At 42.1% G+C, this 272861-nt stretch overlaps 3 protein-coding genes and 2 long non-coding RNA genes across 5 annotated transcripts; 1 reads left to right on the forward strand and 4 right to left on the reverse strand.

The window, feature by feature from the left end:
• The first annotated feature begins 101431 nt into the window (after positions 1-101431).
• On the forward strand, positions 101432-223242 carry prdm16 (PR domain containing 16). The gene is made up of 18 exons (XM_073471030.1): positions 101432-101484; positions 101578-101803; positions 137644-137694; positions 199968-200108; positions 205498-205600; positions 209564-209765; positions 209880-210027; positions 210319-210472; positions 211112-212595; positions 212674-212759; positions 212915-213002; positions 214863-215035; positions 215165-215242; positions 215920-216089; positions 218125-218296; positions 221790-222041; positions 222430-222610; positions 223108-223242. Exons 1-18 carry the CDS (start codon positions 101456-101458, stop codon positions 223240-223242), a joined length of 3873 nt encoding a protein of 1290 aa, XP_073327131.1. The 5' UTR covers positions 101432-101455.
• A 4027-nt stretch (positions 223243-227269) lies between these two features.
• Positions 227270-233201, reverse strand: LOC140999419 (uncharacterized). The gene is made up of 6 exons (XM_073469788.1): positions 232952-233201; positions 232234-232338; positions 231849-231932; positions 228229-228312; positions 227417-227696; positions 227270-227276 (listed from the first exon to the last, which is right to left on the reverse strand). Exons 1-6 carry the CDS (start codon positions 233199-233201, stop codon positions 227270-227272), a joined length of 810 nt encoding a protein of 269 aa, XP_073325889.1.
• Positions 233202-234652: 1451 nt separating this feature from the next.
• On the reverse strand, positions 234653-235742 carry LOC141000332 (uncharacterized). The gene is made up of 3 exons (XR_012179528.1): positions 235646-235742; positions 235313-235444; positions 234653-235202 (listed from the first exon to the last, which is right to left on the reverse strand). It is a non-coding gene; the product is annotated as an uncharacterized lncRNA (long non-coding RNA).
• Positions 235743-238045: 2303 nt separating this feature from the next.
• LOC141000331 (uncharacterized) lies at positions 238046-240238 on the reverse strand. Its single transcript, XR_012179527.1, has 3 exons — positions 239905-240238; positions 238355-238426; positions 238046-238129 (listed from the first exon to the last, which is right to left on the reverse strand). It is a non-coding gene; the product is annotated as an uncharacterized lncRNA (long non-coding RNA).
• An 18573-nt stretch (positions 240239-258811) lies between these two features.
• On the reverse strand, positions 258812-262675 carry LOC140999167 (complement C1q-like protein 2; the record flags this gene model as incomplete). The annotated part of the gene is made up of 5 exons (XM_073469443.1): positions 258812-259449; positions 259551-259682; positions 259884-259967; positions 262291-262374; positions 262600-262675. Coding segments are annotated over 5 exons (660 nt in total), but the record flags the coding sequence as incomplete, so codon positions are not given.
• Positions 262676-272861: the final 10186 nt, after the last annotated feature.

The following is a 272861-nucleotide window of genomic DNA, read 5'->3' on the forward strand; positions in this document are numbered from 1 at the left end:
AATCTCAAACCCTTCAAAACCTGGGAAGTGAGGTGAATGAGAAAGAATGTGTATATTTTGGAGGGACTTCCCATGTGCCTCTCATCGGCATGTGGTAGTGATTAGACAGGGAAGTGAAGGTGAGCTTCAGGTGGACTCTGTCTATTATTCTCTTTTTCTATTTCTCTCATGCAATTGTTAACCCCCCCAACACACGCACACACACACACACACACACACACACACACACACACACACACACATACACACACACACACACACACACACACACACACACACACACACACATACAAAACCTTCTCACATCCCATTGTGGCCCATTATGTAGAATTAGCCCTGTATTTTCAAGTTGTGTCGGGGTGAACATGCTGGAGCGCCTCACCTGTGGCATGAGATCAAATTGGGCTAATTGATGAGCATCCAAAAGGGGGATGTGGTTCAGGGCCAAACATATTTTCATCAGATGCCCTGGCACTGGATCTCACTCTCTGTGTTTTCTCTTTGTTTCCTTTCCCTATTTGAATCATTAACACCCCGGCCCAAACTGTGTTCAACATGAACTTTGTAGAAGTATCCAGAAGGTCATGACCTTGCAAACTTTTCATGGTGTGTCTCACCCTTGTATTGTTATTTTACGGTTGCTTCCCTCTCATACTCTGTATCTGCCCCTCTTTGTCCTTCTCTTTGGTTGTACATTTAGTTGCTGAGTGACTGATCAAGTTCAATGGAGCGTCCAAAGAACGTGTCATGGGCTTGAACAGAAGCCAATATCAGCGGCGCTTCAAAGCTACAAGCTACCTATACCCTCTGAGGTGACAGTAGCCTCAAGGGAGCTGTGTTACGAGCTCCAGTAGTTATATCATCCAGCATGTGGTTTATCAGTTCAACCTCTACCTCAGATCTTTCACTGATCGAGAAGATAAGAATGCAGCAAGATCTGGGCGGGAGCTAGTGTCTTGCACACATGGTTGATTTCTGTTTTGCAGTTCCTGCCCATTATTCTCTGTTTGCTGTTTAAATACTAAGACATGGTAATTCAGTTGCACATCTTTGTCTTTGATAGTGTTCCAGATGGCTGGTTGAAAAGCAGTTCCCGCACAAGAAAGTCATGATTCTGAGGAACAGTTTGAGGGCAGTATTACTCACCCAGATTATTCAGTCATCTTTTTCGATTAAAGATACACAGCAGCTCATCTGGGGAGAAAAAATCCCCCACAGAATTCTGCCAGGGAGAACTCCAGGCCCAGTCTAAACCAACGGCGACAGATGACATATCTCCCCCCAAGTTAGGTTCGTGTTAATGGGAGACCCTCGCAGGTGGAGGTCTCCTCTTACACAAACACCAGCCGGTGATTGCCTCCACTTAGGACCAGTAAAAGTAATAAATGATGACCGATCAGGTCACACTGTAAATTCTGTTCAGTCAGTCTGATGGATGGCCAGGTCTAGGTGTGGTCTGAGCCAGGTCTGGTAGGTTTAACGAGTGCTTGGTTTCCTCCCATGAGCTTGTGTCTGTCTGAAAATCATTCCAACGGGAAGTCACAGTGGAACATTTTTTTTTCCTTAGAGAAGAATCACATATTTTATGATACATCGTACATTTTCCCTGACTCAATGTTCCTCATCCGGTGCTCCCTACTGTAATGTAAATAAGTTTTGCTGAGCTGTGGTCTGTCTGGTTTTTCCCAGATAGGATGGCTTAGCTAAGTCAACACGAGTTATGGTGAAGCTTCAGTTTATGCCTAGTTACATGCTAAAATTTACACATCAGCCATTTCTCAATTAAATTGTGGCTTTGAACCCAGTTCAGCCACTATGAACCTGTGTTAAAACGACTTTAACAACTATTTTGAGTATGGACTAATGATCACCTCAGTACCAACCAAATCTCTGCCTTCAAAAGCTAGCTTTCAAGTGCACATGTAAATAAAAAAGTACACAGTCCAACAGTACTCGTAAGTCACAAGTTATAAAAATGATTCAAACTTGGACAAAAAAAAGTTCTTAAATGTGTTTCCTAAAAAATAAAAATATATCAACTTGTGCTGAAAAATATCCAGTTTGCTGTCTTTTAGCATGCATTTATTGAGGATTTTAATGCTCGTCACGCTATGGCAAGACATTTGAAAAAGCACCGCCTACTGAGGGCACAGAGATTAATTTGGTGCCAGTCCACTTATCACATATTGAGTCAGGTGAATCCGTTGAGAAAATCACTCCAGTGCAGTACTTTCTTACTATTCCGTTAAAGAAAACACAGCACAGTGCATTTGGGATCCATGCTTTTATTCTTTGCATCAAAAACATCATTAAAAAAATCATGCAAACCACTGAGGGCAATGGAGCAAGCCTAGCGTGTTTTGATGGTACACTATTTTTTGAGGATTTGTAATTTTTATTGTTTTTTTTTTTTCTTTAGCACTTTAAGAATTATGATTATTGATCACCAAGTGTCTTTACAACAAATACATGCTAAGTACTTGTACTTGATCAGGGGCAGTTAGCAAAATAGTAGAAAGTAGTTATCATAGTAGTTACTTAAAACTACTGATCCACTGTACACACACACGCACACACACACACACACACACACACACACACACACACACACACACACACACACACACACACATGCACACTGTAGGCTTGAGTGCCATTGTGATTGTTGTGTACTTGTTGCGGAGCTATAAACTCAAGCAAACCCCCATGAATTGCAAACTAAAACTTGTTTAAAGATGATCTAAAAGTAAATGCATCCAACACTCTGTAAAGCATGTTGTATCTACAAAACACTGTGCATTACACAACATCCAGGACATTCAAAGTCAGAATAAAAGAAATGACATTACTCAACGTCCATCTGTTATTTGTTGTGAGCATCTCTATATCTGTGTGGCCGCGGTATCCAGAACATATTAGTAAATATCTGCTCTCTTGTTTGACTTGGCTGCTACACATCCTGTGGGGATTGTGCTGAATCCCCTTCCCTGTGGCTGTGTGGTAATCTTGGTTTTACATTCAAAATCTCTAACACATTGCAGAGTTCTCTGTGCTTTCATAGAGGTCCGTGCAGGATGGACTTAACACTTGAGAGAGCAAGAGCTTAGTTTAAAATGATACAGCTCAGGCGTGAATATTGCTTTGTGATGTGTGAAATGGGTCAGTGCCAAAAAATACTCTTCTACAAGTGTGATGGCTTTAATTAATACTCTAAACTAGCTTTCTAAATAACTTATGTGTGAAGTAAAGTACATTGTCGTAGACTTTCCACAACTTTTTATGCAAGTGTGGGAATTAAAATGGGCATTCGGGGCTGTTATTGAACTGCAGTTTGACTCAACACAAAGTCAATCATTTTTGTGGCCACAATTAAAAAAATCCCCCGTTCTGCTGTAAAACCCCGGCAATATTATGTTCGTTTCTACAGGGTTGTGATATAAATCCATGCTGTCTGCCGCGATTCACTACGCCACATTAAATTCTTTTAGATCAATTAAACTTCCCAGCTCACTTTACAAGCCACCAGTCTTAATGTTGGCTCCCCCTCACCCTTTGAGCAGGGGAATACTCTTACAGGGTAGGCGGCACAGGGTGCTCTGCAGAATTTAGTGAGCCATTGCCAAATGAACAGTGGGGGTTTAAGGGAATGCATGAATTAGTCATATTCAGCATTTTATGCATAGGAAGTGGGGAAGTTGCATGGGGTTGACCCTCATAAGGTTTTTTCTTTTTCCTCAAGTCTCTATGCAGAGTCACACACAATGGAGGGGCTGCTGACTTTATATTATATTAATGTAAGTTAAAAACGTGTGCAAATTTCAAAGAATGACCAAATTCTCTAATGGGTGACCTAATCAAAGCACTTGCACAGTCATGGTTGCTTAACGCAAGTATGGAGGCACATTATGTATGGGTCTCCCTGGGTTGCTGTTTACGACTGAGACTTGTCTGGATTCCTCTCTTTGTATTTTTAGTGGAGGGATGATCTGAGAGGGAACAGGTGGACTCGGACTCTGTCACCAGTAAGCGCACAGATTTGCAGCTCCCTTGCCTGTGAATGTTTAAAATGCTGTTAGACTGAAATAAAGTGTTGTAACTCCGGGATGTGATAGCACATAAACTTTACAGTCTATTTCATATTCCAGTCTCATATCCTGTTCCTGAATCGTGCTCCGTGTGTGTTTGTTTGTGTGTGTATTCACATTGCACTTCTACTGTGCTATTTGTGTGTACTGTAAAGGTCATTCTCACTCTCTTAGTTTTCACCCATAGTTATTATTCACATTCACAGACCATTAAACCTTTAACAAGCTGTAAGCCTAGACTGAATATCAATTATTCTTTAATATGCAGTACCAAAGAAAAATAATGACGGCGGGCTATTGTTAATAAGGTGAACAGGACCAGGTGTGCACCCTGAACACGTCAACATATAGTGCACTTTTTGGGAGCCATTTTTAAGAATTAATTGCTGTAATTTCGTCCACCAGCCCCACCCCCAGTCGCCCCCCTACAGAGACGTAAAGAGTTGAGGTGCGTGCTGAAGTCGAGCTAAGTAAATTCACTTTATGACACTGCTGTGACATGTGCATCTGTGATTTCACACGCTTAATGTAAAATTTACAGTTGCAGTATTGAATGTCACGCAGGCTGCGGGGGAGAGCTGGGGGTAACCGGAGCCCCCAGAGAACAAAGCGGGCGTTTGGGCCCGGTCCCCCCTTGCGCATGCCTCCCCGGCTGCCACCCCCTCCCCGTCGCTCTTTACAGCTGTGGAGGTGTGATCCGAGCACGACGGTTGGCCTTATAACCGTTAAGCAAGCACCACGGCGCTTCTAATAGCCAGAGGCCCTAATGACCAAAACACCTGGAAATATGGGAGTGCAGGGAAAATGTGCTTTTCTCAGGGAGCTGGTAGACGTTTGGGTGAGTGAATGGATATACAACAGTGGCCGGTCCGGTTCCTATCTCACACATGGACACTGGACTTGTATGGTCACTGAGTAACCCTGTCAGCTTTGGAATGGAGTGGTCATGTAAAGAAGAGAGGCCCACGCTCACTTAAAGTTCAAACATGGATTAGGCACGCTCGTCCCTTGGTGTCGTGTTCAATGGCGAACCTCCCCCTCAGGGAATTGATCCCACCACACTGCCCTCCAGTATTGATTTAGTTCTATATAGATTAACAACCTCAATCGTGCGATTAAGCTGTAAGTCTTGCATTGTATGAGTTTAAAAAGGCTTTTAACAGGTATTGTTTTCCAAGTCACTCAGGTTATTTGAGATCTATTGCCATTAGAGAGATTAATGTGATTACTTACTGTATGAACAGTGAAATTCACACTTGAGCAATACACAGGGCTTGACACTGGGTCCATTTTCACATGTCTGAGTCAACTTAGAATCTGTCTGTGTTTTACATTATTGTGGTCACTGGTTGATATTACACTTCGACTCACCAGTGTATCCTTCAGAATCATTAGAGTTGTTCATAAATATGAACAGGATGAAAATATTGAGTCTACTTAATATTCAGTTGTTACAGTATCCTGCAAAGTTGAATGCCAATAAAAAAACTACACTTCCCATTATTGGTGATTATAGCGTCTACACAGAAGACTTGAGCAATTAATAATTATTCTGGAATTAAAGGAGCATTTTCACACACACTGAATGTATCTGTCCATATTAATACCAATTAAATCTCAATGAAAAAATGATTTGAGTTTATTTTTCAGTCAAACTAGAATCTTTGCAGTTTGCAGTGTTATTCCTGTTGAATTTGTGATGTTTGTTGATAATTTGCAACACAGTTATTACAGCAATGTAATGTCATATGTTCAAGTGAGTAAAGTAAATTAATCATTATTGTCATTATTGTTCATAGTATTACCATTACTACTATTACTACTCCTATAGAGTATTATTTTCTATGGCTGCACATTGTTTTCATGATTAATTGTTTAATCTATAAACTTAATGAAACTGAGAAATGTTCATCATAATTGCCCAGAGCCCAAACGGACGCCTTCAAATTGCTTGTTTTGGTCAATCAACAGTCCAGGCCCAAAGAGACTTCATTGACTGTCATAAAAGACAAATAAAAGCAACAACTCCTTACATTTGAGAGGCCAGGACCAGCAAATGTTTGACATTCTTGAAAAATAAGTTAAATGATTAATCGATTGGCAATTCATTTTCTTTTAACTTTTGACTAACTGATAAATCGATTATTGGTTTCAGCTCAAATGTTTCAACTGGCACCATGGCTCCATTCATGTGTCTAGTTCTTAGCTGATAGAATGTGCAGGTACTTAGAGCTTAGAGCCCCCAGTAAATAATGGTATGGTTGGTAGTTGGTGTTACTGCAGGTCAGAGATTGTAAATGTAGACATTATGTTAAAAGGTTTGCTGAGGTTGTAATTGGTGGTAATCGGACTGGGACTTTTGGACAGTTGAGGAAGAGGTTTGATTTTGTTTGACCGACATCCTACCATTACAGTAAGGCACCCAATATTGCCCTTCTTTTGTCCCCAGCTATAATAATATGAATTAATATACTGCTTTGGATTTGCTGCTTGACGCTGTCCATTCTATTCTGACAGTTTTACATCATCATCTTGACTAATGACGGACTGTCTGACTTTTAGAGGTCTACTTTTAGCTACCTGGCGTCCTTCAGTACACCTGGTCCTAATAGGCACACGCACAGACACACGCACACACGCACACACACACACACACACACACACACACACATATACACACACACACTCACACTCTCTCTCTCTCTCTCTCTCTCTCTCACTCACACACACACACACACACACACACACACACACACACACACACACACACACACACACATCTCTCTTTTCCCATCTTCCACCTAAGGAAACAGGCTGCTGTTATTCCACCAGCGAGCTGTAAACCTGCAATAAAACTGTGGCATGGCCCCTATGTGCAGTATGGGTAATGCTCCATATAGTTTAATGGTACACTGGACTAGGCCATATATTTCTCTTCTTATGTGAGATTCAAAAAGCTAAGGTAGGGGGATGAGGTTTGTGGTCCAGCTAGTGAGTTTGATGTAATGTTTGTATGTTAATGAGTACCATCTCCAGTAATGGAGGATAAAGACATTTTCTGTCTCTTGTCACATAGATTTACATGCTTACATCATGTCATTGTGCTGCAACTAACAATTATTTTCATTATAATTAACCCGTCAATTAATTTCACTATCAGTTGGTTAATCTTTTAGTCTGTAAAATGTCAAAAAAATATGACAAAGGCTGATCACAATTTCCCAGAGCCCAGTGTGATGCCTTCACATTGCTTCTTTTGCCAAACCAACATTTCATTTACCATCATAAATGACAAGGAAAGGCAGCAAGTCCTTTCATTTAAAAAGCCGTTACCAACGGCACAGTAGTACGGTAACAGTACCGTGCCACAGAACAATTTATAACCTCAGTGTGGGGTACATGATGATACATTACTTGTACTCTTGTCAGTTCAGCTTACATCCTTTTATAATTCAGAGCACACATGACTAATTCTGTAACACTGCACCACATGCACGCTCAGATGCTAACCATCTCTTACAAATTTCATAACAACAAGAGAGGATAGGTCTTTCACCACCCCAACCGCGAAACACTCCTTCGAATTAGATCCAAATGTGGTAATAGATAACATGTATTTGGGAGTGCGGATGTGACTCCAGACTACAGCCACATGATACTGACGATCAGCGCAAAGTTGTGGTTGAAACAGATGTCTAAACACACAACAGCGTTGACAGACTGAGACCCAATGTTTACTGAGTTGTTGCCTGAGGGAGGGATGCTGTGAAGGAAAGATGATTGGATGCACAAATACAGCAACACCCTCTACAGAGAGACTCTCAGAGGAAATCAGTTTTACATAGGCAAGGCATAGACACTGGACACTAATCAACCTCAGTCTAATCGCAGATCAATCAAGTCATGTACCTTTTAATTGTACTCATACGAATCTTAATAGAATTAAATTAGATAGTTATTACTGAATCCCAAAGACACTGTTTCTTCTCAGAGTAATACAAAAACCCTCTCTTCCCTTCCTGTTTAAAGTTTTAACAGAAGAGGCAGGAAGTTGTATTTTTCTGATCCAGCTACTGACTTTTTGTCGTGATAGTTAGAGGTCAGCCAGGTTTGAAGCCTGATCATTTCACCTTTCTGGCCTTGGATACCCCGAGGTTGCATGTGTAAAACTGCTGTAATGGAAATGATCCAAAGTAACACACATAGTCGTCACATCTTTCTGAAGAACTGTGTGTTTTGAAAGATCAAGGCCTGTTTTTCTCTATTCGTGTCAGCCTGGCTTTTTCACTCTGGCTTGAGAAATGATCTCAAGCCCTGTCTGTTCATCTGCAAGGTTTGGCATGCACATACAGACACATCCAAATTCATACTCCAGCTTTCCATTCCTGTATTTGTGCATGCACACAGACACAGGTTTTGTTCTATAGTCAATATTGAGGTATGCAAGGTGTGTTTGTTTGGCTGTTCTTCATTGGATCTTTCCCCATCTTTCCCCATCACTCTTCTGTGTGTATCACACAAACACATACGGAAAACCCTTGGCTTTTAAGGCAACAGTAGACAGCCACATGTGAATGGCAGCTCTGTTTGGCAACATAGTTAGAATTTACATCATCCAGTTAATGTTTTTTCAAAAACCAATAGCTGATGTGGACAGGATCGGTAAATCTCTTGAAGTTTATCCTGCAGAACAACAGCATAACTTCTTTTTATCCAGATTGCTAATTATCATTAGCATTCACCAGGGCTACACTACGTCAAGCATCACATTCTGTGGAGGGTTTTGGGAAAAAATCGATGTGGACATTTAAAACCCAGTTCTTGACTTTATGATCGCCGCGGTTTTGTGAGAATGGGCTGAATGTTTGGTTGAACCAGTTGGATGTTTTGGTGAGCATGGCTGAACAAAGATAATGCAAGTAAATTCTTCTGTTTATTTTAATTACAAACAGATTCTGTTTCAAAGGTAGCAAGACAGTGAGAACAAATACATCATGTGTAGAAATCAATCATTTGATGCATCAGTGTTTTGATAATCATTTTCTAATCACATCATTAAGTGAACTGAATCCTGAAGTTCCAAGAAATCGACTCCTAATCCTGTGTGACTTACATTTATGTTTATTTAAGTATATAGCACTTTTCTTCCCTTCATGTTTAAATACAACTGAATTATACTACTCAAAATCTTTTAGACAAAAGGCTTTGAATGAGGCATTGTGTTCCATATAAACAATGGCAGTGGCAGTCTAAAGCAAACATGATATACTCCCTTTTTCAGTTTAATATGACAAACATATGAAGTAAACATAATCTTGAATTGTTTGATTTTTCTTTGTTAAATGAAAAATACAGTAAACAAAAATAGTTTGGTTTTGGTAATCTTTAGGAGTACATATTATGTTTTGGAGCATTAATCCTGTAATCATCAGTGGAATATGTACTGAGAGTAACCTTCACAACCCTGGTCACCTCCATTTGCGCTCCAAGAGGATTTCCCCTTATTTTTGTTTCACTATGTCTGACTCCAGATCATGTTTAATGTAACGAGAAGAAGGATAATCAAAACAGCAGTCTTTGAGCCCTAAATCTGGTGTCGAGGCTGTGGCTAGACAGGAAATTGATGTGGAGAGAAATGGCTCAGTGGCGAACCTTTACCATAAACTCAGCCATGTATGGTAGAGATAGGTGCAGTCAGCAAAAATTGGCCTCCACACAGGCAGTTTTAGGTTTTGCCAGACTGTGCTCTCCTCAGCTGTGGCCTGTTCGCACCTCGTTGTCTCCATCCACCTCCACTGGCTGATAATCACAAAGCAGGTCTCTCCTTTTTTACACTCCTTTCCTTTTTCTCCCGCTACAGCTTTGGCCAGGAAGGAGCTTTCACAACTCAGCTTGTGTGGCCACCCAAAATGTGCGGCTGAGTCCAAAGTTTTGCAGGAACTCTGTACAGCTAGTCCTTGGGTTTCCACAGGCTTGAGGAAATGAGAAGGAGAAGAGCAAGAGAGAGAGAGCGTGTGTAATACACAGAGAAACACAGACGAGAGAGAGAGCGAGGGCTGTGTGGAAGCACACCAGCGGAGAAAGAAACCTGATTTATTATCACCAAAAAATCAAGTGCAGATGTCAGCTCACAGATTCTCCCTCTGCCGCCAATTATAGACACTCACGCAAAGATCTACTCAGTGCCAGAGTTTTTTTTCTTCTTCTACACACACACACACACTGAGCATCACTAAACATACCTGCGCATGCATGTACACACATAGGCATGCACATCTGCCTGCACAACATCTTAGATTTGATAAATTCGTAATTTGCAATCAAAACTGAAATTGAAGGCCTTTCACCCAGCTGGATTATTTCCCACTGATCTCTCATAGTGAACGACAGATAGTCCATAAAATGCATTATCAGCGTGATGTCAGAAATAATATTCCCCCGGAAAGATTTCTTCCCTCAAGCTTTTTTCCTGCTGTATGTTGTTCCACTACGTCCGTCATTATGTGCTATTTCAAGTCGTTAGTGTAATCACCAAACCATCCTCTGGATTTAGAATAATCCGTCTATAGATTTTTGGATTTCGTTGTTTAGAGGAAGGAAGATGTGAACTTGCTAATGGCTCACATAAATCATGATTGAAATGTGGTTATATCCAGCATTGTGCCGTATGTGCACATAATCATAGAGTCTGAGAAAATAGTCTTGTATTCATGTTCTAATTGTTTAGATCCTGGGACCTTTTTGAGCAGACATCGACCCCGAATAAAGGCATTGTGGACTTCAGGATGATACAGAGAAACGGACAGCAACGGTGCTTCGTTTGGGCCAGAACCCTCCACATTAAGACCAGGTACTATCTTGTTCTGTCACCATTAACATGTGATAATACTTAAAGTAACCACGAGGAACTTTTAAGTGTTTATAAAACAGTCTTATGATTCCTCTGATGATTATAAATGACCTGTAACATCAAAACGAGATCATCAGTGAAAAAGACTGCTATTTTTATATAGTTATTATTAATGCCTGTGCCCGGGTCCGATCACATATTTCACATATAAAATCAAATATAAATACATTACCTCATCGCGATCCATCCTGCGGACTCTGTCACTTGCTTCCAAAACAACAACAGCAGGTGCTGGTGTCGTTCCGCTTTGTCAAAAGGGGGCGCTAGAATCAACAAAAACTGAAAGTTCCACATAGTCACTTTAATGGTATCTTTTACTCATTCCTTTACCCTGCTAACTTTTCATCTAAATTGTGTAGGAGGGCATTATTCTGACTCACCTGATGTAGACTGTGGGTATTGGGCACCTATTTCTCTTTCCTTCTGCTGTCATCGTCTTACCTTACAGACGGGATCTGTAAACTCCTCACATTAGGTTGGGACAATCTTCAGTACCGACCCAGCTCCCAAACCGGGTTTCAAACTGTGGTTTCATACAGCTTCATGACTCTCTGGCAGCAAGGTTACGGATTTTGGTTTAATTCATCATGCAAGCATGTAAAAGAAAAAAATACAGCTTCCACTGGTGTCCTCTGTATATACAGTGGGCATGAAACTCCCTGACCCCAAGCTGGGGTCAATTCAGAATCTGGAAGCCAAGTCTGAGTAGTCATACTTGTGGTCTAAACCAGGGTGGAAAACAAAAGACAAAATGTATACAGCATGGCCTGTATGTTTGTGTTGTTTGTGCAGCATAGCAGACAGCACTGCATTCACAAACTCTGACATCAGACACTAAACCCAAAGACAAATTGTAAGCAAAGGTTGACATTGTAAAAGGATAATATGATTGTGGGAACTGCTTGCATCAAAGAAGCTGATGCCAAGAAGTTCTCACATGTTTGAGCTTCTAAAATACAGAACAGAGTACACCACAATGTTACATTTTTTAATTTTTAAAAATGCACAAATGTGGATGGGTTACTTGGACATTGTTGTGAAATATATTAGACTGAAAAAGTGGAAACAATGACTTCACTGTTCTGTAGCCAAAATATTTAGCGGCACTGAGAGGAGGAAGTTCAACACAAAGCAGACAGACAATGAGTCGCTCCAAGCAAGCCCCATGTTAGTACTATACTTGCTACTGATCGTGTTATGGACAGAACTATAATCACCACCACCAACTGATACTGGTCATTGTGAACATACAAAAGTCTTATCCAGAAATAGGACAATGTCTCATACATCATCTTAATGTGGACAGGGTTTTTTGTACATTTTACAGTTTGCACAGATGGTTTTGGGGAAATGTTAAACTACTCTTGTGTTTAATGGATCATTATATTTGTGATCATGTGTGAGACCAAAATATAGCAGTGAATAAAGAAAAAACACATTACTGCATTAGACAGTATTTAGACCTGCAAAATGAAAAATAATTTGAATTAAAGAAATATATATATATTAAAAAAAAGCCAAAAGCTAGGTTAGCAGGGCTATTTCATCCGTATGAAAATTATATATAACAAGCTGGAAATGACTTATAACAACAAATGCACAGCGTTGACACCGTGGAACTAATAAGCCATGTCACATGTTGTGGTGCAGGTGACATGAGAAATATGCAGCCATGGATGAACACTGCTTTTACTGAGCTAGGAATGTTCAAAGAACATCTCAACAGTGTGAAAAGTACTTGAAAATAATAATTGAAATAAGGTATGTAAGGCTCTCCCATGTTTTTTTAACAAGCAGCTTAGGTTTTCACAGATAGGGATGATTCACTATGAGGAGCAGTGGTTTTAGCTCATGAGCACCAAATTAATTAAACACAAACCATTAACTAATACTGTAACAAAGCTTCAATCTGTGGTTTGTGTGTGTCCCTGAATTTTTATTGTTGTGAATGTTTGAGGCAGGGAGAGAAACAGAAACAGAAGCCTTACTGAGACAATTAAGAGATGACAGCATGCTGATATGTCTACTGCTAGTGCTATAATTGTAAAAATGTGTTGCACTGTTGTTGTCTAACTCGTTTAACAGTAAAACAATTTAGAAGATCTGCACATGACAGTTGCTTTGGTAAAACACTAAAAAACTGACTGAGTTCTACAAAGTACCAACAATGGAACCACATTCTGCACAAGATCATTTACTGTTGTGCTGTTATACTTTTAGATCCTGGAAGAAATACTGCATGTGAATATCATTTATTCCCACACACAAAGCTTGAATTTTTATTGTTAAAACCCCAAACTTTCTTCTGTGTGACATGGACAAGACAAGTTTGGCATTGTGTTTGGTGATGATGTTTCCAGAGGATTTTTAGTTTCTGTAGCTTAATGCAAAACAACAAGCTGCCCTCCCATATCAGTAAAATGTCAATAGCCACTGAGTCGAGTTTTACACTCCATAATCTGTTGTGTGCAAGTTGAGGAAACAATAGATTATTTTCTAAAAAAGGGTTGAAATCCCGATTTAAGTCATGACAACAGTCATGGTAGCGATGTAAAGACTTGATCTCTCACTTAGTTTCACTGTTTTTGTGGTTAAAATCAAAATTTCAAAAGTCTTTGTGTGTTTTATTAGATCCAGACTTCTCTGTTCACACAGCCTTTCATTTAAGGGCAATGTCCCAAACAGCATATTTTCCCCTTAGAATAATTCTCAACTCAGGCAGACACTGTGTGTATTCACTCATATTATCATGCATCCTATGACTTGTTATTAGGATTACATTAAAATGCATTATTTTCTAAGTACACAAAATGCAGTTTTACACATAAACACATTTATAGTCCTCAAAGCTAAAATAGACACATTTCTGATTTTAGTTTTTCTTCTTTCATTCTTTCATTGGATTCTTACCTCGAACATATTGAGAACAAACCCATACTTCCAGCGTTGAGAGAGATAAATGATCTTACCTATAATACATTACAGATTTAGATGTTCCCTAGAATCTTTGGCTGTCAGCTCACAGGACTCAGGACTGTTTGTCTTGCTTCAGCTGAAGGCAGATGTAGTCTTCCTCACCAGCTTGTTGTTCATCTCTTGGATAGTCTAATTTCTTTTATACCGAAGTCCATACCTAAAACCCATTAATTTCATATTGTCTAATAGCTTCCTGATGTCCCACTGCACCAGCTTTTTTTTCCCTCCTCCAATTTCCTCTTGCTTCAGTTCCCAACGCAGATTTCCTGTCTGCTCTTCTTGGATCATGTGGTCCTGAATTGATTCCCTCTACAATTAGTGCAATACAGAAACACACGTTAGTGGTAAGTGCAATACAGATGAACATTTTGAAACAGTTCCTGGTTCACTCTGTTCTGCTCTGTAAAACACATGACCTGTAATACAATTAACAATATATGACGACATTGCACTTTGGTGGCTCCTAAATGCAGCAAGAGGTAACTGAAACAAAAAAAATGTGTAAGGTAAGATAAGTGCATCCAATAGTTTCAATGTTTACAAGAGTCTGGAGTGAAAACTGTGTTTTTGTTCTAGCATATAAGTATTAAATACTGATCATCATATTTGGCTAAATTTTTTCAAAACGCTGTTAGTTCTTGCCTTACTAAACTCTAGTAAAGGAAGAAGGCTCACAGCTGGATTCCTGTAGCATACACACACGTGTATATGAATAGCAATGTTTTATGTTAGTAGCTTCATCTGAAGGTTTAAAAAATTACAAACCTAATATTATAAGCTGCTATGCCACCATGATGCATCGATGTTGTAATTTTGGATATTAACATGATTAATGAGCCGTTCATTACTGCTACAGGTGACTGACCCTGTGATGAATGTGATGTGAAAGTGCTATGATAAATGTGGCGCAGTGATGACACAGTGTTAGCAGAGCCAACCTAATCAGAGGTTAATATGTTGGTTTACACTAACTTAACGATCTGTGGGCTAAATAACAATAAAGCGCAGCCTAATTACTATGTTTATGAGAGCACTCTGGTTGTGATAGACGACCATGCGGTGCTCAGTGCCGCTAGCTAGCATGGTTAGCCTAATGTAAACACCTCAGTGTCCAGCGCTCTCAGTGACAGACCGAGTTGTAAAAACATTTACGGGATTAAGAGGATGGTGGGGGGTCAAGTATCATTGTGTTTGTGTGTGTGTGTGTGTGTGTGTGTATGTGTGTGTGTGTGTGTGTGTGTGTGTGTGTGTGTGTGTGTGTGTGTGTGTGTGTGTCTGCTTGATAGGGGTCAGCTGATTTACTACCTAGGCAGTTTTTCTGCTGAGTGGAGTGCTTTGGAAACGGTCTTCAGTCTTTTTTTGTCAGTTTCTTTCCCTGTTGGTGGAAATACATGCCAGCACTGTTTCTCTGTCCCTCCTCCAGGCTAATACTGTACACTGTACACACACGCACAAGCACACACACTCACAGACACACACACTACACCACTCTCAGCCCTCAGTAAAATCCTGATTTTCCTGTGGGATCCATGTCATTTTCAAAGAGGAGTCAAAGGACCACAAATAAAGTAAAGAGATGATTTTGATTGATTCTGTTTGTTAACCGTCACTATTCTCATAGTATCTGACGTCACGTCTGTTGCCCTGTCTCTTCCATCAGCACACACTCTCCTTGAGACACTCCAGTCCAGTTGAAGAATTGACTCTCCACAGCTTTTAAAGATAACGCCAGTTTTTCAACCTGACCTCAGAGCATTGCCATGTTTGAAAAGAATGTTTCCATATTTTGATAACATGAGACCTGAGAAAGACCACTTGTTTGTGTTAGAATACTGTATCTGTATATGGAAACTTTATTCTAGGCAGGCCTTTTATGACCAAAAATATATGAGCCACAGTAAAAATCCATAATAGGGATATAAAGGAACATAAAAACACCTGAACTGGTTCATAATATTTTTATTTGCTGGATTGATTTTATCTTTTGTTTTAGTCTTTTGTATATCCATGTAGTCATACAGCAATGCTCTTTTGCAAGTAATTTAAATGTGTATTATTAATTTGGCTCATGATTATCAGACTGGAGGTCTTTCCTATTTTTATATGCCACTTCTCCACACTGTATTACCTGTATATGAGGACCCATGGTTTACCACTTGAGTGTTTAACATTTAAGGAACTTAATCCGTTAAATTCCCTGAAAATTGAATCTGAAATCAATTTCTCTGTATCTTTTAAGACAAACAATTCTGCACATATTTTTTCCCAAATACTGTTAAATCGTTCAGCAGTAAAATGACTTGAAATATGCTTAAACATATCATATTATCCGAAATCAATTTTGGTTGTGTCCAAAGCTTTGCAGAGGAGCTAAGTCTCAGAAAACAGATGGCAACTAATGGCTATATAAATGCAATGTTATTCCTTTATCTCAACAGGGAAATTACTAGCTAAAATTGTACATGGAGTGTTCCCTCAGATAAGCCTCTGTTTAACATTGTCTGCCAACCACATTTATCCACAATGCAGAAAAATACAACACCATCATACTTCCTCTTTAATGGCTGATTAATTGTGTTCAGATAAATATAAATTGTAATTTTATGTGTTTATTTAGCCTATTATTAGGCATGGATGCTCCCATTCTGCTCCCAGTTAACCAGTGTTTAGTCACAAATGAGTGAACATGAATGTTCTGCATAGTATTTCAGCTCAGACCCCCCTAATTAGTTTAACATTAGCAGCCACAATCAAACATATGCTGTTCTCGAGCAGGGGAAGTCGTAAACCTCAGTATTTACTTTGTGCGCCCCTGTTTGCACCATTAAAACAGCTAATAGGTAATAATGCCTTCCCCCCAATTGATAACAAGTGCATTTAGTGCATTAAGACGGTGTGTGAGTAGAGATTTGTATGAATGCAAACTTTGAGAAAGTCAACTAATGTTACTATTACGGTTAATTTAAGACAAACTCTGTTCTTTATGGACAGACGGGGCCTGCATAGTTCTGTTCAACGGGCTGCGCCACAACTATAAAAGAAAGGCCCAAGGAGGCCTGATAAGGAACAAGTTGATAACTTCAGCTCACCTCTGCATGATTTGATGTTCTCACCACTCTCAGCCTATCTGTCAATTCTGAGACACAAGCCTACCTCCTAGCCTCGTCCAATCTTACACCCCGACACCTACTGAAATCTCATCCAGCATCACCAACTAATAGCTCAAGAGCGACTTACCCCCTCAGCTGTTTTATGACTGGCATTTTTTATGAGACCACAGCGGGCCTTCCAGCCCTGAGAGGTCAGACGGCTCGACAGCAGTGGTCAGAATGAATGGCTCATTTCCTAGCCGTGGCATGATGGAGAGGATACAGTTCCTCTAGCCTTTCCTCAGGGCTGTCAGTGACGAGACGCACACACAGACGGAGCAAATCTTAAAGAGTGTGTCAAACCACTGTCTGCTAGCCCTGCTTCATGTACCTAACACCACATGGGTCATTATGAGCCATTTCAGTGCAACATATCTCCTCAGAAGACACAGATCTGCTCCAGCGTAAGTGGAAAAGGTAGCTAGTATTTAGCCACCCCCAGAAGATGTGGTTGATTTCATTTTATATGGAGTGAAACAATGAGTCAGGACGGGCTACTGCTGAGCTCTCAATGTGAAAGGCAGCCATCCCATCTGGAGGCGACTGAGTGGGATTTGTATCAGCCAGCGCTGGATATCCTCGCTGTCGTCTTTTATACATTTGTAGGGAGACAGAGGCGAAGGAGGAGGAGGAGGAGTAGTGAAGGGAGGGGAAAACCAAAAGGAATTCTGGCTTTTGCCTCGTGCATTTTATGAGAAACTCGGAGCAAACGTCATTGGACAGCCCACTTGCAGATCAGGCCCCCACAGCTATAGGATATCTCTGGTTTCCATCACGAGGAATGAGACGCGCATAAATGTGCACGAGCATGTATAAAAGGACAATTATACACACGTGCCAACAAATCCTTGCGCACACAGACTTGCCTACGTACAAGTGAAATTTCACCCGCACACACAAACATGCGAATCGCTCTCATATCAAACACACAATCCTCTCTCTCTGTTTCTCCCTCACACACACATAGACTGCAGCGAGGGTCTGGGAGCAATCAAATAGCTGCACTACAGAGCCCGTCTGAATCCTGTTTTCCTGCGAGTCTGCACCCATGTACCAGCGGTTCCTCCCCAGCACTCCAATAAAACCTCACTAATGATCCCCCCTTGCCCCCTCTTCGCCCACACCCTAGCTCTGGCACCCGGCCTGTAGATGCACAAACCGAGGGGCACTTTACGAGTCAGGCGGCCGTCCGTACCCGTGATGTCATCCGCAGCTCTCACTTAATCCCGCCAATCCCCTGAGAGCTGCCAGCCAGACACACCAGAAGAATACAGCTGCTATTTCTACGTCCTTTCTTTTCACTCTCCATCTCTTCTTTTCTGTTTGTTTGTTTGTTTATTTGCAGGCTGTAAAGAGCGCTGCCTGTGCGCCACACACACACGCACTCTCTCTCTGAGGCGGTGGGTGGATATTTTTATAAAGGGCTTTTCCCAAAATATACTGCTTGTCCAATTACTGACACATTAACTGCTTCTCATCTGACGCACCAAGCAGCGAGCGGACACTGACTCACTGTTTTCAGAATGACTCTATTCAAGCGGCATAGACGGATTATAGGTTTCTTTCTGCCCTCTACATGGCTACCGCCATCCAAATAGGAAGTACTCTGACACGCACTCACACTCTGTAAATCTACCACCTCATGTTTGCTCTTGGAAAAATAAAAAAGGAATATATGATCTACTATAGGTGTTCATCAGTGTTTTTTGTTTTTTTCAGTCAGCCACAGTATTTGTATTTAAAGAAATGTACAGAAATCGAATAAAGTTCCATCTGTGCGGCAAAATAATGAGCCTCAGACTGTTCTTAAGCAAAACATACCCTCTGTAATGTCATCCTGTCTTCAACTTCAAAGGAGCACACAACCTGTGCACAACTTTTCCCAGCATTCAGCATAATGTTTTCAGGCTCTCTACAAATCTAAAGTAATGATGAAATCGGCGTACTGATAGTTAAACACTATGATTGAAGAATTAAAAAGATTTTTATTATTTTTATTTATTTATTTTTTTAAATGATAAAAGCTACAGGGTTGTTGCTTTAGTTTAACTCCGTTAATATTTGTTCCAGATTCAGCACCACGGGTCACAGTGTGATGTATGGCCCCTGTCACCTAATCAGCCCCGGGAAATGAGCACACATGCACAGGCTCGCATTTAGACACACAAAATGGTTGTAATGTTTAAATAACTGTGAACAAACTTTTTTTGTTGGTTTATTGAAGTCTGTGGTCAGTAAATATTATCAACGTTTCTTTATTGTCATACGTGTCTTTAAAAAAAACAAATAAGACTGATTTGCTAGAAGAGTTTTGTGGTTAATAAAGTTTCATATTCATTGATTTACTGTCTTTAAGAATGGCTTAACTTTGCCTACCCCTCCCATTATGTTTCCAAATATAGACAACCCTACTCACACTCACTCACACACAGACTCACACGAACATGCTGTACAAAACCCAACATAGGTAGCTAATTATGGAGGAAATGACCCTTTACTCATTTGAAATATATCCAGACAAGCTCTTACAACACCTACTCAATTAGCTGCCATTTGTCCCCTTGAAATGAATGACTCGCTCTCTCCTCAGTCACCCAAAACACGAACACTTCAGGCTTTGATCTGCTGCTGAGTTGGATCAGATCTTCCACAAGTGAAGTGCTGAAACACTTAACAGTCAGATGTCAGCGCAGTGGGGAAAGAGTGTGCGTATTATTTAAATGGATTAGTTGTACAAACTGTACCTTTTTTAAAAAATATGATTAAGCACATCAGCTGTTTAAAGATGTAGTGAGAATAGTTGCATTGTAGATTTTGAATGGACTTTATTTACTGAAATATAGGTGAGCGGAAATGCTTTGCTTTATTACAGAGGCCCTATACCAGTCTGTTAAAAGTATTATCAGTGCAAAGCAATGCAGTTTCATTAGCAAGAAGATTCCTTTTAAACAGACAATTCCATCAACATTTACTTTAGCAGACAGCAAAAAAAAGTTTATTGGCAGTTTAGTGAAAGTAGATAAAAGTAAAATACTAGTCAGCTAGTAACTCCTGGTTTCCTTTGTCTATGTGTGGGGCAGGGGCAAAAAACAATGATAAAAAGGACACCAGCTACATGTGGTGGGGCACCAGTGTGCAAATAGGCCCATCTATGGTGGGATAGCTCCAAACCCTTTTCTAGTATAAACGGCACCTTTATAGCACGACATCACATTTTTTCCACTGGAAGGGCACCATGAGCTTAAGTCACCTAAGAGGGAACATCACATTTTATCTGCCATAGGGGCATCCAAGGGGGCAGTTTTTCTGTGTTTAATCAAACACAGGGTGGGGGTGAAGTAAATCCCTGTAGGCAAATAAATGATGAATTCTGAATCTAATACACAATCTCATCAATCTGCATACAAATAACAGGACTTTACACATTCCATTTGTGTGCGGTGCATGTGCCAACATCCAAATTTGCAGGCAGGTGATACGCCAATCCTCCTAATAACTTCTTGGAGATCCATTTTGGTGTCATGGCACAGTTAAGTTAGGTTGAGGCAAGAAAACTACTTGGTTTGGTTAAAGAAAAGACTTTATTGACTTCCGGCCACAAATTAAAACACCTCTACATTGACTTGGTTTCATACAGGACACAAACACCAGTCTCCTGGGTGAAAGTTGAGTATTTGTTCGACCCCGACTTGCAGTCTACTTGACCTCTTTTTAAGTGTGTATTTTAGACATATCTGTTTTTCACAGGTCTTTATTGGAGGGATGTGTGTATCACCTGTGCGCAAGACTGGACTTTGACATATGTTCACCACAGAATTTAAAAGTCTAAAGTTGAGTTATTTGTATGCAGATTGAAGCGAATGGGCTGATCTAATCTAAAGGTCGATGATGCACGGATAAATGTTTTATAGTGAGCATGTCACATGTCAGTTAGATGTTTATCTACTCGCTGAGTGAGATTTTCCATTAGGTTTATAAGTCATACTTTATAAGGTCAGTGTGTATAACTCCTGCTACCTGTCACTGCATGACGTTTACACGGTTGCAAGAAATATGGTATGTCGAAAAGGATGGTTCACTGAAGCGGTCTCCATGGCTCTTTCCTTTGTGAAATCTGTTAACAGTCTCTGGTCTGAGAGGGCATTCGGGTCAGAGAGGACAGGTGACCGGCCATCACCTCCCTTCCTCCTACATCTGAAAAGAAAACAAGTCATAAACCAAGAGAGAAAAAAAAACTTTCTCAGCTAAAGAATCCACTGGGTGAATGGAGAGGAGGGAGGGGTAGATGGAGCAAGAGAGAGTCCATTAAAAAGAATGACGACCATGAAAAAAAGAGAGGAAAAAATCCCCACGGCAGCGCACAATGCCATAGCCGGGGTTAAGTGCTAGGATTTCAGTCGATGGGGGATTTGGGGGTCCCTGCGTTTTTAAGCCTCTGTCCCCAAACCTCGCCTTCATCCCACCTCCCTCCCCAAGACACTCTCTCTTTCTTTCGCTCGCTCACTCTCTCACACACACACATTTATGTCTCTCCCAGATCTACCATCTCCACCCCTCCTCCCCCAAGTCCCAGTCATCTGCCATAATCAGAACGATGATATACGGGCCCCATTAAAAGAGAGGGGCTGCTGACATGCAGGACAATAGCCCCTCACAGCGTGTCCAGGAAGCCTGCCCATCCAGGTGCACTCTCCCTTACAGCCAGAGGCCTGCCGCTCTCCCTCCTTCTCTCCCTCTCTCTCTGTCTCTCTTACTCTCCCCCTCTTTTTCTCCCCCTCTCCCCAATCCTCCAAACGCAGTGTGAGCCCATTGAGAGGGAAGGTAGAAACAGGAGAGGAGCAAATGGGGAGTGGAGGAGTTGTGTGGGGGTTGAGGAGGGATTTGCAGGGCCGAGAGAGAGGGTAGCGGTGGGGACGAGGGGTGAGGAGAGCGAGGGGAGAGCTCAGGTGTGTTGAAAAGACAGGACATTTGAGCAGTCAGCAATGTGGAGGGGGAGAGAATCAGTGAGCTTGAAACAATGGTGATAATAAAAGTCTCCCCTTTCACCCCGTGTGCCTCTCTGCTTTTCTGTCTTTTTGCTTACCATCTCTACCTGCCTGACCTACCGCAGCGCATCACGGCGTACAGAGGAAGGCTGGAGCAAGAGGGGATGAGGGGGAGGAGGAGGGAGGAACGGCTGATGGGACAGGATTGGTGGCAACGGAGGGAGGAGTACGTCAGTGTGTGCCCATCAGCACATCTTCGCTGACAGCCGTTGGCCTGTCAGTCAGCAGGTAATTTAAACCAGAGGGGGGTCTGCACCCACCCACCCACCGACCCACCCACACACACACACACACACACACACACACTGATTCTAAAACAGTGAATGCCCAACAATTCAATTAAAATAATGATCAACAAGCTAAGAAGTACTGAAGTACTATTAAAATCTGTTATTAGTAAGAGTAAGTATTTAACATAGCTGCCCAATAAGCCTTTATTTGGTGATGTGCTGCCCAACCCAGTCGCCAGAATAAATGTTGGCACAGTGCACATCTTTGAGAACCACGGATGTGTTGAAACATTGCATTTCTTTATGCTCAATATAATGTTTCATGTTATATAGCATATTATAAATGCTTTGCTTATGAGGAAATTATCATGATCTGACGTACCTTGTTCTCTCTCCACTAAGGCTGGGAAATGTCCTGATATCTCACTGAAATTATCCAGTGGTTTCAAGCTTACAAATGTTGAAACACTGTCTTGAACAATGGTCTCCGGCTCGGCAGCCGTCAGCTGTCCAACCACTTCCTGCCCCACAACCATCTCCTCTACCTGCCGATGTGAAAGTAAGCTTATATACATGTAATGTAAACGTGATCTGACATGTATTGTAGAGATATCAATGTGGTACATATGACACGCACACATTTGCAGAAAGAATGGCAGCATTTTATTCTGCCAACCTTTTTTTAAAACAGGATTTAAAGTGTGTCCTTTCTATACATACGCACAATATAGTCTATAGTTTATATGTTTTATACTTTTAAATTAACTGTTAAATGTAACTTCAATTGCTAATCAGGTAGTGAAGTTATGTATCCACTTTTAGATGGTCACCCATGTGTACTGTAAATCCTACCAGTCTTTAGTGAACCATGGAGTCATATGGTCGCTTCCTTTCCCCTCAGTGGCTAGTGGCCGGACACTGTCACCAATACTGAGGGCCACCGGCAGACCTGCAAGAGCCTCCCAAGGTTCACTGCACAAATCCCCTTCTGCGCCAACCAGTCCGTTAATACACACCAACTATCTGCCCCGCTGCTCTCTGTGTGGTCCTCATCTGTGCTTTAACAAAGAGAAAGAGGAAGCGGTAAGGAGAGCTGACATCTCTGTTTGAGATGCTCTGCCTTTTTATGTCATCTATTTAGGCTCAGAGATAATTTAGATAAGAAACTAACTTCTTTCCTAGCTGGTTCTTTCTTCTTCTGTGAATGGAGAGACTGAAAACATGAGGATGAAACACTCATCTGTGTGTCACTTTATCCTGGCTGCTACTGTTAAAGCTTTGTGGATAGGACCGTCTTACTCGTTAGGGGTTTTTATTGTCCCATTTTGGTATCATTGGCATGAGCTGATGTAGTATCCCTCCATCCTCTGACTCACAAACTCCTGCAGATCTGGGGTCAGCATTGTCTACTCTTGGATACATCTCAGTGTCTAGAGCCATTTTCCAGGCCATCCCTTCTGCGTCCAATTTAAAGTTTGTCTCTCTTGACTTCAGCCAAGCTGCACTCCCTCACCGTTTCCTTGCATCCAAGTCCTGAGAGGGAAATGAAAGCTGGTTGGGGAGATGCAGGCAACAAGGTGGTAGGAATTTTAATGACCGGCTTTCTGCTGCCTTTTCCTCTCCCGTCCTTTTGGCCCCCAAATAATGATCCGGCAGGCTTTGCCGTTTGGCACCCACAGGCTTACCTACTGAAAACGGCAGTGGACAAAATAAAGGGCAAGTCCACCATACCCCTGTGCCCACTCTCAGATGGAAGACGAAGTACATTTTAATTAAAGTCAAGGCAAAACAGCTTGAATGCATAGATGGAGTTGTTTTCTTTTACTTTTTATATGTGCAATGGTATTGTTTCCTCGCTCACTTTTGTCCAAACTAGATAGTTTTAATGTACACACATAAAATTAAGGTGACAGGTCGTCAAACCTCTCGTGGCAGACATTACCCGGGTGCAGTGAACAGATAGCATTCGTCACAACCAATCAGAAGAGCTGGTTGAGTTTGTTATTGGAGCTCTGATTTTGGACCAGGGGTGCTCACACACTCAGCGGTAGGTAAGGCTGACAAAGTCCTGGCTTGAGTGTGTGTGTGTGTGTGTGTGTGTGTGTGTGTCTCTCAGTGGAAGTGTGTGGCACACTCTGTTCCTATCAGACCTCTCTCTCCTTCTCTTGAAGCAGAACAGATCCTCTGGATAAGCTCACCCAGTGGCAGAGAGGCCCCCCCAACAAGACACACACGTACACACACACACACACACACACACACACACACACACACACACACACACACACACACACACACACACACGCACATTTATTCCTATACTGCATGCCTCCTCACCTTCCTTCTCACCATCTCCCTGCCTTGATCTAATGCTCAGTACATAATGGAACAAAGACAAGTGTGATTTTCCTCTTTTCCTCTGATTGGGCCTTTTTCAGTTTGTATACTGGAGATGGAGATCCTGAGTTTCCCTGTGCAGGCAGGCAGCCAGGCAGGGCTGAGCTGCTGGGAGCAGACAGCAGCCGATTGAGAATGTGAGGAAACAGATCAGTCTGCCTGGCTACAAGCCCCATCGTAGTTTGGTATGTGAGTGACGATTGGTGGATTGTGTGCGTGGGACATGGTCATGTACAGGCTAGGGTTGCAGTAGTATATTGGTTTTCAGGTATACTGTGGTATGATAATTGATGGTTACTGTGTACGTTTGCTTATTCTCGGTGTTGACTTCTACTGTATTAGTGTTATTTAAAAAATATATTTCAGGTATATAACAAGTGTTTGTTCAACAACACACCCTTCTGTTTTCATTTCTTTAACAATCATTGTAACTTATAATGAGGATAATAAAGGTGTTATATTGTGTACCACGAAACTGTGACATGGAAATCTCATGCCGTTGCAACCCTAGTAGACATGCACATGTATTTGCAACATACAGTAAATGCATTTTCTTTTCAGTCAGCTTTGAATTCTCTGCATTTGGTTCGTGTTTTTTTTTTCTACTTGAGCTTCATAAGAAATCATGTCAGCATAATAAGACTCTAAGTCATCTATATTCCACAGAAATTGAATGATAAACCTCAGTTAATCCTTCTTATCCAAAACGGACTTCTGCAAACAAACCCTTTCCTTCCTCTTCCATCCCACGAACACCGGCAAAGTCTGGCTCCCAGTGGCAATCGACATAACAAATTCATTTTTTATGAATGTTTTTTTTCTGTCCGGCAACAACTGACACAGTAGAAATAAAAACAGTGACTTTACAGCTTACTTGTAATGGACGTCCATGGTATATTGTAGGTAGTCAGTTTGACAAAGAATTTGAGGCACTCTGATAATATTACAAATTCTTTATTAGCTCATGGGTAAGCCTATGCACTTTGACTCCAGAGGGTCCTCATCAAGGCATTAAAAAACACAATGAAAAACAGGTTTAATTTGCAATAAATGTTATCACAGAGAGCAGCAATACAAGTACAAAGAATTATTACCTATCGTATTAATTCTACCAATTTCTTTTGCAATATCGTCCATATATCACAGAGAGCAGCAGTGCAAGAACAAGAAATATGCAAGGAAATATGCGGCTTACCTAACACATGACAGGTAAGTTCTACCACTTTATACCACCCACAATAACAACAAAATACCAGCAAGAGTACCAATGCAAGAACAACAAATATGTAAGAAAAATGTACTTATATCAACTATCACAGGACATGTGACTTCTACCACTTTATACCTCCTGCCAAACAAGCAGTATACCACTGACAACAGCAGTACGAATGCAATATTGTACAAAAATATAGATCACATATCTGTTAGCTCTCAAATGCAGTGACTGAAAAGTCAAGAAAGTGAATAGTAACTGACACACTCGTTTGTTTTCCAAGATGCAGTGTGATGAAACAATCCATTGTAATTGGACTTTGGGTTTGTTTGTAAAAATAATCACTGCACACAACATTAAAAGAGCAGCCAGATTTTCAACAATCAGGAGTAGTTGTTGGAGGCAAACAGAAACCAGGAATCCATTTATTTTTAAAAACCACAAAGACGTCAGCTGGTGTTAATCGTGGTCACTTCATTTCCTCCTTGCTGGCACAAAATAGCTGACTGTAGCTGAACTGTTGGATGACATCACACATGTGGATGAAGCTAACAACCAGTCATTGTAAATCAGTCTGAAATCACAACACAGTCATGTGGTGACTGACGGTGTGAACACAGCGGAGCACATGATAGAATGATAAAAGTCAGTTTTACATTGTAATAACCTTTTAGTTAAGTGGAAACTCAGGCGATAGAGTCCAGATGGTAATAGCGACCATTAAATTTCAAAGTAAAGCCATTTTATTGTGGAGGAGATCTGGAAATGTAGTTTGGAGATTTGTTTACTTACATGTAGGTAATTCATTGTAGTTACATACACATACAGACACACAAACACACACACACACACACACACCATCCCGCAGTGCTGGAAAAGTTGAGAGGGCCTACAGGTGTCTGTAAGCTCAGTCTTCCACAGACTGAAGTCCCAGCAGCTGACAGGCTATAAGTGTCCCACAGTAGCCTTGCTCCAACTGACATCTTCAAAGGTTACACTGCATGGGTCACAACAAAACATTATTTTCAGCATATGTGTGACGTGACGATATGGGGTGGAGGGAGTCAAAATCCCCAAAATAGAGTGGCAAGTTGTCCAGTTTTACCACATGGCAAATGTCACAGTGTGACATATATGGGCTTATGAAAATGGCAAGCGAGGACAGGGCGGATCGCGAATCCAATCGTCTGTCACACTTTATTAGCGCAAAGACCAGAAAGACCGAATCTTTCCCATCTCACTGTGTGACACATTTGGTCCACAGATGAGCTCCGTTGTAAAACAAGCCATTGGATGTTAACAGAAACCACACTGCCGAATAAAATCCTTCCTATGATGAGCAATAAGCATTAGTGCGCGGCCTAACATTTGCACGCCGGCATCCCACTGAGCAACTGTCACGGTGTGCTCCTCCTCCTGACCTCATCTGAACAAACATCACTTAAAATTCACCTCAGAGCTACACACACTGCACTTTGACGTGCAGGTTTATTGTTTTTTTTCCAGAAATGAGAGGAGAAGGCTCAAGTGGTAACAATTTGAAGTCAATAAACTCTTCTCCTCTAAAATGCCCTGGCTTCAAAAGAGTAGTGTGGGTGTTCTGCACGGCGGTAATGGAATTGTTAAGCATGCTCAGGGATTTGGCAGCCGGCTCCCTTCGGAAAAGAGCAGGAGTGGAGGATGACAACCTGTTAAAATCCAGTGTTTGTTTCTCTCATGATTAGCTGGAACAAGGAACACACATGAACATATGAAGCAGGGTTCGTATGATATAGGTGCTTTTATGTGCATACAGTCAATACAAAGTGAGTATTGTCTCACATTCAGGGATTGTATAAATACATACTGTACACAAATGAGAAAGTTCACCTTTCATACGCTGTTTAATTTCAGCATACATCCATATCCAGAAACCTCAATGATGCAGTATTCTTTGTTCTGACTGGCTGAAATATGCACTCTCCTAAAGGAGGTCAGTTGTCAATAAGTGGAGAGAGAGTCTATTGTGCAACATGTGTTTGTGCGTCTGACACAGGAGGGCAGTCTTTCAAAGCTTCCCTCCATCTGTGCGAGACCAGCTTACTGTACAGCTGCACCAGACTGTCAGGTCTGGGTCTTTCTGCAGTTGTAAAGGTTCTGTAATGATGATGTCAAGTGTTAGGTTTGCTTATAGGATCATGGTTTCATTCCTTCATCTTCAACAAGACACAGTCCCAGAAGGATTTTGTGGGCTTTTTTATTTTTGATTGTTGTGGCCTGAAATGCCTGATTTCATGGCAGCTTTTTGAAAAAAATGTGATACATGTTGCAGTGTTGTAAGGTTAGATTTCTATTTTGTATAACCACACACGCTGTTTTCATTACACCTCCAACCTTATATTTTGAATGAATGATGCTTGCAAACCATGTTTAAACATTTTATTTGAGTCTTTTTAGTCTTAAAATAGAGTGCGCTTAAATTACTTTGTGATTTATACTACACTAATGTTACCACTCATAATGAGTATTTGATCTAAGGTACTTTGATTCTTTCAGAACTTGCAATCGATCTTGATGCAACAGATCTCTGAGTTTGTTTTGCGGTAGAAGTGGGGTGTTGCAAATTGACGATAATCATGATATTAAGAAATTAAGTATCGATGTGTGATAATGTCATATGAATAATCCAGTGAAGATTCTGGCTTAGTGCATCTTTTGTTAATGAGTTTATATGGTTGCCTTTTCACTAATAATTGTGCAGTAGATAATAATTGTTCCTTTTGTAAACTTTTTAACTGTTATGGTTGCAGACTCTCTTTCCACCTCCCTCATCTTTTGAGGGTAATCTATTTGCCAAAGTAGAGACAAAACACACAGTAAACGGTTAAAAATAGATTTGATTTTTAGCATATTTTTTTCAAATTCCTGTAAAGACAACAATCGAGGAGCAAAAAATCTGATATTGTGCTAGTTCCAATGTTAACCTGCTTTCGTGCAGAACATCAGGGAATTGCCTTGCGTGGTTTTTGGCAGTGATTTTTGTCAGTAAATAGGAGAAGTTTATGTTATAGTTTACACACATATGCATCTTCATAAACATAAGTGAAGTGATGTCCACGTCTTGCACGCTGAACTGCTGTGATTGTCGAAACTCACACAAAACTACAATAATTGGTCAAATTTGCAGAAAAGTTGCAGTGATTGGATTAAAAAACATTGCGATGTGGCACAGTATTCACAGTGATTGGCTGAACTTGCATTGATTGTTGTTGCAACTTCCTGAATGGACTGAAGAGAGCAAGTGACTCTCTTCTTGTGACTTCTTTTTGCTCTCTATCTCTCTTGCCATACATTCCCAACTGTAGCTCAAGTTCAACAAAGTCACTTCCATCTTCAGCCTCCTCCTTTTCACCACCACTACATCACATGTCCCTCTGTCATCCTTTTTGGCTGAGAACTCTTACAACTCCTGCATAAGCCCTCATAAGTGAAATGTGTCCAGAGTCAATATTTATCCAGGCTGTGCATGAAGCTATCTGCCATTTCAGCACTTGCTGTGCCCCTTCAACAAACAACATGCGGCTCTGATGCACGTAGAAATTCCTCTTCTTCCCCCTCTTTCTGCAGTGAGCACAGTAATTGTGCAGTTCATTTCTGTTGATGTGTGTTTTTAACAAAATTATTCATTAGCTCCTCTCTGTTTGTCCCCATGTAGCCACCACAGGGTTATGTGCTGGGTTGGAGGAGACTTCGGGGAGTGAGGTGGTCCTACAGGGGATGTGGTGGCAAACCCCGGGAAGTGCTGTTGTTTTTGATGTGTTGCCGAAGTCCCACCCAGCCCCCCACCTCCACCTCCACTCACCATCACCATCAACCCCCCCCCCACCCCAGCCCCAGAGCTCCTATTAATCATCCTGTCAGTCCAGCAACACACACACATGCTTTGTCGCCGCAGACGCACCACCAACACTGCACATATACACTGTGCAACAAAACAAACAAATAAATAACGTCGCCGGTCACTGCCAGGCTACAGGAGGCTAAGGAGAGAATGAGAAAATAATCTCTATGGAAATGGAACCGGTGCAGGAGAGCTGCCGAGTTTGTTTGCTACTTGCAGTGTTTGTGCTTCAGTCGTTGAAACCTTTATTGGTCTTTGTTGGGTTGTAGAGTGTTTGGTGTTTTATGGTTTGTTTCCTATGTGATGTCAGGCTTATAGTGTAAGTGTGCAGCTTGGCCTAAGTTATTTTTTCCCTCGCGCTGGGAAGTAGCCCGCTCCTGTGGGGAAAAGAGGCTAACTTGAAAATGTTTGCCTCCGAGTACAATACACCGCAGCTCTGAGTAGCACAGCACCGGATTGGTGTGAGTGTGTGTGGATGTGAGTTTTAGTCATTTTTGTGATTTGCTGGAATCCCTTACAGTGCCCCTTGGACTGAGGAGCTGGGCACCTTGGCAGTGGAAACATATTAGTGAAAAGCAGCCTGAGAATGTCAACAAGACTTGTGGATTTGGGTGAGAGATGATAACTCCGCTGAATATATTTGAGAGACACACACTTGTGAATATTTATTCATAAGTGTGTCATTACAAGACGCACTGCACATTTCAGCGTTCTCCTTCAAGACTGGGCGGAGAAAATGCTCCACCGCTGAGCCTTCCCCATCCCTCCTGCTAAGCACTTTCACCACCATGAGTATGTGTGTGTTGTGTTGTGGGGCCCCACTATAGCTGGCTGCAGTGACGTCACTCCCCACATACAGTATTATAATACATCAGGGCTGGTTCAGTGGTTGTATGGAGACCGTGGGATCTGGAGCTGTTTGGAAATGGAACTAGACATCCTTCATATTCCTGCAACGGGTTTTTCATTTAAAGATGTGAATCCTTTTTAGCCTTTTGGCTTAAAGTTTCACACATTTTGTGCTTGTCGGGTTTTTGTATGTATTTATTTTTTTACCTGTGACTTTCAATTAGTTATACAGATTTTAAATGAAAATGCACTGAAGTGACTTTAAATCAGTGATTAATATTTATATTTTACAGCTATTGCATAAGCATGTATATCACTATTGATATAGTAGCACAGCAACCTCCATTCATCCGTTACACCTCGTAACTACACATTTCCCTAAGCCTCATTGTGTTATCAAAGCCAAGTAGGAGTGAGAAAGGGTCACTGAAGCTGCTATATGATGAGAACAAAATCCTAGATCAGACCTTTACTGGAGGTGAGAACACACATCTCAGGTTGGGAACCTTCAAGGGGGTTTGTTTCAAAGATGAGAACCAGAAATCCCAGAAGCTGGTGTGCTTCAAAGGGCTGCTGAGGGGGTGGCAGTCGGCTCTCTGGAGTCCTAACCCGCTGCCATGCCAGGCTGGTGTGAAACGGACACTTGTGGGCTCGGCCTGTTCTGTCTGTCCACAGTTGTTAATGATAACATGCATGGGCCTCAGCACTTCATGCTGCCCTCATGAGCCTTTTGTCGCCTGCCAACTTGTGTGTATGTACTTGGTGCGAATACGTGTGCGCTGGACTCATTCTGTATTACAGCGATCACAAAATTTAGCAGGGGAAATCGCTGTCGACAGCAACCTTTATTTCTGTGATTATCATAGATTTATCCAATAGCTTATCACATTGCCCTTTCTTATTCATTCCTCAATTCATGTGTTTGACCTGCGATTTAAAGGTGCGCTATGTAGTTGTGGGAAAGAAGATTTAAGTCAGAAGAGAAATATCTTCATTGACTGATTTTTTTTTATGCCTCAACAAATTAAATAAAGAAACCCTTTTTGTTTTCATGACTGAATAAATTGAATAAACAAACTGACCTTAAAGGACAACACAATTTCATACTGTTTTACTTTGTTTGTATTTGGCGGACCCTGCCACCTTTCTAGCTTCAAACAGTGTCGACCTTATTTTCCTCTGAGAACAGCTTGTTTATTCAGCTATGGAAATATGTTTATTAGTTTGTATTATGACCTCATTAATATTGTAAATATTATAATTCTGAGTTAGAATTTTTTCTCCAAAACTACATAGTGCCCCTTTAACACAAGAACAGTGAAACCTCATGATGCCGTGTTTTACATTAAATTTGACCACAGTTTCTTGGTGAGAAAAATGTATTATCATTCAAAAATGAAACAGAGACTCAGCTATATTTTCCTAAAATACATATGGTTTTCTTAATTTCTTGATTTTATTCAATTCAAAATAAATTATGGTCATTATTAGGAATCTTGGCCAAACCTGAAAAATTATCATGTTCACAATATGCCTGAAATGACTTTTGAGTTTGAGGATATTTTGTCTAATTGTAGAATTGATTTGATCTGATTTCACTTTCGACAATCGATTTTTATAATATGCAAATAAATAGCCTCACCGATTGCTACATTTTTTGCCATTATTTTACCATTTGTCACAAGCACGTTAGTGTCACTCAGGGGACACATTAGAAAAAAAAACAGTCACAGGCCCAAAGGCCTTTTGGCCTAAGGCACAAAATGTTTGGTCCCTCCAGCTGAATACTCCATGTAAATATATTTCCTCCAGTACTATGGAGCCTATGTTGTTGCTTTCTCCGTATATGTCACTGAACTTGCACAAACTGTGCGCTCTTTGGCTGAGCTGTAAAATATGACAGGCCATTTTCCCCCCGCCGCTCCAAACTCAAAGATTAACATTGTGATTCCCAGTGTCCCCGCAGACAGCTTGATTGATTACATCATATTAAGGTCGTTTCTACATCGGGGTAATTTTCAGTCGGGCCTCCCGGCGATATTTTAATGTGCATTTGTTTGGCGGGGTTGTCGGCTCCTCGCTCCTCTGATCGGCGGGGAAATGGATGGCGACATTAACGAGCGATTAATTAAAAACAACATTGATGATGATGATGATGATGATGATGATGATGATGGGGATGATGGGAAGCGGTCGGGATGCTCAGTCGGAACACCTGAGGTCAGATGTAGTCAGACTCCCTTTAAACTGATCAGCTGTGCTTTCATTTTTTTTTTTTTTTTGCTTGGACCGAATGTTGTTTGTCGAATAATAATTTGTGTTCCCTGAATCCAACCACATGATGACGATGTTTGAAAATATATATTCGTTGGCATTTGACATAAGAAAATACAGTCACGGGATACCCTGTAATTTTCACTGCTGCTATTAAGTATGATTGCTCTTTTTTTTTTTTAATGCCGAATTAGCCAACAGTTGTCACTGAAAATAAATCAGGCAGAAACATGAAATACTTTTATTTCCAGGCTGAAAAAGGAAAAAACGAAATTATTGGTTTGCTGGTTTTGGCCGGATCGATAATCAGTCGGCGGTGTTTTAAGTGAACTGACAGCTGAATGTGTGTTTCAGGCAGCACTGAACACACAATTAAACAATCAAATAGGAGAATTGTATATGTTACAGTGAGTTCCAGGTGCTAAATGATGAAGATTAATGTGAAGATTTACCAGAACTGCGGATAAATATGTCGCCAAAATATTTGAATCACAAGATTTAGGTTTACCTTCCGTCTGTATTTTGTAAAACATGGTGCAAACTGTACATTTTATTTGAAATGTTTCAAAGCCAACGACAAATCTACACACACACACACACACACACACACACACACACACACACACACACACACACACACACACACACTAACACACATATGAAACATGTTGTATTTTGGCTTTATTAGCTCTCCAGATGTGCAGCCAGTCCGAGGCTCCGCTCCGGTGCAGCAGGCCTCCTGCAGTGTGTCTGTATCTGTGCAGTCTGCCCTCTAACCTCATCATACTCCTGCTATCAGGAGCTGTGGCGCAGCGCCCGTTTGTCTCTGACAGCATGTTAACAACACTGCAAAAGGCCCCAAAGAAACGCCTTGGATTAGCGGTCAGATTTCCCATTTCCCAGAGACGCACAAGGTCCTGAACCCAATTAATGGCTAATAATTACCAAGGCAACTTCACTATGACCGCTTCTGGGGACTTCATTAGAGGGGAGGAGGGAGCGGCCCGCTGTGGAGTGCCACTCCAAACTAATTCACCCCTCCCTCCTCCCTCCCTTCTCTCTTTTCTAATTGATTAGCTGCTGTGATCTTTGGGAATTTTTGTTTATCGATCGCTAGGGGGGGGGAAAAAAAGGTGGAGATTGTTGTGTTCATCACTGACAGGGTCATCGTACCCTCCTCGCGCAGACGCTCGCACCATCATGCCTACCTGAGCGCGTGCCTCCACGCCAGTCCTAGCAGCGCCCTGCCTGCCCGCAGCCAGTTACCATGTTTACTCTCCCATTACATCTTCTGCGGCAGAATTACAGTTAGCAAATTTACAACGCTCACAAAAGAGCCCCGGCTTTTTTGATGCCGCCTCATCCAGCAGGCCGGAGCGCGAGGTGCTCCGTTTCACGTATCTAATGTGCGCTGATGTTATCTGCGCGTAGCGTCTAATCCACAGACCCGGAGCCTTTTCCACCGTGGATAAAGCTTGGGTTTCAGCGGCCTCTGTGTGGGTGGGTGGGTGGGTGGGGGGTGCGTACAGTCACCGCAGTCTGACCACACCAGTCCACAGTGTTATAAACTTCTGTAGCCCCCCCACTATACACGCGCGCGCACTCACACCTAGCGCGCGCCTAATGATTGACGATAATGTTGAAACCAGCGAGCATGAGTATGTTTGTGTAAAACTGTGAGATTAATCTTAATCAAACCATTATCATAACATTTTTAAAAATATTATTCTGTATAATAATCTATAAACTACTGTGGATTATTGAATTTTTATTATTATTATTACTATAACCCTTGGTTGTAAATACAACAATTTGAAGTCTGTATTGTATGTGGGGGGGAAAAGAAAGAAAAGCACCGAACACGTTTTGGAGAAACGCCATGGGCCTACTGTCAGTTCAGGTGATGTGAAGACGTCATCGCTTCCTCCAGGTGAGATTAAGGAAACTGAACCGACTTGACGCAAATTGTGTCCTTTACATTGTCCAACCCGCCAGACAATCAGCCTACGCGTACAGAAAGAGGCTTCAGTGCGTGCGTAAAGGGCCTTATTTGATATAGGAGCCGTGGAGACAGTATCCTCACAAACACTGCTGTGAACAGAAGTGTATTCATACAGATTACCTGCTGCAGAGGAGCACTGGGGTGAAGAATAAGGGGGGAGATAATGAAATAATCGCAAAAACTGAACCAAAGGCTACATTCTGTGCGTTCCATTGAACTTGATCGCGCTGTTTTTGTCTTGTTTTTGTTTGTTGTCACTGATTATGAATGTGGCTTTCTTCACTCTAATTAGACAGATTAATAAAACAGAGAGGGGGTGGTGGTACTGTGTGGATGGTTGCAGCAGCAGCGCACCTCTCTTCCGGGGCCGGAGCCAGCGGTGCAGCCTTCCTGCGCTCCCTCCAGCCGCCGCAGGACAAAAGAGAGAAAAAAAAAGACAGAGGCACATTTCTGGAAAACGCGCTATAAAACGCAAGTTTTTTTCCCTCCTGCGCAGCCGTCCTGCGTTTCCACAAACTCGTTAAAAGGTTTTTCAAATGACGCAGAAAAGTATTTTCGTCGCTTCTCTCTGCACGCGTAATCCCAGTTAATTGCTCCTCTTTAAAAGGTGTCGCACCATGTGAAATCATTTGTCCAACCTGATGTGCGAGAAATACTCAGAGGCCTGGCCTCAGCTGTCTCGGGTGGCTGATGGGAATAATTTTCCACAAACAGCGGAAAGTTCTGCTGAATGTCTACAGTTTTCCTCTGGCTGAAGCCGGATGGAGGACGCGGTGGGCTGTCGATAGAACCAATCGATTAAGACAATGGATTATTGATAGCTTGTCGCCACGCTCCCACGCTCCCTTCAGACACTGAGGAATAAACAAAACCTTTGCACACCACCGTCATTCACATAATTTATTATTTGTTTATCGACCTGTTTCTCTCTTTTCTCCACTCTTACCTCGGTGCTGCCTGTCAGGCCGCGGAGCTGGCACTTCACACTCCCTATAGGTATGAAAGCACACTTCACACGCTTCCTTGAGTCCTGCAACGCCAATAAAATTAACACCCCCCCTCCACCTCACTATGCCAAGACAAACTCCCTAATATAGCCTACAGATAATGTATGTTAATTACTGCTGATTATTATTGATTAATGATTCATTTTGCCTCAACTCATGGGAAAACATCCCACGGCAATTTGTGTCCAATACAGGCTGGAGACGTGTTTGATGAACTCGAGCCTTTTTTATTCAAATCAATTGTTTTTCATGCGCATCGTAATGAGCAACAAGCTGCGGTTCAGCCACGGAAAACCAAAGAAATGTCAGACAGACCGCGACTTGTATTTACACTGGTTTTATGCCAGTGTAATGTTCAGCAAAAAAAAATGGAGGAAAAAAAAAATATGGTCAGAAATAAAAAATAATAACAGTAACAATAATCATCATGATATTAATAATAACTCTTTATGCGTGGATTTGAGAGTATCCCATAAAAAGTGCGGTGTGATTAGTGTGCAGAGAATTGATCCCCGCCGCTCTCCCAGCAGACTGCAGTCGCTCCATCACCACCGCTCTTTAATAGGCTCCAGCATAGAGCCGCCTTTATGCAGCCAAACTAGACGGAAACCATTCCCATATGACATGTAGGCTAAAGGCCCAGGCACCACATGAGTGCGACAAGCAGCCCACACCACCATCAGTCAAACTGGACTTTATTACTTTGATGAATAATAAAGTAGAGATCGATTTAAATATCAGCAGCCTCTATTAAGCCTCCTCCTTTGTTTCTTTCTTTTGTTTGTTTGTTTTGTAGAAGTTTCGCTCAACTACGACTAAAAAATGCAGCGTTAATTTATCAGTACAAAATTGTTTAGGATAATTAATTATTATTATTATTATTATTATTATTATAAATAATAATAATAGTAATTATAATAATTATTATTTAATTACCTTTTCATTGTGAGTCTGAATTGATTTGAAATATATTTCAAATTTGGAATCATACAAAATAGCTGCAATAAAATGAATAAGTTGTCTAAAAAATGTTCCTTTAGCATCATATAAATACAGTAAATATCCTACATTGCATCTTCATTATTAACACACAAATCAATAAGATAAATAACTAATTAAACATAAAATAACGCTAACGGAAATTTGTGTTTGAAGAAATACATTTTTCCTAAATAAAAATCTAAAAAAAAAAAAAAAATACCTTGTAGTTCTTCAGGCTGCATCACGCTGCTGGATGCACGGACAAACAACGTAAAGCCGAGCTCCTCCTGCCTGCAGCAAGTAAACAGACAGACAGACAAACAAACACACAAACAAACAGGTGCAGGGCAAAAGTCATACTTACAAACAGAAAGTCTGCGGTCTGTCCACCTCCGTCCAGGTGATCTGTACGCGGCACAGTGGCTCTAACAGCGAACACAAACACTTCCCCAAGAAATGACTGCTGCAAAATACAAATTTGAACACACGCACACACACACACACACACACACACACACACACACACACACACACACTGGAGGAAAGAAAGAAAACAACAAAAAAAAAGGGCTGGATTTCTCCCCGCTGCTGCTGCTGCTGCTGCTGCTGCTGCTGGTGGTGGTGGTGGAGGCTCCGCATGCGTCAAACAGCTGCTGGCCGCTGCTTGTCCTGAGGGCAACAAGGTTCACACACACACACACACACTCACTCACACACACACACACACACACACACACACACACACACACACACACACACACACACACACACACACACAGCCAAATCATAGCCTGTAAAGTGCACCTATTTACGCCCGCATGTGCATTAATGAAGTTAAAAATAACCCCCTGCAGTTGGAGCACTTTTTTGGCACGAGAGCAGCTGCGTCAACAGCGTAAATACAAAGTTTCTGTGAGTCTGTGGATTCAGACAGAAAAATCATTTTGTTCACATTTTACCGTTAAAATTTGAAATATTATGAGAAACATTTCAAAATAAAATAATCTAGTAATAATAACGATATGAATAATATGAATAATATGAATAATAATAATAATTCAGGTGCGTTCCAGTTATTATAATAAGACCTTGACCTCACCGTACCTCGCTGTGTCCACCGCCGGTCGGAGAAAACCAAGTCGTCGCTGTTAAAGGGGTAAAAATCCAAGAAGGTGCTGGCAGGAGCTGAATGGGGTGGGTGGGGGGCGGGGAGGGGGGCGCGAGGGTATGGGGATGGTAAGGGGGGGAGGGAGGGAAGGTGAGATGGTGAGGGGAGAGCAGGAGGAGGAGGAGGAGGAGGAGGAGGAGGAAGAGGAGGAGGGGAAGAGATAAGTGATCTAAAGGGGAGACGATAGGACAAAAAAAAAAAGAAAAAAAAAAAAAAAGTGATGATGATGAATACATTGGAAAGTTTTTTGGCCCCGGCGAGGGTGTCAGATTGAATGGCCTGTGCGCATGTGCGAAGGTGTCCAAACTGACAATGCTGGTGAGATGAAGATAGTGTTGTTGCTGCTTCTGGGCTCACGGAGGACGACGAGAGGAATCTACAAGCCGACAAGATGAGATCCAAGGCGAGGGCGAGAAAACTGGCCAAAAGTAGGTGTTCTCTTTTCTGCTTCTTATTGCTTTCAGCCGCCGGGCTCCAAACTCCTGCGTCTCTACATGTCCAATGTGTCCTTGTCATTTGTCATATCCTTAAGAGAGGAGGGGGCGACTCTTTGTCCAGAGTTAACTTTTCTGCTGAAAATGTGTCCCGCTCCGGCTGCGCTGTCTCGTTTCCCTGCATGCTGCGGTCTTGGCTTCGGTGCTTCCCGGCGTCACAAAGTTTCATGTGTGATGAGAAACGCCGCTGGTGCTTTACTTGATTACGCTCCTTGGCTGTAATGGCAGAGATAAACATTGGCGTCCGCAAAATCTCATCTTGTAATTTGCTCTTTTCGAGCTTCCGAGGTTGAGAGGAGGCGCAGATTCGTTTCCCGAAAGTTACCGAGAAAAGTTGTCGAAATGGATAGTAACTTTTTTTTTTTTATAGAGCCGTAGCAAGTCTTGTGAAATAAACATTCCCGGCTTTTGAAATAGTGGGCGCTGTGGCACTGCTGCTGCTGCTGCAGAGCTGCACACCGACCCGAGCCGAGTCGAGCTGAGCGCCACTCTTTTCACTCGCCTGCAAAACGGAGACGCCAACATGTGAATTTCGACAGTAATATTTTTATGCAGATTTTTTTTTTTCAAGTCGATCCTGCTTCTCGAGCCCCGCAGAATATATCGCTCTCCCGCAACTTTTGTTTTGTCCCAGGGCCCTCGGACTGCTGCAGACTGGTTCCTCCTCCAGGGAATGCCAATCAATAATGCGTCTTGTGCAAGAAGGCGCCCATGCTGCTACTACTACTACTTAGTGGACTGCTGCTCGCGTCACACGGAAAATTCATGTATTGAGTTTTGTGAACATGAGAAGTTTTGTTGTTGGAATTGCACCGTGTTTATTGTTTGACATGTGTTTGTTGTTGGTGGGTTGATTTTACAAATCGCGTTTATTTTTTGCAGCGTCTTTTTTTTTTCTTTTTTAATTCCTGCATGAATGTATGCTGCTTGGTTTTCTTCGGCCAATTATGTGGGTCAATGTGCTTCTTTTATCCACAAAGACGACTTGTCGACATGTCAACGCTTTGTGTAGGCCTGTTGGCATTTCTTATGTCTTTATATGTTTGTTAGATTTGATCCATGGTGAGTTTCGATTTGTGGTTTTGTGAAGACGCACAGCTTTAAACGCAGAACACGTATTGCATTGCATTTATTTTTTTTCTCGGACATGTTATTTAAAATCTAATAATTTAAAAATATATCTGTTATTGTTTTTATCATGGGCATGCTTGACTGCATGTTTACAGGCCTTTAAAACGTTGTAGCTTTGCCAAAGCCACTGGCCTTAATTCAACATGAACCTGGATCTTAAAATTAGACCTAACTCAGGCTTTTTTTAAATTATTTTTTAAAAATTTACTATTTATATTTCAGACCTGAAGTGGAATAAATATTTGAATTTGAATGTGTGTATTTTAAATGAGCCTCTGAAAATACATTAAAGAAGAATGCCAACTGTTAATCTTGTGGGATTATTACTAAATGTTCAGTAATGGTTTTGGCACACGTGCATTCAGATAAATAAGAATGAGAATAATAATAATTGTCAACACTGTTTTTTTGGAGTCATGTTCTTGTTATTACATGTTCTCCACGATTGCTGCACAGAGGGTCAAGTCCCCGTAGAAAGTTTAAAACAATAGACAGAAAAGAAAATTGAGAGAGAAGAGGAGAAAAAAAAGGAAGGGAACGAAAAGCATAACGCTAATTGGGCTGCTTTGTGGAAAATACTTAAACATGTGGAGGATCCCGCGTCTGGCCCAGTAATTGCACTTGGTCCTGAGCTCTAAACAGCCTTGATAGTCTGTTGATCCGGGTGCTAATGAACACAAATACCTGGCTTTGTGGCACTCTCACACCGGACCACTGGAAGGAAGCCCTGTGTGCAGTCCACAGGCCTCAGATGTGTTGTGTCGCAGCGGTGTGAGAGAAAAACAGAGCAGACAGCAGGCATGACGACAAAAAACATATCTTGTTCTTTTAAACATTCAAAACATGCGGGCCCACAACTTTTGAATGCGACGCGTGGGAGTATATTCCACCCTCCTTTTTCTTTTTCTTTTTTTTTTTTGATTAAAACACTCTCCTGTAGCTGCACACAGAAGGCCCACAGCGATATTCAGCAGCTGCTTTATCGTTTATTTTTCGCCCTCGTCTGTATTTTCTTCTCTCGACACAGATCTCAGACACGTTAAAGTGTCGCAGCTCCGCAGTCCCACATGTACAATATGAATATGTGCGTTTTAATGGGAGCTCGCATTAATTAGTATGCGGTCGCTCCGGCTTGTTTACATAATGCTTTAGGGTCAGGATAGAGTGAGTGTGTTTGGATTATGCTGTGATATCGCCCTCACAGGTGGGCTTTTTATTTCTATTTTGCAGAAATATTACTTTGAGTTGAATTTATTTTTTAAATTTAATTTAATTATACCTAGACTATCACTCTCTACGATATACAGTATATTGATTATCCTACATTTAAAATGTTATACATTTTATTATATTTTGGTGGCTGAACGCCTCATCTAATTTATTGAAGATCTCGGTTTTTGATACGAGACTTGACCTCTTGGTGCCTGCTATACTCACAAATCAATACAGGGCAAGCAGCAGAAAATGCACCACAGAAGTGACAATGAATTCAGTTTAGTGTAACCATGGTCCATATGTTTGTGTGTGTGTGTACCTGTGCGCTGCAGAGGGATGTTTGTGTGTGACAGGTTAAACACTCTGCGGCTGTTTTATTGTGGCCTTTTCTTCTTCTTCTTCTTCTTCTTCTTCTTCTTCTTCTTCTTCTCCTTCTTCTTCTTCTTTCATACGCAGCTTTAAAAAATGGGTTTGGATCAATTAGGACTTACAGTGGTGTGAGTGTAGATTTTTTTCCCCCGGTATTTTTCAGTGTGGAGGTGAGACTAGACTCTCTCTCTCTCTCTCTCTCTCTCTCTCTCTCTCTCTCTCTCTCTCTGTCACACACACACACTCACACACACACACACACGCACGCACACGAAACATACGCTGCTCTCTCGCGCCGCTGCACGCGCACAAACCTATAGGAATATAATTAAAATAGAAAAGAGTCAGGAGAAACAGGAAGGTGTTGTATCTGCTTCTGAGCGCAACGCGCACACGTTATTGATTTTCTCACCCTATTTTAGTTACTCGGGCCGTCTGCAGTACCAAGTCAATAAACTGAAAGGTAGCACACACGTTTTTTTTTATTTATTTATTTTTGGGATTTTTTACCACCTGATTTTTTTTCTCTTTTGTTTTTGCTGATTTTGCACAAAATGACCCCCCACACCTCCTAACCCACCACACTGATCAAATGCACACAAGTTTCCCTCTCATATACACCTCTCTCTCTCTCTCTCTCTCTCTCTTTCCCTCTCTCTCTCTTTCTGGCCTATATATACTAATTGCCAGATATCCTATTGATCTTTGTGTTAAATGCCCTCTTATTAGATGGACTCCCAGTCACGAACTTGGCCTGGCTCAACAGCTTCTGATGTTTTGACAGAAGTAATAAAACCCAACCCATAACACTTTAAAACCAACAATGGTAGCTATGTTGAACTTCTGGCTAAACGTTCAGGGTCCCGCGTGCAGTTCTCCCATGTATTACTGCTATGCAGCTGTAATGTTTGTCAGATAGCACTGCAGCGTGTTCGCAGATTAGAGCCTGGACATAAAAATGATAGGATCATCAAATGAAAAGGAAATGTAATGTTTGGTAGTTACTGCAAATCATTGACTTATGTTTTTGTACTTTTATGAAGCTGTAAATCTTTCAATTTAAGTTGCTTTTATTTTGAAGTCAGTGCTTCACTGAGCCAGTGAAGACAAAGAAAATTCATAGAAATCCTCTAGATGACTCTTACTTTGATAGTTTTAGAAGACTTCCTCGTGGTGCAGGCGATTTGGACTAGGTCAGGTTAATAAATGAAGCATAATAATTAGCCTGCAGTGCATTTACACACAAAGTTATTATTTTTATTTTATTTTATTTTGGGCTGGATTTCATGCAACATGAAAATACCTGTGAGATCTTTATTTTATATAGCTGCGGACCTTTCACAGACAGAACACAGTGGGAAACCCGAGACTCTTGTGGTTCCACTGAGCCCATTTGCATTCATGTGTGATGATGTGAATGATCTTAGCAGCGCTCTGAATCAGGCACTTTTGCAGTTTCTTTTGTCTGAAGTGACTGCAGTGACCGCTATGAGAATCACAGTCTCGTGAATCTTTGCAGCCAGAAAAACTGAAGCCATTCAGGTGATGTCAGACTGTGTGTGTCGGTTCTGTACAGTAGTCTTTTTTTCTTCTTAGGGAAATACTGTTCACCGTCCAATCAGGAAGAAGACGTGTTTCGCAGTGATTTTGGGAAATCAGGTTTTTGATACAGAAACGCTTCATTTACTCTCTTCTTCATGCTATTCGGCGGGGTTTTTTTCTCTGAGCGTTTGGACTGATTTTAGGACCATTTGTGTCAATTTTTGAGGGATTGAAAAATTGTGTAGCCTAACTAATTGCATCAGTCCACATTTGGCACGGCCACATGCTGCATAAGTACTTGATTATGGAAGTTTTCTGGATGTGAGTTCCTCGTCCTGTGCAAACACGATACAGTTTCAGTGTGTGTTGTGAGTCTCCCTGTCTTCTTTCCATATTTATTTCCATGGCTGGTCACCCACCTCTGTCTGTTCAGTGAAATACCTTTGTGCTGTACATGAAAAACACCTTCTCAATACCCGCAAGGCATCCATAAATCTGCTCATTTGGAACATGTTAATTTGTCGTAGGGGAAGTGACTTGGTTAATAAGGTTTATCGTCACGGATACAGTTCCTTCAATGTCAAGCCACTGTCTGTTTCAGCAACATATGGTCCACATTTGATTCACATTATATGTTACAAATAAAGATGCATTGCCTTTTGTAACCATATCTTCGTAGTTGCTGTGAGAGCCGACTCTTGAAGAATGTTCTTTCCAGTAAAGTATTCATATTACCCTCAAATGTGCAGGACAGTGTAGTCTGAAGTCTCAGTTCTGCTTACTGCTCCTAAATCTTTGAAACAGTCAGCCAATAAAGAAAACCGTCCGTGATCTCTCCCACCTGTGCAGGGAAAAATCTGAAGAGAGAATTACAATGCAGAGAACTGGTTGCTCTATGAATTACCTGCACTGTGAAGCTTAAAGAGGGAAGGTTAACTCATGTGAGCATAGTTCAGATAGAATAATACAATAAAATGTTTAAAAAAAAGTCTGTTTTATGACTGTTCCACTGCCAGCTTTTTAATGTTTTCTTTCACTATCAGTGACTCCCTCTTTTCCTCCCTGGACACAGGGTTTTATCTCCAGGGAAATGCTTTTATTGTTATTCAGTCAGTTACTGCTGTAAATGTGCTGCTGCTGTTTTGGCAAAGTGTCCCTTGGAAAAGAGATGTCTCTACTCTGGTCGAGTACTGGTGCCTGAAAATGTGAAAAAAGGTATATATACCTCATATAATTATGAGGTTGTTATTAATCATTTAGTTGTTTTAGGTATCTTCAATGTTATACTCTTTCTGATATGATATTATATTTGCCTGTCATGTCCATATTTTGGACCCATGAGGCCTCAACAAGACTCATAACTCTTTTTGTCGCATTTTCTCGTTCTGATTTCAGCATTTCAAATAAGATGTAATTATACAAATGGTAATCTTGGATGGTTACAAATGTAAGATTTTTGTGTCCATTGGTTAATCCACATTCAGTGTTGTGTATGTGTTTGATTTAATAGATGGCTTATAGTCTCTTATTCAAGATAGTTACAGTGTCTCACTCAGTGTCAAATTGATAGAAATGACAACAGTTTTTTGCTTTCAGAGTAAGAAGAAAATAAGTTTGCACTTTGGCTGAACGTTGAAGTCACAGTGACTCTTTAATGTCAACACTGAAACATCTGACTGGCTTTCCTCAGCTCTGTGACACATGTGCATGCACACATAGAAACCACACATACACAGCAATGCACATGGATCCTGGACACACACATACCCACACACACCTTAGTGGTGACAGATTTTTGGGCAATGTTAGGATTTAACCCCAATCAATCACAAACTAGAAAGGTTGAGTGTAAATGTCATCCAAACAGCAGGAGCTGGCACTGTTGGCTGGCTAAATATGTGTGTGTGTGTGTGTGTGTGTGTGTGTGTGTGTGTGTGTGTGTGTGTGTGTGTGTGTGTGTGTGTGTGTGTGCGTGTGTGTGTGGACCAGTGTTTGTGCACCATTTTGTACAGTTGTTGGAGGTCCTGTCACTGTTCAGAGCTCTGACCTTGGCTGACTCTGGCACAGCGATGGGTGGGCATGTCTTCCACCTGGACACACGTAGGCACTCACACACACATGCACAGGGACACACACACACACATACATGTTTCAGCCCCATGCTTCCTGCCTGGTCTCATGCTGGCTAAGTCAAATTTTGAGTTGACATACAAATACCATTGCATTAAGCTCTTGCACATGGCTCTAAATCCCATTCATTCCATTGATACATTGACCTCAAATTATCCATTTGGCAAATATGCCTCTTTGCACCATGACCTCATCCGCCATGTTTGTAAAAAAAAACAGCAATCTCCAGATCATTTAGCAATGGAGACCACGGCATGCCCGAGAGAGTTTAAGATATATCCCTGATGTTTTCTTTCTTAGCTGCCCCCCCCTTCCCTGTTTTTCGTCTCTCCTCATAGCCCCTCGTTTTCAGCCTGCACATGGGGGCAGGGTCTTGTTAAAAATAACCGAGCAGCATTCGAACAGCGGTTTGTGTTGGCGAAAAGGGGGTAAAAAAAGAAATGAAAAGCCATTACAGCGCTGTTAAATGCGTTTTGTCTTGACCTATGGCTGCTTATCGAGTTACATCCCTACACTGCCATGTCTCGAAGATTCCATCCAGCTTCTCAGGGGCTAAGAATACTCCACGACTGCTGGAGTCATCCTGTAGGAAATACCTCATCCTTACTTATTGAGTGCGCTGATTAACGCTAAATGATTATCTCTCTGTGTGTCTGGTGTGATTGTGCACCGCCCGCTGTTCAACAGTGTGTGTTGTTTGCAAAACAAGGGGGCAAATGTGTCGAGTCCCTAATTAGCGTGTTTTTGCAGCCCTCATGATTCCCTCTTGCATTGTGATATCCCAGGGATTGCTCAGCATTGTGACTAGTCTTATCTGGGCCTAATCCCGATTTGTTTGGTATTAGCCCGCGCGCTTTCTCCCTCGTTCTCGCTCTTTCCTTTTATTTCTTCATTTGTCCTTACCCTGCTCTTTTCCTTTTATCCATCCCTGAACTTCCCGTCTCCTTTATGTTGTCGTCTCTTTCATTCACGCCACGTCCTCTGTTCTCTTTGCAAGAACACTGTGTGGCTCAGGGTGACGACAAAATTTCAGTCTAAATTAACAGAAGTTGGGCAATAATTGGATATTATTATTTCTCAGGATTTAACCACATGCTGGGATAAATGTTATTACCGCATGAGCTCGGGAACCGTTTTTTAAAATGATTGCTTATTGTTTTTATTTACGTTTTACACGCGTTCCGACTTTTTTGGAATAGGGATTAGGTCTCATGTAATGCACTACAGTGGGAGACAGAACATTGCTCTGAACTTCATTTTGATTATACTGTATGTAAGTTTGCAGTGTTCTTATGATAAGCAAGCGTGACTTTGCTCTAAGTGACTGAGGAAACGCTTCTGACAGTGTGAGAATTATGTTGAAATTCTCAGTGAACGGCACTGAACAAAACTACTCCTTTTCATCAAAAGTTTTATTCTTCATCTGTTGTACTTTCACAAATTGTAGCCCATCTCTAGACACACACACACACACACATACACACACACAAACACACACACACACACACACCCTCCGGTCGCGGTCCCAGTCCCAGTCCGGCGCTGCTGATGATGGCTCATCCTGTCCAGATATGATAAGCAGACAAACTGCTCTGTCCCCAGGGCTGTTTGTCTGTCTGTGTCGAAAACAGACAGTGGTGTGTAGCAGCACCAGTGTGGCTCTTAAACTCCCTCGCCTGCTTCCCCTTTCATCAGACCGCCAGTTCAAAGTCTTGGCTCCATCTTCACTTCTATCTCTCCCACTCCTCCTTCCCTCCACCCCACCGTCTTTCTCACTGCGTTTCGTCATTACCACAAAGATGGGCATGCAGTGTCTCATTAAAGTGGATTAGAGGCATCTCCGCGTCTCACAGGGCCAGAGCGGGACATTTCTCTTCTCTAGTGGACCCCCCCTACCCACCCACCCTTTTCTCTCAGAGATCAGGTTCTTTGATTTGGCCAGATAAAGACCTCTTTCATGTCGGTGGGGACGGTTAGCGATTACACTGTCAGACCCATCGTTTTAGTGAGTTTGACAAATTTGCCGTGCTGGGTGGGGCGGCTGGTGGGGATTGTAATTGGGGGTGGTGGGGAGGTGGGTGGTGGTGTACAAGGAGATTCACCGTAATTGAGCTGTCATTATCCAGTGACCCTGCCAGGCGCTAGTGCATAGGGCTCACCAGTTCTCTATTTGTTTAATACTTGGCTAACTTTCTTTGTGCGTATGATGGATAGAAAGAGGAGGGGGGGAGAGGGGGGAGAGAGTGGAAGTGGGGTACCGCTCCCCAGATGAATGCCTCTGCTTATTTGACCACCTCTCTTGAGCGCCGCTGTCCATGAAAATGGGCTCCACTACACAACCGCTGCAAGTTTCTTTTCTCACCCAGCTCCTCCCTGGTGCAACACAATTAGGCCCTTATCACCTGCTGCCATTTATTTTCATACAAAATGAAAACTGGTGGCATGTTGATTACTGAACTCCCCAGAGACAAAGGGCCACTATTGGTGTGGTTTAATTTCATTAAGTAGAGTGTGGTGCACAGGATAAATATATTAAGAGCTGCCTCCATTTACCTCAGCCACTCTGTATGCTAAGCAAATCCTTCGGTGTCACAGTTGTGGAGTTGGAACAAATCTCCTGAAATGGCTCAGTTCAAATGAGGCACATTTCCATGAAGTTAATACTTTTGTTCTCGGATGTTTCTTGTTTTCTGACCTGTTATTTCCTGCTTGCTCTGATAATCTGCTGGAAAACAAATACATGTTCTCAAAAGTTGAGAGATACTTTTAAAGGTGCCTTGTGAAAGATATGTACAGCCATTCTAATTTGGTCGTTGCTAACTATGGGCTGTCTATTTGAAATGTGTGCCATGAAGATGCTGTGTGGCGTGAGTGAAGGGGGGGGATAGTGAGACTATATTAGCCCAGATATTTCGATGAATGAAGTAAGAGCCCTCCTCGTTAACCTGGAGTCAGATTGGATGTGAGGCGATGAGTAGGGCAGAATGTGTGTGCGTGTAACCATTCATGAGTGTGTGTGCACACTTGTTTGTGTGTGTGTGTGTGTAGGTGTTGGAGGGGTCTTGGTTAAAACATTTCAAGATGGCCCATTAGCCGGCGCAGACCCGTCCCCTCCCGACACTAGGATTCCTCTGTGCTGACCCCCTCTCCTCCACCCCTCCACCGCTCAGCCCCTCTGTCCCAGAGGCCCCCAGCCTCATCCTGCCAAGTATACGGTTCCAAAGTAACGATGAAGCTGCCTGCGTGTGAAAATATTGAATTGCAAAAACATCCCTGGGTGAGAGGGTGTGTGAATGGAGCTTTCAGCACCGGGCCCGACCCGAGCCCTGCGCTACTGACTGACGGACAACAAATGGCATTTTGTGTCCAGAGTGGGGGGGGACAGAGAGGGGGGAGAGAAAAGAAGGGGAGAGACATAGAGATGGGGAGGGAGGGGTCTTGAGGTTTTTCAGGCCTCTTCAGTCTGGGGGCCTATATGCAGGTCTGAAATGCCTTATCACATGACCTGTCTGACCTTTGGCCCCCACTCAGCGAAGACTGTCAGGCTGCTCTCCAACAGGGATCACAAAGCCTCACAGCCTCAAAGGCCACCATTCAGCCCCCTGTACAGCCGTACTCCAAAGGTAATAGGTAAAAGTAATGTCAATGACCTCCACTTTCCTTCCCTCTACGGGAGGGCAAAACTCTTAAGATTCCCTGATAATGTCAAAGGTAGAGGGTGGCCATTTTGGCTCCTTATCCACTGCCTCTACTTAGCTCCCCAGGAGGTGAAGTGTAAAGCAAACCTCTTTTGTGGCAAAAACTATTCTTTGGAATACAGAGACACGTCATATTTTCATGCCTGATGGGAACTGAGATGGAAAATGATAGAAATGTGAAAAAACAACATAGTATTGTTTTTAGTTGCGGTGCACTGGGAATATAGTTGTGCAACTTTATGTGTTATCTATGTCTGTCTGTGTGTGTGTGTGAGTGTGTGTGTGTGTGTGTGTGTGTGTGTGTGTGTGTGTGGGACACTAGTGAATTTCTGATGTCTCAGAGGACTGACTGGGTCACAGTATGACCGTAACCTCCTGTCTCGCTTTGCAACCCACACACTGGCATCTCTCTCTCTGTCTCTCTCCTGACCAGTCCTAGGATTCTTTCTTCTCTTCTCTTTTTCTCTTCTTCCCCTCCTTCTCTGGAACACTGGAGTTTCTCTCTCTCTCCGGCCTCCTTTGAAAAGATGCGGCGTCTTTGTCCGGCCTGATAAAGGATGCCATAGTTCCCCTTTTCCCCTTCTTTGTGGCCCGGGGCTGGCGGCTCCTGTAGAAGTGCAAATGGTATCCTCTCGGAGGGGCTATCCCCGCGGGCCCTGGAGGGCCCTCTCTCTCCTCCAGGCTTGGCTAATTACCACCCTGCTCCCCCTCCCTCGCAGCCCCCACCAGCTCCCTGGTCCCTGGAACCATGGACGGCACATTCCCACAACCAGCACCTGGCCTTCTTTTCTCCTGGCCTGCTTTGATGGCTGACACCCCAGCCTACCCCTCCCTCCGTCCTCATCCTCTTCTTCTCTCCGCCCCACTACCTCATCTCTCTTTCTCTCCCTCCCTTTAACTTCTCCCTCTCTCACTTCTCTCTCTCACTGACTCTCATTACTAGAGGTTTTAAATTGCTTTCTGACCCTGACAAACTGCTCTTGTTGAAAAGGGAGATGTCGAAGAGGGAGGGCAGCGGATGTGAGCAAGAAATGGAAGAGGCGAGGGAGGCAGTATAAAGTTGTTATGTATGCATGTAACTATAGCCCACTATACATTTTGTCAGATTCTAGAGGTTTGCCTAAGGAGCATTCAACCCTTCACTAACCCCAATTTCCCCCCTGAGGAGACTTGATATTTTATTTTGACTTTTAAGTACTTGTTCATATGTTGTTAAACAGGAAGGAAAATGTGGTTTTCTCTTATCTGAAAGTATTAAAAATGCCTTCACTTATAGGGTTGGTACATCTTGGTGAGTTATAGATGGGCAGCAGATCAAAACTGCTGGCTCGTTTGGCTCATGGCTTATTTACAGTATTTCTTTTTTCTTTTTGTTGATTCAGTGAGCACCGTCCCTGCCAAATATACTAATAAAATTGAAAAATTTAAATTCTATAAAATCACACCTTTGCAGGATGGATGCCTTCATCGTGGTGCAGAGCTTGTGATAGGCTTTGCTCAAAAGAAGAGGTTTGAAATTGATATTGCATGTGGAGGTTTTAGGTTTATAAAATGTCACCAGTTGTTGATGCAGATTAACTTGATTTTATTGCGGCAGTAATGCACACACGCATGTGTGTGCGCGCGCACGCACTCACGCACACACGCACAAACACAACTATCTAATTTAGTTGCATATTTGCGTTCTACTAGCCGCAGGCCTAATCAATAGCCTGCCCCAGTGGATTTGACCAATTCATAGCTCGCCTTTGTGCAGCCTAGCGATCCCAGCGAGGGCATTTGGACAGCTTTCTGAGGAAAACAAATAGCTCTATTACAAGCTCGCGTCTCTGTGATGCTCAGTGTCCCAAAGGCAAAGTGCTCGGCCCTTTATTAATTGTATGTTCCCCACACAGGAAAAAGGATAGGTTTTCAGCATGACACAGGTTCACCTGGCAGAGTCCAGAAGGTGAGTGTTGTGCAAAATTAGACAAAATCTTTCTAAAAAAGCAGCAAGTTATACATTTTCCCAACAAAACAACATGCAGTGCCTTATGTGCAAAGCCATTAATATTTTGTTTTAGGCTAATTACATATCTGGCTTAAGGTAAATAATAGAAGGAGTACCTACATAAGATGTAGATCTTAAGCAGTTTTTGTTAAACTTATTTAACTGTCAGTGGACCATGATGTTTCTTTCAATAGGCAAATCTTTTTTTCAACCAATACATACATAATGTGTGCAAAGAATTACATTGTTTGATTATCATTTAGATATTTGAGATGGAATAAACTGGCTGAATAAACTATATACAATAAAAAAAAAATCGTCATTATGATGTAGTGTGATTATCATTCAAACTTCCTTGAGTCATTTGCAGTACTGTTTCTATTTTTTAATCTTTTCAGTAAAAATACAAACACACACAGCACAGTAGTGGTTGCATGTCCTGTATCGACTGGCAGCGACTAGCAACACAACGCAGGCAGAAGCAATGGGTGGCACTGGCAGCTGCACACACCCAGACCAGTTACACTAGTGTTGTAGCGTTTGGCTCATAAGCCAGGATTTTGAATTAGGCAAGCTTAAGAACTGTTTTGACTGGCTGTTAATGTTTAAACTCAGTCTGGATGTAAAAAACATGGCTGAAACACAGTTTATGATAATCGCTGCATCAAACCACTAGCTATTGTGGCTTTTATTGTGAGTTTTATAAAGCAGAAATGGTTTTAAATGACACACATCTTGTCTTAAACATTGCCTGCCATCCAGTCTGGACATCCTCTCTGTTGCTGCCATTTCCCAGCCACAGCTGCCCTTCCCTGTACAGTTCACACATCATCACCTATAGGACTCAGATGATGTCATGAGCAGGGCTGCTTCTTCCTTGTCGGTCTCAAGTATAACGACTGTCAACTGGATGTATGCTGGATTAAAATGAGGTTCCGCACTCAGATACTTTTACACTGTTAGATATAAATTTGTGATATTTAATGAGTTTAATATATATTAATGTTCCATTAAAATTAGTTATTACTATTGTAGAAGAGTCTTCAGGCACATGACATGTCCTGTGTCTGATTTGTGCTGTCCTATTGTTTGTAGTGTTAGTGGAAAAATTGAGATCTGGAACGTGTCATTGATGATTTACCAGTTTTAGAATTTCTCTCGTTTGGTTTAAGGAGAGGCTTCCCGAGTCTCATGTCTTCCTCACTCTCCACCTCTCTCCTCATCAAGTCTCGCCACATCCTCTCTTTCGAGTACAGAAAAGGAAAGAGGAAGATCCGGTTTCTGAATTGTGTTTTATGAGTGGTTGAAACGGCCACTTCTGTGGTTTTTGTCTGTCCGCGCTGACCGTTCGGCTCAAAGTTCCTGAGGTTTTTGAGACGTGTCAATTAAGCTGCTTTAATTGGGAAGATGTTATTCCAAACAGATGCTTACTCTCCAGGAAACTGCGTGTTGAAGACATGCAGCTTGGTGTTACTGTTATGTTTTAGCGCCATGTTGGCTTTGCAAATCTGCTTCTCTTCAGTTTGGATTACCGCATGCATACATGCACACACACACATGCATGCAATGACAGAGGCATCTTTTTTTTCAACAGCTCTGAAGAGCAGTAAGTGTTTAAGAATGGCATGGAGAAGCAATGACAAAGCAAACAAAAGAGGCAGGTGGGTGAGGCGGCTGCTGGCCTGTCGCCGGCCTTGGCTCCATTTTAAAACTTTTTTTTTAAATTTTTTTTTTTACCATACTTCAATGTCGTTTTTATTTTGCATGACATGAAAAAAGAGCATCTCTAAGACTGCTGTGTGAAGTCGAACTTACAGGGCACGTTTTTTTAAATCATTCATAACAAGAGATGGTGTGTTTTCATTTTTCTTTAGATTTTCCTGTTGATATTTTACATGTTTCTAGAGAATAAGAATTGATCTCTGACCATTAGGCCAATAGGGACTTCTATCAAGTCAAAACTGCAAATTTTAATGTCGGTATTCAGATCGTATAAGGAACTGATTCATCGCGTCTCTCGGTGGCTCTCCGTGCTGCCTCTCCTATTTTAATTAAAACTAGGTGTGAGGTTTTGCCCTTCCTCTCTTTTGACACCTCGCTGTTTATCTGTCGCACACGGGCTCAGGGCAGGACCCGTGGAAAAGAAGGGCAGATTTTTGTTTTTAAGAGAACTGCAGGGAACTTTGATGCCAAGTTCCTCCGCAGCAAAAGGCACGGCCCCGACCCAGCACATCTGAGAGTACTTTGGTGAAATAACAGCAAATGTTTGTCTTGTATTGTATGGCACGCTGCTGGAGGAGCGCTAAAGCCCCTTCTTCCAGCGCCTAAAGCACCTCTTAATAAAATAGTCAAGAATAACTCCTTCACCTTAATCTTCCCCCTCAGATTACTGCACTCAGGGCGGGAAATTAGCAGCAGACCCGTGCGCTTCCCTCTTTCTTTGACACTGTTACATCTTTATTTTTAAGCGCCTTCTTCCCCGTCCGTGCCTCCCCTGGTTCTTAAATTTTTGGTTTCCTGTCTTTTCCTCCTCATCCCTCATCTCTCTGTGTGGGAGGCCAGATGAACTCTCTGTGGCAGGGGGGGAATGGCATTTTATTGGGTCAGTATTAGAAGCAACATGTGGCTAATGGGTGGCTGCATTTTCCATGGTCTGGTCCTCATCAGAGGAGAGAAGGGGCCTAAACAACTAAACATGGCCGTTGACAATTGATACGAGCCCTTTTAAGTGGATCTGCTTGGTTGAGGAGGGGGTGGGAGGGGTGGGGCGTGTGAGAGCCCGTGTGTGACCGAATGCACGCGCATATGTGTGCACATTTGCCTTTGCATGTTAATTAGGATGCTAACAGACGCACACATACGTGCACACCAGCAGCCCGGTGTCCTTCGGGGAGTATATATACAAGAATGTGTGTGTGTGTCCCTTGTGTCCAGGAGTGTAACCCACACCTTGAGTACGGTAGCAGCGGTAGCTTTGAGCGCTGTCCGTCCCGCCGTCTGATCCTCGTAACCAGAACTCTCCTTTACTGCTTCCTGTCCGCTTGGCCCGCCTTCCCCCTTGCCCGCCTGCCATCTGGGTCTGCCAGGAGACACACACACACTTGTACACACACACACAACATAGTTAGGATAGGGGTCCTCATGCTCCAACCTGTGTCTTTCACTTAAGACTGTACCTTTGAAACCAATATCACACAGACGAGAAGCGATAAATGGTCGCAGCCAAATGGTCTCAGCTTCTGGCTCCCCTTTCTCTTGTTCTGACACGAGGAATAAAAACCTGTTTTTTTCTGTCAAAGCGCTCTCTCTAACAAGTATATTTTTATAGTTTCAAAGTAATCATGATTATATGGATTTTAAAACTAATGAAAACTAGGTAAGGTAGTTCGGGATGAAAGACCTCAGCTTTCCCTTTGATTCTGTTTATATGGACTTTATAAGCTTGGTAGTACAGGTATCTAAAGTACCTACCTGTGTTGATAGCGTTTCTGAGCAGGGGCCACCGTGGGTTTACAGTATCAGGGGTTCTGGTTGACACTTTGATCACTTCCGCAGCTCTTCATACCTTCATTGTGTTAAAGATCAGATCACACACACACACTCACACACACGCACACACACACACACACACACACACACACACACACACACACACACACACACACACACACACACACACACACACACACACCACAGGTGGAAGGGGCAGTGTCAGGTGTAGCGGGGGACAATGCAGGGATGCGTAGCAGCGAGCCAACACGGTGTCCGTGACAGTGACAGCGGCAGTGTGCTCCTCAAAGCTGCTCCTCTCCTCTTTCATCAGCTACAGTCACAGCGTGTGTGGGGGACACGGCTGGCCAAAAAAACCCACAATGCCTGAGTAAAAGTGGCAGTTTCGACGCCAATGATGTATTTGAGATTAAAATTTAGATGATAGTTCTACTGTCATTTTCCAAGTACTTTCATTTGTCATTTTGAGTTAAACTTAACACATTGACTGTAACTGTGTAGGAGCCTCTTTGTGATTTCTTGTTAATCAGTTATTTGCAGAAGCACCTGTTGGTATTCAGGTTGCGAAGTTTACTTGAAATGAAGAGTTTTGCTATTGCAGTCCTGACATAAGTAGCATTTTTTTTTCATTAAGGTTCAAAAACTGAGATAATAAAATAAATGAATTAGACTGACAGCTGTAATGAATTAAGAATATATATATTGAAAAAATAGGGTCAGTGTTTGTGTTTCTTTGAATGCTGTAGGTAATGTATACGATGGAGGTCAGGATTGGTTAAATGGCTGCCGTACAGAGCAGAACCTGTGTGGAAAACTGATGTAGGTGGCTGCGGAGACGGAGGGAACACCTGATGAAAGTGGATAAACACAATTGTTTTCACAGGTTGCTCATGAGGCGATGAGGGAATAAGCAGAGTGGGAATGAAAAAAAAGACACCTTATTTATTCACAGGGCCGCAGGTGCCTGCTCACAGCTTATTGGTTTTTTGGATGACTCTTTTACTCTAAAGAGGGCAATTTATGTCCCTCTCTCGTCTCTCTCCAGAGGCGAGGGCTGAAGTGGCTCGCTTATTTTAGCAGGGTCTCGTGGTCTTGACTTGTGGTGACATATTAATTGAGCGGTTCCTCTAAAGAAAAGAAAGGCCAGTGTCACGACTGGCCCGATGCTGTTTGTAGAGCTTTGGAAATTGGTTTTGTTTGGCTAGAAAGCTCTCAGGTGTTTATTTACACATCAGAATGTTTCAAATGGCAGCTGGCTCTCTTTCCATATGTGTGTTTGTGTGTCTCCGTGTGCACGTCTGGATGCATATATGTCGTGTTTGCTCACATATGTACATGCCAGCTGCGTAGAGCGTGTTTGCATGTGAGAGATAAAGACGGCAAGGAACAGGTGAGTGAGACAGTTTCCTCGGCTCGCCGGCCTCTTGAGTTTCCACATGGCTAGTTGTCCTCACTGTCCTCTTCATCCATTATTGACCACATTCGTTCACACCAGCCTCTAGAACTCATTACAACTCCTGTGTGGCTTTCTGAGGAGAAGAGCGCATTTGTTTTCCCAACTTCTCTCCAAGGAGTGATATAGTCGGACCACTGGTGTGTGTGTGTGTGTGTGTGTGTGTGTGTGTGTGTGTGTGTGTGTGTGTGTGTGTGTTGGCTCAAGGGTATGAACGCATCGTTGTGGCCGAGGTGACCACTGCAGAGTATGAACTGTCATCGGGATAATTTACAGATTTCAAAGTTGTTTCCTCGGCAGTGCTGTAGAGTTGAACACTGGGTCCTATATTTTCACACACACACACACACACACACACGCGCGCGTGCACACACAGACGGTACATTTGTAGTTAATTTCCTGAAACTCCGGTGCAGGAGCTCAGCAGCTCAGCGCAGCCAGCGAGTGAGGAGAAGTTATTGTACAGCCACCTATCTGAACACAGTTACCAAGACAACAATTGTTTTAGCTGGCATTTCTGTGAAGAGGAACATTAGAATAACAACATGAGGTCTCGACAAATGAGCTAGGTTGGAAAGCTGGGAAAATGACACATTTGTTCTGTATTTGTTCTGGACAGAACACCTTGTTTTGAGGAAAAGACCAATCAGAGTTTGCTTTCCACCTTTATTTTCCATCTTCTGTGATTGGAAATCTTTTAGAGGCATCATGGGAGACGTAAGAAGAAGTAAATTGCGGGGTATTTTACAGCACTGAGTTGATGAGTTGACCTAATAGCTGTAGGGAGTAGACAATGTTAGTCTACAATTTGGACACATTGTGTGTACACGACGGGCATGCACATATATGCACGTACATGCACAGTCATGCCCTGCCCCACGTACTTTCTTAACTTCAGCAGGCAGCTAAATGATTCAGATATATTAGCTGTCTTTTAACGAAGTGAGACTGATCTCTCTCTCTTTCTCTGTCTCTGTGTCTCTCTGCTCAACTGAAGTATCAATAATAAGATTTATCTGTCCTCCCCCGCAGCCTTGATTCAATTATCTCCATCGCTCTCCCTCTTTCTCTTCCTCCGGCTCCCTCCCCATTTGCCCCTCCACTGTGGATCCGTTTCCAATTGAAGGCAGGTCATGCTTTGTGTTTCTATTTGTCATGACAGGGTTCCTTAACGAGTGGAGGCTCCCTTCCACTGCGGCTTAATCAGATCTGGAAAGGAGAGAGGAGGAGGAAGGGATGAGGGACGGAGAGGTGGGGGTAACCAGGTAGAAGTGGGGTCACGAGTAGTTTACCTCCACCTCCTCATTGTCTGCATTTCCCCTTTTTAGGAAAATTAGATTTGTGTGGTCCCTCCTCTTCCCCCTCTTCCAAACGTGTGTTTCGTGTCCAATTCGAAGCCTTTGAAGTTTGAAGGCTCCCTTTGCCCCTCCACACACCCTCCTCAGCAAAAACCCCAATACCCCCTACTTTATCTTGCCTTACCTTCTTCCAGACATACCTCATTACCTGAGGCTGTATTGGAAGAAAGAGTGGCGGCTAATCGAATTGACTCTGCAGGTTTTCTGCCATCAGAGGAAGTGTGGGCCATTGAGGGGTCATCGGTTCAATGCTAGGCTTCAGAAAAATGTCATGAAGTGGACAAAATATCTCTGAAATTATAGCAAAGCTTTCAATTTGAAGTGGTGTTCAGGCAAGATAAACTTGTAAAGAACGATACACCGTTCACCTTGTGCCACGAGGTATGTTTCAAACCATCTGTTTTAAGGCACAGAAATGGACAAAAAAAGACAAAAATGTTGCAAAACAGATTTTACACTTTGCTGAGGTGGAGTAAAGTTGCCATGTCAAGAAACAGAAGATGTAATGAAGGCTAGTAAAAAAAAAAGTAGTATATGTCGTGGTATATGTACACTTTCTACTGTAGATGAAGCACTATACTGCCACTAACCGTTGCATGCCTCCACTCCACCAGAAAGCCAAAATAATGCAAAAATGCATTATAAACTTGGGCTTTTTAGGATTAACGTAACCACGGGATCCTCGGTTCAACTCCAGGCAGCGGCCCTTGCTGCATGCCACTGCTCTTTTTCTAACAGTTGTTTAAAATGCAACAGGCCATCAGAGGACATTAGACATTCATTAAATATAAAACAAACAAATTTGCCATCTTAGGTGAGAAACAGCAATTGAATGCTTAAATGTATCAGACTTACTGGAGCATAGTTGTTTATCTCAGCTCACATCCTCTTTTGTATTAAGCTTGTTGATAAAAGACAGATTTGTAATCTATTTACGTTAAAGGTCCAATTTGTAAAATAGTTGAGTTTGGAGTCTCACTACCAGCTCATCAAACACTGACCCTTTGGGTTGGTAGGTCAGGTTAGCCACCTTTAAAGGACCTTTAAAGGTGCAATATGTAAGAATTAGCCACCTGTCAAATTCATATTCAAAATAAATAGGGGAAGCATATCACCAACTGCCAATGGCTGCTAACTGTAGCTGCTGTTAGCTAGTTAACTCAGTTAGTCATGCAGGTAGTAGTTCGGACTAGGAGCTCGGGGACCAGAGGAATATTGTTTACACCGCTAGCACAGGAGCTCTGGACTGGGACAAGATGGGGCTTGCTGGATAGCCTGCTAACAAAATACATAGACTTCATAATGTCAAAACTGCTATTTATTTACATTTTAGTTAAAAAAAAAAAAAAAAAATGTTTTCAGCTAAAAAACTGCTTCTTCTTTGAGCTAACTCTGAGGCATCCCAACAAAACAACCAAAGGGAGAGCGAGTGAGGTAGAGAGTAAATTCATCGAGACAGAGTCGAGTCTGTTTACAATTGGCAGGTCTGGAGTGTGAACATCTTGAGGTGAGCCTCTGGCTAATTTCACAGAAGCTGTGAATGAAGTCTTTCTTACGGCCTGCTCTATGCAAATGGCTGCGTGCGTACACACACATGCAGTAAAGTTCACATATGCACAAAGCGCCTCCTCCCTCACTTGTTAGTGCACATGAGGGACGAGGCAGGGCGACGCAGCTGTTAAAGCAGCCAAAGGCATGAGCTGGTACAGTACAGCAGCTTTGCATTGGCCCAGTGTGGTTTGATAGGAGGGGGTGGCTTTGTTTACAGGGTTGCTAGCCATTTACAGTGCTGCTGTAATTCCAGGGGGAATACAGGGTTTGTGATAGATACCAAGCATCTGTCCTCTTGCTCACCAACCGGATGTGAATCACACAGTTTTTAAAGTAGTCGGAAGGAAGTTTGATACACATTTCTGTTGGGTAGATTACATACTGAGAAACAATCTGTGTGAGATGACAAATGAGTTACCATGTGCATCTCTCTCAGATGCTGTTTCACATACATTTTATCCATTTAGCTGACACTTTTATTCAGGATGACCTACAGTGAGCCGCTGACAAAGAATAAGCAGGCACAGACACAGCAGGACCCATGGATGTCTATTGGCTTTGCTTCTTGTAGGAGTCAAAGGTGACTTTTAAGTTAATATGGGACCCCTCAACAACCACAAGGCCACCCTGATGCCACACTGTAACACAGTGATGCCTACTGTATGGCATTTCCATATCCAAATAATAAGGCTTCTGTTAGAGATGAACATGATCATCATCGGTGTCCTGGATGGGGTCTTTGTTTGGCTGCCTCATCTAGAATGGCTGTGTCACAGACACAACTATTGGCATATTTATGATGTGAGTTGTGATGGCTGTAAATTCATGAATTGTTCCCTTTCACAGCTCAGTCGTAAAAGTCGGCTGTATTGGAGAGCTCCAAAAAGCAACTTTCACAGGCCAGAGCCTAATCATTTTTACAGCGTATTGTTGAACTGCCGATTCACATCTCACAAATCACCAAATTCCCCCATGTGGTTGTGATAGTGTGTGTGTGTGTGTGTGTGTGTGTGTGTGTGTGTGTGTGTGTGTGTGTGTGTGTGCGGCAGATCTTTTGACCTTTCCACAGTCCGTACGAACTTGCCTGTCCTTCTCAGGCTCCACCTTCGAGGCTGCAAACACACAGGGCTAAGGCACAAAACTGTGACGAAGGCCCTGAAGTGGTGTATGTATGTGTAGGAGGGAGCGACAGAAGGCATCGACATGTTTTATATGTGTGTGTGTTGGCGAAGGGCGAGCAGAACGACATGTCATCTTGGGTGAGCGTCCTCTGGCTTTGGCTTCGTGTTGACCTCTCACCCAAATTAAACTTCCACAGTTCGCTCCCTCTCCTCTCTTCTCCTCTCCTCCCTCAGCCTCTCTCCGCTGCCCACTGCCAGGCACTTTTGTTTTCACATGGCCGACTTCTCAGGGAACACGCTCATATTTGTGGCTTTCGGGGTTGGCAGCAGAGTGTGCTGCGCCTGTCAAGTTTTTTCACTCCGACTTACCCCAGCACCCAAATTGAACTGTTCAGTCATTTCCTGTCATCCCCCCTCAACCACGTCCCTATCCTATATTTGCCAATAATGTCAAATTTCATCGTTGAGTCCGCCAGAGCAAGACATCAGGTCCTGTAGTGCGTCTTTTCCTGTCCAAAGTAGTCGCCCCCACTGAATAAGGGAGTAACAGCCAACTGTAGTTGACATTAGGTATTTAGCTCAGTTAGCTGTGCAGGTAGAGGTCCTGTCAGCTGACTCTGCCCGAGCTGGGAGCTTGGAGAACCGGTAGTGGGTTGGCGTTCTTTAAACTGCTAGTACAGGAGCTGCTAGCAGGGAGAAGCTGAGCGAGCTTGAGGTACATAGCGAACTCACCATTCGCACACTTCTCCCAATACTTAGATGAATATGACCTAACGTCAAAACTATAATTTCTTAATTTTCCGTTAATTTTTCTGTTAATTTTTTGAAAATTCTTACATATTACACCTTTAAAGCAGGTCATCTCAACAACATTGTCGGAATATCAACATTGAGGTATTTGGTTAAAAAAATATTGTGACATTTGATTTTGTCGCCCAGTCCTAGCATTTATGAAGGATATGGTGTATCACAATACAGCCTAAAAATATTGCAATATAATTTCAGACCACATTGCCTAGCCCTCCACTGAATGTATAAAGAATTTACAAAGTGGCCCTGCTCACCAAAAACCTCTTGAATCCAGATATGAAATTGATTGACGGCTCCCAGAGGCTTTGGCAATTTTGGCTCCCGACGAATACATTTGTTTAAATGACCTACAAAGCAAAAGCAAAACAATTTGGTCTGTTTGAGTACCCGCAAAAACCGTTAGCATGAGCGCATGGTTCGAGGAATCCTCCACAAATAGGCCAGGCTCATCCAAAGCATGTCCCTGGACGTGTGTGAGAGAGAAAGAGACATGCAGAAAGAAAGCGAGAGAGCAAGATGGTTATCTGAAGTGAGGTCAGAAATGAAACATGTCATAGCAAATTAGAGACATGTTGTTTGAATTACTCCGGCCTGCTTCTTAAAGAACAGTCTGCCCGTGGAGGAGAAGAGAGTGGGCAGAGAGAGCGTGTATTGAGTAAGAAGAGCGAGGGACAGACAGAGGGAGAATTCGGGGAAAAGGAAAGACACGAGAGGTAATTTACAGTGGGAGCAGAGGAGATAGAGACATAGGAAGATATGAAAAGAAAGAATAACAGAGCAAGTTAGGGAGAGAGAAAACAGAGGGAGGGAGAGGTTGACAGAAAAAAATGATGTTTTCTCTGGAACAAATAATGTGACTCGGGCTGAGTCATGGGCCTGCCGAGGAATGATGATGATGATGATGATGAGAAGAAACCTTGGACTCATTCCTGCTTCGAGCTAAGTTTGGGGCATCATTTACCAAACTACTGGAGAGGGGCCCCTGCATGTGTGTGTATGTGCAATAATAACCACATTCTCTAAGCATCTTCGGCCACCGGGGCCTGTTTTTATAGCTGGGAACAGGGATGGGCCAACACTCGTTAGGAAGACTATTTCGGAAGATGGTAGGGGAAAAAAAACGGAGGGCTTGAGGGGAGCGGGATGACCAGAAGGGGGTGTGCAGAGGGCCAGAGAGCCCGCAGAGGCTCGCAATCCGATTGCGATGTGTTGAGCGAGAGATGAGCCAAAGAGCTGACTTTCTCTGGGAAAATGGCCTCCAGAGACTGAGATCCACGAAGGCTTCCCGGACAGGATTTCACAACTCTGAGAGAGCGAGAAACATTGAGAAAGCAGTGACAGAAATGGAAAGGCTGGATTTGGCGTCTGAAAATCATCAGATAGAATATATCAAAGAAGATTTTCTCTTCTCTTCTCTTCTCTTCTCTTCTCTTCTCTTCTCTTCTCTTCTCTTCTCTTCTCTTCTCTCTGTTTTAAAATATGTGTTTAGCAAAGATAGAGACATCACACAAGCACAAATTATATGTATGTGGGTGTGTGTGTGTGTGTGTGTGTGTGTGTGTGTGGGTGTGTGTGTGCGTGTGTGTGTGCGCGTGTGTGGGCAAGAGAGAGTCGGAGAAAGATATCTTGGATTCAGCATATTGTGTAGCCACAAAGACAGGTATTACACATACACACACACACGCATACACACACATTCACACAGAAAGAGAAAGAGTGCAAAATAAGCAGGGATAAGCTGAGCTGGTAATCTTCCCTCCAACAAAGGAATGCATTTACGAGACACGTGTGTTTGTCTGTTTGTGTGTGCCTGTGTGTGTGTGTGTGTGTGAATGTGTGGGGCTGCGACTGTGTATCCGTGTGCCCACAGCAGAAGTATCTCATTTTTTGTTAATGTTGTGTAGCAGTCTGCCGCAGTGCAAGTCATGCCACCATAAACACAAGGAGGGGACAGGCGTCTTTGAATAGCAGCAGTGTGTGTTGGAAGACATCAGGCGGTGAATCCATCACGTTACCACTGACAGGCACAGCGATGGGAAATAAATATTTACTTTAAGCTTCCCCAAATCACATCCAGAGGTTTCTGTCGGCGCTTTCTGTCTCTTCTTCCCATGTCCTTGGTTTCTGTCCCTTATTCTGTTCCCAGAATAACTGCTTTATTTCGAGGATTCAGTCCCACTCTTTTCTTTCTCTTTGCGTTGTTTCACTGACTCTCGTTCTCGCCATCATGGTCCCCCACCAAACACACGGCAGGGGCCCATGTAGACGTGGGACTCAGGTCATGTTTCCACTCAAACACAAACACCAACTCACACAAAAGGGGGTACAAACATATACACAAACATGACTACCACACACACACACACACACACACACACACACACACACACACACACACACACACACTCACACTCACAGACAAACACATGCCGGGTCAGCCTGAGATATCCATCTGGGGTTTGTCATGTCAGACATGGCCCATGTCTCTCTCTTCTGTAATTATGGCAGTATTTATTTTTTCAGATGGTCCCGCTGGGTTAGGAGCGTCCCGCGGTGTGGTTTGGGACGTGGAAACACACTCCGCTCAAGACATCCAGCTTAGCAGAAAAAAGGGCACACAGTACATTGACTAGAAATTGGTAACCCATAATTCAGAGATTTAATGTAATGTGGAGGAAGTGTGTGTGCGTGTGTGTGTGCGCGAGCCTGTGAATGCAAGTATAGGATAGAGGGAATGAGGCTGTAACTTTTCACAGCGGAGCAATCGCTCGACAGATTGAGTCTCGCCAATGCCAGGAGAGAGAGATTTGATATTATAACGTCTCTTGCATTACATAACACTCACAAGCCGCACATAAAGCCTGACTGATTTTGTAGCAACTTCTGCATGTGTAATGTATTTATAATTTTAGACCCTTGTGACTTGAAATGGCAAATTCAAAGTCTGTCAATGTCCAGTTAACTTAACTTTATTTTCATTCTTCCTCTGGTCTTGGGTTCACGGTTTATCTAAATGTGACCAACTGAGTCATAAGCAGAAAATATTATGTCTTTTGGCAAACTACAGGTCTTATAGTTTTGACTGCTCTTTTCCGTTTGTCTCTTCTCATGTGACATAACTAGCGTTTCCACAAAGATACACGGATGTGATGACACTACAAGACAAGTCCACTTGTGGTTGGACTGGTTTTAAAAAGTCTGCCCTCTTATAATCATCCACTGCATTGCAAGAGTGCGGTAGGAGATGCAGTAAGTCAAAAATATACACCTGCAAGTAGCAATGCAATGTTTACAATTTAAATTATGAGTAATAGTTTTAGTAAGTTCATCTTGGGTTCAGGCAATTAGATTAAACAGAACTTTCAAACCTCTCTGATTGTTCATGTTGCACTCTTCAACCTGGTGTCTCTAAAAGGAGGCTTGTAGGTAAAATTGTTACTGGAGAACAACCTTAAAGTTGGATCAACTCCTCTCTTAAACAGTTTCAGCATAAGTTATAATCATGAAAGTCGGATTTATTAAAACGCTACTGTATTAGACTACATTAGTTCACTGGTGCAGGTTACCTTACCCGAACCCTACCCCACCCCAAATCCTGAAAAACCCTTTTCTAACCCTTCCTCTTTTCCTCTGGGCTGCACGCCTCATAGTAATGACTGTGCATGTGTGTTTGTGTGAGTGTCTACCCAGCTGAGTGGAATCACCCTCTGTCCTGGGCACACTCAATGAACTTGGCACTCACTCCACCTTTTTCACCACTCCCGGCCTCCTTTCACTTTCTCTTCCTCTGTCTGTCTCCTCATTTCTCTTCATTGCCTTACAAATCCTCTACCCTCTCACTGTCTTTTTTATCATCTTCCTCCAAGCGGCCTTGTTCCTCTCTCGACAAAAACATAGATGAAAACCCCCCGACAAGATAGAGATAATGGCTTATGTCCAATCGGCCCGTGGTGCTAATCAGCGACCATCGTGGGAAAAGCACAGGGGAATGGAGGTGGCGGCGGTGGTGGAGTTGGTGGTAGGAGGAAAACCAGGCCCATTGTGCCGAGGAGATTAAAGTCCCCGAAAAGGCAGCATTGTCCACGGACGGGGATAAATCTTCCTCCTCCCGTCACTCAGGGCCTGAATTCAATTCTCCTCAACCCCTCCTAAAAGAGAGGCTTATCTCCTGCTCAATAGCTTGTTGCGCTACAAGCCAGGCAGGAATGCACCAAGTTGTATCCCTGACACCCGCTCACTGAGTTAAAAAGGAATTAGAGGGGGAAAAAGAGAGAGTGAGAGAAAGTGAGCGCCTGAATTGCGACCTCTATTTTGCCAGAGGATGTGCGCTGGGAGGCAGATTGAGGTGCCGATAGAGGCTGGCAGAAGGAGAGGGGACGGGAGAGTGGGATTGATTGACTGCTGCCGGGGGATTGAGGCCAGCGGAGAAGAATAGCAGCCCGCTCAGTCTGCTTTCTCCGGGGCTGCGAGCAGCATGGTAAACTGCTGCCCCATTGGAGGATGGACAGAGGAGCCCCAGCGGAAGAAACCACTTGGGAGCTCCTGGCATGCGGTCTGGATGCCACCTAACAAACTCACCCCCTCCTTCCCTTTCTTCCCTTTACTTTGCCCCCTATTGCTGCAGCAGCATCTCTCTAACTCCAGTCCAGGGGGCATCACCAGTTGCTAAGACCCAGTGCTTCACAACACTCGGATGCCCCACACCCCCTCCTAACCGATTCAATTCAGACCCCCCTGGTCCCACGAAAAGGGATAGACAGAGACAGAGAAAGGATGGTTGGCAAATAAAGAAGAACTTGTGCAGACTTAGGCCCATAGTCCTGCTCTGTTTGGCCCAAGGAGAAAAACAAGCCTTGCCTCTCCATTTTTCACCCCTTTCTCCCGTTTCTCTTTCACCCTACCCCCATTGGAGCTATCTCCGGGAAGAGACACAAGGAAAGAGAAAGCGAGAGAAATGGATGGTGAGAGAGGGACAGATATCGATATAACATTCACTGAATGCCCCTTTCGCATTAGCACTCCTCTCCATAGAAAACTGAAAACAAGATTTCCCCTTCTTTTGGACTCCCTCGCTACTCCTTACCCTCCTCCTGTTGCCCCTTGTATGAAAAAACAGGATTTTTCCGCTTTGCCACCAATTTCCTCGTTTGTTGTTTATGCCCACTCTGTCCTCGCTTTCACAATGCACCCCTCCTTCCCTTCACCCCCCCATTTACTGTGACTTGGCTCCACTTAATGACGGGGCTTACACCTGCTTACAGGATTAAATTAATTAGCACGAAACAGGGATCGGTGGAGGGAGGGTGGGAGGGCGTAGAAGAGGAAGAGGCGGGGGGTGCCAGAGGAAAGACAACAACAGGGGGTCAGGAGAAAAGTACAGCAGGAAGAAGGCACAATAAAGAACGGGCCGCTTGGTGACTGGTGCTGGGCCTCATGTTCTGCCGGATGCTGGGGTTGGTAGTGGGTGTAGGAGGGGGTGACCACTTGTTTTCAGTCGAGGAAACGGGGTTGGCCAAAAGGACGGGGAGACTTGCGCAGTTGGTTGGTATGTTGTGGGGACAAATGGTCTCCTGGACAATGTTTGGGTGTGCAGGGTCAGAGGTGACAGCCGCCATTGTGGGGAAACGTCTGCACAACGGCGACTTTGATGCTTTTTCCTGGTTTGTAGCTCCGGAACAACCCTCAGGTTGGGATCTTCACAGGGGGTCAAGAATAATTTAAAGTGTGATAAAGGGTAGAACATGATAAAAATGTAATACTGCTGCAAAAAACGATTATCTATTTTCTGTCTTTATTCTTTGCTTTTATTCTTGTGAAATAGTACATAGTTTTACCTCTTCAGGCCTAAAAAAATATTCACATTAATAAACTCTGAGAAGCTGAAAAATTACTAGGCGATGAACAGATGAACTGCTCATAACTCTTGGACATGCAGCCTTTGAGAAGATGTCAAAAGTAGACATTCATGGCTCACATGCACAAGCAACACAATGCAAAATGCAAAACAGAAATTTTGAATTATTCAAAAGAAATGAAAAAGACTGACTTACTTTAGAAATAAATGATTCTGGCATTACATATCCATCAAGATTCACCATAATTAGCTTTGTAAATCCTGAACTTGTACCTCACTTCTGACTAAATAATCAACCTCCCACTAAATGACATCCACCCTGCAGTCTGTTATGTCATTACACATTTTCACTTTTGATCGATACAGTCTTATGATGTGTTCTTTATTTAGAAAAGGGGGTTTCCTGAAAACGTGCAGGCCTCGGGTTTACCCGGCCTCTTCTCCTTGGGTTGGGCTGTCATCTGTCTCATTTCTCATGACCTCAGTCTTCTCCCCGTCCCTCTATCTCTGTCCTACTCCAGCAGCTCGATGTGTGGTTTGAGGGCTGGATCCATCACGATAAGCGCTTACAGATGGGCTGCTAGCCCTGCCATCCTAGCAGACCTTCCTTTCAGAGGTTTGTTGGATATTGCTCTTCCTCTGTATGTCTGTACACAGGTGTACACAGAGAAACCAAGGTGTTTCTTTTCCATGCACTAAAGTTGTCACATGATTGATGTTTTGTATCTGTTTTGTATCTGTGTTGGTGTCTGTCACCAATAACCATATCATATAACCCTAACTCTGTATGGACAAGAGCTTTCTGCCAGTATCTTAAAAATGGAAGGCGTTTGGGTAACCCTGGCAAGCACTCTCACACAGATACAGTACACACACACACACGTGGTTGTCATGCATTAAAGAGCAACGGGCGCATTACTGGAAGGTTGTGTGTATTATAATCATGCCTGCCAATAGCCACATTTCTGGTCAGTGTACGTGAGCAAAACACTGAACCTTGACCTGTTTTCTCGCTGTCGTCCAGTCTGGATAAGAGACTGTCTGACACACACTCACACACACACACACACACTGGGTACCTAGCTTGTGACAGATGCGGTGTGGTCCAGCCCATTGCGTGGCAGTGGTCACTTCAATCCCTTCCATATGACAGTGATTAGGCAGGACGCACACAATGCTCGTAGATCCCTGCTCTGCCATCTAGCACACAAAGAACAAGACACACACGTCACACATGCACACGCACACATACCCTGGCTTAGCACATTAGCACATTCCGTACCTGTATTAGCAAACATTTAAGCTAATTGCCTTCCGTTATTAGTGTGTAGTACAGTACACTTTCTTTGTGTTGTGGCTGTTTACCAGCAGAGTAGGTGGATTGCAGCACAGTTAGACTGACTGTGGGGTGTGTGAGCACCAGTTAGACAACTAACTACTCTAGCAAAAGTTGATTTATACTTTCTTTCTTTTTTTCTAGATAAATATTCTAACATGATAACACACTAAAATGAACATCTTTTTTACTCTGTTTGAATTGTGATGTGTTGGGGTCAGGGGCTTTGCTTGCATACAGGAGTGTTTGGGAGTCTGTTGGTGTGTGAGAGTCTACAGCTGTGACAGCCTGTGGCCTTGCCTCATGGTGATAACACATTGACAAGATACTGGCAGACGGTGTTGCTGGATTGTCACATTAGCTTATTCCATCAACAGGTGAAGATCAGGGGCAGTAAATAGCTGCAGGGGAGCAAGGTGAAATATATTCTCTGGCTCAGCTATTCTGAAGAGTAAACAACCAAATAATTTGTAGTGACCGTAACAAGAGATCTAGCATGTGAAGTGAGGTTTATTTGTAGAGCCCTTAATGAGAGTAACAACTACACAGACAGGGAACCACATTAAGATGACAATCAGCAGCTGCAGTTGCAGCTACTGTTTGTCTCATTGTCTTTAAAAGCTCTCGTAAATCCTGTCTTTCTAATGCCTTCTTTCTGTCTTCTCTCTTTTAACTCCCCCCCCACACACACACACTCGTCAGTAGGATCTCAGACTTAGATTTAGAGTTTCGATGGTTTATCGGCTGCCCATTTCCTATCCCCTGCCGAATGCAATCAGCAGACACCGCTGGTAATAAGTTTCACTCGTATACTTTTTCCTCCTCTGTCTTCTCTCTTTGCCTCCCTCTTTCATTCTTTTTTCACATCCCATTCCTCTCCATTCCTCTGATTGTATCCTACCTACAAAGGTGGCTGAATGAATGGCGGTTCGCCCTGGTGTGATACACCGCATGCTCAAAATTAACTTTCATTCAGCAAACAGATTGTAAAAGGAGAGAAAAAGGGGGGTCAGGAGAGGGGGTAGAGAAAGAGGCCCCTGGTTCTCCGAGCTTTTCTGGAAGGCTTGATGACAGATGAAGAATAAAGCAGAGGAAATGTAAGAAAAGAGAGAAGGTTTAATGACACAAGACTGCATTTTTTCCTGTTTTCTGCAACTTCTTTTAGTCCAATTTGTAAGAATTCCCATCAAATACTGACACTTTGGGATGGCAGCTGACCCGACCTGCCATCCCAAAGTGTCAGTATTTGACGAGTTGGGAATGAGACTCAAAAATCGACTTTCTTACAAATTGGACCTTTAATTCTTAATTTTTTTATTTTTACGCGGAGGATGCACAGTGATCAACATCTGTCTGTCACTCAGGCATCTGTTTGACTGTTGTCTCTCTTACATAATCCGACTGTTGTCGATAGAACAACAAAAGTAATAGTGGCCGCCTCCAGAACTGCCATTTGCCCTGGCCACAAGATAAATCACACACTCAAATTTAGCATCAACGCAGGGGGCAAGAAAGACAAAAGCAACCAAGAGCCCTATGGCATCAAAGCGATTACTGGCTGCCCAGGTAACCTCCCCCAATCCTGCCCCACCCTCGTCCTCTCTCCTCTTATCAGGCTAATTGAAGACAAGCTCTTTGAGACGGACGCACAATAGGGCCAACGGTAGAGTGGCATTTGAGACTCGACGGGTGGACCGGAGAAAGGGAGATGCCGGGGTATTCTATAAGCGCCCCCACCCACCTCCTCGTCTAAATCCCTTTCTCTGTCCTCCTTTTATCCCACGGCGTCTCATTCAGCGCCCTACTTGACATAGCTCGACCTCTGAACCCAGAGTTTATGAAGTGAAGCAGCAGCTATTTATTTGGTGTGGAACTAATGTGTGGCCGTACCATTGTGCGGAGATTTGGAGCAATGTTAGCATTGTGTTTGAGTTGCTGTGTGCTTGGATAAGCTGGTGGTCAGTAGACTCGGGCACTAATACCATTTCAAGACTGCTGACAACTGGGGCTGAATGAATTGTCATCTGTCAGAAAACCAATAAAGTTATGGCAAATGGACAAATGCAAGATCTATCCTTTCTATTTGGGATATTGTTCCTGTTTTTACCTGCTAAGGAACACGACTTAGCGACCTATTTTTAGACGGATGTAAGTGTATCGTAGGCAAGGAAAACACACAAATAGGTACCTGCCTTTTTGAGAAGTTGAAAGTGCTGCATCATTCTGTCACTCTGAGAGAAACGCAATCCTCCACCCACTGAGTAAACAGCGATAATCCTCATCAAAAGATCGCTCTTCATCATTCATAGTTCAAAGGTGAGATTGTCATATCCTCCTCTGCGACTATTTATCAAATCTCCCTGTGCTGTTTCACACCCACGAAGTCAACTTTTTATGTAGTTTGATAGATTTTTACATTTATACATGCATTTTCCGCTACCCACTCTTCCTTTAATGTATAATGGTGTAGCTTGGTGATTTTAAGTGTTTTGACACCGAGTTGTCCTGCATATCCTCAACAGTCTTTGCATATCATTGCGATGTAAGCTGAAGCTGCAGCAAATATCTTGAAACCTGTAACAGTTGCCTGAAACAGGACAGGGATATCTTATTTAACTTATGATATATTTTTTCGACATAAAAAGCTTGGGTGTTTATCAACAAGATGGGTTCCTTGAAAAGTCAAAGTCACAGATGCCGTGGCCATAACAAGCCGTGGCCTGTCTACGTGCTACCTGCTTGTGTTTATATGTAGGTGTGTGTAAAGGGAACAGGTTCGGTTTTGAAGTGGTTGCGTTGTAGCAGTCTCTTTGGAGGACACGCAGCTCCAAGCAAACACAGAGCTCCGCTTAAACAAACAGGGGAGGACAGGAGAGCAAGACTAATGATGGGATCCACGCAGCTTACATACACATGTATGGACACACACGCGGACGCAGATGCACGTATACACTCACAAACTCACCAGAGCAAAGACGAGAGGAATTTGTCCCCGGAAGAGGAGTGGTGGAGATAAACCGTCGATCTGTAGAGGAGGATTAAAAGAAGGAGAAGTCACTGTCTTAACGTCATTTCCCGCCTGTCTTTGTTCACATACTGTACCAAGCAGAGGGAATACTGTATCTTGCTCAAAAGTCAAATTATGAATTTTTGTGTCGGAAATTTTACATTTATTTTGGCATTATCAGCACTGTGTTTCTGATGCTATGCGCGCAGCATAACCTGCATTTGTGTTTGAGCGCGCGTGTGTCTGCACGTGCACGAGTCCACGCCTGCTTCAGCTCCCTGACGGTATTGTGCAGCAGAGTCCTTGACAGAAGTGAATTAATCAGACCCCTCTGGCCCATTTGTCTCTATTTGGAGGGCTAATTGGAAAAGAAGCAGGTGTTAATAGAGAGAGAAGAGAGCCACAGTAAGAGTGTGTGTATGAGCGTGTGTTTCTGCTGTGTGTGCGTGTGTGTGTGTGTGCATGCGTGTAATAGAAGTCTCAGAGCTAAGTTAACCAGACTTAATTAGGCTTGTTCAGGCTCCAGCCAACCTTATGTCTTTCTCTGAGGTGATGCAGGGAGCGAGAGATGGAAGGATGTGGGGGAGGAACTGAAGACTGCAGTCAGGCCTCTTGCATGTTGGCTGGCTGCACTCTTGAAACACACGCACACACACAGACCGACAATTCAAACTAAAGCATGAGCATGTCCACGCAGATGCTGCAGTAAACCTACACAACCACACAAAAGTTGAATTTGTGATGCCGCCTGCTGTTTAGAGTGGGCACGGCGTGACAGATGGGGTTGCATGTATAGATGATGGGAAAACGGCGCTCTCCTCTCCACAGATATTTACCTCCACTGCTGGTGTCTAGGATTGTTTGTTTGAGATGCTCAATTGCGAGTGTGTGGCAGGCCTGTGTCCTGTCCTGCGGGTAGCTGGCGATAAAGTTTGAACCTGTTTGGAAGCTCAATCAAAGGCCCCACTAGCTCGTTAGCTCCCTGCATATTTAGCTGTCTAAGTGATGTCAGCAAGTTTTAATGGACGGCAGCTTTTCTCAATTACGCAGGAGGGAGGGAAGCAAACTGTATCCAGTGCTATATGTGTATGTGTGTGTGTGTTAGTGTGTGTGAGAGCGTGTGTGTGTTTGATGTGGTGTTTACTCAGTTGAAAGCTGTCTCCTGTGTGGTCTCGCCACAAAGTTATCCCCCTCCAGATCACACACACGCTCACCTGAGGCAGTGGATGTATGTTTGTTGTGCATGTGTGTGCGTGCGTGTGTGCGTATGTGTGTGTGAGTAGGTGTACGCATCTTCATGAATTTTTGGGCCACACTGCTCTTTCCACCGACGTCCAGTACACACATGTGCACACAGACACATAGAGCCAAACACACTCACACAGAGTCGGGACATAAACATACAACAAAATCTCCCATAATATTTAGATATTTCTCCAATGCACACAACTCTAGACATGTGCACGTCCATGTATATACACACGAAGACACATTGTTCTCGCTTCGTTCCGTCTGGCTTCATATCTGTTTTTGTTTCAGTCTCACACACACTGAAGAGTTCGAGCAGACAGCAGCTTTAGTGCTTCGTCAGTCAGATGAAGCCCTAAAGCTGCTGTAACAGATCTTCAATCCGTCCGCCAATAAGGTTGTCTATGAAACCTCAATACCAGTTGTGGTACTGAGTATCAAAAAGTGGCGAGTATCAAAAGCTGGCATTAAGTACTTGTGTTTCGACAGCTGCTTGTGTTGAAGCAACTTTTCACATTTTAGAGGTTTGGCTTTTCTGTTCAATAAAATAATGTTTTTTGTTTATATTCTTCAAAGTAAGGGATCAACTAGGGTTTTTTTGGTGCCGTAATTTGGGTGTCATATCACCATCAACATTTTTAAAGGGGCAATATGTAGGTTTGAATTTAAATTAGAAATTCAAAATCAGAATTTAACAATTTAAAAAAATAATGAGGTAATAATGCAAACTCAAATGTGTTTCTCTAACTGAATAAACAAGCTGTTCTCAGAGGAAAATAAAGTCCCCAGAACACTATTTGAAGCCAGAAAGGTGGCAGGGTCCGCCAAATATAAACAAAGTAAAACAGTATGAAATTGTGCTGTCCTTCAAGGTCAGTTTGTTTATTCAGTTTATTCAGAAAATGATGACAGTTTGTCATGAAGATCTTTCCCTTCTGATTTAAATTTCTTCCCCAAGACTTAATAGTGCACCGTTAAACTAAACTAAGTCCTATCCATCCATTGATTCATCTATCTATATTTATTCTCAACTATCCTTGGCAGTTTTCTCTGAGGAGACAATAAAGCCAGACTAAATCATTCATTTATTCAACACAAATCTCTTTTTATTTCTCCCTGCTTCCTCTTGACTCTCTCCCTCTCTGTTCGTCTCCTCATTCCTCCCTCCTCCATCTGCCAAAGTTGCTTTCAGCCACTTTTCATCAACACAAGCAAACAAAATCTATTGAACACAGGCAGCGCTTCATTGACTGGAGAAAGCGACTAGTGTTATGTTTATTTATGTATGTTATTACATATTTATTTATTTGAGGAAAGTTTTGTCTAACATGTTCAAAGCTCATATGTGTGTGTTTATGTGTGTGTGTATGTGTGTGTCTTAAAGAGTGTGTTAATGTGGCAAAATATGCATCTATGTGAACATGCTGCCCTCCTGAACCTGGGATGCCCCCTGACACACACACACACATACACACACACACACACACACACACACAAACACACACATGCGCACACACCAGTCAGAGGTGGGATGGCTGCAGGCGAGGAGGCAGGTCGGCAGCGATTAGAGGGGCTGTGTGTGTAATGGTTGCCATGTGCGGACCCATCTCATCCACCATTACACACACGCACACGGCGCCCACCTCCCGAATCCCTCCAAGATACCGTACACTTTTAAAAACATTAGCCACTAATGCTTTAATGCCCTCGCGTCAACGTGGGGTTTGACTGGAGCTAAAATGGCAGACACAGAGGAATGCTGGCTTGTGTTTGCTCAGTGTATGAGGAAGGGCTCTGGCTTACTTTTGATTCAAACATGATGGAGCTATAGTCCAGCTGCATACTCCTCCAAACATGTCATGCATGCATTAAACACAACAATACTGTGACTTTATCTTCGTATAATTACTGCATTTGTTGTGACACTTTCGACACATTTACATCGCACATACTGAAGCACCTTGTTCTTTGATCTGGATCATTAATCACAGGCTTCCATGCAAAATGCCGACCGGTGTGGGTATTTACATGAGAATGGTGGGGCCATGCCGCCTTGCCAGTAATGACTAACGAACGCTGGGCATGACTAGTGGCCTGCCTCTAGAGCTTGCCAGGTGTGTGTTCCAGGCCAGGCTGCATGAAAAGCAGCGTCTGACCTTGGGACGGGGTGGGTGAAACCCGAGTTGCCTCCACCACGTCTAAATGTCGGGCACCTGAAAAAGTCTCAAGCTCCTCCCTCCTGTTTGTTCCTCTCCTCTCTACCTGTCGTTCCACCCTCCGCGATGTCAAATAAAAAAAAAGTGGGAAATTACCAGGAACCTCCTCCTGCATCTCCTCCCTCTTTTCCTCCCACCTCCACCGCGCACACATACAGAACCTTTGGCCATCGGACACTGAACAGCTTCCTTGTCTGTGAGCTTGGTGAACCAGAGAGGGCGCAAAAAAACAAAAGTGTTATTGCGAGGGATTCATTGTGTCAACATCTTAGCTGGTGAGCTCCATAAGGGAAAAGGGGGCACAGTCTAGACTATTTACTGACAAAGGGAGCGGCATACAAGGGCGTTATTTAATGCGCAGTTCACCTTTATGTGCACCCGGGTAACTAATCAGTAAAAGCAACATTTTTGTCACGGAAGGGTGCTGAGATTCTCCCCTCACAGTGACGTCGCTGTGCAGAAGTCTCACATCTACATGACAGGTATGAAAAAACACATTGTCCCACCCGTGAGTTTAGGAGGGCAGGAAATTGATGTAGAAAACAAGGTCTTAATGGTTGGCCCTGGTGAATATTGGCATTGAGGGAGTTAAAGACCTTTCAGGTATTACAGACTTCCGCTGGTACATTTGCTAAACATTGTTGGTCTGTTTGGCAGAACGTGGCATTCCTTGAAGCATGAATGCGTTTCTTGAGCTTGTTCCTGGAAGGCAGGGCAGTAAGATAGACATCTGTGTATAAAGAGAGGGAGAGAGAGACCCCACCCGACCTACAACACACACACACACACACACACACACCAGAATGAGTAAGGTGTGGGCAAGGACCACCAGAAAAAAATGTCATTATCAGCACCACGTGTACTTAGCACTTACTGCAGTGAACCTGTGAGAAGTAATTGTTTCTTGGATCTTGATTAGTAATTTAGGGGAAATGGGTGATAATGAGACTGCCGGTAACTTGGCACTTGAATGCAATTAGCAAAATCAGATGGAGGTTAGTATAGACATTAGAAGGTGCTTGGTCAGTTTGTCAATAGAATAGACTGACTTCTCCTATACCTCCTGTAGCTGAATGCACTGATGTGCTTACATTTGAAACCAATTAGCCAGCACACCTAGAGTTAAAAAGACCACAACCAGGTAGGAAATGTGTATGTTAACACTAGCTTACATGCTAATGGACTTAAGCTATTTTGATTGAACTTGAACAGAGAAGAGAAGGAATGTGTGCATTTGTTGTGTTAGAGCTAGATAGACAGAGAAAGGGACAGAGAATTCATATATTATACAATATATATTCAACCTTCACTATAAGATTGCAGTAATCCCTAGTTAAAGGTGCAATGTATAAGAATTGGCCAACTGTCAAATTCATGCTCGAAAGAAATAGTGTTTGTTTACCAGAGTTACCACTAACTGCTGCTAACTGTAGCTGCCCCTAGCTATTTAGCTCAGTTAGCTGTGCAGCTAGCAGTTTCGACTGGGAGCTCAGGGACCAGACCAGGCGAGTGTTAGTGTTTACACCTCTAGCACAGGAGCTTTGAACCAGGACAGCTAGCTGGTTAGCATGCTATCTTGTAACCACAATCTATAAAATGGCAAAGACAATTCACAATCAAATTTTTGATCTTCGTTCTCAATTTTGAAACGACCTAGCCAGACTTAAAATAGCTTATGATTTTTTTTTCAATTTGGATCATGAAAACACAACATTACATTGGAGATAGTTCTATTTTGGCACAAGCTTCTCATCCTTCCTGCTAATAGCTTGAACTTACATTGCAAATCATTTACAATATGTCACGCAAATAATCGCCACGTGAAGTTATTTGTCCTATCAGCATAGCCATCTACTTGGCTATATCAGTCAGTTCGTTTGTTCACATAGTGCAGAAATGCTGCTCAATGTTTAGAAACGGAAGGAAGAGGACATTGAATAGTGTGATCTGTTCGATTCACCTTAAAATTATACTCCAACTATACTTCAAGATTGATCACGATCCAAAAACATCAAATTTTCCACTCTGAGTTATGTACATTTCATATTTGTTCAGTTTAGTTGGCTGTTGTTCATCAAGTGAATTAACACCTCACCTCTCCAGTGATCTTTCTTCAGTTTGCTTTAATCTATCACTTTGAACTCTCCGCGTTTAAACATTGACCATGCAGGGATCAGCTTGATCAATACAGAGGGAGTTCTCTCTTTCTCTTTCTTTCTTTGCCTCTGTTTCTTTCCGTCTCTCTCCTTCACACTTGACTTGTCCCCCGGGTATAGCAGATTAATAATGCTCGTTCTTTCACCGTTCAGTGGAATGCAGAAGGAGAATTGTATAGTGGTCCTTAATGAACTGGGTGGCCAGTGTTGGCCTCAACACCAATTAACACAGCTTTTAATTACAGCTCTAATCGGAGCAGCTGATGGTGAGAGCCCCTGCGACCCTGAATACAAGTGCCCTGCTGAGACACGCAGATGCACACGAGCTTGTACACACGCCGACTGCTGAAACACAAGAAAAGGCTTTATGGGAGAGGATATGTTTTTGTTTCAAGAATTGCTCTGTCCATACCCAGCTTCTCTCCTTATTTATCTCCAACTCTCCTTCTTTTATCGTTGACCCTAGACCTGTCAGCTAAAGAGGGTTGAAAACATATCTGGCCTCAAAATAGCCCAAACACTTTTTATTTAGAATCTCTAAGGCAGCGAGTCAAGGGTACATGCTGCCCCCATCCAAAAACATGAAGCAACAGGAAGAGAATGTCTACTAGAGTAGTCTGCCAACTTCCCAAGCTGAGGGAAAAATTGGAATTTTTATTATGAAGAGAGGACGCTGACTGTTTGACTTAAGCTCAGAAAAAAAGTTAACGTCTGTTGCAGGGTAGAGACAGAGGAGACAGGTAGAAGTAATGAAGAGGTTACATACTATGATGATTTCCTGAAGGTAAAGCGAGATGTTGTCTTAGAGCTTAGTTTGCTTGATTTCTGTTTCAGTGTTTCAGCAGCTGTCAAAAGAGGGGAATGACTGCCAGCTACAGTGCTTGATTCTAGTAATAGGGATGGAAGTTAAGCTCTTGAGAGTGTAAGTGCTGTTCTGGAATCAGTCTGACGTCTTTTGGATCTCAGCAGGGCCTGGAAAGGACTCTAGATCAGCAACCCTCACGCTTCTCGGGAATATTACGGAAGAATATGTCATTTTTGGCACAGATGGGAAAACAAGTAGTAATCGCAGCCTTCTCCCACATGCATTTGATTTAATACAATTATGGATGTACTTGAGCACAATACATGTTTAAGTGGGGGAAGTATTAAAAGTTAAAACACAATGCTCCATGGCAGGAAATGTCAAACTTTTATCAAACTTCCCGTTGAGCTACAGAAGTATCAAAGCACAGAGTCTGTGTATCCCTTTACAGATGTCTATATCACTGATGGAAAACAACATAAACAGCCCTCTTTCACCATCTCATATGTTGCAATGCATGATGTTAAAAGGGTCAGGATAACCATTCCATTTTTGAGTTTAATTTAATTTAATGTATATTATATTATTGGATTATAATTATTAATGCATTTATGTGTGACTAACACATCATTATTTACAGTATGTGTTGATTATTTTTATTATTTATAACTATCTGTAAATAACTAAAGCTGTCAAATAAATGTAGGGGAGTGAACAGTGCAATATTTACCTCTGACATGTAGTGGAGTTGAGGTAGAAAGTATGTGTGACATGGAATTACCCAAGTAAATTATACCTGAAAATTGTGCAGTACTTAAGTAAATATACTTAGTTACTTTCCGCCACTGGTCTGCATGCATGTGATGGTGTGTGTATGTTGTTTTGTGAAATGATGCCTTATAAGGTCTCAGTTCGAAAGCTGCAGTAGAACTTAGAGTCAGGAGAAAGAGAAACAGAGTCGAGTTGTCTCATTTTCATCTGGCTGAGATCTCTACGTATCTCTGCCATTTTCCCCCCGTCATTCCTTTATTCTCTTTCTTTACTATTTCCAACTCCATTTCTTTCTTTTGCCTGTCTTTTTTGCATATTCACTGGGAATTGTTAGCAAAGCTCACCTACTGTTTCTAATCAGCTGCCTTTGTAGAGCGCACTGCCCCAATACCAGAACATGTCTCACACTGGCAACATGCACACACACACATGCACGCTTACACACACACAGAAAAAAAAAACACTCTTGGAACATTTATAAGAATACCTTTTCCCTATCCCTGCCTTTTCTATCTCACTTTGTCTCAACACTGGCACAGATATACGTAGATACACAAACATGAAATCTTGTGCACATACAGACAGCCAGATAGCACAGCAGACAGAATGGCATTAAGAATGACAAATAGAGGAAGATAGATTGTGAGGTAGACAGACAAAGCGAAGCAGAGGCCAGAAAATGACCCTCCTTAAAGCCTGTTGGAAATCACAGCCGTCAGCACACTTGGAGCTGGCATGGCAAGCTGTCGGAAAACAGCCCGTCCGTCTCTCACTTCTCTAAAGCGGCCCTTCTTCTTCTCTTTCTCTCTTTTCCTTTTTGTGTCTCTTTGTCACTGTCCAACTTGGTCTTACTTCCTGTAACCCTGGTAGCCTTTATTCCTTTCACTGAGAGAATTAGTTTGTAGTTGCACTGCAGCTCCCAGCACATTGTCAGGCTTTAGTGTCTATGGTCCTTTTCATGCTGTAAGCAGGGAGGGAGACTAAACTGGATTCGGTGCAACTGTCTACCTCTACCTTTAGTTGAGAATAGTTGAGTTTTGTATCCGTATGTCAGTTTAAGTGAATATTGGTGTGTATATGCGCCATTATATCTTGTGTGCATGATTTGGTACATTTGTGAGAGATAGATAGGAATCAAATCAAGCCACACCAGTTTGTCTCAAAGGCTTTACAATATGTAGAACATGAAACCATTATGCATAAAGAAGAAAAAATCCACAAAGAACACTAAACGGTAAAAAAAAGAATAGGAAAAACAGAACAAGTATCCCTCCTCCAGACAGACAAACATGCTACTGATTCTGTAACGACTAGACCAGGACTGGGGCCCTCAGCTCAAAGATGGCCCACCTTCAGGTTCGATTTGGCCCCGACAGATGTTTTTAGTGGACACCAATCACAAAGTTTAAAGATACATGTATAATTTATAGTGCTGGCTTATTTTTTGTGAGGTAAAAATGCTCTTTATATATGTAGGATCTCTAATCATTAATCAATTTGCTAAATCTGAGCATGGCAAGCCGAGTGACACACTGCTCAGGAAATTAAAGGAGCTTGTGATCCCAGAACTATTTTGCATCTTCACAGTACAATACAATACAATTCCGTAAGTGTTTGCTTTTGGCCTGTGGCAATAGACAAGTATTTTGCTTTAACGTAAATGTTGAATGCATGTGTAATGGCTATAGAATAATGCCACCATGCCACCATGGCATTTAGATTGGTTCCCTGTAAATCTTGCTTTTACCATGTAATTCTTTCTGCCATCAGGCCTGAAATCTTTGGGAAAATGAAGGCTGACTCCTGTCAGGCTGGCTTCCTGGAACCATTTCTTTCTGCTTTCACATCTTCATTATAGAGTAAATGTATGAATGAACTCACTTTATGTCCTGTGTTGTTGGTAGTTGCTTCTTTGAGGTGAATGGCGCTGTATTTGTGACACTGGCGGCAACAAAAATTGCACAAAGAAACGTTATGGGGGGAAAATTTGTCACTTTATGTTCCAGTTTTGGCTCTCCAGGGCAAGAAGTTGGGAACTAGACAAACATAGCAGTGGTAGAATTATCAAGTAAATAGAAAATAGGTATAATATTAAGTAGGTTAAAAAGGTTAGATAGCCTTCTCATAAAAATATATTAGAGGGCTATAAGAAAACATATGTTGGGAGCTGTTTTTGTCCTGGAACCAGTTCATATTTGTTGAGTCTCTACTAATTGAGTTGGTTGATTTCAAAGCGATCCTGATCTTTTCATCACCTGCTGTGTTTCATTATATCAGCTTGTAAGTCTACGGGGCCCTGATGCTGACACACACACACACACACACACACACACACACACACACACACACACACACACACACACCTCTAACCTAATTAAAATGGCCTGGTTAAGCACCATGCGTCAGGGCCTAGCAGGGGTAGGTGTTAGGCATGTGGAGAAGGTGGGGGTATTGCGGGGTTGGGGGGGTGCACAAATCTCAACTTAAATGCAAAGAGATTAGACAACTTTTGCAAGATATTAGCTGTTCAAAAATGAGAAAAATGTCCCTAAGCCTCTTGTACAAGCGCTGGACCTGGTCAGACAAGGCCTGCTTTTGTTTCACAGGCAGAGGCAGAGAGCACGGTGTGATTAGTGTGTGTGTGTGTGTGTGTGTGTGTGTGTGTGGTGGGGAGTCATCAGGCCTGTGGTGTGCAGGATGAGGGGACAAGACTGATCCCGGCCAGTTTTTGTATGTGTGTGGTGGCTGCATAACAATCAGGTCAGGTACCAGCAGTCAGATCTCCTACCTTTCACCTAGGAAAGAGAAAGAAATAATAGATGATAGAAGGACCGCAGCGAAAACAAAATAATTAATTTGTTAAGCTGTTTACATCATGTGACACCTCTGTTAACAGTCATCAGTTGTAAAAGTGACACATGTTTATTTCACACACATGCACAGTTGATATCTATTGATCGCAAAAAACCTGAACCATGTTAGAGCCAACTTTGACTGAGAACATAACTGCTCAGACATAGTAAGAGTATGTGTGTTTATTCAAGTCTGGCGATCATGTGCTGGTCTGAGTTGTAAGGTCTTTAGGACAGATGTCACGTCAGATTTAAACTGAAGAACAGATGTTGAACAAACACACTGGAGAAAATGCCACTTCGAAAATAAGTAAAAAAGAACAATTAATACAAGGTTTTTCTTGCCTGTAATAGGTAGAAAAAGTAAAGTGCTGATGCAACAAGTGAAAATTGTCTAAAAAACAAGTTGCATTTATCTTCCTCGATTGCTATATTCTAGCTGATGTGGTCTTATATTAAGGGTAATGAGATATTCTTGACTCGACAAATACACTTGGTAAGGCTGTTTGTAACCCTGCAGCACTTTGTCTCCAAATTTCATGCTGCACCCAATAGCTTGTGAGTTCAGAGCAAAAGGGGCAAACCGAGCGGCCACCCACGAGGCCAACTCTGACTATCTCCACTGGAGGTGAAAGGTATGCAGCGGAGGTTCAGCATTGAAACATGAAAACATCACCCTCCCATCTAAAACACTGAGATACCAACATGCTATTTGTCTTATAGACTCAATATTAACTGTTTATCAACTTTGCATTTTCCACTCTGTCAATGTACTGCGTGTGCATAGAGGCATGTGTGTATCTGTACTGGATGTATTTCGGACACACAGAGTGTGTTTGTCCTCAGCAGGTGTGTTGTTTTTGTCGAGCTCCACAGACAAAGGGAGAGATAGGGAGGGAAAGAAGAGGGGTATTTAATGAAGCCCTCTCTGCGTGATAAGGAGAGCCACCAGAGTCCCTGGTGTGTGACATGGCCTGGCCCCTGTCATCACAGAGCTCCTGTTGTGGCTGAGAAATATCCACCTCCACTCCTCCCTCAAACCCCCCACCTCCTTCCCCTCATTGCACAGCCCAGAGAGAGAGAGAGAGGTGGGGAGACAGTCAGACAGACAGAAAGAGAGAGTCCAGACAGAGGCCATGTGAGCGTGTGTCATATGGAACAGATTTAGTGCTAATGACCCCCCTGCTCTGTGCCCACCCTCTGCCACCCGTTCCTCCAACCCCCACCCCACATCACTCCGTCCTGGCCAGTATCATCCCTACATAAGGAATGCTGGCCTGTTCCAGCTCCAGTGTCCCATGGCTTTACCCATCCAAGCACCCATTCACCCCTCTGGTCATATCCTGCCAGAGCTTACACCTGACACAAGAGACTCAGACTCGAGTCAGACTTAAGTCATGAAAATGAGCGCCTGGGATTTGAATTACGGTGCAGAGGGATTTGATTTGAGTTTAAAAGCAAGTCTCATATTGGGACCAGGTTAAATTACTTTCATGTATTGAGCAAAGTTTATGACTTGTCTTGAATGAGTTGAATCTTGCCCTGAGGCCTTGAGAGTTGACTTATAACTGACTCGAACTTAAGTCTCGACTTGGACTTGTCTTAAATGAGTTGAGACTTGATCTGGTCTTTAGTGACTCAAGTCTTACCCTTGACATTCTTGAGTGACTTGACACTCGACTTGTACTCGCCTGAAACAACCCTGTGTTGTGCCATCACCAGAGGAAACAAAGGTCACCATGTGCAGGTGGGTGCTGACGCGTTTGAGGGAGCAGATACTTTGTCAGGGTAAGATGGATGACGAAAATGAAAAATGTGTTTCAGTGACAGAGAACAGAAGGATTAGAAGGAAGTGGGAATATCCAGTAGACAGTGTTGAAAAGGCTTCTAAAATGTGTCGACAGAAGATGGATTTCACCTGGAAGTGCTGCTCTCACTGTAGCTCGCAGCAGCTGTCACACGGCCCAAATAAACCCACTTCACTGAAACTCTCAAAAGTCACATTTGCACCGCTTTAGCATTAAATACTTTTCAACACGAATCACAGTGTGAGCTTTCTCAGCACCTTCTGAATGTGTGGCGCTCCCTGAAGTGTCCACCACTTCAGGACGTGACCTCGGCATCGACCTTCACCCAACCCATCGGCCCCCTGCACTTCCCCCTATCTCTGTCACACTGACACTGGCATTCTTTCACGTTAGCGCATCGCAGCGCCGCAGATAGGCCTGCCAGACACCCCCTGTGCTCTCCTAGTATCTCTGTCTCACACACACACACACACTCACACACACACGTGGTTAATTGGTAACTAGAGTTTATGGGTAGCCGGGAACTTATAGTTCGACTTCGCCGCAGCGAGAAGACGCATGAGATAATATGTCGGCTTTTGGTGAGTTATGACCACACGTGTGAGTGTTTGAGATGTCTGAAGCAGGGCGCTGTGTGAGATTAGAGTCTTTTCGTGTGCCATTTGAATTCGAGGTGTCGCGGTGTGGTGGCGGTGTCTCACGGAGGTGTTTGTTGAGAGGGGCGACCATTTTACGTTTAAATGTGGACAACTTTGGACAGCACTAGGTATTTGTTTCAGCGTGAGTCCGTGTGTGAAGTTCCTTTAATTCACACACAGCTCACAAGTGGTTCCCAAATGCCAACATATATCAAACATTAACCTTTTTTTTCCTCCACTGAACCTAATCCGCATCTATTGCTCGATAATTTAACAAGGTTTTTTTTTAGGGAAGTTATTTTCCCCGTTTGACTCTTCAATCAATATCAATAAAGTGGTCTAGTTATCTATTTTACCCCCTTTCAACAACTCGGATCAATACCCATCTGTCATGGTTTCACCCAATGAATGTTATCACTTGTGCCGGAGATTAGCTTGCTGTAGCATCTTATCCTGACATATTCTGTTATCCTGAGTTATGTAGGTTAGAAGGAGAGGTCTATCTCTGTGCTTTCCAGGCTTTACTTGACCAATTGTCTCATGCTGAGGAAATAATGTTTAGAGTTGCAAGGCAGGTTTGTTGCATGTCTAGCACAATTTTCTTCATTTAAGAAATTAAGAAATTTAAGAAAATATTTGAACAATTATTATTTTTCTACGTAGATTTTCTCTCTACTGGACTTTATATAGCTTATAAATAGATATATAAAGGTATTTTGTGCTTACTTTAGTAGTTTTAGGATATTTTAGGATTTTTGATTAAGTTACAAATGTTTTCAGCTTGTATGGACACTTCCAACAAAACCCAAATACTGAATTATTTTACATCTGTCTGAAAGCATTTGAGCGTTACATGATGTATGTGTCTACACCATTGATACATTCTCTCTTTTTCAATTTCTGTGTTGCACTATTAGTTTCTATCCTGTGGGAATGTTTTTCTGCACTGTCTGTTCAGCTTGTTTTGTCATAGGCTGTTTTCCTCCAATTTCCTTCTTTCCACAGCCCTCTAAAACCCCACTGAATTAACAACCAGAAAAAACGTCTATCCCTTTGTTAACATTACAAACCTCTGTCACATTGGTGTGGAGGGTCATCCATATCCCAGACTGTCACAGCACCCAGCCAGGTCCATCCTTCATCCCGTTCTCATCCTTCAAGTCCTGACCACTCTCCTCCATCTGTCTGTCAGGCCGGGACTTGACCTCTCACCTCTGGAGGCCCGCCCATCTTGTTACCCCTAACCCTCAGTTGATTGTGTCACTGACCAGCAATGGTTAATGTGTCTTTTTTTTTCACTGTCCGAAAAAAGGTCATTTTGGGAGCAGGGTTCACTGAAAATGATTGGAAGACATAAAGAAAATCACTAAAGTTAGTTCAGTGAAAACTAAATAAAGGTTCTTGTAATATTTTTAAAACTACATAAAGGTTAAGATAAATTGTCTGCACATGGTTGGATAGGGGATTGGGGTAGTATGCTACCACAGAGTTCACAGGTCATTTTCTCAGATGATTTTAAACATGACTATTGAACATAGATTAAAACTAATGAGATGAAATTGATATCCCACTTTGCCGCTTTTGAAAACAACAGCAGGACCTTTGACACAATCAGGTCCTAAAAGGCGCCTGATACAATTTTATCTTGTGTTGTGAATTTCACACAAGTTACCATGGCATCTTCTGGAGTTGGTCCAGACTGTGAAAAATCTGTTACCAGTCATGAGCTTTGCTGAAGTAAATTACAATAGTGTAAAACCAGAGGTCTACCAACTACAGTTTAGAGACACACCTCTGGAAAGGTAACGTGCAGAAACGTTAATCACACATTTTGGCTTCGCAGGTAGAATAACAAAAGCTTTGCACAGCAAGGACAACCACATACTGTATGTATTAATGAGGTGGATCAGATTATTGCTCGCAGAATGTTTTGGAATGTTTTTGTGATTTTATTTCATTCGTGATTTAGAACAACATGTACGCTGATACTGATATATGTGCGATAGGCCAATATCATCTGATAATATCGGCTCAGCCCAAACTGGGTTTCAGCACATAGAGTCTCCACATGACATGAGGTCATTAAACATCATCTACATCTTTTGTCCCCACAGTGTTATACCCAAGTCGGCGCCACAGCCTCCAGTCAGTCACACTCAAGCACATTTCAGTTACGAGTCAAAAATCCTAAGATGAAAAAGATCATCATTATCACTGGGGAACACTATTCTCTTGCTTGGAATGACACCATTACAGAGGAGTATAAAAGTAAAATAGTGTAGATTTAAATGTATTTCATCCACCATCCTTCTCCGTCTCTCCCTGTCTCCCCCTCCCTCTCCCCCTCTCCCTGTCCTTGCACCTTGATTCCTACTTAATGCCCAGACTGATGAGCCCAATTTGGACTGGTTCTGCAGCCAGCCCGGTTTGATTAATGGCTCTAGGTGAGGTAGCATCAGCGCTGCCTTGTCCTTGTTTCATCACACACACACACTCACACTCACACACAAACAGGTACAAACACTGATGCACACACATAGCCACTCGCTGCCACCAGACCAGCCTTGTAATTGATGACAGAGGACTGAACATTTGCAAACCAAATGTGGAAATGGGAGACAGAGCAAACTCTGCTTCTAACACCTCTCCACCTCCCCTCTTTCCTTCTGTCTGTCCCTCCACCTCCTCTCACTGTCTGTACGCCCGCTCTTTCATTAGGCATTTGTCACATTGATATGAAGGGCCGGGGCAGCATTGTGACATGCTCAGAAGGCAGTATAAATATTTGATTAGCCCTAATGGAAATCGTCACAGCGCGCTAATTGCGCCACACATTATCTGAGGTGCTGTATCAGTGGCGGACATCCCCTTTGATCCTTCCTCCGTCTCCCCCTCTCCTCTTCCTTTGGCCCATCTCAGCCTCTTTTGTTTATGCAGTTTATTTTGGGTCATATGTCATTATCTGCCCCTCCACCCCTCTGCCTTCCTGCTTTTACTCCCCTCTCTCGTTGTTGTCATCGTTCTCTCAATGACGTCTCTGTCTCCTCTCCCCTCACTGGACATGTGTGTCTTCTATGTTGTGTGTTGTCCTCCGGTGCCCTGTTTGCTGTTGTTTCCCATTATGACCTGGGCTGAAGCAAAATAGCTGCAAGGGCCACATACGCACACAAATAGACGCACACAGGGGACCACAGGACAATGCGTAGTAGAGAAACCACATGCGCACTTGTTGTGCATGTATTGCATGTGTTACAGACATAACATGATGCCATAAAATCAATAGTAAGACATAATTGAAACCAAATGAATACATCTCTGGTGCTTGTGTTTGACTGGACATCAAATCGAAGGACATGGTGATTTGATGTGTGCTGATATCTTGGCCATTAAGTCAGCAAACATCTGGGTTAAATAAGTTGGTTATAAAAGAAAATCCTCCTTGATCTCTTTCCCAACTGTCAGGAAAAAGTCTATCATAAACGGCCACACAGTTGCAGCTCAGCCTCAACAACTTGAGAGTCTTTTTTTGCAAAATTAAGTTGACATTTATTATTTTTAATCACGTCTTTGAAGAGATTTGTATCAAGTTCGTTTTTATTGCTCCCGTCACCACTCAGCTTGGTGAATGTGCATCTACGTTCCGACGCTTCTCAGTGATGCTTTGATCATTACCTCTCAGTTTTTCACGACAAACGTCTCTCCTTTGAGCAATCGTGACCCTTTTAATGTGCGCACAATGAGTTTTTTTAATTCCCAGCATGTCCTTCCTTAACCTCCATCCTGTTTGTGTTTACTTGTTGTTATTTACGGCGCGTCTCCTGCAAAGATCTGTGACATTGTTTGGTGTCGCTCCTCTTTTCTCTCTTTCTCTCCCTCTCTCACCCTCCCTCGGACGTTTCCATTTAGCCAAAGACAAAACAAGTTAATTAGATCGGAAGTGCGGGCCTATCAATGGGGAATCAGTATTCAAATCAAGGCCTTGTCTGGACACAAACAGCAGGAAGCCAAACAAGACCCCGGTGCCGCTGAATGGGAGGACGGGAGAGGGAGAGAGAGAGAGAGAGAGAGAGAGAGAGAGAGAGAGAGAGAGAGAGACAGAAAGAGAGAGCCTGTAGTTTGGGGGTGCCAACACACAATCACACACACACTGTTTAGGTGCTAGATCAATTATTGTTCTGTGTTTCCTTTCATATCAGTGTTGATTTGAAGGTGTGCATTAGTAACTTTTGGCCGTTAATAGACTCCAGACATTCAGTATTTTCTTGCATGGATATCAGTTTACGTTTCTTTAGTGTGATAACACTGAATAACACTGAATGACATTATTCTTAATTTGCTCTCTTATTATGCTGTTACAGCACAGCATTGTAAAAGAGAGCTCTCCACCCTCGACATGTTCACTGAGATTTAAATAAAGGTTAAGTAAAACTCAGGGGCCCATAAACTGGGGCACTTCCACTTCACAATTAGGCAGTACAGTGTGTGCACACTGCTATTTCCTTGACAAAAAGGTACAGGGACACTGAATTGCATGCAGCTCACATTAAAGGTCAAACATGTAGTTTTTAAACACTGAAAACAGAAACTTGGATCATAATTTTTTTAAGATTTTGGTCTGCTTTCCATGACCCAACATGACTATTGTCGAGAAGTGTAGTAAAGTAGGCTTTACTAGACTGAATATTACACCATAAAACACTGTTTCCAGCTTGTCTATCACCTTTACTTCGTCACTAATATGAACTTGAAGGTGAATACATGCAAGGCAAAATGCCAGAGAAGAGGGGAGCTTTCAAGTAACAACATCCTGTTTGTAACAGGAAGCAAAGGGGTTTGTTCAGGGAAACATGATCTTAAAATGATCAAGGTAGCAATGTAACTGGAATGTGATAGACAACAGTCGTTTACAACAACGACAACAAGTTTACAGCAGAAAACAAAGAAACTCCACCAGTATGATGGATAAAGGTACTGTTTTTCACTTTTAGAAACATTTTGTGCATCATCTCTGTGTATGTACATGCAGATACAAGGAAAAATCCACAAGTTTAATTGGTGAATTTGTTGTGTTTTTGATTTGTTATGTGTATCTACACGTAACCTATCCCTCCCTCATGCAGTATGCATCAGTCCTCATCCACTTCAGTATCAGGGTTTGTCTAATGTGTTGCTGCTGGTCTGACTGATAGAAAAAAAGTTTGTCTTCATATTACTACTCGCTATTTAGACAGAGTACATTTGCAGATATTGAAGTCAAAGAAAATGAAACAGAGAGGACAAGAGGGGAGAGGAGGAGAGGGGAAGGGGAGGTTGAGTTGGAGGGAAAGGTCCCATTATCTCATGTGGAGGGCCACCTGAGCTAAAGACAGCCATTTGTTCCCAAATCGACCTGTCGACCCCCGCCTAATTACCAGCCAATTATTTCCAAATGGACCACATTCACCCCACACCCTGCACACTTAAAGAGGAGACGGACGAAATTGCCCCTCTCTCTCTCTCTCTCTCTCTCTCTCTCCCTCTGTCTGCCCAACTCATTTGTTCTTCTCAATAAAGTGTCTCTCTTTCTTCTCATCTCTCCTTCTCTTGTTTCAGCATTTTTTTACTCACTGAGAAATTATTTTGCACTTATTGTTGCAGGCAGTCAGTCCAGCCAACCTCCCACTCAACCACACACACACACACACACACACACACACACACACATACAAACACACACACACACACACACACACACACACACACACACACACACACACACACACACACACACACACACACACACACACACAGCGACACACGCTTCATATTTTTCCCATTTCCCTCTGTGGTTTTTTGGTTGTTAATTAAATGGCCTAATTATGAAAAGATTTGACAGTGAGCCCGTATGTGTATGTGCATGTGTGTGTGTCTACATGTATTTCTTTGATTATTTCCATTTTCAAACACACACACACACACACACACACACACACACACACACACACACACACACACACACACACAGAAATATTACGATGCAGCTCATTTAGCTGCTTCAAGTCTCTCTCTCTCCCTCTCTCTCTCTCTGGCACCGGTCAGTCTCAGCAGGCCGATGTGTATCGATGGGTCCGGCATGCAGGAGCCACCCGAAGGAGAAGAAGGCTGTGCCCCTGTTCCCAGAATTCTTTGTGGTTGGCCTCCATTGTTCGCCACCACTTGTATACAGTATTGTCAGACTGATTGTGAGCCTCCGCTCTCTCGCACTCCGCGGACGGCTAGAGAGCAGGCAGAGTCGAGGAGGGAGACGGAGGGAGAGGGGATGAGGAGGAGGAGGAAGGGAGCAGAAAGCATTGTGTCCCTTTGCTCGCCATTCTCCTGCCTTCCCATCTGTTTCCCTCTCTTCCTTCCTGTTTCTGTGGGATAGTGAAGAGATTAGTAATAGCACCGCCGTGGCTCCTAATAGGGGAAGTCATGGTCGGGAAATACGATGGATCGGTTTGAGATATCATCTGGCTGAGTGGCGCAATAGTTTTGAACTCTGACACCTAGCTGTGAGCTGGCTGACTTTGATCACTTTGGTGCAGAGTGTGTGTGTGTGTGTGTGTGTGTGTGTGTGTGTGCGTACGTGCAAGATGGAATATACCTTATCGTTGTAATTCTCCACCTTCTGCTGTTTCACTCATCTTGCTAATGTTTAGATCAGCTATTTTCTTTTACACTTCACACAAAAATGTCAGAGGTGGCAGTTGCTATTAATAGGACCTGTACTTGGCTGCTTTTGCATTTACATGAGGTGAACATAATCACACCTGCAATTACAATGCTATTAAATCAGTAACTCTGGAAAAACATCCTTAGGTACACCTATAATATTAATGTATTTGCTGAGACTGAGTAGGAGAGACTCTATGTAGTTTGTGTTGCTGATTGAAGGATAATGAAAATAATTATTCATTGCAAGAGCAATTATTTTCATTACCAATTACTTAGCCAATTAATTTTTCCTAATTAAATAATTCTATGAAATATTTGAAAAAATGAGAAAATGCCTAGCCTCACATTTGGGATGCTGTGACCAGATGATGTTTCTGCATTGTTACTTCATAAGTAACTTAAAGCATCTAAGGAACTTTATTTTTCTTGTTTATTTTGGCGGCCCCTGTGGATAAAAACAGTATGAGCACTGCCAGAAAGAGGCAACATATTTCAATGCTATATTTCTTCTTTTAAACACAGCTGTTCGCATTTGCATCCATATGCTAGGCATACATAGAGATGTAGTGATGTATCTATTTGTAGCTCTGTAAGATTAATAATGTAATAACGTAATATGGCGATGGTCAGGTTAGGTTAGCCTACATGTAGCCTGCACCTAACAGATTATGTTGCTCTGTAATAGTATTTTTGCTAAAGCTCAAGTTATAAACTTTTCCCAGTTCACTCTGTGTTATTAACTGACACCAAACCTTTCAGTTGAAATGTCCTAGAAAAGATCAGAAACATGGCCACAGTTTGTCTTGTTTGTTTTTTTCCGACTAACTGCACAACAAAGTCTTAAAAAATGATATTCAGTTTATTATTCAAATGATATAACTGAGTAAAGGATCCTAACACCTGGGATGCTATAACCAAACAATATTTTGCATTTTTGCTTGACAGTGAAAATTATCAGGTCATTTATGTTATGATTATAATGTTGTTTTTAATCTTGGTGTAGAGCAGAATCCACTTCCCTCTGAGACAATCTTAACAAGCCCTGAACATTAAAATCTTCACAAAGCCATTATTTACTGAAGGCCTATTGTATCAAGTTGCCTTATGTTTAAAGGTGTTTGTGTTAATGTGTCCACCCCCTGTATAGCCTATTCTTCTCTTATAATATATATCCTATTGAGCACCAGCTTAATATCCCCACAGGGATCATTTAAGCTTCATCTGATCTTATCTAATATACATATTCTGGAAAGTTCAGTGTTACACGGCTTAATTTGTCAGCCTCAGATGTGTGTGTGTGTTCTGCTCGTTGTGGGCTGAGACAGGGCTGCGTACCGGCCTCCTGGCTGAGTTTGAAGCTAAGTGGATTAGCATATCTCCCATGTCAGCTCCATTCACCGTGACAGCCTGATGACATGGGACTGTGTGACGGCCGCGACCCACCTGACGTCCACAGCTCAGGCCTCCCGGCAGGTGGTCTGACTCTGGGAGGGAGAGAGAGAGGGTGAGAGACGGAGCGAGAGGTGGGGGGAGTCAGAGATGGTCTTGTGGGAGGCAAAGTCATGCTCTCAGCAGTTTTAGGTAGACAGCAAACATACTGTACCCTTTTGTCTCCGTGCTGAGTTGTGAACAAAGTATTTATATGTCTATTTTGCTTCTGTAAATGAAGCATTAGCACTACACCTTAGTGTTAACTTTCTGTAGTTTGCTGTTGTTCCTCCTCTTTACACAGTATTGGGTATGTTAGGCCTATGAAACCCTTGTCATACAGATTTTGTACTTTCATTATTAAATGCTGTGTGTATGCCAGAAAATAAGATCTTACAGATACTGTTTTGCATATCCTGACAGAATCAGTTTGAAAAGGGCAATCATGTAAATCAAAAAACCACAAACATGGCAGTTTATAATAACAACATTATTGTATGCATTCACAACATATTACATTTAAAGGAACAGGTCATACAAAAATGAACAATTAAGTCATTATCTACCTGCCCCTATTCCAATGGAAAGTTGGGTGACATATCGTAGTCCACAAAACTTTTCTGGAGCTTGATAGGAAAACAATGTTTTCCAGAACAACTGAAGTAGATGGGGACTTGTTTTAAAACGGCCAAAAAACAAACAAAAAACATAAAATGGCTCCACACAGATACACGTTATCCAAGTCTCTGGAATTCTGAGACATTATTTACACCCTCAACGTGCGGTCGAGCATGTTGAACAGGTTGCCTGCTAACACTTTTAGCTTAGCAACTAAAGTGAAGATTTCTGCTTTAAAAAGGCTGTAAATAATGTATTTTCAAATCAATTTTGGATCTTGTGGCTTCCAGAGACTTGGATTGCACTGGACAAGCTGTATGGAGCAATTTTATGTTTTGTTTATTTGTTTTTTTTTTACTTGTTTGTTTATGATTTTGAAACAAGTCCCCATCTACTTCAGTTGTTTAGGAGAATGCTGGAACCCTGTTTAGCCGTGAAGCTCCAGAAATGTAATGTAATGTAAATACGAAACTTCACCTGATTTTCCACTAGTATGGGGGTGAGGTGAAAATGACTGATTTTTGGGGTGAACCTACCGTTTAGATTCCTGTTTACATTAGCTGTAGACGTCTTTGTTGGATTTTCTTCATTTGATTGCATGAAATTCATTTAACTTGAACTAAAAATAAAAGTCTGCTGAGTGATGTGATCAACAGTAGTTAGTTGTATTATTTTAAACGTGGAACTTCTAATTGCAGAAGCTTCAAGCTCAACAACACCACTGCTGGCCGACTGGTTTCATTATTTTTGTTCGCTGATAGCCTCTCACCTTGAGCACAGTTTGCTTTCTGTAACTATATTTAACTGTCTGTAACTGTTCCATGACAGAAATACAAAATCAATTCCTGCACACTCAGACGTATTCCCTGTCTTTTCTTGCTTATACCGGCCTCCCCTCTCCACTACCGCTCTTCAGCTCACCTCATCCTTTCCTTCACTGCCTTTCCATCCTTCCTCACTTCTCCTCTCCTACCACACAGACTCTCTAGGCTACCCATGACCCTTCTGGATACCCGTCTCTCTCCCTCTCCCCCACCACCCCATTCCTCCTCCTCCTCTGCCTCCACCTCCTCTTCCACAGTCTCGTGCCGGCCTAGCCAGGCAATGCTAACACTTTTGTCAGGGTGATTAATAGCACGCTGGATTGTCGTTAATTCACTGGCTAATGACTGGAGGGAGCGGGCGAGAAGAAGAGAGGAGCAGAGCGGAGCGAGGCTGGAGAGTAATAGACTGATGTATGGGTGTAGGCTGCTTCCAGTGGCAGAGGTGAATATCACCCCCCCTCCAACCTCCCCCAATCAGTACACACCACCACCACCACCACCTATACACACTAGAACAACTTCAGACATACAGCTACTGTATAGTAATCAGAATTAGCCTGGATGTTGCACATACTCCACACATGTCAGTGAAATAGTTAATCAGGTCCTCCAGGATCTCACAGCATTTTTTTTTTATTATTGCCAAATCACTCAATTTGTGATTTCAAAATAAAATTGCGGTTAAAAAAATTCAACCAATTTCTGTTATTTTCCGTTAAAAGTTGTGTTTTTAGAAGCCTTTAGACTCAGGAATTTGTTGGACATTTCTGCATTAGCTATACAGATTCAAATTTGAGAGGTTGTTATTTGTGCTTTTTGTGGACAATTTAGGTGATTGGTAAAATTTGAATTTGAAACTATTGGATATGTTTGTGGTATTTGTTGATCATGAATAGTCAGAAGGACTGGTTAGATTTTTGATAAATTAAAAAAAGACAAAAATAATGTATTAAAATCTTGTTTCTGCCTTCACCAAGAATTCTCTCTGCTTCACATTGCCTCATATTAGATATTTAATCTTTTTTTTAATTTTATTTTATTAAATCAAACAAAAAGTGTGACCACTGCTTCACACTTAAGACCAAAGACTAACACTGAAACAAAAGATGTTGCAAAAAAAGATGTCTCCTTTAAACATATGCACACATGACATGCACCCAAGTAGACACACGGGCTAACCCTCTCTGCTCCCTGGTTAATAAGAATGGATGGGTTTGTTCTGCATGCTGTCTGCCTTGGTGCTCCCCGAGCTGGCTGTCTGGCCTCCCGAGTGGCTTGCTAAATGAAGCTGCACCAGAAGAGGGTGTAGGGACACACACACGAACAGACACGCACATGCGCACACACACACACACACACACACACACACACACACACACACACACACACACACAGATGAAGAGAGAAAGAGAGAAAGAGACAGTGAGAAGTAGTGCAATAGTTTGTTCTTGCACAGTGGAAGGTGTTCTCTGTTCACTCTGACTTCTGTCCGGTTATCTGGGACAACTGCATCAGTTCACCTTACAGAACATACTTTAACATTATGTTTTAACTAAAGTTTGTGAAGGACATTTCATTAGAATTTCTGTTCCTGTAATTATACACGTATACGTCTGACTTCACTTTGTTGAAAAATTAAATAACGTCCGGAAGATTTTTTTGGTTTCACCTTGCTTCTTTGAATTTTAACACTCGCTGTTCCTCCCCCGGAAAGATGTTTTCATGCTACCATAGTGACAAAGGACAAAAACTATCAAATTGATTTATGAATTGTTTTACATGGTAGAGAAGATTTGACTACAGTGGTGGACATTCAAACTTAGCTGCACCACCTTGTTTGTAAATGTTTCCAGGGCTGATGATGTCACTGGTCTGGTGCCACTGTCCCACAAATGTTTTCCATGTCAGAGAGCCTTGCAGGAAGAGAAATATATACATATATATGTATCACATTTAGTAGTTACAGTATCTTATCTGGAAAAGTGTTTCTCTCAGTAGGTGCAGCGGCATCTAAATTAGGAATGTCTTGGTTTAAATAAACTCTAAATTATCTTGTTTTGGTATTGTTTGTTCTGCCTGGACAGGTATGTCACAGTAAAGCTGAATCTGACCCTCATTTAATAGTTTATTGACTGCAAAGATGTCACATGTAGATGAGATACTTTTTGATGTGATTCTTCTGTATTACAGCCTCATTTAACCTGCCAATCCTTTCTTTTCTTCCTGTTTTATCTTGCACCTTTCTCTCTCCATCCTCTCATTTTCTGCCCCTCTCCCCTCTCCATCCCTCTCTCCCTCCCCCCCGGGTGATGTTTGCAACTCAATTTGGCAAATGTAACTCGATATTGATTATTATTAATATTTATCATGTTTGTGAACATGTTTTCCTCTAGTGCTATTAATCTGCCCTGTTAATAAATGTCTGCAGCAGCCTGGGCCCCGGGGCCCCTTGGGACCACAGGGCCACCACACACACACACACACACACACACACACACACACACACACACACACACACACACACACACAAACACACACCTGCTCTCAGCTGCAGGAGGTTGCCTGCTGTCTTCTATTTTGCCTGGAGGCTTGATCTCAGCGCACACACACATACACACACACCTACTATTGGAAGACAGAATGCCTCGAGGCTGCTCAGCACAAATAACACATCGATACATCAGCCGTGTTGTATCGGCCCCGCACACAAACACAAAAGTGCACACTCAAGTACAAAAACACACACAAGCTCCATTCTGCAGTGACCAAATTCAGTCCAGTTGTCTGTCGTTTTTATGTGGAAATGTTGGTACTGCTTACAAGTGATTATAGTTTGGTTTTTTTTGACTGTTCACTTACTACAAGAGAAAGAAAGTAAGGGAGAAACATACTGAAGCACATGTACGTGGGGACAACACAGGACAGGGACAGCTCCCCCTAGCAGGTTTTATAAACAGATAAACAACCCAGTCAAAAATAGTAAGGGAAGAGCAGCCGTTTATATGCACACACACTAAATACCGCTCTGAATGTTGACAAGGTATCTCTGGTGCAGTGTGTGTGGATTTCAACCTTTGTACAAGTTCATGCACTGTGCATGTGCATAGATAATAAATGAAAACAGTATTTCAGTTTTGTTTTCATTTTGGAAGTGCAGTTAGCACTTACAGTAATAAAAAACACGTCATTGTACCACACATTGTGTCAACTAGTATAAATTATGACTCACAATAGCGTAAACTTTAATGGAGCGGTTAGTTAAAACATGTTGTAGTTATCTGCAGAGCAGTAGTACATATGCAAACATGTGGGTTAAATAATACAAATTTAAACAGCATTTACTATATCATGATATAATTTTACACTTTTCTTTCTTTCTTTCTTTCTTTTCTGCGAACCTTCTTTCTTACACTCCTGAAGAAGCTGTGATGAAGTGTTGCTTGGAAATATTCCCTGGTGCTTTTACAAGGGGAAACAGTGTGGCGTTCTCGTTTGGAGAGGTTTGCTGGTGTTGCAACTGACCGTGCCTCCATTGCTCACTCACTACTTCCAAACACACACCTTCTCCCCTGAACGCCCTCCTTTGGCTGCCTCGTCACATGCTAACATTTATACGTCATTCTGAATATATAGTGCCACCGTGGAAAAATACACCATTGTACAGTTTCTCACCTCTCACTCTCACTGACCCCACCTTTGATTTGCACTTATTTGATTTTTACAGCTGCCTCTTTCTCCTCCACCCTGTTTTAAAGCAGACGCTGTTTAGGCTCTTTTGTGTGGAGACAGAATCATCAAAGAGGTGCTTACTACACAGGAACAGGTACCAATATCACTGCGTGGCCCAATAAGGCAGCTAAGTGGGGCCATATTGACACAATATTGCGGCACAAACAGCAGATTAAGCTCGGGTTTGAATGCCGCACCTCACGCACTTACACACACGTGAACGGAGCTCCCACATCAGAATGTTTGGTCATTTATTGCTCAACCAGCTACCCATTTTTCATATCTGTCATAGTCCACACACTCTCCCTCCGCCTTCAATTTTTTTTTTTCTTTCACCAGGCGATCTTTTCTCCCCATATTTGGAGCCGGTGCAGAATTTTGCATAGTTTAGCCTTCTCCCTGGATACTGTCTTTTCATCAGTGGCTGGCTTTCCTTTTGAATTGAACCAGATCAATTTACTGCCAGACAAAGATACAGTCTCTGTGTGCGTTGGAGAGGGAAGGCAGTGAGGGAAATAGGACGTGTGTGCTTTATGATGGCCATCGTTGGCACACACATCTTATTTCCAGCTCTTTTTTATTGTTATCATAGCCATGGCCATGGCTCCACTGTGCTGCTTGCTCTCTAGCAAAAGCATGCACCTGGCTCTGAATACTCAAGCTATTGTTGGCATCTGTTCTGGCCTGTGGTCTGCGGTGCTTTACAGTATGTGCATCCCTGTACACAATCAAAACTGCATCTTTATGTACAATTTCAAAGATTTCAGATTTTTCTTAATGAATGCACGACTGCTTACTCTGCATGAAACAAGTGGGTCTGTATTTAATGCAGTATTTAACGGTCCCCCTCCCAGAAGTCCTGCACGCAGTCAGCGCTGTTTCTCTCTACCCAGACTACATCAGTAATACTGCTCTGTATGCCACAAGGCACATGTGTTTATGTGCGTCCAGGCAGACGGCAGAAAATGACTCCAGATCTCTATCTTTCTGCGTTTAAGTCTAGAGTGCTCTGATTAAACACAACCACAGAACAATTTGCCCGTTGTAAGACCCTCCGATTAAACCTCTGATTTTCAGCACCGTGTCAAGTTATTTTGCCATGGCAACGCTGATTACAATGTTATCAGCTATTCATATTTTTCAGTATTTTTAGTTTTTTGATCTTGACTCATGAAAGAAAGCATAGTCAGATTTTCTTAAATGGCTCGTGCTCATGTAACGTGCTTGTCTTTTGAAATAGTTGACATTGTTAAATGTGTATTTTAGAGGTCGGTGTCTATAAATGTCATATCTCTTTCATATCTTGTAATTTCACTGTGACATGCAGTGATTATGAGATATCATCTTCACCTACGACACCATCTGATCTCCTGCACATGTGTTTAGAGTGCGGTAACAGCTCCTGCAGTTGCAAACAGATGTGTGTTTGTGTGATAGCATGCATCTGTGTTCATACGTGCCCTAAAATCTTTGTTATTGCAAGCCGTGCTACAAAGCAAAGGGCTCCGTTTATGGCACGCATTTACAATTCATCAAATAAATGGGATGCCTTCATGTGGCCTGGGCCCGGCTCTCAGGCAGAGCGGCGTAGTTTTCCACTGGAATAACAGCCGCTGAACAAGCAGCCCATTGTAGCCACAGCCAGCACCGGGACCCCCAAGGTGCGAATTAATGATTGACCCCTGATGTAATCAGGATAAATAGCTCCCCGTAAAAGAGAAAGAGATGGTGAGAGGAACAGAGAGAGAAAGAACAACACAAGGAGCCAGGGAGAGGAAGGCACTATCTGGCCCGGGTGTTTTTTAAGAAGCCCTTGGGGAGACGAACCTAACATCTCTTTCTGGGTCTTCTGAGACCCAGAGCTAACATACAGCTGTTTAAAAGCAGCTCAGTCGTCAGTTTTTAGACTCTTTGCCTCCTCCTCTTCGTCGTCTTCCTGGCCCCTTTCATTATTTTCTTGCTTACTTTTCTCATCTGTGACTTTTCTCAACGCTGGTCAAACATGGTCAACTTGTCTTACAGAGGACAGGAGAGAGAGAGAGAAAGAGCTTGTCTCACGTGGCGAGTAATCTTAAAACTTTCCCAGTTTTCTCTCCAAGCAACGTTTTTATGAATTAACAAAGTTACAACTGAGAGTTGAACTTGTTTAATGTCACACTGCAACTGCCATTTCTGCCTCACTTTACTGCTTCATGTGTCACAAAAGATGTTTTGTTCATTAAAATTAAGAGGGTTTTTTCCCCCTCTTTCTCCTTGTTACTTAATTATTTGATGTAGCGATCTGTGCATTTTTTTTCACACAGAGGCTCTTAAAGCCAAATGCTATTTAATAGATTTTCCGTGGCTGTCTCTCTGCTTGTCAAAATTGCTCTCAATGGGTCAAGTGCCAGTGAGAGTGGGGGAGTGAAGAGGGAGAGTGAGTGAAAAAAAAAAAGTGTTTAACAGCCTGAAAACACTTTTGATTGTGCAGAGGGAGCAGCAGATAGGGCTGACTTATAAAACTTTAATTGATCTGTGAAAAGTGGAAGCTACTGCTGGCTCACATGTTCCAATGCTTAATTGCACGCCTGGTCTGAGCCCCTATGAAACAGCGATCATTAAAAAATGGGTTCTGTTCCAGTCAAAATCACTGGATGACGCAGAATCAGTCATAAAAGGCTGGATTTTACTGCTGCAGCTTTATATGATAAGTTTCCCGGATCTGCGTGGACAAGGCAGCAGGTTTGCCAGGCGCTGAAAAGCCCTCGTCGCATGCTTTTGTAGTTTCACATTTCACGTTTAAAACTTACATGTCAGTTAATTTAACAGCCTTCACAGTCTGTCACTGGGCAGAAACCCAAATATTTATCAAAGAACAAAAAAATGATGCACTGTAGGATGAATGTGCTCTTGTACAATTTCAGTTATGATTCTTTCTACTTTGGTTTCTTGATTAGCTCGTTCAATCTTTCTACAATTTACAAGCTTCAGATTACCTTCTCACCTTATTAAGCATATACAGAGAAATTGTACAGAAATTAGTACACTCCTTAAACAGAAAGAAAACATATGCATTGCTGTTTTAGTTTAACTTATTAATGATGCATACTTCTCACGTCAAGTTTTATTCAAATTCAACCCACAAATTTTGGTTGTGACCTAATAAACTTTCATGTACTAACAAGCATATTTTAAAAAGATGTCATGTCGCAGCTCCAGCTAAAACCTGGGAAGCGGTGGCAGGCTTGGCAGCAGGCGAGATGGAGGCTAACTGAGGGAGAGAGCTTGATTGAAACCACTCCTGCTGTAATTTTGGGCCTAGTTAGCCTGCTGATTGCCAGTCCCTGTGTTTAGATAGTAAAACTGCAGTGGTGCTTTGACTAAAGACACCAGGATCTGTCCAGAGAGGAAGAAAGAGGCACACATAGATATGCTGAGGCACACACACACACACACACACACACACACACACACACACACACACACACACACACACAAATATGTACAGACTCAGGCTGGATATTGAACTGCTATAGTTATAGTACTGGCACCAAATACTGAAAACTGTCAAGTTCAGCATCAAGTGTCTTGTCAGATTAGTGATCTTCCTTATTTTTTGATCACCTTGTTCCAGATTTGAATCCTATCCTGCTATTTTATTAAGTTCTTGTATGGCTGCTTGTGTTTGACCTCTTTGTAAAAATGTATTTGTAGAAAATCTTGTCTGTATCAGTCAAAATAAGTTACTCAAAAAAGTACTGAGGTAGCGGCTCACCAAGATGCATTTGCACATTTGCACCTTCACCGTCCACAACAAAACCTCAATGACACACTTAGAGAAATGGGAGAAGCCAAATGTTGCGTCCACGCTTGTAGTGCTCATCATCACTTTCACACATGTTGCAGTGGTGGGATCCTGGAGCGCAGGCACAATCATACTGTCAATCTCTGGACGTGACAATAATGATAAGTGACAAGGCTAACCAGGTCAGCGATAGACACGGCGATTATTTGTAAGATGAGTCCTGGCAGTAAACAGTGACTGCAAAGCAACTGAGAACTTTTCCCATCAAGAACTTGGCGTATCTAAAGCTTCTTCTCTTCGTCTGTCTGGCTTTCTCACATACAGCATATTGCAAATCTGTCAGCTCAGCATCTTGTGACTGGTGGATGGATATTCTTCTCTGAGGACCCCCAACTTGTGTGGTTTTCTGACAGTTTAGAGGTTTGGAGATTGAAGTGGGATGTTTTTTTTTTTTGTAAATCAGGGTCAAGAAGTCATTGGATGCGTAATATCTACTGAAGATGGAGATATGATTTAGGCCATGCTCCGACCGCCAATAGATGTGGGCAAAAAAATGCAGCCTGTTCATTCATTTAAACAGAGCCAGTCCGTTGACGCAGCAGGGCTCTGGCAAAACCACACCATTGTCAGCAAAGTTTAACCTGGTTCAACTTTTGCTGCGGGACAACATCTTTGCCAAGGTACTGCGTCAATAGTATTTCTATTGTTTACCTCACAATCACCACAACGAAAGTTAAAAAAGCTATCAGTGTTTTGGCATCTGATAAGCCTTTAAACTTGAACTCAAGCCTGACTTCCTGGATCACTGTCCTCAGACTATGTCATTGTCTTATCAGTATCTTGAACAACCAACCCTAAATGCAACCTTGTGTGCTGTTTTAGCCCTGCTTACAATGTTTCCATCCCTGTATAAGTTCTGAAAGTATGAACCTGACAGGGTAAAACAGAGCTCTTTCTCTTTTCCTAATGCCCTGATGTTGCAAGCATGACCTTCATGATGTAATCTCCTAATAAACTGTTTTGTCTCACAGATGACAGTGAGCCAGTGGACAGCATGTACGACACAGAGGCCGACCTCCCCGGTTTAGCGGTCGGCGGCGGAGGTGGTGCCGACAGCCCAGAAGATGACGCAGAAGATGGCATCATCAACATGTCTCCCCTGCCCTCACCAACCCCTTCCCATCCAAACAACAACCACCACCACCTGCTGCACCCCCACATCTACGCTACCCACCACCACCACCTTCACAACAACAGCAACAGCAGCAGCAATGACCAGGACTTCACCACACCCAAGGAGGGCTCGCCCTACGAGGCACCTGTCTACATTCCAGATGACATTCCCATTCCCAGCGACCTGGAGCTGCGGGAGTCCTCGGTGCCCGGTGCCGGCCTGGGTGTTTGGGCCAAGACCCGCATAAGCGCTGGTGAGAGGTTCGGTCTGCACAGCACGCTGCATCATGGAGCCACGGGCAAAGACAGCTCCTTTGGATGGGAGGTAGGAACCACTCCACTTTGTTTCGGTCTTTTTCTTTTTACTAAAACCATCTATCACTCTTGACCACTTAGATATTTTGTGGCAGATACGTCAGTAAGATATGAAATGAAAGAGTGATAGACACAATAAGACACTAAAGAAGGTAAGGGAATGAATGAGCGGCTCCTCATTTATGCATTCACATATCTAGCCATCACTCTTAATTCCATTCTATTTGCATCCCCTGTATGATTGGACCTGATTGTTGATCCTGCATGCACACAGATATACCCACACATACAAAACACACCAGAATTCCAGCAGCGCAGCAATGTCAGATGGAAAAATCTGGCTGATTAGTGGAGGTATCAGCTTTTCTGGGCGTCGGTCCGAGCGAGCACACTCATTTGGTCACGCCACCCGATATGGAAATGGAAGAAGCATGGCTCAATGCGGTGGCGGCATATTGAACTATTAATTTTCATTTCAACATGACATTAGAGGATATTGAAGTTGCTTCAGTAAGCTCATTAGAAAAAAAGAAACTCCCAATCTCTGTCTCTCCCTCTGTCTCCCTTTCTCTCCTTCTCATATGCCTAATCAGAGATGAAATATACTGGCCTGCTTTTCATTTCACTGACTCCTTGACTCTTCAATGTTAGAGGGGCCGGTCATTCACATAGTCTTATATTACATTTGTATGTAATAAGGAATAGAGACTTTGACATCTAGAAGTTAATCACTGGAACACCATGTTGAAAAGGGCATGGTGTGCTGGAATCAGACGCCACCAGCTCATGTACACAGTTAGAAGTTTATAAAATTTTACATATGGACCAAGAGGCTATGCAGTGATTCTGAGAGAATTTTTCACAACTTTTTATTGTAGTTTCTGCAACCCAGTCGCCAGAATAAATGCTGGAAATTTACATTTCTGACACGACATTTCTTTCTGATGCAACTTGATGCATTTTTATGTTCAATTTTACATTTTATGTTGTGACAGAGTTGTGGTTAGGTTTAAGCACGAAAAGCACTTTGCTAGGGTTAGGAAAAGATCTTTTTTTGGCTTACTGGTATTGTCGCCACAAACACAGCTGGAAAGTGGCCCACTGTCTCGTCAAAAATACCCAGTGGTTTCACGCTTACAAATGGTGAAACATCATCTCAAAACCGCAGTCTCTGGCTTGGCAGTCGTCAGCTGTCTCGCCACCACCATCCCCTCCACTTTCCAACATTAAAGGCAGCTCATATGCATGTAATGTGAACTTGATATGAAACTTATGGTAAAACGTTGCAGAAACGTAAAATACCAAGATTTTTTTCTGGTGACTGGGTTGAGTTTCTGGTAAATTTGCAGTTACAAAGATGGTTAAAAACTGCATTTAAAAAAAATATTTTGTGTTAAATGTTAGCGCGTTAGGCGACGTAAATTGATGAGATAAAATGTTAAAGTTAACTTGTAGAGTAGGGAGCAGCGTATATTTTGGGATATAGTCAGATAAGCAAGCGCACAAACTTTATGGTAATGAAAACTTTCTTATTATCGAAACATCCCAGTTGCCTGTCACTGAAGTAGTAGCTTTGTAGTGGAGCAAAACTGAGATAATGGGAAAAGATAATGGAGAGTATTAGTTAATAATAAAAGATGTTCACAATAGATATTAGCAGGTATATTCTCAAAACATGTGGCTCATTTTTATTGTGATTATTATATCTCTGAAAAATGTGGCTTATACTGTGTTCATGAGTCCTTCACTGACCAGAGGGAATTAAAAGAAATCGCTAAGCGTCCTTTAATAGGTTCCGTCTGATGAACTGGTGGTTTCCACCACAGCCTTCATTTCTTTTTTCACCCTATTTTCTTCTTAACAGTTGTAGGAGCAGGCGATTAGAGCACGCAGGCACACGCTATGTGGCAGTGTGCCAGGCTGAACATTTTCCTTTTTAAAAGTTCATATTATGGCTAGCCATTTGGGGTGCAAAGGGCACCTCTCCAAAAGCTACACTCTCCCCGTAGCTCTCATGTTTTCTCTCAGTTTTCCTCCTCCTTCCTTTTTTCTCCCCAGACACCCGACTAATGCATATTCATCAGCTACACTTTAGCTCTCTGGCTTGTAGGAAAAAAGGCCACCTTCAGCCTTAAAGAGATACATTCACACATGTGCTCAAAGAAATGTCCCGGCATAGCTACACACACACCTCCCGGAAAAGGGAGGGACTCGGCATATTGTTGCACTTTTAAGATGACTAGTATTTTCCAGAAGGTTAAGTTTAATTACCAATGACTTTGGCACATTTTTGGTCTTTGGCTACATTTTTGATTTTTGATTTGAAAGCAATGCTTTTTTTTTGTTTTGTTTTTTTCAAATTAATAGCAAGCATGCTAGCCTAAGGTCAATTTTGTTTCCCCTGAAAGTAAAATCTTTGGTATTTTGCCTCCCAACCTGTCAAAAGCAAACGATTGATCTGTCTTTTCTTCCTCCTTCTCCTGAGTGGTCGTTCGAGGACTCACTCCAACTTGGGCTGTATTATTTTTTTAAGATATCCTGTCTGGTTTGGGGCTGGAAGCCTTCGGGGGCTCTCCTCTCCCAGACTCTTATCACAGATAGTCATAACAGTCAGCCTGTTGATAGTCATCAACAGACTCCCATAGGAGTCTCATACACCCCCTTTTTCCCCCTTTTCACCGTCCACCCCTCTACTCATCTACTGCCTCTGGTCTTAGACAAATAGACAGGCGAGGGAGCGACAGCAGTATGGCTGAGTGAAGAAAGATGTTAAAAGAAAAGAGGGAGAAATGAGGATTAATGGGGATGATAGAGTAAGACAAGAAGATGCAGAGAACCTATTTTTCGAAGCATCAGAAACAATGGAGGAGTCTAATTCTTTTCATTTCTGTAAATGTGCGTGTGTTTCTCTAGTCTGCTGCCAAAACAGTGGGATGTGTTATGAGAGATAATAAGTGAAGTCATCCGAGATCTCTGTGGTGTAAATGTGATCATATCTAACCAAGGCCTCATGTATGGTAGTTCAAGCCTTCTTGGTATGAAGACAAAATTGGATCAAGTGCTGAATTTAGTCATCACAGTGATTAGTTTAACTGTGCTTCCACTTTATAATACATTGCAGTATGCAGTCTTGCTATATGCTTGCAATTTGCAAAATGCTTCTAAGACTTAAACAGCCTTGTTTTCTTCTTGATGACCATTTTAAGTTGATTGAGTTATCTTAAAATCAAAGGTTGTAGACTATACTGTATATGTAGCCCTGTAATCCTTCGAAACATGAAATCAACAAAATGGCAGTTACAAGATTTTAACTCATCAACAATGATATATGCCATCTGCAGTAGTACACTCAAATCCAAAACAGTTTAACTACATTGACTGCATTCTTGTGGATTTTTTTACGAAGACTGGCAATAACTCATTATGTTGGCTTTGCGAGCACCGCGGTCTACCAACGAAGCCAAACAGCTCTAACAATCACATGGCGGACGCTGTAGTGCTTTCTGGAGTGGAAGTGTAGATTGGCGAAGAGAAACAGAGGGAGTAATAGAAAGAGAGTGAAAGAGTAGGAGTGAGAGAAAGAATTAAGAGGAAAGCAGAGAGGAAGCCTACTATTGTCTGTCCTGGGGCACCGGGGACTGGAAGAGGTGTTAACTCAGACTCATTTCAGCGAGACGGACAGCTCAATCTAAGAGCTGCTCCGCTGCAGGCCATGGCCATTCTCTTCTGTCTCAGACTCCCTCTCTGGGCCAGCACCGAGTCATCCATTTAAAAACCATTATGCTCCCCCTTTAGCACAACATGATAGAACGCCAGGGCCCCAGGTCTACCGTACGTGTGTGTCTCTGTGGTTTTGTGTGTGTGTAGGGCTGCCAACCCCCTCAGGATAGGACCAAGCAGAGTGAGGCAAGGCCCTCAGAGAGTCCACTGTGGGGATCTACTGTCAGAGTGACTGCCGCTATTATCTGGCTGGTAGATTGACCTGACTTGCCTATTGATAGAGTCATGTCACCATACAATGGCTGGAGGTATTGTGCTCTTCACTGACTGGCATTGAATGGACTCACTGATCTAACTCCCTTGGGTGTTCAGATGGCAGGAGAGAGTGCAACACATTTGTGGAGGAAGCAGTGCATGTTAAGAGGAAGAAACTGCAAATTTACAGCCCGGATCTATGAGTGACATTAAATCCTTTAGACAGTAACGACTTTGATCTGATCTGGTCTGTATTCAGAGAATTTCTGAGGCAAACAAAAACTATATGGCCAAGCCTTCTCGAAGCAATATCAATGGTGTTTACTCTCACTTCTTACCCTGTGACCACTGGGCGTGTCCTTGCACCTCTGAATCATTGCTTTTGAAACTCCTCTGGCACCTATTAGCTTTGTATTTTCTCACTATCTTGTGTTTCTCCAGCTTGAGTGTTTGCTATCTCACAAGGTTCTCGCTTGAAAGTCAACGCACATCAGGTGTTGCAGCACAATCTCTTCAACTGTGAGAAGATGGGAAAATCATTTGCTTGTCAGTTTTGGACTGTTTACTGGCTGAGGAACTTATAATTACTCATCTTGGTGCTTTGCCATTTTCAATGTATAGCATGTAAATGGTACACTGCACGATCCCTTCAGGGTATCACATATTTTGTGGCATAATGCGGGGGATATAAGAAGGACACATTGTGCATTTTGATTTTAGGGATGTGCAGTGATGTAGACCCTTTGGACAAGGTCAACACAAATGCTTTCACACACAAAAACATGTATCACAGACCCCATGTCAGCCCTGCAGCCATATTTGTCCCTTTGCACCAGTGGACCTTGGGATGACTTTGTTGCCGGGCAAACTTCTTTTTCTCTGTCCCTCATTCTTTCTCTGTTTACTTTTTGTGGGGTGATTTTCCATATCAGTATCATTCATCCAGTGATGTGTGGAAAGAGGTGAAAAAGTATGCTAGCTCTTCTGTTTACCCCGTTATTGACTTAGTGATAGGCTAAGACATCTGGCGGGCACTCTCATGTCGCCAAGGTCCTACGTGACAGATATCATCCAGCCATGGCATCATGCATCTCCCTCATCCCCCGTCAGGCACTTTATCTCCAGCTTGACCGCCCCCTTTTCACATTGACGCAGTGCTCGTTTTGTTCTCCACCTAATCGTTGGGGTAAGCTAACGTCCTTGAATCCAAACTTTAGGGAGAAGAAGTCCTGGCGCACCCTGACACTTATCTGTCCTGACCCACCTCTCGCCTCCTAAAGTGTTTGCTCTCCTTTTGTGTTGTGCCTGAGGAGGGCGGATGGCCAAGTTCTTATGCTGCAAGATATCCCTATAGGGCATTCAAGGTGCAGCTTGGAACTTGTCTGATCTGTTTGCCCTCCACAGAAAGGTGTTCCTTATCTTGATGTTTGGGGCCTTAAGGTGACTGGTACCGAACTGATAGGGCAGAAACTCCCTGGGACTGCCAGGAGACAGTAGTCACACCAAGTGAATGGATAGTATGAGACAGAGAGAGAAAGAGAGGGAGTGCGATAACGAGTCGTTAGAGTCGTTTCCTGCTTGATTTGACAAATGTGCTTTCTGGTGTTCTCACAGTGACAGTCGTGTTCTGCCGCCTCAGATATGAGCCTTAGTTAAGGTTGGTTCATCAGTCAGACCTAACATTACCTCTAGTTAGCTTGAACCCCTACTGTGTAGGCTATAGCATGAGTGATCTCTTCAAGTAAATGGAGTCATTATCATGTCTTTTAGTAATCAAATCAGGACCATGCTCTGATAAGCTTGGCCTTGAGCTGAGAGTACTTCTCCATACAGCCTCAACAGGGGAAACAGCAGGCCTTCTAAGCTTTACCCCCTTAGATCTAGTTTCATTGAAAACTAGAGGTAAATTGTATATAAAGGGTCAGTTCACCTAAACTGCACACCAAAAAACATTTTCCATTTTACCCTTACTATCTAGTTATGTAGACCTCATCTATCTTTATATCTATCTATCTTCTATCTTTATCCTCTAATAAAGTATTTCTGTTCTGCCACTGCTAAACTACAGAGATAGATTCCTTTATTGGTGCAAAAACCATTGAAAGTTTGGAGAAAAGCAACATTTTTCAAAACCTGAAACTATCTGCATGGTTATCAACTGAGATTAAAACAAACACATGCTTTTGTGATTCGGGTGAACAGTCCCTTTAAACTTTTGCACCAAATATTCACTATTTAGACTTTATGTTTCACCAGCAAGATCACAAGACAGAATTGAATGCTGCTTTAAGGGACAAACAGTGAGATACAAACATATCCTTATTCAGTGATGCGATGAAAAAACCTTTTAACGAAGGAGTCTTTTGAAATTCTAAATATATATGTATTTACAACTAACAGCATATTTTGTCACGATCTGTTATATGAAGTTATGTGTAAACGTAAGGAGTTACTTTGGCACATGTGCATGTAATCCCACATCGTAATGAAAAGGATATCAAACCTGTGGTTTCTAATAACAGTATTGACCAACAGTGTGTGGTTTTCTGTCATCATTATTTGACTTTGACAGAAACCCCAAGTTTACACACAGAGCAAAAACACCAGAGAGAGAGCGTAACACCACAAGTCTCGGGCCTGGGTGCTGTAATATCTTCCATTCACGTTCATTTTATGTAGGTTTTAAACATGCCATTAGCCAATTTAATCCAATTTTCCCAGCTTTCGGAGCACTCCAGTGGAACAGATTCCATCTAATATTAAACATATGGTCGTCGTCGTCGCCCCTAGAAACACCACGGCAGTGCTGGATTTTTTTTAAGAGAGCTGTTAAAGACAAGCCTCCTGTGTCCCAGTGAAAACCATTGTCAATTATCTTCAATGAACACGGTAATTGATAACGAGGAAGCAGGGCAGCAAATTAAATGTCAGGTTTGATTAGAAGCCTGATACCTTATCATTTGTTCATAACTCGTTACCAACATCTGTTAATTAGTTAATAAATTAATCTGCAGGGCTCAAATGAAAGGTGCGAAGGCTCCTGAGGAAGTACATGGTGCAAAGTCATCCATCTTTGAAGAGAGTGGAACTCGACAAATATTGTCTCTGGGATTTGGGCTGTTATTACTTGGTCATTGGTTTCAGACCTCAGCCACTCCAGCCAAGCATTCTCAATGGGACCTCTTGTTTGCCTGAATAACCCCCCCCCACAGTCTCCTCACGCATCTCCACCACAATGCTATCCTTTATTGCATGAGGTTTCTCTTAGCTGAGGTGCTTTAAACATTAATTTAAAAAACATCACATTGGCCCATCAGTCCTCTGTGGTGAAGCGCAGGTAACTCCCGTCTCCCCCTCTTTTTCACCATGTGTCCACAAAAACCCCATCGTTCATCATTGCCCTGATGAATAGTCCCATCAGTTAGGGCCTCAGGGCAGGAGCAGACAATGACACTGCTCTTTGCCACAGTGGAAGAGGATGACATTTGTCAAATGCTGTTTGTGTTGGTGATTAGATTTATGCTATTATGTAGACATACCCTTTTCTGCCATCCAAGTTCTTGTTGCTAAGCTGATATTTATAAATTAGTCATGAAGCAAGGCTCATTTCATGTCAGCTTTCACTTTTTCACTTGTCATATTTTGTTATATTTGTGTGTCTATAATCGTATAGGTGCAAGCCCTCCAATGCAAGATCTTTGTTCGTCACAGATCGCTCACTGTTTCTTCCATTTTCACTCACTTTCCCTTTCTCCCTCACTTTAAATCTCAATCCCTTGCACTGCTTAACATTTGTGTGACTCAAGCAGGAGGTGGTGACCTATTAATCAGGTTCCTGTGGCTGTTGTGATTGCCATTTTCCATAATCAGATACACAACACGGCCCAAAAGGCTTGGCTGTAGAAGTACTTCTTTTCGTTAACTCCTTACAGTTCTTGTATTGTAGCACTCAATCCAAGAGAAGTGAGCCCGAGAGGAAACTGGAGCGCACGGCTGTGCCTTTTAATTACTTTTTATTGGGTAAAGGACTAAAGTTTCGGCACAGTTCACGTCTTCGTCAAATGGTCATGGTACAAGCAGAGAGTATAAAGAGACCTCAAAAGCATATGATTGGTAGATGGAGAGGGAGGACTCTCACTCACCAATTGTCTAGTATTAAAGTTCATATAACCTTCTGTATATAACATATAATATATCTTTGTTTTAAAAGCTTGATATTAATGTATTGCATGTTTGCTTTAGTATGTACTGTAATGTGGTTTAGCACGAACATGTACAGGCATATGAGGTCCACACAAACATTAAGAGACACAGGCAGGCAGGGAAAAGACATTCTCCCATGTTATTCTTTCCTCCACTCGGCCATTTAGAATAACAGAGTAGAGTGAGAAGCTAAGCACGATGACGACATTAGATCTGAAAACAGTGTTGAATTGTTGAAGTGTCGAACACGCCGGGACGTCTTTACTTTGGAAAGTCTCGGAATCGCTTGAGTGATTTTCGCTCATTTTCTCCACCACTGTCATTGGGAGTCTTGTCTGCATGAGACAACAAGGAGCTTATGACAGAGTCAAGATTTGTAGAGGTGTGCGCCCGTGTGTATCACTGTGCACACAGACGCACATGTCCACATGTCTCTCTTTTAATCATCTTGGGCACTGGTCCACCCTCCACATAATCCTAAATCTGTCACATTTCCCCAACTAAAACAAGATCCCACCAGGAGTTTGGTGTAATATCTTAATTTAGTACAAGTGCTTGTGTCAAGATGACAAATAACAGTTTAAACAGATGTTTCCCAGACATTTCATAAATGAGATACCATTGCCTCATTCAATGTCTTTGCATTATTGTGCAAATTAGTCACAGTGAGAATGGATTTGGATGTTGAAATGCAATGTAGTGAAGTGCAGTGCTATGCAGTTGATTTTTATTATTCATATTGTCACCATCAGAGGTATAGAAACTGTGTGTGCATTGTAACTGATTTAAAATATCATTATTGGGATATTCATGTACTATGTTTATGGAAACTAAAAATGGTTGCATGAAAGTCTTCAAAAGATAATGAGACCTCAGACACCACATAAAATCATTCTTTAATAATATCTCAAGAATTACGTAACATGACATTACCAAGTTTGTTTTACTTTCCCAATACAGCTGTCACCAAGACTTTTAATAAATGTAGGTGTGAAAGTCTGAAGTAGGTGGATGACACAAAAAAAGAATCTCTGTTTACTAGTCTGGTGAAATGGTTGTTTTTATTAGAATACTGTTCCGTCACAGCTGAACCCTTACCAGGGGTTGATATGCGGTCACTACTGGTTAATACATGACTGTATGAAATTTGACGTAAATACAGTAACACTCACTTCACCTGAAAGAGTAAAGTCAAAATAAAGTTTGCCATATCAGGAATGGTGGGCAAATGCATAAATTGATAAAAACAAATCAATCACCATGGGCAACAATAACCTGACTATTAGCCTGGGTGTCCAGAGAGAAAGGGAAGGTGACAGAGGCTCACTTGATTCCTGCAAATCTTCTTAATGGTCGAAGTGGCGCACTGCAAGCCTCTCAGTCATTCTGTCCTCTGTAAATGTCATATGATTCTGCTCTGTGTCACTCCTTCTGGAGAGGAGGTGCCCTTACGTTGGTGCAGCTGGTACGCAGCGGTACCCAGCATGCCACCCGGTACCACAGGAAGGTTAGAAAAAAAAAAACAGAAAAATATTCTAGGTCTCTGAGACTCTTAGGCTTGAGCCATGTGATGCTGAAGTAATGCCAAACAACAGAACAAAAGCATTGTCACATTGCGTGAGAGTGTTATGCACATGATCCCCACACTTACCTCGATAATACTGGTGTTATCTTGTTATTGTATCTATTGTATTGGTTGTTGGTCATTACGCGGAAATCTTGTCCTCGTTTTTTCTCACTTCTGTACGTTATGTGTCATTATTCATAGTTGAGATCAAATAGTGTTTTAAATGAAACTCTTCACGTCACTTTGTCTGCTGTTATTTTATTGGTCCTCAGTGTTTCTGGTGACAAAGCCTGCTCCCCTCTGCTGGCCGAGAGCTCACAATGCCACTTTCTGAACAAGTTCTAAGTGCTTTTAATGTCGTGTGGCCGACGTTGTTTAGTCAGGGAGGGAGAGAGAGACAGAGAGAGAGAGAGAGAGAGAGAGGCAGATATCCTAGTACAACTGTAGAAAGTGTCCCGTATAAGAGCACAGCAGTGCATACACACTCGAAACATGGTGCCCACCAGATCACTGAAGCAGTACAAGTCAGCTTTTTTCCAACCGTTCTTCTTTTCTTCTTCCTTTTCTGTGCAGTGGGGACTGCGGTGACAGGACTCACCATCACTTTCTGTCCTTACACCGCTTTCCACATCATATTTTCTCTTTTTGTCTTTTTACCCCTGTTCTCACACACACACACACACACACACACACACACACACACACACACACACACACACACACACACACACACACACATCCAGATCACAGTCTTCTTTCAAGCATTCAAATGATGGATCTGTCTTGAGCATCCCTCACAGAGTTTTGTGTTCAGTTGTACACTCATATACAAACAGATTGATGTTTTTCATAATCCTTGCAAATAGCAGACTTTGATCTCTTTTACTGTCCCGATGTACTGTCAAGTGCTGATGTGCTTTCATGACAAAAAGGACATATGCTTTAATTATATCCAGATCACAGACTCAAACCTTTCCTTTTGTGATTCATTGATTTTTCAACCCCCATTCCAATCATATCTGCCCTTCCTCTCTATTCCTCCTCCTCCTCCTTTTTTCTTTTTGCTCCCCCCTCCTCTTCTCCTGGCCTCCGGGGTCCCAGTGCTTCTAATTCGGCCTTATCAGTGAAGTAATTTAGCTGCCACAGCTTGGGTTTCTGTTGCGCGGCGAGCGGCCCCATTGTCCTGCCCTGCTGTTGCTGAGATAAACCCTCAGATTGAACAAAGTCCGCGCTGACCTTTACAAACTCCCAAATCTCGCTGTGTACACCCCTCCAACAGAGATTCTCTCTTGCCTCAAGCTCTTTTCTTTAGGGTGGGGGTGGGTGGTGGGGCATTGGGGCACATCAAGTGGGAGGGAGAAGGCGGATGAGTGTGTGTGCATGAGTGAGAGTGTGTGGGGTCAGGGTGGATTGAGTGAGCGTGAGATGGACAGGGGAGAGGGATTAAGATGGCTGACTGAGCCTGTCTATATTTCCAATGGCACTTTGCTCTGAGAGGGAGGCCGAGGAGGAAAAAGTGCACTGCAAGCAAAGCATTCAAGTGTGCATTTTTCTGTCTCCTTCAGACTGCTGGAGAAGGCTTGTTGTGTGCCACATTCTCTGACATTCCTGCCTTCAACCAGAAATATGATTTCTTTGCTCTTAAAGTAAAAGCAAGCTTGTGTCTTAGTTCCTCGTACTTGCTGTTGATGTCCCTGAAATGGCTCATTGAGAGAATCCTGACAAAAGCTCCGTTGAACCCCTCGTCTTACTTCCATTGTTATCTATCATGTCCTTCATTCCTTGGCAGAAGGCCCAATAGGAGTCTGTCAGGATTGTTGCTTTGACACACAGTGAAACGGCTAGAGAGGAACGGTTGAAGCCAAGTGGCTGGGGGGTTGGTTGGGGTGGGGGTCAATGCTGTGCTGGGGAGGTTTGGGGCACAATGCAACAGGAGTACCCTCTCCATTGTGAACCACTGTCATCCTTCAGAAGCCACTCGACTGGCTCTCCACGCCGCAAATCCTCTCTCCTCTCTATTCTAGCCGTCTGTCGGTCAGGCAGGGAACCTCATCAAAAGGTCTTGGAGTTGGGGATTGAGACAGAGTGGCTGGAGGGAGGCAGGATGCTGGAGAAGAGGGGAGGAAAGATGTGTAGAGTTGAGGTGGTGGGAGGCGAAGGACAAGGGCATAACTCGCCCCTTAATCCAGGTGTGGGCTTTAAAGTTAGGGATGGATTGGAGAGAATCTGCACCACTCAATCTGGTGGTCAGGGTGGCCCTGTGTTCATCCCTCCATCCATCCCTCCTCCTTTCCACCTCCCCCCCGCCCACCACCACCTGCCTGCAAGCCACCACCAGTGTTCCCAGGGAGATGAGCGCCACGGAGAAGAAGGCCCACAAGGGATTAACTTTTCACATGGCTGGGAGTCCTCGTCTCAAAAGACCTGACAACCCCAGACGGCTTGATTAAAAAAGAAAAGAAGAGAAGAGAAGAGGAAAGGAGGGAGGGAGGGCACAGGAGGAGGAGAAGAGGGGGAATTCTTCACATGATGGCCCTGAGAGAGGGATTTTGGATATTGGGTGTCTTTTTTTCCCTTCGTCCAAAGCCCCCATGTCTTGGTTGAGAATGAGCAAATTGTTCCTCCTGTTCTCTCGGCAGTCCCTGTGTTGCCCGGCCTAAAGATGTGGGTGGGCACCAGCACACATTGTTGACTCCTCAACAGGAAACCTTGAGATGTCCTCTGGTTTCAAAAGAAAAAAATATAATGGTTGAAGTGGTGGCTTTTGATTCCACATTTCATCTGATTTTCAGCCACCGGATGCCAGATCCATCCGCCAAGAACCAGAATATTCAGTCACTGATTCCAATTTTCTACAGTGTTATGATTATATCAAGATGTATTATTTAGTCATTAATGTATTATCAAAAGCCCTCTGTTGTCCTGTGTATGTCAGCATTGCATTACAGTCAAGGAAGACATTGGCAGAGAGAGTCGGCGAACCGTTGCCGGCTTAAAGTTCTAGTGTTCAAGTGGCAAGGCGCCCTATTTCCCCTCACTCTATCCCAGATAAATTGGGCCTCTCAGGTTTGTCTGTGAGAAAGAGAGGACAAAAATCAAAACAAACGCTCCCACTGAAGTGAAGATGGGAGAAGGGGTTGGCTTTCCTCTCTGGCTAGCGGATCAGCAACTCAACCTAGCGGGACAGCGGGCCACTTAATACCTCCCATCTTGTCCAGGTAACAGAGTGGCCCGACAGGGGGGTCAGGGAAGGTAGCAGGGTATCATCTTACAGATCACCACTCACCCTCTGGCTTCCTTCGCATGGCTCACTTACCCTCTTCTCATCTCCGCCGCTGCTCGCCCTCTCTTCCCACACCCCTCAGATAGGATACAAACATCCATTGAGAACGTTTTAGTGGATGTTTACACCCGATAGAGTTAATCTTCATTGATTTTCATGGGGATATTTGCTTCATAGCTAATAAAAGGGCTTCTAGGAGTTACCAGAGAAAGATCAGTACAGGCACAGAGAATTGCATGTTTGGTTGACACCTACAACTGAAAAAGGAAATATGCAAGTATAAATGCAAACGGACGTTATTGTCATCTAAAAGTCATCTAAAAAGCACTTTGTCTGTTGAGAAACTTCTGCTGTCAACAGTAGTAGCGATACAAAGGACAAGAAATTCCATATCCAAAGGGTGACTAACAGTCAATTAACCCTAATATCAGCCCAGATTTCTCATTAATCATGCTGTTTACCTGCCATATGGCCCCAGACTCCAAGGAGGCTCTGAACCTATTTGCTGTGCACTTGACCTTGCTGATAGACTCAGGGGCATGCAGGAGTAGATTTCTGTCCTCCAGGATGTTACAGCCTTCTTCCTGGTCTGCTGGATAAATAGATGAACTCACAGATAGATGAACAGAGCTCCAGTTATCTTATAATGACCCACAGGTGGTTTGTGTTTTTCACTTTAAGAAAATCTACATACAGAATAAACAAGAGGCACAATACACCATAGACGTTTAGTGGAGGAAAAGAAACAGTGTTAAACTCAGAGATACAATGGCTTGCTGCTTGCGTAGGCATCAATGTTAAGTAGTGTGGAAAGAGTTAGCTGATTAATTATTTCAGTGATTGATTAGATAGTGATGGATTCATCCTTTCAACTTGTCAAGTTGAAAGGACTTGTCCTTTATTGAACTTGGCCTTTATTCACCTATATTCACACAACCATTCACACCATGGCACCCATGCAACTTGGGTTTTAGTGTCTTGATCAAGGAGCCTTTAACATGATGACAGAATGGGCAGGGGATTTAATTGTCAACCCAATAAGAAGATAACCTGCTCTACCTCCTGAGCCACTGCCACCCAACAAATAATCAATAAATTGAGAAAGAAACGGACAGATTAACTGATAATAAAAATAACTGTAAGTCATAGCTGTAGTGTCAAGACAAAAAAGGAGGAGATGAAGGAAACCCATATTACAGGGCCTCAGACTGATTTTTTTGCACTCGTTGCACTGGTGTGCCTAACTTTTCCTTTCAGGTGTGTCCAGTAATACATTTTAATTGAATTTCTGAAGAGAAATTAAAGAAATGTAAATAACAATCCTGCCATGAACTGATAAAATAATCTACAGAAAATATCTTCTACTGGTATCTTCAGATAAAGAATAACACAAACTGTGTTGTTGTTTGAGATGTATGTGTCTATTTATAACTTGTCTGATACCTTTAGTCTTATCCATAAAGCCAGGTTGTAAAAGTTGTGGTAAAAATTTAAAAGCACATATACTGTAGTTTTGCAGCATGTGTCAGCTGCACATTGTATTAATGTGAGAGAAATAACAAAAAGTATGTAAAGTATGTGATCTCTAATAATATCCACTCAAAGCTTGGACCCCTGCTATTCCTGAACTGACAAAAGTGACAGAACTGATATGATACACTGACTCATATTCTCCTGACCCTCGCTCTAAATCAGTATCCAATCAGTATTTCTTTGTCTGAGCGCTCCTTCCCTGCAGCACGGCTATCATTAAGTGACTCATTTAGGCCATCACAGGTAGGCCCACATCATAGCCCGCTGGTGGCTTTTAATGGGGAATGGAGTTCTTTCTACTGTAATGCATGCTGAAGTAGCCGGGGCTAATGTGACCCCTATAGTTTGGCACTGCATTAGTGCCAGAAGACCCAGCAGTGGGCCTTTAACCTGGGGACGACAGGGCCATGATTATGTTCACCGCAGGGTAGGCTTGGCCAGAGGACGCTCAACTCTGCACACAAAAGGGACACGCATACAATGACATATGTTGACACAGGGGCAATTATAGGCTTATATTTTCCACAAGTTAGTTACATTTTTAGTCATTTTCTGATGCAGACAAGTTTCAGTTAGTTTTTAGAGACACATTTTAGATTTAATTTCATTCTCAACAAAGTTCTATTTTTGTTGTCATTTAATGAAACTTGTTTCTCCAAACACCAAAAGAGAACTAGTGTCATGTTGATGTGTCCACCTTTGTTAGTTACAGAATAAGATTGAAGTGTTGTTCTGTTTAAAAGATCATTTCACCCAAATTACAAAAAACAAATATTGAGAGGTATCATTTCAACAAAATCTTTTTTAGAAATAGTGTTTAAGGACTGTATTCTCAGTATAATATGGTTCTAATGAAAACTGTTCACAGTAAGAACTGCAGGATGTTGCTTTTGGGAAGAGGCGTTGCTGATTTGTAAATGGCATTTTTAATTAATCTCATCAGACAAAATTCCATTGGTCTGGAGGCAGAAATCTCTAAATGGATACCTTAAATACTATCAGATACTGAATACCACTAGAGGTGTGAAAACGTGTTTTCTTTTCTTCTTTTGGAGCAGTTGAAGCCACCCTTTAACACTTTAATTGATTTTAATAGTTGAACATGCATAAGCTAGTACATAAGCACACACACACGCATGCACGCACATACACACACATAAAATGTCAGGCTCGCACAAAGTAGGCACACTTACTCTGCCTGTCCCATTTCCCTCCTCGCCACTATATCAGCTCTACAGTTACTGTGTTTACTGTCTCCATTCACTTACTGACTCTTTCTCTCAATGTCTCTTTTGCACACACACACACACAGGATCCAGTCCTATTTCAAGATAATTCTCTCTCCTCTCGCTCCTCTTGTCTCAGTATCCTGAGCCACTAGACACTGAATGGACCACAGGGAAAGCCGATCTCACGGACACATATTCTCACACACACACACACACACACACACACACACACACACACACACACACACACACACAAAACTGCGTGTGGTCCCACCATTTCAGTCCTCACCGTGTTTTCTAATGCTTCATCAGGTCCGAAGGTCAGGGTCTTGGACTTAAGACTAATCTTTTAAATTCCTCACTGTTTCAGTCCCTTTTGTCTCATCAGAAGTTACTTGCCCACCTTTATCGCTTTCACTTCTACTGTTTCTTTTGTTTGCAAGATTTTACCTCTGTGTGACTACAAAGGGCTTGGTTGTTTTCTTTCCCATCTTTCTCTCTGTGTCTCTCCTTCTCTTTCTATTTCCTCCCTTCTCCTCCTATTCCCCCCTTTGCATAATTCAAATCAGAATCCCCATGTGAGCACCTTGCTCTTGACCTAGCTTAGAAAGCTCCTGATTGCTTTAATGGCAGTCCTTGGACCTGGAAGGTGGGCGTCTTTAAGGAACTCTGGTGAGAACGGTGTGTGTGTGTATGTGTGTGTGCATTGTATGTACAACCGAAGGGTGGTTGATTAGAACTGACCTCAAGAGTGCCAGGAGAAAAAGAAGTACAAATATGCAAAGTGGACGTGTGCGCCTGCATAATTGGGGCAGAGAGGAGTGCAGTGAGGTCAAGTAGAACAAATGGTCAGCCGAGTGAACTCCAAGTCTATAAAAAAACACAAACACTCACCACATATATATGTATGTTTAAGGGGCACTGGTCACTTTGAGGTTTGAGAAGTGAGGCTGTGATGGAAAAAGTTGCCAGTTCTACTCCACAGTCAGGGATGGCTGACAGTAGAGGCCTGAGGTCTGTAGTGGGACGCTCCCAGATGGAAATGAGCGTAGGCGTGTGAAGCATAACATTGCTGAGAAAAAGGGTTGTGTGCTCTGTCGGCTTACCCTTGGCAAGTAAGATTTAAATTATCAGTTGGCATACAAAGAAGTCCGAATGCAAGGCGGTGTGTTTTGCCAAAGAGGCACAAATGTGCCCAAGGCTAAGCCCTTCAACAGCAGGATTGCCCTAGCATTAGCCAAAGTCAGGGGCTCCAAAGTAAGGCCAGCTAAGGTTGGGGTGAGGCCTGGCAAACCCAAAGATTGAGTCTGAATTAGGCCCACCATTCAAAGCCCCTGAAAGGAGTTCCTGAGCCTCCTATTCTCTACCAGCAAATTGGGAGGAAATCTGGCTATTGTGCAGAGTTTTGAAGAGGCTGGTGGTGGGGAGGGTGGTGCACACTGTGCTTACCTATAGATGAGAGTGGAGACAAAGGATCCTGGGACATCCAGGAGAGGCTTTGAAAATCCCTCTTGGCTGGAGACGGAGGCGGCCTGGAGTAGCTCCTGGTGTAGAAAAGGTCAACAGTGCTCAGTCAGCATAGACACCAAGTGGAAGAGGATTTAACTTGAAATTTGCAAGGATGGAAAAGATAGGGAAGAATAGAATTAGATTAGAAAATTAGATTTCCATCATTTGAAAAAATGGGACCTGAAACGCTTAAAAAATTAAGGCTTTACAAAGAGTTAGTTAGTTATGGTACTTTAACACATGTTGAAGTATTTTTATAGCGATACTTCACGCCCAAACCTTTTAGAATCAAATATTCACTAATTCTTGAAATGTGGCTGGCGAAAGTTGGCAGTTCCATCTTCCGTTCAGCTTGAACTACCTTCACCTACAATTTACCCGAATTGTCCAGAAGTTAATTGATTGTTGATAAAATGCTAACGTGGGTCACCAAATATACTTTGGCGGCTGTTAATATACCTTTAAGTAAAATATATGTCCCCCAAGATGAACACAACCACTGCACATCATCAAGATAAATAAACATGCAGCAAATGCGATCATAATAATTTTCCACTGAGTTGTAAAAAAACAAGACAAACACCACGTCTGCTGCTTGTCGCTGAATCGGTGCAACTTCATGACACTACAAGTTGCAGAGTTCAGACTACTGCTGTTTTCACTTTTCATGGAGCAGCTGAGCTTCTCAAGTGTGTGTGACAAACACACAACAAAGAAACTCCTAATGACGATGATGATGATGACAGTCTTTTAAGAGCAGTTTGATGGATGAGGATTGATGTGACCTGCGTTGAATTGTGTGCGCCTACATGCGTTTCTGTGTATGAGAGAAGACAGACAATCCCTCAGACTAAAAAGTCAGGGTATCACCAGGCGCACACACACACACACACACACACACACACACACACATACAAATGCACACTTTTTGATGGGCGGTGTTACACTGCGGCTACCCTCTTCCTGATCAGCAGTGCAGCCTGCGGCTCTTCCGGAGTCTCTCACCCCTACGAGAGTCCAACTCCCCCTCCATGTCTGGTCTACTATACCAATGCCACCCCTCTCCTCTTATTTTCTCTCTCTCTCTCTCTGTCTTTCTCTGTCTCATTAATCAATGTCAAGCCGTCCAACAACAAGGCCGGCATTCTTTCCCCGCCTGCCTCCTCGGTTCCTCGTATATGTCATTGTGCCCTGACCCTCCCCCTCCACCAACTCAGCGGCCACCATCGTCCTTTCACATGGCCGCAGAGCTCAAACCCAGGCCCACACTGTCAACTTGAAAGGTTGTTCACAGGCAGCGTGAGGAAGAGAGAGAAGTGAGGAGGAGGAGGAGGAGGAGGAGGAGGAGGAGGCATTTCTCTCACTTCTATCTTTTCTTCCTCCCTTTTCCTGCCTTCCTCCGGCCAGGGGGAAGAAAGGGATTCCATAGTCGTTTACATAATTCATGGGACACACAGGAGAAAACGGGCCATTGAGCGGTAAAAAAAAGTTTGGATGGAGCACTCATGGGGGGCGGAGGGATATGTATGCCAGTCTTTGTGCCCCCAGACCCATCTTCCCCGCTTCTCTCCATTCATCACCGCTCCCCACACACACAGTCATTGTCCCATGTTCGTCATTAACCTCTGGTACAAGTCGACCGCCTCTCTTCTTCAAGACGTGTCTCCATGGGAAAGAAATCATTTCATCCTGTCTGGGAAATAGATGTTTCATGGCCCCTTTTTCCGCTGATGTGGACTTTTTGATGGACACCACAGAGGCAAAAGTCATTAACCTGAACGTACCGTAGCTATCAAGACAGAGAGAACGAGAGGCAGCGCTTTGCTTGGATGAAATTACATTTGATTATGGTGAGGTGATGCTGACGTTAGCCATAAGGACTCATTCTCACACATGTTCACACATGTAAGACACTCACAAACACATAAAATCAGCACCTCCAGCACTTCCAAACATCCTATGGGCTTGTCAGTTTACCATTACTCAAGGTTTCACTGTCCCATGCCGCATTATCTCTTTTTCCGTACTTTACATCCACTAGTAACCTGAAATCACAGACCATCCTATCACTAATACCCTGTTTAAATATTTAACTGTCTGCGTTTACATTGAATAATGAGACCACTTCTCGCATGAGCTCCTCGGCATGCCTTTTGTTTACAAAGAAGCAGATTGTCTTCAAATCAGCACTCATTTATGGAGGGGGGATCCATTCTCTCTCCGTGTCCTCCTTCCCTGAGCATCTGTATGTATTTGTTGTACTAATGAACGGAACAGAAGTATCCGGGGGCCCTATGGGCGGGGGGGGGGGGGGGTTGGCAGTTTGCGAGGGAGCGGCTAAAGTGGGCTCCGCTGAGTGGTCAGTCGCCATGAGGGTTGACAGTGAGAGAACACAAGACGGCGGGAGCGATGGAGACTTGACCCCGCAACCTCTTCCCTCCTTTCTCTTGCCTTTTCCTCTGACCCCTCTCTGTAGATGATAGATGAACCTCCCTCTCGTTCATGTCAAAAGCTCTCGCCCCCCCAGACCTCCAAAGTCACATGCTTATTGTACACACATGCACGCCACGTACACACACTACCATCCAGTCAATCTCCTCGTCAAGCCAAAGACAATCAGTCTTTTTCATCTGTGCCAGTGGTTACCGAGACGCCAACCTGCAGACTTGTCACGGACACACACATTCACTATCACTCCCACTGAGACCTTTACCTCCAGGCAGCAGGTATGGATTCTTAAAGAGTCAGAGACGAATGAATGGATGGATAGACGGATCAGGAGAAGGGAGGTGGAGAACGAGGAGTGCAGAATGGACACTGGGCAGTAAATTACTTTGCCAATCAATCTTCCCCCTGGGTACGCTTGATGAAAGCTGTCCAAACTTTCCCCCACTACTTTAAGTAACCCTCCTACAGTTTGTCAGCAGAGGGCTGGGAAACAGGGTGGACAAACAAGTCGCAAGATTAAATGTTGCTGGGAGGAGAGAGGAGAGGAGGGCTGTAGGAAGCAGGGAGAGAAATTGGGAGGTCAAGTTCGGGAGAAGATGTGTGTGTGTGTGTGTTTGCTGTGGGGATGGAAAAGGGCACTCATACACTGTAAAAAAACTGTTAGGGAAGGTTTGCACTGAGGAATGCATCGTATTTCTTCTCACTTTAGGTTCAGTAGCTTCTGACACACACACAACGAGGCTCTTGGGTGGCATGACAGGGTGACGTGCTGTGACTTTAAACATGTGACACCTCCCAATTACAGAACAGCACAGCCACAGCGAACATACACAGAAGCTCCTCAGTTAATTTCTTTAAATTTTCCTTTTTTAGCAACAGAGGCAACAAGTGTAGATCTTGCTGACCGCTCAGCATGAATAACACACACAAACACACACATACACACACAGCCACTTGCGCCCATTTCTCTTTTTACACTTGTTTTCTGGCAAGTTTGGGAGCGTCTCTGCCCAGAACTTTGAAGGGAGAGTGAGGACTGTTGGGAATGTTAATTTGGTAATTTGTTGTTTTATATAAGCAGGGGAGGGATGGTGGTGATGGTGGTGGTGCAGCAGTGAGGGGAAGCACACACAGTCTGTGTGTTTTGGTTTGTTGGGGTGGTGCTGGGGGGTTGTGGTGGAAGGAGAGGGTAATGCTGGGTGACAAGGTCCAGCTCAGTGATGCAGATGACTCCCAACCAAGTTATTTTTCTACGAGAGAATCGGACAAAAATACCATGACGGTCGGAGAGCAAGAAGTGCCCCATGACCATAGAAGGTATTAAGATGTCTCTGATACATAGCTGCCCTCCTCCTCCTCCTCCTCCTCCTGTTCCCCATGTCTCCTACTCTCAGTCATTCTCTCTCACTTCCAAATCTGGGATGGTGGCCAAGTGCCACCAAGGACACTAAGGCTAATAAATCATCCTCATTTCAACATCTGCCCAGTCCCAAAGGGCTGCCCACCACCACCACCACCCCACCCCTTGTGAAGATGGGTCCTTGGCTTTATTCCTCTTTCAGCATCCCTCCATACTCCCCCACTGACACCCCCTCCCTGACTGACAAAACATCTATTGTCCCATGCCCAAGTGAAGAAGAGACCCTCTTTTCCCCTCTTTGACAAAAGCCGTCTGAAGCCAAGATGGGGACTGCCAGCCGAGATGCCTGGGACCCGGCAGGGGTGCCCCCGTCTCCCCCCTTCCACTTTTCTCCCGCCTTCTGGTTCATCCATCCCTCGCTTTCGCTCTCTTTTTTACTTTAATACTCCCCTCCTGTGGGGGTCACTCACTCAGCTCGCCCCCGCCCTTTTCATAGTGGCGAACTCTCAGCCTTGCATAAAGACATCAAGTGACAGCAGTGAGAGAAAACAGCCAGATTTGGCAGAAAGAGATATTCGACATGGCTGTCAGTGGCCATTCTGCATGCCTTTTGTTCCCTCGGGTGTAGTTGAAATAGATAAATAAACAGCCATAGGCTGAAAAGCCGGGATCAGAAGCTTGTCGCATTTATTCATATTGAGCCGTGAAGAAAAAGAGGCAAAAACCTGCTGCTGCCAATTAAGAAGAATGAGACAAAACTCAATTCACAGTGTTTAGGTTTGTTTTCATGGCCGAAGCTAAAACCAGGCTATTCAGTGGCTTTCTGTGGTTTGCTCTAAAGATGGCAGTAGGTCTTTAGCATTGTGGGTGTCTCCATGTGGCAGAGAAGATCTGGGAAGTTGTCTCTGGACTCATCAGTTAAGAAGCACTCTCTCCACGGTTACTCAGAAGGCTTCATTTACTGTGAATGCACAGCCCTTTTTCCCAGCACCTCAAACTCACCCCCAACAACGGGGAGTACCGCCCATAACTGTGCACAGGCCAGCCTCCGGCCACATTCACAGGACCGTCTGCTTAGAAAGAACAAAGTCACACCACTTTGACTTGTCAAGATACTTTGAAGATGATGCTTGGCAGGAAATTTAACATTGTAGAAAAGTGCTTGTATGAGATTTTTAGTTAGTTTAAAATTTCAACGGAAAAAGTTTTTTCTTTGGAAGACAAAGCAGATATAGCCAATTACAGCTGTGCAATAACATGTTTTACTATATTAATTGCAAGAAAGTCACTATTTAAAAAAAAAAAGAGTAAAAGTACATTTTCAAAAAAAACTATTAAAATCATAATGATGTGACATTCGGTGGGGTCTTTACCAAACAAACATGTTTCCCGACATCTGACGAAATAGATTTATAGGCCACACATTTGACCTTTTATCAAAAAAAAATTTGCAGCTTCTGTGATTTGAATATTGCACTTGGCAATATTGCGATTTTGATAATACTGTGATTAATTGTGCAGCCCGAATTTACTACTCATTACTGATGGGTTAAGAAAGTGGTGTTCATAATTATCACACCAAGAAATGCTACGTTGTTTAACAATATTTTGTCTCACTTTTCAGTGTTTACTGGCAGGCCTAAAACCTTAACTTTATGCAAATATTTTCATTTTGCAGAAACTACTCAAGCAGGGAGGAACATTTACCAACAAGGCCCTGTGATGAATTAGTCAATTAGTGTTGGTGGCATTTTTGTTTCATATTTTATTCTGAATTATGTAGATGGAGGCACTGTAATTAATGCCTTTTTTTCTTTTTTCTGGTTGGGTCATTATGCATGGAAATGTATTTCCCTCTTTCAGAGCTTTGAGTTTTTGCTCATTAAAAGTGCAAGGGTTTCAGGATGGGAATACATCTCCACAAAGGGTTCTTGATAAAGATTGTTTACTGTGTTCCACTATCCATTTTCACTAAATAGGCTTTGTTCTCTGCAATTTCCCTCAACATAGTGATGATCAGAGTAAATGTATATCAAATATCACTGAATGAAAATATTGAAAAAAAAATGTGTAATCTGATTTTCCGCTCCCAGGCAGACTGCATTCCTTCACAGCTCTTCTCATCCCCTGCAAACATTTAGATTTCCAATTAGCCCCCGAGAAGAATGGCTAATTTACCACAGCGAGCAGGCGCCTGATGTCTCAATCTGCCGGGTGTCAGCACTGTGAAAAGGAGTACTCTCATGTAGGCACACACACACTTATAGAGACACACAGGCCATAAAAGAAAGCATGCCACAGTGAGTGTGAGGGTGAGAACAGATCAAATGCAGCATGGGGAGTAGAAGAAAAAGTTGAGTCATTTAAAAAAAAAAAATTAATGCAAAACAAATAAAGGAAGCATAATTTAAAAAAAAAAAAAAAATCAGTGAAGAGGGTCTTATTGAGGCACTAGAGCGGCAGGACAGGCAGCAGTTCAGCAGTGGCCCCAGATTGACTCGTCTGTGAGTGTACAGCCAGCCAGCTCCTCCACACAACACCCACATTGTCCACTGTGCCAAGGAGCCGAAGCAGCGCTCCACTCCTCAGGGGGCTGCCTGAGACGAACACATTATAGATACATGTTAGCCTTGGCCCGACCTTCTGTACACTGTGTGGAGCACTCAGCGGAAAGGAGACAGAGAAGGAGGGAGAGATGAGAAATGAAATGCACATGGAAGTTATTGAAAGCTACAGAGAGGATAAGCCTATCCGACAGCTTAACAGCCTCAAAAAAGTCTTTAAAAGAGAGCGCTCCTATCACTGTAACATCTACCGAATAAAAAATGCTGTGAAACAAGATATACTGAATCTACACAGCGGGTGAGAAGGAGAGAAATAAAGGGAGTGAGATGCGATTTTGTGAGACAAGATGTTTGCAAGAATCCCTTGGCTTCTTAAGCGAGTGGTTTTGGCTGCGGTTATCTGTCAGAATCAGCTCACTGGATCTTCCATCTTTTTCTTTGTGCCTTACGAGGCCCCCCGCTTGTCCCGATGGTAAACCTCAAAGCTGCGGCGCTATCATGCTGTGTAATGGTCACTCGCAAGCGGCCAAGCTACGTCCCTCGGCCCTGATAGGGAGAGAGAAAGAGAGATTCCTGTCTGGCTCCCAAAACCCAAACAACATTAGTGGCACTGTCCTATTTCTTTCCCAGCCTGCTGTTAAACACACACAGCTCCCCACAAAATGTTGTTGTTTCAGCTTCTATCTCTCCACTGTCATTAACCAGAGGCAGGCTGACTGACACTCCCCTCTCCGTCTATATGTCTGCAGCCAGTCCTTCATTCACTTAAGACCAATCAGCGGCCACAGTCTTTATCTTGCCCAGGGCTGCCCTGTGATAACACTGTTAACAACAGTAATGTGTGGCGCGAGGGAGCCACTGGAGCTGCCACTGTCAGGGTGAGTAAGTGAGGTCAAGGGCTTTTAACATCTGGTGACGTTGCTCCGAATCCACTCCAGCTCTGCTTTATGCTCCCAATGTCTCCTCTTTCCTCGCTGTTCAAGCTTGTGAGTTTTCGAACTCTTTCCCCCGTTCCCTTCTGCTCTCCGATGTTAACAGTGTGGGGAAAGAGAAAGAAAAAACAAACTTGACTGAGCTCAGCAGCACTGAAACGGGGCCTTCTTTCTCCCCACGTGCCGTAGGGAAAACACTGGTGTTATTTTAGAAATCACACTGTTAAAGATTAATGCGGGCCTGGAGGAGTGGTGTCATCGTTCCTTAACGACGGGGCTGAGACGCTGAATAAAGCCGGCACTGTGTTCTGTCCCACAGCCCAAGGACAGATAAGTTTCCTCTCACCAAGTTCGCCCCTCACCTTCCCTCCTCCTTTGTCCAATAACTCTCTCCCCAAGTCATCTGTTACAACTGCAGGGGCCAAAAAATGAGTAGAAATTAAACGCTCCAAAATCAATTTGTTTGGTCTTTTTTTTTTTATTGACATAGACGAAGGCGTGGGCGAAGAATAGCTTACGTTCTGGCTCTGCAGATACAAAAACAACAAAAAAGGGTCAGGAGGGTGTTCACAAACATTTTCCATGCTGATTGCTCTAGTTAGATGACTAATGAAAGTCCCGGCTGCAAGTTGTGACCATGCAACTCCCCCAATAAAGTCATCTGTCATCATCCCATGGACTGGCCAGACAGACAGCTATAAACCAGGTTCAGAGACCACGACGGAGCATCCTATCTGTATCATATCGTACCTTTGTCATTCTAACAGCCGGGGATGGTGATGATAGCTCACATTAAAAAATAAAACTGACACCAATGAAGATAAAAATGATAAGAGGTTTAACCGTTGATGATGCCGATGATAAAGAGCTGCGAGTTTGATGAGTCTCAAGTCTGAGGTGCGCAAATGGGACTTAGTATCCCTTGCTGAAGGTTTCTGCTGATAACGGAAGCGCTCGATAAGCCAGGGAACATCAATCTCAGTGACAGAGATAGTCTCTGCTTCACTAATTGGGTTGTAAAGGGCCTTCACCTTATATGGCCCAGCTAATAAACTCATTTGTGATGAGCCCGAAGGTCAACTGGATGAATATTCACATTCGCCTACTTATTAGAGGTGGGTTTCGTCTTTGATAGAAGTATTAAGTATTTGACGTATCTGTGATGGATTGCTCAAAATTGTGATCTTTGGTATTAATGTGACTGTTCTGAGTTTATATGTCATAAGAGAGATTGAACTTTGGATTGACATGAGGTATCTGTCAGATATTAAAATTCTACTTGGCACTGTCTCGCACCACAAAGTCACTCTTATGCACAGTCTTTCCATTCAGTGCCCCAGAATAACCAGCAGCATCGTATCATCGCTTTTGCAACATCATTAACGCGCAGTCTTTTGAAGTCTGAGACCATCCCTGAAATTATCACTGTAAGTAACACTTCAACTCATCTTGGGTTCTGATGGCAAAAACATCAGACAATGGCCTTTGTACAAGGGAGTGGGACTGCTACATTATCTCCACTCAATTATATCTTCTTTCGAAGAGTCCTCAAGGCCGAATCATAAAGACTGATGACAGTGGCTCCAAAAATTTACTGTACATTGCCAAGTGGTGGTTGACAAGATGTCTTAAAACCAGTTTTTCCCACCCGCTGCCGGTTTCATCCCAGACACACACACACACAACACACACACACACACACACACACACACACACACACACACACACACACACGTCTTTCAAGCAAGTGGAGTAAACAGGACAATAGTGAATCATGCGATTACAATGTTCTGTAGCCATCTAATCAATTTCATTAGCTGCATAAATCATGACAGCTTGACATTTATTGTGGGGGTGATGGGTTGATCCTGTGGACTTGGAGACAGCTCGCGTGGTGATAAATGTTGCTATCTCTTGAGAGCGAGGATAAATATGGTGTGTGCTCAGAGAGACAGAGGGAGGGCTGGAGAGAAAGAAAAGACTGGACGCAGAGCACGAGAGCCCCAAAGAGGCTGCTGTGCGGCAACAAATGTTAAACCGAGCGAATCAATGAGCGCAGAATGGTGGATGATCCATTTGCACAATGGGTTCGATCTGTCATCTCTCATTGTAACCTTGCTGTTTCCAGTTGATGTATTTTTTCAGTTCTTTATGGTCTTTTTCATGTTTATTGTTGAGCGTGACAATGTGCAAAATTGTGTATTGTGATAAAACCTTTCAGCAAATTATCTAAAGATAGCTGTGATTGTATTGTTCATTATTCAGCTGTTATAGTCTAAAAGACTGTGGAAGCTTTTATGCCATTATTTGGAATGTATTTAATCGTTCATGTACTTAATGACTGGTGGAAGAACAGAATTTGAAAATAGCCAGTCATCATGATTTAGGGGCCATTATATGCATTTGGCAATGAAGTTTGTATTTTCTTTCTTCTTTGCCTAACCCCCATGCAAAATATGTTCCTCACTGGCCACCATAGTCAAAGAAACCATTTGTAGCCAGTATCTCCAGACGGTATCTTTTGGCAGTAGCAGCTGCCTTGAACTGCTCTAGCTTTTATATGTTTCCACCGTGTAAATAATCTGATTGGCCACCGAAAGAAATCCAAAGGATAAACAGTGCACTCGTTACAGTCCATTTGTTATACACAAACGCTTTTTGTGTTTTATCTCCTCATCAAACTCAAAATAATACACATGTTAATAGCGGCTATTAGAACTATTAAGCTGCCGTTATTATTGTTGGTATTTATATCGTGTACGTGCTTCAGTCAGCGGTAATTGCGTTTGAATTAAAACATCACAAAAAGTTTTTGATTTAAGTTTGATGATGGCTTTGTAGAATCAATCATTTGATACAGAAACACAGTCTTTATTCCTCTGGTGGACCAGTTTCAGTAGGAAGGACCGTGTCAAGTCGAACAGATGCAGCTTTCTGTTTGTCATTTTATGTTTGTTGTGGTTAATAACACATATGAAAAAGTCTGTGTGTTTAAGTGTATTGGTGCAATAAAAAGCTACTAAAATCACAGGCTACCTATTTAACAAAGAGTGTCTTATGAACACTAGGATCTGTTTACTCGTTCCTCAGCACACGCCACACCATTCACCTCTGTCCTACTGATGACCTAACATCTAAGCTCTGCGTCTTCCCTATAAACACACCCGCACAAAAAGACCATTGAGAGAGTGAAGACAGGCTAAAGAGCTAAGTATGTAGATGCTTAAAGCATACAGAAGACAAAGAACTTGTGGGTGGTGTTTGATAATTGATCTGAAGACCTGTTACTACTGTAATCATGTAATGGTTCTCGCATGTATACAATTTGTCTGTTTGGTGCATCAGATCAAACTATCCGAAGTGCCCTGCTGCATACAAACAAGAACACACATATACCCCTGAGCAGAAATCCACGGTCAGGCCTTGTTTATTTATCTGCTGAAGCAATCTCATCAGAGAGTCACTTGGCGTGGCTTTGGCCTTCTCAAGGCATCATCATCATCATCATCGTGTGTAGGGCTTGACCTCAGTGTAACCCTTGGAGCCCTGAGAAAGCCCTTGCTTGTCCTAGGCACCGACCCATATATACATGCACTTAGCCTCCAAGTCACTAGAGACTTTTCACTTCTATGCTTGGGCCCGCCCCAAGCTCTGTGTGTATATATATATGTGTGCTTGTGTGTGTGGTCCAAAAATGCAGAAAAGCCGCAGATGGATTTGCAGGGGGATGCCTGACCGGCTACTACACACAAGTACAGATACAAAACAAATGTACTCTCTAAAACTTGTGTGCTCCAAATGTCTTTTTCTTTCTCCTCATTTCTTCTATGTCTAGCCACTTTGAGCCAGCTTGTCCTTCCTGTACATATATTGGATTTGAAGTAACAGAGAGAGAGAGAGAAGAAGAAATGAAAAGCTACTAAAAACCCCTCTGTTTATGTTGAAATATGCAAACGGTATAAATATTTAGCCGGACCCCGATAAACGATATGCAATTTACTCGCCAGTTATCCGTCGTCACGTGACAATATCTCAGTGGCTGCCGTCCAGAAAAGCCCCCGGCGCGATGAGAGATCCCCTTCTCCGTGTTTCCGCGTCCTTTTCTACCTACCTAAAGGAATTCCTGGTTTGAATTAGGGATTCATATTGGCACTTGACAGAGGAACAGACAGTGTGGTCTGGTGTATGTTTCTAAATACACAAATTCAGTTTGCAAGGGGAAATGGAGATATGAAACATATGACATTGCTGAGCTGAAAAGCCAGTGTCAGATTTATGTAGTGCATAAATGTAAACATTCATATATGCATAGGCTGCGTAGGCATCTCGTTCAGCTGAGGTATGTGAAATGAAAAGTATCCGTGGCATGACCTTTGATTCGATCTATATGCCCTCAAGTCAAGACCCTAAATCTTACTCCCATAACCCCATGCTTGCTGAGAGGCAATACATGTCATGGGAAGAAGAGGAGATCATTAGAAATAAGGCAATATTATTTTTCTTCCTGCTGCCACGTATCGATAAACTGCAACCTTTATCAAAATGAAGAGGGAGGACGTGATATATCATTATCTGAAAGGCATGCCACAGCAGCTGCCGATGCTGTGTAGGCAATCCTCTTAGGCCAAAAGGTAGGGTTATTTATTGGGCCTCAACCCTGTGGCTGTCACAGCATCTGCTAGCAGAAGATCTATTGGCGCACCCTTATTCACTTATGATTATTACTGATCATCTGCCCAAATGACTTATCAATAAAGCGGAGGCCAGGCAGATAATTTATCTGTATGGTTCTGTCGATATCAAGTTCAGAGTCAACGGCCTTAAAAGGATAAGGGGCCTTGGACGTCAGGTGATGGATGGTTGTACATGGCTGCCATGAAAATATGACCCTTTTTAATAAATTTGCAGAATCCTGCTCTCTTCCACCTCCCTTTGCATTCCTCTCACTCTCTTTTTCGTGAAAGTGAGCTTCAGTTCCAAGGTTTGTTTGCTGACTAAGTGCAAACGCCACCCTGAGACATCACCTTCTTACAGAGAAAAGACATCAAACGCTACAACTGTCAGTGTGTATGAATACAAACATTTGAATCCCTCGTTTGTACTAAGTGTATGATGTGTGGCACCTAGGTCACACATGTCTATGCAAGACCTGTGAATCATAAAGGACATTGAAATGATGAGACAAGCCTGTCTGAGGTCAACATAAACCCTGCCAAGATATTTCACTATGGCATTTTCTTCATAAATCACACAAAGACTCTTAGGACACACGGGGTCATTGCTCGTTCTGTAAATATCAGCCGTTTGTATTTGACAAGTGGCTGTGACTTTCCAGAGACGCACAATAGTTCTGAGTGTTTGCTTTCCAAATCTAACCTTTGTGCACTAAGCTCTATCTCACCAACAGTTCTTAGTTCCGTCACAGGCCGCACCCTGCATAGACCCATCTGGATGTAGGGTTGGGTAACAGTGTTAGCTTTAACCTGGTGTGATAAGTGTCAAGCTACCTCTCCTCTTTCTAATGACATCACATGCATTCCTTTGGCATCAATTTCTTTTGCTTTTGCCAATGAGCTGTATAATTTTCTCACATTAAGCTTCACAGCAAAGTGGAGATAAGGGACCAAACAGTGATTACATTCATAATTACCTTCTTTATCAGCTAAGACAGAGAAAGAGAGGGAAAGTTTAGTCCCAGCACTCCCCTTTATGTTTGTCTTGGCCAAAGCACCTCAAGTCTTCCGCTTATTAAAGTCATCATAAATATATTCTATCTGATGGACGCCCAACTTCCTGGTATTTAACAGTGCAAATTTAACCCTGTTTCCTCCTCTCCTGCCATAGTCTCCCCACCTCCCTACTTAAGCTCTGCGAGCAACCTCATTGTTGAGGCAAGAAGTCATAGCTCTGGTCTTGTTTTGGGTCAGCTGTCAAGGCCCCTATCTCTGGGAAGTCCCGAAATAGCCCCATTTTACACCCTTTTAAAGGACATGCAAGAGAAAGGTCTTGGAACCACAACCAGGCACCGTCTTGACTTGATGCTAAGAAGCAGACTGAATCAGACGCGTATCCTTAGTCAAACAATCTGGCAGATTCTGGCAGGAACGTGTAAAGGTTCTTTATCATAGAGTTCAAATGATAGCACCAGACCCCAGAGAAATAAACACTGGAGACTTGATATCCCCACTTCTTTTTCTTCCTTTTTTGGGGGCAGTCTTGTCGTTTCATTGATTTTAAAGTGTTCCGATCAGATTTGCCAGTATCTGGAAGTCACAGGAGTCAGATCCATTTGTTGAGATCATGTTTGACATGATAGTTAGCTCCGATTTGAAAGGCTCCAGCAATGAGAAACAGTCTCGCCTTTCATTTTTCTCTTTTTTTCTCCCTGACACAAATGCACTTTCTCTGCAGTTTATTATTCAACACGACCCACAGTGAAAGACTGCTTCCTCTCCCATCTTTACGTCAAAAAGATCAATAACCCGTCCGAGGCATCGCCACCACAATGAAGTCCTGTCAACGTGCCAAGAAGCTGCAAAAGTTCCCAATAAATGCGTAGCAAAACTTTCAATTTGTGGCTTTCTTGGTGTGGCTCTTGCAGCCAATGGGTTGTCAGTCAGGGCCCTGGTTCAAAAAGCCCTGAGGTTTGTTTGCTGCTGGTTCTTTTTGGAAACTTGTGGCTTTGTGACATCCGCAGCCATCCATTGGGCCGTGTTGCTGTATTGCCTCATATTATCCAGAGTTGAGGAGAATTGTTTTTGGCAACAGAACGCTAACATTTTCCTACGACGCAAAACCTCCAAGTGGGGCCCTCTTCTTCTCCTCCTGAGGATGATGATGAGCAAGCTTTGTGAGGTCCTCTAGTTGCTATGGCTACTTACTCAGCCTTCGTATTGGTGAATTTTATAACTAGAATATCACTGTATGGGTCATTCTCTCAAGGTTTGACTTGAGCTGGTACATGAAAAACCACATATGCTTTATGGGCTCTATACGGAAACCCCCCTTGGGGCATTTCTGCTGTTTTTTCACGTTAAATGAGTTCTGGAAATAAACTGAGCGGGATTTCGCTCCGTCATGTGTTTTAGGCTGTGACAGGTCTTGTAAAAACAATGAGGCAGTCAACTCACTGAGTGTCTCTCCCCACGTCGTGTTTTCTTTTGTCCGCTTGGTCATCGTGGCATGTCAGTACGCATGGTGCTAACGTGTTGTTGAAAAACTCCTGACTCTGTCCAATAACAAAAGCTGTGCTATGAAACACTAATAATGGCGGGGCTTTCCCTCTCGCCTAGTGTGAAAGCACACAGCGCAGACATGGTGAGAGACACACACACATACACAAACGCACACTTTTACGCATACCCCTAATGAGGGTCTGGACAGCTCTCGGTGGAAGGATTCTGCAGGTGGCTGCACTTTCATCAAGCCACGACTGGATTTGTTTATGTTTGAGGTCATATGGGCCAGAGAGAGAAGTTTGTGTGCCCAGACACACACTTACACACACTTTCTAATTACCCTCGCTTCAGTGTTTTCTCTTTTCCATAAGACATATTGACATGTCAGCGTTCAGCAGGCTAGATACAGAACAAATGGACAATTTTACCTCTCTCTGTGTGTAGTGGAAAACCTATCCCTCTCAACATAGGCCAGTCTCTATTTGGACCTGTCTCACCGACCCAGAGTAAAAGTCACTTTGAGATGACGGTGACACGTGCAATAAATCATAGCACAGCCAGTCGGTGGCCAATCACATTTTCCTTCCCTAATTAATAGCTTATTTATTTGCTTGGCAGGTCCTGCTGCAAGGCTATTCTCTGTGTGTTTCTGTCTGTCTGGTATGTGTGTCAGTGTATATGTGTGTGTGTTTGTGTGTGTGTGTATGTGTGTGTGCACACAGTATACCAGTGTTGAAAGAGCAACTCCACCTGCCTTTGTGTTACAGTTATTATCATCATTGCACAAGCCCTTGCTTTTCACCACTGGAAACCCTGTTTACCACCGATCTTTAAATGTTACTTTAAAAAAAACAACAACAAAACCCTCACTGGCTAACTTTTCAACAGACAAACAATTTAGATTAGAATTACATAGAATTCAAAGCCAGGAAGGTTTATAATTAGCATTTTCCTGACAGTCAGCTCAGTGTTTCTGGACCCAAAGACTGAGGTTTGGACGGTAGAAAGCCCACAGCGGCCCGACCCCCCACCTGAAGCTGAAAGACATTAAGGCATCAGTAAAACCACTCATGTCTGCTTGCATGTCTTCTACAGTTTTAGGTTACTCTTGCACAATTTGATACACACACATATTTACACTTGGCATGCAGCTGAACAGAGCAGGGGGAAAGTCCAGAAATTGTCCTATAGTTGTTGAACGCCTGGTAGCATTTTAGACGGCCCAGCCAAGCTGTTGGTTTTGTAAACTGTTGCAGCTGGTCTTGTGCATTACAAGAAAGGGGAAGTCCTCTCTCTCTCACTCTTACTCACTCTTTCTTTCTCCCTCTCTCTCTCTCTCTCTCTCTCTCTCTTTCTCTCTCTCTCTCTGTCTCCCTCTCTTCTCTCTCTGTCTGCCTCACTCTCTCTCTCTCGTTCTCTCTTTCTATTTCACTATCTACTCTATCGCCATGTTTAAAGTTCACATGCATGTTTTTTTTACTAACGGAGCAGACGCATTAATCCTCATTTATCTTTCTACTAAACAGTTCCCCTACTTTACCCCACACAGGGGTACATTGATGAAAACAATTTATAAGTAAGTCAAAAACAAATCAAAGTGTTTGTTTTATTTTCAGGCTACGTGAGCATTTTATAACCTTTCTCTTTTGTTCTCGCAAACCAGCATATGTGCATCCGTGGTCATTTTTGCAAAGAGCAAAAGCATGTCTCTCAGTCTCAGAAACACAATACATAAACATGCACACCATCTTAAGAGAGCTGCAAAGAGGCCAGAGATCTTATCTACTTATACATGAATCTCTATGCCGCAATTAAATAACAACGTTAAACCTAATCTGCAAAGAATCCTGCACACCTTGAATCATTCGTACTGACTGTAGTAACAACTCTTCAACTCTTTCTTCAACTCTTCGCTCTTTACTTTCAGGAGTTTTTCATCGCCATGCATCCATCGCAAACAAAACGTAAACACTGAGGAAAAGCGATAAACCAGACTCCTTGGCTTTGTTAGTGCATTTGTTCATTCATCATGGACACACATCAGTTTTTGATGAAACTTTTATGCACCACATGACTTGTTTTGCACATCTTCAAAATAGGGACTATAGCTGCAATGATTAATCGATTAGTTGTCAACTAATAAATTAGTCGCCAAATATTTTGATAATCAACTAATTGGCTTAATTTAGACATATTGTGCTCATTTTTAGGTTCAGAATTTTTTTGGGGGGGGGGTTATTTCCAGAATAGGTTTACATGCTTTATTGCTCAAAAAACACATCAGTTTTCTCAAACTGCCTGAAACACTTTTAGCTCCTGTCTCTTTAAACACCATTCCATGAGCCCATTCCTCATTCCAGCTTCTTAAATGTGAATATCTTCTGGTTTCTTTCTTCTCTATGACAGTAAACTAAACATCTTTGGGTTGTGGAAAAAACAAGACACTTAAGACGTCATCTTCAGATTAAACGTTGATTGACATTTTTAACGATTTGCTGACATTTTATAGATTACAACTAATCAATTAATAGAGGAAATAAATGATAGATTACTCATCAATGAAAAGAATCGTTATTTGCATCCCTTACAGTTACAAGTCAAAACGATGTGACAAATTGCATTGGCCGTGAGGGAGACTGCAACTCCTGGGGGATGACATGTTTACTGTTGCGCTGTTTGAAATGGATTTCAGAAACAGGATGCTTCTGTAAAGGTTTAGATGATGTGTAAGTAGGCTGAGAACACTGTCGTAAGTATCTGTGGCGTAATTGCTCCCATTTGGCGAGGCTGAGCAACAGATCCCCTGACAGCTTAATGTAGGAAACCACAGCGTACGGCACATGGGTGCACATATGGCCCATCTGGCTCACTGTTTAGTGAGAAGGGAGAAAGAAGAATTGAGAGTGCGCTTCTATGTGCTACTTTGTTTCCATTTACTGGAGAATTAATAGCCTTATAGACAAACTTATGGACCTTTATCTTGAGGTACGTACGAGTGCCCACATCCATAAGCTCATAGGCACAATTCATCATCACTTCCTTTGAATTGAGGCCTTGTATAGGAAGGTGCATAAAAGAAGGTGCTGTATGCCAGAACTCAAAGAAAAGCTCCACAGTTTCCACGGCAGATTCCACAGCAGATAAATGTCTCTTTCCCAATCGCGGTGGGCCACACCGGTTTAGGAAACACAAACTTTAATATGTCAGCTCTAATATAAAGGCAGCCAGTCTTGTCACAACACCCAAACAACATAGCTACTGTTAAAGGGCAGATGGGGAGGATAGGGAGCAGGAAAAGGGAGGCTCAGATACGCCGTGTGTCTGTGCTTGAGGAAGTTTTATAGGCCTAATTTCACTTCAGCTCAGTAAAGTGCCACGCTGATCTCCCCACCCCACCTAAAACTGCTCTGAAAACAGTCTGCATCTCTTCTTTGATGCTCGCCTGCCATCAATGGGCTTCAGAGAGGGAGAGAAAGACGGGGAGAGACTCTGGGTTGCCATTATACGTGAAATGCCCCCTCGTTGCAGCAGAGCAGCTCCATCTCTTCATCATTCCCCGACTTCCTTCATTTCCTCTGGCAGACACTGGGAGCATTCTACCACCCATCTGCCCCCAGTAAATATTGCTTGAAGGCTTAATTATACACACACACACAGACACACACTCACACAGACAGACACACACACACACACACACACACACACAAACACAGTCTCAGCAAAATTTCCTGCAACGCTGAAGCGGAGAATTAACGTCAAATCTGTGGGGCATTCATTCATCAGAGTGGGTGTGTGTGTTGTGTTATGTTATGTTTGCCTCCGTGTGTAAGTGTGTGTGTGTGTTTTTGTGACCTCTCAGACCATTATGATATCCCTCTGGTCACATTTGTAGCCCAGAGGGTCTGTGTGATGAACTGTGAACACCCTGTGCTCATGTCATCAAGCAGCTACGGTCACAACCCAAGGCCATATTCTCTTTTAATGCTTTAATAAACAGATATTTGAATAATGGTGTGGATTTTGGTACCATGAAGCACTTTGCAAATATATATCTCTTTGTTTTTCTTAGCAGATGATGAATGACCATGAAGACGCCTCCCCTGACAGCTGCATCAAAAAGGTAGGATTGTTATATCTGTACGATTTTACGACTTATGTCTCTATACCTCTGCCCTGTATGACAACTAGCCTGCTGGGTTTACATACACATCATAAGTATCAAAGTCATTGTGAGAGTAAAATTTATAGCACAAAAGTTAGGTCTCATTTTCTATATTTGTACTGGCAGCTCTTGCCATTTTACCTGGTACACAATTATGTAAATGTTTCATATTGGACTGAGATTTTGGCTTTAAAGGTTCATACCAAACTCGAGACTTCAAATCTTTAATAGGTTATAGTTCTAATAATATTTGTGATTGTTTTGTTTCGTGTGGCTCTGTGTGTGTGTGTGTGTGTGTGTGTGTGTCTGTGTGATGGTGCTTTTAAGTGTATGAATTTTCTTGTTGTGATCTCTTGTATATAAATTTGTTCTTGCGTGTCTTCTAAATGAGGATGATCAAATGTTGCATACGCATGCTCCTCGGATGGTCCCTTTTCCCAAGTTGGGAAGTTGTTCTTCCGACTTCTGAACGTTCATGTGCATCATGTCAGAATGTGGGAGCAACACGGACGCCTAAAAGAAGTCGTTTTGCATTTTATCACTCAGAGCGTTTAAACCTCACAGCTGTTTCCCATATTGGAGTGACAAGAAAGCGCACAGGAAACAATACAATGACTGTACAATACATGACTACGGTAAAAGTTTCTTAACATCAACCCAATGTTTATTTTCGTCCGCCATGTTTCACCGTCTTATGACGTCAACTCAGCAACTCGTGTACCAAAATGCTCTCCGACTTTCCAAGTTGTTCACGTGAATTTCCACGTGAATTTTCCGGCAGCACATGAACACACAGTAACTAACTAAAACAGCTGCTTGTTGTACAACAAACATAATCTGCATGTTTGATTAATGCACTTAAGCATCTACATTAGTATAATTGAATATTCGTATTAGTATAAAGTTTGCTGAGCTTTCTACAAAACATACAAGTGATGAAGATCATAGATTAAAGGCTTGAACAAATAAATCAGCCTTTTAACACTGGATTCACTGCCAAGTGCACAAACTTCACATGATCTGCAATCTAGGTAACCTTCTCTTCACCCTCTTCACACACACACACACACACACACACACACACACACACACACACACACACACACACACACACACACACACACACACTGTGGCCGATACGTCCCATTGACCAGTCACTGACCACTTTATGAGGTGATAAATTTATTGAGGAGGCTGGGCAGTTTGTTTTTACGGCCAGTGTCGCCGGGTCAAGACAGGACAGCGAGAGAGTTCATGTCCATCTAATGGTCCATGAAAGAACAATGGCTACAGCAGAGTGGGCACTCTTTGTGAAAATGACTGAAGCCATGTAGGCGTAGCTCCGACTCAAGTCAGTGGCAGGGCTGCTGAAACCTAAATCAATGGCGGAAAATGGGACAGTTCTAAATTATGTGCATTTTTTATCAGATTTGAGTTTTAGAGGAAACCAAACCCCATTATTGGCACTGTCTTGAAAAATTGTTTGTTTTTCTTTTTTTACTTCAAAATTGATTGGCTGAGCTTGCAGTACAATAAGCATCAGTATGAGATGGTTGAAAGAGGAGTTTTGAATGCAAACATTTCTTTACATTTGTTATGTGGACTTTGATTAATGGTGGTCGACAGAACAGAGCTAAAAACATTAGTTATGTCATGTTTTTACTTTAGCAATCAAAGAAATTAAAACTGAGATTTGGATTTTGTCTCCTTTGAGCTTCTTATCTTACATGACAGGACAGTCAAAACATCAGGAGCAGAACTAATGGTAACTTTCAATGTGAAATCCAACTCCCCTTAATAAAATCAGTGTGTGAGTGGAGAGAGCGTGTGTGTACAGAGACACTTCAACCTTCGCAAGACGTATTTCACCTCAAATCTCTTTTGGCGTAATTTACAATTATGGCCAATTTGGTCCTTAGAAAAACAAAATCACTTAAATTTCCTCATTTGCATTTCAGGTCAAGGGTCTCGTTGCCATACCGTCTATAAACAGGCAGGCATGCAAATCACCGACTGCTCGGTTGATTTGAGATCCTACATTAGTCAATGAGCTTATTTTAAGAGTTGACCGCAGGTGGTTTGGGCTGGTCCCTGTTCCCCACATGTTCGTACAATGTGGAAAAACCTACACGGTTTTATAAACTACCTAACCACCTTCCATATGAGAGTGGTCCGTGCACTCGTTTATGCACGCACACACATTTTCACACTCGCAAGTGCAAAAAGCACGCATACACACATCACTGATAGAAGCGTTGTAGAAGTTGTAATACACACATTCACACAGATGACAGAACACAGATATACAGTACACTTACCTACAGTACATAAAATACACACACACACACACACACACACACACACACACACACACACACTGGCCACATCTCATTATGCAGAGTGTGAGTTGCGGTGGGCCCTCATCGGGTGGTGGCAGACCACATGCCTGTTATGAATATGAATGAAATTATGCATGAGCCATTCCTTATGACATGACTCATTCATCCACATCGTGCAGTCGCACACACACACACACACACAAACACAGGGCATGGGCGCACACATAAACACACATAGGCACGTAAACATTGACTTCTCCTGCCTCCACTGTGTCATTACCATCGCTATGCTTGATTAAGGCAGAATGTTAATTGAGTTGTAGCTTGTGAATAAACTAGTTCACTGCTGAAAGGTGTGTGTGTGTGTGTGTGTGTGTGTGTGTATGACTGTGTGTGTTATTGATGTGCTTTACAACAGTAACAGTAAAACAGATCTGTTGTTACGTTAATATATGTTATAGTTTGTATAGAGAGGAATATCTACGTGCAAACACATGATTAAGTCGATTGTAAACTTTGTTTTGCCACTTTTTTAGTCACAGATTAGTTTAATACAGGAAGGTTGCACAAAACGGGCTGAGCACATGGATGGATTATAGGATGAGATGACATGTACAGTATAGGCACTGGAAAACATGAAAAGCACTTATGTTTTGCTTCTTTCTCTGTTTACATTAATTCTGGAGGCACTGGCGTAGATATTTATAAGTAATAGAATATTTAGTAACATTATCAATATGTGCCAACTTTGTGACTTATACCACTGCCACACACAAACTCCTTGCCAAGTATTGTATTTGGTATGAAAAAATAGATTGTTAGTTGGAGTTCATTGCTGAACTTAATTATATTATGCTGACTCATACCAGACACTGTGCAGATAAACTCTACACTAATTTTTAAGTTAGTTTACTTTTAAAAAGCTACTAGAGCCTGGCTGATATATTGGTTGGCCTCTAAAAGTTACTACCAATATATAAAATAGGGTCGTCATTGTATAACAATTTTGGATAATAATATAATAATAATGTTTTCAAAACCCAGGTTAGAAAGTGAGTCACAAAAGGTGGCAGATTAATGGTGCATTCCAAGACAGCAGCATAAAAAGCTTCGCATGAAGGAACAAGTGACTGACTGACTGATGAATTTAGCAGTGTTCAGTCACAGAACATGTGCATTCAGTGCTCAAATAGTCCTTGATCCTAATTTCCTAATCTTAGATACTTATCCAGTAATCAAGTTTAAGGTGTCTCTGTAACTCCACCAGGTTGAAGGTGCAAAAAGTTTTCAAGCACTTTTGCCAAAGTGTTCAAGGAATGACATAATTTGTCCAAGGTTGCAACTGCTGATAATTTCCAGTAGAGTCAGTATGCTCTCTGATAAAAGAAGTTATGATAACTTTACAGTAATATTAAACTTATTAACACGTGTTCACACTTTCCACGCATTAACACATTCAAACTGACCACCAACACGGGCTCATTCCACGCTGCTGAGTGAGTATAAGGAGTGGGGGGCACTAGTAGAGTCAGGGTTAAGGCGAGGGATAAAACGGAAGCAAAGATGTTATTGTAGCTTCACAAGCCCACTTACTGAAAGCTGCCCAGAGCTTACAGCTATGTGTGCATGTGTGTGTGTGTGAGGTTTAAGGCTTTGGATTCATATCCTGCGCTTGCTCAGACGTGGATCGAGCCATATTGGCTTACACACATGCATCTTCACATCCCACCCACAGACAGAAAATAAAAAAAATGTGTTATCTGAGTCCCCTCTCTGCTCACTTCGTCCACCGTCTTCCCCTCTCTCTCTCTCTCTCTGAGCAGACAGCATGGTGTTGTTGGAGCTATAGATTGCTATCAGTGGCTATTGGCGATAGGATCGGGGATTGTTTGGTTTGGTCTGGTCCAGCCATACAAAATAGGACTATCTGTCTGTTTAGCTGTCTAGGCCCTGCTTACGTATATTCTCATCCACACACTGAATATACACTTAAGTCTGTGTGTGTGTGTGTGTGTGTGTGTGTGTGTGTGTGTGTGTGTGTGTGTGTGTGTGTGTGTGGAAGTTAATAGGGTATCGGAGGACTTGTGGTTTTTTTTGGAATCTTTGGATTTAAAAGTGGTTACCAGATAGGGAGCGGGGTTAGAGAAGGAGTCTGTGCTCTATGCATGTGTTGTGTGTGTGTGTCTGTGTGTGTGTGTGTTAATCCTCATCTTCAGAGGAGCGCCGCTGTCCATCCCGACGTGTGTAAACACTCCAGCAGATCAGATGGCAGATAATGACTTCCAGATAGACACCCTCCATTCAACCAGCAGAGAAAATCAATGAGCACTGATTGCTTTTTTCCCAAGACGATCATCTCCCCCCGAAGGCTACTATCTATCTCTCTCTCCTTTTCTATCTCTCTCTCTCAATTTCTCTGTCTCTCTCTCTCTCTCTCCAATCCCCATTCATTCACCTCTCAATACCACTGAGATTGAATCAATTCATGCTGCTTTTCATGGGGGATTTACTGTGAAAAGATACAGCGGAATATCTCTTTAAGTCTGTGTCAGTCTGCCTCTCTTATTTGTGTGAGTGAACATATTTCTGATTTCCAGATAGTGATACATGTCTTTCTTTCTATGCTTGACAGGGATGTTCTTTCATGCTCCTTTAGTCAAACTTTAGTACGAGTTGTTCTTCCATTAGCATGCAGTAAATGTGTGTTTTTAGATCCAGCTTTGCTTGTAAATGGGAAAATGAGAGGGGTTGATCTGAACTCTGACCTATAAGTAGATTTTTCCCACTCCATGTTGAAAGACTAGGGCACCAAATGGGGGTCAGCTGTTGTGACTCTACGTGTGTGTATGTGTGTGTGTGTGCGTGTGTTTGTGCACACGGAGATGTGTTTGTGTGAATATCCTTTTTTCCAATATCAAGCTGGGGAATTGAGTCTCTAAATACGCTAGCTAAATGACCCTAAATGTATGAGGGCTATTATGTGGACAGAGGGAGGCTCATGGGTCACAGAAGTGATCCAGTGCTCCGGGCCATAGTTTACCCCCTGCCAACAGCACCACACTCCCCCGTCCCTCCCCCCTGCTTAAATAGGCTCATGATTGATTGATAATTATGATAATTTGTTTGAAATGATTATCTGGATATTATAATCACTGCCACCCCGGTGCGCCACGGGGGCAAGTAATTTTTCATAAAGTGAACGTCACAAATGCCCCCTGGTTACGGGGTGGCTCTGTGTGCGTGTGTGTGTTTTTGCGCATGTGTGTGTCTGTGTGTGTGTGTGTTTATCTGTTTGTGGGGGTGTGAGTGCCCGGGGCTTGGCAGTGGGCTCCCCAGGGCCATGACTTGACTGTGGAGTGATGAGCCAAAAGAGCAGGAAATAGCCTGCACACACACACGCGCATACACTCATACACACACACACACACACATAGACATAAACAGAAAGCCTATACTGCTAGTCTAGAAAGTTGGATTTTACCAAAATATCTCTGTGAATTCCACTTAGTAAAACAAAACAAAACCACTAGACCACACCATGCTTATTTTTGTAGACTAATCCTTCATCTTTGGTTTTAGCACGGTGCGGTAATAACTGACATCAGAGTGCATCATCGTAGGAGCTTTTGGGATGGCCTTCTAACAACCAAAGGCAGACGTTGGTTATTGTTGAACATGGATTTGTTTAAAGCAATATTATGTTATTTCTTTTACCTTGAAATAACAGCTTCAAAGTCATTTTGATGGTACAGTGTCTTGTAACGGAGTGAATGGTGTCTCTGTCTCAGCCACTCCGCCCCCCTTTCACTTATTTCTGCACTATGTAACTTCAGTGAGAGGGTAGGATCACAGCGTTACATACATGTTTACTGCAACATACAAGTCACATAAAATTGTTATGATGTAATGAGTTTTGTTTGTAGTTAGCACCTACATTAGGTCTGACAAATTGCTACTTTCTATCCCTGTAAGTGAGCAGCTGTGTTGTTGCTGCAGTCAAACAGTATCTTTAGATTTTCTGCGATTAATCGACTAGTCAACTACTTTTTGGGAGTCGATGATTACTAGAATGCAGCATTCATGAATGCCCTAACAAGTATGGGCAGATCGATACAGTCCTGAAATTTGTCGATGAAGGTGGTCAACAGGAAACAAATCTACACCAGTTTCAATAATTCAATTCAATTCAATTATTCAGAAGAAATTAGCAATTTGAAGACATCACTTGGATTCTGGGACATTGTGATTTACAGTTTAAACTTTTTTCAGACATTCCATAGATAGATAGCTAGATAGATAGACAGACAGACAAATCAGTTTGTCTACCCAGGGTGAGACAACTTTTCGGGTATGAATTACTTCATGTCTGCTCCTAAAAACGTACAAAATGTTCCATGATCAGGAAGTTCCAAAAAAACATCTTCTTTTCATTCTCAGGCAGTGAGCAAACACACCGTAGCTCCAATCATCCCGTCTTCTCTGTCATCTGAAGGAAAAGAAGGGGAGGAGTGTCAGAGCATGTGTGTGTGTGTGTGTGTGTGTGTGTGTGTTGGGTGTGGTGGTGGTGGTGGGGGGTGCAGGAATAATATTTGCGGTTTTCACTTTGCCCCGAGATGACTTAATGATGATATGGGTCCCTTTCTTCTGCTGGGCAGGGTTACGTTTTAATGGGCCCTGAGTGACATGTTTTCATTTGGCTCCGTAACCTGCCCCCCCACCTCCATCAAGCACCACCACCGGCACCACCATCACCACCTTCATCCCCACCCCCCCCCCTTCAAAATATACACTGCCAAATCCTGCTCTGTGTTAGGTCAGACAGGGAAAAAAAAGTGGTTTGAATCCGGAGGCAGTCAGCACTGAGCTTCCATGTAGTGTTTGTGTGGTAGGTTACAGAGGGATGGGGAGCAGTCCGACGCAGACAGACAGACAAATATGCAGAGATTTAGCTCACATGGTGGAAATCATGTATGTTGTGGAATGTTTGGATCCCAAGACAGGATAATCTTTCAAAGCACCTCCTAACATCATCCTGTTAAATTCTGAATGAACTCAGCTGAAGGACTACTAAAACACTCACTGCAAGTTTGAAAGGACGCTCTTAAAGTTTGTAGTTTGCTCCTCAGCAGCATATGGATCAATATCACTGGCGACAAAGATCCATCTTTAACCAGAGCAATGCTCTGCTGTTCATCTGTCTGTTCAAGATGGTAAATCGTATGCCCGTCTGAGGTGCTAACCACTCCAAGTCCTTCCTTCCACACTCTCTCACTCACTTCTGAAAGTTAAAGCGACAAGTGACCAAAATTAAACGCACTGTTACCTCGAATAAAATTATGGATTTCCCTGCGTTTTTATATTTTTGGGAACATTTAGGGTAATGTAAGTACACAACTCAAAAAAATGACAAAGATCTAGTCATTTGTAGACCTTTTAATGCAGTAATGTCACATACCTTTAAGTGAAATCCAAACTGTGTTGGCCTTGATGCTCCATGCCCTCAGAAATTTGACCGGTTGCAGGCCAAGTGGCCTTCCTAAAATGACTCAACATAGCTAAATACACGCCTTCTTTGTCATGCAATTACCTACTTCTAACTCGAAAACTCAGCCAGAGGTTTCATATTGAGCCATTTAACAATTAATCATTGATTATGTACAGATTATGCTTAAGGAATGGGTGGAGATGTTTCTAGTAATATTTTAACAAGTTACAATTTTTTGAGCCAACTTTCAGACTTTCAAGTGGAAAGTATTTAGTACTCAAAGATTAGGTTTTTGGAGGAATATGTCTTTAATGTGTCCATAATTCCTGATTGCATTAAAAGATTCATCTGTCCAGACTCTGTTGGCCAACAGCGTTGATCTTTGTAAGGTCACATGGTCCGGACAAAGTCAGGGTTGTTGGAGAGGAGGTGGGGAGTAGGAGGAGAGGTGAAGACAGAAAGAAATGGTCTTTCTCTCTCTCTGTCTGTCTCGTCTGTGGGAACTGTCCCAGCTATGGTTACTGCAGAATGCTGTCATTATGCCTTGTGAGGAGCATTCACTCAAAGGCCACTGCTGTGTGTCACTGTGTTCATGTATGTGTGTGTGACTGTGAGTGGCCACTTTTAACTTGCAGTGGCACTTTTAACTTGTGTGTGTGTCCAGTGTGTGTGCATGTGTGGGCCCTGACTGACGCATCTCTGTTGTTATCGCCGATCGAAAGCCGACGTCACAATGGAGTGAAGCGCTGGGAGAGGAATTCAAGTGGGAACGAGGGAAAGAAAGAGTGGAACAGATAGAGAGAGACAGAACGAGGGGGTGGAGGAGAAGCACGAGGTGATCGGAGGCACTTTCACATCAGCTGGCTCCCTGACCTCCCTCTCTCTCTCTCTCTCTCTCCCTCTCTGTCTTTCTTTTTTTGCGCCTTTCACTCTCTGTCCTTCTCTCATTCCCTCTCTCTCAGTCTTTGTCTCTCCGTAATCTCTCTCCCAGTGGCCATTCCCACCACATTCTCCGGGGTCACCCAACAAAAGGAGGAGGGCGATAGTCTGACAGTTGCGGGGGCTGTCATATGAGTTTCCTCGCACACATTCATACACACACACATTCACTTTCACACATTTGTTTTTACTATCTGTATGAGGACATTCTGTTGCTCCCTAATTATCACCCTCTCCAATAAAGAGTTCCCCTCTGAAACACTTTAAATGGAATACATTTTGACATATCGGGTCATTTCTTTCTCTGTTCCTGTGGATAGCCTGTCAAACACAGGCTGAGATGAAGTAACACCATAGTTTTATAAATGTTTCGCAACTGGAGAGGTGTTTTACAGCAGAAACAGTCCAGACAGGGTGATGTCTGGGCTCACCACCTTTTGTTTGTACTCAGCAATCAAATCCATTGCAGAAAAGGGAACACAAGTAGCATTAACGAACCACGATACAATGGAGCCTGAAAGTTCGTTTTAACACTTAAACGTCACAAACTAATATACATTTTCCTTTAACTCATCCGATTTCCTAACTTTAAACCCAGTGATGATATCTCGGTGAATGAATGGACATTTTGAAAGCTTAAATATTTCTAAAATACAAAACCTGACATCTCGATCCACTTGTTGGTAAGAAATGTCAAAACTTCAGAGGATTCGGGACGTCCTAATGCTCATAGGCTTACAAAGTGACACAAAAGACACACACATGCACTCTGTCCTGTCTGTCAAAAAGCAGCGAGTCCATTAAGGCAGATAGAGTGAATGCACAGGGCCGGCTGGTCAAGCATTGGTGATAATAACACGACGACCCGCATGCCGTTGCCACGGAGACCTGAGAGCCAGGGGGAGGCGGAGAACAGAGAGTTGTGTGGTCCTGCTTGTCAGAAATATTTTCACGTGTCAGACGAGGGAGATAAAGGTTCATCTGTGCGTGAGAACGGCTGGGTGCGTTTGAGGCTCCACATCACAAGGGGGAGTGTTTCTTTTGTGTTTCAAAAGTCCTCAGTCACACTGTATTGCAAACAAATCAACCTCAGCTGTTGCAGCGAACAAGATCTTGTACAGAATCTTATATTAATATTGTCAGATCGTCAGCTCAGAATATCTCACAGAATACCTTAGCGTTTGAGGGAAGAAAATGGCTGCTTTTTACACACCGCATCTTGGTCTTTGCCGCTATTTTTCACAACACTTCATTAATCAACCCGAACAGGGGAAAGACCAAAACTGTAGAGAAACAGAGACGGCACAAGAGATGGTGAGCTGTTGACACACCAGAACGTCTATAGATAGACGGGCAAAAGATAGAGTTCAAGATTGAGAGTGAATGTCAGTAAAGATGGAAATCCTCAGAGGGCAAGAGACAGCCGGAGGCAGGGGGATGGGGGGGCACGACGGGGAGGAATGCCAGAATGCCCAAGAGAGGCAAGAACTGCCAGGCTAGTCACAGACACAGTCCGTCTGGGGAAGAGAGACAGAGAGTGGGGGTGAGAGGCTGGCCCCGCCAACACAAGGTCATGTGAAAAAAGATCCCCCTTTCTCCACCCACCCACCTACCCATCCATCCATCCATCCATCCATCCATCTATCTATCCATCCATCTATCCATCCCTGTGTCTGCAATCACTCTGCCCCCTTGAATATTTTATGTAGACAAAACATTCAAAAATTGTTCTGGAAATAAAGAAGAGAAGAGGAGGAGAGAGGAGGGACTGGATGAGGAGATGGCGGGAGACAGTGGAAGTGTGTCTGGGCGTAACAGGTCTTAGGGGAGCTTTTAGCCATGGAGTGGTAAGTGAAGCGCGCCGTGTGTTGAGGCCGCTCTGGTTAACTGTCATCGCACTTGAAAGGAGAGCCTCAGAGACACAAAATCACATATGCACGTGTGTATATATATCTGCTAATGTGTTTTAGTGTTTGTTTGGCCGGAAAATGTACAGCTTTCTTTATCAGCTACAGTGGCAAGAGAGTTTTAAAATTCAGGAACTACTTTCACTAAAATCACACTCAGGGAAAAAAAAACATACTTAGTTTCTCATACAGTGAGATCCAGGACCCTTAAGTTGCTCTTAAAGAGAACGCACACAACTCTTTACCCTAAGGAAGAGTAGCTGATGCTCTGAGAACAACCAATGTAAGGAAATGAATAAAAAGCAGCTCATTCCTTACTTCCTAAAGCTGAATTAATGAATATTTTATTTGGTTAACCTTGAATCGAATGATGTGTAATGTGGAAGTGGTTACTTGAAATGATAATTATCGGCCAACTCTACAACTCTGTGTTTTTTTAAGGATAAGGATGGGAATAGAGAACCGGTTTGAGTTGAGTACCGGTTTGAAATTGTCCCATCAATCTCAATTATGCACCTCTAAGCTTATCAATTGTTTTAATCAATGCCGGCATATTATTCTGACAGTTGGGCGCTGAGAAACAATGACCTCGACCTCACGTGTGAAGAAATTGTCAATATTTTTCTCAATTAAAAAAAAAAAAAAAAAATTGTAAATGTAGTGCCAGTTAAAATTATAATTTCAAGTCAGAGTGTACAAACCAACTATAGGCTGTAACATCTTTTATGCAACATTGACTTGGCATGCGCGCCAGTGCTTCCCACTGTCTCTTACGGAGGGTAAATATCCTGAAGTTCTAACATTAGCGCTATATAGGTAAGCTTTTTATCTCTTTTATTTTATTTGAAATCCTATACAATGCAGGCTCATAGCTCACCAATACGCCGGCCGGCACAGTGGATTAATTCAGTGACTACATGTGGCTCGATGAAAGTTGAACATCTAGCAGTTTGTTTGTTTTTTCCAGCATTTTGGAGCTAAAAGCACAGTGAATATTGAGTTTTGACAGGGATAATGAAGCTACATTATCTATTAGATGTGTAGGTAAACAGCAAAAGTTCAAAGCTGTTAAAAGCTGCAACAATTTTTAACAGTTAAAATATATTAGCACTTTATCCCAATGTGCATTTTATTTTTCTCTCAGTCTGTAACTGCTACAGTATGTGTTAGTCTATTTCTGTAAATACAATTCTGGCTGCTCTTAACTTGGCTCAATTCTCACAATACATCTGGATTTACGTAATTGTCATGATCCCACGCCATTCAGAGGAAAGGGGCATGAAAATGTGCATTTGAAACAGAGCGAAAATCAATTCAGCAAATCTTATCCTAATTTATGTTTTTGCTGTTCCTAGTTTGCACTTTGTGGCTGCTTGAATGCAGAATGGTGTTTTATATAACAGCTTTTGTTTTACTGAATTTTTCTATACAGGTTTGCGGCTGCAGTGATGCTTTAAGAGGCGATCACTAGCTTGTAATTCAATCGGCGTGTTGTTGATGACAGTCTGTTTTTGTTCCCTGCTGGTTCAGAGATTTTGGACATAAAAAATGTTGGCTTATATGGTTCCTCAAACAATGAATCACAGCATTTGTTTTTTCTATAGTTGGCGGTATCAGTACCTGTTGCTGCAAATTAGGATAATCCAGCCTCAAACACATTCTGAAAACCAGGGTTTCTGTCCTCTCTATCCCTACTTTATCCTTTATCCTCACTTCCTTCCCTCTCCCCCTCCTTCCATCCCTCTCTCCTCCCCTCCGATCTCGGCTGAACAGTATGGTCTTTGACTGAGTCTTAATCTTCATTACAGGGCATTAGTCCACTGGGGAGGCCCTGTCTCGTCTCCCCACAGCGCAGCCTGGCACTGTCCCGCAAGGGACGTCCCGCAACGGCACAGCGCAGACACCCTGCCAACCCCCGTCGCCTCCCCCCCTACCCCCACCGGCTTCACCTTGGTCACCCCTTCGCTCAAATGAACTGTTAAATAAACGGCAGGCCTTAATCCACGTGAAGGAGCGGGGGTGGAAGCGGTGGAGTAGGTGGCGAGGCTGGTCAGGAGAAACAATAGAGCCGGCCCTGGACCCCTCCATTTAAAGCAACCATCAATCATGCTCACCATGAGATTTCAATTTCTTTCTTTTTTTGACGTAGATTTTATCATTAATGACTAAATCTCAGGGAATCGGAGCGACAGTAATCTGAGGCATGTGGCTTAGCGCTCATATGCAGTCCATGAGCATGGCCTAGTGTCTGATGATACACACGTGTGTGTGTTCTCATGAAAGGAAAATGACATACAGAAAAATTTACATAGGTCTAGCCTCACTTTTCTGCACTTGGCCTTTATTGTCCTGTGGCTTACCCATTAAAAAAAATATCTCTCTTACTCTCCTGTTCTTCTCGCAGGTGGAAGAATATTTATTAACAAATGCAGTGTATCATTCCTTCGCTGAGCTCGCTAACAAGGACAGTGGACTTGCTGTGAATTAGATAATTAAAGAGGATGGCTAATTGAGTAAACAAGCATTGGGGCTGTCACCCCTAATTAAGTGATTACAAGGAAGAGCACACTCAGCCGGCACGGCGCTAATTAACACGTACACAAACACACGCACAGACACGTGTGAGGACATGGAGAATTATCTGTTAGAGAAACAATGATTAGGCCAAGTGGGGGATCCCAGGAGAGGCCGGCACTGAGAGGGGATCCCACACACACACACACACGCACACACACACACACACACACACACACACACAGAGCATCATCCCGAGAGAGGGGTTTTCTCTGTCCTAGTACTAATTCATAGTGGATAATCCTTTTATTCAGCGAGCAACTTTGAAAGTGATGTGAACACTGCAGTTGGAGAGAGTGACCTGCACTCTGCTGATACAATCCCTCACAGACAATGCCTGTGGCCTGGGCACTGAAGATGTTAGGCCAAGGCTCAATTTAAATGCAATTACACCTCATTTCTTTCTCACTGGTGATTATTGTCTGAAGCATTAGACTTTCACAGAAAAATTCTGTACCCAAACATAATAATCCAATCAAATCTTTGTATATATTTACATATTTTGTTGTGCTTCTTCACTCCGCTACGTTCATACCGAATCCCATTTCGTTTTTCCACACTCCATGGGAATACACTTGGAGTCAACCCCGCACTAATCTCAGCTGTGACATTTCAGATCGAGATGCTCATATGAGGATATTATCATAGAGAGTGTTTCCCTGGGGAGAATTATCCAGAACATTAACCAGGGAGTCAAAGTGATTATTTTGCCCCAACTCTCCTTGGGGAATATAATAGCATGTATATGACATGATTTATTCTAATATAAACTATATCTAGTCAAATATTTATTTGGATGTTAATGGATTTGCTCAGTGAAAAATAGATTCTGCTGTGAAAATGCAAAAAGGTCGCTCCACAACTGAAACTGCGCCAAATACAAAATCTTTAGGCCGAAAAGCAAGATTTAATTTCACACAAAAAAGAGATTATTACATGTTTTCAAAACTAATTTTCAATCAGCTGTTTTTCCTTAATGCACCGGGTCAGATGTAATATTTTTCCGGAGTGTACAGGATTTTCACAGCAGAGCATATAAGCAGATCAGCTCGGCTTAAAATCCACTTACAATGAAAAAAAAAATGCATTAATTAAGAATCGCTCCGGGTATGAAGTCTAATTATTTTTGGAGCAGAAAAGATTTTCCACATTGGTTCGGATAACTGCGGTGTGGTGTTATCTGCTAACAACAAGGCCGGCCTTTCTACTCCCCTACCGGCACCATTGTGAGGCTGATTTAAGATCCCCAGCTAATGGGCATACCTGCCTGACAAACATGACTTCTTAGCAGGTGACTCCTGTCAAGTTTGTCTGAAATAACAGGTAAATGAATTAGCAATAAAATGGACTTAGGGGTAACAGGCAGGGGTGCCCATTATTACCGCTTCTAATCACTAAAGAGATGCCATTCACTTGCCTTAAGAAGGCAGCATTTTTCACCGCTTGCTGGCCACCGGCCCCCTCAGAGCCACAACACATTTCTAATGGAAGGCTCTCTGCTTGAGCTCCAACCTCCCGAAAGCCCCCAACCATTTCTTTCTTTCGCTCTCTTTTCTCTCCTACACTCACCCCCCCCACCCCCCACCCCCCTTTCTCTCCTGTAAGATTATCAGTTTTGATTACCGCCGGCAACAGGCTCTTACCAGCGGTCGGAAGCGGCGTCTCACAGACCTGAAAGGCCCTCAGCAGGTTGCAAGAAGCTTTTGAAATTATGGGGCTGGGCTCAGAGGGAAAGTGCTCTGCGTGCTGCTTCGCGGCCATTTAATCAACTCCTGACTTTTGATAGTCAAATAATGGCTAATTACTGTAGCACCTGCCCACAGGGTTAAAGGGTGGAACAGATTTAATGAGAGAAAGAGAGGAAAGAGACAAGAAAATGAAAGAGAGTGAGGAGTAAAGAAAGAAGGAGAACGTGTATTATTATCTTTATGTCTTGCTGATTGGGTGCAATGAATCACTAAACCCGGGGATGCTCTTATGTGCCGCCACCACCCTCTCACAATTAGGAGTTGTTTTTCTCACATGCGGCACATGATTGACAAGGGTGGTGTGGTGCGAGGGGAGAAGAATGTGAGGTTGTAAGAAGTACGGTTGACGTTGATTGACAGTTTGCTTTTGTGTAAATATGGAGAAACACACAAATATGAAAAGATGCTTAGCTGAGCCTCAGTTTTCTGTTTTGAGAGCTGTGATAAGTGTTGTGTTTTGGTTCTGCTAAATGGTTTTTGGGGTCTTAAAAGGTGACAAATAATCTCTAGAAACTGAAAAGCAAGTGCAAGTGCTACTCACTCCCATAGGGCAGTTGACAAAATACATATATATATACTAGAATTTTTCATAAATTAACAGAATAAATTTCTAATTTATAACTAAATAAAAAAGCTTCCCATGTCACTCCTTCCTCAGACAGTTAGTCCATCTCAGTCTCCCCCTCCACATCTCCCGGGAGGCTGTTAGAGAGATAATTAGTGAAGAAGAATGGGGCTATTAACGGGACAATTTGATGGTTCACACACCGTGTCTTGGCGTCCTGAAACAAGATGTGCTTGATAGAGCACACCCAAACACCTCTCTGAACACACACACACACACACCACATACGCACGGCCCAGCTGGGGTGACAGATCAAAGCATATTAAAAATGACCTATGTGTCAGTGCATTGATCTAAGACCAGGTGGCACCCATACATGCAGGCTGAGCTGCTTGTTTGCTTTTTACCCCCCTCCCTCTCGCTCTCTCTCTCTCTCTCTTCCTCCTTTCTTGTGACCAGCAACAACTTAGTCCAGGCACTCTATTGTTCAGGCACAAAGGCTATGTTAAGACACGTCAGCGATTACAAAGCTGCAACGGCACAGCTCAATTACTCAAACGTTGCTGTGTACCGCGTTGGGATACATGTGTTTGTAGGTGTGTGTGTGTGTGTGTGTGCTCGAGAACAAGTCTGTGTACTCACAGTGCGTGTAGCCCCTGTGAGATATTAACAGGGTTGTGGCTGTGTCAGCAGCGCCGCACTGTGTTTCTACTCCTTCATGTTCCATTTATTTGACCCCTGACCCCTCAAACACACAGCAGCTTCACTTCACACCTCCGCACCATCATACACACACACACACACACACAGACACACACACATACACACACACACACACAAACACACACGTCTTCACATAAAACAGAGTAATCCATTTCTCTCTCTCTCCCTCTCTCTCTCTCTCTCTCTCTCTCTCTCTCGCCCTCTCCCTCTTTGTGCTATCACAAACCATATTTGCCCCATCCAATCAGTTTGATTAATCATGCGCCGGAGCACAGTCCTGCAATCAGATGACCAGAGCATTGGACCCCTCTCCACACACAAACACACACACACTAATGCTTGTGGGGAGGGATTTCCCCATAGACATCCTCAGTGTGACAGCACCATAAACTGGCCATTTATCAAAGTGTCCCCCCAGTACACGCACATACAAAGGCGCACGCACGCACACACACACACACACACACACACACACACACACACACACACACACACACACACACGTACACTCACACAGACACACTTCCATATAAGAGGAATTGTGCCAGAGTATTGTCTAAGTGGTACATTGGTAGTAGTACAATGCATATCTACTCACACATTTTTATTGCGATAATGATTTCAAGCACATTGCCCAGTCCCTGGTGCTATCTTACCTAGAACTGATGAGGAGAAAGTGGCAAGCATGTCTCACATTTCTGACTCTTTTGAATCATCATAATGAAATAATGCAACTCAGAAGATCCGTGTATCTAAGCTGTGAGAGCAATCTGATATTCATGGCCACAATCAAATGTATGTGGCAGTGCTTACTTGTTTGTGTATCCGCGAGCCCGTTGGCCTTTAGTAGTAGCCGCATAATTCTGAGGCTTGGGTAAAGCAGAGCCCCTGCTGTTCTTTATGGTGCATGGGTCAATAGTAATAATAAAAGAGATATTCATAGACATGTGTGTGGGGGGGGGGGGGCTCCCACTCCATATCAGCTGAAGATTTAAAAGCCCTGTTATTTTTTTTCTTATACACACACTCTCCTATTCTTTGTATCTCTCTCTTTTTATGTCTCCATCTTTTTCCCCATCAATCTTACAGCCTGTTAAGAGAGAGTGGAGGCAGCAGGGGAAACAAAAAGCTCTCAAATGTCCTGGCCACAAAACCATTGTGACTAGTCCTTCTTTGGATCAACATCCTATTGATTTCTACACACATGCATATTCACTTTTTATGTGTTTGTAACATTTTTTTTCAGCGAGTCCTCTCTCAGTAGCTGAGCACATAGTACAGTATCACATTTTCTCCGCAGTGAATAAATCTCTGTCTTTATAGTTTCAGCGTCTGTCCCAGTCAGCCATACTAGCCATGCGGGCGGGTTTGCAGCAGCTCATTGAAGCCTTTTTTATTGCTGGCCTGTGTTCCAGAGGGCACTCTGTGTCAGTAATCAGGATATGGGGGTTATCCTGGCTGACCTATGTATTGAGCCTGCTAGCGCAGCCATTTCCACTGCTAACACAAGTTAAAAGCACTGACTCTCACTGAGAGCCACTGGACTGCTGCCCGTAAATGACATGGCAGGCAAGGGATGAACTGGCAACCTGCCTCACCTGGCATCAAACGTTTGAGCAAATATTTTTAGAAATTTTAAAGAGGTAACGTCAACATAATAAGTGTGCTTCGAAAAGTTTTTTTAAAGGGTTACTTCACCCAAATTCCAAAAAAAGTATTAACAGAAACATCTTTGCTCAGAATCTGATAATCCACATCGTCAACAGTTTTCATAGGGAACATTTCTTTTCTTCTCTAGTTCCAATGAACACTTCCAGAATAACAGGGACAATAATACAAGAAATAGACATTGCTTAGGATTTTTTTTAATATGTCATGTTCACAGCTGTGATCATCACAAGTTAATTGTTGGTTGCAGATATCCCAAAACCTGGAAATATAAAACCCCAACTATCTGCTACCAATTAGATACCACTAGTGGTAAGTGAGACTTTTTTGTTCTCATTTGGGTGAACTGACCCTTGAACATTCAGTTTATTGTATATATCAACTTGTAACCTAACCTTTGACCTTGGTGCCACTACTGGAGAGTTTTCCAAACTGTCCATCAGTGTTATCCAAGCAACAAAAGTCAAGACAGCTGCTGAGAGAGAGAACAAGATGGCAGCTGATTGTTTTCCAAAGGAATTAGCTTGGCCTGACCCTCTTGAGCCGAGCCATCTTTTGAATGGCTGACACTTTATTTGTTTTGTCCCTATAACAACAGAATCTCTCAAGCACCCGAGCGCCCGCTCGCCCTGGTATTGTCACAAATAACTTTTCCTCTCCTTGTCTCTGTGGCGTGGAAAAAAAGCCCCAGGCTTTTTACACAATCACAGGAGGCAATGCTGAGGTATGTGTGCTGTGATAAGACAGAGCGATGGGAGACAGATATGGGAAGGGCAGCGGTGGTCACGCACTCATACACATAGAAACACACACACACACTGGCACAGCTTGTGCCCAGAGAGCAGATTCAGATACAAGCCAAAGTTATTAGTGCTGAAAAAGATTACACAACCGGGATATTTACTATTAATGTTTGAATGTTTTATCAATGATAATGAGTGACTGCGGAGACAAAGGGTTCATACACAACTTTCTCTTGTCACAGTGTGTGTGTGTGTGTGTGTGTGTGTGTGTGTGTGTGTGTATGTGTGTGTCTTATGTGTGGATGCAAAGGCATTACTTGAATGTCCAGCTGTGTGCAGGCGCCCCCTATTGCTTACTACCTTTCACTTTCCTGCAGAAAGCAAACAAGTCAAAAGTAACACACGTGAGCGCACAAGCACATAAACACATAAATGCATACACATTATCATACACATGTCAGATCATACCGTCATCAAACTTGCCGCAGTTGATCAGCTTTATCAAAATCATACTTTTTAGTGAAACAAAGGTGCTTAGCTTGCGTGATCTCCTAATAGCTGCGCACATCACTTCCCTTTCCCGCAGCACACACACACACACACACACACACACACACACACACAGACACACATAATTCTCACCCATCAATCCCAGCGTGACCCCGTTTCAAATTCATTAACAAGGCTTCAAAACTTGCAGACACAGCAATCACCCCAAGCAAAATAAATTCCTGCGCCGGAGGAAAGAGAGATCCTGTGTGTTTGTGTGTGTGTGTGTGTGTGTGTGTGTGTGTGTGTGTAAATTATAGCAGTGCTGTGTCGTCCACTGCGGAGTAGAGCGAGGAATCTGTTTGGACAACTGCTGAATGTTTTGGTTCCCCCACAGCGCCTTGGAAAGCCAGGCAGCCGCTGTATCTTTTACAAATTAGCCCGCGTCGTCTACCAAGCACTTTCTCTTATCCCCGGGCCTAAGCCCTGTCTGACCACCGCGGGGCAACCCCGGGTGTGTTTAGGGTAGGTGGGGTTGCGAGGAGAGGAGAGGAGCAGGAGCAGAGAAACAAAGCAAGATAATGGACATGATGATGTTTAATAGCTTTCATATGTCATCTATGTTTCATGAGCATGATGATTGCATGTCACATTCTGATAAAAACACTGAAATACAAACTTGAATTATGAATCTTGATGAGTTTATGTATCATAGCAAAAGTCTTGTTGTTACAATAAACATCTAGCCAAGCACAGACGAAAATTGATTAAATACGTTTGAATGGTGCAGCAAAGATAATTATTAAAACAGGGCCTAATGTGTCACCATAGATGAAACTACAGCGTCAGGGCTTGACGCATTGTGAAGTTCTTTCCATCTGCTGTCAGTTGTAAATATCCATCTGTGTCTGGTTAGCAGCACTGCTAAAGGCTACAGTAGGCCAAGGTGGGAGATATTTGATGGAGGAGGTCAAAGCTAGTCATGTGACGAGTGGAGCTGCTACACGGAGTGATGTTTTTACTACTGATTTATGATGTAAAAGCATTTAGGCCAGGGTAGAGCGAACCCATGTGTGAGTCAAATAGTCGATTTGATTATAATGTGTGCAGAGAAGGTAAGGGTGTGTGTGCAGCGAGAGGTGTAACTGTCTCACTGCTAATTCTTTAGAATCAAACACACAAAAGCTTTGATTCACCAAAAACACCCTAAAATGTAGCTCACTTTCTCCTTTCCTGTGTTTTTTTATGTGTGTCTCCTCTCCTGATGTAGCGTGTCATATACTATTAGGTGGTCCAGAGTTGAGGAGGAAATCCTCTGGGCCAAGTCAAGTCGCTGCTCAACAGTTTGGCCATTGTTCACCGTCTCAGACACCAACACCCCCTCTCAAAGGAGAAAAAAAAAAAGTGAACCCATCAGGCAGCCGCTCTCTGAAACTCACAGCATGCCACATGGGGTGAAAAGAGTAGAAAGGTGTGTGTGTGTCTTTGAGATACAGAGACATGCAACTATAGTATTTGAGCCTAGGATATTGTAGTTAGATGTGCTTCATGATGGATATGAAGTGTTTGTGTTTCTGTACTTATTGTGGTTCATAAGTCTGGGCAATATATCAATATTATATTGTTGTGATATGAGATTATACATCATCTTAGATTTTGGATACTGTTACATTGTTTAGTGGTTTAAGTGTTTTGAGGAGACTTTTAAGGAGATTTCAAAATTGTGTATCGTGATACAGCCTAAAATTATTATTATTCTGTGATGTTTTTAAGGCCATATTGCTTCACACATATTGTGTGAAGTCTGTAAAGATCCACAGAGCAACATACTGTAAACACAACTTATAATTTCCATGATCTTGATAGAGATGTAATGGTTTTCACACCCAATGTGTTATACATGGCAGCCTGGTCAGTGGCCCTATGCTTCAAAGTATGGCGCAGTAGTTACCCTTCTATTGTCAGTTCTGGAAGTGGCCTTCTAGTTCAGCAGTGTAAATAAATAGAATGCTGGAGAACCCAGAGTTTAAACCTAACCAACTAGTTTTTGTGAGTGCCTAAACCTGACCAAGTAGTCTTTGTGCCTAAACCTAACCAAACTGCAACTGTTCCTTAACGTTAATCACAATCCAGAAGTCATAATATGTAGTCATAATACAAGCATGTTGGGATGAACTATGAGTAGTTGTTGTATTTGAGATATGTAAAGATGCCACAAATATAACTAGTCTTGCTTGTTTTGCTGATTATTGTAGATACACATCATGTTGTGCCAATGAATGCAATGGAAACAGGTTGGAGGTTCATATAGCTTAGCTATTAGACCATAAATCCACAATGGTGCATCCATATAAAAAGCAGAGACAGCAGCTCTGTCATCATTTGCAAATGTATATTAAAGAGGTTACAGTGCAACAGTCCATTCTAGCCCATACGCGGCTAACCTTCGCTCCTTATCAGTATGACATTTATTAAAATGAAAATGTCACATAGTTTCAAGAGGAGGAGGAGGAGGAGGAGGAGGAGGAGGACATGATGAAAAATCCAATTAGTTTTGCTTTCACTAAATGATAATGTCAGCAGCTTTCATGTAAATGTATGCATTACACAATCACAGCAGAGATGAAAGTAAGCATTTTTTTTATGCATTTAGGTGATGGATCACTACAAAATGTGACAGCAGTTAATGTAACCTCTCCCTCTGTGATGGTTGTGCTAATCATCTGATGTCTTCTTTGATTGGGAAGAACACCTTCATAAATCCATTAGTCGCCGCTGCGCAAAGAATGTAATTAATGGATTAAATGTGAACAAATTCAAACTGTATGATTGTTGACAACTGTTCAATACAGACATATAACCCGGCTCCTGTTGCTATGATTGTAGTCAGAGATGAGCCCTCATAACTAACTCAAGCTTTCCTGTAATTGTAACCAGCAGCAACATGAAAATAACATAAACCAGAAGGAGGATAGCGTCTGGTCTGTATTCATCCACTTTATTTTAAAGGTTCCTGATGAGTAGTTGTCAGCTACCCTCTTTGCCAACACACAGGCCATGTGCTGCCGGCTGTTATCATGGGCACCGAGTGAATATTTGTGGTAACCGCTGTTGCCCTTAAAAACCGACGCCAGTTTTTAACTGTTATTAAATGCTATGAAGTGGTACAAACTGGGATTTATCCCCTTTTTTCAACACAGATAAAATAACTCTTCCATGAAGAAGGTTATAGTCGTTTCTCCACTAATGCGGCTGACTGATTCTACTTTTTTTCTTAACTAATTTTGAAGAAACTGCCTCACTGATTTGCCAAAAAAAAGTAAAAAAGATAAGAATAAGATGAGGTGAGAAATAATAAGAAGACCAAAAACTTTTGGGTGACCAGCCACACAGACGCACCTCTGCGAACCACTGCGCACATACACACATGCATACGCACAAGCACTCTAAGACTGATACAAACACATGCATACACATGCAGACATCCACAGAGTTAGACACCCGAGGGGGAATGTTCTCTAACGGTGGTGCTAGTAATTGAATCAAGCCAAAACTGAACGCTGCTTCGTTTGCCCGGCCGCCCTCGCCGCTGCCTTAAAAAGGTAAGCCTTGTGGCTGATGGGAAGCAGATGTGGACTGAGCCCTGCATGGTAAAGGTGCAGAGTCAGAGCCCCACATCCACCCCTGGCCAGGAATATATCTTCATTAAAGAGAATAAGGGTGTCCACTTACATCTGCTACAGCACATCAAATCACACTCATCTGTGTGTGTGTGTGTGTGTATTCAAAGGAGAGCAAAAGGGTGAATGATAACGTTGTGTGTGTGTGTGTGTGGACCCCTGGGATGTGACTGACACCTATTCCTATCACTAGACCCTGACAGCTCCACACGTCTGGCTCCAATATCCCCCACTGTTTCTACAGAAACACCATCCCATACAACCATCCGTCGCGTAATGATACTTGTTAGCGTGTGTTTATGTATGTGTGTGTGTGTGTGTCCCTGTGTGTTACTACCTCAGCTTCAGCAGTAAGATTGAGTTGCAAAAACATGATTGGCAACCTCAGGCTTTACGACACAGACAGGAAGTTGAGAGTTGAAGACCTGGGCGATACATCTGTCTTCATTACCTAAATCGGAAGATAAAACTTGAACTGAACTTTAGTGAAACCATAAAAACTATTCTTTTACTCAGATATGACACATCTGCTCAATCTCTGCTGGTACAATTCAACAAATGCTTCAATGCAGAGTGTAATTCACTTCATAAAGAATATCACTTAATAACACCTTAAAAAGGTGACTTCATAAATTACCCAATACCCACCACCAATAAAACACAATCACCTCTTTGCACCACAAGCTCCAGCTCAGGCTCTGTCACCAGCAGCAGCACTTCTTCCTAATTATGCTTTTTTACTAGGCATTTTCTATTTCGGACCATTATGCGATACATATGTAATTATGGTCTAAAACACTGTATGTTAGGCCTAAATCTGGCTTGTCTCTTCAAAACCTCTGGATCGCTTTCCAAAACCTTACATAGCTGTAATTCTCTCCAGCTGTATCATAAAACATATGGAGGACGGGAGGCGTCGGGGATGGATGGCATTCAAAGCCGACATGACCGAGATAGAAATATTTACTCTCTCTGTGCCCACATGAATATAGCACAAGGCTAATGCTACAACTGAGGTTGTTTTTGACGTTGTGTAACAGTATAATGTTAAAACCTTTATTTTGAAATCCACACATGATTTAAATGTCCAGAATACTTTACGTTTAAGTTACAAGTCAACTTGGATTCATCGTGCAGTGAACCAGGATTCATTCTTGTAAATTTTCCATTCAAATCGTGGCTATTACCTTGGTGTGGACATGATTTAACCTTCATGAAATATCCCTCCTTAGTCTCCTTTTCGCTCTGTCTAGCCAGTCTATGTCTCTTCCCATCTACACTCTGATTGGATCCAGCAGACACAACACAAACTTCAGGACTTTCCTTCTCTCCCCTCCCTTCCCTCGATGACCCCCTCCCCTCCACTTCTACCTCAGAGGATTTGGCAGCTGCCGTAAGCTAAAAGAGGAGAGGAGTGTAGAGCATACACTGCTGCCTGTCAGTCTCATCAGTTTTTAGAAAAGCGAGGGGGAGAAGGAGATGTTGGGAGGAGAAAGGAAGGAAAGGAGGTTTTTGTTTTCACTGCAGTGCTGTAAAAACCTGGTTAGATCACAAAGGAATTCTCCCTCCTGTCACTGAAAAGACTTTTAATATGTATTTTACGTGTTTTAATATGAGTTGACAGTTCATGTGTGTCATAGGTGAAGCTGTGAATCCTATTCAAAACCAGTGAAGTCCTGAATTGCCATTTCATTTGCACTTCATTCCTCAGTCTGACACTGAGTCCATGTGTGGGAGGAGGGGTTGTTCCACACTGAACAGATCAGTGGTGACTAACGTATTCATCCCATTTTCAGCTGACACCGAAGCTGCAGTACTGGTTGCTTGGTGAATTAACATCTGTCATTTTGATCAAAGATCAGGCTAGTAAAAAATCTTTCACTTGTGTAACTTGACTTCAAACAACCTGTAAAGTTGTGTCAATGACGACCTTCACATGCCCTTATCCTGCAAAAGACAATGATCCTCTTACACTGGTTACATGGCAAAAGGAAACGACTATTCCGCTGATATTCCTTTCTTAAAAGGTTGGCGTTGCAATATTTGCGCATATCCATAAATCCGTTTATATCCAAGTCTTTCATAAGTTTTAAAAGAACCCAAATTGAGACGCATTATCCAAATGGGCTTTCTGCATGTTCAAAAATTGTAGTGTGTATGTAAACGTAGTAAACGTTATCAATGCTTATAGCAATTTTTTGGCCCTGGCACAGGAAGATGGTGGCAACACTCCTAAACCCACCTGTAAAGCTGTGATTGGCTCAGCTGTTTTGCCAACTTTGGAAACAGCCATCAATGAGCAAAACATAGATCTGGTCTGGACTATTCTGGTTCATTCAAAAGACATGCCAGCATTTCAAAAATGCTTAGCCATCAAATTTTTAAGTTCCTCGAAAACAGCCTTTTGGATTGTCAAATTATTTCACAGAAAAGAGCACCTTTCATTATCCAAGCAGAGCACATGCAGACAGAGAGAGACTGGGACACAAAGATGACAGAAAAGACATAAAGTGCAGGTGTAGCAGCGACAGATGAGGAGTGAAGTTTGAAGACAAGCAAGAGGGAGAGACGGGGAAGGAAAACAAAGACTGAGCCAAAAGACAGAAAGTTTGAGAGCCAAAAACAAGGAAGGAAGGAGACGAGGAGATGCAGAGGCAGCGCAAGAGGAGACGTCCCGGGAGAGATGAGGGTAGGGTGAGTTAGCGAGTGAGTAGCCCAATGACAGACAGACTGAACCGGAGATGAGTGGGGAAATCCCCTCTGTGCACACATTCAATAAAATCACCCAGCTGCACTGTGTGTGTGTGTGTGTGTGTGTGTGTGTGTGTGTGCGTGCATATTGTAATTGAGACAGTCAGAGGGGTGTATTCAGTTTATACAGTGTATTCCACCCTGAGGACTCCCTGTCTATATTATGTCATCCGAAAGCACTTATACAGACCTTCTGCTGGAACACACACACACACTCTCACACACACACACACACGCACACACACACACACACACACACACACACACACACACACATACACATACACACACAGAGGCCTTAATATATTCAGAGCCATATAGGCCTCCCACTCTGTCAATTGGCCGGGAGCAGTTCTGTTCGTTTGGATGTATTCTGGCTGGGGCTTCCTGCCTGATTTTGTCTTAATGTTGTTCCACACTGTAACTGATGGCCTTAACACACATGTGGTTTTTATGTCTCGCACACAGACACACTCGCATCCTAGTTTACACACCTAACCTCCTAGGATTGCACAGCAGATGTCCAAAGGCACTGGAATATTCGAGAAGTGTAATTTACAAGTGCATTTGTTCATCTTTTCTTTTCTCTTCATTGACAATTTTCTGGCTGAAAACCATTGAAGAAACTTTCACATGGAAAGTGCATGGAGCTTAGATTGTAGAACAATGTGGAGCCAGCAAGTGAGACACGTGTTTGAGGTCCAAGGGCAAAAAAAAAATGGAAAGGGGCACCAGCTGTTTGCGGTGGGGCACCCATCAGTGAGCATTAAGGGCACTAGAAGGGCACCCTAGAGGGGACTTTATCATGTTTTTTCCAACATGGGGAAACCCAAACGTAAGTGCGCAAGTGACCACCAAGGTGGCCGATATTTTTAACTGAATCCGAAAAACTTGTCATCTGTGAATTTCATCATTCTCAAGAGTTAAGAGCAGAAAGTTATGTGAAGCACAGACTTGAAACAATAAGAGCCAAGAGTCAAATCTTTACCAAGGGAACATATGAGTGGGGAAGACAGTAGACCTGGACAGAGAGGGAGGAGCAGAGGGAGAAAGCATCCATGGCTTATTGTGTCAGCCTCCCACAGTGCAGCAAAGGACTAAATATGACACCTCTTCACCCTGACCCTGTCTTACAAGTGAAGAGTAAGAGGGAGGAAAAAAAGGCAGAAAGAGAGAGAATGCTTGGTAGTGACCCGCCTCGACCCTGCCAGCTCTTCCTGACCTCCCTTGTAGCCCCATGCCGCTTAATTCTCCCTAATTACATTCCTCACTGACAGAAAGTTGGCCCCTGACCACCCCCATAAAAAGGCCCAGGTAGCGAAACCCACCATAGCACGGCTGGAGCACAGGGAGGATCCAGCCACTGTAGAGGTGAAGGCAGGAGGGGGGATAACCGGTGATGACAAATTAATTAATGCAAGTGGAAGAGAAAACACACACACGGACACACACACTGATACACTCATGTTCTTGTGTGTGTAGCTACTGTGCATGTGGTCTGTCTTACCTCGTCTGGTGTATCCAGCGAGCTCTGTAGCATGTTGATATGACGGGCAGTGATGGACGGTGTTTAGTGTTGGACTCAGCAGTAAGTGGGGGCAAACCTGTTCCACATTCACTTTTTAGAGACTGCAGCATGTGTGAATCTGTGTGAGATCCTGAGGAAAGAAAGTGAACACGGTAACATTACTGGATATTGGAAGCGTCGTAAATAAGCTACATTTAAACTCTCTTAAAGCAGGAGTTTATTTTTGAATTGCAAGAAGTTGGAAATAAGACATTTTGTTATGTGGCGCATATGATATAGAAGTTCTGCTCTCTGGCTCTTTGTCGTTATCAGGCGGTGCAGTCTCTGGCCTGTGTTTGGTTCAGCTGCATGGGATAGGGTTACAGGAGTTTGCCTGCATTTGTCTTTACAATGTAATTAAGGGATTTTTGGGCCCTACGGCCTCTGAATGACAAACTCCGCTTGCTTGGAGAGCTGGACGGTTGATAGGAAATCTATTAGCAGATCAATTGTAGTAAGTTAATACATTTTGTTGCCACCTTACAGGTTGTTGCTTTTGAAAGAACTCCGATTAGCTTGTTTTTTTCTCTGTGTGTTTATCAGAGGGACGCTGCTGTTTCAAACCAGGTGAACTGTAATATAAGTATTGCACTTTGCACACAGTGGGCCACACAAATGTATCTCAGACTATTAACCAAAGTTCAAATGTCCCCTCTGAAAGAGTGGATTGTGACAGGTAACTTGTGTGCATCCCTCCTGGTAATTATGGAGGCTCTGCTCAATACAACAGTGCTGGCCTGCATTTGATATTCTATAAACATAATGGTCTCATGTGACTGTGCGTAGATAAATATCATGGACTTAGCCTGAGGCAGAGAAAAGGGGGGGACGTTCCATTTTTTTATATCACATAATACAGCTCTTGTGTTCCCACAGAATACAAGGGGGCCTTCTCTTGGCCCCCTCTGCTAAATCCCTCAGCTATCTTTCAAACAGTGATAGTTACGGAAATTAGCGGCGCAGAAATCCATAAGCGTCCATCATCGGGGGGCTTATTAGTGTCTTTGTGAGGTTATGAGGGGAGGACAGAAGGGCCGGAGCTCCACGGGGGCTCTGCTGAGACGCTACCCTCACATAACACACACACACACACACATGCATGCACACACACACACGGGCAAGGACACGTGCATTCAAACTGACACACACGGTCATAGCCATACAAGTATATGCAAACACACACATGCACGCATACGTTCAGATGAAAATATCTCACTTTTTTGAACTTCTGCTCCAAGGGGACCTCAGAAAGCCAGACTTTTTTGCCACCGAGAGGCGTGTGATGGAAAACAATCCGACTTTATGTATCAATGTAGGTTTGAGATTCCTTTATAGGGATACTGCACATGAAAACAATGCCAAATTATCAGTATTGTTGAAATGACAACTGACAATTTAAAATTGCACTTATAGAGGAAAATATCTCCACTTATATCACAAAATCACAAATTAACTTGCCCCAGTCAAGACTTTGTATCAGTGCAGTTGAATGTATAATATTCCTATTATCAGTGAAGATGTCATCTGATCTTTTTTTAGCATTTATATTCTTTAAACTGCACGTTAGTTTAATACATTTGGTTTCCATTAGTTCTGCTCATTAACATGTGTTCCTTCTGCCTTGTTATGATGATCTCACGTTATGAGAAACAATACAAAAAGTAAATTATGGGCTGTGCGTACAGAGCAAATTAAACTGGGAGGAAGAAACAGGCGCCATGAGACAAATAACATTACTTACTTTTCAAAATCTGCAAACCGTTGCTTATCTCGAGGCGAAAGCGTACTCTGACGCAAGCACACACACTCAGAGATTCACAAGCCCAGCAGAATTTCCATGCTATAGAACTTCCCAATATCCCCCCTTCATCTTGTTTCAGTTTATGTTGCGTGCATGTGTGTGTATTTGGTTGTGTGTGTGTGTGTGTGTGTGTGTGTGTGTGTGTGTGTGTGTGTGTGTGTGTGTGTGTGGGTGTGTGTGGTTGTTTGTTGGGGTGGTGGGGGGATAATAAATGGCGGCAGACATGGACATCGATTTCGGTAATAACACGGAGAGCAGAGCAGAGGCAGTGGCAGACGTCAGCCTGAGGTCCATCCATCTATGAAACAGGACATGCCAGTAATAGGAAAACACCACACACCGTTATGGCCAGGGGCAAAGCACACAGGCAACTTATCACAGCACTGAACTTTGATGCTTCGCCGCGCGCAGGGGAGAAAATATATATAATTCCATTATTTCTTCACAGATGATGAGACACAGGGTGTGTGTGTGTGTGTGTGTGTGTGTGTGTGTGTGTGTGCGTGCGTGCGTGCGTGTGTGTGTGAGTGTGTTTGGTATGGGGGGATGTTGTACCTTTGTGAACTAAAAGGAATCTTACACGCACACACACACACAGGAATATACTGTTTCTGCTGACTTGGGAAATACACGTCTTTATTTATTGAATTATTATAATTCCTTTTTTCCCCAAGAAAGGTGTGCTCTCTTGGGGCATGGCCAATTGATTGGTATGAGTGTTTGAGCATCTGCGAGCTGAAGTATACCTTATACCTCTTTGTAATAGCACCTTAATGCACGTGTCATGTTGCTAGATTGTGCATTTATTTTCAGCCTTGTTGAATAAATCAGAACAAACCGCCTTCATCCAAAGATGAGAACAGAAAGCTTTGAACACACCAGGCATACAGCTGGATACCGAGCAGACTTTGTGGGAAGAGCGTGTCTTACTGCTCCATAAAGTAGAACTTGGTTGAACCTCAAACACAGAGCTTTAGTGTGCCTGTCGACCAGGGCCCGGTTGGAAGGTCCTCTGTCCAAAACAATATTCCTGCTACTAAACTAAGAAGATGTATTATGCTTTCTCATTTTTTTCCTTTCCTTCAGTGTGTTATATAGGTTCTTGTGCATGTAAAAGTTAAAAAGGTCAAAGTCTGCACCAACGGTCGCTCCTCTCTCCCGCAGAAAACACTGCTCCTGAAACACCTCGTCAGAAGTCCTGCCTTTAATTCTGTGACTTTTCTTACGTTTGGTACTTAAGAATCGATGTAGCACAGCTGCTCTGTTGTTGTTAACGGTGCTGGGTCAGGCATGTGTGAGCCGACCAATCAGAGCAGACTGGGTATTCAGGAGGGGGGACCTTAAAGAGACCGTAGCTAAAACAGACTGCTTCGGACAGAGGGGAAAAACTGCCGTGTTTTTTGAGCATTAAAGCATGTAAACATATTGTAGTATTAACACAAGATAAAATTATGAATCTGACAATGAGCATAATATGTATCTTTTAATCAAACCCTGACGCTGTTACTGTTCTAACTGCATGAAAGGCCCCTCACTCTACTCTTTTGAAGTAATAATATCTTTTTCTAAAATAAGCAGGCTATGGATTCTATTTGCACGACATAATTTCAGTCAAAGCTGCCATATTATTGACATGAGTGGCAACCAGGTGATAATAAAAATGCATAGCAAATGTAGTTTTGTCCGAACATTAGCATTCCCTGGTGGTTCAGTGGTTCATAATATCTTACTTGCACTTAATAACAGACATGTAGGATAATTCACAGGCTGTCAAGTGCCTTAAAGAATCAATGCATGCATATGGTTGAAATAAAAAGATTCATCTATAATATTGCTTTCATCCCAAATCCTGTCCACAATTTAATATAATCAGTAAAACAATATTACCATCTTAAATGGACCTTTGCCAAGTCAACATGTTTGGTAACCACAACCACACACAAGTATATAGTTAAATAAAATTGAGTTTGATTTACCGAGCAGACTTTGCACTTGAAAATGGCTGAGTTTACACGGACTTTGCACCTAGTTATATGCATGTAACTATGCTGTTCTATTATTAAAGTAATAAAATCCAAACAAGCACAGTCTCCATTCATTATAAAGCAAGAAGTTGTGTTACTTTTGGTTGGCAGCTTGTGTCCTTTGTTCTATTTGAAAGGGTTGTTAAAAGTGACTGTGCATTTGGCACTGTTTGGCAGTGTGTCGACCTCCATTTCACGCCAGGAAAGAAAAATAACATCATTACAATTCTTGTCTTTTCCCAGCTCTGGGCTTTCCTAATGGCAAAAACGACATCTTAAAACATTTCACTGGATTGAAAAGAATGAATCATCACAGCTTTGGGATAATGTTGGATAATACTGTGGTGATTATGGATGTTTTGCTGAAAATACACACATTTATGCAGATAGTTGGAGCAAAAGTGTGTGATTAATTTTAACAGGCACAGCTATTGTTTCCACCCCTCTTCACTTACCGTTCAATTACCATTGTGCACTTTTGTTAATCATCATCAAGTTCACACACATGCACACATGGGATGAAAGAGGGTTCATCTAATGTTCTCCCTGATAGCCTTACCTTTTAGATTTTCCTCTCATACCACACACACAAACAGACATACACACCTCGTGTGTAATGAAAAACAGATCAGTGCTGAAACAATCCCCGTTCTGTTACAGCCTGTCACTCACTCTCATGCAGAAGAGTCTCTTCTCCTCTTTCATTCTTTCACCCCTGCTGCCTCACTTTCTTGCCCGATAGTCTCTTCGTCTGATTTCATCTTTGTCTGGAGAGACATTTCAATAGTATAACACAGTGTCTGTCTTTAGTCAGATTTTTTTCTATAGAGCAGAATTCTCTTCTGAATGAGCAAATGTACATGTGCTCACAAACTAAAACTTCTGTCCTCAGGCTGGTGTGTGCATGGTGTATTGGCCCTCCTGTAACATTTGTGTTTCAATGTAAAAAGGGCCAAATCACTTCCTCCTTTACTTATTCAATCTCCTGCCCCTATACATGCCTTCCTATACTGATAAAAAATGTGACAAGATTTATTTGTGTGTGTGTGTGTGTGTGTGTGTGTGTGTGTGTGTGTGTGTGTGTGTGTGTGTGTGTGTGTGTGTGTGTGTGTGTGTGTGTGTGTGTGTGTGTGTGTGTACTGTATATAAACACAGAGTGTGTGGAAGAGAGAGAGACAGAGAGAGAGAGGACTACGGGTGCTGGGGTAAGGGGATCTGTGAATGGTGCGAAATGTATTAAGTGCCAGTAATAATTGGAAGCGGGCCTAGAGAATCCAAATATAATCTTACAGTGGGAACACTTGTAATACATTGGTTCTGGAGATGAGCCCAGAACAGACACACAGGCGTGTGCACACACATACACACAAAGGCCCACAGTGGTTTCTCCTGGCCTCCTAAAACAAGAGAAGACACTGTGCCAGACGCTGACAGTGCTTGCAGATGCGCTGTCCATTGCCCTTATTAAACCTCAAATCCCCTCACATTACCCCCCATTTGTCCAAAAGAAACATGGCTCATATTTTGCCTGGCATGCTCCAGAAATCTTCCCCTGTGTCATTCTCTCTGTCTATAACTGTACCAAGTCAGTATCAGGAGGAAAAGTGACAAAACAAATCTCCATTAGAGTTCCCGTTGTTAAATAAAGTTTCAATGAGATGGAAATTGGCGAACAAATTGTACCTTTGCATGATCTTTATTTAATAAAGATAAACAAGAACTTTAATTATTGATACATCAAGTAATAATTGTGTCTTCAAAATGTCCAGAAACAGTAGAAAATGCCCATCAATTAATTTTCTTGCAATCAACTAAAAGATTAACTGACTAAACATTCAGCAGTTGTGTATATAATCTATCTACATGTAAGAAAAGGTGTGAAATGTCTCTTTAAGACACACAGGGCAGTCTGTAAGTACTTGTTGTTTTGGTTCCTTACCCATTTAATATGAAAGACAGAAATGTTTATAAGGTCAAAGTACTGACTCTCAGCTTTAATTTGAGGGTGATTGCGTCCACATCAGATGAACCGTGAAGCGACTGCAGCCCTTTTTATGGCGCAGCTAGTTATGTTTTCCGTTTTTATATTGTAAAGTTAGAGAAGATGAACCGTGATTAAATATGAAATTCATTTGTTTTCCTGCTATTTGAGCTGAGAAAAGGGGCAGCAGAGGGGCTTCTTGCTGTCCCACGGGCGTCCCTAGCAGGTGCCAGCAGCGACTTGTCAATAACTGTTAGGAGGAAGCCGGTGGTTGGCCCAGGCATTCCAGCGGCTAGCCTGCCTCGGGTCCTTTGGCTCACGCTTCATGGCCCGCCACAGAAATGCCAGCCTCTCTTTCTCTCTCTCACACACACACACATGCACAGCTGCTGGACCTCACACTCCACCAATATTGTATTTTTAGCTGTTGCTGTTTTGAAAACTCCATTTAGTGCCCATTTTTTGCCTGGTGGCAAGAGTTAAAGGTTTATTTTAGGAGCGCTCGTATTTCCAGTCCTGGGAAGCAGGTACTGCCGTCGTTTTGTGGCTTTTGCTGCCGTGGCGGCGAGGAAGAACCTCTTAAGCAAGCCGACTGTTTTTTTTCCTGTCTTCTCCATACGTTGCCCTGTTTTTCTCCCTCTGGGAGTTTCTGGGAATTTCTCTCCAACAAAGCAGGTCTGTGGTTTGTGAGGTGTTCCTATTTTAATCTGTGTTCCTGCTAGGATTGGACTACAAAGTTTTTATTGAATCGCGGTACAATTTCTTTTTCCTTCACTGAGTCAGTGAATGACAGAGATTCAAACAGAGATTCTTGAGAATTCTTCTGTGGATGTGTGTCTGTTTTAATGCCCACATTTGTGTGTGTGTGTGCGCATATGTATGGCGCTATGCCGCTGGTTTTGCTAGGTCTGCTCTTTGTCACCGTAATTCCCCCAAATGAGGAGGTGGAATGAGTCTCCGTCCTTTACTGCTCCCATTTACAGACCCCGTATCAGATGCCTCGCTCTCTGCACACCAGCCACAAGCACTTCATTTTAATACCGGCCCACCAAGCAAAACCCGGCCAGCCTCAATCCAGCTGCCATTTGGGTGCACAGTTCTCCCTCAGTCCATAGTCTGCAGTCGGAGTGAGCCCCCTCTCGTTCAAGCACTAAATGTTTATTGAATTACCTTGTGTTTTTCCAAGCAAAAGGGGGAGTGTAGCATAACAATAGAGAAAGGTTTACGTTTAGTCTTCCCGCCTGCTTTGCTACTCCAAAGTACCCCTGACGCTAGTCTTTTCCCAAGAATGTGGAATTCCTCCTCCTCCTCTGAGTGAACCCGTTTCCCGTTTTCGCAAGTGCTACACTAAATCTTCTCAAACACCTGCCGTTTATTTTTCTCTCATGTTGTTTTCGGTGCTCTTCTCCCCACCGTGCTTTTCACCCCTTCCACCTCTGAACTCGATTATTTTCCCTGCATCTCCCATGACACCTTGTTCCTCTTTGGAGAATCTTGTCGGTGCTTGTATGTTTATCTGAAGGACGGCGGCTTTCAATAAACCTGGCCCCTGCACACACACGCACGCACATTCACACCTACGCACATGCACACGCACTTCTTCCTACAGACACACAGGCCTTGGTAATTAATCTAAGATAAACACACAGCCTCACACATAGACATGTGTTAGGCAGAAGTACCCTGTAGGAAAATAATCACGCTGGAGAATGCGAGTTTTTAAGCAACGTAAGATCCTGCCACCGTGTACTTTGGATGGGAACACGTATTGAAGCGATCTGGTGGACAAACACTGGTGTCTGTTCTATAGACAGACAAGGCTGCAAGCTGATAGCAGCCACCACATATCCTGTTACCTCACATGTTCTGCAATTGCATGAGGTGGATTCTGAAACTGGTAAGAAGAAAGGTTAAAGGTCACCTGACAAAATAAACACTGAAGGATATATTGAGTAAATCAGAAGTGGAAAATAGTCTTTAGTATAAATCTAGGGTCCTAATAGGGAAGGCAGGTCATACAGGTGACTTGAGGGGTAAGGGGGCATCTCGGGGGAGGAGATCAGACTTCACATGCACACACACACACTACCTGAACAGAGAACAAGCCGCATCTGTGAACTGTGAACGAGGCATAGCAGGAGGGGAGAGAGGGGCAGAGACAGACAGAAAGAGAGAAAGCTGAGCCGGTGGACCACACAGATAAAAGAGCGTGCTCTGTTCTTTTTCCTCCTGAAGGAACCTGAAGGAGGAAACTCCACCTCTGGGATTAAGGCTTGTGTTTCCCCAATTTACTGCCGTGGCTGCCTCGGACAATATATTTCTGTTCTGCTCGTCTTGTATCATTGCTTCTCCTGTCTTCATCAGCATGATCATCATAAAGAAACCCCCCCAAGACGAGCACTAATAGCATATATCCATTTATGATGTACTATATATTCATTGCACCCTACTAGGCAAAAATAAGGTGCTGTTTTAGAAACTGAGGTGTTTTTTCTTTACTGCTCTGTTGATTTATTTTATTATTACCAAGTTTACTGCATGGGATTAATTTGTCATTAATATGTCAGACACTAAAATATGCTGTTTGTGGAAAGAAATTAACCAATAAAGTGATTTATATTTCAGTAATTAATCCATTCTTAATGATTTACCCAAAATAGTGATAAAATATTGAGAAAAATGCAACTGTCCTGCTGATAATAAATAACCTTGGTGGGGTAATTATTTTTAAACATAGTAGAGAACGTGTTTGTTATTTTGCTGTAAGTGTAACAGACAAACTGTTTTGCGATGCTGTGTGGGATAGCCGTGATATGAGGGCATGCTCTGGCCCATTTGGTGGTGGAATTATCGAATTTGCTGTGCACTGCCCCTGAACCAGCCTACCCGACCACAAGAAAGACCTAGAGGAGGAGACGAAAGGTCTACACAAACATGGACACGCACACACACACACATACACACACACACTAAGCCTCCCCCAGCACAAGGGGATGCTCTGCACATTCCCCCTAATTGCTTGTTTCAAGCGGAGGCTGATTGTGGAAAATTATACCCTTTGCAGTTTCTTCTGTGCTCCCCCTCTGTCTTTTTTTTTCTTTTTCTTTGTATCTGCACATATGCATACATGTCAAGGTACCAAATGTACGTGCCTTAATGTGTACTTCTGGATGTGTGTTCCTGGATCAATGCATATGAATGTGTGTGCATGCTTGTACTGTATAAGTGTAACATCCATGTGCCTCTGCTCTCCATGTGCTTGATACATTTCTGCACATGTACTTTTGCACATGAGTGTGTGTGTGTGTGTGTGTGTGTGTGTGTGTGTGTGTGTGTGTGTGTGTGTGTGTGTGTGTGTGTGTGTGAAGGTTTGCAGTGAGTTCAGTGTATTTCCAATGTACGTCTGTTATCAGGAGCTCGGTTGCCTTACATTGAGAATGGGTATAGTAGGGTGATCGAAATTAGGGCTGGGCAGTATGGCCTTAAAATAATATCACAATATTTCTATGCTTTAATGCAATACATGCATTTTGATGATACATTTAACCAAATAGCTCAATTCTATTGTTACTTTAATAAAATATTAAAACATTGAGATTTTTATATGGATATGGCTAAAAGAGACAATAAAGAGCCACTTCCTGAAACACAAACCTAATCAACCGGACATCAGAGAAAAAAGAGACCCAAATCAAGTATCCGGATGGTGTATATCTTATTTCCTTTCCTCTCTAATAGATCAACCTTATAAATCAATACCCTAGCCTTAAGCCATTGTGTGAGAATCTTCTCCACCTTTCCTCCGTCCACCTCCTGTCCCTCCCTCACTCCACCACTCTTCCTACCTCTCCCTTTCCAAATGTGTGGCTTCCTTACAGTGAGCGCTGCCAACCTCACTCATAGTATGCGTTTGGCCGAGCATTGGCCAAGAGCAACGTATAGGTCTGGGAGACCCACTTAAGTGTGTGTATGTTTATGTGTTTGTGCGAGGCTGTGAACTAGGTGCCCCTCGCCACAAGGTGGGCTTTGCAGGAGAGGTTGTGGTGGTCCCACTACTGTAACTACATAAGTGAGGAAATGAATTAAGTGGACTTTGGAGAAAAGGTGTGTGTGGACGGTGTGTGTGTCCAGGTGGCTGCTACAGTACATTCAAATTAAACACACACCGAAGGTGCGAGAAAATGTCCCACAAAAAGCGGCACTTAAGTGATGATAAAAGAATTGATACATTTGTTTAAACCAAATGGATCACTTAAACATGCACACACATGAACACACATATGCCTACAGTCTGGTCTGAGGGGCCTCGTCTTCTTCTAACAAGGCCTCTCTTACAGTATATGCATCCCGGCCTGTCTGGTGCATTTAAGGGGCCAAGTAAATCTGTCATTTTAGCCCCTGAACATTCAGTCACTCACTCACACACACACACACACACACACACACACACATACACACACACTCAGAGCCTTACAGCTGGAAGGAATTAGGCTGTCTCTCCCTCTCTCTCCCTACACCAGGGATGATAACCTCCACCGCTCGCCCTTCGTGATTGGAGAACCATTTATTTTAGCCATTAACAACATATCTGTTGGCCCCTGGGCTAATAGTTGAAAAGACAGAGAACCTTTAGTGTTTAGGTGAAAGGCAAGACTTGTCTTCTGTCGGGGAGTTTGGCTACTGTATCCTTCAGCTGGATGTTCAGTGCATGGGGTGTGTGTGTGTGTGTGTGTGTGTGTGTGTGTGTGTGTGTCCAACCAATACACATAAACACACACTCTTCAAACACACTCCTTTTCATGGTGCTTTTTGCCATATAGTTTTGCTGTCAAATCTAAACTTTTGGCTGTCTGGATTATGATGTCATTGGTGTGAGTGTGCACGGGTGTGCGCATGTGGACTCCCGGTGCCCCTCTGCAAACATGTCAGCTTAATCCGTGCTGGCGTCTCGGCAGTTTCACAGATCCCCAGGTCTCAGTAACAAACTGTCCAGTTAGATTGTTGGTTATCATGCACTGAGCCTCACATATTAGTCTTTGTTTGATACAGAGAGGCTTTGTGCTCACGTGAACTTAAACACAAACATGCATGTACGTGACACTGTGACTGCGAAGCATGAAAGGGTGCACAAGCATTAGAGAGTAGAAATAATGGCATGCAATATAGTGGATATGATAAATACATTACGGTTAAATTAATGTGAGAGTATATAGACAAGACACAGCACTAACATTTCACAGTGATCAGCTCTAAACAGAAGATGCCTCTTGAACCCTGTTGACCTACAGTAAGTAGCTAGTTTGTAACATTAAGTTATTCTTAGCAGTAAAAGATTCTACAATAGTTTAAATATATTCCACAGGGTGTCATGATGTCAAAATGAGAAGGAAACAGTCTTGAAGGATAAAGATAAAGATGAGAGAAGAAGGTTAGCAGGAGATGGGGTATTAAGACGGGGAGTCCATCGAGTGTTTGTTTGGATGTGCATGCATGTGTTTATGAGGATGGACACACGACCAACAAAATGAAACTAAACACAGAGAAAAACTGGCTTAAATATCAACACATATCAACCTCTGCAGACACCAGCTTATGTGTGTATGCAGTGAAACACTAAACCCCATTACAACCAAGACACAAGCATTTACTGTTGGCACACACACACTAACACATGGACGCACCGACCTTGGGTAGTGTCCAACAGGCAGAGCATGGCTGCAGAATGAGGTGTAGATTATAGAGTGCAGTGTGACAACCAAATTGTCACTTCCTGCATAATGCTGCTTCAGGCTCTCACCTCCTGCCTTCAACTTCACACAGAGCTTTCTCTCTCTCTGTCTCTCTCTGCACTTTCTTAATATGCCTCTTTCTTTCTTGTCCCAAATCATCCATCTTCTCAGGCTGTAGATGTAGACAGTTGCTGCCCTTACCCTCACAACAGGACAAATTCTACATAGGCTATAAGTTGGCTGTTTACTCCATCCTGTTATCACTTAAAATATTCAAAACCTAATAAAGAAACATGTGTTTGTGCTGAAAATAGTTAGAAATTAACCCTCTGAAACACTGCTTGTGTTACTGAGATTTACTGTTTACACTATGGACACAGTATATTGATTGCACAGTCTCGCAGCTTTTTTCACAACAAATACTCTGTGACTTACAGTCATATAACATTAACACTTGGCCCAGCAACCACAGAAAAAGCTTTAAAGTAGACATATTATGCTAATTTTCAGTTAATGAAAATGCTGGATTTTCATGGTTTAGTTCTCACAAAACACCTCATACTATCCAGTGCTGCAGCACTGTATTCCCCCTCTGTCTGAAACGCTCTGTTTTAGCTCCTGACTAGACAAATAAATGAACAAGCAAAGCTAATTGGTATACCACATTGTATGTTGAGGGTGTTGAACACTTTTAAAGATCTATTACATGGACAAGAACCCATAGGGAAATGAAAAAGTATAGTGGGTCTCCTTTAAGAAATAGTACTAACCTGCTAATATGGTAATTACACCTAATTATAACGCCATTTGTAACAGTTGTAGGTATATACTGATTCTGACTTTCAGAAAAGTTTGCATTATACTTAATATGGCACAAGCAACGTGTTTTTAAGTACACCATAACTGAGCTGGATCAAGCATGAAGAGGCAAGTAAGTAGTGTCTTGTAAGCATAATGACATTATTATAGATCACATACCATCTCCAGGACAGTCCTGTGGTGTTCTTTGTTGGTTGTGTTGTTAGCAAAAGTCATTCCACTTCAGGTAACAACTCAGCATTAGTGCATTTATTTTTTCCTTTTTGCAGGATCAAACACTTTGCAATCAACAAACAGACACATCCCTGCTCTATCATCTTTGTGTACTTGGGTGAAAACAGCAGGTTTGCACAGACTGTAATCAGCTTGTCAAAAACTCATATCGCTGTAGGTAGCGGTAATGGACCTGGTTTGTTGCGTCTGTAACCACAAGCTCATGACTGTTTTCTGAATTCAGTTTTTAAAAAAGATCTGACATCAGACCTCAAGTTGGGATGTTTTTTTTCCAAAAAGGGCAATTGAAGTAAAGTTTTGTGTGCAACTGTAATTTCTTGATCATCTGTCCTTCTCGTTTTGATGTGATGTCATTCTCCCGTCGTAACCTAATAGCATGCCTTCAGCGCAGATCACCAGCATTACAGACTGGATGATAATACCTATAAATACACTAGGCAGCAGCAACAGCCAGGCCCTGTCTCTCTATCTCTGCCCATCTCACCATTTTGGAATGTATGACCTTAAATAGTCATATATGAAGACATTTTAGCACAGACCATTTTAGTCCAAAATTGACATAAAGTTTATGATTTCAATAAAGACTACTTGACTTCTGTCTCAGCAAGTCTCAGAATGTGTTATGCTCTCCAATCTTGTATTTTCTGTTTACTTTGATTTCACCCATGACTTCTTAATTTGTTTCGATGACTTCTCTGTTTAGCTCCGGAGTTCATTGTGTTTTCAATACCTATTCATATCATTCTAGTTCCTATATATTCCCCCTGGTGTTGGTTTCTTTCCTGCTCTTCCACACGTATTTTCTCCATTGTTCTCTCCATTAATCAAAATCCGTGTGTGTGTGTGTGTGTGTGTGTGTGTGTGTGTGTGTGAGAGAGAGAGAGAGAGAGTGTGTGTGTGTGTGTGTGTGTGTGTGTGTGGCAGGTGCTCTCCTTGAATAGGATGAGGATATGAATATAGGATATGTGCACTGTGGTGCACCTGCAGAGACTGTAAAAAAGACCACACAGGCACACACAAAAACAAGCATGCAAACACACAAACAAACGACACAGGGAGGAAATGTGAGATTCCGTTGCACATTAAAGTGGATTTCATTGGCTGTTTGAGAGCAAGTTGTTAATGTGTCGATGTTGCTGTGAAGCACTGCAACTCCTCTTTAACTTGGTGACCATCTTTCTCTAAGTCACTTGGTCTTATTAATAATTTCTAATAATATTAATTATAACAATGATAATAAAACTGTTTAATTAGCTGCTTAATTCTTGAAATGTACACATTTGCGAATTACATGTAGATCTTGGTTAGTGTGCCAAGCAGAAGGCCGTGGCAATGGGTTCATTAGTATTGAAATGATTGATCAAATGACTGGAAAAAAAAACTAAAAGTGCAGTATGTAAAAATTGGTAGCTCAGTCAGCCATGAGCTTGCGGTCCGGACTGGGATTTGGAAGTGGTATTATGAAAAAGGGCGGGCTGGGGCTAGCTGGTTAGCATGCTAACTTCATGGATATCTCTGCAACACAGTACATCAACGTCTTTGAAATAACGTCAAAACTCTTGTTTATTTGCATTCTGTTGATAAGTTTAGTTAATTCTTGAATGTTTTAAACCTAATTTCTTACATATCGCACCTTTAATGATAGATTAATCATTAGACAAACCAACAGATATGTCAATAAAAAAACAAAAATTAAATAAGAGTGCACTAATCCTTGAGGATAATAATTGTTAGCTGCAACCCTAGTTTTTAGTTTCACTCCATGTTGAGCAGCTTCAGCACTGTCCCTGGAGTACTGTAGTCTACTGCTGCACCACTGTATGTTATCACAAGTGTTTAGACAGTTTGGCAGTAAATAGACTGCTCTAATGGCACTGAACTCACACACACGCACGCACAAACACACACCTTCGTCCCGTTGTCCTCCTCTCGAGGGAGCTGTGGTCTCTATTCTCTCCCGCTGGCTGCTGCAATGACTGCGGGGTCGCGGGGTCTCCCAGATAAGACCGCAGGGGTTTTGTAAAGGGAAGCTTGACTTTCAGAGCACAGGAAGGAGGGATGAATAACCCGGAGGAAAGGAGGAGAGTAGGGAGTGAGGTCGAATGAAACTCCAAACCACCTGCGCATCTGATAAGGCAGCACACATTAAGGTGAGCGTAAAAGAGAAGGTTAGCAGGGAAATGTCAATAAGCGCCCAGAGAGAAGAGAGTTCAGAGCTGGAAGAAGGGAAAGTGAGAGAGAAAATGTAGACAGGAAAGAGAGAAAAAACTGAATCCATCAGAGAAAGATCATGCACGCCAAATATGAGAGGCTGAGGGGGGACAAAGAGAACGGATGAATGAATTATCAATGAAAGAAAGACTACAGCCGCAGACTTGAATAGGTGATCTTTGACACGACACAATGGTGCTTTGAAATGGAGAAGTTCACAATCATCAGAAAACACCAAAAAGATTTACACCCACCACGCTTGCCAATAACCCCCTTAACTGAAATGTGTTGTAGTTTCTGCTCATTGACGTATTGAGCGGTTATGACAAAGGAAGTGTGGGGGACCTCAGGTAGCTCTGTGTGGAACCATTGATTTTCACTGTCCACAGAAGGCCGTTGATGGATAGGGCAGCACTGGAGTCATTAGATACATTCTCAACCAGCATCTGAATACACACACGCACTCAGAAGAGCGAGGAGTGTTTGTGCGGAGTGAGAAGTGAGGCAGTGCGAGGGAATACATATCTGCCAAGTTTAAAATGCAACACTTAAACCCATAAAATGACAGCTGGCATACAACTACAAATCACTATAAACACAACTGTAATAGTCCTATTTTTGAAAGGTGTGCTGTGAACACTGGACGTAAAGCAGGAATTAAACTGTGATGAAATAAAACTCAAAGAATCCAACAAAACCATTTGGCTTGAAGATGTTCTCAACAACCACCACTCTCTTTAATCCGACCTGACCCTTGTGCCCTGTTGTCATAAGCTCAGTATTTATGGAGGTGGTGTGAACCCAAGGCCAAGGTGGAGGGCTTATTTTACAGATCTTACCATAAAACGGTCAGCTTGAAAATATGAGAGACCTGGCAGGGGGACTTGACTACCTTTGGGATCCTGTTGCAAATTGGCCTGCTTTAACAGTGGATGGACAGGATGTTCCTTGAAGGGAGATACACAGGAAAGAAAAAAAAGACACAATGATACACAGACACAAAAAGTCAACCACAAGTTCCTCAACAGACGGACAATAGCAGTATGTTGTAGACAGTGAAAAGTTGTGATATAATTGTAAGGGTAAGAAGGTATTGATAAAGGTTCATACATTGGTATGATCGAATATGTGCTCTTGACAAGAGTTGAATGACTTTAAAAAGTGAAGATGAATGAAGATTTCTTTGTTCCCTGGTATAAAAGGGGGTTATAACTAAAAAACAAAAGCAAAAATAATAATAATATTAATAAACAACAACAACAAAACATCAGTATCAGTCCAGAATTTCACAATCAGTGCATCCCTAAAGGACAGATTTAATAAAAAATTATCTTATGTACACCATTTCACTTGATATGTGTATTTAGGCTTTGAGTTTTTATTAATTGGAAAATAAATGTACTGGGGTTCAAAAAAATAATATCATAAACATTGTATGTATGGTGCTTTGGGGCACCCATTTGTGTTTTCTCTCCAACTTTCTCTACATTTTTCTAGACTTTGCTCATTATAATCTTGTTAAGGGTAAATTGTGATGGTTTGTGTTTTCTTGTGGCAAGAAACTCAACAACTTTTGTATGTGTGCGGACCTAAAAGTTGATTTTAGGGCTGAAAAAAAAAAAAAGTTCCTTATTGATTAATCTGATGAGTATTTTCACGATTAATTGATTAATCATTTCGTCTATAAAATGTAATATATATATATATATATATATATATATATATATATATATATATATATATATATATATATATATATATATATATATATATATATATATTGGCAATTTCCCAGAGCCCAAAGTGACATCTTCAAATTGCTTCGTTTGTCCAACCAGCAGTCCAAAATCCAAAGACTCTTCATTTGCTATCATAAATGATAAAGAAAAGCAGCAAATCCTGATATTTAAGAGGCTGGAATCAGCAAATGTTTAACATTTTTTATTGAAAAATTACTTAAAAGATTAATCAATTTCTAAAATAATTGACAACAAATTATCTCTCAGTTGACTAATCGACTAACCATTGCAGCTTGAAAGGGTCTTAAAACCTTTTTTTTGTTTTAATCTTTTGACTTTTTTCTTTTGAAAACACAATAGAATAATATTATATAATTTGTGGCTGTGTCATTGCTGGCTACTCTTTCAAACTGAACTGTACACTGCAGCTACAACACCACGTTGCCATATTTACAGCATAATTGTCTCCTACTGAAATCCTCACATATTTCCTTTGTATGTATGGACAGTTCAGGCCTGCTGAAGTCAATTTGAACTACAGTGTATAAACCATCAGGCACAGCTCTCCTTCTCTCATGTGTGTCTTTATAACACTCCTCTGTTGCCACAAACACATCTCTCTGTTAAAAGGAACAAATTGTCCTGAAGTCGATGCTGACGTTTGACATTTAAATAATGATCGAGCCACCTTGGCCACTGAGCTGGAAAACGTTACCTTTTAAGAGGGATAAGGTTAGGATTTGAGATTTTCCTGCAGGAGAGAGTCGCTGTTTACTTTCGAAGACGATGTACGCTGGAAATGAGCAGAATTAGTGGAAAGTGTTGAAAAGCGCTGCAAAGCTGGAATGTTTGCTTTGTGAATGAGATGAGATTTCTGACTCCATCACGAAGCCCAAACCTCTCCGGAGCCATCGGGCCTGTGAATGTGTCTTTGTGAGTGGACACGCACACACACACACACACACACAGACAGGATGTCTATTTGGCATTGCATTTAATCAATAATTTCATACAATTTCTGAACATCTCTCTCTTTGGGACTGCAGCCACCAGCTATGGGACTTTCATTGTACGCTATCCAAAACACACACATATTCACATACACACACCGATCCATTCATCCATCTGTTTATCTATCTTTATCTTTATCTAAATGTTTGCCATCGCTTTTTCATCTCATGTAATTCAGTAGCTGTCAGTCTCAAACTGGAAAGGTATGATCGACTGTATCTTATATCGTGAGCGTACTTCTGTTCAACTGAAACGTTTTAGAACTACAACTATTAATCAGTTAATTGACTATTTATCAACTATTATATTAATCTCCAACTACTTTGATGATCGATTAATCTATTTTAGTAATTTTTTAAGAAAAAAAACACTTTCTGATTCCAGCCTCTACAAATGTGAATATTTTCAGGTTTCTTTACTGCTCTTTGACTGTGAACGGAATATTTTTGAATTGTGGACAAAACAAAAGAGATTTCAGGGTGTAACCTTGGGTTATCAACAATTTTCTTCATTTTCTGACATTCTATAAAACATTAATTGAGAAAATAATCACCAGATTAAAAATGAAAATATTCATTAGTTACAGCCCTAAAAAGTTTCTGTAATGTAGCAGTTAAAGCTGCACCTGATCAGGAAATGAACAGATCCTGTGCTGCTTTGAGTGTCATCATTCAGCTCTTCTTTGATTTCAGCTCGATCCACAGGGGAAATAAAGCATGAATGCTTTACGGCCTCAGAGGATCGTTCTAAAGTCTGACCTGAGAGGTGAAAAATGAAGAGTACATGCACAGGCAAACATCAGAACATATTACATCTGACAGACTGTGACTCTGACGCCTTGTTTTGGGATTATGACATACAATCTAGACGTGTGTGTGTGTGTGTGTGTGTGTGTGTGTGTGTGTGTGTGTGTGTGTGTGTGTGTGTGTGTCTGTGTGTGTGTGTGTGTGTCTGTGTGTCTGTGTGTGTGCATGTGTATGTGTGTTAAAGTTTAAAAGTTAACACCTCAGTTTGGAGGCTAAGCGATCTCATTCCCCCACAGTATCACACACGCACACATACTGTATGCACACACCGGAGGTCACAATCCAAATTCGGTGACTTGTTGGCCTTTCTCCCAAATGAAGCATTCCACGGATCAGCGAGCCCATCAGCCTGCCCCTCTCCTCCTCTTTGCTCAAATCTCAGCAATTATATTTGACATGTAACATCAATAATCTCATTTATTTTCTTGCCCCCTCTTTCTCTCCCCCTACCAACCACAGACACACGTACACAACTACACAGAAGGTTCTGCTTGCTCCCATTCTCTTATCTGTGTCTGCAGGAAATGTGAGCCACGCAGCATTCGATAAAAACAATTTTTTGCACCATTGATCCCACAGCATTTGTTTCTCCTGCCTGTTTTTTTTTCTCCTCCTTCTCCTCCTGGTCCTCCTCTATGAAAATGGTATTTCTGGAGGTTTTGTTGTTCAACGATGAAGTAAATGTTAGGAGATGGCTACGTTTTATAAAGAGCAGCAGGTGAAAGACCGTGACAATTCATACTGAGATGAAATGAATCACCAGAGGAGAAACACACACCACACAGGCACAGACACCAGTCACTCACACAGGCTACGTTGCATACTATGCACACACAAACACACACGTTCGTGTACAGCGTGCATGTGTGTGCGCTTGCAGGTATGAGAGAATAAGAGCACATCTGTTTGTGCCTGTGTTTTCCTGTAGAAGCTGTTGGCATTGTCTCCACTGAGCAGAGAAGCCATGCAGGCTCAGTGGGTGCCACTTTGAGCTCCCTCCACCGCGGTGCCACAGATCAATATAGCTGAAGTCACCCACCTCCGCACACTTGGCCTCTGTAATCACTCGCTACACTGTGTTCTGCTTCGCTCCCTCCATTGGCCAGGTTGTTGTTTATCCTATTATAGCCCTAATTGCCATGCTTATGGTAACCTTTCTTCAGCTTGCTACCCCCTGCACTAAACTAATGGCTAATGGCGCAGGAGGGCTAATGCAACCAAGCTAATTTGGCTGGGCTTATATGCCCACATGGACACCTCAGTCTAGCACAATGCCCACGTCCATCATTCCCTTACTGTTTTCTTTTTTCTCTCTTTCTCTATGTGGCTTTCCTTCTTTCACAGATAGCTAGCGTTAGCACTCAGTGTGCCATGTGGCTCAGAAGCAGGTTGCGGCTAATGAGTCACCTCAGTGCTCACAGTGCTATGGCTTTTTAATTAGTGTTGCGGTGCTAAGTGTCCCACATGGACCCTTCCCAAGCCCCCTTTCTTGTCATCCATCACCCATTCCTTTTGTTTGCCTTTCATTTACATATATGCACCAACCCCAAATTAGCTAGTGGCTCGTTAATTGGACATGTGGGGAACTAAATGGATGGTGGTATGGTGGAGTAGAGGTGCAGTCAACATGTTTACCTCCTAAATACCCCCCAGGACCACTGAGCTCCAGCACACGGGGAGGTCACAGTGGATACGCCCCTCAGGCTAAAAAGATCCATTGTGCTGTTTGGAGTAATTAGTACAACTAACAAGCTCAAGCCAACATTAAGAGAGCCATACTGTACATTCACACACGTGTACATACATATAAACTCATACTGAAGTTGTTTACATAAATGAATTCCATTATGTTCATTTTATTGCAGTTATAAAATGCACGCAGTGCACTTAAGTACTGAAACAGTGCCAAAACACATGGAAAGAGTTTCTCGACATCCAGGATGAGTGAACCCTCTGAAATTATAATACTTTCAATTGACTATACAAAGTCTATCAAATTAAGTCTGCTGTGCTTGTATTGACTCCTTTGGGGTGAACTGATCAATAGTTAGTCAATAATAGATAATGATGTCTAAGTGCTGAGCGATGACACGCTGCACCTTAAGTGTCCTCAGTGTTATTGATCACTCTCAAACAGCCTCATAGATCAGCTTCTATTTACTGGCATCAGTTTAATTCATTTCCCCGTTGTCGGGTGGAAGCCTCGTATCTCCAAATGTACAACTTTAAAAAAAAAAAAACAAGAAAGAAAAGACAACCATGGAGATTTGAGTTGATCAGTTTTTGAAAGCGCCTGCTTGACCGATACCTCAACTGAACTTGAAAAACTGGGACATTTTGGATGTTTTCACCCAATAGACGGGATTTATTTCAAATAATATTTTACGCTATTTTAAATGCTCGATATTTGCATCACTTTTCGACAAACTGTGGCTGAGTAATTTGAGTTATCATCTCCTAAAAAAACTGAAGGTACATTCAAGCCAAAAGTAAAAGGCATTATCTGTGACTTAAAGGATCAACTCATCACCAAAACTCATAACATACTGAAATCTGTTACCTATCAATTTTTTTCAAGATTTTACAGTAGTACAGTGTAATTATATACATCCATATGTTACCATATCTTTAATTTCTCAGACATATTCGTGATTTTACCTTTAAAGAAAAATTGTGGGTAAAGTGATGAGGCACTGAAAGGAATGAAAGGTTATTGCTTCTTTGTCTCTTCCCTCCACTGTCCATAACTCTGTTCATCTCTCTGCTTTAAAAACAAAATACATTTCATGTGTCATATTTTTCAGTCAGCCAGCCTCCTAACAGAACAGTGTATAACCTCAAGAAAATACCAGTAATACTGTTTATTTTTTAGGTTGAAGTCTTGTCTGCATGACTGTATCCAACAGCCTCACTGTGTGAGGTATATAGTTGTGTTTGTTCACAATGTTGATTGGCCAATTATGCCTGATTGTGTTCCTTAAGGGAAGAATTCTCCAAGACTGGTTAGTGAATGGCCAAATTATGCCTTAGCCTTTAATGTGACCACGGGGAGCCCAGGACCACTCCAAAAAAAGTTTTTTTGGTCTTTACAAAGCCACAAGTAACTTGTAATGACAGCATTATTAGTCAAAGGATAGTTTGAAAGTCATTGTTGTTGTGGTGTGACTTTAATGGCGACCTGGATGCCGTGGGCCGTTTGAGCTTTTAATGAGAAGTATCCAGGTGGGAGTAAACATTGGATCTGCGCCCTTTGTCTGTCCTCCATGACCCCTGTGTACCCAGCTCCTACTCTGCATATCTAGCTCTGACTGCATGCTGTAGCTCTGAAAGTAATATAATGAAAGTTCATACAATGAATAATATATAACTGTTAACTACAGTTTAATGTGCATACACACATAAACCTCCCACATGTATTGTATGCAGTCACAAATAAAGACAATTACTGTATGCCCATTAAGAGTAGTAACCCTCTGCAACATTAGCATATCTCCTTAACTCTGAAACACAAGAGCACATCAAGGAGAGCGAGACAAAATTTTAAATAAAATCCCATAAATACATCAATCTGCTCTTCAGCCCAGTTTGATGACGGACTGCTGCCTGTGTTCTTATGCCACAGTGGGATTAAGAGTCTCTAGATATGCTGCAAGCAAGCATCAAGTCTCTGATGCTGGTTGGCTTTGTGCTTTGCAGCGCAGATGAACGGGACTGAATGCTCTCCAGCAGCTACAGAGAGGGTGTGTGTGTGTGCGTGTGTGCGTGTGTGCGTGTGTGCGTGTGTGCGTGCGTGCGTGTGTGTGTGTGTGTGTGATGAGCTGTAAAGAAAAGGATGTAGTCTGACAAGCTTGAAGCAGTAATAGAGCAATATGTTGTGTCACCCCCCAGTAATCCTCCTCCATCTTCTCACTCTGTGTGTATGTGTGTGTGAATGTATATGTGTGTGTGATTGATGACACCACTAATGGTGCGTCTAAACACTTGCAGCCCAGTTATCTCTTATCTGACAGAGAGGAGAGGGCTTGTGTCAACAGCTGCTCCTCCTCCTCATTTATCTCTCTCTGTTCTGTCCTCCCTCTCTTTTTTTTTCTTTCTCGCAAATTAAAAGCTCATGCAGTGTTTTCTTATGGCCATGTATGATTGTTGATTACCTTTTATTTGACTGATGAACAACTAATAATTATAATAAATATTGTTCAATCTGTTGATCTTTTTTTAGATGTGTAATCCCATATGTATGTAAAATGACAGAAAAATTGTCTTCAAATTTCTTGTTTTGCTTGAAGAAAGAAATGCGATTAACGATTAATCAACACAATTAATTCCTGCTGCCTTAGCGTTACGCTTTGGTATCCATCTCCACTTCTCTGCTGTGTTTTCCTCCCTCCATCCTTCCTCTCATCCATCCCCATAACAGCTATCCTGCCATTTCCAATGGCTTCAAGGCCATAGGAGATGGGAAGGCCCCTCAAGCCTCCTTGTGCAGCTCCACTATGGGCCCCATCTCCACCACGGGCCTCAATCACCTTAATGCGCCCGTTTAGCCATTAGCTTCTCTGAGGGGGGCCCATATCCATCCATCCCTCCATATATCCCATCATACATTAAAGGGCAGATTGATAGCCATCAGCCCGGCCTTGGCCACTGACACACTCTTAATATTGTGTCTAACACAAACCAGATGGCTGCAGGGCTCTTCTGCAACACACACACAGTACACTCAAACACAGCTACCCCCTGCCTATTCTACCGTTAGCCTCTCTCTCAGGAGAGGGGATGAGCGTTCTTAATTAAAAGTTAGATATATGGGCCTCTGGGTGGAGGTGGTCAAGTAGGATCCATTACCTGCACATTGGGGCCCTCCAGAGTGAAAGTTAGGGTGAAGGCATGGGGAGGGGGGGATGTGGCGCATCCAGGAATGTGGCGCATCCTGAGTCAAAACAAAAATTAAGGACATGAAAGAAAAGGAAGACATCAATATGTCATGTTTTTTAGCACGAGGTGTTAGCTACGGGCTCTAAAGCTAGCGCTGGGCCTGGCTCAGGCCAGGAGGTGCGAGTCATGATCTCAATAGCTGTATTGTGTTCACACTTGAACGAGGGCCAAAAACCCTGTGAAATATCAGAGCAGAGAGAGGGAGAGAGAAGTGTGGAAATGAAACAATGGTTTACACAACAGTGAAATAGGTCTTTTCCTCTGCTTCTCGCCAGCAGGCCCAACACTCAGAGAGTAAGCTTTATTGGCCCTCCTGTCCTGGCTAGTCTCAGCCCCCAGTCGGGCAGAAAGGAGGGGAGGGCCAGACCAACATGTGTGTAGACAGAGGTTATAGTATTGGACTGAGACATGCTTAGATAGGCAGGCCTATGTTCAGCAGCCACACACGGAGCACAGATGAGAACACACACACAAAATTATCCTTTGGTAGAAATGAGAATAGCCAGATATTCTTCTAATCCTGTTCGAGGAGAGTAACACGTCTCATAGCATCACGTATGCTTCTGCGGCTACAGCTAATCCTTCTGGGCAGAGCACCTCTCCTCACCATCGCCGGACAGAGGAGTCAAGAGTTAGAACATGTTTTATTTTCTCTCACAGAAAAAGGAGGGGAGGGGTGGACTTTATAGATACATTTAAGGGATTAAAGCTTGTTATTAACTTGTTCTGCAGACAATAATGATGCGCTGCATCAAATGTTGATGAGGCTGTCTTTTGGGATATATAGCTTTTCTTACCTCTAAATTCCACGTTAATGGATTATATTTTGCCTAACTGTGTGTGTTTCCTCTGGATTTAATAAAACAAAGTTGGGTTTCCGTTATATATAACAACTTGATATTGATTGTACATTTTCTACATGTACAACATATTGCTGTATTATGGTCGTAAGTAGCTTTAATTTTGCCAGTCTCTACCTGCCCATCTACAGTTTGTCAGCCCAAGACAAGTTGACAGAAGTGTTCTGCTAATGACACATGTTTTACTGCAATAGCAGCAAATACATTAAAACAAAGCTTTTCTCATGCTGCAGAAATGGCCAGTGTCCTGTCACATTTTCATGTAACAATGTATGATAAGAACAGGAGGTTTAGTTTGGTGTGTTTATTTTATCTAATACCAATTTCACTTCTTTTAAAACAGTTGTTTGGGGGAGAAATTATTGTTATTACTTTATATTAATTATGTGACTAAAAATTAAAAACCTGCAATATCTAATCTAAATAAATTGGTCTTTACAAATTAGGGTATGGCCTTTTTAATGATGAGGCTTTTTTATTGAGCCAAGTTCATGTCCCTCAAATTCGTAAACGTCTTTATATTAGGTCATCAGACTGAGTAGTAAAAGTCTGGTCACTCACTACAGGTGAGGAAGAGGTTGTGAGAGGAGAAAGTGGATTCTGCTTGTTTCGGTAAATGAAGTGTTCTGTTCAGATGGTTCCAATAAGTCCCAGGCCTGCAGCCACACAGGGGTTCTGCCACATGCTGTGCTGGCTAGCTGCTTTAAAATGTTTTTTTTTTTTTCTTTTTCTTTTGGGCACCAACTTACTGCACAATGCATTTTTGGGCGATTTGAGCTCGCTCTCAAACTCAAACCTCCTGCATAAACCCGGCTGGAGCATGGTTGACAAGAAAGCGAGGAAGACTACGAGACAAAAAGAAGGAGGAATATGTGTCTATCACTCTCCTGCAGGTTCTCCTCACTTTGAATGGTGTGTATCTCAAAGAGTTTACGTTTCTCATCTCTCTGCTGTCCTGCCAACTGATTGATCTGGTGCCACAAAACTTTCTACAACACAGGGACCAAAATTTCACCCAAAAAATGGTCTTTAATGAAGTTGACTGGACATGACATCTTCTGTTTTGTATCAGTCGATTGTCTGAGAGTCAAGGACTGAAGCACTTGTTGGGATAAATGTTGAGGCCAATGTTGTTTGATACTGAGCAGCAGCTGACTTGCATAGGGAAAAATTCTCTTTCAGCTCATAATGGAAACCCCTGTTGTCTGGTTTAGATCACTACAAATGTAAATGAATAGCTTTTGTTGCTGCATCTCTGCTTCTCTCTCCCTCCATCATTCCCCATTGTATCACAAAAGCAAATGTTGTTGAAGGAAGTATTCCTTTATTAGGGTGTTAATAAATAATTGATAGTGTTACGTGCTCTACAAATTTGTGGCGAGCACCACTTCCCTATTTGTGTTTGCACAGTTCCAGGAATTGTCCCATTTTGTGGTTCCCTTCCGATGTCAGTCGATAGAGTGGAGGTCGAGTTGTGTCCGTGTTGAATGCAAGCTTCCTTGTCTTATTATTTCCCATTATTCTTGGCATGGATGCATTAGGCTTGATTGATTTAGTTGCTTTGCCTGAGCTCAGGAAGTTAGACTTTATATCCACCGTACTATTCGACAACTCAGAAAAGAGAAAGATATGACTGCTGACATGCATTATATGCTTGAATTTGTAGATGTTTTACCCTCCTGATTGTGATGTTTAATTAAATAAATTAAAATAACCATTTTCAGGATGGCTTGTTGAAAGGTATGACTCTTGGTTTGGAACACATTGCATTGTTTTGTTGTCGTATTTTGTTTTATTCCAGAGAATGCAAACAGTATGGAACACAATAACTGTGGACTGCAGTCACACAAAAACACACATGTGCACACAAAACAGGATAAAACGTCTGCAGCTAATGACAATACGATAATGCAAAGATCATAACTGTAGGGTAACTTAACTGAATTATAAGTCAAAAGGTATTGAAACCTATTAATGTAATCATATATATTAGTTGGTATTATTATATGTCAGCTAATACATGACTCAAAAGGTGGAAGTTAAACAAAATGCTCTTACATTAAAGCACACAAAATGTGTACTGCAATGACATAAAAACACACATACACTCGTCATTTTTCTCTTGAAAACATAAGTATAAGTAAGTAGTATAAGTATTATATGTAACATTTCCCAGCTTTCATGGCCCCAGCCTGAAGTTGCTGAGATGTGTAAGTTTCACTGGGATTGTCTCGTAAAAAAAAGGCCTATTGACAACGGAAAATCAAAAAAAAAGAAACATTTATTATACATGTAGTAATCAGTGATGGAATGTAACTCTCTGTGTCTGTCTCTGTCTCTTTGACTATGTTTTGTATTGCACGACTCCGTGCTTGGTACTTCCTTTGTAATTTGTTTTCTATCTATATTATTGTTGATGTAAAGCACTTTGTAACTTGTGTTTAGAAAAGTGCTATATAAATGAAGTTTTACTTACTTACTTACTGTTTGTATGAGTGAATTTCACTTTTACCAGAGCAATATTTCAACACAGTATCGTTACTTTTACTCAAGTAGGACTTTTAAGTACTTTTTACAACACTGGCAGTAATTCGCTATATACATGTGTGTCTGTGTGTGTGGACAAGCCCAGCGGCCCCATCAAACATTTGTCCTTGTAGCCAATAAACAACCACTTTGCTCACTGTGCCTTCCTTCCAGCCAATCAGCATACTCTTAACTAACTCTGCCTCCCGCTCAGTGAATATTCAACTGGTTAACTCACTTTGTTCTCCTCTTGAGCCTGTTAACAATTATTTTAGCCATTCTAAAATGTGATAAATGTTCCTCGTTGATCATATGGTTTCTTTGACAGAGGCCAGTATGAGAAAATGTCTCCTCAGTCTGGTTCTCACTGAGCTCAGTATGTGTGCTGCTGTTTGTCACACACATAAGTCTAGCTGTTATTCTTCAAACGCCACAGACAGAGTGTGTGACCCTGATGTACTGTTCATATATTTCCCCATTTACACTGCACCTGCTTCACTATAATGAGCCAATATATCTGCTCACTAATTGCCCTAAATACATATCATAAAGGCCGGCCTGTAAAAGGCTGTCCGACAGTAAAACAGACATGGCATGATGGTAACCTCTGCACACACACACACACACACACACACACGCACTGAACACATCACACATGCATAAAAACACACATGTACACAGGCAAAAAGTCGCGCACATTAGCACATACACCTGCACGGACACACAACATACACAAGCATGAATGCGCACACACACACAGACACTCTTACACACACTCATCCAGCCTTTTAACAAGGGGCTGTAAATAACACAAAGCCATTTCATTAACGAGGTCCAGCCTGAAAACTCGCTGCCTCTCTTCTTTTAAAGCTCGCACACTTCCTGTTTAAAGCTACCCTAACCTGGCAACCCGGCACATGGCAACCTGCTCATTCAGATGAGCTGCAGGGGTGCGGAGGTGGACGTGGTGGCGTGATGCTAAAAATAACACAGCGTGGCTGCAGATATGTAATCACTGGCTGTACACATGAAAAGCTCCTGTGCTGTTTCAATTAGGTATAAAAGCAACCCAGACCTGAAACATGGTTATTAAAAGATTTTAAAGGTGCAATATGTAGGAATTTAAGTTTAGAATTATCTAAAATGATCAACGGAATGCAAATAAAGAATTTTGACGTTATTTCAAAGATGCGGATATATTGTGTTGCAGAGATATCCGTGAAGTTAGCACGCTAACCAGTTAGCCCCAGCCCGTCCTTTATCATCATACCACTTCCAGCTCCCAGTCTGGACTGCAAGCTAACAGCAGCTACAGTTAGCAATGGTTAGTGCTTACTCTGGTGAAATATATGTGATCTGCCTCTGATTTGTTTGCAGTTAGAGGCAAAATTGATGTCTGACCTTCTGCTGTAGAAGAGTAGCAGAGAAAACTAATGCAACTACTGATCATATAAGGCAAAAGTAATGACGAGGTGCTACTGGGTAACTTGATTGATTAATAAGTCAAAATGTTTTGAAACATGTTAATGTAATAATCCTTAGTAGTTGGTATTTTGATATATCAGGTTTGTGTTTTATTATTACATCATCCAGGAGCTAATTTAAATGCTGTGACGTTATCTGGGAACTATTATATTATCATTATATCTACCACATTCAACAATTCTGAAATGAAAACAAAAACCCCCACATTAAGCCTTGTATTCCCCACCTGCATTGGAACTGTTGTCTCACTCAAAGGGAAAACTTAGATGTGTCAAACTCAGACAAAATGAGATTCGACTTTATGATGATTTGGTGAGTGTGGGAGATAGAAACAGGAACTTTCCACATGCTGTTTCCAGTGTGGCACATGCACACTCACCACAAATGATAGCTGACTGCGGAGACGCTGATTTAAGAGAAGCAAGTTGGGTCATTAGTGAGCCGGGCCACATTCTGACACTCACAATACATGTAGAAACACACACACGTACACACACACTACAACCCAGATGGCTTTTACAAGGCCCCAGGCCCTCCCTGGCCTGCCTGCCTGGTTTTTAATTATGTCGATGGCTGCCCGGCCCAGATAAAATGGGTCACATTTAACACGCCTTCACTCACCTTCACACACACCATGCATACATATGTACACACTCCAACACCTTGCATACATACTTACGCTCATAGAGGGTATAGACACTCACCATACAGTGAAGACAAACAAGAAATATGTGATATTCCACACAAGGATAAAAGAAAGTGTGTGTGTGTGTGTGTGTGTGTGTGTGTGTGTGTGTGTGTGTGTGTGTGTGTGTGTGTGTGTGTGTGTGTGTGTGTGTGTGTGTGTGGATTTACAGCCTGTTTCCTCTTTAGCTGTCATTAGGCTGCCAGACATGGCTACACAGGTGTACTATTACCAGCATCAGTAATTGGCCTTACACACATACACACACACACACACACACACATATATGCACATATACACTCAATTTTTAAAGGCCAAATCTATACTCATGGTATGGCTCCTCCCGATGAAACACTTTGGCTCTGCTACTGATTCTCTTTATTTGGACTCACTGAAAATATTTCAAATCTTTCATTTTAATGTGTGACAGCTTAATCTGTAATTTAATGACTTTGTTGTTAAATTCTTTAACACATTTATTAATAAAAGACATATCGTGAGCGTGATTTGATGGGCTAAGACGCTTCAAGTGCATGCATCTTCTCACGTTTAAGCTGTCTGAAGAACACATTTGAATAATATTTGAATGCAATTTGAATTTAGCTGGACAAACAAATTCTCAACTGCTACATTTGACTGCTATGTTTATATTTTTTGTTGCTATGCTGTGCAGGTGGTTTGGTGTGTTTTTGTGTATGTGCAGTACATGCATGAAAAGCAAGGAATCAGATGGACAGAAGGAGAAGGAAAAAAATCAGTTAATAAGTCTCATATCAGGATGGGTAGCATTAACACTGGGCTTGTGTCTGTTTAAATCTCTGGACTGGCTGGGAAAATTTGGGTAAGAAAATGAATGAGTCATGCTTGACAAATACTGTGGACTTGAGAACAGCAAAATTCTCTTTATTGATAAAAAACCTGATGCACTCAGGTGGAAAGATGGATTTGAAAGAACTGAAATTAAACGAAGCCTTATCAAGCTATATATCAACTCTCCCATAACTGTTCAGGTGTGTGGTTTCTCCCTCATCAATCTTGCATTTTTGTTGTGAAGCAATGTGTGTGTAGTGTTTTCTCAAAGATTTTGAGCTTGTGAAATGATGTTCAGAAATAATCTCAAAGCCTCTGATTGCACATCCTCCTGTGTTAACCTGTAAAAAACAACTTGTGTATTCATGTAGAAATACTTGTTTATATAAACTATTATAACATTATATGTACCGTACATGTACACTCATATCCATAGACATAAACACAGTCGTCGCAGATTTACTAACAAGCATTAAGATTTAAGATACTTTCATCAGTTTATGTGCATCTTTCTTTCTTCATCTTATTGTTCATCCTCATCATTTTCACCCAGAGACCACTAAAGTTAATAAGATATGAATAATCTCTTGTTCTCTCTATTTCTTTCTGTCTTTTATTCTGTCTTTTCCCTTCCTGCTCTTAGGGAACATTTATTGACAGGCCCCCTTGTGTATCTGTCCACCTCTCACCTCCACACACACACACACACACACACAAATGTGGACAGACACACACTCATTTAGACTGTTGAGTGATGTGGCAGGGTAGGGTCATCTCTGCAGGCCCCCATCCATCACACACAGGCGTATTCAAACACACACACATACATGTGGATGTGCAGAAACACATTGGAGGCTGTGGGGATCTGTACTCTGTCAGACGCTTTATTAGTCTGCCTGTGTGTGTGTGTGTGTGTGTGTGTGTGTGTGTGTGTGTGTGTGTGTGTGTGTGTGTGTGTGTGTGTGTGTGTGTGTGTGTGTGTGTGTGTGTGTGCGTGCATGTTAAAGGGGCCTCCCAACTGGAAACAGACCCTTCTCCAGAAAGGATACACACTCTCACACACACTTCTTTATTTCTTGTTAGTCGTCCTGTGCCTTAATTTGCAACACCTCTAACAACCAGTTCCGCAGCCCATTTCACAGCCACTCAATCTGTCACTGTCACTGCTATGTTTCCATGACTGGCCCTTTCGTCGGGGTAAAGAGTGTGTGTGTGTGTGTGTGTGTGTGTGTGTGTGTGTGTGTGTGTGTGTGTGCGTGCATGTAATTCTTACTTTGTCTACCATTTTTATATTTTGTTTTTGTATACGTGTGTGTGTACAGCTGCAGAGAGAGGAGGGAAGTTTCATTTCCACTTCTGCTCTTCTACCTGGAGAGATTTCATTCCAGGCTGCCCCCTAGCTGCTTCAAGGAGAAGTGCATGTTATCTTGCGTCCCACTCTTTTTTACTCCTTGTCTTTCCTTATAGAAATCCACATTGAAAGGCAATCTGTTCCCTATTTTTTGCTCCTTCTCTTCAGGGCAATCGTTTTGTCATTCTTCGGCCACTTCTTTGACTGAGGCCAGTATGAGAAAATGTCTCCTCCGTCTGTATGCATATGCATAGGTATGCATAGGTGAACCAGAGGAGTTGGCCTTCTATCTTCATGTTCAAGGTGCTGCTTTCCTGCTTCCCACAGGTAGAAAAACCTTCAACTTAGAGAAATCTCTTAGCTAATCTTTTTCAAAAAAGAGACTTTGTGTGATCATCCTGAATCCAAAGAAGACATCTTTGCTCGACTTTCACTCAGGTGGATGGTCAAGCGTGGTTGTTTTACCTGGTAACTTCTGATGTGCAAAAGCCAAGGCAAAATCACCGATCACCACTGATCACTTCTCAATCCTATAAAGCATGTAATACACTAAAAACAAAGCATTGGCTATATCCTAACATGGAAAACATCTAAGTCAATATCAAGATTTGAAAAGACAGAAACAGTACAACAACAACTACTTTCTATCACAGGCACATATACAAATACATGCAAACTAGGGTGTGTTCACACATTGAAAGCCGGGGGGAGTGCAACAAAGCACCAACATCACACTTCATAAAAATATTCCCTCAGAGACACACAATAACCTAGCAGTTATGTCTCACATGCTGTAAGTCTGCTTCTATCTCCATCTCACATCAAAATCACAATCACCACTGCGCTCCGAGCTGCCATTTCCATTTTCTGCCCTCCGTCAAACAGAAAATAATATGTACCTTGTCATCAACGTCTACGCGTACAAGCAACTTTCCTCTTCTAATTCAGCCCTGCGCGCCACACACATCCGTCAGATATAACTGGCGGAGGAGAGGGCATGCCGAGACATCCATTAAAGGTTCCTAGCTGTCAAAGGTTCCCCTTTGTGTTGTGAGGAGCGATATAAGTGTCGTGCTCTTATCAGAGCTTCCTGTGGAGTTTGCTCTGCATCCTGTCCACTCAGTGCTGCTTCTCTTTCACTGAAGTCTCATTGTGTCTCATGTTGGTACGTGTGTGTGTGTGTGTGTGTGTGTGTGTGTATGTGTATGTGTGTGTGTGTGTGTGTGTGTGTGTGTGTGTGTGTGTGTGTGTGTGTGTGTGCGCGCGCGCTGTCATATGAGTCACTTCCTGATGCTGTTTAATCAAATAAGACTATTGGTCAGGCTCTGAAATGAACATTTAAAATATGTTTTTACTAGTAAATCAATCATATATAAGTAAATTTAAATATGAATAAACATATTTACAAGACTGACTGTTTTATTGAAACCACTTATTCAGTCCTGAGATGTGGACAATAATCCCTCATTACTCACATTGTGCACTCACAACTACAGCAAGTTCTGGAGGTCAAAGTTGAACCAAGAAATGAATCTCTAAACTGTGATGGATGTTTACAATGGGCAGTTTGGGTAATAAATCTACTGTTCGCCTTTGTTTTTTTTTTAACCATGCTTCCTCCTGAAGCATCGTTCTTGAGGTCTTTAGTGTTAGTTTCCATTTCTGGCCTTCGAATCTGAAGGAGTAGAGAGGACTTCAGGGGCTAACTTTGAACAGCCTTGTTGGCTTTGTTTTGTTGAAACCCTTTGCACGTGGAGTTGATGATTTCCACCCGCGTCCTCCCCCCCATGACGTAGGGAAGGTGGGGGGGGAGTTTCATCAACTGAAAAAGAAAGGTAAATAAACAAACAATCAGCCGCGGGCTTACTCTGGCTCTCCTTCTCTGTTGCACCTCATTTGAAGCCTTATAAATCAGACTTCCACCCGGAGACAGGGTGTTAGCAGGCCTCCCCGACAACACACACATACATACACACACACACACACACACACACACAGGTCTGCTGCTCATTAAGCCCATGATCAGACCCTTTGGGTGTGTGTGTAGGAGAAGGAGGGAACCACTATGTGTGTGTACACTACCGTGCCCACTGCATGGCAGTTTTCATGCATGTGTGTAAGTCTCTCTTCCCACACCTATTCCCCCCTAAAGAAAAGACACAATCCCACCATGACTCCACCTGGATCTCAGCTTTTCTCCATGTGTTCATAAAACATGTACGATACCTGTCGAAGCTCCCCGGGAACGGCGTGACAAGTGCACTCTGACTCCTCCGCCTGCAGGAAAGATATTGGGTGGAGCAGTAGGTGTGTAGGCGGGGGTATGCCTGGTTAGTTTTCAGTGACTGTTTTCACACATAAAATAAAGGCCTGGACTCGATCAAGCCAAGTGTTTTAAGTTGTAAACTGGAAGCAGAAGAGGGAGTAGCTGTAGATGTGAGAGGGAGTGTGTGAGGAATGGATCAATTTTTATTTATAAGCTTTTCCAGTGGATGTTATCAAATTATGTGCTTCTGAGTGTCTCAGTGTGAAGACAGAAAATATAAACCAGGAACTGATTTGCATAAACTGTCTCTTTTCCCACTCTCATAATCAGCAAATACATTTACATAAGCAGTAGCCACGGTGTTTATTTCAGGGTTTTTCAACACAGGGCAAGATTTTGATTATTTTTAGCCGCGGCACTAACAGGCATTGTTATTCTAAAGCAGGCGCATTTAGCGGAAAGGGTAAACTCACACCTTGGCTCAAAAGTAGCACAACATTTGTGTTACCTAAAGCTGTTAACTCAACCATGCGCGCATGCATTCGCCTAAAACGGTTGGCGCATTTGCACAAACAAGCACATGGCAGTTCTTCCACACCTCCAGCCAGACCCTTTACATATTTACTCACCAAACTTGGCACCTGCACCCCCACCCACGAAAATACACCTTCTGCACGCGCTCACCCAGACAACAAGAACATGACCATTCACACTTTATGAGCTGGGAGAAAAAAACACGAGAAAAGCAGCCTGTTTAGAGAGGTTCACGAACTTTGCGCATCTAAAAACGTCAGGCGGTTCGTTGGTTCTTCTCCATCACACCTCGATTTCCTTCAGCAGACATTTGACTGTGATTAGCAGTGCAGAGAGTCAAGCTAGAGGTCAGCGCTGAACTCAGGCCAGGCTGATTGGGAGTTGTAATTAGAGGAGTTGCTCTGTCTCAGGCCAGTTCTCTCCAGAGGATTCGCACAGGCTCAGTATCACATGCAGCGCTGGGGCGTAATCGGAGATTCAGCCCCGACTTGGTGGTGAGGGTGAGCTTGGGGGTTTTAACCGAGCCGCCCCCAGATTCCCCAGCACCACCGAACTCCACCACACACACAGATACACATCCACACGCACACACACACACACACAGCAATCAAAGTAGCAAAGAGTTGAAGGAATTGAGATCTCTGCTGTTTCATAAATACTCTTTCTTATATATGTGTATATATATATATATATATATATATATATATATATATATATATATATATATATACATACATAAAACATTGTTACCCTGTCTTGGTTTTTTCCCTTTGCTCAACAATAAGCCCCTATTTTCTTCTTCTCCTCTTCCTCCTTCACTTCTGCCTCCATACTCCTTCATTCTCTGTGAAAGCGGGTAACATGAAACCCGCTCTCGGAGTCTCAGGGGGGCGTAGGGGTTACAAAGGGTGATCAATATGTGCCAGAGAAAGTCTTTAGACAAGTGAAAGAAGCCACAGTTTGTCTACTCCCTCCTCCTTTCTCCTCCTCTCCCTCTTTCCTCTTCTTGTTGTCGGGATTGACAGGGTTAGGTGGCCCTAACACCCACTGACATGTTGCCTCTGTCTGTCTTAAAGGTGACTGACATCGGACTCCTGCCACAGCCTTTTTATACCTTGATGTGCACCTTAAAAATTGCTTTAGAGCCTTTTCAGGAATTGTAATTCATAGAAATATTCCAGTTGATCTGGTGGTTGATATTTGTCAATTTCTTTTTTTTCTAACCTGTTGCCCTTGTCTCCAACAGGTGGTTGACGACATGGGCAATGTCAAGTTTGCGCTGGACACAGGCCCGGACGCCAACGGCAACAGCTGGCTCAAATACGTCCGCTCTGCCCTGTCATTTGAGGAGCAGAATCTCTCCGCGTGTCACCTCACCGGAGACCAGGTGAGTGACATGACAAGGATTGTGTTGTGAGCATGAGAGAGTGCGGACGCTGGGTTAATGTATTTGAATCCGTGCATGGGCATTTATATGTGTGTGTGTGTGTGTGTTTACTGTGTGCGCTAGTAATGATCAAGGAATGGCTCTATTGTGTGTCGGTGGCTGGGCCAGTTGCCAGTTGCTGTTAGGAAATGACCCATGTAAAGAGGCTGAAGAATAGCCTGACACTCCTGAGTCCCATAATAACCATTATCCAGGGCCCCGTCTTCGTCTGTGGAGGCAGCAGTTTCTTACATCCCATCTCCCTCTCCCTCTCCCTCTAAAGAAACCTGGGTGATGCACTGGATACGTTTGGAAAGATGCCCAAGCCAGTGCCCATAAAAGCCCCAACTGCTTAACTAGGCCCTAACCCCAACCCCATGCAATGTGTGTGCCACAACTTAATGCTGCAGTATGGTAGCATTTTTATCTGTTTCTATTTATCCTGCAGAGGCAGTTCTTTTTTTTTTTTTTTTTTGTTTTGCTTTGCTGACTCTTGTCCCAGTTTCTTTAAATGAAATACCAGCGGTGTTACTTGACACACATTTCACTCTCAGTTCAGTTTGGACTATTATGATAACCCACAGTCATGCACTGGGATAGAATAAGTGCAGAATGTACACCAAAAAAAAAGACAAAAAATGCATCCAAAGGAATAGAGCTGCAACGACTAATCAACTAAATTAAGCGCCGACTATTTTGATAATTGATTTATGGGTTTGAGTCATTTTTTTAGAGGTAAAAAAACAACATTTTCTGATTCCAGCTTTTTAAAATGTGAATATTTACTGGTTCCTCGACTCCTCTATGACAGTAAAGTGGATGTCTTTGAATTGTGGACAAAACAAGACATTTGAGGGTGTCATCTTGGGCTTTGGGAAACACTGATCAACATTTTTCACCGTTTTATTACATTTTATAGACCCAACAACCAATCAATCAATTGAAAAACCATATTGACAACAATGAAAATAATTGTTGCAAAGGAGCAATGAGAATGAAAACTTGCCTGCTGAAAACAAACAACACATGATGGTTGACAGTAGCCAAATGCATCTATATGACTTTCCACATTCCTGTCACTCTGCTCTTATTTGTCTCCTAATCCCTGCCTACACGGCACTCTCCCCCTCCTGTCTCGGTCTCTAGCCGCCTGTTCCTCGCTGTCTTTGTCTCCTTTCTCTGTCCTCATGTCTTGATCTGCCACCTGTCACTCTGTCACACTGAGGGGACAGGCTAGTGTGTCCGTTTAAGCTTCAGACATTAAGCCTGACCGATGGAGAGAAAGGGGGCTTGGACCAAGCAAGAGAGGGAACGCACAGGGGCCTCCGAGATTGACAAGCACCAATTGGCTGGCAACACCAACCCGTCTAATCCTTTTAAGATTTTCACATCAGTGCCCCCTGCCACTGCCACACAATGTCAAAGAAAGAATCAGGGCACCGGCGAAAATTGTGGAGAATTATCAGAGGCAGAAAAGGCCACGTGCACAGTTGTTTTCTGACGTGTTTTGCGGTTGTTTGTACTTAGCGAAGGGCTTTGCTTTTGTCTGCCTGACCAGTTGCTTGGTGTAGTGGCTCACAGGTACGACCCTATCATTTATTTACAAACACCACACACACACATACACGCACATATGCACAGCCACTAAGTGCTAAAATGTATAATTTAACAGACTATTTCAGTGATTTTTCTTTTCTTTTGCACAATGCATGACTTTATGGAAATATTTGCACACGAGGCAAATTCAAATGCAGGCGGTAACCTTTTAGAAAGCAAGTGGATAATTTATTTGTTTATTTGTTTGTCATTAATGATGTAAGATGAACAAATGTGTGCACGATCATGCATAATTTAGATATTTATGGTCATGCAATAATTTAGTATTATTTTATATATTTTTTCCATATACCTCAGGTACAAAAAATAAATGTGCTGTGGACAGTTTCTTCTGAAGTGCTGTTGTGTTAAGAGTTTCTAGAGAAACGCATGTGTCAAAAAGATTTACTAGTGCTTTGTGCATGCATCTGCAGATGGCCATGTTGTTTTCTTTTCTTCCCAATCAGTTCTCTGTCACACACACACCTACACACACACACGTTTCCAGTAACTGTTCTCACTTAATCCTGCTTGCAATTTCATCCTAATGCAATATTCAGGCACCTTAAATTATGGCCCAGCAAAAGCAGGCAAATCAACAGTTTCCTGTGTGTGTGAATTTGTGCATGTGCGAGTGTGAGAGAGAGAGAGTGAGTGTGTGTCTGTGTCTGTGTGTGTGTGTGTGTGTCTACCCCGATTAAATAGTTCCCATTCATTTAGAATGCCAACAATCACACAAAACGGGTCTGTAAGCGAGTCCATTGAGTGTTTTTAGGGCCAAGTTGCATCTGAAGGAAACAGCTGAGAGAGTGCGGGGGGTCGGTGTGTGTGTGTGTGTGTGTGTGTGCGTGTGTGTGTGTGTGTGTTGCGTGGGTAGTTGAATGGGGTTTGAAGAGAAGATGAACCTTGTCCACCTTCTTGTCACTCCTTCATCTTTTGTGTTTTGGAGTGGAGCCCTTTCCAGCGCTGTTTGATCTGCCCTTCTACCCCACGATGGATCCATCAATAAATAGACACTGGCGTGCATGTGTGTGTGTGTTTGTGGCCACAGTGGGGGATTATTGCGAGCCCTACGGCTGGCATTGATCGATGAGGCATCTGTCCCGTGAACACTGGACAGAGATGGGAAGAGGTCAAGACAGGTCTGAGTGTGCGGACCTTACTGTAGGACACACACACAAAGATTCATAGAGATTCAAAATGCAACAAATATTTATTAGAAATATTTCCTATTTGAATTCCCACTTTCTTAGTTATCCCCTGGATGTTTTCATTGAAAGGAAAAAAAACAAAAATGTCCTGATAATCCTCTCATAATAATGAAGAAGATATGTTATTATTATCACCATAAAGTGGTTTTAGAAGATTTAAAATGAATAGATAACAAGGTTCATTTTATTTAAAATAAAATACGGAAGCACTCAAATGTGATATTGCCACGTTGTTCATCCTTTATATTTATTAAGTGTTTTTCTTTCAAGTCCATTTTTGTGTCTTGTGTTCAGAATGATTTTGTCCCTGTTTTCTCACCTATGCTATTGATTAAAACAATTGAGGAAAAATCAGATAATGATATTAATAATTTGGGCTTTTTAAATAACTTCGATGCTAAATTTCATACAGAGAGACATTTTTAATTTTAAGAAGATGTGTTAAAATATCATCTTTAAACGCTCTAGTTTACTGAATTTGTTTAATCATCATTGAATTGAATTTAATCATCAGAGTTTAAAGAAATTGCTCCCATCGTTAGACTGGTTTAAATAACGTTGCTGCATTTTTAAGGAAACAATGATCAATAAAAGGCCCACTGATATAGCGCTTATCTTCGTGTGCGCGCGCGTGTATTTGCGCGTGCTTACACGAGTGTGTGTGAGAGTGATCGAGTGACTGACACCGTGAGTGCAAGTCTGTCCGGCTGCTTTATCCATTATTTACATCAATAATAGATTTATCAGGCGGCCAAAGCGGCGGCTGGGATCGGAGATGCGGGGAGGGGTCTGCGCCGCAGATCCCTCAATCCTTTTGGCTGGAGATAAGACGAGGAGGAGTGGCCGACGGGTAACCGAGAGAGCACCAAGGGGCAATAGGGAATCACTAATGAGAGAGAGAGAGAGAGTCAGAGAGAGAGAGAGCGAGAGAGAGAGAGAGAGAGAGAGAGACTCATCATCATCATCAAAGACGCGCTCACTGACTAGATTAGAGAGTAGCCCGGCGGAGGAGCTTCATCCAACCAGAGGGAACAATCACCGACCGTCCGCTGCGCGCCCGGCCGCTCCGCGACCTCCTCTCCCCGGCCCTGTCCGCCCCAGCGCTCCGCTCCCTCTCCGGTAGACCTACTATGGGTTGCGTCGCCAACTCCACCGGGACTGAAGTGCTACTGCAGCAGCTGGAGGCTCTCCGCAGCGCCGCGCAACTTTCACAACTCTTCCGTCTCACGGAGAAAAGAAAGGTCAGGTCGAAAAAGAAAGGCTGCCGCAGCCGCTGTGTGTAGCGTAATTGTTGTAAATATGTAGGCCTACGATAATAATAATATTATTATTAACAATAATAGTAATAATAGTAATAATAATAATAATAATAATAATAATAATAATAATAATAATGCTTTTAGGCCTTTGCTCCTTGTCTCATCTTCAGTGCACTAAGTCTCGGAAGTTAGTTTCACCGGCCTTTCACTGTGTGTGCGACTCGATATTTGTGAGTGTGTGTGTGTGTGTGTGTGTGTGTGTGTGTATGAATGAGTGTGTTCAGCCTGCTTCGTTGAATTGGTGCAGAGCGCCCCCATGTGTTCAGAGGTCACATATTTTACGAGCAGCTTGAAGTGGAAGTTTGCGCTGTGGTTTATTGAAGCTGTAATATTATTCATTGGTAAATTATACACGTTGATTGTGACCGAGTTGTCTTTAGACGGTGTGTGTGTGTGTGTGTGTGTGTGTGTGTGTGTGTGAACTTAGTTTGGTTCGCAGGTTTTCTTGATGCTGGATAAGGCCTCGTTTCTGAGTGGCGTCGAATTTTGCCATTTTTCCTTGTCTTTACTTTTGGCAAAAAAATAAATAAAAATACTAGGCCTACTAATAATAAGTAATTTATGTCTGATCACACACGTTAAATAATCTCAATCAAAGGAATCACTGTGTGCAGATAAAGAGCCGACATTTCCCAGTATGCTGCAGCTGTAAATGAAAGAAAGAAAAGAAAAAAAAACGCACGAGAGCAGCTGAGCGGTTTGATGTTTATTTTCGTTTCACTCGCCACTTTTCCTTCAGACTGTTTAGACTCATTACAGCAGTGTTTGTATCGTCTGGATTTCTTCTACATTTTCATTATAAAAAAAACCCCATTTGAGTAATTGTTTTTTGAAAGAACGCAGAACTGTTTTTTGTTGTATTTCAAGTGATTTGTAAGGGAAACACATTATTTTATGTTCGTTTTGTTTATTTTATAACGTGAAATGTGGAATAAAATAAATCACTGTGTGCATCACAAAAAGTCCGACGGAACGACTTTTAATTAGTAAAAAAAAAAAAAAAATTGTGAAATTTTATGAACATTTCTGAAGCGAACATCTGAAGCTGATTTTAGGCCGCATGATGTTTAATTTTCTTATTAACAACCCTATTTATATGCTAATAGTATCACAACAACGTGAGGCCTTTCCATTAAGTGCGACAATAAATAAGTGGGAGTCCAGGCTTATAAATTCCGTCCTGACCTGAAGTTAAAGTCTCCCTGTCTTTCTCTCCCTCCTCAGATTTATTATAAAGCTGTCCGGGACATTGAAGCAGGGGAGGAGCTTTTAGTGTATATGAAGGACGGTATTTTCCCCGAGGGATCCATGGCACCCAACCTACAAGGTAAGATTAATGCGCGTCATTAGCGCACATTTTAAACAAACTCCAACCTGCATCCTGTGCTGCGTTCGCGGCCAACACACTCCATAACCTCGCTAATGTGACGGGAGGGAAAAAGACACCATCTCTCCCTCCAAGATTTTTTTTTCTTTCCTCAAGAAATGTGAATTATTCGAATCATAAAATTCCAGGATGGAATTAAATCCCGCATTAAAGCATCTGGTTGAAGGCCGTTTTGGAGCTGTCATTTAAAATAGGCCTGCCAATAATGAAGGCTACTCCGAAGGGTCTGGTCTGAATTGTGCGCTCACAATGCCTGCCTGCCTGTAATACTGTATCAATTGGCACTTGTCATCTTCCATCCAAAGTGAGTGGACATTTGCTGTTAACGGTAAGCCAAGATCAAGTAGGAATTATTAGGAAGCCTTATCCATAAGAACACATTAAATAGTGATGTTGGAATTCAAATAAAAAGTATATTAATAAGGGGGGTGCAGTTTGTCCCCAGAAATTCAGCCTAAGCCTTTTTTTTTTCTTTTTTTTTTTTGGTGGAAGTTTTAGTGGCCATTAGGCTAATGTAGTGTCAGACTCACTTCCCCATAATCCTCCTGGGAATCAGCTCCCTGTTTGACACTGCTTCTCTTTTTGTGTTCTCAATACTTTAATGTGTAATTCAGATTTAATCATGTGTATGTTGTCAGTTTGGAATAAAGATGAAAACAAAAAACAGTTGATCAGTTATAATATAATATCACAGAAGCAGTACATACGATTGATAAATTAGCAATGATAAATTATTGAAAAGAAACAAGCTAATTGAACCCGAAATACTATTTATTTTTATTAATCCAGTCATCTGTCAGCGAATGTTTTAAGTGAGGCTTATAGTATGTTACAGAATAAGCAAATTAGCATTTATGTGGAGGGAAAAACATTTTTTTTCCCTTTTCACTGGCTGTGGGTCAGTGTTCAAATAAAAATAATAACAAAATATATGTTTACAAAATCTATCTATCTATCTATCTATCTATCTATCTATAGTACTCTGCTGCACCTCGCTGTACTGTTGTCTTGAAATTGGCTCACATTTCAAAGTGCGTCATGTTTTTAGGTGCTCTCGCCCACCTGTCTTCCCTCTGAGTGGGTAACCTGATTCACTGTGCTCACTACCTTTCAACCGTGCCTCTGAACGTCAGACTGAATATGTTCAATATTTTATCTCCTCATCTAACATAGACAGCTGTTCAGTGTCAATCTGGGCTTTTCTTTCAAAGTTCACTCGAGCGGAAAAGGGCCCGTAGTTCCGCTGTATTTCTTTAAACATCTTGGACTTATTGTGGTGAACTGCTGTTGTCAGGTAACGTTGTTTTGTTGTGTTTCCAGTCTCTCTGGAACCACGGATGAAAAGGAAAAAAATCAGATTATTCTTACTTGTCGTTGATAATAAAATGGTGCAGGGGAGAACAAGATGTTCGTGAGATGCTCTGCAGCTCACCAGTTTTTCCTCCCCTGCATGATGCACAGATCTCCATGTCAAAGAAACAGGGGGAAATGGGAGCTCAAAGCAAGCAAGCTTGATTATTGAAAAGAAGCAGATTGGCATGTTGGAGGAGTATGTCAAAGACGGAGCAGACTTGTAAATGATTTGTTCAATTCCTCTGTGTGTATGTAGCAACGTATGTGAAATCTAGAGGGACGGAGGCAGACAGAGAGAAAAGAGAGACTCTCCACCTGCCAGAATGTGTGTGTCAGAGCCAAAGTATTTGGCGTTGTGTGTTGGTGTGAGAGAGGGGTGAAGGCACAGGGAAGAAACGAGTGCAACAGTTCGTCTGTTGTTTGAAGATGCTTATTTTTGAGTGAGAGAGACAGAAAAGTAGAGAGGAGGACAAAGAGAGACAGTTAGCCTACTGTGGGGACGACTGTTTTGTGTGCTTGTCTTTATGTATTCTTGTGTGTGTGTGTGTGTGTGTGTGTGTGTGAGTGAGAGACAGAGAGAGACAGAGAGAGACAGAGAGAGAAAGGTAGCAGGGCTGAGTGGGAGCTTGGCAGCGCAGCCCTGCTCTCTGTGTCTGGCTTATCGGAGAAGGAATTTGAAGTAGAGGACTTGAGGAGTCCCCTGAGACCTCACCCATGCTCCCAGATTAGCTGCTAAACTGCACATAATTGTGCTTCCCTTCGTCTCCCAGAGAGCTATTAGTCTCCCCTTTATAACCCTCCCACTCCACCCCACCCTAGTCGCCCAGACCAGACTAACTGAAGAAACACAGGCACACTGATGCACGTATGTAAGTGGCTTTATATACGTGCGTCCTCATTCAAACATACTGACGTGCCCATACAGTCCGAGATTTTCTTCCAAGGAGGAGTTTATTGTCGTTGTGTGTGAACCAGATCCTTAATTTCAAAACCATCCTCTGCTCTAAATGATGGCTGGCAAAAAGTGTTGAGATGTTTGAGCGTCAGAGCAAATGATAACCAACTCTCTCACAGTAAAACATTCGCGCTCGGTGAAATATGTGCACACTGGTGTCAGAGTGAGCGAGTTAGTTTAGCATCTCAGCTCAGTGTAATGGCCCATTGACCAGAAGGTCATTTATCCTTCTCCCCAAGGTTGGACACACTGATGTTGCTACACTAATGCCCTTTTAATGTGTCCAAGAAGTTCCAGCTGGATAAACGGTCACATGCAGTAGAAAACAGGAGAGCCGTGCACTGTAAGTCATTTTGGATAAACTCATTTAGTGCAGCTTGAAATGATGGATGGGCGTGCACGGCATGTTGGGACACCTGGGGGGCCGACTCAGGCGCTGGCTGCTTGGGTCATGGCAAAGAGGGTATGGCAGGTTGGCACTAAAATCACCATGGGGTTGGCGCCACAGTGCCCCTGCTTACCTCCGTTCCTTGTGCCTCATTCTTTTTGGAAAATGTTCACATAAACACACACACGTACACACATATAAGTCCGTGCACAAAGACACTCCACTGGGCTTTCCCCTGATCTGTTGAACTTGGCGTCTGACTCAGGAACTTGCTATTGAAAAAGCTGGCCCGAGTTTTATGTGTTTGACCTTGGTGGTGAGAAGTATTGTAAAGGTTATCAACATGGAAGGGGAAGACCGGCCCCTATTGTTTCCCCTGTGTGCTATTACACCGAAAGTCTCAAGCAAACACTTGCTTTAACAAGCAATTAACTGTGTTAATGAAGGCTACATTTCACTGTTAATTGATTTCCATTTTATGTGAATGTCAATTGCAGGACTGTTGCTTTCACCATTTGAATAGGAGTCTGTTCAGCTGTAACTAACACACAGATAGGTAATAGGTTTTTTTTCTCTGGTATCAACACTTTTTTATACAATTGGATACTTGGTTCTGTATCTTTGAGAAGATGCAGGAGTAAATGCCAGGATGCAAACCAGAACCTATAGTTGTTTCTTTGTGCACGGCAAATCTGCCTTTGTCTTTTGCAGACATTAAAAACCGGTGGACACAAGTCAATGAATGTTGACAAGCTTATAGTACTAAAAACCCTAAAGTTGGTTTGTGTGAAGATAAAATAGGAGAATGTTACTCCAAGTTTTAATATGTGCTCTTTTTCTTTATAAGTCTCATAAAGTTCTCAGTTTATTTTCATTTTGATAAATATGAGGTATTAAAACAAAAACTGCTTAATCCTTTATACTATTTTATAGTATAATATACAAGACAGATTGTTTAAAGAATGGTGAAACTGGAAAAAGTGTTCTGACTACAGGAATAAATGAAGAACTTTATTTTTGATCGGTAAGAGGTAGACTCCTCATGTTAAACTATATAATTTACAGGTTTGATGTTGTATTACTCATATCAGAAGTGTTCCTCACACAGTTAAGGTGGATGTCAATGGATATTATATACCTCAAGGAGCTTTATTGTGTGATGGCTAAACAAATCTGTGTGTGTTTGCGTGTGTGTGTGTATGTGCAGACGAGCAGATGTACCGCTGTGAAGACTGTGATGAGCTGTTCTCCTCTACGCTTGAGCTGCGGCGGCACCAGAAGTATTCATGCTCCAGCACCGGCTCCATCTTTGACACACTGAGAGAAGACTTCAAACAGGAACGTGAGGACAGCGATGAGCCCGTCCACGAGTGTAAAGACTGTGAGAAGATCTTCCCAAATGAGTACAGGTACACAGACACATGAGACCAAATTGTGGCCAATAAATATATACACACTGGGTTATAAATGTGATTTGTATGATTGACTGAAATCACTGATGAGCTTGTGCTCTCCTTATCAAGTCTGGGCCAACACATGATAGTCCACACAGAGGAGAGGGAGTACAAGTGTGACCAGTGCCCCAAAGCCTTCAACTGGAAGTCCAACCTCATCCGTCACCAGATGTCACATGACAGTGGCAAGCGCTTTGAGTGTGAAAACTGTGATAAGGTACAGCATACCCAGCACGTAAGTTGTGCACTGGACACACAGGCTTTATTTGCTTCAGAAATTGTGCTGGTCTTGTCTTTAGGCTTCACTTATAATGGTACCGGACATAGATTAATCCTGTAAGAGCAACATGCCTAATATAGACATTAAAGCGATAAAAAACTCTGTATATTTTCATTAACAGTGCTAAGAGTAGCAAAATGTAATACAGACAGGGGATTTTCTTTCTTTTTTTTTTTTTTCTTGCATTGTTAATACATTGTATTTTCATACGCTTGTCTCAACTTTCAGGTGTTCACAGATCCCAGCAACCTTCAGCGTCATATCCGCTCACAGCACGTGGGGGCACGCGCTCACACATGTCCTGAGTGTGGCAAGACGTTCGCCACCTCGTCAGGCCTCAAGCAACATAAGCACATCCACAGCAGTGTCAAACCCTTTATCTGTAAGTGAGAGCTTTGGAAGTTAATGACTGCCTTTTTCTTCAATTGAAAGTAGAAAACATTCATTTCAGTCATTTTATTTTATACCTCTTTTTTTCCACCTCATCAACCTCTCCCTGACCTTGCAGTCTCTTTCATCTGCACCAACTTTTTGATTCCTGAACCAAGCGCACAGGTCCAGGAATCATATTTGTATTGCTATTAATTTGATCATATGCTGTAAATAATAGATTTTTCCTGTTTTTGTTCATTAGCAGTTTAGGACATATATTATGGTTAAGATCAGCTTGGTTAATTTGACACATCATTTTTAATGATGGATGAGAGACTTATTTTTTGCTCTGTTTAAGATAATAAGATATGTGTATTTTATGATCTTTCTTTCCTATGATTAGTAATTATTTGGCTGTAAAATGCATACAGTGTACATACAGTAAATCAGGAATGGTTTCGCAGTTTCACTTTGCAGAATGAGTGGTTGGTTTCATTCATTGAAAACAGTCCCTTCCTTTAAAGAACTATTTCATCAGCATTTTCCATTCAGATGCACGTTTTGTTGTTGATTTGGTATACAAAGTTAGAGACAGTGTTAAAATGGGTTTAACCAGGCCCTGATGGGCTGCGTCTTTTTGCTCCCCCAGGCGAGGTGTGCCACAAATCCTACACCCAGTTCTCCAACCTCTGCCGCCACAAGCGTATGCATGCTGACTGCCGCACCCAGATCAAGTGTAAGGACTGTGGGCAGTTGTTCAGCACTACCTCCTCCCTCAACAAGCATCGCCGCTTCTGTGAGGGCAAAAACCATTATGGCTCTCCAGCAGGGATGTTCAACCCTGGCATCCCCATGAGCTCCAGCCCCATCATGGCCAAGGCCAAGTCCCACCATCCCCACCTTGCAGGTCTAAACCAGTCAGGTTTAGGCTTCACTGACTACTTTCCCTCCCAGCCTCATCCTCACGCTGGCTTGCCCTTCTCCACAGGACCCCATGGCTTCCCATCACTCCCACATGGTTTCCCAGGTATCTTTCCACCATCACTGTATCCGCGACCACCTCTATTGCCGGCAAGCCCGTTGATAAAGAGCCCGCTGGGCAGTAGCAGTCAGGAGGTGAAGCTGCCTCGGAGTCCCCTAGATGCCCCGCCACTGTCCCTAGTTAGCTCTACTAACAGCAATGGAGGTAACAGTTTTAGTCAGCAGGAAGACAAAGAAAAAGAGAACAAACTGGATTTGTCTTCTAGTGGGGAGGCCAAGCCAAAATCCAAGATGGTAGACATGTCTGATGGGAGTGACCTTGAAGACATTAATACCACAAGTGGGACAGATTTGGACACCACCACTGGTACTGCTTCAGGTGATGGTTCTGACCTGGAGAGCGATGGAGACAGTGAGCGTGAGCGAAGTGGTAAAAGAAGGAAGCCATCTGGAGCTGTATTAATTCAAGAAAGCCACCAGTTAGTAGACTCGAACAGTGCGTTGATATCAGCTGTTTCGAGTTCGGGTAACCTCACTGTTGATCGTCCATTTTTCTCGTCTGCATCATCCCAGCACTCCTTCTTTCCCCCGCCTGATGAACAAGCCCTCCCACCCACCACCACAAATGCCAATGCAGCCAGCACAGATTCCATCAAAGCCATCGCCTCCATTGCTGAGAAATATTTTGGTCCAGGTTTGATTGGTCTTCATCAGGAGAAGAAGATGGGACCATTGCCCTACCATTCCATGTTTCCCTTCCAGTTCCTGCCCAACTTCCACAACTCCCTCTATCCTTTCGGCGCTGATCGAGGTGCCCTCAATCCTAGCATGTTCTTTAAGGCAGACCCCAAGTCACCACGTGAGCAGCTGCACAAGATGGTGTCCGGTGCCCCAGGAGCTCCTGCCTCCACAGCTGAGTCACCATTTGATCTCACCACAAAATCCAAGGAGACCAAGTTAGCTCCCCCCACCCCAACAAAGCCCTCAAACACCAACAGTAGTACTGGCAGCAGTAGTGGACCTTTAGCAATATCTAGCGGCGAAGAACAGCCATTGGACCTCAGCATTGGCAGCCGGAGCCGAGGTGGTCATAACGGTGTGGTGGCTGAGTCACAAAATCGAAAGAACCACATCTTTGGACTTGGAAAGGGGGTCTCGATTAAGGACGAAGGCCCAGCTGGGTTTCCACATCCTCATTCCCAGTTATTACACCAATCCTCCATCGCCCAGCACCAGCAGCCTCAGGCACAGCCACACCAGCCGCCACACCTGCACTACGCCAAGCCCTCAGCATTCTTCATGGACCCCATATACAGGTATTTCAGCCCCGATTAGACCAGAAACTGCTATTTCCACAAGAGCAACACTTTCTATGTTCGAAAAAGGTAGAGATCGGTGTTTAGTGTACAGTTGGAGGTTGTAGATGAACTTTGACCTTGGTACGTAACCCTCTGCCTTGTTGTTGGTCCAGCAGGGTGGAGAAGAGGAAGTTACTCGACCCTGTAGGAGCTCTGAAGGAAAAGTTCCTCAGGCCCTCACCACCACTCTTCCATCCACAGGTAGGCTTACAGCACTCACACATTTCAAATCTAGGAGGGCGCTTGGTATAAATGTAGGTAGAAACAATAAATGGTACACGTTTGAACAAAAACTACAGCAAGGGAATACCAAACAGAGAAATCGACCTCCAGGTATTGCATACAGGCTGATTATTCCCAGATGCTATCGACTATTATTTTCAAACCATGTATTATGTGAAAATACCTCACTCCTGCCTCCCACGCTGCTTCACCCTGAATTGATAGGGCCCTATGCACCATCATTCCACAGTGTTGATGTTATTTTCTCAAGGGTTCTGTATGATTTCTTCCTTTGTTTACTGAGTGGCGCCTGTGTACCTCGTCACTTCTACCTTTTTCAGAAGACACAGTCTGTTATCGCAGCCCCTTTGATAATCAGTCACATTGTTTGACTGTCCCCAGACCCTCCCTACCTCTACAAATCTTGATTACAAGGAATGATAGTATTAATAAAAGAGAGAATAATAGCCGTTTGAATTGTAACAAACTGCCTCTCTTGGCCACGCTAATCTTAGTTGTGGCATTGTTTCATGTACTGGGAGCCCACAGGCCAGCTAATAACTCAACCCCCTCCAAGTTTTTTTTTTCTCTCTCTGTGGCTGGCTGGCTGGCTAGATAATAGCACCGTGTCCATCAAGGACATCCTGTGTTTGTCTCCAGGAGAATGGGGGGCTCTCGTCGGGGAAACGGTTTTAATCTGACCTGGAAATCTGTGTCCTCTATCAACTGTGACTTTGCAATACACTCGTTTGGTGCATATGCAGACAGATACATTTACACATGTATATGCATTTGCATATTTTACATTACTCATATATGTGGGGAGTTATCCCTTAACAGATGAGCGATGGTGTTATTCAATATTTTATCATTTATCATTGGATGTTACCACCATGACCTCAGCTACAATCTCCTCTCAAGTCGTAACTGATCAATAAACCCAGGATGAAAAGTTTTCACAGGCTCCGATCAAAAAACTTCATCATATCAGAGTGTCTCAGCTGTAATACTCCCAGTGATCCAAACACAATGCCACCTCTAATTCAGTCTCATGACGGAATGACCCTCTCCCCCTCCACCCGTTCTCAGACTGCGAATAAACACACTGAGACGGAGTGTCTGTCCCTGTGTCTCTCCCGTCCCGTATTCACTAAAAAAGGAAGGATGTAAGCTGTTTTTGGCAAATAAACTCCCGCATAACCGGCCCCCTTTGTTCACAAGCTTCTACGGGAGGGGAAGCAAGCTATCAGTCGGGGGTATCTCAAACTATATTGTACAGCTCCAATCGGGGCTGTTGAATGCCTCATTTGGCCAGTTTGCCGGCCTGCAGCAGTAGCTTCGGCAGGAGAAGGCATGAGGTAGAGAACAAAGCCCTGGATGAAGCTGGAGGTGAGGGTGTATTGAGGGGGGGTACTGGCTGGAGGAATGGTACTTGAGTATTTGTGAATGTGTTATAGGTCATGGAGGTGACTGGCCTTTAGCACAAACAACAAGGCTAACCTCTGATATACTGCTTCCGCTCTCTGTCTCTTTCCCTCGCTCCGTTTTTTTTTTTTTTTGACATTGTGTCTTTGTTTTCAATGCTTCCTTTTCTTCTTTAACACACACACACACACACATACACACAAGAACATCTATATATAAACCAGAATCAGTGGCTTCTCTTAAGATGTGATTACAGAAGTGCTGCATTGAGCTTGTCACTACATAGTTTCTTGGTAAAACTTTAATACACAAAAATCTGTTTGAATGTGTTTATTTAATTCTCATGAAAATATTTTGTCCTACCTGCTCCCATTTTTCTGTTTTCTACCATCTCCCTACCATCCTCCCACCCAGATGTCAGCCATGGAGAACATGACAGAGAAGCTGGAGAGCTTTGGCGCTCTAAAACTGGACGCGCCGCCCAATTCACTGCAACAGTCGGCTCATCCACTGTTCAACTTCCGCTCGCCGCCACCCTCCCTCTCAGACGCCATCCTTCGCAAAGGCAAGGAGCGTTACGCATGCAGGTAAAGTGTGATGCGGCGTGTTATTTTCCAGTGTTGATCAAACTGATATTATGTATTATGTTACATAAAATACGTTACTCAACCATCCTTACTTTCTTCCACTTCCTTTCTGTCCATTCTCCCCTCCAGGTACTGTGGGAAAATCTTCCCTCGTTCGGCAAACCTCACCAGACATTTGCGGACACACACAGGGGAACAACCCTACAGGTATTCTATTCCATTCAGTTCAGTCGAGTCTTTAATCTGTGTGAAAAGCTCTTTGCTCTCACAGACCTTGTCATCGATGTATTTCCCTTTGTATGCTTGTCTCACTGCTATTCTACACTCTTGATATCCCTTCTGTTAATGCTGCTTTTTCTGAGACTTTATTATGTTTGTGCTTTGCTGAATCAACTGATGACATGGAGATTGTTGATTTCTCTTTTTTTCAAAATATCAAGGAATTAATCTCATTTTAAACAAGGCACAATAATTAGGGATGCATCTATTGGATCTACCAGATTGGTTAGGTGGATCGAGTATCGGCCAGGCATGAGTGATCCAAGTGTGTCCTCTATCAGTTACTTACATAACAATAATATCATTGAGTTCTGTGCCCCGTGGTATAATTGTATTATTATAAAATTATTAAAATAATAAAATAATAATCATTTATGTATAATTCCAGAATATATGAATATGCAAATATTTGTAATTTCCCAAGTTTAACTGCATCTCCTTTAAATACATACAAGTTTAAATACATCTCCTATTTCCCTGTAACCTCTGTCTGTGTTCACTGGAGGCTTCAAGTTTGCACATCACACATGTGTATGCTGAATATTGGACCTGGACTGGTTTCCAAACTATTTGTGAACCCACTTCATTCTGTTCTCCTTTGTCAGGTGTAAATACTGTGACCGCTCATTCAGCATCTCATCCAATCTCCAACGCCACGTTCGCAACATCCACAACAAGGAGAAACCCTTCAAGTGTCACCTGTGCAACCGCTGCTTTGGTCAGCAAACCAACCTCGACCGCCATCTCAAGAAGCACGAGCATGAGAACATTCCTGGTTAGTTTGCAACATCTGTGACTCAGTTTTCTCTGAGAGAAGTGAGGCTGTGAGAACCGAAATGTAGTTATTAAGCAGGGACTTGGTATTTTGTGCTATGTTAATGGACTGAATAATGAATGGCTCACTTTACCCAATTGGAAAATTTAAAATCTTCACCTCAATAAATGTTTAGCTTGCTTTTGCGAATGATTTAAAGTAGGAAAACCACTTAATTAGAGAATTCACACTCGCTTTTCCTACTGCATTGCCAAAAACAACCTTTTTATGTCCAGCATGGAAGCATGCTGCTGAATTTGGAAGGAACAGAAACTTTGTGAACTCAGTGATTACGTATTTGAGCGAAGCTTCACAAGTGTGCTGACATTTCTAAATTTGAAATAGCAACCTTATGAAACCAAGGCAATACACTTGGTTTCCACCTCATGCAAATAGTTCCCAGTGGGGCTGTAAACTGCTGTGACATCATCAACATACTAACTAAATTTCTTGAATACCAAGGACTGCTATTGTTTGATGATGTATGTTAATAAGAGGCAACTCACATATGTTTTCTTTGTGGCAGAGTACCCAGGTGTTTTATTTCCTGATGTATCCTTATTACACATCTGCTTAAATATAAAGACTGAGAGAACACTAAGTGACTCCTGCAGGACATTTGCAGTATATTATCTTTTATTTGAATTGTTATATGCACTCAAGCACCGTCCTTAACTTGAACACAAACACAGCTATTCCTACATTTTGTAAATTATACCATCCTCTCCCCTTAAATACCACTGTGATTCATCCAAGAGCAACGTTATGGAATCTGTAAGAAAGAGAGCAGAAATAAAACGACATGAAGGGAAAATATTTTTCTTGACCTATAAATGCAACCTAAATATGAAGTCTAAAGAAAGGTTCAAGTTTGACAACACATTGGCCAACAGTAGAACGCTGTGGTGTGAGTGTGCCTCAATGTTGAGCTGGGTACTGCCAAGTGGTCACCTCTAATGAACCAAGCCAACATGGGAGTGCCAAAAACTGCAGCTCCTCAAATGGCCACTTGGGGCTGGCTCCAAAAAGCGAGTAAATCCCTATAAGAGCCCAAGTTTAAAACTTCACAGCAGAAATAAACATTCTGGTTCCTGGTGCAACAAACGTTTTTTGGTCTCTGTAGCTAAACTAAACTACAGCTAATTAACCTTTTCATGACAACTTAACCTGTTTTGTATAATTGTTATATAATTCACCTGTTTAAATCATATTAAGGCTGAAAGTTATGCAAAAGTTCAAAACAATCAATCAATCAAACTTTATTTATATAGCACCTTTCAAACAAATCAAAATGAAATTCAAAGTGATTTACAAGCGATTGAAAAAAAACGTGGGATATTAAGAAAACAAAATGTATTTAGAGACTAATGCACACCTACGTAGAGTAGTTAAAATAATAAATGATAAAAGATAGATATAAGCAATGAAAATAACAATCAAGATAAAATAAAAAATTACAAGTAAAAGTTGATTAGATTTTTTTGATAAAATACAATAAAATGTGATTATAATAATAATAAACAGTAAAATATAGATAAAAATCTGTCTAAAAGAGATAAAGTCAGGCACTGTCAAGATGGTGTCGGGAGCCACCTCTATGGAATGAAATCTATAGATGACGTCACTGTACTCACACGCTCACACTTTGCCCAGTTGCTCCGTATCATGCAGGAAAATGAGATGAGATGGAGAACAACCCACTATATACAAAAACCTTTCTGTTGAAATGTAGCAAGGCTCATCGTCTGTTCATCTTCTACATAAAATTCTATGAAAATTTCCTGTTTGTCAAAGTTTTAACCCGAAAAATGTACAATCTCAGCTTTGTGATATAATATTTAAATTTGGATAACGTGTTTAATGGAACATTTTTTTCTTCAGTTCATTTATTACAGGATGTCTGATGATCATCAAACTAATCAAGCATGTGTGTTTGGTTGTGTGTCTCGTGTGCATGTCTGTGTGGATGTGTATGTCTGCACGCTTTCCCCAACAGTGAGCCAACAGTCCGGGATGCTTTCCAACCTGGGAACCACCATCTCCTCCCCAAACTCCGAGCCAGACAATCATGCACTTTTAGATGAGAAAGAGGACTCGTACTTCTCAGAAATCCGCAACTTCATTTCCAACAGTGAGATGAACCAGGCCTCCAGCTCCACGGATAAGAGGTAACAAGAAAACTTTCTACGCGCCGACCACATTTGAGTTAAGACTTTTGCAAAGACCTTCAGTGATTACATTTGATCCATGAGTCTAACCTTCTGCTCTTCATGCCAACCCCATCCAACTGTAAACCTAACTCTAAAGCAAAAAAGTAAAAGTAAAATGTCCCCACTTGAAGACATTTTTTATACCTCTCCTCTTATCAGGACATGTAGTCATGAGAGAAATGAAAAAGCAGGAACAATCACACACATGCGTTTAGCTGTGTTCTCCTTCCTTCTACCTGTGCACAACAACATACAAACTTATACTTGGTGTACAGTGCCCTCTAGTGGCTAAAGCTTGTATGGCAATAGTCACCAGTATCAGAGCTTCAACCCAGTGCCACACTACATACTAACAGTATTTGCCGTTGGATTATTTGTTAAGACTTAGTTACATACTCAAAATTATTTGAATTAAATTACATTTATTATATTTGTTTCTATCTATCTTTCTGCAGCTGTTTTGACATTTAATTTGAAACTTTGCAGTTTTTTGGTGCTTCAGTGGGACAACGCTGTATTTCAGCAGCACACAGGCAAACATTAAGATGCTCTGAATTACAGCTGCAGTGATTAGTTGATTAATCAATTAGTCGATCGAAAGAAAATTAGTTGCCAACTATTTTGATAAACTTGTAATTTCAGGCACTTTTTGAGGCAAAATATCAAACATTTTGGTGGTTCCAGATTCTGAAATGTGAGGATTTACTGCATTTCTGTGTCATTTTTGATACTAAATGAAGAGTCTTTGGGTGTTGGACTTTTTGTTGAACAAAAGAGGACATTTTATTAAATCAGTTTGTGCTCTGGGAAGTTGTGAGGAGCATTTTTCACATTTCTATTGACACTTTATAGACTAAAGAATTAATCAATCAAACGTGAAAGTTATCAGCAGATGAATCAGTCATGAAAATAATCATTAGTCATGGCCCGATTCTGAATCGTTTGATTATATGATTATTTTTATTCATCTTTCCATTGTAGAAGCACTACGTGACTTAAACCTGCTTAAAATGATTTGTATTGTGGAATTAGTGCAGAATTCAGCTGTCTTTTTGCAGATTCTGATTTATACCATACTGTATGCCACTGTAGTTGGTATATTACTCTGCTTGCCGGTAACCCTGGCAGGAGTGATCATTTTTTCTGCACTCTAAAAAATACAACTTATTTGTAAAATGATGAAAATGACTGGATGAAAAGGTCAGCTCCCTACTTTAAGTGCTGAAATGCTTTCAGTGTTATTAGCTCAGCTGGTGGGAAGCTTCAGAGGTCTCAGGGAAGAATAGTGTACCGGAAAAGAAAAGGAGGATGACATGTTTTTCTCTTTCAGTCAGCGGTTTGCCTCTTTCCTTGACTCTCTATACGCTCTTCATCTCTCTCTCTCGTTCTCAATGCGAATTCCTTTCTGGTCGTCTCACTTTCTGCCTGTCTCTTCCTCCATCACCCCCTCCTCCCTCTTGTCAACACGCATTATGGCCTGCAGACCCAGTGGCAATTTAGCCCCTCTGCCATCTGGGATCAATACTGAGTCTCATCCACAACAAGCTGGCCTGACATTTTAATATCTGTAATTCAGACTAAGTATTGTGCTCTCTGTCCTCCCACCAGACAGCCCACTGTTTATTCTCCCTCTGAGTGACTGAAGTTAAATGCCAAACGCAAACACACATTCATGGACGACTATCTGTAATCGCTCCTAACCGCTCTTGCAACATAGTTTCTCCCCCTTTTGAAACTCCTTTTTTCAGCATCATAGCCAGTCAAAATAAAAGCCCCCGGTAGCTCTTTGTTTTCACATGAAAACTCTGTTTGACCAGTTTCCAAGCTGGGGACGTTGTAGATGCTGAGGCAGCACTGCTGCTCTGAGGGTGGGAAGTTTCAAACAAAAAGTTAGAGGGTTTAGACGTACATGGATATTTCCAGCACTGCAGTGTTGAAGGACTAAGAGGTATCTGTCTCCTCGGGACCACAATCCAGGTCATAATTAGCGCTGGAACGAGGAGCCAGGCCATGGCTTGAGCTCTATGGTTTGGATAAAACTAGAGTTGGAGCTGGTTCCTTGTCTGGGACCGGGCTGGCAGTTTGGACCCCGAGGGGACTCAGGTTGGGGCATTTATCTAGGAGATCCACTGATGATGGAGCTCTTCCCCCATCCACCCGCCATATCCATACCCCCAGCCCGCTAACACAAACACCCAACTGACGTGTTTAGACTAAATGACAAAACCCAGGGCCCCCATGTCAGAGCTACGCTTCTTTTCTCCGTACACAGGCATGGACTTTTTCCCCGCCAACTAGCTCTGCAATTTGATTATGGTGATATTTAATCTAGATTGAAAGAGGAGAACTTTCCCCCCCAACGCCCCAAAGTCCCCCTTCCCGCATTTACCCACCCACTGTGTGTGACCCAATCCTGTCCCTGTGCACCCCTCCCCAGAGGTAATCCTGTCTGATTTGATAAATGTCCACTGTGTGGCAAAAAATGGAAAGGGTAAATTTGCCGTCCCAGAGGAAATGATATCATGAGCCATGACATCGTGGTCTGGGGGTGATGGAGGGGGGGAGTTGGGGTGCTGGCTGGAAAATGTACAGATGGCAGGTCGTAATGGTGGCGTGCTGATAGCCTGTTTGCAGATCAGCCATCGTCTTCTTTCAGTCACACAAAGTATGTTCCACCATTACAGAGTGTGGGGGAACCAGTCTGAAGCGGGGCATCTCCTGCTCTGTGTCTGAGGAGCTGGCCAATTAATCATGCACGGGCCGTTTGAAAAGCGCTGCGGGCAGACTGTCAGCACCCATGTTGTTTGTGTGGACACTGGAGTTGGACTGTGCATGCTGTCAACAGATTATTTATGTTTCTCTCTCTGCTTGTGATGAGTCATGTTTTTAAATGGTTGGGAAATGGTGGAACAACCACCCAGCTCCAGACCAGACACATCGCTCAGAGAAAATGTCCTTCTCACTTTTAGATCAGTGCTGGTAAACAATTAAAAGAGCACAAAGCAGATTAAATTTGCAAATGAGGTTGGGGTTCTGCCAACCCCCTCATCCCTTTGCATCATTTTTTTATCCTTCCTTCTGTCTTATCAGAACAAAACTTCTTTCCTGTCTCTTTCTCTTTTATTGGACAACCATTGCAAGATTTAAAATGGAGATTTAAATGAGTCGGCAATGCTAACCACCATTTTATCACCAGCTTATGTTTGTTTGTTTTGTTTTTTTAATTTTGTTTTTTGTTATTTACAATTTTATACATTGTTTTTGCTTTCCTTACAAAATTTGACAACATGCAGCTTGACATACTGGACAAAAGTGACTTCACATGTGCTTTAAATGCCTGTTTCTTACACTGAAATGTCACTAATACAGGAAGAAGAAGGCAGTGGCTTCAGAAACAGTTCCCAGCATTAGTGACACTTCCTCTCTTCTTTGACCTTTGACCCCCCTGCAGATCAGACCAAGCTGAGGAGGAGCGCCCACCCAGTCACAGTTTGTCCAACTCCAAGCTAGGGCTGCAGGGGCTGGAGGAGGAAGAAGAGGAAGTGGAGGGCGACGATGAAGAGGAGGAGGAAGGCAGTCTGACAGAGAAGTCTCACGATGAGGCGCCCGAGTCCCCGTCTCCCGTCACAACAGGAGTGTACGAGGAGGACGAGGAGGAGGAAGAGTCAGCTCCATTAGCTATGAGCTATGAACACACTCGCAGGTAAACCACATGTAATGTGTCCATTAACAGAAACTGCCTGTTTTACCTTCTGTCTTTATAACTTCTGCTAATACTAAACTGCACTATATACTGAGCAGGGCAGACAGAAGTAAAACAAAGACTGAACATATAGATTCCCTTAACAGACACTCAGAAGGTCAGCTTGTGAGGTCAGCTTCTGCTCCTTCTCTTCTCTCCTTTTTCTTCTTCGTCCTTTTATTAAATGTACATCTCCTTTTCTCTTCTCTTCATGTTTCCTTTCACCTAAACTTCCTCCTTGTCCTTCCGCCTTCCATCACATTAACTTTCCATCCATCCGTCCCCAACCGACCCATCCACACTGCCCTATTTCTGCCATCCATGTGTCCATCCACCCCTCGGTGTGCAGGTGTATAGAGGAGGACGGCTCTCTCCTGGACCTGGAGGGTCTGCCCAGCTTTCCTAAGAGCCTGGAGGGGTTACGTAAAGCAGCCAGTGGCGAGCAACCCTTTGATGTTAAAGACATTTTTAACACTTCACTAGAGTCGGAGGCATTGAAAGAGACTTTGTACAGACAGGCTAAAACCCAGGTATGTGACTGGCTTTTGGATGTCCACTAAAAGAGGGAGGGACAGGAAAGATGTTCTGATAACACAGGAGGAAGGGAACAAAGCTGATTGATCAAGAGATGAGAGGGATCCTTTCACATGTTCAGGTTCTTGATAGCTGAAACTGTAGCTTAAAAGTGCCTCTTGTCCTGCCCAATCACGTCTTTTCCTTTCACTTAACCTACTAACATTACCTGTAACTGCTCTTTCTCATCTTCAGTCTTAAAACAGTCTAAAGAAACATAATTACATGGTATAGTGTCATGAATGTAAAGGATAATATGGTGTATCACAACTTGAGATCTGGGAACATGGCAACATCACTACAGAGAAAGTAACGGAAAGTAACAGAAATGAGACCTAATGAACCAGAATCGTCCTTTTATTTCTTAACAGGTCATTGGACGGAGGAAAATGTTACTAAAAATGAAAAACTGTGCAGTTTCCTCTCATTAAAAGTCATCTGTCTTCTCCCGCAGGCTTATGCAATGATGCTGTCTCTCTCGGAGAACAACGCTTTGCACGGGCCCTCCCAGAACTCTCTGGACGCTTGGCTGAGCATGGGAGGTGGACCGTCTGAGACGAGCAGCTTTCACCCGCTCAACCACATCTAGACGAGAGAGAGAGAGAGAGAGAGAGAGAGAGAGAGAGAGAGAGAGAGGAAGTGGGAGGAAGAGGACAGACAGAAGCAAGAGACTGACATGTGGACATGAGTACTGAGAAGACACGGCCGAAGAAGAATTCAGTGTCACGTTCATTCAAGATAGAGAGAATATGTCCGTGTGGATATGTGTGTTCATTTGTGTGTGTGTGTGTGTGTGTGTGTGTGTGTGTGTGTGTGTGTGTGTGTGTGAGTGAGTGAGTGAGTGAGTGAGTGAGTGAGTGAGTGAGTGAGTGAGTGAGAGGAGGGAGAGACTGTCCCTTGGTGAGGCGTCTCGCAAGACTCTGTCAAAGAGAAAGCACTGCTAAGCTCCTGTTGATGTGAAGGACATGATGAATGCTTCTCAACAGCATTGAAACTCTGCATTACTCCGATCCTCCCCACGTCCACAAGGCTCCCCCAGCACCACAGAGACCCTATGGAAGGCTCTCATAAAGACACTTAATGACTAGTATGTCTCTAAAGTCTGTGTACACCGCCTACTATAAGCACTGCAGCATCAGCACTGCATCAGCACTGCATGTCCACAAGGTGGTGCTGTTTCACCAGGAACATAGTGGGCGAGTGCACTATTGTCTCCAGGTTTCCCCCATCGATCATGGGCAACTCATTTACTGATCTTGTTTCAATTCTAACTGCAGAATCAACAATAGCACCACACTAAATGTTACTTGAGGAAATGAACAGCTCCAGTAGACTGTTGATTTTTGGAATGATTACATGGAGAATGATGTTCAAATGTGCATGGCAACTGGTGATTTTAATGAGCTATTTGGGACACTAGCCATCGTAATTGGTTCCCCAATGTGATCACGCTGAAAATGAATTGAAATCGAAAAATGAGGAAAGTCTTTCTCTGCTTGTTTATTTCATCGTCATTTGTTAATTTTATTTACTTTCTGTCCTCTTAGATACCACAGTATTGTTTCTTTGTAGGCACCACAGTGCTAAAATTGTTAATATAATTATTTTAGAGAAGGACCAAAATTGTATGATATTGTCATATGGTGTACAAAATAACCTAGATGTTCATAGCAAGAGTGGTATGTGCCAAATAACCCATAGAAAATGTTTTGTTCTCTGACAATCATTTCATTTCCAAGGGGCTCGCCTTTGCTGTCATAGTTTTTTTTTTCTTATTACGCTCTTATAAATTTGATTTCAGAAGTGTGTGTATGTATTTATTTTTTGGTTGTTTTGTCATGACTGGAGGAGCGAAAATGAAGAAAAGTCATTTTATCCCTCCTTTCTTGTTGCTGAAGGAATGAACGCCTGTCAGAGCGTGAGGGAGATTCTGAATCTCTGGTATTGATGCGTTAGTGTGCCAAAATGGAAAGAACCCATGAAATTAATAGTTTTTATTTATAGTGGAAGATAGCTGTAGTTAGTTTTAGGCCCTATTTGGCATTGTAACGTCCTGCAGTGTTCAGTTTTTTTTTTTTCTCGTTTCAGTTCAACCATTTTACCCAGTATGCTGAATGTGTCTTGTTCAAATTGGCGTGCAAATTGGCTCAAGTGTTATAATGGCGGGAGCAGACTTGGACAACTTTCACTATGAACGTCAGAAAGGGGCATTACATTGTCGCTACTGAATCTGACTAGTTTCCACCACATCAAGCTCCCTTTTCCTTTTGTTTTTCATCCGATACATGTAGTGTAACCAATAAATATTCCCTTTAAAAGTAGTTGTCCTGTATGACGTGGTCCAAAAGTTTAAAAAACACAGTCACATCTGCATGAAAATCTGGTTTCTGCTGCATTGGAGTGACACATTCACTATTCATGCAAGAAGGAAGGCAAGGACTGATGAAACCAGAAGACAAGAGCAAAGTAAACCACAGAGTGTCAAAATGGATGTCATAATTCTGCTGGTCGGTCCTTCCAACACATATAAAAAATGTCTACTCTGGACAGGGAAAGCAGAAAACACTTGATCATGAATTTAACTTTATGTTCCCTGTTCTTCTTGTGAGATCATACTGAAACTCATTCCATGTGGTCTACAAGGTAGCTGTGCCATGGAGGGCATGAGTCATTTACTGTAGATAACTGTAGATAGCTGCAGGAGGCAGGGGGGGTGAGCATTGTTGATCATTGTTGCCTTGATCCTCCCTGCGTACTGGGACTTTCAGAACTAGGCCTGATGCTGTATTTTCAAACTAGTACTTAAACCAATATGGGTCCAAGCCATAAATTGATCAGGCTTAGGTCTCTAGAACTTCGATCACAGATAGATGAGACTAGTTTCACTTTCAGTAGACGAGCAGCTCATGCTCGACATGGAGGGATAAGAAAAATCTGAAACAGAAGCACTGTAATTTTTCTTCACCACAGCAGGTGGTGGTGTGATGCGAGGACTGATGCATCATCTCATTTTTCTAAAGACAGAAGTCTTTTTTTTTTATAATTCTACTGAATGAGATTTCATTCATGGTAAACACATTGTTTTCCAACTTGTGGTTATAAAATGTAAAGACTTGGGTTGTTAAGTTTTTAGGTTGACTATATGTAGTAATTCATGTCATGGACTACTGTAATAAGTACGCGCTGTGTAAAGCAAAGGAATCGAAGGCATTGAAGTATTCCATTTTGCCAACTTCAGAAAGTATTCTGGCAGATGGTCGCTGAAATGTATTTCAGCATAATCGAACATGGTTGCTGTTTTCCCCCCACTGTTACAGGAGAAAGTAAAAAATATACATATTGTTTCTTTTGAACTGTATAGTATTTTAAAGAATGAAAAACAATGATGCATTTGTCTGAAGAAAAAAAAATCATTGAAAAATATGGGTTTAAATGGATGGTGCTTGTTTTGTTTGAATCTGAGTTGTATATCGCCTCTGTTATGTTTATTGAAAACAAACAAAAAAAAAGATATTGTGCATGACGTGTTTAGCAGTCATAATGATGTCCATTTGTGAAATGTGTATCAAATCAAAAAATGAGAGAAAAAAAAAGAAAAGAAAAAAAGAAATCCGTAGATGCACTTATTGTACATGTGGTTAGGTTAGTAGGTTTGACTTCAAGTTCTTGACTGCCTTACAGGTGGCTCTGAAAGACATAGAAAAGACTTGTGGGACAAGACATAATGAAAAACAATAAAGGATTGTAGAATAATATTGAACAATTCTGAAATTGCAGTTCTTTTGATGCTTGTGATTATTGAAGATGTACTTTAGAGAAATTTCATTGAAAAGATATGACTCTGATGTTAATTCTGTAGAATAGCAATGTATACCAAATGTAATCTTTCCAATGCTATGAAGAATTTATACATGAAATTGATATGCAATAAAACCTGTGTGCTTTTTAAATGAGACGTCCACTGTATGTGTGTGAGTTAAGAGAATGATCAGTGAAAGGCAACTCAAGTGGTTTCCCTCCCAGTGTCTAATTCATTATTTATGGACAGCTGAAACACTTAGTCAATTCATCATTTAAGTCTTTAATCAAGCAACAAGCATTTTTTTTTTTTTTTAATACAAAGTACATTTGATACATTTGGGGTTTGGACTGTTGATTTCTTTATGTATTAATGGTTTGTCTAATAGGGACAGATAGAGTATACATAGACAAACTGAACCAGCTGTCCAATGCAAGTAGTGTTTATAGCAGATGCAACAACCATCCCTAGAAGGGCTTCCATGAGAATAAGAAATTAAAACAATGAGATAAAAGACAGTTATGTCCTATGATGAGTTATGATGAGGAAGGTCTCTTAAAAGTTTGCTGCAAATTTAAGTGATCAAGTAGGTAAAAGTTAATGAATGCAGATCATTCACAGCCCATAACAGAAGTACAGAAAGTATTTATAATGAGCATGTGAAGACATCACAATACCCTGAGTGTTACCCTCAAGAACATTTTACTCCATACAGAACGAGGAATAAATACAGACAGGTGCTAAGTCAATCTGTCATTACATGACAAAGTATAGACTTCTGAACTGAAAATGGATCAGAGTGACCGAGAACAGCGTTTTAAAATCTGAATGTGAGATGACAGGGAAGAGGAAATATTACACAGACGTTACAAAAGTAGATATCAAAATACAACTACTGTGTGTACTGACACACTGCTGCAGTGTATGCATGGCAATAGCAGAAGGAAAGGGACTGTTTGCTAACATGGTGAAAAGCAGATGACCACTGAATGTGCTATGATGATTTTCATTGTCAAACACCCTTGAGTTAATCCGCAGATGGACAGACACAACATCTCCGACCTCTAGAAGCAGCGTGATGCCATTAGACGATTTCCCAAAATAGGAAGGCTGATGCTCATATGCAACAAAAATTTGGTGTCCGTTCTTGTTCAACGCAGCAGATGAGGGATGTGAAGCATGTCCATGTGCACCGATGTGTAACTCAAAGTGGTAGGCGCCTCTCACCGGTGCAATGAAGGAACCTGTGGAACATTTTGTTTGTCAGTGAATTTAAGTGAGAATCGTCTGTTGCAACATCAGGTTGAAGTCAGGATAGCAAGAAAATCTAATTCATTATTTTGATTTGTGAATTTGAGGACCTGTGTTTTGGTTGTAAGCATTTCCGATGTTTGACACGACTTTTCTGAAGACCAGAATAAAGTCTGTGTTAAATGGTCCGAGAGTTCCTGAGCCTGAAGCCAAGAGAGAGGCTGAGAAAGCCACCTGTTTGACTGAGAGAGACAGAGTGACAGACAGAGAGAGACAGACAGAGAGACTTTTGACTTTTAAAAATAACTTTATTTATCAGTTAGTTATTCTCAAAATCAAAAGTGCATCAGCAGCACTAACAGCCAAGAAACAAACAAAACAAAACAAAACAAGCCAAACCAAACCAATCCCATAATAGTCAACAATGTGTGACGAGAGAGAGAAAGAAAGAGAGAGAGAGAGCAATGTCATTGTTCTGAACTCACTGTGGAAACAACAATCTGACCAACAAGTTCTCAGTCTTACCTTCTCCCTCTCTCTTTAGAGCCTCCACCTGGTTTTCTGTGACATTAGTCCTGGCTTTAATGGAGATCAGCTCTGCTGTTTGTGCTGGAAAAAAGTCACATCATGACATATAATGTATATAATGAAAAATTGAGCCATAGCCAGAAGAGTTATATAACATGTATTGTAATTTGTTTCCTCAGTGTTTCATTGTTTGTTTTCTTCATCAGAGCCGTGATGTTCTCCACACAGCACCTTGAAGATGCTGCTTTAGCTTCTCCACCTCAGTCTTCTGTTCTCTCAGTTCAGCTGCTTGCGCTTGAGAAACACAGTAAATGCCTGTATGTTAGTTTTAACTTCAACATCATTTTCCTTGGAAAACTTCTGTAAATTGTTGAGTTACTGTTGTAGCCACATTAGCTGCATGACTCTATGGGATGTCACTGTCAATCATTCAGTCAGTCCACCACTTTGACACAGACTGAAATATCTTGACAACTATTGGATAGATGAAATTTATATTTATATTTTATCTACTGTGATCATCAGAGCAGGATTTCAATTAACACAATGAAGTTAACATTTGGGGTTTAAGTGTCTTTCCAACTAAAACGTCTCAATGACTATTTGATGATAGTCATGAAATTTGGTACAGACATTCATGTTCTCCTCAGGATGAAAAGTAACATCCTCTGTCGTCCCTCACCTTTTTATCTAGGCCACCATCAGGTCAACATCTTAATCAAATCAAATCAACTTTATTTATATGGCACTTTTCATACAGTTTTGTAGCACAAAGTGCCTCACAGAGGGTAAAAACAAACAAACAGAACAAGACAAAACATCATGAAAACCCCAAGCCTCCCACCCCCATAAACATACACACAGATACACAGTTACATACACACTCACGTACATACATAGACATACTGACAGACATACACACCCACACACACAAACATACACACACCCACACACATACACTAGTTATTGCTAAGGAGACATGGCTCGGCACAGAGATCAGAGGTGAGGAACAGCTAATCAGTCCAATACTTTGGTTTATGACCAAACCTACAGATGCACACATCAGCCTATATTGTACTTTGTAATTGTGCTGATTAATATCTGTGAGCACATTCAATTGTGTATGAAGCTGTAATATTGTAGGACACTGTAACAGTGACCTCAGTTTGTTGCTGTAGTTGAAAAATGAAAGAAACAAAAGAGTTTAAAAGGTGTAGAAGACAAGGATTTTTAGACTGAGAAAATTCTGTTGCTGTTGTTAAACTGACACACTGTGTACATTAAGAAGAACGTTATAAAGTCTCCCAGAAGCTTTTCTTTGACTCATCTTTACCTGCAGGTCATACTGCAAAACAGTTCAGTGTTACAACATTATACAAAACCCTCCTGTAACAAAGCAGTGGTTCTTATTGGTATAACCTCCCTCACTACCTTACATACTACTGTACCTTCATTCTCTCTCTGTACGTGCCTCATCTCCACCCTCTGTTCAGCCAGCGAGGCGCTCATCTCTCTCAGCACAGCACCGATGTCTTGTGTACATCTCTGTTGTTGGTCAGCAGCATTTGTTGGTTCCCTTCTCTCAGCTTCAGTTTGCTTTCCAAGTGGAATAATGTGGTTGTCAGACTCTGTTTGAAGCTGAGCCGTGCAGAGAGAGCAGATCAGCAGCAACAGAGGAAAACACATTGTCATCTCCATTCTCAAAGTGGCGGTCTGTTCAGTTCTACTGTGTAGTTTCTGTGTTCATCTCAGCCTTAAATAGTGTCTGATGCTGATCAATCATTACCAGATATATTATTGAAAGTTATTGAAGGAGTACAAACAAAAGATTATCATCCCGACCTGTTCAAACATTAATGACACAGTCAGATGTAGTGACCTCCTTCAGGATGTTAACCGGCTGAGATCAGACGACTCATTACAGATGAGAGTTTTCTCTCTTTGCTTACTGAATAAATCCAGCGTGGTTTTAAAGTCTGACTCTTGAAGAGCAACAACACAACGTTAATTTATGTCATTTTGAGCACCGGCACATTTTTTCTTAACTGACATGAACGAGTCTCTCCCAAAACCAAAGACAAGTGCTGAAACATTAAGTCATAATATGACAAAGTGTTGAGCTTCTGAACTGAAAATAGATCAGAGTGACTGTTGATTGAGCTTTAATCCCATCAACATCTGTGACAACAGCTATTTAAGATTTGAATGTGAATTAACAGACAGAAAGAAATATTACAGGAAGATTATAGTTTAAAAAAACATGGTGATCAAAATACAACTACTGTGTGTACTGAATAATCTGGTCACTATAAGTTCATTAATGAGAACAAAACAGTCAGTTTCAGTCACAATATAATTCCTCACTATGCATATAAAAGTACAATTTATGTTTGAGTAGTGGGTTTAACAGTTGTTCAATCATAAATTACTTTTGGTATTTCATTTGAAAGAAATGTATCGTGTTGAAGAAAAGACACAGACAGTAATGCAATGATATCTTTATGCTTTTATTCAAATGCACAAGAACACAATATTAATAAGTTTAATATGTACAAATGATTGTTGCTGCAAACCTTTGTCCTCCAGCCTTCATAATCATAACAAAATAGAGTAATTCTGTATGTCAACTTACTTAGATACTCAAGAAAAAGCAAACATTTCCACAATTTTCTCACACATTAGTTCACTTCTCTAATCTAGTGTTTGAAATAATGTCACAAGTTCTCTAGCTGTCCATCACTGTGCATTTTGATGTAAATGAGAAAAATGAAAATGAAAAATTCATAAACCTTTTCTGATCAATAAGATTGTTGTTGTTGTCAATCAGCTGTCATATAAAAGAGAAAGAAATGACACATCTATCAAGAAGTAGTGATACACACTACAGTGTGGGCAGGTTTTCATATAGTTGAAGAAAAAAGACAGTTTCCTGCTCACATGGTGAAAAGCAGATGACCACTGAAGGTGGTATGATGATTTTGATTGTCATATATCCATGAGTTAGCTGACTGACGCATAAACACAACATCTCCAACCTCTAGAAGCAACGTGACACCATTAGAAGCACTCACACCACCGGACGGCTGATGTTCATATGCCATAAAGATATGTTCTCCGTTCTTGACCAACCAAGCACCTGAACCATGTGAAGGATGTCCGTGTCCATATAAGTAGAACTCAAAGTGGTAGGCTCCTCTCACTGGTGTAGTGAAAAAACCTGTGGAACATTTTAAATGAAGAATCAACTGCTGCAACATCTGTCAACCTGGTTGATGCCAGCATAACAAAAAAATGTGAATTTGAGTACCTGTGTTTGGGTTGTAAGCGTTTCCAATGTTTGTCACAACGTGTCTGAACACCAGAAGAGTGCGTGTGTTAAATGGTCCAGTATGTCCAGAGCCTGAAGCCAGCAGTGAAGCTGAGAAAGCCACCTGTTTGACTGAGAGAGAGAGAGAGAGAGAGAGAGAGAGAGAGAGAGAGAGAGAGAGCTCATTGCTCTAAACTCACTGTGGAAACAACAATATGATTCTGTATTTTTGTTCTATCCACTTATTTTTTTAAATTAGACATATTTCTGGAATGAAATATTGAATTGCTGGTTTAGTTTTCAGTCTTACCTTCTCCATCTCTCTTTAGAGCCTCCACCTGGTTTTCTGTGACATTAGTCCTGGCTTTAATGGAGATCAGCTCTGCTGTTTGTGCTGGAAAAAAGTCACATCATGACATATTTGACTCTGATGAAAACAATGTTTGATCGTTAAGAGTTTAATCATCACTGTTTCTATCAAGGTTTGCTTTTGGCCATTGAACATTTACTCTGGATATTATCTTCAGAAAAAACACTGTAAGTCAGGAATTTTTAACCAGATGCAACAGAATGTATTGTAACGTTTTTACTCAAACAGTGTTTCATTGTCCTGTTCTTTTTTTTTCATTTCAGCTTATGATACAATATTATAAGTCGTTTTCATTATCAGAGCCGTGATGTTCTCCACACAGTACCTTGAAGTTGTTGCTTTAGCTTCTCCATCTCAGTCTTCTGCTTCTCCATCTCAGTCTTCTGCTTCTCCAGCTCAGTCTTCTGTTCGTTCAGTTTAGCTGCTTGCACTTCAAACAATATAAAAATCATTGCAGTCATATAGAACATGAGCTGACAAGCGTTTTTAATCATCTTTACTGAATTTGTAGATTTATTTATTTTGTAGAGAGTCACATGCTCTGTGATCCTTCACCTTTTTATCTAGGCCACCATCAGGTCAACATCTTAATCAGTCCAATACTTTGGTTTATGACCAAACCTACAGATGCACACATCAGCCTATACTGTACTTTGTAATTGTGCTGGTTAATATCTGTGAGCACGCTGGTCTTGTTTTGTTTCTGTCCCTCAATTGTGTATAAAGGTGTAATATTGTAGGACACTGTAACAGTGACCTCAGTTTGTTGCTGTAGTTGAAAAATGAAAGAAAGAAAGAGTTTAAAAGGTGTAGAAGACAAGGATTTTTAGACTGAGAAAATTCTGTTGCTGTTGTTAAACTGACACACTGTGTACATTAAGAAGAACGTTATAAAGTCTCCCAGAAGCTTTTCTTTGACTCATCTTTACCTGCAGGTCATACTGCAAAACAGTTCAGTGTTACAACATTATACAAAACCCTCCTGTAACAAAGCAGTGGTTCTTATTGGTATAACTTCCTCACTACCTTACATACTACTGTACCTTCATTCTCTCTCTGTACGTGCCTCATCTCCACCCTCTGTTCAGCCAACGAGGCGCTCATCTCTCTCAGCACAGCACCGATGTCTTGTGTACATCTCTGTTGTTGGTCAGCAGCATTTGTTGGTTCTCTTCTCTCAGCTTCAGTTTGCTTTCCAAGTGGAATAATTTGGTTGTCAGACTCTGTTTGAAGCTGAGCCGTGCAGAGAGAGCAGATCAGCAGCAACAGAGGAAAACACATTGTCATCTCCATTCTCAAAGTGGCGGTCTGTTCAGTTCTATTGTGTAGTTTCTGTGTTCATCTCAGCCTTAAATAGTGTCTGATGCTGATCAATCATTACCAGAAATGTTATATGAGACATGTGCAGGAGATTTGGTTGATAACACTGATTATGTTGAGCATGTCATCAGGAAAACAACACTGGAAACACAGCACTCAGACATAAATGATTTATTAGTAGCTGTATGTTTGAATGTAGCTCCCAGTACTTGAATAATCAGTTTACCAAAATTCAAAGAGTTTGTTTTAATATCTGGCTCAGTGTTGTGTTTGTCACTAACACAGGAAATCTTACTGTGTCATTTTAGGAGTTACAAACACATTTTATTTACTCCAAGGTGGAAACTTAAAAGTTAAAATCAGTTTACAGTCACATCATGGCTGATAAAGACAGAGGAAGACAACATTAGATCAGTATAATTGTTAATGTCAATGAAGTTTAAGTGTGTAAACATTGAACATCATTATTTTGTGAAAAAAACAACAAGTCATTGAAGGAGTAGCAAACAAAAGATTATCATCCCGACCTGTTCAAACATTAATGACACAGTCAGATGTAGTGACCTCCTTCAGGATGTTAACCGGCTGAGATCAGACGACTCATTACAGATGAGAGTTTTCTCTCTTTGCTTACTGAATAAATCCAGCGTGGTTTTAAAGTCTGACTCTTGAAGAGCAACAACACAACGTTAATTTATGTCATTTTCAGCACCGCCACATTTTTTCTTAACTGACATGAACGAGTCTCTCCCAAAACCAAAGACAAGTGCTGAAACATTAAGTCATAATATGACAAAGTGTTGAGCTTCTGAACTGAAAATAGATCAGAGTGACTGTTGATTGAGCTTTAATCCCATCAACATCTGTGACAACAGCTATTTAAGATTTGAATGTGAATTAACAGGCAGAAAGAAATATTACAGGAAGATTATAGTTTAAAAAAAACATGGTGATCAAAATACAACTACTGTGTGTACTGAATAATCTGGTCACTATAAGTTCATTAATGAGAACAAAACAGTCAGTTTCAGTCACAATATAATTCCTCACTATGCATATAAAAGTACAATTTATGTTTGAGAAGTGGGTTTAACAGTTGTCTAATCATAAATTACTTTTGGTGAATCTTAAGTTCTGTACCCCCAAACTGATAAGACACATTTATTTGCTTCTCTGCTCACAATAAGAGGATATTTCATTTGAAAGAAATGTATCGTGTTGAAGAAAAGACACAGACAGTAATGCAATGATATCTTTATGCTTTTATTCAAATGCACAAGAACACAATAATAATAAGTTTAATATGTACAAATGATTGTTGCTGCAAACCTTTGTCATCCAGCCTTCATAATCATAATAAAAAAGAGTAATTCTGTATGTCAACTTACTTAGATACTTAAAAAAAAGGCAAACATTTCCACATTTTTCTCACAAATTAGTTGACTTCTCTAATCTAGTGTTTGAAATAATGTCACAAGTTCTCTAGCTGTCCATCACTGTGCATTTTGATGTAAATCAGAATAATGAAAATGAAAAATTCATGAACCTTTTCTGATCAATAAGATTGTTGTTGTTGTCAATCAGCTGTCATATAAAAGAGAAAGAAATGACACATCTATCAAGAAGTAGTGATACACACTACAGTGTGGGCAGGTTTTCATATAATTGAAGAAAAAAGACAGTTTCCTGCTCACATGGTGAAAAGCACATGGCCACTGAAGGTGGTATGGCGATTTTCACTGTCATATATCCTTGTGTTGGCCCAGTGACGCATAAACACAACATCTCCAACCTCTAGAAGCAACGTGACACCATTAGAAGATTTCGCTCCACCAGACTGCTGATGTTCATATGCCATAAAAATCTGTTGTCCATTCTTGACCAACGCAGCAGCTGAAGGATGTGAAGCATGTCCCCATCCAAATATGTAGAACTCAAAGTGGTAGGCTCCTCTCACTGGTGCAATGAAAAAACCTGTGGTGTATTTTAAATGAAGAATCAACTGCTGCAACATCTGTCAACTGGATAGATGTCGACATAGCCAAAAATTCAACTTAATTATTTAATTTTGTGAATTTGAGTACCTGTGTTTGGGTTGTAGGCATTTCCTATGTTTGTCACAACGTGTCTGAACACCAGAGGAGTGTGTGTGTTAAATGGTCCAACAGTTACAGAGCCTGAAGCCAGCAGTGAAGCTGAGAAAGCCACCTGTTTGACTGAGAGAGAGAAACATACTTGTTTTAAAGTGACTGATGTTACAGCAACGATGAGCATGTTTCAAAATGAAGTTATCTAAAGGCACATATTATTCTCAGTGTTTTTGTGCTATTCACATCAGATAAGGTTTTACATTAGACAAATATTATGAGAACTAATCTGTTTAAATATTGAATTGCTGGTTTAGTTTTCAGTCTTACCTTCTCCATCTCTCTTTAGAGCCTCCACCTGGTTTTCTGTGACATTAGTCCTGGCTTTAATGGAGATCAGCTCTGCTGTTTGTGCTGGAATTAATCAAAAAAGTGGCAAAAGTGTCTCCAATGAAAACAATCTTTGATGGTGAAAGATATTTAATTATCACTGTTTTCATTACAGTGTGCTTGTCTCTAATTTGTCAGGGATTCACTGCCAACGTGGAACGTTGTTGTTGTTGAGCAGGGAAATACTTTGTCTGCAACAGTGTTTAGGTGGATGGTGCACGTCAAGTAGCATCCACATCAATGACATGACCTAAGGTTTCCCAGCAGAACACTGCATTTTAACAAGATGATCAATCTCATTCACTTTACCTCTTAGTCCTTTTAATAGTGTCTGATCTGTGTATGTTGGAATGTAGCTCTCAATCCTTGAACTATTATTCTTACTAAAATGTGCATTATCGAAGGTCAAAATCATGTATGAAACCACCTCATGGCTGATAACACTGACAGGTAAGAAAGACAGCATCAGATCAATATAATTGTCATCCTCACTGAAGTTTGAGAGTGTAAACATTGAACGACCTGACATGAAAAACAAGTCATTAAAGGAGTAGCAAACAAAAAATGACCAGCCCGGCCTGTTCAAACATTAACGACACAGTCAGATGTAGTGACCTCCCTCAGGTTGTTAATTGGCTGAGATCACATCAGAAACACATGTTAGATGAGTAATAAAGAACATTTTTCTCTCTTTGCTTCCTCAATAAATCCAGCACGATAAAAAAGTCTGACTTTGGAAGAGCAGCAACACATTTAACAACAACATCCACTGACAGAGAAGTGCAAAGTCATAAAGTCATAATATGACAAGTGTAAAACTTCTTAACTGAAAAAATGGATCAGAGTGGCTGTTGATCAGATTTATGGGCCTTTTTAAACGGTCTGAAGTGCAGCACGTTTAGTGTGTTTAGGGCGTGTCCAAGTCCATTTTGCTGGTTAAACGGTGGATAATATGGGCGGCGCACTGCGCAAAGAGGTGGTTTTTATGAATTAGTCATGGGTGTGTTTTTGGGCCTAACATGAATCAAACCAATCTGAGTGTCCTCTCCCATTCCCTTCAAGAGCCAGGTGCTCCAGGGCCTGCACATATTAAACTGTGACACTCTTCTTTGCTGAGGGAAAGGGATGTGATCTTCGGCTGCTGGACCCTCTGCCCCACCTTTTCACAACCATCTGTCCCATCAACTTTGTTTGACTGCATATGAAAAAATAAGCTGATATTTAACTGAGGAGGAGGAGAAGGGGGGGAAGGAGGAGAAGGAGGAGCGCTGCTGCGTCCCTCTGTGTGTGCTCTCAGTCCGTGGTTCAGGCGGGACGGGTCATAAAAGTATCATCCTGATCAATAACGGGTGGGATGAGAGGGGAGAAATACGTTAATGATGAAAATATTACTGACATGACCTGCAGCGATCCTCCAGCAGCAGAAACCATGTGTATCTGTACATGAACGCGCACATTGCACACGAGGAACAGCTGATGAACTTCTTTGTAAATTTTAAACTCCCGACTCGTTTCCTTTGGAGAGTTTATAACTACAGCTTTTAGTTCTGATGATTAAATGAGCCACAATATTTGTCATAGTGACATGACTGCGTTCATGGAAATGTTTAAAATAACTGAAAGCAACTTCTCAAGTCATAAAATCAGAGCGTATGAACAGTGTGAACCCGCCTGTGTAGGCGCATCTGATGCGTCCTTTAAATAGCAGGAAACAGTCTGAGCTTTAGACTTCAGACCAGCTTTTTGTTGGTCTATGGCGCTGTCGCTTTCTGCTGACTCAACATAGCAATCCGCCATCAGTGTGCTTGACCACACCTCATTTTGAGACCAACAGGGCCAGGGGCGTAAAATAGAGTCCTTAATCTCATAAACATCTGTGACAACAGCTTTTCAAAAGTTCAGTGTGAATGAACAGAGACACAGAGCAGATAAACAGGGCTGAGGAGGATGGGACTGGAGCCGAGCAGAAGGAATGAGCAGGTACTACGATCTAGCGAGGTGGATATGGCAGAGCTGAGTCTTTGTAGGATTCTTATAGAAGACAAGGATTTTTAGACTGAGAAAACTCTGTTGACTGTTGCTAAACTGACACACTGTGTACATTAAGAAGAATGTTATAAAGTCTCCCAGAAGCTTTTCTTTGACTCATCTTTACCTGCAGGTCATACTGCAAAGAGAGCAATGTCATTGATCTGAACTCACCCTGGAAACAACAATGTGACCAACATGTTCTGGATTTTCGTGCTATCCACCATTTTAGGTAAGTTTTGAAATGATGCTCAGATTTTTAGCATCAAGCTCTTCAAGTATTTTCTTTTCTGGTTTAGTTTTCAGTCTTACCTTTTCCATCTCTCTTTAGAGCCTCCACCTGGTTTTCTGTGACATTAGTCCTGGCTTTAATGGAGATCAGCTCTGCTGTTTGTGCTGGAAAAAAGTCACATCATGACATATTTATGTCTGATGAAACAATGTTTTACAGTTTTATATTTATAAGTATTTAATCATTACTGTATTTATCAAGGTTTGCTTTGGCCGTTGGGCATTTATATCATATTGGGGGGGCGGGACTTATATATAGCACTTGTTAATGATCTTATGGTCCAAAATTACACTTTTGTTATCGTAGCCAAAATATTCTCCACACTGTACCTTTAAGTTGTTGCTTCAACTTGTCAACCTCAGTCTTCTGTAACTCCAGTACTCTCAGTTTAGCTCCTTGCACTTGATTAAAGAAATAAATGTGTGCATGTTAGTTTTCATGTACTGCATCATCATTTTCCTTGAGAAACTTGAAAAATTGTTGATTTACTTTTGTAGCCACGTAAACTGCATGACTCTATGGGATGGCACTGTTGGTTATTCAACCACTTTGGCCTGGACTGAAATATCTTCACAACTATTTTATCTGGGAAATTTTGTACAGACATTTTGGTCCCCAGCGGATTGACTTTTCTGCCATCAGCAGGACATTTTTTTGCTCAGTCAACTGTTGACTGAGACATGTTCACCACAGGATGGATTGTAAGAACTTTGCTGATCTTCTGACATTTCATCTGCAGCCATCATCAGCTCAAAATTTCCTTTCTCAAAGTGGCGGTCTGTTCAGTTCTACTGTGTAGTTTCTGTGTTCATCTCATCCTTAAATAGTGTCTGATGCTGATCAATCATTACCAGAAATATTATATGAGACATGTGCAGGAGATTTAGTTAATAACACTGATTATTTTGAGCATGTCATCAGGAAAACAACACTGAAAACACAGCACTCAAACATAAATGATTTATTAGTAGCTGTATGTTTGAATGTAGCTCCCAGTACTTGAATAATCAGTTTACCAAAATTCAAAGAGTTTGTTTTAATATCTGGCTCAGTGTTGTGTTTGTCACTAACACGGGAAATCTTACTGTGTCATTTTAGGAGTTACAATCACATTTTATTTACTCCAAGGTGGAAACTCAAAAGTTAAAATCAGTTTACAGTCACATCATGGCTGATAAAGACAGAGGAAGACAGCATTAGATCAGTATAATTGTTAATGTCAATGAAGTTTACGTTTGTAAACATTGAACATCATTATTTTGTGAAAAAAACAACAAGTCATTGAAGGAGTAGCAAACAACAGATTATCATCCCGACCTGTTCAAACATTAATGACACAGTCAGATGTAGTGACCTCCTTCAGGATGTTATTTGGCTGTCGTCACTCACCTTTTTATCTAGGCCACCATCAGGTCAACATCTTAATCAGTCCAGTACTTTGGTTTATGACCAAACCTACAGATGCACACATCAGCCTATACTGTACTTTGTAATTGTGCTGATTAATATCTGTGAGCACGCTGGTCTTGTTTTGTTTCTGTCCTTCAATTTTGTATGAAGCTGTAATATTGTAGGACACTGTAACAGTGACCTCAGTTTGTTGCTGTAGTTGAAAAATGGAAGAAACAAAAGAGTTTAAAAGGTGTAGAAGACAAGGATTTTTAGACTGAGAAAATTCTGTTGCTGTTGTTGAACTGACACACTGTGTACATTAAGAAGAACGTTATAAAGTCTCCCAGAAGCTTTTCTTTGACTCATCTTTACCTGCAGGTCATACTGCAAAACAGTTCAGTGTTACAACATTATACAAAACCCTCCTGTAACAAAGCAGTGGTTCTTATTGGTATAACTTCCCTCACTACCTTACATACTACTGTACCTTCATTCTCTCTCTGTAAGTGCCTCATCTCCACCCTCTGTTCAGCCAGCGAGGCGCTCATCTCTCTCAGCACAGCACTGATGTCTTGTGTACATCTCTGTTGTTGGTCAGCAGCATTTGTTGGTTCTCTTCTCTCAGCTTCAGTTTGCTTTCCAAGTGGAATAATTTGGTTGTCAGACTCTGTTTGAAGCTGAGCCGTGCAGAGAGAGCAGATCAGCAGCAACAGAGGAAAACACATTGTCATCTCCATTCTCAAAGTGGCGGTCTGTTCAGTTCTACTGTGTAGTTTCTGTGTTCATCTCAGCCTTAAATAGTGTCTGATGCTGATCAATCATTACCAGAGAGTACCAGAAAAGAGACACGTGCAGATCTGTTTGATAGCACTGATCACATGGAGCATGTCATCAGAATACTGAAAACACAGCACAGCAAACCTTGGGTCCTGATATTCATGTGGATGCCACTCATCCCCGGCCTTAGGGGGTCAATTAGGGGGGCAATGTCCCCCCGCCCCTGCCTCCTTGCCCCCCATTGGCTGTCAGAGGGGTAAGGAGTTTTTTTCCTCCTGAAAATAATTTAGACTAGTCATAACTTGTTTTGTGTGTCAAATTGTATTAATTCATATTTAGTTCATCAGTAAAATTTAAAATACAAAAAAATATTTTAATTTAATTCGTTACGGCAGATACGCTTGTGTCACGTGATGCGTGCGTGCTGCTGCAAGTGACGCGCTGACTTTAGTGTGTTTACATTCACATTTTTCTATTGTCTATTGAGCGAGAGGAGACGTGTAGTTAAAAACGGAACTCACTATGGATATAAGGGAATTCTTCCGACCACCGTGACCTAAAACTGCCTCCAGTAGGGCAGAGCAAGCTGAGGAACAAGCGACAGTGGAGCAGGAGCACCTTTTCCCCGCGGAGAAGGAGCAAGCAGCTAGTGAGCAGCTACTAGCTAGCAGCGACACACAGGCACAAGCCCCCTCAGCGAAGCCGGAGCAAGCGGATTATAGCGCCAAACCCAGTGATAATGACAGGTGTCCTTTGCCCTCACCAGGCACAAGCTGACTTTCCAAAACACAAGGTCATGGTGGCCTTCAGGATGATCTTGGTGAGGACAAGCCCACTCAGGTCATTTTGAATAAGTTTCCCTCTCGCCTTTTCAAGGGTCAGAAACGCTCATTTGCTGCCCTGTGGTACAGCCGTAGAGACTGGTTGGAGTACAGTGTTAATGAGTGATATTCTAACTGAAGAAATTGTACGTGAAGTCAGTGATTCATGGTTTACCATTAAAGTTGACGGCACCCGAGACCCCACTGGCTGTGAAAACATTTCTATCGTGATCCGCTTTGTAGCAGAAGATTTGGAAGTTAGGGAGCATTTACTAACTATTGCTACTGCAGATGTGGGAGATGCCAAAACTCTTGCAAACACTATAATCACAGAGCTGCGCAGAGTTGGTTTAAGTACATCTAAAAGTCTCAGTCAGGTGTATGATGGTCATGTCCGGGAAGCACGGGGGTGTTCAGACGATACTGCAGGACACGCTCGCCAGAGAGATACCCTATCTCCATTGTTTTAATCATCAGCTCCACCTAGTTGTGATAAATGCAATGTCAAGCGAGGGAGCAATCGAGGACTTTTTTGGAGTTTGTGGGTCTCTCTACAAATTCATTAAGAAACCCACTGTTGCAGTCCACCATAAAGGAGACACGCTAAAATGTCTGCTCGACCATCGGTGGACTGGCCATCTAGCTACCGTCACAGTCGTGCTCAAGTCATTTGATGACATTTTCTCTCTGTTGTCAGAGATTGACAGCAATCGTGCCTTTGGAACTGACTTACGAATTGAGGCAGCAGGTCTGATTCGGGCTATTTCAGAGCCAAGCTTTGAATTCATTGGATGCTTTGTGCAGAGGATTTTGCAGCTGCTTGAGGCCCCCAACAAAATGCTTCAGTCAGAACAAATGGATTTGCTCTCTGGGATGCGGTTAGTGAAAAGTGCATCTGAATGTGTTGCGCAACAGCGCTCAGAAAGTGAGTTTAACAACATCATGGGACAGTGTAGGGAGACAGGCCACAAAAGAGGAAGAGGACGGTTAACAAAAGTCTCCAAGAATATCTCGTTGAAGAGACCGTTGGCCAGCAGCAGGGTGATACTGACGAGGGGGACACTGAACTGCGGAGATTATTCTACAGCACCTTGGATGCGGTGGGGGAAGAAATAAGCAAGCGTTTCAGTGAACACAACAGCACTTCAAACAGTGAAACGTTCCTCGAGGTCAAACATGTAAAGCCCATTCTGACTTCATCAAGCGCTGAAATCATTGAAGCAGAATTTGTGGTTGCTAGCCACTTCCTCAAAACAAACATGACTGCCGACGATGAAACCTGGACAATATCACAGATTGTCAAGACATTCCACAGCGCACTGGAGGCTATGCCAAGTGTGATGATGGCCTTTAAACATGCTCTGACATTTAGAGCATCAACAGCCATGTGTGAGAAATCTTTTTCCACTTTACAAAGTGTTCTCACAGACAATAGACTCAGCATGCTGCACCAACGAAAAGCACATTTAGTGCAGCTGGCCTTTGAAAGAGACTTAACTAAAAGATTTGCTACTGAATGGAAGGGGGCAGTAATGAAGAGGTTCAACTCTGGGAGAAGCCGACTGCATCTCTACTAAGTGGTAGGGGTGGGCGATATGGCAAAAATATCATATCACGATTTTTAAAAAATAAAATCACGATTTCGATTTTATCACGATCTTAAATCAAAAAAAGAAAAACAGACAATTTAGGCCAGGTAATTTGAACACTGTACTGTTAGCGCATTTACGGTTTATTAGCGGCCAAGCGCGACCTATCCATGCGCCCGTGTGTGTGTGTGTGTGTGTGTGTGTGTGTGTGTGTGTGTGTGTGTGTGTGTGCGTGCGTGCGCACCCGAGAGAGGCGGCAGGTGGAGGGGCTAACTGGCAGAGATGAGAGATGGTGAAACGCTGTTTTTTTGTTTTTTTTAAAAAAGCGACCAACCCCTCCGTTTGGCTTTCAGCCATGGCTCTGCATGCGGCTACCGCTACACACATAAACAAGGAGGCCGGTAAGAAAGCGCGTCACTGCCCGTAATTCGCTATGATTGGTCGGTCAGGTTGATGACGTAATACGTTTGGTGCGTCGGTGCATCAGCATAGAACTGTAATGTATAGACTTTGCCCTAGACGATCCTGCGATCTCTGCACTCTGGCAGATCGTCTACACATTCTAATCCTTCACGATCTAATATCGTCATATCGCACACCCCTACTAAGTGGTGAGTAGTCTAAGCTATTTAGCTAAAGGGGGTGTGATATTGTGATTGTACAACTGGTTTTCATGTGCATATGAAGTGAAATTTGTTCTTGTACTGGTAATATGGTAATAGACCATTGCCATTTGTCTATTATGGATGTATGTATGTATGTATGTGCAGATCTGTGGGAAATGCCCCCTGTGATCATCACATGCTCCCCTTACAATATGGTTCTGGAGCCGGGCTGATGCCACTTGACGTGCACCACCCACCAGAACACTGTTGCAGACCAAGTATTATCAGACTTGTTCCAGCTCAGACCATGGATACTTGATTGGATTGGGATGTGATAAACTTGGAGGCCAAGTCAACACCTTGAATACTTCATTACGTTTCTCTGGCCATTCCTGAGCAGTTTGTAACAGGGCACATTGTCCTGCTCGGGGAGCCACTGCCAACGTGGAACGTTGTTGTTGTTGTTGAGCGGGGAAATACTTTGTCTGCAACAGTGTTTGGGTGGGTGGTGCACATCAGGTAGCATCCACATCAATGACATGACCTAAGGTTTCCCAGCAGAACACTGCATTTTAACAAGATGACCAATCTTATTCACTTTACCTCTTAGTCCTTTCAATATTGAGGCAGCTGATCTGTGTATGTTGGAATCTAGCTCTCAATCTGTGAACCATTTTTCTTGCTAAAATGTGCATAATTGAAGGCCAAAATCATGTATAAAATCACCTCATGGCTGATAACACTGACAGGTAAGAAAGACAGCATCAGATCAATATAATTGTCATCCTCACTGAAGTTTGAGAGTGTAAACATCGAACGACCTGACATGAAAAACAAGTCATTAAAGCAGCAAACTAAAAATTATCAGCCCGACCTGTTCAAACATTAACAACACAGTCAGATGTAGTGACCTCCCTCAGGTTGTTAATTGGCTGAGATCACATCAGAAACACATGTTAGATGAGTAATAAAGAACATTTTTCTCTCTCTGCTCCCTCAATAAATCCAGCACGACAATAAAGTCTGACTTTGGAAGAACAAGAGCTGGTAATGATCAATTATTAACAGAAATATTTGAGAGACACGTGCAGGACATCAGTTTGATAACACTGATCACATGGAGCATGTCACCAGAATACTGAAAACACAGCACACAAACATAAATTATTTATTAGAACCTGTACCCCCATCAGTCAGAACATTAAGAAGACTAATAGGTGAAGTGAAAAACATTGATCACCTTGTTACAATGAAATGTGCTGTGGGAAACCTTAACAGGGCACATTGTTCTGCTCGGGGAGCCACTGCCAACGTAGAACGTTGTTGTTTTTTTGTTGTCAAAATAGACACATTTCTGGAATGAAAAAATGAATTGCTGGTTTAGTTTTCAGTCTTACCTTCTCCATCTCTCTTTAGAGCCTCCACCTGGTTTTCTGTGACATTAGTCCTGGCTTTAATGGAGATCAGCTCTGTTGTTTGTGCTGGAAAAAAGTCACATCATGACATATTTGTCTGTAACCTGTGTACACATACACCTATGTTTGATAGTCTAGGAACTTATGCCATCGCCTCTGCATTAAATTGGGGCCCTGTTTTTGTTGTTAACCCTTTTCATCTGGATGAAGAAGATTTACAGGAAGGAGGCGTCTTCCAGGCTGACCATCTTATCTCCTGGCAGAGAGGATAGTGTTCTCCTGGACCATAAAGACTTCAAATGAGGACAGTTTTAATTAATTTACAACCCAAAGCCTGTGGATGAACTTTCTCTCCCATTTCTGAACTCTCTTTCTCTTACTTCTGATACACAAACACACTCTCCAGAGTGGACATCAGACACCTTCTGACGTGTTTTTCTATGCTGTTACTCTGTCTTCTGTAATTTACGACACATCTGGATGCTATCTGGTCACATTCCATTCAAATGGCCTCTGTATTCTTCCAGATTTCAGACCATTTCTAATTAACCATTAAGTCAGTATCTCACAATCTTATTTCTAACACATTAAGAAACAGTAAGAGAAGCTCATAAAACTGATCTTTCTCCCGTTTCTCTACGATTAAGATTGACTGAAATAAAATTGTAATGTTTAATCTGTACTGTGTTCGGTGGAACCACAGCACCTCCTGATGGTGAGTCCTGATACAGTTGGACGAGAAATATTCTGTTTAATATGTTCATGGTTATAACCAGTAAATGACTCTGATATGTCTTTGTTTTAACAAGTATTAAGCTGAATATGTATAATTAATGTTTAATCACGTCATAATCATTTTCATGATAGACAAAGTACATCTATTAAGCCATGGTGAGAATCTGTGAGAAGGTGAAGCACTGTTTTGTAACGTTTAAATCTTGGAGATAAAAGCCGGTAAGCCCCGCCTAGACACGCCTCGATTTGCGAATAATAAAACGGAGAGATCACGTCTCTCGTGTTCAGTTTACAGTTCAGTTTTTACAGTTTTTGTTTTAGTTCAGTTTTAATTTTTGTTTTAAAGTTTCTTTTGTAACTTATTTTGAAGCTCTTTACTTTGAAACACGCTCCAAGACAGCGATCTCATCAGAAGTGCTCATGCGTTGATTTTTCTCATTTTATATTTTTCGCAGTATTGATTAGCTTCTTTTATTAAGTTTGTACCAGAACGAAGTTCTGTTTTAATTTGTTTTATACCGTTAAGTATCGTAACCCGCTTTTGAAGAAGTGAACTTAATTTAGATTACCTTGCATTAACTAACAACGGAAGATCCGCCTGATCAACGTATCATCCTCAGTTATTTTATTCAAGAAGTTAAATCTAGTTTACAAAGTCAGAGCCTGAGAACCACTCGAAGAAACGAAGAAGAACATCTTTATCACAATCATCATCACGACTACAGCAACTTGCTGTGTCCGAGACCGTGCAAGCGGTTTCCAACGAAAGACAGACTCTGTGACAAGCCCCCAGCGCTCGCTAGCGGTATCATCCCGCTGGGCATTGAGCCAAGATCTGCACCGGATCGATACGGGACCAGCGGCCCTCTTCCTAAGACAACGGACCGAGGTGCCCAACCGACTGATACCGGACGAGCTGACCCCCGGCCATTGGACCGGGACTGCCAGCTAGAGCTGCAAATCACCCGAGGGAATCCGCCGCCGCGGACCCCGCAACTCTGCTAAGAAAGTAGGCTCTCCATCACTCACAACAGCTGGATTCACACATGATACATGAGATGGTCTATGGCTCTGATTCATATCTTTTAGCTTAAGAGAAATTCGGTTAGGGTCTCGTTAGTATTAAAAATTACACCCGTAATCTTTAAATGCTTCACCCTAACTCATGATCTCACCATCAGCCAATATTCCACTAATAACCCATGACTTAGTTATGTCATATTTCTTGTTACCTGTGTTATTCATTTAAATTGCCATTTCATTTATTTAACCTGAATTATTTAGTCAATAAACATATTTAACCGTATGTCGTTGTCTGTGCAGGTTTGTTTTTAATGTGGAGAACCGATGGATATGTGTAGAATTCATTGCTTCATATATGAGATTGAATAAATTGATCTGAAATTGATTAGAATTGATACAAGTTAAACTTGTCCAGTCGAATTTGATTAATTACCTCCGGATTATTCAAATAGACAAAATAACGGAGGTGGTGCCCCATTAACGAGTGTTTATTATTAGTACAGTTAAACTGGTCAGGAGAATTCAGAAACAAGCAACATAATTAATTGTAATGTGTTTACTCAGTGTTTCATTGTCCTGATTTCAGAGGTAACTAGTTACATTTACTCTGTTACAGGTAGTTGAGTAACTTTTCCGGGGTAAATTGTATTTTCTGGAGAAGTTTTAATGCAGTGTACTTTTACTGTTACTTGAGTAGATTTTCTGAAGAAAATCTGTACTTTACTCTGTTACATTTGGAAACAATGGCGCTACTTTTGTTATTTTATGCATTCATGCACATTCTGTTAAGAGGCAGCTGGGCCCAGGTCTGCTGGAGCTCTGTTATCAGTCCTACCACAGCCACGGGCAGCGGGCTGCATTTGTATGAAGTAGGTAGAACATCAGAGAACCCATCGCTGACAGAGAGCTACAAGTGTGTCTGTTGTGGTAATAAGTTTGATAATATATACACACAGTACATCATGCTTCAAAACTACTGCTGCTCTCCCTACTTTCTGCACTAATAGTAAATATTCAAGCTAACAGCGTGTGAGCGCTGAGTGCCATGCATTCAACTGGTCATGTTCATTGGTGTAACCTGATGAAATGACTGAAAAGTAGAAACCAAGTTGTGCACACGAATGTGGACATGACTGATAACATGTTTGTTATTTACAATTTTATACATTGTTTTTGCTTTCCTTACAAAATTTGACAACATGCAGCTTGACATACTGGACAAAAGTAACTTCACATGTGCTTTAAATGCCTGTTTCTTACACTGAAATGTCACTAATACAAGAAGAAGAAGGCAGTGGCTTCAGAAACAGTTCCCAACATTAGTGACACTTCCTCTCTTCTTTGACCTTTGACCCCCCTGCAGATCAGACCAAGCTGAGGAGGAGCGCCCACCCAGCCACAGTTTGTCCAACTCCAAACTAGGGCTGCAGGGGCTGGAGGAGGAAGAAGAGGAAGTGGAGGGTGACGATGAGGAGGAGGAGGAAGGCAGTCTGACAGAGAAGTCTCATGATGAGGCGCCCGAGTCCCCGTCTCCCGTCACAACAGGAGTGTACGAGGAGGACGAGGAGGAGGAAGAGTCAGCTCCATTAGCTATGAGCTATGAACACACTCGCAGGTAAACCACATGTAATATGTCCATTAACAGAAACTGCCTGTTTTAACTTCTGTCTTTATAACTTCTGCTAATACTAAACTGCACTATATACTGAGCAGGGCAGACAGAAGTAAAACAAAGACTGAACATATAGATTCCCTTAACAGACACTCAGAAGGTCAGCTTGTGAGGTCAGCTTCTGCTCCTTCTCTTCTCTCCTTTTTCTTCTTCGTCCTTTTATTAAATGTACATCTCCTTTTCTCTTCTCTTCATGTTTCCTTTCACCTAAACTTCCTCCTTGTCCTTCCGCCTTCCATCACATTAACTTTCCATCTATCCCTCCCCAACCGACCCTTCCACACTGCCCTATTTCTGCCATCCATGTGTCCATCCACCCCTCGGTGTGCAGGTGTATAGAGGAGGAGGGCTCTCTCCTGGACCTGGAGGGTCTGCCCAGCTTTCCTAAGAGCCTGGAGGGGTTACGTAAAGCAGCCAGTGGCGAGCAACCCTTTGATGTTAAAGACATTTTTAACACTTCACTAGAGTCGGAGGCATTGAAAGAGACTTTGTACAGACAGGCTAAAACCCAGGTATGTGACTGGCTTTTGGATGTCCACTAAAAGAGGGAGGGACAGGAAAGATGTTCTGATAACACAGGAGGAAGGGAACAAAGCTGATTGATCAAGAGATGAGAGGGATCCTTTCACATGTTCAGGTTCTTGATAGCTGAAACTGTAGCTTAAAAGTGCCTCTTGTCCTGCCCAATCATGTCTTTTCCTTTCACTTAACCTACTAACATTACCTGTAACTGCTCTTTCTCATCTTCAGTCTTAAAACAGTCTAAAGAAACATAATTACATGGTATAGTGTCATGAATGTAAAGGATAATATGGTGTATCACAACTTGAGATCTGGGAACATGGCAACATCACTACAGAGAAAGTAACGGAAAGTAACAGAAATGAGACCTAATGAACCAGAATCGTCCTTTTATTTCTTAACAGGTCATTGGACGGAGGAAAATGTTACTAAAAATGAAAAACTGTGCAGTTTTCTCTCATTAAAAGTCATCTGTCTTCTCCCGCAGGCTTATGCAATGATGCTGTCTCTCTCGGAGAACAACGCTTTGCACGGGCCCTCCCAGAACTCTCTGGACGCTTGGCTGAGCATGGGAGGTGGACCGTCTGAGACGAGCAGCTTTCACCCGCTCAACCACATCTAGATGAGAGAGAGAGAGAGAGAGAGAGAGAGAGAGAGAGAGAGGAAGTGGGAGGAAGAGGACAGACAGAAGCAAGAGACTGACATGTGGACATGAGTACTGAGAAGACACGGCCGAAGAAGAATTCAGTGTCACGTTCATTCAAGATAGAGAGAATATGTCTGTGTGGATATGTGTGTTCATTTGTGTGTGTGTGTGTGTGTGTGTGTGTGTGTGTGTGTGTGTGTGTGTGTGTGTGTGTGTGAGAGTGAGTGAGTGAGTGAGTGAGTGAGTGAGTGAGTGAGAGGAGGGAGAGACTGTCCCTTGGTGAGGCGTCTCGCAAGACTCTGTCAAAGAGAAAGCACTGCTAAGCTCCTGTTGATGTGAAGGACATGATGAATGCTTCTCAACAGCATTGAAACTCTGCATTACTCCGATCCTCCCCACGTCCACAAGGCTCCCCCAGCACCACAGAGACCCTACGGAAGGCTCTCATAAAGACACTTAATGACTAGTATGTCTCTAAAGTCTGTGTACACCGCCTACTATAAGCACTGCAGCATCAGCACTGCATGTCCACAAGGTGGTGCTGTTTCACCAGGAACATAGTGGGCGAGTGCACTATTGTCTCCAGGTTTCCCCCATCGATCATGGGCGACTCATTTACTGATCTTGTTTCAATTCTAACTGCAGAATCAACAATAGCACCACACTAAATGTTACTTGAGGAAATGAACAGCTCCAGTAGACTGTTGATTTTTGGAATGATTACATGGAGAATGATGTTCAAATGTGCATGGCAACTGGTGATTTTAATGAGCTATTTGGGACACTAGCCATCGTAATTGGTTCCCCAATGTGATCACGCTGAAAATGAATTGAAATCGAAAAATGAGGAAAGTCTGTCTCTGCTTGTTTATTTCATGGTCATTTGTTAATTTTATTTACTTTCTGTCCTCTTAGATACCACAGTATTGTTTCTTTGTAGGCACCACAGTGCTAAAATTGTTAATATAATTATTTTAGAGAAGGACCAAAATTGTATGATATTGTCATATGGTGTACAAAATAACCTAGATGTTCATAGCAAGAGTGGTATGTGCCAAATAACCCATAGAAAATGTTTTGTTCTCTGACAATCATTTCATTTCCAAGGGGCTCGCCTTTGCTGTCATAGTTTTTTTTTTCTTATTACGCTCTTATAAATTTGATTTCAGAAGTGTGTGTATGTATTTATTTTTTGGTTGTTTTGTCATGACTGGAGGAGCGAAAATGAAGAAAAGTCATTTTATCTCCCTTTCTTGTTGCTGAAGGAATGAACGCCTGTCAGAGCGTGAGGGAGATTCTGAATCTCTGGTATTGATGCGTTAGTGTGCCAAAATGGAAAGAACCCATGAAATTAATAGTTTTTATTTATAGTGGAAGATAGCTGTAGTTAGTTTTAGGTCCTATTTGGCATTGTAATGTCCTGCAGTGTTCAGTTTTTTTTTTTTCTCGTTTCAGTTCAACCATTTTACCCAGTATGCTGAATGTGTCTTGTTCAAATTGGCGTGCAAATTGGCTCAAGTGTTATAATGGCGGGAGCAGACTTGGACAACTTTCACTATGAACGTCAGAAAGGGGCATTACATTGTCGCTACTGAATCTGACTAGTTTCCACCACATCAAGCTCCCTTTTCCTTTTGTTTTTCATCCGATACATGTAGTGTAACCAATAAATATTCCCTTTAAAAGTAGTTGTCCTGTATGACGTGGTCCAAAAGTTTAAAAAACACAGTCACATCTGCATGAAAATCTGGTTTCTGCTGCATTGGTAGTGACACATTCACTATTCATGCAAGAAGGAAGGCAAGGACTGATGAAACCAGAAGACAAGAGCAAAGTAAACCACAGAGAGTCAAAACGGATGTCATAATTCTGCTGGTCGGTCCTTCCAACACATGTAAAAAATGTCTACTCTGGACAGGGAAAGCAGAAAACACTTGATCATGAATTTAACTTTATGTTCCCTGTTCTTCTTGTGAGATCATACTGAAACTCATTCCATGTGGTCTACAAGGTAGCTGTGCCATGGAGGGCATGAGTCATTTACTGTAGATAACTGTAGATAGCTGCAGGAGGCAGGGGGGGTGAGCATTGTTGATCATTGTTGCCTTGATCCTCCCTGCGTACTGGGACTTTCAGAACTAGGCCTGATGCTGTATTTTCAAACTAGTACTTAAACCAATATGGGTCCAAGCCATAAATTGATCAGGCTTAGGTCTCTAGAACTTCGATCACAGATAGAGGAGACTAGTTTCACTTTCAGTAGACGAGCAGCTCATGCTCGACATGGAGGGATAAGAAAAATCTGAAACAGAAGCACTGTAATTTTTCTTCACCACAGCAGGTGGTGGTGTGATGCGAGGACTGATGCATCATCTCATTTTTCTAAAGACAGAAGTCTTTTTTTTTTATAATTCTACTGAATGAGATTTCATTCATGGTAAACACATTGTTTTCCAACTTGTGGTTATAAAATGTAAAGACTTGGGTTGTTAAGTTTTTAGGTTGACTATATGTAGTAATTCATGTCATGGACTACTGTAATAAGTACGCGCTGTGTAAAGCAAAGGAATCGAAGGCATTGAAGTATTCCATTTTGCCAACTTCAGAAAGTATTCTGGCAGATGGTCGCTGAAATGTATTTCAGCATAATCGAACATGGTTGCTGTTTCCCCCCCACTGTTACAGGAGAAAGTAAAAAATATACATATTGTTTCTTTTGAACTGTATAGTATTTTAAAGAATGAAAAACAATGATGCATTTGTCTGAAGAAAAAAAAATCATTGAAAAATATGGGTTTAAATGGATGGTGCTTGTTTTGTTTGAATCTGAGTTGTATATCGCCTCTGTTATGTTTATTGAAAACAAACAAAAAAAAAGATATTGTGCATGACGTGTTTAGCAGTCATAATGATGTCCATTTGTGAAATGTGTATCAAATCAAAAAATGAGAGAAAAAAAAAGAAAAGAAAAAAAGAAATCCGTAGATGCACTTATTGTACATGTGGTTAGGTTAGTAGGTTTGACTTCAAGTTCTTGACTGCCTTACAGGTGGCTCTGAAAGACATAGAAAAGACTTGTGGGACAAGACATAATGAAAAACAATAAAGGATTGTAGAATAATATTGAACAATTCTGAAATTGCAGTTCTTTTGATGCTTGTGATTATTGAAGATGTACTTTAGAGAAATTTCATTGAAAAGATATGACTCTGATGTTAATTCTGTAGAATAGCAATGTATACCAAATGTAATCTTTCCAATGCTATGAAGAATTTATACATGAAATTGATATGCAATAAAACCTGTGTGCTTTTTAAATGAGACGTCCACTGTATGTGTGTGAGTTAAGAGAATGATCAGTGAAAGGCAACTCAAGTGGTTTCCCTCCCAGTGTCTAATTCATTATTTATGGACAGCTGAAACACTTCATCAGTCAATTCATCATTTAAGTCTTTAATCAAGCAACAAGCATTTTTTTTTTTTTTTAATACAAAGTACATTTGATACATTTGGGGTTTGGACTGTTGATTTCTTTATGTATTAATGGTTTGTCTAATAGGGACAGATAGAGTATACATAGACAAACTGAACCAGTTGTCCAGTGCAAGTAGTGTTTATAGCAGATGCAACAACCATCCCTAGAAGGGCTTCCATGAGAATAAGAAATTAAAACAATGAGATAAAAGACAGTTATGTCCTATGATGAGTTATGATGAGGAAGGTCTCTTAAAAGTTTGCTGCAAATTTAAGTGATCAAGTAGGTAAAAGTTAATGAATGCAGATCATTCACAGCCCACAACAGAAGTACAGAAAGTATTTATAATGAGCATGTGAAGACATCACAATACCCTGAGTGTTACCCTCAAGAACATTTTACTCCATACAGAACGAGGAATAAATACAGACAGGTGCTAAGTCAATCTGTCATTACATGACAAAGTATAGACTTCTGAACTGAAAATGGATCAGAGTGACCGAGAACAGCGTTTTAAAATCTGAATGTGAGATGACAGGGAAGATGAAATATTACACAGACGTTACAAAAGTAGATATCAAAATACAACTACTGTGTGTACTGACACACTGCTGCAGTGTCTGTATGGCAATAGCAGAAGAAAAAGGACTGTTTGCTAACATGGTGAAAAGCAGATGACCACTGAACGTGCTATGATGATTTTCATTGTCAAACACCCTTGAGTTAATCCGCAGATGGACAGACACAACATCTCTGACCTCTAGAAGCAGCGTGATGCCATTAGACGATTTCCCAAAATAGGAAGGCTGATGCTCATATGCAACAAAAATTTGGTGTCCGTTCTTGTTCAACGCAGCAGATGAGGGATGTGAACCATGTCCATGTGCACCGATGTGTAACTCAAAGTGGTAGGCGCCTCTCACCGGTGCATTGAAGGAACCTGTGGAACATTTTGTTTGTCAGTGAATTTAAGTGAGAATCGTCTGTTGCAACATCAGGTTGAAGTCAGGATAGAAAGAAAATCCAATTCATTCTTTTGATTTGTGAATTTGAGGACCTGTGTTTTGGTTGTAAGCATTTCCGATGTTTGACACGACTTTTCTGAAGACCAGAATAAAGTCTGTGTTAAATGGTCCAAGAGTTCCTGAGCCTGAAGCCAAGAGAGAGGCTGAGAAAGCCACCTGTTTTACTGAGAGAGACAGAGAGAGACAGACAGAGAGAGACAGACAGAGAGACAGAGAGACTTTTGACTTTTAAAAATAACTTTATTTATCAGTTAGTTATTCTCAAAATCAAAAGTGCATCAGCAGCACTAACAGCCAAGAAACAAACAAAACAAAACAAAACAAGCCAAACCAAACCAATCCCATAATAGTCAACAATGTGTGACGAGAGAGAGAAAGAAAGAGAGAGAGAGCAATGTCATTGTTCTGAACTCACTGTGGAAACAACAATCTGACCAACAAGTTCTCAGTCTTACCTTCTCCCTCTCTCTTTAGAGCCTCCACCTGGTTTTCTGTGACATTAGTCCTGGCTTTAATGGAGATCAGCTCTGCTGTTTGTGCTGGAAAAAAGTCACATCATGACATATAATGTATATAATGAAAAATTGAGCCATAGCCAGAAGAGTTATATAACATGTATTGTAATTTGTTTCCTCAGTGTTTCATTGTTTGTTTTCTTCATCAGAGCCGTGATGTTCTCCACACAGCACCTTGAAGATGCTGCTTTAGCTTCTCCACCTCAGTCTTCTGTTCTCTCAGTTCAGCTGCTTGCGCTTGAGAAACACAGTAAATGCCTGTATGTTAGTTTTAACTTCAACATCATTTTCCTTGGAAAACTTCTGTAAATTGTTGAGTTACTGTTGTAGCCACATTAGCTGCATGACTCTATGGGATGTCACTGTCAATCATTCAGTCAGTCCACCACTTTGACACAGACTGAAATATCTTGACAACTATTGGATAGATGAAATTTATATTTATATTTTATCTACTGTGATCATCAGAGCAGGATTTCAATTAACACAATGAAGTTAACATTTGTGGTTTTAAGTGTCTTTCCAACTAAAACGTCTCAATGACTATTTGATGATAGTCATGAAATTTGGTACAGACATTCATGTTCTCCTCATGATGAAAAGTAACATCCTCTGTCGTCCCTCACCTTTTTATCTAGGCCACCATCAGGTCAACATCTTAATCAAATCAAATCAACTTTATTTATATGGCACTTTTCATACAGTTTTGTAGCACAAAGTGCCTCACAGAGGGTAAAAACAAACAAACAGAACAAGACAAAACATCATGAAAACCCCAAGCCTCCCACCCCCATAAACATACACACAGATACACAGTTACATACACACTCACGTACATACATAGACATACTGACAGACATACACACCCACACACACAAACATACACACACCCACACACATACACTAGTTATTGCTAAGGAGACATGGCTCGGCACAGAGATCAGAGGTGAGGAACAGCTAATCAGTCCAATACTTTGGTTTATGACCAAACCTACTACAGATGCACACATCAGCCTATACTGTACTTTGTAATTGTGCTGATTAATATCTGTGAGCACATTCAATTGTGTATGAAGCTGTAATATTGTAGGACACTGTAACAGTGACCTCAGTTTGTTGCTGTAGTTGAAAAATGAAAGAAACAAAAGAGTTTAAAAGGTGTAGAAGACAAGGATTTTTAGACTGAGAAAATTCTGTTGCTGTTGTTAAACTGACACACTGTGTACATTAAGAAGAACGTTATAAAGTCTCCCAGAAGCTTTTCTTTGACTCATCTTTACCTGCAGGTCATACTGCAAAACAGTTCAGTGTTACAACATTATACAAAACCCTCCTGTAACAAAGCAGTGGTTCTTATTGGTATAACTTCCCTCACTACCTTACATACTACTGTACCTTCATTCTCTCTCTGTACGTGCCTCATCTCCACCCTCTGTTCAGCCAGCGAGGCGCTCATCTCTCTCAGCACAGCACCGATGTCTTATGTACATCTCTGTTGTTGGTCAGCAGCATTTGTTGGTTCTCTTCTCTCAGCTTCAGTTTGCTTTCCAAGTGGAATAATGTGGTTGTCAGACTCTGTTTGAAGCTGAGCCGTGCAGAGAGAGCAGATCAGCAGCAACAGAGGAAAACACATTGTCGTCTCCATTCTCAAAGTGGCGGTCTGTTCAGTTCTACTGTGTAGTTTCTGTGTTCATCTCAGCCTTAAATAGTGTCTGATGCTGATCAATCATTACCAGAAATGTTATATGAGACATGTGCAGGAGATTTGGTTGATAACACTGATTATGTTGAGCATGTCATCAGGAAAACAACACTAAAAACACAGCACTCAGACATAAATGATTTATTAGTAGCTGTATGTTTGAATGTAGCTCCCAGTACTTGAATAATCAGTTTACCAAAATTCAAAGAGTTTGTTTTAATATCTGGCTCAGTGTTGTGTTTGTCACTAACACAGGAAATCTTACTGTGTCATTTTAGGAGTTACAAACACATTTTATTTACTCCAAGGTGGAAACTCAAGAGTTAAAATCAGTTTACAGTCACATCATGGCTGATAAAGACAGAGGAAGACAGCATTAGATCAATATAATTGTTAATGTCAATGAAGTTTAAGTGTGTAAACATTGAACATCATTATTTTGTGAAAAAAACAACAAGTCATTGAAGGAGTAGCAAACAAAAGATTATCATCCCGACCTGTTCAAACATTAATGACACAGTCAGATGTAGTGACCTCCTTCAGGATGTTAATCGGCTGAGATCAGACGACTCATTACAGATGAGAGTTTTCTCTCTTTGCTTACTGAATAAATCCAGCGTGGTTTTAAAGTCTGACTCTTGAAGAGCAACAACACAACGTTAATTTATGTCATTTTGAGCACCGGCACATTTTTTCTTAACTGACATGAACGAGTCTCTCCCAAAACCAAAGACAAGTGCTGAAACATTAAGTCATAAGATGACAAAGTGTTGAGCTTCTGAACTGAAAATAGATCAGAGTGACTGTTGATTGAGCTTTAATCCCATCAACATCTGTGACAACAGCTATTTAAGATTTGAATGTGAATTAACAGGCAGAAAGAAATATTACAGGAAGATTATAGTTTAAAAAAAACATGGTGATCAAAATACAACTACTGTGTGTACTGAATAATCTGGTCACTATAAGTTCATTAATGAGAACAAAACAGTCAGTTTCAGTCACAATATAATTCCTCACTATGCATAAAAAAGTACAATTTATGTTTGAGTAGTGGGTTTAACAGTTGTCCAATCTTAAATTACTTTTGGTGAATCTTAAGTTCTGTACCCCCAAACTGATAAGACACATTTATTTGCTTCTCTGCTCACAATAAGAGGATATTTCATTTGAAAGAAATGTTTCGTGTTGAAGAAAAGACACAGACAGTAATGCAATGATATCTTTATGCTTTTATTCAAATGCACAAGAACACAATAATAATAAGTTTAATATGTACAAATGATTGTTGTTGCAAACCTTTGTGATGGCCTTCGGGCCAGTGATGGCACTAAACCCGATTGCTATCCACTGCCCCGCATTGAGGACTGTGTGGATGAGGTAGGGAATGCCAGGTTCGTTACAAAGTTAGATCTTTTGAAGGGCTACTGGCAGGTGCCACTGACGCAGAGAGCCAAAGAAATTTGTTCTTTCATTACTCCTGGGGGGTTGTTCTCGTATAATGTGATGCCATTTGAGTTGCGGAACGCCCCGGCTACTTTTCAGCGCCTTATGAACCAGGTGCTGCGTGGGCTCTCTGGGTGTTCTGCATATTTAGATGATGTTATTGTGTTCAGTGATTCCTGGAACTCTCATGTTCAGCGTCTCAGAGCTCTCTGTGATCGCCTAGTGGCGGCCAGTTTGACGGTGAATTTGTCAAAATGTGAGTTCGCCAAGGCTACAGTTACATATTTGGGAAAGGTTGTGGGTCATGGTGAAGTGCGGCCTGTGAGAGCCAAGGTGGAGGCTATTGACAAGTACCCTGTTCCAGCAACTAAGAAAGAGTTGGGGAGGTTCTTGGGTTTAGTGGGGTATTACCGGGGGTTCTGTCGGAACTTCTCCACTGTGGTGGCCCCACTGACAGACCTCTTGGGCAAGAAGGCTGTGTTTGTGTGGTCTTCTCAATGTCAGGCGGCTTTTGAGACTGTGAAAAATCTCCTCTGTTCCTCTCCTGTTCTCACTGCTCCAGATTTTGGGAAGCCTTTTACCATCCAGGTAGATGCCAGCGGTGTGGGTGCTGGAGCAGTACTGCTGCAGGAAGGGGAGGGAGGTATTGACCACCCGATATGCTTCTTCTCGCGTAAGTTTAAGTGTCATCAACTAAACTATTCAGTGGTGGAGAAAGAGGCGCTGGCGTTGATTTGGGCACTTCAGTTTTTTGAAGTGTATGTGGGTTCGGGGTCAACACCAGTCACTGTTTTCACAGACCATAATCCTGTGACTTTTCTGTCAACTATGCAGAATTGTAATCAGAGGCTGATGCGTTGGTTGTTGTTTTTGCAACCCTTCAATTTAAACATTTGTCATATTAAAGGCCGGGAAAACATAATGGCCGATGCTCTATCCCGAGCCTTAGTGTAACTGCTTACGTAGACCCTAGTGGGTCTCCGTTTTTTTTATGGGGGGGGGTGTGATGGCCTTCGGGCTTCTGTTTATTGCTGCTCGCCCTGCCTGTGCTCCTCCCTTTCAGGTGTTCCTGGCCAGCTCCTCCCACCTCGTTGGGGGATTCGTTCCACCTGCTGCCCACATATATATATATTGGTGACTTCAAAATGGCGGCCCTCTTCCCCCCCTTGGATGGCTGGTGCTGTCCTCATGGCTTTGTTTGGGTTTGGTTGTGTTTGATTGGTTCCTTTGTGACTTTACACATACACGCACACACACACACGCACTGTGCATCCAACACTCTCATCCCACCACTGATCACTGATGTACACTCTAAGTTGGTTTGTTTTTCCTTACTTTCAATAAATTTGTGAATTCCTTTACCTGGTAGCTGCGTGGTCCTCCCTTTTTGTTGTGCTCTCTAACGAGCGGGGCATAACACCTTTGTCATCCAGCCTTCATAATCATAATAAAAAAGAGTAATTCTGTATGTCAACTTACTTAGATACTTAAAAAAAGGCAAACATTTCCACATTTTTCTCACAAATTAGTTGACTTCTCTAATCTAGTGTTTGAAATAATGTCACAAGTTCTCTAGCTGTCCATCACTGTGCATTTTGATGTAAATCAGAATAATGAAAATGAAAAATTCATAAACCTTTTCTGATCAATAAGATTGTTGTTGTTGTCAATCAGCTGTCATATAAAAGAGAAAGAAATGACACATCTATCAAGAAGTAGTGATACACACTACAGTGTGGGCAGGTTTTCATATAATTGAAGAAAAAAGACAGTTTCCTGCTCACATGGTGAAAAGCAGATGGCCACTGAAGGTGGTATGGCGACTTTCACTGTCATATATCCTTGTGTTGGCCCAGTGACGCATAAACACAACATCTCCAACCTCTAGAAGCAACGTGACGCCATTAGAAGATTTCGCTCCACCAGACGGCTGATGTTCATATGCCATAAAAATATGTTGTCCATTCTTGACCAACGCAGCAGCTGAAGGATGTGAAGCATGTCCCCATCCAAATATGTAGAACTCAAAGTGGTAGGCTCCTCTCACTGGTGCAATGAAAAAACCTGTGGTGTATTTTAAATGAAGAATCAACTGCTGCAACATCTGTCAACTGGATAGATGTCGACATAGCCAAAAAATCTATTTAATTGTTTAATTTGAGTACCTGTGTTTGGGTTGTAGGCATTTCCTATGTTTGTCACAACGTGTCTGAACACCAGAGGAGTGTGTGTGTTAAATGGTCCAACAGTTCCAGAGCCTGAAGCCAGCAGTGAAGCTGAGAAAGCCACCTGTTTGACTGAGAAAGAGAAACATACTTGTTTTAAAGTGACTGATGTTACAGCAACGATGAGCATGTTTCAAAATGAAGTTATCTAAAGGCACATATTATTCTCAGTGTTTTTGTGCTATTCACATCAGATAAGGTTTTACATTAGACAAATATTATGAGAACTAATCTGTTTAAATATTGAATTGCTGGTTTAGTTTTCAGTCTTACCTTCTCCATCTCTCTTTAGAGCCTCCACCTGGTTTTCTGTGACATTAGTCCTGGCTTTAATGGAGATCAGCTCTGCTGTTTGTGCTGGAATTAATCGAAAAAGTGGCAAAAGTGTCTCCAATGAAAACAATCTTTGATGGTGAAAAATATTTAATTATCACTGTTTTCATTACAATGTGCTTGTCTCTAATTTGTCAGGGATTCACTGCCAACGTGGAACGTTGTTGTTGTTGAGCGGGGAAATACTTTGTCTGCAACAGTGTTTGGGTGGGTGGTGCACGTCAAGTAGCATCCACATCAATGACATGACCTAAGGTTTCCCAGCAGAACACTGCATTTTAACAAGATGATCAATCTCATTCACTTTACCTCTTAGTCCTTTTAATAGTGTCTGATCTGTGTATGTTGGAATGTAGCTCTCAATCCTTGAACTATTATACTTACTAAAATGTGCATTATCGAAGGTCAAAATCATGTATAAAATCACCTCATGGCTGATAACACTGACAGGTAAGAAAGACAGCATCAGATCAATATAATTGTCTTCCTCACTGAAGTTTGAGAGTGTAAACATTGAACGACCTGACATGAAAAACAAGTCATTAAAGGAGTCGCAAACAAAATATGACCAGCCCGGCCTGTTCAAACATTAACGACACAGTCAGATGTAGTGACCTCCCTCAGGTTGTTAATTGGCTGAGATCACATCAGAAACACATGTTAGATGAGTAATAAAGAACATTTTTCTCTCTTTGCTTCCTCAATAAATCCAGCACGATAATAAAGTCTGACTTTGGAAGAGCAGCAACACATTTAACAACAACATCCACTGACAGAGAAGTGCAAAGTCATAAAGTCATAATATGACAAGTGTAAAACTTCTTAACTGAAAAAATGGATCAGAGTGGCTGTTGATCAGATTTATGGGCCTTTTTAAACGGTCTGAAGTGCAGCACGTTTAATGTGTTTAGGGCGTGTCCAAGTCCATTTTGCTGGTTAAACGGTGGATAATCTGGGCGGCGCACTGTGCAAAGAGGTGGTTTTTATGAATTAGTCATGGGTGTGTTTTTGGGCCTAACATGAATCAAACCAATCTGAGTGTCCTCTCCCATTCCCTTCAAGAGCCAGGTGCTCCAGGGCCTGCACATATTAAACTGTGACACTCTTCTTTGCTGAGGGAAAGGGATGTGATCTTCGGCTGCTGGACCCTCTGCCTTTTCACAACCATCTGTCCCAACAACAACTTTGTTTGACTGCATATGAAAAAATAAGCTGATATTTAACTGAGGAGGAGGAGAAGGAGGAGAAGGAGGAGAAGGAGGAGAAGGAGGAGCGCTGCTGCGTCCCTCTGTGTGTGCTCTCAGTCCGTGGATCAGGTGGGACGGGTCATAAAAGTATCATCCTGATCAATAACGGGTGGGATGAGAGGGGAGAAATACGTTAATGATGAAAATATTAATGACATGACCTGCAGCGATCCTCCAGCAGCAGAAACCATGTGTATCTGTACATGAACATGCACATTGCACACGAGGAACAGCTGATGAACTTCTTTGATAATTTAAAACTCCTGACTCGTTTCCTTTGGAGAGTTTATAACTACAGCTTTTAGTTCTGATGATTAAATGAGCCACAATATTTGTCACAGTGACATGACTGCGTTCATGGAAATGTTTAAAATAACTGAAAGCAACTTCTCAAGTCATAAAATCAGAGCGTATGAACGGTGTGAACCCGTCTGTGTAGGTGCATCTGATGCGTCCTTTAAATAGCAGGAAACAGTCTGAGCTTTAGACTTCAGACCAGCTTTCTGTTGGTCTATGGCGCTGTCGCTTTCTGCTGACTCAACATAGCAATCCGCCATCAGTGTGCTTGAACACACCTCATTTTGAGACCAACGCGGCCAGGGGCGTAAAATAGAGTCCTTAATCTCATAAACATCTGTGACAACAGCTTTTCAAAAGTTCAGTGTGAATGAACAGAGACACAGAGCAGATAAACAGGGCTGAGGAGGATGGGACTGGAGCCGAGCAGAAGGAATGAGCAGGTACTACGATCTAGCGAGGTGGATATGGCAGAGCTGAGTCTTTGTAGGATTCTTATAGAAGACAAGGATTTTTAGACTGAGAAAACTCTGTTGACTGTTGCTAAACTGACACACTGTGTACATTAAGAAGAACGTTATAAAGTCTCCCAGAAGCTTTTCTTTGACTCATCTTTACCTGCAGGTCATACTGCAAAGAGAGCAATGTCATTGATCTGAACTCACCCTGGAAACAACAATGTGACCAACATGTTCTGGATTTTCGTGCTAACCACCATTTTAGGTAAGTTTTGAAATGATGCTCAGATTTTTAGCATCAAGCTCTTCAAGTATTTTCTTTTCTGGTTTAGTTTTCAGTCTTACCTTCTCCATCTCTCTTTAGAGCCTCCACCTGGTTTTCTGTGACATTAGTCCTGGCTTTAATGAAGATCAGCTCTGCTGTTTGTGCTGGAAAAAAGTCACATCATGACATATTTGTGTCTGATGAAACAATGTTTTACAGTTTTATATTTATAAGTATTTAATCATTACTGTATTTATCAAGGTTTGCTTTGGCCGTTGGGCATTTATATCATATTGGGGGGGCGGGACTTATATATAGCACTTGTTAATGATCTTATGGTCCAATATTACACTTTTGTTATCGTAGCCAAAATATTCTCCACACTGTACCTTTAAGTTGTTGCTTCAACTTGTCAACCTCAGTCTTCTGTAACTCCAGTACTCTCAGTTTAGCTCCTTGCACTTGATTAAAGAAATAAATGTGTGCATGTTAGTTTTCATGTACTGCATCATCATTTTCCTTGAGAAACTTGAAAAATTGTTGATTTACTTTTGTAGCCACGTAAACTGCATGACTCTATGGGATGGCACTGTTGGTTATTCAACCACTTTGGCCTGGACTGAAATATCTATTACCATCTAACTATTTTATCTGGGAAATTTTGTACAGACATTTTGGTCCCCAGCGGATTGACTTTTCTGCCATCAGCAGGACATTTTTGTGCTCAGTCAACTGTTGACTGAGACATGTTCACCACAGGATGGATTGTAAGAACTTTGCTGATCTTCTGACATTTCATCTGCAGCCATCATCAGCTCAAAATTTCCATTCTCAAAGTGGCGGTCTGTTCAGTTCTACTGTGTAGTTTCTGTGTTCATCTCAGCCTTAAATAGTGTCTGATGCTGATCAATCATTACCAGAAATATTATATGAGACATGTGCAGGAGATTTAGTTAATAACACTGATTATGTTGAGCATGTCATCAGGAAAACAACACTGAAAACACAGGACTCAAACATAAATGATTTATTAGTAGCTGTATGTTTGAATGTAGCTCCCAGTACTTGAATAATCAGTTTACCAAAATTCAAAGAGTTTGTTTTAATATCTGGCTCAGTGTTGTGTTTGTCACTAACACAGGAAATCTTACTGTGTCATTTTAGGAGTTACAAACACATTTTATTTACTCCAAGGTGGAAACTCAAGAGTTAAAATCAGTTTACAGTCACATCATGGCTGATAAAGACAGAGGAAGACAACATTAGATCAGTATAATTGTTAATGTCAATGAAGTTTACGTTTGTAAACATTGAACATCATTATTTTGTGAAAACAGCAACAAGTCATTGAAGGAGTAGCAAACAAAAGATTATCATCCCGACCTGTTCAAACATTAATGACACAGTCAGATGTAGTGACCTCCTTCAGGATGTTAATCGGCTGTCATCACTCACCTTTTTATCTAGGCCACCATCAGGTCAACATCTTAATCAGTCCAGTACTTTGGTTTATGACCAAACCTACAGATGCACACATCAGCCTATACTGTACTTTGTAATTGTGCTGATTAATATCTGTGAGCCCACTGGTCTTGTTTTGTTTCTGTCCTTCAATTGTGTATGAAGCTGTAATATTGTAGGACACTGTAACAGTGACCTCAGTTTGTTGCTGTAGTTGAAAAATGGAAGAAACAAAAGAGTTTAAAAGGTGTAGAAGACAAGGATTTTTAGACTGAGAAAATTCTGTTGCTGTTGTTGAACTGACACACTGTGTACATTAAGAAGAACGTTATAAAGTCTCCCAGGAGCTTTTCTTTGACTCATCTTTACCTGCAGGTCATACTGCAAAACAGTTCAGTGTTACAACATTATACAAAACCCTCCTGTAACAAAGCAGTGGTTCTTATTGGTATAACTTCCCTCACTACCTTACATACTACTGTACCGTCATTCTCTCTCTGTAAGTGCCTCATCTCCACCCTCTGTTCAGCCAGCGAGGCGCTCATCTCTCTCAGCACAGCACCGATGTCTTGTGTACATCTCTGTTGTTGGTCAGCAGCATTTGTTGGTTCTCTTCTCTCAGCTTCAGTTTGCTTTCCAAGTGGAATAATTTGGTTGTCAGACTCTGTTTGAAGCTGAGCCGTGCAGAGAGAGCAGATCAGCAGCAACAGAGGAAAACACATTGTCATCTCCATTCTCAAAGTGGCGGTCTGTTCAGTTCTACTGTGTAGTTTCTGTGTTCATCTCAGCCTTAAATAGTGTCTGATGCTGATCAATCATTACCAGAGAGTACCAGAAAAGAGACACGTGCAGATCAGTTTGATAGCACTGATTACATGGAGCATGTCATCAGAATACTGAAAACACAGCACAGCAAACCTTGGGTCCTGATATTCATGTGGATGCCACTCAGCCCCGGTGTTAGGGGGTCAATTAAAACTGCCTCCAGTAGGGCAGAGCAAGCTGAGGAACAAGCGACAGTGGAGCAGGAGCACCTTTTCCCCGCGGAGAAGGAGCAAGCAGCTAGTGAGCCGCTACTAGCTAGCAGCGACACACAGGCACAAGCCCCCTCAGCGAAGCCGGAGCAAGCGGATTATAGCGCCAAACCCAGTGATAATGACAGGTGTCCTTTGCCCTCACCAGGCACAAGCTGACTTTCCAAAACACAAGGTCATGGTGGCCCTCCGGATGATCTTGGTGAGGACAAGCCCGCTCAGGTCATTTTGAATAAGTTTCCCTCTCGCCTTTTCAAGGGTCAGAAACGCTCATTTGTTGCCCTGTGGTACAGCCGTAGAGACTGGTTGGAGTACAGTGTTAATGAGTGATATTCTAACTGAAGAAATTGTACGTGAAGTCAGTGATTCATGGTTTACCATTAAAGTTGACGGCACCCGAGACCCCACTGGCTGTGAAAACATTTCTATCGTGATCCGTGTTGTAGCAGAAGATTTGGAAGTTAGGGAGCATTTACTAACTATTGCTACTGCAGATGTGGGAGATGCCAAAACTCTTGCAAACACTATAATCACAGAGCTGCGCAGAGTTGGTTTAAGTACATCTAAAAGTCTCAGTCAGGTGTATGATGGTCATGTCCGGGAAGCATGGGGGTGTTCAGACGATACTGCAGGACACGCTCGCCAGAGAGATACCCTATGTCCATTGTTTTAATCATCAGCTCCACCTAGTTGTGATAAGTGCAATGTCAAGCGAGGGAGCAATCGAGGACTTTTTTGGAGTTTGTGGGTCTCTCTACAAATTCATTAAGAAACCCACTGTTGCAGTCCACCATAAAGGAGACACGCTAAAATGTCTGCTCGACCATCGGTGGACTGGCCATCTAGCTACCGTCACAGTCGTGCTCAAGTCATTTGATGACATTTTCTCTCTGTTGTCAGAGATTGACAGCAATCGTGCCTTTGGAACTGACTTACGAATTGAGGCAGCAGGTCTGATTCGGGCTATTTCAGAGCCAAGCTTTAAATTCATTGGACGCTTTGTGCAGAGGATTTTGCAGCTGCTTGATGCCCCCAACAAAATGCTTCAGTCAGAACAAATGGATTTGCTCTCTGGGATGCGGTTAGTGAAAAGTGCATCTGAATGTGTTGCACAACAGCGCTCAGAAAGTGAGTTTAACAACATCATGGGACAGTGTAGGGAGACAGGCCACAAAAGAGGAAGAGGACGGTTAACAAAAGTCTCCAAGAATATCTCGTTGAAGAGACCGTTGGCCAGCAGCAGGGTGATACTGACGAGGGGGACACTGAACTGCGGAGATTATTCTACAGCACCTTGGATGCGGTGGGGGAAGAAATAAGCAAGCGTTTCAGTGAACGCAACAGCACTTCAAACAGTGAAACGTTCCTCGAGGTCAAACATGTAAAGCCCATTCTGACTTCATCAAGCACTGAAATCATTGAAGCAGAATTTGTGGTTGCTCGCCACTTCCTCAAAACAAACATGACTGCCGACGATGAAACCTGGACAATATCACAGATTGTCAAGACATTCCACACCGCACTGGAGGCTATGCCAAGTGTGATGATGGCCTTTAAACATGCTCTGACATTTGGAGCATCAACAGCCATGTGTGAGAAATCTTTCTCCACTTTACAAAGTGTTCTCACAGACAATAGACTCAGCATGCTGCACCAACGAAAAGCACATTTAGTGCAGCTGGCCTTTGAAAGAGACTTAACTAAAAGATTTGCTACTGAATGGAAGGGGGCAATAATGAAGAGGTTCAACTCTGGGAGAAGCCGACAGCAGCTCTACTAAGTGGTGAGTAGTCTAAGCTCTTTAGCTAAAGGGGGTGTGATATTGTGATTGTACGACTGGTTTTCATGTGCATATGAAGTGAAATTTGTTCTTGTACTGGTAATAATAGACCATTGCCATTTGTCTATTATGTATGTTTGTATGTATGTATGTATGTGCGGATCTGTGGGAAATGCCCCCTGTGATCATCACATGCTCCCCTTACAATATGGTTCTGGAGCCGGGGCTGATGCCACTTGACGTGCACCACCCACCAGAACACTGTTGCAGACCAAGTATTATCAGACTTGTTCCAGCTCAGACCATGGATACTTGATTGGATTGGGATGTGATAAACTTGGAGGCCAAGTCAACACCTTGAATACTTCATTACGTTTCTCTGGCCATTCCTGAGCAGTTTGTAACAGGGCACATTGTCCTGCTCGGGGAGCCACTGCCAACGTGGAACGTTGTTGTTGTTGTTGAGCGGGGAAATACTTTGTCTGCAACAGTGTTTGGGTGGGTGGTGCACGTCAGGTAGCATCCACATCAATGACATGACCTAAGGTTTCCCAGCAGAACACTGCATTTTAACAAGATGACCAATCTTATTCACTTTACCTCTTAGTCCTTTCAATATTGAGGCTGATCTGTGTATGTTGGAATCTAGCTCTCAATCTGTGAACCATTTTTCTTGCTAAAATGTGCATAATTGAAGGTCAAAATCATGTATAAAATCACCTCATGGCTGATAACACTGACAGGTAAGAAAGACAGCTTCAGATCAATATAATTGTCATCCTCACTGAAGTTTGAGAGTGTAAACATCGAACGACCTGACATGAAAAACAAGTCATTAAAGCAGCAAACTAAAAATTATCAGCCCGACCTGTTCAAACATTAACAACACAGTCAGATGTAGTGACCTCCCTCAGGTTGTTAATTGGCTGAGATCACATCAGAAACACATGTTAGATGAGTAATAAAGAACATTTTTCCCTCTCTGCTCCCTCAATAAATCCAGCACGATAATAAAGTCTGACTTTGGAAGAACAAGAGCTGGTAATGATCAATTATTAACAGAAATATTTGAGAGACACGTGCAGGACATCAGTTTGATAACACTGATCACATGGAGCATGTCACCAGAATACTGAAAACACAGCACACAAACATAAATGATTTATTAGAACCTGTACACCCATCAGTCAGAACATTAAGAAGACTAATAGGTGAAGTGAAAAACATTGATCACCTTGTTACAATGAAATGTGCTGTGGGAAACCTTAACAGGGCACATTGTTCTGCTCGGGGAGCCACTGCCAACGTAGAACGTTGTTGTTTTTTTGTTGTCAAAATAGACACATTTCTGGAATGAAAAAATGAATTGCTGGTTTAGTTTTCAGTCTTACCTTCTCCATCTCTCTTTAGAGCCTCCACCTGGTTTTCTGTGACATTAGTCCTGGCTTTAATGGAGATCAGCTCTGTTGTTTGTGCTGGAAAAAAGTCACATCATGACATATTTGTCTGTAACCTGTGTACACATACACCTATGTTTGATAGATACATGTATTTCATCATGGCTGTCTTTATCAAGGTTGGCTTTGGCCATTGAACATTTAGATATTGTGTTAAAAAGCACTTAAACTGGTCAGGAGAATTCAGAAACAAGCAACATAATTAATTGTAATGTGTTTACTCAGTGTTTCATTGTCCTGATTTCAGAGGTAACTAGTTACATTTACTCTGTTACAGGTAGTTGAGTAACTTTTCCGGGGTAAATTGAATTTTCTGGAGAAGTTTTAATGCAGTGTACTTTTACTGTTACTTGAGTAGATTTTCTGAAGAAAATCTGTACTTTACTCTGTTACATTTGGAAACAATGGCGCTACTTTTGTTATTTTATGCATTCATGCACATTCTGTTAAGAGGCAGCTGGGCCCAGGTCTGCTGGAGCTCTGTTATCAGTCCTACCACAGCCATGGGCAGCGGGCTGCATTTGTATGAAGTAGGTAGAACATCAGAGAACCCATCGCTGACAGAGAGCTACAAGTGTGTCTGTTGTGGTAATAAGTTTGATAATACATACACACAGTACATCATGCTTCAAAACTACTGCTGCCGTTCCTACTTTCTGCACTAATAGTAAATATTCGGCTAACGGCGTGTGAGCGCTGAGTGCCATGCATTCAACTGGTCATGTTCATTGGTGTAACCTGATGAAATGAGACTGAAAAGTAGAAACCAAGTTGTGCACACGAATGTGGACATGACTGATAACATGTTTGTTATTTACAATTTTATACATTGTTTTTGCTTTCCTTACAAAATTTGACAACATGCAGCTTGACATACTGGACAAAAGTAACTTCACATGTGCTTTAAATGCCTGTTTCTTACACTGAAATGTCACTAATACAAGAAGAAGAAGGCAGTGGCTTCAGAAACAGTTCCCAACATTAGTGACACTTCCTCTCTTCTTTGACCTTTGACCCCCCTGCAGATCAGACCAAGCTGAGGAGGAGCGCCCACCCAGCCACAGTTTGTCCAACTCCAAACTAGGGCTGCAGGGGCTGGAGGAGGAAGAAGAGGAAGTGGAGGGCGACGATGAGGAGGAGGAGGAAGGCAGTCTGACAGAAAAGTCTCACGATGAGGCGCCCGAGTCCCCGTCTCCTGTCACAACAGGAGTGTACGAGGAGGACGAGGAGGAGGAAGAGTCAGCTCCATTAGCTATGAGCTATGAGCTATGAACACACTCGCAGGTAAACCACATGTAATGTGTCCATTAACAGAAACTGCCTGTTTTAACTTCTGTCTTTATAACTTCTGCTAATACTAAACTGCACTATATACTGAGCAGGGCAGACAGAAGTAAAACAAAGACTGAACATATAGATTCCCTTAACAGACACTCAGAAGGTCAGCTTGTGAGGTCAGCTTCTGCTCCTTCTCTTCTCTCCTTTTTCTTCTTCGTCCTTTTATTAAATGTACATCTCCTTTTCTCTTCTCTTCATGGTCCTTTCACCTAAACTTCCTCCTTGTCCTTCCGCCTTCCATCACATTAACTTTCCATCTATCCCTCCCCAACCGACCCATCCACACTGCCCTATTTCTGCCATCCATGTGTCCATCCATCACTCGGTGTGCAGGTGTATAGAGGAGGAGGGCTCTCTCCTGGACCTGGAGGGTCTGCCCAGCTTTCCTAGGAGCCTGGAGGGGTTACGTAAAGCAGCCAGTGGCGAGCAACCCTTTGATGTTAAAGACATTTTTAACACTTCACTAGAGTCGGAGGCATTGAAAGAGACTTTGTACAGACAGGCTAAAACCCAGGTATGTGACTAGCTTTTGGATGTCCACTAAAAGAGGGAGGGACAGGAAAGACGTTCTGATAACACAGGAGGAAGGGAACAAAGCTGATTGATCAAGAGATGAGAGGGATCCTTTTACATGTTCAGGTTCTTGATAGCTGAAACTGTAGCTTAAAAGTGCCTCTTGTCCTGCCCAATCACGTCTTTTCCTTTCACTTAACCTGCTAACATTACCTGTAACTGCTCTTTCTTATCTTCAGTCTTAAAACAGTCTAAAGAAACATAATTACATGGTATAGTGTCATGAATGTAAAGGATAATATGATGTATCACAACTTGAGATCTGGGAACATGGCAACATCGCTACAGAGAAAGTAACAGAAAGTAACAGAAATGAGACCTAATGAACCAGAATCGTCCTTTTATTTCTTAACAGGTCATTGGACGGAGGAAAATGTTAGCAGCTTTCACCCGCTCAACCACATCTAGACGAGAGAGAGAGAAAGAGAGAGAGAGAGAGAGAGAGAGAGAGGAAGTGGGAGGAAGAGGATAGACAGAAGCAAGAGACTGACATGTGGACATGAGTACTGAGAAGACACGGCCGGAGAAGAATTCAGTGTCACGTTCATTCAAGATAGAGAGAATATGTTTGTGTGGATATGTGTGTTCATTTGTGTGTGTGTGTGTGTGTGTGAGTGAGTGAGTGAGTGAGTGAGTGAGTGAGTGAGTGAGTGAGTGAGTGTGTGTGTGTGTGTGTGTGTGTGAGTGTGAGAGAGTGAGAGAGTGAGTGAGTGAGTGAGTGAGTGAGAGAGAGGAGGGAGAGACTGTCCCTTGGTGAGGTGTCTCGCAAGACTCTGTCAAAGAGAAAGCACTGCTAAGCTCCTGTTGATGTGAAGGACATGATGAATGCTTCTCAACAGCATTGAAACTCTGCATTACTCCGATCCTCCCCACGTCCACAAGGCTCCCCAGCACCACAGAGACCCTACGGAAGGCTCTCACGAAGACACTTAATGACTAGTATGTCTCTAAAGTCTGTGTACACCGCCTACTATAAGCACTGCAGCATCAGCACTGCATCAGCACTGCATGTCCACAAGGTGGTGCTGTTTCACCAGGAACATAGTGGGCGAGTGCACTATTGTCTCCAGGTTTCCCCCATCGATCATGGGCGACTCATTTACTGATCTTGTTTCAATTCTAACTGCAGAATCAACAATAGCACCACACTAAATGTTACTTGAGGAAATGAACAGCTCCAGTAGACTGTTGATTTTTGGAATGATTACATGGAGAATGATGTTCAAATGTGCATGGCAACTGGTGATTTTAATGAGCTATTTGGGACACTAGCCATCGTAATTGGTTCCCCAATGTGATCACGCTGAAAATGAATTGAAATCGAAAAATGAGGAAAGTCTTTCTCTGCTTGTTTATTTCATGGTCATTTGTTAATTTTATTTACTTTCTGTCCTCTTAGATACCACAGTATTGTTTCTTTGTAGGCACCACAGTGCTAAAATTGTTAATATAATTATTTTAGAGAAGGACCAAAATTGAATGATATTGTCATATGGTGTACAAAATAACCTAGTTGTTCATAGCAAGAGTGGTATGTGCCAAATAACCCATAGAAAATGTTTTGTTCTCTGACAATCATTTCATTTCCAAGGGGCTCGCCTTTGCTGTCATAGTTTTTTTTTTCTTATTACGGTCTTATAAATTTGATTTCAGAAGTGTGTGTATGTATTTATTTTTTGGTTGTTTTGTCATGACTGGAGGAGTGAAAATGAAGAAAAGTCATTTTATCCCTCCTTTCTTGTTGCTGAAGGAATGAACGCCTGTCAGAGCGTGAGGGAGATTCTGAATCTCTGGTATTGATGCGTTAGTGTGCCAAAATGGAAAGAACCCATGAAATTAATAGTTTTTATTTATAGTGGAAGATAGCTGTAGTTAGTTTTAGGTCCTATTTGGCATTGTAACGTCCTGCAATGTTTAGTTGTTTTTTTTCTTGTTTCAGTTCAACCATTTTACCCAGTATGCTGAATGTGTCTTGTTTAAATTGGCGTGCAAATTGGCTCAAGTGTTATAATGGCGGGAGCAGACTTGGACAACTTTCACTATGAACGTCAGAAAGGGGCATTACATTGTGGCTACTGAATCTGACTCGTTTCCACCACATTAAGCTCCCTTTCCCTTTGTTTTTCATCCGATACATGTAGTGTAACCAATAAATATTCCCTTTAAAAGTAGTTGTCCTGTATGACGTGGTCCAAAAGTTGAAAACACACAGTCACATCTGCATGAAAATCTGGTTTCTGCTGCATTGGAGTGACAAATTCACTATTCATGCAAGAAGGAAGGCAAGGACTGATGAAACCAGAAGACAAGAGCAAAGTAAACCACAGAGAGTCAAAACGGATGTCATAATTCTGCTGGTCGGTCCTTCCAACACATGTAAAAAATGTCTACTCTGGACAGGGAAAACAGAAAACACTTAGGTTAGGCTTAGGTCTCTAGAACTTCTATCACAGATAGATGAGACTAGTTTCACTTTCAGTAGACGAGCAGCTCATGCTCGACATGGAGGGATAAGAAAAATCTGAAACAGAAGCACTGTAATTTTTCTTCACCACAGCAGGTGGTGGTGTGATGCGAGGACTGATGCATCATCTCATTTTTCTAAAGACAGAAGCCTTTTTTTTTTATAATTCTACTGAATGAGATTTCATTCATGGTAAACACATTGTTTTCCAACTCGTGGTTATAAAATGTAAAGACTTGGGTTGTTAAGTTTTTAGGTTGACTATATGTAGTAATTCATGTCATGGACTACTGTAATAAGTACGCGTTGTGTAAAGCAAAGGAATCGAAGGCATTGAAGTATTCCATTTTGCCAACTTCAGAAAGTATTCTGGCAGATGGTCGCTGAAATGTATTTCAGCATAATCGAACATGTTTGCTGTTTTCCCCCCACTGTTACAGGAGAAAGTAAAAAATATACATATTGTTTCTTTTGAACTGTATAGTATTTTAAAGAATGAAAAACAATGATGCATTTGTCTGAAGAAAAAAAAATCATTGAAAAA

The sequence above is a fragment of the Pagrus major genome, chromosome 7 (genome assembly GCF_040436345.1).
Source record: "Pagrus major chromosome 7, Pma_NU_1.0".
In the NCBI taxonomy this organism is placed as follows: domain Eukaryota; kingdom Metazoa; phylum Chordata; class Actinopteri; order Spariformes; family Sparidae; genus Pagrus; species Pagrus major.

Coding starts and splice junctions, on each gene's coding strand:
- LOC140999419 (XM_073469788.1), bottom strand. CDS start 233,201: ATGGAGATGACAATGTGTTTTCCTCTGTTGCTGCTGATCTGCTCTCTC. Junction 228,313..231,848: donor TCTAAAGAGAGATGGAGAAG/GTAAGACTGAAA, acceptor ACTTTTTTCCAG/CACAAACAGCAGAGCTGATC. Junction 227,697..228,228: donor TCTAAAGAGAGAGGGAGAAG/GTAAGACTGAGA, acceptor AATGTTCCACAG/GTTCCTTCATTGCACCGGTG.
- prdm16 (XM_073471030.1), top strand. CDS start 101,456: ATGTCTCCCCTGCCCTCACCAACCCCTTC. Junction 212,596..212,673: donor TCTTTGGACTTGGAAAGGGG/GTCTCGATTAAG, acceptor TCCATCGCCCAG/CACCAGCAGCCTCAGGCACA. Junction 213,003..214,862: donor CACCACTCTTCCATCCACAG/GTAGGCTTACAG, acceptor CCTCCCACCCAG/ATGTCAGCCATGGAGAACAT.